This window comes from Cricetulus griseus, chromosome 5 (genome assembly GCF_003668045.3).
Source record: "Cricetulus griseus strain 17A/GY chromosome 5, alternate assembly CriGri-PICRH-1.0, whole genome shotgun sequence".
NCBI lineage: Eukaryota > Metazoa > Chordata > Mammalia > Rodentia > Cricetidae > Cricetulus > Cricetulus griseus.
The window spans coordinates 156,816,994-157,105,351 of NC_048598.1; the positions used below are offsets into that span (position 1 = coordinate 156,816,994).

The 288,358-nt window shown below is 39.6% G+C and overlaps 1 protein-coding gene and 2 pseudogenes across 2 annotated transcripts; 2 read left to right on the forward strand and 1 right to left on the reverse strand.

The window, feature by feature from the left end:
- The first annotated feature begins 6,157 nt into the window (after positions 1-6,157).
- Stxbp6 (syntaxin binding protein 6) lies at positions 6,158-234,635 on the forward strand. Of its 2 annotated transcripts, none has more exons than XM_027419784.2 (6): positions 6,158-6,276; positions 74,829-75,017; positions 187,098-187,228; positions 188,050-188,215; positions 225,735-225,892; positions 231,330-234,635. In XM_027419784.2, the coding sequence occupies exons 2-6, from the start codon at positions 74,864-74,866 to the stop codon at positions 231,351-231,353; spliced, it is 633 nt and encodes a 210-aa protein (XP_027275585.1). In that variant the 5' UTR covers positions 6,158-6,276; positions 74,829-74,863; the 3' UTR covers positions 231,354-234,635. The 2 variants fall into 2 exon arrangements, with proteins under 2 accessions (XP_027275585.1, XP_035300945.1); XM_035445054.1 differs by lacking the exon at positions 6,158-6,276 and adding an exon at positions 152,336-152,431 and having other exon boundaries at positions 74,922-75,017.
- LOC118238751 lies at positions 36,021-36,808 on the reverse strand (annotated as a pseudogene).
- Positions 234,636-286,216: 51,581 nt separating the features above from the next.
- Positions 286,217-286,992, forward strand: LOC100762782 (annotated as a pseudogene).
- The last annotated feature ends 1,366 nt before the right edge of the window (positions 286,993-288,358 follow it).

Consider the following 288,358-nt stretch of genomic DNA (forward strand, 5'->3'; position numbering starts at 1 on the left):
CTTACAACTATTACAGAATAACCAAGTTCAACCAGACACGTGTTTTTGGAAAGATAAAAATTTGCTTTGCTTTCATCCTCCTTCTCCCAAGAAAGTCTTCTTCCTGTAGTTAATATTGGTCTCAGCTGCACATTGGCACATGAACTCTAATACACCTTAGAAGATAAAGTAATATAATCAGAGAAGTAGAAAGAAGTTTGAAGAACAGTGGAAGACCCATTAACCTGTGAGAAAAGGCACTGCAGAACTCAGAAATTGGCCAAAATGGTACACTGGAGTTCATAAAATTTGATGTCAAGAGTCGATATTTACTGTGGTTCTTGAAAGCACAGAAGAAAATGAAACCATACAGTTAGTACATTGGAGTCAGAATATTGTACCATGAAATTCAGTTAAAAAAGAAAGTGGGCACAACTTATAAACCAGCTAGAATAGACTTGGTTAGATAAAACTACATCTAAGATTAATTACTCTGTTAACAGAACAAAATCTGAAGCACAAATCTATCTGAACTCTGAAAGTTTCTTAGACTCAAGCAAATAGATGTCACTAGATATGATGGATTTCTTTACCAATTTACAGGTAATATATACCTACAACAGTCACCAGCCTGTCACTAGCCTGAAGGCCTCATACTACTGCCAAGAGAGCCACTCTGAAAACAAAACAAAACAAAAACCTAAAACTTTAGGAGAATCCATAGTTTTGAAAAAATAACAGGACAGACTCACAAAGTACATATGTGTGTATACTTCCTGTTTTAGGTACCAGAGGTCCAAACTTAAGGCTCTGTGCAGGCTGAGCAATCACATGTTCACTAAATGTCATGCCACAGCTTTTTTTGTCACGTTCCATTCGCTAAGTAGTTGTTACAGGAATGTTTCATTGAAATAATCAAGTGGCCTTTCAATCTTAGATATCTTAGAAAAGTGGTCAGGTTTCCACATATAAGCATAGGTTAATTTAACAAGTTATTTTCTTCAGTTCTCACTTGTAACACACTAAAGTTACATTGATACTTAGAAATGTGGAATAATAGACAAAATAAGTGAGATGAAAAAAAAAAAACAACTAAGGCCAGAATGAGGAAAAAAATGGGTGAATGGGAGAGGGTGTGAGGAAAATGGGTGGATGGGTGAAGCACAGAAGAAAAAAGGGACAATGCTCTTCCAACCTGCTTCAGGATCTGCTGCTGTTGTCACCCAGAAGGAAGCATGATGGGGAATGTACTTCTGTGTATGTTCATCTTATTGATTGTTGAATAAAGTACTGTTTGGCCAATGAGGCAGCAAGTTAGATGGGATTAGGAGTCAAAGAGGATTCTGGGAAATGTAGTAAAGAAGTGGTGATCCAGGCAGGAAGTGACATAGCAGGGAGATATTTAAGGAAGGACAAGCAGGAAGTGTTCCCTTTTCCCCTCCTCTCTTCCTCCAGATTCCCAATGTGATCCACTGGCAAGGGAGGACGCCAATGGAAGGTGTCTGCTTAATGATAATTAAGATTGAGCTAGCAGATGAGAAATCCTAGTCATTGGCCAAGCAGCATTTGTACGTAATAGAAGTCTCTGGGTGCTATTTGGGGCCCTAACTCGGGTGGGCAGCTGGCATAAAGCACACACATGGCGCTGGGGCTCGGTGGCTTTTGGTGGAAAGATTTATCACAATAGAAGCAGGATGCTTTTCTTCTCTGTGTGGCTCCCAGGTACACCTGGTACCACTTTAAAACTCAGGCATTTCATAGATTCCTTGGGGCTAGGTTGGTGACATCACTTTTGTAGGAAAGTGAGCATTATTGCAAGTAACTTAAAGAACAGTTTCTTGTATCACAGACAGCTGATGGGAGAGGAGGCAGAGAACCACAGCCATGCATCAGGCAGAGAATGAGTCCAAGTTGAAGATCTCCATTGGGTCCTTCCCCTTGGATCTCAGGGAACCCTTGGAAGAGGGGGAGAAAGAAATGTAGGAGGCAGAGGGGTCTAGGAGAATATGACATACAGACTTCAACTAAGCAGGGCTCTCAGAGTCTGAAGGGGCATCATGAAGCCTGTGTACATCTGTGATAAATCCTCTGCATATATTTTACAGTTATTAGCTTGGTATTTTTGTGGGACCCTAATAATGGGAGTGTGAGTGTATCTGACTCTTTTGTCCATTCTTCAGACTCTTTTCTCCTACTGGGTTGACATTAGGGTTTGTGCCTAGCCTTCTCTGGTCTTATTGTGCTGAGAGTAGTGGATAATTCCTGGGAGGCCTACTTACTTCTAAAGGGAAATGGAGGAGCAGTGGATGGGGGGGGGGAGGGAGTTTGGGGGTGGTTGGAGGAATGGAAGGAGGGGAAGTAGTGACTGGGATGTACAGAAAACAAATAATTAAAAGATAAACTAATTTGAAGGGATATAAAAACAAAATTGAACCACATGATATTTCAAATATTCAATAGTTTATGTTAACAAACATGGTGACTTGATACTGTTCAACTAAAAAGTTAGTAAGTTGATAGATTCTAAAGTGTTTTTTTTTATCTAAATTCACATTATCAGAATGAAAACTTGAGAATGCATTAGCTATTTTGTATATAGAAGAGCTTAAAAATGTTGAGGTTAGAGGTGTTTCTAGTTATATATGCATTCTATGATTGATGGCACCATTATATCTTAAGTGAAGCTATTAAAACATTGTCCTATGACACAAATCCTCTGTATCAAACTGTGACCATGTCAGTTTGTTAGGCCAAACTGTGACCATGTTAGTTCATTAGGTATATTTGTTTATTGGCTTTTGAGATATGGTCATGCTATATACCCCTTGAACTAATGGCACTTCCCCTGTCTCAGCTTCAGCAGTGCTGGTATTAGAGGCAGGAGCCACTAGGTTCAAATGCATTTGTTATTTAGACAGTGCTTGCTTATACACACAGCTTTACACTACCTACAGCATAAAAATCCATGGGAGCTTTAGGTGGAGGCTCACAGTGAGTTCTAGGGCATTGTAGATGAAGTCATTGTTTTGCATCACTTAATACCCACAAAAGTGTATGGTGTCCTTGCAAACATGAGATTACCTATGCCACAAAGGAAAAAGGAAATATCACTTTTATGCTTTCTTTCTTTCTCACAAAATAATAAATTAACAGTGCTTTTACTTGGCAACTTGATGAGCTACAGTGCCCTTTTCATTTCTATCATTTCGAGATTAAACTTCAAAGACAGAAATAAGATCTGTGCTTGCTGACACACACATTGTCCATTTCTGTAAACATATGCAAGAAACAGACAATACTAGCTTTTCATAGGGTGAGAACTGGCTTTACTCTGATCTGAGCTCTTTTATATTGTGTTTTAAAAAAATAGCATTTGTTATTTACTCAAGCAAATTTTAAAGTGTGATTATTTTAAAATTTAAGCAGAGAGACAAAGTCCAAAGTTCAGTCTCCAATGCACACACACACACACACACACACACACACACACACACACACACTAAAGGCAAGCAAAATATTTTACTTGTGAGCCCCTCCCTATATAAATGTTTACATCCTGTTCTTGTTCTTGATGGCATTATTATTATGACTTTTAAAACAATAATTCTTAGGAACTAGAGGAGGTACAACAGAGACCCGGAAGATTTTGATGATGGAAACTTTTATTTATTTTGCAAATATTTGTAACTACCTGTTTGCGATCGGTCCTAGCCTAGGTACTTCCTCACTTCCAAAACTTCTGGAAAGCTTCTGTGTAAACACTCAAGCATTTTTTCCCTCCTTTGAGAGTTCTGCATGCTTAAAATACTTCCAATAGATAAAGGGTAGTCTGTTCTCTCTGAAAGGAGCAATTGGTGAGCTCATCTGTAAAGAGACTTAGCACACAGCACTGAGGTAAGCGCCGGGTGTCTAGCTGAAGCAGCCACTAAGCTGACAAACTGTTCATGAGTTAGATGGCACTTTGTACAGACGGCAGTCATCTTGTCTAGACTTTCAATACTGAGGCAGAGAGGGAAAAAAATAAAAATTCAGGTGGTGAGGAAGAAGAGTGAGGCTGACAATAGAAACTTATCAGAGGATCTTAGTAAACAAAATAGTTGAATTACTCAGAAATTGATTCCAAAGTTTTCTTGGCAATATTCCAAATATTAAAAATGCTTCTCAAATGAATGAGGTTTGCTTTTTCGGACAACTTTTGTAATGCAGCAAAGACTTTTTATGTCTAACTTAATACATGATGATCACAGACTGCTTTCTCATTGCATAAACTCTCATTATTTAAAAAAACCATAAACACAGCAGGGCGTTGGTGGCACATACCTTTAATCCCAGCACTCGGGAGGCAGAGGCCGGCCCATCTCTGTGATTTGAGGCCAGCCTGGATAGGCTCCAAAGCTACACAGAGAAACCCTGTCTCGAAAACAAAAAAACCAAAACAAAACAAAACAAAAAACATGAACACCACACATCACATCTAAATCTCTCATAACTAATGAGAACTGTCTTCTATTTCACAGATGAGGGAAATGTAGCTTGGAAGAGAAGCCACCTGCTCACCGTAACTCCTGATGGAGGATGGCTGGGATTGTACCAAAAGCCCTGAATATTCCTTTTTGGTTAAGAAGTTACCCAACCATGTCTCTTTCCAGATTGGCAGAATGTGATGGCTTTTTCAGGGAGATGCTTCTGATTTTCATAAAACAGTGATCATGTCATAAGCAAATCCTGCTCTTTCCTTCCCACGTACATTCCTACCTACTGCTTAACATGTCTTCCCAGAAGAGTCATCTTTGGATTATACAGTGTGTGTGTGTGTGTGTGTGTGTGTGTGTGTGTGTGTGTGTGTGTGTGTGTCTCAGTTCTCTTAATGTACTCTTGCCAATTTTACTCCAGCTAACTAGGACCTGGATGAGATAGGACACAAAACAGAAAGGTTGGCCAAAGAACTCGGTAATCAGAGTGAAGTTTTAATGCAGTATTTAAAAAGAAAGAAATCAATGCAAAAATGCATGATAAAAATATCAAAATTGTAAATAAAGGCAGGACTGATACTATGCGGGCTTGGGCTTCCCTTTGCTTCAGACTCTAAAATGCCTTTAAGGGACTCTAGCAGCTAGAACGATTCCCGTTTATCTTGCAGTGACCTCCCACTCAGGTGTTTATACTCCTTAAATGTCCTCAAAGTTAGTTGTCAAAGCCCCTTTCCGCATTAGTTCCCTCTTTGAATGCACCAGCGTTATCTCTGGCTCTGTTCTATCAGGAAAACCTATTTCCCCCTTGCACTTTGAAGGCAATCTGAATCATCTTGGATACTTTCCAGTACCTTCCTAAACCATCGTGGGCAGGCACTCAGCACCTCTTTCACAGAGCTCTGGTTCAAACTGGCTGAGCAGCCACTGGACCTAGCTAAGGGTTTTGGTCTAGACTCCAGAGAGTTGTTATTATTATTTTTTTCTTTTTAATTCTCTAGCAAGATTCAATAACCAAGGTATTTTGCATGAAAAAAGCTACATATCAATCACTTATTTATGAAATAAAATCCGCAAACTCAGGTCTAATTTTTTCATGCTAGCCTAGGGCATTTCCAGCAGGACAGCTGTGCTGTCTCTTAAGCTGGCCTGGCCCCCTCCCTCTGCTTCACTCCTTTACTGAGAGTGCCAGGCCCCATTAGCTTTTGCATTTTGTCACCTCTAGGTAAGCTTGGGACTGAATAAAACCCCACCTGCTGGGCCCACATTCCTGTAGCACGTTTTCTGGTTGTTCACTGAGTGCTGGCTTGCAGCGGTTCACAGAATCAGCCCATCTTTCCAGCCTACAAACTTCTCACAACCCGGTGCGACTCTTACTGCCTGGCCCTCCCTGACCCGCGTCTCCCGGCCTTCCTCCATTTGTCCCCTGGGCTCCCGGCCTGAGGCCCAGCCCCGAGCCCTGGGCCACTACCGATCTTTGCCCCGGGCCAGGGCGCAATGGCTCGCCCACGGCCGCACTGGGCATGCTCATAGGCAGCGGCGGGGGCAGGTTGGCTTCGCTAGCTCGCACTCGCGGCAGCCGGCTGGCGCGAGGCTGCAGCTGGAGCTCTGGTGCCGGGACTTGGAGTTGCCAGGAGTTTCCCCGACCCCTCCCTCCTCGCCGCGGGAGCCGCGCGGGAGCGGCGAGCAGCGACCAGCCAGCAGCTGAGCCGGGCCAGCGTGGTCCGCAGCCCCCATCTCTGCGCGGGGCAGCCGCGGGGGAGCACTGTCTCCGGTTGGGACGCGTGCCGTGCACTAGGCACCGCCCGAGCACGAGCCAGGCTGCACGGTAGGCTCCGGGCGCGGGGAGGCCAGGCCACCCGGCGTACAGTGGCAGCTACCGCAGCCGCCAGCTGCGATGCGCGCCGCGGGGCAGGAGGCGAGGGTAGGCGCGCTGAGAGCTGCGCGGGCAAGTTGGGGGGCGGCGGGAAGAGGGGGCTATACGCCTGGCGCCGCTGCTTGGTGCGCGCGGAAAGGGGTCTGGGTCGCTGATTCTCCCCCAGCCCGGGACCGGGAGTGCGAGCAAGATTGACCACAGCCTAGAGGGCAGATTCCTTTGAGAAAGTTGGTGGTGGAGCCCTCAGGTCTGCGCTGCCGGCTTGGCAGAAAGGCCCCCAAGGGTGCCGCCTGGAGGCTCGGTTTAGGGAGAACTCAGTGGGTCCCTGAACCCCTAACCAGGGCTCTCTCCGCTGAAATCAGCGAATCACCCCAATCTATGAATCCTGTTATCTCCAGGAAGATCTTTGCTGCCAAAACTGAGGCGGGTACTTCTTGCTGGGCGGGCTTCCGGCCCCCATTTGCCTCCGGACTTACCCTAAGAGGTGGTCGGGGGCTAGGTCAAGGCCTCTGGGCTCCGTTTTTTTTTTTCTTTTTTTTTTTTCCCCAGAGCGCTCCAGAATCTGTCCCACACATATGGCGGGTCAGCGTGGTTGGTTAGAGTAGATGCATGTTTTGCTCCCCCTCCCCACCCCCAACTTTCCTGAGGTTTCCATCATCACAGACCCCAGGACCCAAAGGTCAGTTAGAGAGTTTGAATGGCGCACAGTTCTTTAGGAGGAGTGCATGGGAGCTTGTTTGCCTTGGACTTCATAACAAGCCTCTCCCCTTACTTTGTGGGAAGGAACAAAGCCGGAGGGGTAGAGGACTGTCTGCTTCCTTACATCGTCTCCTAAGGTCTTCTGGTTGACTCCGAGGCCCTGGAACTAGCTGGGTACATATGGCAAGGATGTCGCGGATGTCCATGATTCTCCTGGCTCCACTTTTTTCACTTCTTGTTTTGAGTTTTAGGGTTTTGCCTACACACCAGTCAGAGCAGAGTTGTCATAAAAGGGTGGGGTGTCGGGGAAGGTGGAGGAGCCCGGTTGAAGTGTGTGGAGGCGTTTCAGCCCAGGGTCTGAGTGGTTGTTTGCCTTGCCTAGGAGGCTGCTATGGGAAGAAGTCCAGCGTGATTATGCAGGCTAGAAATAAGCATCTCCCTCTTTCTTCTGTTCTTTTCCTTTTATATTTTCTCTTCTTCCTTTCCTTCCCTCTCTTTTGACTGAGCACCTTAACTGGTGGCTTTGTGTGTTGAGTTTTTAAGGGAGCATTCACTCTGAGGAGGTGCTGAGGTTTTAGGACCTCACCATTTTTGGGTTCTTCCTTGGGGATTGTACGCTTGGGGAAGATTTCCAGATGTCCGGATCCTTGGTGTGGCTATACTACACAGGTTCTAGAATCACACAGACAGACCTGAACTCAAGTTTTCCCTGATGACAGGCCTGGTGGACAAGCTATGGGCCACTCCGAAGTTCGGGGTTTTTGTTGTTTTGTCTTTGTAACAAACAGGAGATGATGGTGGCCCTATTGCTCTCCACATCTGTTGTGGTCTCCCCCCACTAGGCAGTCCTCACGACAAGGTTTGTGTGCTGAGATCTGCAGAAGCAGCCAGTTACCCATACCTGCACAGCTTCTCTTGATTTTTATGGGTTGGAAATCCCTCTTTTCTGTCTGAGGGAGGCAGTGTGGTATAATGGAGGAGACCATGAGACCTGTGTGAACACCATTCACAGTCCTGGGCCCCAGAATTGTCTGTGTCAGCAAGGCTTTCCTTTGTGATCCAACGATGATGACTAAATCTGCAAGTCCTGCTATGGAGCTCTGACTTGGCTTCTCATAGTGACCTTGAACTAAGGACTCAAGCCCTCTTTGGTAAAATTAGTGTGAGATTAAACACCAATTTAAGAGGCAAGGACAGGAGAGATTACAAGCTACCCAGTTAACAAGGATTTAAAGAGGCTCCCGAGCTTCTCTAGGAACACACCCTGAGCCTAGAGCAGAGATTTCCAAATAAGAGCATTAGGCCTTGCTAACTCATAGACTGTGGCTTCCACTCCCAATCTCTAGGTTTAGAGCAGAGGTATGGCAGTTTGTGTTTCTAACTAGTCTCAGATGGTGCTGGGCTGTTTGTTCCCCAGATCATGCCTGTAGAATCACTAAATTGTATAGGAGGAGAAAGAGAGGAGGGCTGTTCCAAATTATCAGGATTTTAGTTTTTCAGGAGCTTGTGGGAATTGCTTTAAGCATTTTGAACTCCAGGACATGTGCCAGCTTCCATTGCTAGTTTTAATGATTGTTTTTTAATGATTTAATTGTTTTACAAATAAATGATTTTACAAACAGATAAGCTTGCCCTTTACTTACTGTTAAGTACTTAGTCTCTGGTGTCTAGAGACTTGGTAGACATGGTGATCATGCTTTGGTAGAGAGAGATTGGTGATCCTTATATGTATGCAAATCTGTGGGATAGTCTCCTGTTTATGATTGATGTGGGTGGGCCCAGCCCACAGCGACACCCTGAATGATGTCAAGCAAGCCAGTGAATAGTGTTCCTTCAAGAACCTTGCTTACGTTCCCGCTTTACTTCCTGCCCAGACATGTGATTGGGACCTGTAAACCCAATAAACCCTGTCTTCCCCAAGTTGCTTTTGATCATGATGCTTATCATAGCAGCAGAAAGCAAATGAGTACAACCTGTTACTTTGAACAGGTATCCTGTTTCCTTCTTTGAGGCTCTTGGGCTTCTTGGGAAGTCTGTGCACAGCATTGACAGCTGGATCTATGTGGTTAGGAGAGAGGTAAAATCACCTGAAAGCACATTTATGAAGGAGTTTTGGTAACGTTTTCTCTAAACAGACAGCTTGCTCAGGCCATCTGGAAGTGTGAAGTGGACCCTGTGTCAGTCGAGCCATGGTGATCACACTTAGCCAAGACCTTCCGTGCCCTCTGGAGGATGGTGGCCTTGGCAGTGACCTACAGCTTTCAGAGGCAACTATGCATTATCAGCAGGGTGCCAGAGTGAATTAGTTTTTTAAACATTGTTTAGACTCAACTAATCTAAAGCATTTTTTCTTGTCTCCCACACTATGGATGGTCCTGTGCAGAGAGATCTTACTATGATTTGCTATGACCTAGATTGTGGTCTGCATTTTAACTACTTTGCATCAGAAAGGCACCAGGAGCCTGCTTGAGGCAGGACAGCTCATGAGGAAGAAATAATGTTTATATAATCCAGCACCTAGATCTGAATGTGTGAGATCAGTCAGCACTTTCACTATTTCTTATGTTGCTAGGCCAAATGGGATCCCGGCTCACCCTCAAGCTTTATCTTAACTTTCCATTTGTGCTTTGTTTTAGCATTAAAATGATTAACAGTGGGGAAACTTATCAGCAAATCAGAAACCTATTCAAAACTTCAAGTGTACCACTTAATGTTCTAGTTGATAAAAATGAAGGCCCAAGCCTGCCTTCCTGACTGTAATCAAGACTTAGTGAAGGAACAGTTGCCATTCTTAAGATTCAGTAGTTCCTCCAGATGCCTTCTCCCTCTTAGCAAAAGCAGGAGTACTTCCGCTTTAAAACTCCTTCCCATAACTCCATGTGTATATTTGTTTCCCTTACTTTTGCTGCTTTTTTTTTTTTGTGTGTGTGTGTGTGTCTTTCGTGTGACTGTGTGTAGTCCTTCTCTTGTTGCTGCTGTTTACTTTAATCAGCAGTAACTCCCTGGTGTCTTTGATCCCTTCACAAGTCTATTGTGAGACAATCATTGTCATATTTCATTTCTCCTTGCTTGTCACTGTTGGTACTAGGTCACAGAGAGTCAAAGCCCAGCCCAGAAGCACCAATCTCCACCTTCCTGAGAGTGCTCTTAAACAAAAGAATTCCTGGTACGTGGCACTAGCTCAGTTCTAAAATACATTTGCTTGTTATTTGTTTTTCATTTCAACATTTTTGGAAAAGCAGACAGCTTAAACATTATACAACTTTGTGTATTTTTCTTTTGTAGCATGTTAAGGGTGTCCACCAGCAGATGACATTAGAAAATAAAGCAAATGTACTTTGTTATCTCCATATAAACTGTTTTCTCTTCAGTGCTGTCCAGCTGATAGAATTGAGCAGCAATTGGATTAGCTCAGCAAATTCGGGATGTGTTGGAAGAATGCTGTAGGGTGGATGTTGTTATGTATGCTCTTCTAAAGGACAAATCAATTTGGGGAGGACTACCTATTATTTCCCTCTCATACAGAGACTCTCAACATGTTCACCATCATGTCATAGAAACCGAGATGTACCCCACTGAACACTTATCAACAAATGCTCATTCATATTTATTCAAGTCAAATTTCCCCACATCACAAAAGTTTGTTGAGGTTGTGTATCTTAGAGGATGTATTACTAAATTAGGATATGCTAACAATTCTAATGTTCTCCCTAATACTATGGATAAAATGGTCTCACTTGCTATATTCCTAAAATGTTAAGTGTTAGGAATATGGCTCCAGATAGGACCTGGGTTGATCCCATGGCAGGAGGACAAACACAACATCAGACAGAACTTACATGGAAAGGAAGTTCTACTGGGGAAGGTAAGGGAGTATGGGAAGGAAAGAGAGAAGAGAGAAAGAGACGGTACTGCTTGCCATGCGCAGAGGCACACTTTGCTGCCCCCCCACCCCCCAAGGGGCAGGGACTGGTTTGCCTGGGTTACAACATTGGGGCAGTTTCTGGATGTTGGTCGATTAATGAATTCTATAAGTGATGACGAGCTTTTTTGCAGAGGGAGAGTTCTAAGCTGTGGTGGCTAAGAAAGTCTCCAGAAAGGGTCAGAGATGTGCTAGTGTGAATAGTAGACCCCCTACTCTCCTGCACATGCAGGGCATTTTTAGGTTCATGGTAGGATACAGTAGGGCTATGGAGACTAGCAGATTTGTCTGTGTAGATGATTTTCAAGGCACATGAGACAAAAAACGGAGCCTTGCTTAGAATGAGACTTAGAGATCCTGTGATGGTAATCCTAAAAACCCGTCACATGCTTTCTCGATTCTGTAGTCACTAAGATTACAGGTACCATCTGACAAAGGAAGGAGACATATTTGTAGGTAGTAAGCGGAGCAACACTCAGGAGATTGCAAAGCAGCGGACTGGTTCAGGGATGGAGAGTGGGAGGGACTGATCGAGCAAAGTCATCCTTGCACAGTGGAATTCATGTAGCAGCTCCACAGAAGAATGCTGGATAGTGAGAAGGACTTTCCAGGAAGAGAGTTCCTCACTTCAAAAATAGCAAGAAAGAACAACTCTGGAAATTCAACAATAAAGAAGCAAATAGCCCAATTTAAAAGTAGATAGAGGATTTGCATAGCTATTCCTTTGAAGAATGTGAAAACTTGCTCAGTGCCATTAGTCAGCCACAAGGAGATACCTCCAATCTATCAGGGTGGCTGTGACCAAAAAGACACAGGGAAAAACTAGGCCTTCATGTAGAGTATTGGTATAATGTAAACTGTGCTGGCAGTTTGGAAAACAGCTAGTAGGACCCCTACTCCTAAGTACATTCCCAAAGGAAGTGAAAGCATGTCAGTAAAAACACTTGAGAGTGAGTATTCATAGCAGCATTAGTCATAGAGCTAAAAGATGGAAAGAATCCTCTTCTATCAACTAGTGAATAAATGAAACAGTATGTTCATTCAACGGAAAGCAATTTATCTGTAAAGAGGAAAAAAGTTTTGATTCATGCTACAACACGGGTGAGCCTTGAGCCTACCATGTGAAGAAAAGCAGGGCACAAAAGTCATGTGTTGTGTGATTCCCTTATGAAAGATCCAGAAGAGAAAAGCCCAGGGTGTTTGAAATGAGAGTGTGAAACAGGAAGCGACTCTGGTAAGCATGGGGTTTCTTTTGGGGGTGATGTAATGTTTTGGAATTAGATGGTGATGGTTACATAACTTTTGAAAAACGATTGAGTTCATACTATAAAAGGGTAGTTTTTATAGTATATGAGTTACAGCATAATAAAAAGATAGAGGAAAAAATATATGATAGCCCAAGAGTTTTTAAAAGTGGCCTAAGCATCATTAATAGTTTCTGGTCAGCTTCTCCTCCTGGAAAACCATCTGGCTTCTTCATTTCTCCTTGTCGGGTCAGTGGGGGCTCTATTCCCCTCCCCCGATTGAAAGGATTTTTGCTCCTTCACCTGTGGGTCAGTGGTAAATGCCTGTGGCCTTCACACCCCTCCTCTTTCTAGATTCCCTTCCTGAAACAAGTTCCATCTTCAGGCTCCCTTATCCCCACCCAGCAGAGGCTCTGATGACCTGACAGTTTATGCTAAGCTTCTCCCTTTAGATTTGACTGTGGTAGACATTTAGTATCATTTACTGCTTCCTGGAATTCCATCCAGAGCGCCCTCCTTGTTTCAAATCTAACTGTATTCAGATCTCCATGGGCTAATTGGAATTGTGTGAGTGTCAGTAGTAAGTCCAGTGTGTCATGATGCTAAGTACTTTTCACACCACTGGGGCTGAGGAAGTTGCCCTGTGGGTGGAGACATTCTTCTCTCTTTCCAGGCATGGTGGAGCAGTGCTCAGTAGGATGCTGCAAGTGCCAGGGGGATCTTGCTGGAATGCCTGACTCTCACTCAGCCAGCTGCTGTGGCACTTGAGATTCTGCAGTTCTCACCAACTTGGGGTTGACACCACAGATGTTGTTGTCCCCCGTGTCTCACTTCAAGCGAAGCTGATGAACTGTGGAGAAAGCAGCTTTGGGATTGGGTGGAGCTGAATGTGAATTGTGGCTCCACTGTGTGTTTGCTGTGGGACCTTGGCAAGTTAATTACCACATGGGCCGCCAGTTTTCTTTCCACATCAGGAGAAGACTGAGCTCACAAAAATGTGCCTTGCCTGATGTCTCAGAATAGCCATGCCGTTTGCCTTCTCCTTTCCTCATGGGCCGGGAATTCCATGGTGAACGCTGAGACCAAACAAAACAGTGTACGTGAAAGAACAAGTGATTTAACTTGTGGGTATAGGTCAGGACAGGGAATGACATAAGAGATTTAATTGAAGTCCTCTGGGAAGAATTTTCTGTTCATATTACCATTGTTTTGGTGAGGTTCCTGTGTTACTCTCTGCTGAGTCTGGGTTATTTTAAGTTATGAAGATGAGTCTCTAGTCTGCTTTTGGGGGTCGTCTTTGCTGACCAGAGGGCCATCGCTGAACTCTCATTTGGCACCACTGTTCTTTGGTAAGGTGGAATCTGCCCATCTGTGGCCAGCTGGCTTCTGCCTTCTCTTACTGACATTAATCTGTGATGCAAGCGAGGCAAACTAAAGGGAACAGAATGCACACAGGGCTGCAACCCCAGCACAAGTTTCTGGGCTGAAGACTGCAAATATTTGCTTCCATTGTGGCCTTTGGGAAACCTGGCCACTTTGTTGCCTTCTCTGAGTCTGTTAACTGTGGCTGGTTAGATGAAATTAGGTTAACAGGGAGCAACTGAAGAGCCAAGGACTAAAGCCTAGCAGTGACCATAGTTCTCTCACCTGGAGTCTGTACTGGGTGCTCTGTAGTGTCTCACCTTCCTGTACAGTTAATTGAGTAGAAATAAACCTTTCTAGCTGCCCATATGGAGTTACTCAAGCATTACCAGGTGAGCTGGTGATTATTGAGTTTTGTTCTGTTTCTGTCACCTTTATTATACACAGTAGAAGTGAATAGGAAATTATGTTTGTATTTCAATTTATAGAGCCTGTTTGCTTTCTTTTGGGAAATAAGATATAACTATAGCCTTTAAGACAAACAAATCCAGTCACAGATCAATAAATTTAAAAAGTTTCCCATTGTCACAGCCTGAGAGTCACTGCTTTTGGCCCACACTCTGGTTGACTCCTGAAAGTGGGAAGTATCTGATTTCTGGAGCCCACGATGTGTGTGCTTTAGTCACTTTCTGTAACTATTGGTATCTGTGTCTGGTCTGGCAGGGTACAAATCAGCGAGGCTGTTTTGGTTTTGTTTTTAGACTGCTTTGAAATGAGTGTGTTGCCTCACATAATCTAAGGTGAAAGCTAGCTTGTAGTGACTGTGAAGTCAATATTATTCTTGATGAATTTAATCCACCCTACCATTACATGGCAGTGAGAAAGCTGCCCTGCTGCTGAGGGGTGTAAAGCTGGGTGTTCCCGAAATCAGTCCTTTAAAATTCAATCTGTAGACAACTATAACAGTAATTAAAAAAACAAATAGACCTCTACTTTGATGCTAGGATGTTGTTCTTCTGGAAGGAGCTCAGTGCTAAAGATGAGGACATTTCTCCCAATTATCTTCTGGTGAGGGCGAAATCAGACCTGCAGGTGCATTTCTGATATTGCCAGTCATGCAGTGATCTATCTTTTACTTAATTTTTGTAACAAATATACCAAGAGGTCTAAACTCAAACATTCTCCAACCACACTGGACTGAACTTCAGAAGCAGATCAGGATCTTTGACAGTAGTTTGTTTGCATCCCTGCAGATACCATGCACATCTGTTAGACAGAAAAGAATCAATAGTGTGTTGAGCTAGACAGCTGCTTCCTCTGGGATTCCTCTTCACTGTCTGGTCTATTAATGTTTCTGTCAGTGTTGCTTTTATTATGTAACACTTGCCTACAGATACTCTGTGGTTGTGAGATCTTTACGAGTGATCCCCTTACAACTTACAGCAAGCGCTTAGAAGTTTATAGAGATACAAAATACTGCTGTATTCTATGGCTTTTTATTCTGCATTTATTTTAATAGACAAGTAAAATCATATGTGTCTATTGTATACAACTTGTTTTGATATGAGTGTGCATTGTGGAATAATTAGGTCAAGCTCGTGATGCATTACTTCTCATCTATCTGTGTGAGACAATCAAAAGCTCTCAAGCAGTTTTTTCAAGGATACAATGCACTGGTGTTGATGACTGTCATCTTATTCAATGGATCTCTTCAGTTTATATAGCCTACCTGAAATTTTGTATCCTTTGACCAACATTTTTCATATCCCCTTTGTAACCAGGATTCTGGCCCCTACTTCTAGGAGTTTGAAAGTCTGGCTTCTTATTCTCTGGCTTTGTTTGTGAGATTTATCTATGCTGCATGTATAACAGTAGTTTATTCATTTTCATTGGTAGATAATATTCCTTTGCATGAATATACAGTAACTATGTATGAGACACATTTGAATGGCTTTCAACCTTAGTAAGAATAATGCTGATGTGAACATTTAGTTTTATTTTTCTGGGTGGTCATGGTTTGTGTTTCTGATTGATCATGTGCATATATGATTGCTGAGTCCTAAGACAATGTGCTAACTAGTTTTATGTCAACTTGATGCACACTGTAGTTATTTGAAAGGATAAAACCTCAATTGAGAAAATGTCTCAGGGAAATGGGATTGTCATGTAAAACAATCCTGTTTCTAATTCAAATAAAAAAAGTTGGAAAGAAAAAAAAGAAAATGTCTCCATAAGATCCAGATGCAGGAAATTTTCTTAATTAGTGATTGATGGGGGAGGGGCCTGCCCATTGTGGGTCATACCATCCCTTGTCTGGTGGTCCTGAGTTCTATAAGAAAGCAGGCTGAGCTAGCCATGATGAGCAAGCCAGTAAGAAGCACCCCTTCATGGCCTCTATGTCAGCTCCTGTCTTCAGGTTCCTTCCCTGTTTGAGTTTCTGCCCTAATTTCCTTTAATAAAGACTACAATGTAGAAGTGTAAGACAAAGTTTTTCCTCCCCAACTTGCTTTTGGTCATGGTATTTCATCATAGCAATTGAGACCCTAACTAAGATAAGTTGGTACAGGACATTTGGGTACTACTGTGACAGACTTGTTTTAGGGAAGATTGTGGAAGGACTTAGGAACTTTGGGCTAAAAAAGAATTGAATGTTGAGAGCTCAGTGAACAGTTCTGTAGGAACTTGGAAGATACGAATGTTGAGAGCAGTTCAGACAATGAAGGTCTGGGTTGTAAAGTTTCAGAGGGAAGAAAGCAAAGGCCCTACTAGAACTTTGGTGTGAAGGATCTGTTGTGTCTGTTCAGCTGGAGCTGAAGAATTGGTTGTGATTTATAAGCCACTAAAGTAAAACCACTAAAGTAAAACATCTGCTTTTCCGAGACAATGGCTGCTGGTCAGTTGGGACTAAAGAATCAGCGATGATTAGGAGGAGACCAGCATCACTGAGGTGAAATCTTCTGGGAAGTGTTTACTCAGGGTTAGCATATATAAGAAGTGGTATGCTGGTTTTGGTAGTATGAGTGTCATTCAATGTAGTATTGGTTTTGAAGGTGTGAAGAGGTCATGGAAAGCAGCTAGGCTTGGCATATGACAGGACTAGTGTCCCTGGAAATTGGTGAAAGTGAATCACAAGTACAGCATTTTGGAGATGCCAGTACCTTGGAATGACCACTGAGAACAACAGCAGTCATGGAGTGGAGCCAGCTGGAGCCTAGAAGACAAGCTGTGTGTGCTGCAGAGAACAGAGCTGAAGAAGTGACATAAGCCCTTTGGAGGATCTCAGAAGATCCTGAGTGAATCCCAGATAATTGGACTTTGAGTTATTTATACTTTTGGAGTTTCCTTTCCCTTCATTCATATTGTGATTGTGCCCTGATTCTCTCTTGAGGTGAGAAAGTATTTAATTTCATTTTTATTTATTTATTTATTTATTTATTTATCTATTTATTTATTTATTTTAATTTTTCAAGACAGGATTTCTCTGTGGTTTTGGAGGCTGTCTTGGAACTAGCTTTTGTAGGCCAGGCTGGCCTCGAACTCACAGAGATCTGCCTGCCTCTACCTCCCGACTGCTGGGATTAAAGGCATGCACCACCACTACCCACCTATAGGATCCCAGAATTGAGTGTCTTTGAATTTTAAGTCTCTCTCTCTCTCTCTCTCTCTCTCTCTCTCTCTCTCTCTCTCTCTCTCTGTCTCTCTGAGTAGTGTTTCAAGATAGGGTTTCTCTGTGTAGGCCTGCCAGGCTGGCCTCAAACTCACAGAGATCTGCTTGCCTCTGCCTCCCCCACACCCCCATCCCCAACTGCTTTGACACTACTCCCTGGCTAAGTCTTTTAAAGAGGCTGGCTCTTTTAAAAAGACTGAATTTTTAAGTGATGAATGAGGCTTTTAAAATTTGGACCGTTTATATTGTAATGTTGATATTAATGTGTGATCTTGAGGAAGAACAAGAATGAAAAGGTTATAGCTTAACAGTGATGCATTTTTGTGTTAAGTTGACAAGGATCAATTGTGATGGCTAGTTTTGTGTCAGCTTGACCAGATCTGGAATTATCTGAAAGGAAGGAACCTCAACTGACAAAATGCCTCCATAAGATCTGGCTATTGGGCATATTCTTGATTAGTGATTGATGGGGTGGGGGTTGGTGGAGGAAGCTCATTGTGGATGGTGGTCCTGGCTTCTATATGAAAGCAGGCTGAGGAAGCCAAGAAACCTCCATTTCATTATTTCTTTAGTTGAAATAGTAACCAGAGGTGAATATGCTACAGAGGTTTAGAGAAAGAGAAGGTGATTTAGGAGTTGAGCCCAGCAGCTCTGCCTCCTGGCTTTTGCCCTATTTGAGTTCCTTCCTTGACTTCTTTCAATGATAGACTACAATGTGGAAGTATAAGCCAAGTAAACCCTTCCTCAACAACTTGCTTTTGGTCCTGGTGTTTGGCCAAGGCAATAGAAACCCTAAGAAAGACATGAAAAGTTTTCTATTTTAATCATCTATATTTTATAAGATTTGAGCTTGAATTCCACAATCTTACCAACAGCTTAGTTTGATAAGTCCTTTTGATTTTAGTCATTATGGTGTTAAATTAAGTTTCTCTCCTTACTATTTGAGCCTTAACAAGTTTGTGTGTGTTTGTATTAGCAATTGGATATCTTCTGTGGAGTACCTGTTGAAGCATCTCCCCTGCTTTTTCAGTCTGCCCACCCAGCAAATTACTGAAAAAAACATCAGAATGAGGGTTCAATGTCTAATTATATCCTTTTATATTCTGGGGGTGGAGGGCAGGGCGGGATATGTGGAACCCCTAAAACCCCTTTGTATGGAAAAAAAAAAAAAACCTCCCAAAGAGGTAGGGCTAACTGGACAGTTGTAAAGTTATGAGATATTTAATCTATGATCTTGCATGTATAGAATTATTTTAGGGAGATGGGTTAATATTGTCAAAGCCCTTTTAGGAATTGCTTGGTATATTATTTTGGTTTTAAAATGTCCTTTGAGCATGGATGTGACTTACGGAAATGCAATAGACTTCTTTCTAGATTAGGGAAGCTGCTCTATGGTACACTGGTATAATACACAGCCCTGGCTTCAATCTCCAGCACTGCAGAAAGCAACAGAAGTAGCACCTCTTGTAAATATGGATGGATGATCCTTCATGAGTGACTAAAGAAAGGAACTGTTCACATGATGGAATTTTTCTTTTGTGAGCACAAGGTCTCTTAGCAGAGTAGAAGAAACCTCCATTTCATTATTTCTTTAGTTGAAATAGTAACCAGAGGTGAATATGCTACAGAGATTTAGAGAAAGAGAAGGTGATTTAGGAGTTGAGCCCAGCTGTGTTACCATTCCTTTTCCTCATCCTGCTTTCATTAGTCAACTTTCTGCGACTGTGACAAAATACTCGAGTTAAGCAACTTGAAATGTGGAAAGACTGAGTTTTCCTCATAAAGGCAGTCCGTGGTCCTGGAGCCTTCTCATTTTGGGCCTTTTGTAGGCAGAATATCATGGTGGAGAGGGCATGTCAGAATGCAGGAGGAGAAGTCAAGGAGGCCAATAAGAGAGAGAGATTTAAAGGTCCCCAAATCCCTTCAAAGGCATGCTCTTAGGGACCCAACTCCTTCCAGTGGGTTCTGTACCCTAAAGTCCACATGACTTCAGGTAGCACTAGTTCGTTAGTACATAACTTTTGGGGGACACTTAGTGTTTCTTCCCTTGGTAATTTTTTTTTTTTTTCAAGACAGGGTTTCTCTGTGGCTTTGGAGGCTGTCCTGGAAGTAGCTCTTGTAGACCAGGCTGGTCTCGAACTCACAGAGATCCACCTGCCTCTGCCTCCTGAGTGCTGGGATTAAAGGCGTGCGCCACCAACGCCCGACTAGAAAAGAGTCTTGATGTGTATCCCAGGATAAGTTTAATCTCACAATCCTCCCTCCTCAGCTTCCAAGTCTTGGAATCACTGATACGTGTCACCATGTTGGGCTCACTGAGGGACATTTAAAATCCGGACCATAATATTGTTCCTCCTAAGACAAACGAGAAAGGAATTACCAAAACCTTTTTAGCCAGATAGTCATGGTGAAGTCTGACCTTGCCCTGTTCTGTAGAGTCTCAGGGACAGGCTGGGGCTGAGTGGTGCCAAGCATCCTCTTGGAACCTGGGCTTCAGGACACACTGACTGTTGTCATACAGGATTTCTCAGGCCCCGTTGTTTATGGACATTCTTCAAGGCTTTTCCAAGGTTGTCAAAACTGAATGACTAGCCTGAAAGCCTTGCTATATCTGTTCCAAACTGGCAAATACTAGTCAGAAAATACTTCTGTCATATTTATGAACAATGCCACAGTTGGAAACTGAGTTCTGTGTAGAAAATAGTATTTTTCTAATGATATTTATATAAAATGTGGCCACAGAGTCAGAGTATTGCTGAATTCTTTAATGGTTTTCATTACTGATCTTGAAAGCAAATCATCCATTGCTTTTCCCTGGAATAGAGTGAGTTAATGTTTTCAGTGTGGAGTAAGGACTTGAAGAAGAAATTAGTACTATAAAGAATGTTCTGGGTTACTTGCTTTCTCATAGGCAGTCAGTTACCTTGACATGGGAAGGGCCAGGAAGAAGAAAATACACTTGACTATCCTAAGGCTGGATCTCATTCTTCCTGGACTCCTGAGAGCAAGACCTGGTTGCAATAGAGTTCATAGGGGGAGAGAGGTGGGTGGGGGAGAAGCCACCTACTTCCTCAGCTATTCAATGGGAGCTCAGGAGGCTGCATAGTCAGTAGTGAGGCAGAGGCTTTGTTGTCCCTTTCTTTACCACATCTTTAATCTCAGTAGCCTTGATTTTCAGATGATTTGTGCATTTTTATAAAGCCTTTACCCAGTAAGGGGTTTCCTCCTTCTCTTTCTTTCTTTCTTTCTTTCTTTCTTTCTTTCTTTCTTTCTTTCTTTCTTTCTTTTTTTCTTTCTCTTTCTTCCTCTCTCTCTCTCTTTCTCTCTCTCTCTCTCTCTCTCTCTCTCTCTCTCTCTCTCTCTTTGAGACTGGGTTCTCTGTATAGGTCTGGCTGTCCTAAAACTCACTCTGTAGAGCAGGCTGGCCTCTAACTCTAGATTTACCTGCCTCTGCCTGTACTTGTAGCCCAAGCCCAAAGGCCTTTAGGTATAGAGAGATGCCTCTGCTGGGATTAAAGGCATGTGCCTATCACTACCTGGCTAAGAGATTTGTTTTCATGCCACTTTTAATTTTTGTAGAGGATCCCAGAGCAGGTGCAAAGAGGTGGGTGTACTATCACATGGCTGTCATGTCCCCAACTACTGTGAGTACCTGGCACTGGTAGGTGTCTATCTAAACCACTTCCTTTATGATTACATTAACTTACATGTGCGTAGATGTGTACACGGCAGTGCTGGAGTGGCTGGCAGATTCCCCTCCTGCCAAAAGAAATATGAGAAAATAGTGCTTTGCAATTTAAATGCTACAGTAAGAAGAGGAAATACGAGATAGACACTGTGGTGGGCATAGTAAAGACATCCCACATCCTTATTCTCTGGGAGGGCTGTAGGTTAAGTCAGTGATGGTGTTGGATACAAATGGGAAGCATTGTTTCCCCGTAGATTGGCTGTGTTACAGATACAGTTGTCTGCAATTGTCTAATGACTTATTAAGCTGTTGGTTTGGGAATAAGGACCTCACTTCGGTCAGGTAGTTTTTAAGACAGGTAGGTTTTAAGAACATTTTATGGATTCCTTGAATTCTCCTATTTATATGTTTTCTTTACAAAGCAAAACACAAGGAGTCCATCCTTTTGTTCTTGGTTCATGCAGCCATTAGTGTGACTCCTGACTTCCTTGATCACTGTAACTTGTAGTACTAGTGAGAAACTTCAGAGTGTGGTCAGAACCTGCAACTGTCACCCCCTGAAGTGCCTATTCATAGAGCCATCAGACACTTATCCATAGGAACTACATCTCTAAGAGAAACTCACACATTTTAAAACAGCTAAGCTTAGATGAGGCATGTGAAAATGAATTATATACAGTTGTTATTGAGAAAAACAGATTTTTCAAGAAGTCTTTCATTGACATTTGAACAGGGGGGAAAGATAGTTGGTTTTAGTTAAGATCAGATGAGTGAGGGTCTGTAGAATGATACCATGTGTGGTTGTTGGGGAGCAGCAGTCATTATTCCAGTTAGTATATTTGGAGAAAAGTCCTGTACTTGGAGGCCAACCCCAAAGGCATTTGGGCATAGAGAGATATAGGGTGAATCTCAGGAAACAAAGTCATTTTGAGCCTTTGGCACTTAATCTCTGCTTTTCTATTCACACCATATTCAACTTTTCTTCTTCTCTAGGAGTAATGTAGTAACACTAGTGTCCTTAGGTGACTTCCAGGGCTATATTTGAAAATCTGTGATACCTGGAAGGTTTTACATGAGTTAAAGGCAATCTTTAATTATACATCTTCCTTCCCTGTAGTCCTCCCTACCACTAGTGGGCACTGTTGCTAAGTGAGCACAGGCCCCAGGATGACAGTTGACGCTTGGCAAATAAAGTCTGTTGGATAAGGGATCACATATAGGTAAAGTAATTCCTCCCTTCCTTCTTGCCTTAGCCCCAATTCAGCAAGTGTTGTCTTTTATATTTATAAACATAGTTCTGGTTACTTAGCCTTTCGTGGATGAGTTTGTGACTCTGAAGACTGAAAGGTTCAGTCTATTTTACTTTTTATTGAGTTACTTTAGACTTCAGGTCCTGGCTTCCCCAAAGCAAGTTTCAACCTCAGGGTTGACAGTGTGTCAGAGACCCCGATTCTTAGTCGAATGAAGAGGCTCACACCAGCCTTTCTAAAAATGGTGGAGAAGACAGTCCCAGAGTTATGGCAGATTATGGAGCTGCCCTCTTAGGGATCAAGAGTAACCTTGTGATGTGTCTACTCTGCTGTTAGTATATTATCCTAAGTATGCCACTGCTAAGTATGTATGTTACTTTCTTTAGTTAGCCTGAGATGAGGAAATCTGTGTTCTGTGCATTAGAATGTACAAGACCAAATAACATACTGCTTGAGAGCTACATGTAAGAATCTTAAGAAAAATTTTGTATCACTCATTAAGGTAACTGAAACAAATTTATTGACCTCTATCTTTTTGTTTTATCTTAATAAGTATTGATTTTTAAAAAATGAAAGAGAAGTTGTTTCTTCCCACAAAAGATCTGTTTTGTGAATATAACAGATTCATTGTTTTTTTTTTTTTTTGCAGAAAAACCCCTTATATATCTAATTAAATGATTTAGTCTACTCTTCTTTCCGAATTTTTGTCTTTCTATATAATTCTTTTTTTTTCCCCCAGTGAGGAAAATGGCAGTGGCAGAGTTCAACCAGGACTCCACACTTAAACCCAGTACTTACTCATTGTGAATTTGTAGAATTTTCAAATATTTCTCAGGTTCTTTGTCTTATGGTTTGGTTTTCAGTTACAGTCATTTTCTTAGACACTTACTTTGGTTTTTAGTAACCAAAGCTTTAATTGTTGCTGTATAAATAGGAAACCAAGCAATGACCTTGTCTTGTAAAATTAATATAAAAATGGATAGCTTGCTGAATGTGGTGCTCCATGCACTTGGGAGGCAGAGACAGGTTGAACTCTGTGAGTTCAAGGACAATGTGGTCTACGTAGCAAGTACCAGCCAGTCAGAATTACATAGGGAGGCTCTGTCTCAAAAACAAAATAACAAGGATTTATAGCTCTATTTTTTGTTGAATTTGGCAATATTAAATGTGTGTCTGAATGAATTTGAAGAGTCATATATTTTATGTCTGGACAGGTCATGTTTCCTACAGGAAGAGATTCAATTTGTGATTATAAAGCATGCAGTCCTCTGACAGTTGTTTTGGTCTTTATAAGTTCTTGTACTTGGGACTTTTCACCCTGATTTCCTGTTGGAAATCAGTATGTGTTCAACTATCATATTGGGTGCCATGAATTCTCAAAACAATTGCGAACAGTTTTAATCTTCCTGTGGTAGAAGTAAAAACATGTAGTATATCAAGGAGACACCATTCTTCCTTTGAAGAGGAGATGAAAGACCCTGAGTCAGGTGCAGATGGACCATTGCTCTTTTAGAAAGCATGAGGACTATAGAAGATTTAAGTATCACAGAGGAAGGGTGAGAGCCTAATGACTGTGTCAGACCTTACTATGCTCTGCTATTGTGGATACTGAAGCTATAGGTAATGTGATCTGTGATTGACCTCTTTCTGTTTAAAAACTCTGCTCTCTTGCCCTGTTTATCACATTTTGTTTTCCATGCTGTCCTCCATGACGAAGAGCTCTTGAATGAACAGTGTCTTGTCCTCAAGGTCATTGGATCAGTCTCATAGAAAGGCAAAAGACAAGATACCAGAGTTCACAGGGCTTGTGGTGAGAATAGAAGGAGAGAGGAGAGTTGTAAGTTGTGTTGGGAAGGAGTGGTCATTTTCCTATGCCCCATTTTCCTTCTCGACTTCCCCAGGCCTTGCCTTTCTAACCTGTGGGGTAGGGTGCTGTTCCAAGGTCTGTGATCAGGCAGGTGTGGAAAACTCTAATGAGATGGGTTTTTCACCTTTGCTTCTCCAGCCTAGTAGTCTCTATCTCTATTCACAAGTCCTTGAAATAATCTGCGTCATTCATCTTCTGTCTATCCGGAGATCTAGTTAAGGGTTCCCAGCCTCTTTGCCATCATCTGTGAAAACCAAATTTCCACTCAAGGCGGAAGGGACCTTACTACTCCTGTGCCATGCAGTTCATCCTCATGTGTGGCTGTTAGTTTACATATGCAGACTGAAGACTTGGGGAATGAGACGCTAACTTTTACATTTCTGTCTTCAGCACATCTGTCACACGTTGGGCACATAGAAGGGGTTAGTTGGGTTAGTGGGTGCAGTAAGTGAAGGGACAGAGAGAACACATGTTTAGCATGGACAAGAGAGTTCGTTTTGCCTCATGCTTCCAAAAATAGATGTATAGCAGAGGATGGAATTGTGTGTTACGGAGAATGAGCATGAGCCTTGCCATTCTTTTTCAGAGTAGAAACGAAATGGTTGACAAGAGGTAACATCATAGTTATTGGGTATCTTTGTTGAAGCAGCACACTTTTTTTTCTGTGTAAAATGGGATGATAACTTTGTGAGACAGGTTATAATTAATGTGAGGATTAACTGAGATTTTCTAGGTAATAAGCTCCCTGCCTTGCATGCAATGAGGTCTCTCTGGGGTAAATCATAGATAGCTGTTAATGCTATATTGGCCTCTAGTGTGTGATAGAATCAGATGGCTGCTGCTGTAAAGATCCAAGACAACATTCTCCTCATTTTAGAAATAAAATTCTTAAATGCTTGGGTTATCACAAGGTGGATTTATCACACACAAGGTGACACATCCTCTTCGCTCTTCCTCAGAATGCAGCACAGTGTTGCTATTGGGGAGGAAATACCTGCTAGTTTCCTGGGCAAGCTCTGCTCTTGCTATCACCTGCTCGAAGAGAAATTTGTCACATGAGATATTACACAGGGATCTTTCTGGTTGTTTCAGAGAAAATAGGCTGTGCTTCATTTTATTATCTGACTATGCAAAAACAGATCTCCCTTGCTGTGACTCAGTGAATATGTATTGAACTGCCATCTGTTGGACCCTGTACTTAGTATGACAATTACTGACAAGCCTGAGCCTTTGCCTTTCCTTGGATTGCAGAGGCACAGAGTCACAGGATAATGTGGAAGGTGCCTTAAAGGCATCCTGTGGAGTCCTGAGTTTAAAAGGACAATCACAGCCTGAAATCCTAAATAGACTACAAGAGCTAATTGTGGAAGAGAACATGGCTGGGGTGCGATTGCTGAGGTTGAAAAGTAAACCTAGGTATAGGATGCAAAGGAATCAGTTTCTACAGACTCACCCTCCAGCAATAAGACATCTGTCTCTAAGCCTGGGAAAGAAGTGGCTGGATTTATGTTTTGGGACAGTTCTCTGACTTTATCATAAGGGACTCCCAGAGGAAGTCATTGCAGTATTCAGGAAAGTATACCTAGAGACATTTTACATTGTGTTCAGATTTGGAGTTTCAAAATAACTTTCTCTTCCCTTAATTTCTTTTGCAGTAGTGCTGAGGGGTAGGTAGGCAATAAATGAGGATGCAGCTTCTTATACCTTGCCTGCCTTAGGTAATTTCTGGGAACCTGATGCGATAGGTCTTACACTCAACAATCTTAGAGCATGATTTCAAAACATTTTAAGAAGATGCTAAGAATGCTCAAAGATATTCTGTCCTCTGCCTATCTTTTATATGCATCCCTATTGATCAGACTGCCAACTCCCACACTATCAACTTTGATATGCCTTTTATACATTTCAGAAACACAGTAGGCGCCACCAGATACTTGCTAACCTGTTTCTTATCCAGCAGGATCACAGGTCTAGGAAAGGAGAAATTTACCAAAAAAACGTTCCCTTCATTTTCATTTTTATGTGTTTCCCATGTACCGGTTGCACCAGTTCTGTGTTCAGAACACTGCCCCAGGGTCTGTGGAGAGTCCAAAATAGAAACAAGTAAATTTATATAAAAAGCATCTTGTCATGAATCAAGCCTGTCTTATTGAGAACTCATGTAAGAAGTTTCTTGGCTCTTACAACAGATTTTTGATTTAATTTTTTTAAATAAGTGTTGGATATTAAAATCAAAGGCCCCTTGCTCGGGATGATGAGGCAGATTGAGTTTACACATTTGCCTTGCATTATTTTGTGCAGTAATTAGGTGTATATTGGTACCTTTCCAAATGGGAATTTTTGAAACAACAAAACAGCCAGTAAAGGGTCCTGTTTGCTGATTACAGAAGAAATTTCAGCTCGATTAGAGGCCCAACAATGATGTTTCATAAATAACAATTGCTTTGGGGATCATAGTCAGATATGAGGAGTTGTTTTTGGTTGTTGTTTGTTTGTTTTTGTTTTGATAGGCTGTCCCCTACAGAGTTAGTGATGTTAGCATTGTCCGAGGTTAGTGATGTAATGGCAATCTAACACACCTGGAGGAGTGTTTATGGCAGAAGGATTCCTAGGAGAAAAAGAAAAGTTAAGTTCTTTCTTTCATTTCTTGTATTTTTTAAATGATTTATTTATTTTTATTTTATGATATTGATATTTTGCCTGCATGTGTGTGTGAGGGTGTCAGATCCCCTGGAAAGGCAGTTACAGGTAGTTGTGAGCTGTCATGTGAGTGCTGGGAATTGAACCGGGATCTTCTGAAAGAGAAGACAGTGCTTTTAACTACTGAGCCATCTCTCCAGCCCTGAAAAGTCAAGCTCTAATTTGCCTGCCTTAGAATCTGTGCTTTTAAAGGGATTTGTTGAACTGATTCATTTATTTAGCTCGTCCACCTGTTTCTGAGGAATGCTTTTGTGGCACAGAGGGAACTCTATAGGAACAGAGGAACTGGATCTTCTAATCTAGCTAGATTAGAAGACAGACCCTGTAGATTCAATGCCATTCTCCACCTTATGACTAACTCTGGGTAATTCCGTAGACCTCTAATTCCTTATTTGTGAAGGGAGGCTTTCTGATTATGTTTTTTTAGAGATTCTGAAACATGTATTTTTGTTGTTAAATTTTAACATGTCTAGAAACCAGAGTTCATTGTATAGCATAGTTTAATTTGTAGCGGTCATTCACATAACACAGTATTGCACAAAATAACTGTGAATCATATATGCAGTGGCTCTCTAGCTTTGTCAGAATATGATAGTATCTGCCCAATCTTCCAAGCTTTTATGAGCATCAAATCAGATACAGCCTCTGGTTGTACTGATAGAGCAGTCACATTTGGGCATGCCTTGATGAATTTTTTCTCTTTTGTGTTTCCTATGGTAAGATTTTGTTTGTATGTATCTTAAAAATAAATTGGGAAGAAATTGAAAATATATGAATTTTGATACCAAGTAATTTTCTCAAAGTATTTGAAATAGCAAAAGAATTTCAATGAAATCTTAGAATTGGTTTCCTGAAAGTTGTTTTTTTTCCTTTTCATATACTTGAGTCATATTGGTCCTAATAAGGGGTAGAAAACTCTGTGAAATACTGATGTATTTAAAGTAAAATAATCCCCACTTGATATTATACCTAGTAGGATACAATTTTTCCCAGTTGAAACATTAGTTACTAATTATAAAATTACCTTTTCATGGACCTTATAAGTTCCAGTGTTTTTATTAAGATCTTAAAATGCTCTGGGAAAGCTTGTCATCCCAGAATTCAGGTTAGGATTGAATGATGAATCCTTATTTAAGACCACTTTTCCAGAGATAATTTAATTTCAAACTAACAAATTGTTCCCTCATAGTTCTCTTTCATCTTGTAGTTAAGAACTCTGAGGAAGGCCACTTTTCCGTAGGTGATCAGGTGAGGTGGTCAGAAGGTTATGGATTTTATTTGGACAAATAAATTTGCAATGAGTTTGAGGCATCAAAGTAAAGATGTTGAGTAGGTGTTGAGTTTGTGAGTCAGAAATAAAAATGTGACATTTTGGTGCAGAGATGATAGATGAAGGCTTAGTACTGGATGAGATCACCTAGGAAACAAGGAACATTGAGGGGTGGTTGACAAGCCACCTTCAGCCAGCAAACCTGTTTAATTTTGAGTGCAGAATGTTTTTAAAATATTTGAATTAGTTGCTGGTATGGTTATGGCTTTTTGGCTGCCCAGAATATTTTCTGTTGTTAGCAGCAAATGTTCTTTTGAGACAATCTCTGTCCTCTGGTCTCAGGCCTTGGGCTTTAGACAAAATTCTGGCTCTGGTTCCAAATGAAGTAGATGACCCAGGGTGGATGACAGTGAGGGTGGTAAGATCTGTAATAAAACGGAGCCAACACTCCTGTTTAGTATTACTTGGTATAAGTCCAAACTCCTGGCTACTGTATAAAAACACACAAGGTTGAAATTCTGGCGATTGCATTAATTAAAATTTTTTTCCAGTGCAAGTAAAGAAACTCCTGGTTCAAATTGGATTACAACCAAAGGAGAATTCACTGGCTTGTTTAACTAAAAGCCCAGAGCTGTAGCTTATCATAGGGTTTAATTAGAGTAATCAGCCCCGGCTTCCTATCTGGAATCCTCTTCTTTGTTGTCCTCATGCTCAGGTAAACTGTCTACCCCACAGTGCAAAAGTACTTGCTGAACCTCTAGTCCATGTTCTGCCAGATGTAGAAAAAAATGAATCTCTCTATTGATCATCCACATCTTTCTGTTGATCCACAACATTCTTTCTATTGAGCTAACTTAGAATACAATACTACTTTTGAACTAGACATTGTCCTAGGGCAGTAGCTAGGTACACTTAGGGTTGAGTTAAGAATGTCTTAGTGCAGGATTCGGTATGTATGTTAGGGTTTTCTTATAAAGGAATAAAATTGATAAAATTCATATATATACATGTATATAAAATTCATATATATATATATATACATACATACATGTACATACATATAGTGTGTGTGTGTAAATCATTTATTTGCAGCCTATTAAAAGGGGATTTAAGAGTAGCTGACAGGCAGTGGTCCTAGTAGTACAGCAAGGGCTGTCTCTCAGTGAAAAAGTCAAGAATTAGGTTCATAGGACGGGATGTCTCAGCAGTAACAACCTGATGCTGGAGTCACAGAGAATTCCTAGACAGCTACTGGTCTTCAACCTGTGTTAGAGTCCCAAAGAAAGAGTTTCTAATGCTGGGGAAGGAACGCCTCAGCCATAGGATAGATGAACTTGCCAGTGAGAGTGAGGGCATGCAGACAAAAAGCAAAAGCTTCCTTCTTCCATGTCCCTTTATGTGTGCTGCCACCATAAGGTGTGGCACAGATTTCGGGTGGATCTTCTTCCCTCAAATGATCTAGTTAAGAAAATCTCTCTAAGGTGTGTCCAGATGCTTGGGTTTTAGTTGATTACAGATGTAGCTAAGTTGGTAGCCAACAGTAGTTACTACATTATGTTAAAATGCTTGATTCATGGGGTATAGTTGATGACTTAAATGAAAAGGAGAACAAAGGGGAAATCATAGTGAGTCAGAGAAAGTGGAATGGAGTGGAATCCCAAACCCAAATTGTTGCTGGCTTTAGACAAGGAAAGGGAGCAGAATACAACAGAGGGCAGCAGCTCAAGGTTTGTATAGATGTGCCTTTGCCTCTACAGTGCTAGAGTTGGGCAGACAGTGAGCAAAGTAAATTTAGGACATTTGGTAATAGTGTTATGGGAAATGTGCTGTCAAGAGATGGCCTTTAGAAAGTAAGATGGTAAGAATGGACATGAAATTAAACTTCTAATGAGGCAATTAATTGTTGGTCACAGTGAGTGAGAGAGAGAGCAATGTCGGTGGACTTGGGTGTTGAAAGTGTCTGTTGTGATGTCAAAATTAGGTAAGAAAGAAAGATCCTGACTAGTGTTCAAATGAAGAGATTGCGTAGCTGTTTACTAAGAATTTATTTTCTATTTTCTCTAAATCTCCTGAGGTTTGTTGTCAATGAAGAGACACATGTAAATGATTTTGTGCCTGCCTGTCTGTTTTTGATATGCGTTCTAGGAGCAATGTTTTCAAATGTGTCTTTAATCACTGATTGTTACACTGCTGAAGGAAATATTGTTATCTTAAGCTCAGTAACTGGGACAATTTGTTACTTGATTTTGCCTTATGTGGTCATGCTGCTTCACAAGGTGACAGTAGAGTCTGAATTTCCTGTGGCTCTGATGGTGATACACTTTGAAGGGAAAGTAAGTAGGAAACCCTGCTGAGACATCTGTTTTCATGTGTAAAGTGTATCAGGCCTGCCAGGAACTGAAGCCAAGTAAGCCCACCACTCTGGAATTTAACTGAGCTCAAAACATTCCTCAGAATGTCAAGCACCCCAGACAGCACTCTTTATAATTGAGAGGAGTATCAAATACTTACAAAAGCAGAAAAAAAGAAAGAGAAAAAGAGAGAAAGGAAGAAAGGAAGAAAGAAAAGAGAGAGAGAGAAAGAGAGAGAAAAAGAACTTGGGCTTTATGATGTAATTCTAACTCTGGTGTCCCCAAACATCTAAAGAGTGTGATGAAAATCATCAAAAGGTGATCAGAACTCCAAAACCTACCATCAGGAAAAGAGCTGGATTTTGTTCATGCAGTTCTTTTAGACAATATTCAACATTCATTACTAAGTCTGAAAGAATTAGTGAATAACAAACTACTAGACACCTGTTCAAGCTCAGGGTGATAGGAAAGACAGAGGAGGGGTGATGGTGGCAGTGGTGGTGGTAGTAGTAGTGGTGGTGGTGGTGATGCATCACTCAGTGCTCAAGGTGTCTGCAGTGTTTTGATGCTATAGTAGAGCTTGGCTGCTGCCAGGCAGTTCAGTTTGATCTGCTTTTTTAAAAAAGCTCTCTTTATTCTTCCTCAAGGAACTTTCTTGTCCATCCCTGGTTTTGCTTTTATTTTTTCTCTATCCTAGTACATATTACTCCTCACTCCATGTCTCATTATCTCATTCATTAAAAAGAACTAGCCAAACAAAACACACACAAACATGAGAAAAACAGAACCCCAAACAATCTCTATGTTGGGTTTTTGTTTTCTTTGATTTCCTTGCATTTGTCTGTTGTGGGATTTGCTGTTGGATTTTTAATAGTCATAGCTTATTAGGGTTGTGAGAAACTATACTTCCCCCCAAACTAAGACATGAATCACTTCTCTAAACAACTAAAGACTTAATAATCTTTTAAAAATATTTTAAAAATATTCACTTGCATGTGTTTGTGGATGGGTATGTACACATGAATTCAGGTGCTTGCAGAGGCCAGAGATGTTGTTGAATCTCTCTCAAATTAGTCATAGGTAGATATGATCTTCCTGGTACCCTACAAGAGCAGTAGAAATTCCTAACCACTGTGACATCTACCCCACTCCAAAGGCTTAATAATCTTGACATCTTCCTCTTGCCCCAAGGTATTCAGTCCTGAGACCTATATTCTTGAGCTTCAGCCCTTTGAGCTTCAGTTTTCTCTAAGGAGGAGTTGGTGATGAACATTGCACTTCTGCTACTCTATTTTACTCATGTAGTAGTTTTTCCTTTCTCCCCAAGTGACTCAATTACCATCTTTGATCTTAGCATTTTCTTGAAGACAATTGCTTAGTCAGTTCTGGTGGTAAGTTTTCTTGTAGCTGTTTACTCTTCTGTGTTTTCATGGAATATCTTCACTAAGCATTTTAAATCCTAAAAAAATGGAGAAGTAAGGGGTAAGACCACTAAGCAATGCTTCTTGGCCTTAACAGAACAGAAGGTGGTTGAGTTCAATATAACCAAGCAACCCTAGCTCTCTTAGAAAATCTTAGTTAACAACAAGATTGAGGAGGCTGGGCACAGTGTCAAACAACTTTAATCCCAGCACTTTCAAGGCAGAGGCAGCTAAAATCTCCATGAGTTCAAGGCCAGCCTGGAGCTACATAGTGAGTTCCAGGACAGCCAGAGCTACACAGCGAGACCCTATCTTGAAAAACACAAAACAAAGCTAAGTAATAAAAGAACAATAAACATAATGCTTTGCACAGAGCTGGGTGTTGATTTATGGTAGATCTTCTTATGAAGACTGTTTGGCTGAACAGGAAGTATGTACAATGGAAATTTAGTTTTTTTGTCTCTATATCTATGTATCTATCATCTATATATCTATCATCCATCTATGTATCTATCTATCTTTCAACATTATAACCTTACCTTTAGGGATAGAAACATTTCTGTTATGTCACAAAGAAATGCACAGGGTCCTAGAGAGTTTTGTGACTGTACCCAAACCAAGAGAAACTGTTTACTTTAGCAAATTATAACTAGGATTCAACTTTCTGGAATTTGGAACCAGGAATTTTCTACTACATCAAGGTGGATGACTCTGCAGAAGTCATCCTTACTGTAGGAGTGTGGGAAGAAGGAAAGAGCTAGAAGGTGTATGTGTCAAGAGAGTTGTAGTCCTTGGTGGTGATGCCAATGAATAGCCTCATTGTCTATGGCCTGGTGACCTGGTATTTTGTCATATTACTTTCTGATGGTTTGTCTTCTATATCTCATACTTCTTAACAAACTCTGTGTCAGTATCTTGGGGAGTTTGAAGTTCTCCCAATGCCTGGAGGGGATCTGATCTCTTCTATCACTCTCTGTAAGTTGCTCATAGATCAAGACACTTTTGAAATAAATTGGTGAAAACATTAGGTAGGTTGGTTAAAGCAAAGTGGAGGAAACCCCTGTTACAGTCCGCAGATGTTGTTTGATAGTTTTCTTAGCTTTTAGTTAGTTGAAAAGCTAGTGGTTAGTTTATACATTCCAAGTAATTAAGCCAGGGGTCACAAAGCTATTAGTTCATATACAGGAGGGGGCAATAAATGACTATCAATACGTCTTAAGGTGACCCAAGATAACTTGGGCTTGGACTTGTAACTTCCCAATCTCTGTATATTGCTGAACCTCTAATTAGTTAACCAGCTGTGCAGAAGGTTCAGTTGAAGTTCTCCTTCTTCTTGTGAACATTCATTCAAACAGAGACCAGCCAAAATGTGTTTTCTGGATATGCTGAGTTGGATGCAGTATATAATTGTTATTGTTGCTATGGAAAAGTCCATTTTCTATTCTGCAGTTCTTTCCTTAGGGAGATTTATCATGATCTGTGACCACAAACATCTGGAGAGAGGGAAAATTGGGGGTGGGTGCAAGAGCAGAAAGAAAAAGTGTTGATTTGGACAAGCAGGTGGCTGGGTTGGAATCAGTCCTTCGTGGGTTAGATTCATGTTGGAGAGCTAAGCCACAGACAATTTGCCTGCCCCACCCACCCTAAGATCCAAGGAAACACAACCAGTCTGTGAAGTAATCACTGTTCTGGAAGCTGCTTCTGTGCATGTTTGTTTGTTCTTACAGTCAGAAGTCAACTTCCTTGGACGTACTGTTCTTTGGTGTCCCAGGAGGGGTTGCTAACAAGAAGGCACCTTTAGCCTGTGAGCATGCCTTGCTGGTTCATACAAAAGATCTAATCTTTGAATACAGAGAATGCTTACCTAACATGTCAGCCTTTCATCCCAGGGACCGTCCAGTGACTATCCACTTCTTCCCATACCCACCACTTCCCCTTCTAATGTCCTGTCCTCCCACCTTTAACTCAGCAAGTCTGATTTTCCTAATTTCTTTTCTCCTGAAAGGATAGTGGGTTTTAGTATAACTAGAAAAGAAATCCCTGAACCAAAGGAATTTGGACTTTGAATGCTAGGTCCCGAATTCTTAGGATTTTCTAGAATGTCAGAAATGGTGTGATTATGTGATTCTAGGTTCAAAAAGTTGCTTTTCATGGCTAGGAAAGGCAAACTAGACTCCAATACCACCTTTATTTTTTTCTGGAGAAAATGTAAGGTTTTAGAGTGAGGGAATAAAGCTGTTGAACTTTTTTTGTTTTGTTTGGGTTTTGGTTTTTCGAGACAGGGATTTTCTATGTAGCTTTGGAGCCTATCCTGGCACTCGATCTATAGACCAGGCTGGCCTTGAACTCACAGAGATCCACCTGACTCTGCCTCCGGAGTGCTGGGATTAAAGGTGTGAACTACCACTGCCAGGTGGGAAAACTGTTGAGGTTTTAAAAGCTAAAGAATTGGAACTTTCTAAAATTTTTTTCCTTAGGTTAAGAAAAGAAAAATTAACAAGAAGGGCTTCAAAGCATAATAGAGCATGAATGTAAGTGGACTTTACTGAGGATGCAAGACCAGGCATTTTTAAGCCCTGTTACAACAACCACACACTGCACCTCTTTATCTTTTATGGTGTGGCCAAGGAACCCAGGGAGGCCTTTACTTTCCTAAGGTCACATGAATCTAATAAATGGCAAATCAGCAATTTTGGTCTTGACAATCTGACCCAAGGCTCACACTGTACAAAACCAAACAGCCATATAATGAGTCTGAAGGGACCAGCTCCCCATTTTGGCAGCCATAACAGCCTAACACGTGCTTCCCTTACCTTGCCATTGTCACTAGGAGGTCAGATGCCTGCTTCGTGGCAAGGAACCAATCAGAAGTTAGCTGGTGGTACTATGCTTTACGGCTCTGGGTGTGCTTTATGGACAAGTGCACAGCAATGACGTGCAGAGCATAGCAACCGCCTTGGGAGGGCCTATGGGCCATAACAACCAGTTGACCAATCAACACAGAGTAAGTCCTCCAAGCCTGGAGGCACACCAATCCTCAGCCTGTGCATACCCCTAGACACTCCCCTTACTCTGTCCTATAAGCTCTCTATCCCGTGGCTTCTTGGCATCTTTCCCCAGCCATCTGCCATGGTGGGTGGAGGAAAGGCCTGAGCCAACATGGGGTTAGCTCATTAAACAACTGCAATAAAGCCTCGTGCTGTTTGCATCAGGATTTCGCCTCCACCTGGTGATTGGGGTCTCCGTGGTCCTGGGCAGAGATCCTGGGGGCCTGAGCCTCCAGGGGTCTTTCAAGTCATTTTGATTTTTTTTCTTCATTGTGAGCAGCCTCTATAATGTATCTCAGTCAACAGGAAGAGTGGCAGTTTCAGATTTCTTTCTTGTCTTTTTTGTTTGTTCATTTACTTGCAGAATTAAAAATAAGGCACTGTTTGGTTTAAATCAAGTTTAATTAGAGCCAGGCAGAAAACATAACAGTTGTCCCAAATTTCTAATACGTTTTTTTTCCTGTTTATTATTAATGAGGAATATGGTATGTTCCTAAGCAGAATAATCGGAGAATGCATAAGATTGAAATCTACTGAGTGTATCTTTAAGAACCTTTACCTAGAAGGGCCATATCTTCTAAAAAATAATAAGCCCATTTTCAAATGCGTGCATCTTCTCTAGGGGAATAGAGTGTTTTCAGATGTTCAATATTGGCAAGAAGCTAAAGTTCTCCTTCCTTCTTGAACTGATGGAAGAAGCAGACTAGGGGAGGTGAGTGGAGAAACCCTGTATGTGGAAGCAGGCTTGCAGGGCCCACAGGTATCCCCTTTATCAGGCCCAAACCCTTCCCCGCTGTCTGCCTGCTCTTCCAGTGCTGACCTGAGGGTCCAGAGGAAGCTGAGACCAAAGCTTGTTTTTGTTTTTAAACAGTTCTCCTTAGTTTGGTCAAGGATAAGATACTGGCTATCATCTATTTCCCTTAAACAAAACAAAGGTTTTTTTTTTTTTTTTTCTTAAAATTCAGTTTTCAATTTGACAGGACAATTTTTTTTTTTTTTGTCTTCTTCAGTTTGTTCTTTTGTTTTGTTTTTTGAACAAAATGGCCCATAGTCCAGGCTCATCTCAAACTTAGAATCGTCCTGCCTTAGCAGTGTCTTACCATACCTGTCTTCATAAACACTTTAAATATTTTGGGGGTGGGGGAGGGGGATTGAATTAAATTTTTTTTTGAAGATAAGTTTGTATTTATGTATAGAAAACTTAGCGGTATATTTAACCCAGTTTAGTATCGAGTTCTTTAGCCTTTGCCTTTTCCAGCTTGGCAATTAGAGCCACAGATTTAGGATCCAGGACATTGCCTCCCCAGTGGCGTCGGATCTCATCATGTCTGTCGTTGTAATTGGTCCTAATAGCTTCCACCAGCTTAGCCAGAGCACCCTTGTCTTCCGAGTTAACCTGTGTGAAGGCAACAGTGGTACATGTTTTCCTGTGGACCAGTCGTCCCACCCTGGCTTTTCCCTTGATGATGCAGTAGGGGACCCCCATCTTCTGACACAGGGCAGGCAGGAAGACCAGCAGCTCAATAGGGTCTACATGGTGGGCAATTACCACCAGCTGAGCCTTCTTGTTCTCCACCAGGGTGGTGACTGTACTGACTTCTGCTCGAAGAACAGGTGGCCTCTTAGTTGGGACATCCCCTTTTCCAGCAGCCTTCTTCTCAACACGGGCCAACAGTCTTTGCTTCTTCTGCTTTGTCTCTGGCCTGTACTTGTGGGCAAGCTTGAGCAGCTGGGTAGCTGTTTGCCGGTCCAGGCCTGGGTGAACTGGTTAATGGCAGGAGGAACTTTAAGCCGCTTATAGAGGATGGCCCTTTGCCGCTGCAGCCAAATGTGTTGATCCATTTGACGAAGCGTATGAGATCTCGTTTGGGCTGGATGTCCTGCCCAATGCCGAAGTTCTTAGGCCTTTTCTCAAACAAAGGGCTCACCACCTTCTTGGCCTCCTGTTTCTGCCGGGGCCACCTTCTTCCCCTTGGCCTTCTTTCCCTTGGGCATCTTGCTCTGCTGGAGAAGAGAGAGAGAGGTGAATTAGATGTTTATGAATTGTGTTTTTTGTTTGTTTTCTCCTCATAAAATAGGATCACCGTTGTCTCAAAGTTTAGGATTAATTAAAGTTGAGAAATTTTAAATACTGCCCACTTTGCTACACATGAACCCTTTGAAGGGCCACTGAATACAATTAGACATTCCTTGTCTTAAATAGTATGCCACTCAAAAGAGGAAAACCAATGCAGTAGGAGGGGCGTGTGCTGAAGCTTCCTGGGATGGCAGAAAACACTGTTCTCAGTAATTGCTTTTTCTAGTCACACCAGTATAGCAGGAGCTCATGCGTGGCCATGCCTCAAGATGGAAGCCATCCAAGGAAAAGCCTGCCTTGGCCCTGGAATTGAGTAATGGATTTCCGACTCGTTTTTCGTAGCCGGGATCCAACGGGCTGTTCAGTTGTGCTGCTTGTAACTACTTTATTGTAAAATTTAATTGAACAAAACTCTGGAAGAAAACTTCCCGAGATTCTAAAAGCCAAAAAAACCCAGCGATTTAAGCATCTGCCTCTCATTTCCCTGTAACCCCTGCCCTCTAAAAAGTGCATACTAAAATCACATGGGTTTTGTAGTTCCTGGGGCCTCAGGAGGCTTCCCGTTATTCTGTTGCACTGAATTTAGTAGCCTGTCATTTCACTGCCCTTCCCACCAATGGTAGCTTATCTTGGCTGCGTTAATTTGTTTTCCAGGGTCATAGGGTAGTTTCCACGGTCAGAGCAGAAAGTGTGCTCTCAGAACAGCTGGCAGGGCTTTGTACATTGAAGAGAGGTGTAGTCTTATGTAATGTCCCTAGTACTTTTCCACATGAATTAAACAGGAAATGTATACATGTACATGTATACTTAAATTTCATACTAAATTTATTGAACAGACCCATCTCCACAAGGAGAAAATGTGGTATGTGATGATTGGTACCTTGAAGGTGTAGCTGGGGAATGTCAGGAATTTTGAGCACTGGTGTCACCAAGGAAAATGGCCCCACCTTTCTACACTTTGCTATCCTGTTAAAAAAGTTCTGCTTTTTCAATAGAGGCTGGAAGTCCTGGAAGGAAAGGAAGTTTGCCTGCCGAGTTTTTTTTCCATGAAGTGCAGTACTAATTAGAGGTCATACTAAAGGTAGTGGAATGCTTTATTTAAAAAAAATTATAAACATATGTGAACATTTTTTTTATTATGTAGTATATAGTAGTAGCCCTAAGTAATTTGAATTGAGATTTAAAATTTGTCTTTCTCTTAAGAACAGAGAATATAAAGGCCTATCATGTGGAAATTGGAACTGAATAGGTTTCTTAGACACAGGATTGGGATAGTCTGATTTTGCTGGCCTCAAACTCACTTAGATCCGCCTGCCACTGCCTCCCAAGTGCTGGGGTTAAAGGCCTGTACCACCACCTGGGCAGAAGTCCGTTTTCAAGTGGGAAAATTCATTATAAATTGAGCCATAATTAACAAATTTTGTGACTGCCTTGGTTGAAATTCTCTCTTGTGTGAACATAGAATTCCAGATTCTACTGAATCTGCTAGAGGAATCTATGATGGTAATGATCACCACTGGACTAAGACTATGACAGAACATGTGTGTCAAAGTGTGTTTCTGAAACACAAAAGGGCCCTCTCAGTTGTGTACAATGTCTGCACATATTTCTGAGTTAACAAACATCTGGCACCTGTTCTCCTATGGACTTGTGGTAGGTGAGAAATTGCAAATGGACAGCAGAAAATGTTCTAAAAATTCCTTGCAGTGATAGTTGTTTGATTGTGTGAACATGCTGAAGATGAATGGTTTGTACATTTCATTTTATTTGGATACAGGGTCTTATTGTGTAGTCCATCCAGGCTGGCCTCAAATGCATGGTGATCCTCCTGCCCTGGCTTCAGAGTGCTGGGATGACTGTGTAACACCTTGCACAGCAGCTTGTACTCTTTAGGAGGGTGGATAGCATTTCTCGTTAGAGAGCACCACTGTTTCTAGATAAAGACAGGAGGGATCTACAGTACTTTTCCATGGTGTTGCTGTTCACAAGGTGGCAGTTTGTCCTGTAGAGCATGTCCATGTATGTCTTGGTGGCATTGCGTCTTCTAAACATACATTTTTTTGTGATCTCACTTAGTTGGAAGAAAAGATGTTTGGGATCTAGTAACAACCAGTGGTAGCAAACATGAGCCTCTTAGGAGATCAGTATTGTGTAGGAGTGTCTCACACGGGCTGTAGGATATTTGCTGCGTAGTCCAACTTTTCCTCAAACTTGCAGTCTCCTGAAAACTGGAATTACAGTGTGTGCCAACACACCTGCCTTTAGAGTGTGTTTTTAAAAATATTTTTTATTTTTAAATATTTTATCAAATAATCATATAGTCATTGATGAATTTGAAAACAATCCACTCTCCCAGATGCTGAGAGTACAGGTTGGATAACAATGCCACCCCTGTAAGATAGCATTCACCAACATAAACAAATGTGACTCACAAGGGAAGTGCTATAAAATTCAATGCAATCTGAAGCTATGTGTTTAAATTTTAAAATAGAAAATATTGAAATGATAAGAATTATCTATTTCAAGGTTTCATTTGCTGACTTGTGTGAACTCGATGTCTTGCACACTTGTGAAGTTGTGTGCTACTTCTAAAGTCAGTCAACATAAATTACCTAGAAATGATGCTAGCAACCACCTGGGATACTTTAGTTTTTTTCTATGGAGTCCATTAGTTCTTGATGGAAGTTTTATTTTAGTCTTGGGGTTGTCCACACCATCTGTGGGCTTAGTACAAAAATGCACAGGCTGGCTGGCATGCCAAGTTGGAGGGATGCTTTTGCTGGGAAAGTTAACTTAATACAAACCTTCTGATCAGAGCATATTTGAAGACAACCTTGGAAACTGAGAAGTATGAAAGAAGATCTTAGAATAGCTTTCTTGGCAATGAAAAGCCATTTTATGAATTATTGGATAATAATGTTTATCATTTAAAGTGTTCTGCCTATACGGAAACTTTTGATGTGTGCAAAGGGTTTTGTGTGATATATTTTTAAAGCTGTAGTGTTTAATCACTATTTTGGGAGAATTATTTAACCATATTTGAGAGACAACAGAAGAACAAGTAAATAGGATCATTGTTGGCAAAAGACACTCTTCTTCATATGCCAAAAAACTAACAAAGAGACAGCTCTACAAACAACAGCTTGTTGTATAATAACATCCCATGATATTGGAACACTTCAGAGCAATTTATCTTATCAAGTTCATGGCCAGATTTGGAAAGCTGAACTTTACTGGAGCTACCTTTTATTTCTTTAAATAAATTATGACCACTTACCATGTGTAGGGTTAGGTCTAATGTCTGAGATATTTGGTTAAATGGGATTCAGACAGATTTGTTCCTAATGTAAAGGAATTTTCCAGCTTTCTCTCTGGATTAATGTGGTTTGTGCTGGATTGAGCCCCAAGAAGTCTGGAGAAGTCCTGGGGAAGACTTATGAAGTGAGCCACACCTGTGCTTGTGGTTCTTGTTTGGTAAAAAGCTATGAAAAATGTGTTCAATTTCAAGGCTCTGTCTATTCTTAATTTATGTGAGGACATTAAGACAATAACCCAGGTTTCTGGAAACCCTACTTGAAGTACCAAAAGCAGCTTTATTTTTCTGTGATGTTCGAAGGAATGAAAGATGCTGGGATGGTGTGAAGGTCACTTCATTGTGACTGGTGTCTTTAGATGTGGAGGAAGGAAAGAATCTAAATATTCTTGTCAATTTTATTCATGCCTTCCATAAATGTGTACTGAGTACTTTTAATGTACCCAGAACTGCTTATAGTATTATCCAGCATGCACACAAACCTCTACACAGGGCTTCTAATGGAGGAAACTGACACACCATATGAGCTAGAAAAAACAGAGACACTGATGAGAATTATGCTTGAGGTGATATGGGATGGACTTGCAGTCTTGCACTGGTTATGATTTCTAATTGAACCCACAGGCATGAGGTAGCATGGTGAACCTGAGGTTTACATGCTGTGGCTGTTTATGCTTTCAGAGTGACCACTGCTCTTGTCACTGTCACAGTCAGAGCATTGCTCTACACCTATAATTAGCAAACTTGTCTACAGAGTGACTCATGTGACTAAATGTTTATCATCAAGATTGACAGCTTTCTTGCAGATACATGCAAAGACATTATTAATAATAAAAATAAGAAATGATTTTGTTTATGCAAAAGGCACCATGAGGAAGAGCAAAGCAAATCTCATGTCAAAGGAAAATATAGGCTATTATATTAATGGAACAGACCATTCAACATCAGTGATTTAACATTTTCGAGATAGGGAGAGTCCATATGCTAATTCTTCCTTTTGTAAAGGCATGAGTTTAAGTTGCATATGTTAAACGCTCCTAGCATTTAGCCAGTATCCTGGTATCAACATTTTATTGGGTTATTTTTACTCATTATTTGATATGGAAAATACGTCTGAAGAGAAATATTATTTCTTTGTGAAACATAGCTCTGAAGAAAACTACTTTCCAGTGTTGTAAAGTGCCAAGCCTGAGATGAAATGGATCTTGGAAAGTGCTGAGCCAAGATTAGATAGGTCTTGGGTAGAAATGGAATTATGTAAGGCCTCAAGGCAACACTTACCAGTTTCCCATCCTTTATGAGAGAAATGGTATGCTTGCTAATGTTTGAGACCTAGGACATGAACCCTTAATGAATTTGTTGTATATGTGGACCTGATGAGGATGCCCTTGCTGGTATCAGAGTTTCTTGGTTAGCTTTTTGTTCTAGGTCCTAATCACAGATTTTTCTCTTTCCTTCAGAAGTACTGTACCAACTGTATTTGTATTAAATTCTCAGCATTTACTATATACCTGGGGTCAAAGTTTGCTATGCAGATGCATAATTACACACACATGCATGTACATGCATGGCAAGGAAAAACTGCAAAGGGGAAGGAAAAGCTATGATGTACAGTGACAGAGGCTGTGAACTTCTCACTCAAATCCATGTTTTTCTCAGGCCACAGCACAAATGCATTCTGGCGTCTTTTGCAGTTATGCACAGCCATATGACTGAGTAAATAGTCACGTGCAGACAATAAGCCCATCAGCCTGAATCTGGTTCCACAGGAGGAAGAGGAACATCCCACTTGCCCCACCCACATCTTAAGTGCAGACACATCGGGCATTTCTGGGTTTGTTTTACCAGTGACTTCCATTTCCTAATACTGTGATGACATGTGGTCAGTGAGAGAAGCAAAGGCTGCATTTCAGTAACAGAGCCTCAAGCCAGATCATTGAAGCGAGTTGTTTCAGCAGGAATGAGACAGGACCCTGCAAGGGGAAGGTTATTGTAGGCTCAGACTGTGTAGGAGTGTGTGCTGTACTCATTTAATTCTACCTCAGATTCTTGCTGTTCTAACTCCTTCACCCACAGGCACAGGGGAGATTCCAAGAAATATAAATTGATGCTTTATTTTCCCTCTGTTCACTCAATTGTTCTATTGTTTTCCAAGTACTAGGTACTACCTGGAGCAGAGAAATGAGGGGAACTTGGGTCTTACCCTTAAAGTGCTAACAACAATACTAACAAGTGAGACCCTCAGCTGGGGGTAATGAATACTCAGTTAAAATTACTTAAACAGTAAGGGATCTGTTTGGAGCTAAGTGATACCTTAACGTTAGGTGTTTTACCTCTGAGTCCTAATCTAATAGGTGTCCAACCACAAAGTCTAGTAACAACTCACTCAGCAAGGCCTTTGCCACCCTCTGTGATCATGTTGCACATGTGACATTATCTGGAGCAGTGTGATTAAGAGCTCATTTCTCTTTGGATCCAATTGAGCTGGACCTAAGAAGAATCAGTTGTGAGTTTGCTGAGTATATGAGGAGTAAGAACAGAGAGGGGGGCACCAGCATGTGCAGTTAAGAAAATCCTGGCCAGTTGTGTTTTCAGCAGACTTTGTTTCTCCTTTGTTTTGACATATGTCACTAGAGTGCCAGTGAAAATTCAAAGCTCATCCCATTTTGTCTCCTTTAGTTCCTTATCAGTTTGGCCTTATACCCCCATTTGCCTTTTCTCTGAGATCCTAAGTTGGCACATTTATTCTTTAGGGGGAGGTGCCAGACCTCAGCCATTTTTGTGATATTTTCTCTAATCTTCTGATGCTGTGCTTTATGTATGGCTTAGGAAGTGTTTGCTGCATCAACTGGTTACTTACTTTTCTTATGCTGGTGGAGCTTCTTGCTTGGTGGAGTTTCATACTTGGTGAATTGTTTTTTTCCATGTGGAAAATCACAACCTTAGACCTGTGTGATGTTTTGTCTTGTCACTTGCTTTTATGACACTGACCTGGCCATTGTTAGTAACAGAACTCAGCAAGCATGAGACTGAAGAAAGGAAAGTGATGTTTACTAGATGTTTTCTATGTAAGTGTGGTAAATATCCTATTTTTTTCAGATTTATTTTATGTTATGGGTCTGAGTATGTATGTCAATATACCATGTGTAAATTGGGTGCCCAAGATCAGAAAAAAGGCACTGGATCCCCTGGAATTGGAGTTATGGATGGTTGTAAGCTACCATAAGGGTGCTGGGAACTGAACCTGGGTCTCCTGCAAGAGCACTAATTACTTGTAACCACTGAGCCATGTCACTAGTTGCCAGTAGATGTGTCTTAATCTGGTCCAACACATGATGGACCAGTACAGGTCCTGGATGACTCTTGACCACGTTGCTTTTCTTGGCAAAGAACCATCTCCATGCTACATATACTATGTTGTCTGCTTTAATAAAAGGAAACAAACTTCCTGCCTGGTAGTAAGATCCACTTTGATGCATGGGGGAGTTCTCTGAAAAAGGACTCATGCAATTCATAATTAGGCTCTCTTCCCTAATAAAAATTACAGCTGAAATCCCTCCCTTGGGGGCTTGTTATGCTTCTTCTGGAAGACACACTTTAATTATGATAATAGAACCAAGTAGTGACTTAACAGGACTGAAGACAGTAAGCAGGGGAGATTGGGTGTCCTCCAGGAAGAGTTGCCCCCCTCCTTGGTAATTAGCAGTCTCGCCAGCACTGCTTTTCCACTGTGCAGGAGTGGGGCTGTCATCCACAGGTTTAACAGTTGACCTTCCTTTCTTCTCCAGGTGAGAGACAACTTTAAAGAAACCCACCAGACCTTTTCATCTGATCCTTTTCTAGCTTCTTTTGTAAGTTTAAGGATCTTCCCCCCAAAGGACAGTACAGCAGAAATTCATCTTTACATCCCTGATTCCTCCAACCTGACATTTAGAAAGCTGCCATATGAGTGTTTCGGTGCTGACTGGTTTAACTCTGACAAGCTTTGTGAAAACAGGGTATGATCATTTCTTTAACAGAATGTACAAAGCCAGGATCCCGTGGCATGGCATTCTCTAATAGAAGTTAATTTTAAAATATCTAAGCATTTCTCTTGGTAACGGGGAGCTTATTGTCTTGTCTCAGCAGAATCTGTGTGGTCACTCTTGAAGGAATTAAACACTCCCTGTGTCTCACTCGCTGTGTTAGTGATGTGCTAGCAGCCTGGGAATGTTGCTGTACTGATATCTGTTTTCAGGAAACAGTTTTAGAGAGTTCCTGCAGTATCAATGTGTTGGGTTAAAAGAGAAGTGAGTTTATGATGTACATAGATTATTGGTGTTCTCTTTGAACCATAGCAGATGGTATGAGTCCATCTTTCATAGTAGCTTAGTGTATCACAAATGGTTTCTTGAGAAGCTGGTCTAGTGTATACCCATACCACCTGAACCCACCTGGTCTTGATTGATCTTAGAAGCTAAGCTGGGTCAGGCCCAGTTAATACTTGGATGGAAGAAGCTGATCTACTGATTGTATATGTACATTTTATATCATAAACCTAGCAGGAGGTACATATTTAATCAGAATAATCATATATAAGTTTTATTGTGGAGGATGATATTACTTTGTCTTGATTAAAATTACTCTGACAAAAAAATAAGAAGCAAGATAAATTCAGGAGTGTTTTATTACAGAAAGTAGTGGTACCCTATCTCTTCATTGTAGGCATTATGAAGAAAAATAAATTGACACACTAGAGGTATAGTTGTCTCACTTCCTATTCTGTCATATTCATGAAAAACATACATATGCCAAAAGGTAAGAAAAATGCTCACAGGAAGGACAAAGTAATAACATAAAATCAGATTTGTCCTGATGCAGATGTTAGGATTATCAAATAATTTAAAAGACTATGATCTATTAATGGCTCTAATAGACACAGTAGACAACACACAAAGACAAATGGGAGGGATAAGCAAGGAGATGAAAATTGGAAGTAGAAGGAAAGTGCTAGAAATAAAAACGTAACAGAAATAAGGAATTCTTGAGCAAGGAGCTGTAGGCTCTAACCCTCTAAATATGCCCTGGTTCTTCTGACCACAACCCCATCCTGAGCCATTGGAGCTTTGGAAAGAGTCATGTTAGTGGTATAACTCAGGTATGGTTGCAGGGATTTAGACCCCTTTATTTTACAGTCTGTGATTCAGACTATCAGGGAGGAGTGAGAAGACAGAGGCTCTTTTTTTTTTTTGTTACAATATTTGAGTATGTATCTCTCTGCTTCTGCCTTTGATGATTGGTGCCTAATCCAGAAAATAATGTACTGGGTAGACAGCAAAGAAATCTAAGTTCTCCACCCACTGACACACAAGGCTAACAAGGATCCTTCATTGCAGGGCATTCTGGCTCTGTGTCAATTTTAAAAATAACCAACGTTCTTCCAACTAATAATTAACTAAAAGGGGGTTTATGTTCACTACTGTGAAAGTTAGGAACATTTATAGCCAAGGCTAAAAAGCTGCATATTCTCCACAGACAGCACTGTTTTGTCCATTTTTGGAAATCGTTTATTTGAAAAATTTAACCTGCCATATATTACAGGCAACATTGATGTTTTGAAGACAATTCTTTGAATGATTTCTGTATGGTAAAAGTAATATTATCTCCTTATGGATTTCTGTTTTACACAGAGAAAAACAAAGGACAATTCCTCAAGGTCAGGGCCCAGATCCCAGTAACACTTATGTCTTCAGTATTTTCCAAACCTGTAGTAATTGTTCAGTAAATTCAGGTAGATTTATAGGAAAGTATAAGGCTTAACAAATAGGCCAAAGTAGCTCAGGTGACCCTTGTTTGTCCTCAGGGTCCTGTGCTAGACATCAGTCTGTGTCTAGTCACTAGCACTCCAGTAATGACGGGCGCTTGGTTAACACACCCTTTGGTTTTCCTTTAGATGAACTAGAATTAGGGTTTCTATAGCAACCAATGAGCATTTTTTCTTTTATTTCTGAAGTTTTTGTGATCTTTAGCCCAGTAACTAAACCCAAAGATTTGTTATTACTTTTTATCTCTAACTTATGCATAAGAATGAATGATTTGGAGACCGACTCAGCCCCTAAGGACCAAGCAACCCTGAGTCTGCTGAGATCGATGGCTACTCCTGCCCCCACTTAGGGCAGAGGGGAGCTGCTTCGGCCCCTGCCTTGGGCCCAACTTCCACCTGTCCAATCTGGGAACTACTGTCCTGGGGTCTGTGGGCAGGCTACTGGGCCTCTGAGGACCAAGAAAGCCTGAGTCTGCTGACATCTCTGTGCTAGTCCCGCTCCCACCCACCTGGACAGCAAGTGCCTCAGACCCACCTGCATCCACCTTGAGACCCATCAGAGTATCAGACCCTCTTGAACCCACAGGGAAGAGAACCTTGGACCCCTACACAGCAGGAAAGGAAGAGACACCACCTGCATCCACTGGAAGAAGAGATGGGCAGACGACAATATAAGAACACATCCAACAACAGAAAAGACAATATGACACCACCAGATTCTAGGGACTCTACATCAGCAAGACCTGAACATCCCAACACAGATGAAGCAGAAGAGAGCAACCTTAAAAACAACTTCATGCAGATGATAGAGATCCTAAGAGAGGAAATGAGAAAATCCTTCAGAGAAATGGAAGAAAAGAATGAATGGTTTGGACGTTGTTGAAAAGTGGTTTTTGTTTGAAAGAACCTCTTTTTTTCTTCCTGAACAACTAAGATGATCACATTCTTACAACTTCAGAAATGAAAAATTTAATACATCTTTCCCTTATCAGATTAGCAAAAATTAGAAAGGCTAGTAATTATTAGTATTGAACTGGAAAAGAGCAATTGTATATGCCAGGGAGAGGTTAATTAAAATTTGTACTACATTATAGAAATTGGCCAAATATATCAACATTCAAAGAATGCATTGAGTTTTACGTAAACATTCATAAATATACACAGTAGCTATTTGTATTTTTTCTTACTGAAAAACTAAAATATATGAATATATACGATTCGAAAAACGGCCAAATCAAATGACATATATGTATAAGGAAATAACATACTACACTTGAAAATGAGATAAGTTTTCTCTCCATTTACAAATAAATGTGTCTATATATACATACTTATCCCTTCATACAATGCTATATATACATCTTTCAGGTTAAAGTTAGTTGCAGTTTTTTCTAATATGCCATTAAAAATGTCTTTTTATGTGTACATGAATTATATATTCATAGAAGTCTAGAAGAATGGACAGTATGCTTGCTAACAATTATCTACAAAGCATGGTTCTTATTATGGCCTTTTGCTTTCCCTTATCCATTTTGTATTACTTTTACAGTGTAAAGAATTATAAATATTTAGAAATATATGTGCAGATTAGCAGAGCTGTCTGTGGACACTAGGCAGAATTCAGGAGCATTAAGGGTTAGTTTGGCTGGTGGAGAGAGAGACATGAGAGAATCAGACAGTGGCTACAGATGGTATTTGAATGAATATGAAATACTTAGATATGTTAGATAAACTATTTTATATAAAATGTACATTTTGCTAATAAATGCTAGTATTTAAATATAAAATAGCTATAATAATATATTTTATATAATAATTTATATAAATCATTTCCCCTTCAGTGTCCTAATCTCAGAGGTTAGACTGAAGGAGTAACTTTCTGTCCTTTGTTTTTCCTTTTTCTCCATAGTCCCTGTTTCTCAAAGAAAACTTTGCTCAAAACTTGTAGCAAGCAAAGTATGTAAAGCAGAATAGAAGGTGTCCTCATTGCATGTTCTGCTATGGCCCTGTGGCGTGCCCAGGGATTCAGGAGTTCACTAGTGTGGAACCAGTTCTGGCAGCACAGGGGCATTCTTTCATGTCAGAAGATGGCAATCCTCTCCTGGGGAGCTTGGGCTGACATGCCTTCCTTCACCACTAGGCTGTCTGAGCCCGGGCCTGTTCTCCTGTCCCAGGTCTGGCTGCAGCATTCATAGGCAATGCCGTTTCTTCTTACACTCAAAATAGTTTGCTGCCTTATGCCTGCCATCTTGACATTCTCATCTTTTCCTATCTTGTTCATTTCTTCTTGATTTCCTTGCTTTGTGTGAACAGGCTGGATTTCCTTGCATGAAAAAGAAAATTATAATAGGTAACACTTATTGACTGTATACTGTTAGTGTTGCTGTAACATTTTATATCATCTCAGTCTCACAAGGTAGATGCTAATATTGCGGTCTTATGGATGATGAAACTGAGGCAGGCAAATATTGTGTGAGGTCAAAGAATAACAAAATGGTTGAACTATGATTGAAAAATGGGCAGGCCATCTCTACAGCCTTTTCACTAACTGCAGCCCTGGTTATTGCTGCCCTGATTGTTACTTTTCAACAGGAAAATTTCCATTGATTCCTGTGTCTTGCCTGCTCTGGAACTGTCTCCATCACTGTCCTACCTGCCTCCTATTCAACTCCGAAAAATGAAGTGATGGAAATCTGACTGAAATTCAAACCAGTAGTGATTCTGAAAATGTTTTGAATGAATTTTGTAGTGATTTCAGAGGGAAGTTAAGAACCCGAGGTTCGGACACAGGAATTTGCAAGTTTACCAAGTAATTTGGTGCTGGCACGGAGAAGGCAAGGCCTCTAATGACTATTAGAACTCTTGTCAAAGCAGAAGAAAAGGGGTGACAATGGAAAGTGCTAATGACTTTCTATCTATAAATCCAATGGTCTGCTCTTTTATGCTACTATATTGTTTTCACCTATACCAAGGAATCTTAACATAATTCCCTGAAAATAAATCTGTGAGTATATGTTCCATCCACTGATTTCTTCAAAGTATATTGTTGCTATCAAAAGATCAAGGAAAGAAAGTAAATAATTAACTAGATTTCTAATGGTTTGGAACCATAAAATATTACAGCATTTGCTCAGAAAAAAAAAAAAAGCTTACAAAATGGCCAGGAAGCATTAGAAGAAAATAAAATTTGAAGCGTATATAAAAGCTGGTTTCAATAGCATGCTGTAGAATTCCAGCATACCTGTGGTGAGATAGAAAGTAGAGATGGTAGAATCCTTAGAAGATTGTAGGTCAGCTAGTCTGGCATACACAATGATGAACAACAAAGAGACCCTGTCTCAAACAAAGTAGAAGGTCTAGGCTAGTACTGGAAATTATCATCTGAACTCCAGATTTATGCTTTGGTACACTTACCTCACTCATGCACATACACATATACCATACATATCACATGTCATGCAATGTACATGCATGTGTGCACACATGCGCGTACGCATACGCACACGCGTGTGCGCACACGAACCTAGGAACTTTTATGGCTGGTGTTAATGTATTTCATCATAGATAAACTATAAAAGGTATGGTGTTGATTTGAAATGTTCATATTCCCCGTAGGCTCAGATATTTGAACACTTGGTCCCCAGTTTGTAAAACAATTTGTAATACTGTTTGGGGAGTGCCTTTGAGTTTTTATTGGTGTGATAATACAACCGAGACCAAAAGCAACTTGGGGAGGAAAGTACTTATTTCGTCTTATATTTCTAGGTAGCAACGCATCTCTGAAGGAAGTCAAGGCAGGAACTTTAAGCAGAAACATAGAGGCAGGAACTGAAGTAAAGACCATGAAGGAACTCTGTTCACTGGCTTGATACCCAGACTGCCTTCTTTAACACCCAGGACCACCCAGGGGTAGCACTTCCACAGTGGGCTGGGTCCTCCAACATCAATCACTATCTAAGAAAATGTTCCATAGACTTGCCAACAGGCCAATCTTGTGGGGGCTTTTTCTCAGTTGAGGTTCTCTCTTCCCAAATGATTCCAAAGTTTATCTAGTTGACATAAAACCGGCCGGCACAATGAGATTTGGGAGGTACCATCTTACTGGCAGAAGTATGTCATGAGGTGGGCTTTGAGAGTTCATACATCACTCTACTTCTAATTGGCCGTCTCTCCTCTGTGTTTTTGTTTAAAGATGGAATCTCTCAGCTTCCTGCCCCTGCCCCATGCCTGCTGCTTGCTACCATCCCTTACCACCATGATGGGTTCCTATGCCTCTGGAACCATAAACCAAAATAAGCCCTTTCTTCCATAAATAGGTTTGATCATGGTGTTTTATCACAGAAACAGAAAAGTAACATAGTAAGCTTTAAGAGTAACAATTCATGCCAGTTTTTTATTTTTACTCTTAAAGTTAAAGAAAGGTTATAGGAAAATTAAATTATTTCTAATATATCAACTGTTTGAGTTAGGGAGAAGGTGGATTCCAAATATAAAAAACACACCTGAAATTAATATAAGTCTATATAGAGAGAAAAAGACAAAAATGCTACCTTTCTGAAAACACTCCTTTTCACTCACTGAGTTCTGAAAGTCATGTTCAAATTTATAACTCCTGTGGTTTAAATCATTTTCTAAAATCTTGTTTGTGAGTCCTGTGAGAGAAAAACAGCAAAATGGGCTCACAGAAACAATAAACTAAGTTCATATTTCACTGTTACAGCACAAGTTACAGATGAGTCTTCCTCAAAGGGAGACTGGGGGCTGATAAACAGTAGGGTGTTAGCTAGTATGCTTTCTAGGCAGTTTGTCAATATGGTTAACCTATTGATAAATCCCAAACATAAAAGTTTCATTCTCATGAAGTTCATTTTCCCAGACTAACTATATTGTTTACATATCTCTAAAAACAATCTTTCGCACCTGTTCTGTTAGGAGTCCGTCCAAATTAAACATAATACCATTTTCTTTAAAAATTCTAGGACCTTTAGCATGAAGGGATGTTGGATTTTTGTCAAAGACTTTTTCAGCATCTAGTGAGATGATCATGTGGTTTTTCTTTGCAGTTTGTTTATATGGTGGATTATACTGATAGATTTTCATTTGTTGAACCATCCCTGCATCCCTGGGATGAAGCCTACTTGATCATGGTGGATGATTCTCTGATGTATTCTTGGATTGATTTGCCAGTATTTTTTTGAGTATTTTTGCATCAATGTCCATGAGGTATATTGGTCTGTAGTTCTCTTTCTTAGTTGTGTCTTTGTATGGCTTGGGTACCAAGGTAATTGTAGCCTCATAAAAAGAGTTTGGCAATGACCCCTCTGCTTCTATTGCATGGAACAATTTGAGGAGTACTGGTATTAGCTCTTCTTTGAATTTCTGGTAGAATTCTTCACTGAAACCATCTGGCCCTGGGCTTTTTTTGGTTGGGAGACTTTTGATGACTGCTTCTATTTCTTTAGGTGTTATAGGTCTATTTAAATTATTTATCTGTTCTTGATTTAATTTTGGTATGTGATATCTATCCAGGAAATCTCATTTCCTTTAAACTTTAGAGTTTTGTGGAGTGCAGGTTTTCAAAATATGACCTGATGATTCTCTGGATTCCTAAGTGTCTGTTGTTATTTCCCCTTTTCATTTCTGATTTTGTTAATTAGCATGTTCTCTCTCTGGCTTTTGGTTAGTTTGGATAAAGGTTTGTCTATCTTATTTGATTTTCTCGAAGAACAAACTCTTTGTTTCATTGAGTCTTTGTATTGTTTTCTTTGTTTCGACTTTATTGGTATGTACCCACTCATATATGGATTTTAGATATGGATCAGGGGATTGCCAGCTTACAATCCACACCACCAGAGAGGCTGGGAAACAGGGAGTACCCTAAGAGAGACATGCATTGTACCCTGGAGAAGAGGAAGGGGATAGGATCTCCTGATTGGGAACATTGTGGGAGGGAAGAGAGGGGAAGAAGAAGAGGAAAGAGGAGGAAATGGGGAGCAGGAAGGTTGAGTTGGGGGAAGAATAGCGTAAAGGAGTCAAGACTGAGCTGGTGAAACCCACAGAAACAGCTGACCTGAACAAGGGGGAACTCATGGAACCCAGACTAATGTGTGGGAGGCCAGCATGGGACTGATCCAGACCCCCCTGAAAGTCGGTGTCAGTGAGGAGGCCTTGGCAATCTATGGGACCTCTGGTAGACCAGTGTTTATCCCTGGTATATGAATGGACTTTGGGAGCCCATTCCATGTGGAGGGATGCTCTCTCAGCCTGGACATATGGGGGAGGGCCTAGGCCCTGCCTTGGATGATATAACAGACTTTGATGATCCCTCATGGAGGGCCTCACCCTCCCTGGATAGTGGAGGGGGTATGGGGTGCAGGGTTGTTTGGGAAGCAGGGGAGGAGGAAGGAGAGGGAGCTGGGATTGACATGTGATGCAGGCTTGTTTCTAATTTAAATAACAATAAATTAAAAAATTCTATAGTGCTAGAAGTCCCTCCCCTTTAGGAAGCATTCTCCAATTTAGGTCTGAATGTATACTTTTTCACTGATACATTTCTTCATTTTGCAAGCTGCTACCAAGCAGCTGCTTACTATGGGTGTTTAAAACTATGAGTGAGTTAACTGTGGTACCTGCTACTATAGTCAGATGCATATGTTACCCCAAATTAATAAGTTGAAATTAGTCGTGAATGTGATGTCTTGAGGAAGTGAGGCTTTTAGAAGGTGCCTTTACAAAAGCAGCCTCAGAATTCCATTGTCCTTTCCACCATGGGACAACTCTTCCAGAAGATGCCATGTATGAAGAAGAAAATAGGCTTCATGAAACACCAGATGTGATAATATCCTGATGCTGCGTTTCCTAGCCTCTGGAGAGCAACTTTTGTAATAGACACCTACATCTGCCTCCCTAGTCTCATCATTCCATAGGAAGATACAGTGGCCACAGAAATAGCACACAGGATCTTTACAAAAAGATCTTGTACCTGTTACAACAAAAACTTCTGATGTTACTGGTTTGTTTTTTATTTATTAATCACCATACAAAGTATAGGGTTCCATTATGGCATTTTCAACAAAGTTTATTTTTGCTGTTTCTCCTCCCCAGCTCTTCTCCCAAACTCCCCTGCCCACTCTCTTACATTCATCTGTGCTGTGTCATTTTCTGCTTTAATCTAATAAGTGTCCTTTTGTTCCTCATCTCCTACACATCCTCCTTCAGCACCTCTTTATCACCTCTTGTGATCTCCATCTATATAAAATGAAATGTACACATGTATTGCATGCGGGCAAATGCACACACACACACACACAGACACACACACACAGACACACACACACACACAGACACACACACACACAGACACACACACACACACACAGACACACACACACACCAGACACACACACACACACACACACACACAGACACACACACACACAGACACACACACACAGACACACACACACACAGACACACACACACACAGACACACACACACACAGACACACACACACAGACACACACACACAGACACACACACAGACACACACACACACACAGACACACACACACAGACACACACAGACACACACACACACAGACACACACACACAGACACACACACACACAGACACACACACACAGACACACACACACAGACACACACACACACACACACACAGACACACACACACAGACACACACACACAGACACACACACACAGACACACACACACAGACACACACACACAGACACACACACACACACAGACACACACACACACACACACAGACACACACACACACAGACACACACACACAGACACACACACACACACAGACACACACACACACACACACAGACACACACACACAGACACACAGACACACACACAGACACACACACACACACAGACACACACACACACACACACACACAGAGACACACACACACACACAGACACACACACACACACAATGTGTTTTACTGCCTGCACAGCCATGCTTATGGCTGTGACGTTCACATAAGCATGAAAATGGAACCAGTCTAGATGTCAGTCATCAGATAAATGGATAGTAAAAATGTGGTATATATGTACAATGGGATTTTATTCAGTTATAAGGAAAAAATGAAACTATGAAGCTTGTAGAAAAATGGGCAGAACTGGCATGTATATATTAAATGAGGTGCCTCAGATTCAGAAAGATAAAAATACAAAGTCCTTTCTCATAAGAGTATGCTAACTTTTAATGTTTGTATATGTGCATATAAGTGGGTGTGACTGTGGGTATAGGCTACTCTGGACATTTTAGAAAAGTAACTTCATCTAGATACTGTAGAAAGTGGGTTGGAGGGAAAGGAAACTGGGTACTTATCCATCAATTCTGGGAATATTAATAGAACTCTAGGCAGTACATGATGGCTTAGTGATTTACAGCAATAACAAGAGACAGAAAGAAGTGAGTAGATGTGAACACAGTAGAATGCAGAGCTCAACAGAATCTGTTCTGTTGTAAGGGATAGAAACTCATGAGAAAAAGGAGAGGGAGGTGTAACATAGTAAGTGCCAGTGTCCAATCTGGGTGATGGTTAAGCTGTTGACTATAGGGTTAGCATAAGATTAGACTGTTTAGGGGAGGATTTAGACTTGATGAGTTTGTCATTACTCTGTTTCATCCAGATGGAAAATCACTGATGGTAGGTGAGCAGGAGACACTGTTGTGATGTGTTTTTAGCTGGTCCTTGAATCCTAGGATTTAGAAGCTCTCCAGAGAATCTTGAATCTTTGGAGAGAAAGGAGCATGCAGCAGAATCTGGAGAAATACCAATGTTTTACAGAAACAACAAAAACAAAGAAATAAAAATAATGAAAACCCATTAGTGAAGGAAGCAGTTATGGAGTGGTGAGGGGAACTGAAGGGCCTGAATGCATGGGGTTCTAGAACCCAGAGAAGCATGTTGGAAGAGAAGGTGATGGCCAGTGATCCCAAAGCTCTGCGGTTTGTTGCTTGGTGCTGTTTGTGTGGCACTGTCCTACTTTCAGTTTTTCAGAGTAACTTGGTGACCACTCTTCTTTCCTTGTGTCATAAGTGGTCAGCTGTAGGATAGGCACTTACATTGGTAGATGAAACTTCTTCAACAGTGATGTCCATTCCTTCCATGTGTTGTCTGTGACTACATTCCTCCCATGTGTTATCTGTGACGACTTTCATTTTATACAAATGATTTGGATGGTGGCAGAAGAGTCATACATTCGGCAGACCTTAAGGTGTTGCTGTATGGTTGTTTGTTTGCTTCTGATGGGTTATGCTCTTGCAGTGGGTGTTTTGTGAAAGTTGCTCCTTCACTCTTTAGTGTGTTATGCTAGGTGCTGGGATTTAGTAAGTCAGAATTTGATTGGAAACACAGACCCATGAGCATAAAATGAAAATCTCCAAAGTGTGCTAGGTCGATACATGAAGTTGTGCTGTGGTGCAAAAGAAGGGCACATATTCTGACTTGGTGAGAAACAGAAAGAGGAAGAATATGCAAACAGAGGAGGGTCACCAAGGGTTTTCCACTCCATGTTGCTATTCTCTGTGTGTTTTGTTTTGGTATTCTTCTTGTTTCCATTTGTTTATTTTAATTTTTTTGTTGTTATTTTTCCTGTTCCTTGTTTTTTGAAAGAAAGAAAAAAACATAAAGTTGGATATTTAGGAGGTGGAAAGTTCTGGAAAGAGCTGGAGGAGAAAAAAGAATATGATCAAAATATATTGTATGTAAAAATAAATAAAAAGTCTGTTATTTTATGTATTTAAGTTTTTGTCTGCATATATGTCTGTACATTGTGTCTGCCTCATGTCTGCAGGCCAGAGGAGAGTTCATATCCACTGGAATTATAATTACAGATTAATTGTGAGCTGTTCTGTGGGTTCTGGGAATTGAACTGGATGCTGAGCCATCTTTCTAGCCCCTGTTTTCATTTTAAAAACATACTTAGTGTGGTTTGCGCTTGGGAGAATTACATCCTTGAGTTGGTTGGTTTCCCTCTTACATAAGGTACAAAAGTCATCTTGCATTAATATGTCTTTTGACTGGATTTATTTTGCCTTTGGAGATGATGGAAGCTGAGCATCTGATAGACAGTGAAAGCTCTCTGTGTGTTTAAGACTCTGAACTGGCTGTTATATTATATGCCTCCCTTAATCATGACAAATTACATATTCATGTTAATCTGTGTTCCTCAAAGTGACTGGTTGGTGTCAATTTGGGAAGCTTGTAGGCCTTTCCTCTATAAATACAGACCATGAGACACATATTTGCAGATTTTATTTTCTGTACCACTTAGTGTTCTTGCCTCCTAGATTCATTTGGTTACATGTAATCAACAGTTCTTTCTAATGCCTATAAGAAAATTGGCTTTGTCTTAAGTTTGCATGTCAGCTGAGAGGTAAATGAACAAGGAAGTTCTTGGTGCTTCTTTCTTCTCCTTTCCTTTTTTACATTCCTTTTTCTCCCCTCTTCATGCTCCCTCTGCCTATCTTTACCACCCTGTCTCCAATCGGTAGGTGAATGTTGTCTGTAATTTTGCATGTGTATAATTAGTCTAGTCTCCTTCTTTCTCTGCATTGTAATTCCCAGGAAATCTTTGGCTCCCGCAGCTGACTTGTGGGCGGATGACACTAATGTGGTGTGTTTTCAGCCCATGGGTGGGATTAGTTATGTTTCCTTGCAGTCTGATATCTGAAGATGACTGGCCTGACTTGTTTTTCCAAATGAGGCCACAATGTGGATAGATGGACTCTTCTAGGATCAAGACTTCTCTTCCCTTGCACTCAGCTTAGAATGAGAGACATACAAACCTATGTGGTTTATCAAGCAGGTCCACACCTTCAGAATCACAAAGTCAGGACCAAGGTCTCCTGCAGCATAACATCTCTTTACCTAACACATAACTCATTTCCTAGCTACAGTTCCCCAAATCTTCTCTAATATAATCAGCCCTCATAGTAACACTACATGCTTACTGTTCTTCATAAGAAGCAGCCAGTGATGATGCAGGCCACTGATTGCAACTCTTAACATTTGGGTAGCTGAGGCAGGAGGATTGTAATTTCCTATAAAATGAATTCAAGGCCTGCCTGAGCTACAAAGTAAGTTCAAGACCAGCTTGGGCAACTTGGTGAGATTCTGCCACAGCTGTCACTGCCATCCCCTTCCCCTCTTTTTCTAGGAAGTAGAGCTTGACCTTGGCTCATAGAATAATGATGTGTGTATCTGCTGTACTTACCTCATGTTTTGTGGTGAAGAGTCTTAATGCTGATTAAGAGGAAACTTCACCTCTCAATATAGCTATGAGGAAGCAACACCATGCATTGATCACTGGCTTAATATGTACTCCATATACAAATGCAACCAGTGCCTAAGGATGAACAGTCCCCTTGCTGGGATTCTGAGCTCAAATTCTTGGAAATAGCTAGCATTTCAGGATGAGCCCTAACTCTAGGTGCCTGTGCCTTGTCTGCCTCTTCTCCCACCAAGTGAGTTTCCTGCTGTGTTGACAGCTTCTTCCCAGTTATGCTGTCTGTATTGTGTATTGGTCTGGAACTTTGGAAAGACCTTGCAATCTTTTCCTTTCTTGTGTTTTTTCATCAGCTTTTCATCTATGTCTTTCCTTGTTAAAATCTGGCTGTGGAGATGTTTGTTTGTTACTTTTTTCCCCAGATGAATTGCTCAGTAGTTTCATACCATGACATATAATAAATTGGAATCTCGGCCCAGTAGTTGTATGTCAAAAGTTTTTACCCCTCAATCCCCATTAAGAACTTAGGGCATCTCACTATTGTCATGGACAGAATGGGTATCTATAGAACTTAGATTTTGTAATCCAGCTTGTTTATTTCTGGGCATTTTTATCTTGGCTAATTTCCAGGTGGTTTCTCAGTTAATTGCTTAGAAAAAAGAGGGACACATTTCGTTTTCTGCACTGTGATGTCATGACCTTTACATTTAATCACTTGCTTTCTCCAGTTCACAAAGTGCAGCGAGCTGTCTTTATATTTACATACCACCTAGAAGATTAGGATAGAGGATTAGAATTGGGATAGTGGAAAGTAGCATGACCGTTTCTCAGATAACTCAGCCTCAATGCAGTGTGTAGCCAAGAAGCAGCCAGGCCATCAACAAACACCAAATGACTTAACATTAATTAAGTCATCGATCCTCTGCAGAGATGTGGCATGGAGGGGATTTATCAACCTTAATTTGTTCTAAGTTATTTATCTTAATTTGGTGAATAAAAATTCCTGATTTGTAACCCTGTGCTTTTTCTCCTCAGGCCTACCCCGTGGAATGTTAGAGGTTTCTGTTTTATGGAAAGACACATAGAAAATGATCAGACTATGTTCTTTTTTTTTTTTTTGGTTTTTCGAGACAGGGTTTCTCTGTGGCTTTGGAGGCTGTCCTGGAACTAGCTCTTGTAGACCAGGATGGTCTCAAACTCACAGAGATTTGCCTGCCTCTGCCTCTGGAGTGCTGGAATTAAAGGCGTGCGCCATCAATGCCCAGCCAGACTATGTTCTAATGTGTAGTAGAAGGTAGTTCACACAAGGAATAAAGACTGTGTTTTTTTTTTTTTTGTTGTTGTTGTTTTTTTGTTTTTTTGTTTTACACTGATCCATTGGCATTATTTTAATTTATCATCTCCAGGTATTTTGGAGGCACAGAAGTCTAAGACATTTGCTTCACAGAATGTTTAAAGAATGGGTAGTTACAAATAAATAATAATAATAAGAGTCAAAAGAGCACAGTTCTTCTGTAACTGAGCCATCAGTTTTAGCCAGTGGTCCTCGTGATGACAGTGGTTGTGCAGAACCTCTCTACTGGTTCAAAGCTCCATCTGTGCAGTAGCCTGACAGTGTGACCCAGTGGGCCTTTCCATGTGTTACTGGGGAGATGGGGATTCACCTGTAGGCATTTTAGTCTCATTAATAATAATAATAATAATAATAATAATAATAATAATAATAAGGACTCAAACAGAAACTCAAGGACAATTTTATTAGATTGTAGAAGAAAAGCCTCAAGGCAGGCAAGCTGTAAGAAGGGTGACAGAGAAGAGAAGGGGGGAGGGGAGCCATGCTGCTTTAGGTTGGCAACTTGACAGACAAGGGCAGCTTTAGAGGAGTGAGTCCCAAGCGTTAGGAAAACCACACTCAGAAAAGGGATAGGAAGAAGAAATGACGAAAAGTTGCCCCTTTTGGAATAATTCTGAAAAACATCCGTGATGTATACCACAGTATTGTTGGCTTATGCAAGCAAATGTGCTAAGGGTAGGACTTCTGAGGTATAAAAACAGATTACCTCATTAACATGATGCTTATCCCCCCATCTCTTTAGCATGGTATAAGGTGAACCTGCCTTCCTGAGGGGTAGTTCCTTAGCCAGGCCTTTGAGCAGCCAGGCTGGAATGCTAAGTGTCTACCCACAGAAGCCAGAGGTACTGCCACAGTGACACATGAAGTGGCGGTCCTATTTTCTCGCTGAGATTCCTAGCACAGATGTGGCACATAGTAGATACACAATGACATGGCAGGAGGAACACATGAATAAATTGAGTTTTATAGAATGCCGGGCTTTCTGCAGAGACATTAACGAGGATCCCAGAGGAAGAGAACCACCAGACTGGCGTTTATAATAGTCATCAAGTAGTATGCATCCTTGCCTGCCCACCAATGGTTTACTCTGGAGAAATATGTCTGAGCAGAATTGCTCTTGGGCTGGGTGTACCAATTTGAAATGTTTTTCATAAATATAACTGAATTGCCCTCCCCAAGTTTACACCAGTTGGCCACACATGCTTCTGCTGTTATTCTATATTTCTTTCACCCTCATCACACATTTCCAGGTGTTCATATTTGTCTCTCTGCACTTTACTAGTACAGCAGACATGTTGGAAGAGAGAACATAGAAGATGTTTATATGTTAAAAATATTGGCTTTCTTGTTTGTTTTGTTCTTGCCTTCCTCCCATCCACATAGAGGTAATGATTTTATATCTCAGCTTTACTCTTCTGTTAATCAATGTTTATATTTGTTTGTTTGAATTCATTTCTGATTTACCTTTGTGAAAAACTATATGTTTTGAATGTTCTGGAACCTGTTTTCTTTGGTATGCATCTTCAGTAACCAGCAAGCCGTGGGCTTATGAATGGGACCAGTTGTTGGAGAACTAGCAGGATTCAAACCTGGGAGGCAGACTGAGTGATGCTTGCCTCAGTGTGAATAAGGAGATAGGAAGGAGTGGTGACAGATTCATTTAAGATTCTGATGATGGTGAAGGATACAGGCCTTGGGCTGCCAAATTCTCCTAACTTGCAAGAAAAAAATGGAAATGTGTTTTACATAAAAATAAGTATTTTTCTATGTGCACAGGCCAAGACAATTTATTCTTGCAAAGCTATACATTTATAACCTCCATTCAGCTCTGGCTCTCTGCCTCCTCAATGAAACTCTTCACAAGTGGTCATGGGTTATTTTATTGGTTTGTTTGGTGCTGGAATATAAACCCAGGGATTCATACATACTACTGGATAATAACCTTAAATGTACTTTATCCTCCCCAAACAGGCATTCAAGAAAGACATCATGTTTGTCTGACACTTTTTCTTGTGAACATTTCTTTTTTGTTGTTCTTCTAAAGTATGTGGATTCTGTTCATAAACTTCTCTGTAGAGTAGGCACTGTATCTTGCCTGAGGATGAGATCATCCTCTCAGGCATTGTGCAGACCACAGGTAGAAGCAATGACAGGAAATAAACTACTAGGTCACTCACACAGCCAACAGAACAGCTTTCTGAGGCATTCCCTCTGGCTTCTCACTGAAGTGAGCTGCCTGCATAATTCCTGCTAACTGGCCTGATTAGCTTCTTTAATTACATTTCAAGGATAGACTTAATAGGGCAAGTGTTTCCTGACCACTAGTCTCTGAAGGATTAAGCTGGACCTTCCTCCTCTGCAATGGAGCAGCAAATTCACTTTCATTTGTTGTTGCCTCCTTCTTCTTCATCTATCTGCTTGACTATTTCTAGTTTGTCTGTGTTTTTTAAGCTGCACAAGGGACCCAGGCAATAGTAATTCCTCAGGAAATATGGAATGAAGACAGTTTGTTCTTGTCACAATGAATTTGTTCCCTCAGTTCAGAAAGGAGTACTATATGCCAGGAACAGAAATATGCATCAAGGCTGGGTAGATATCCAGGTAGAAGATCTTGGCTCCTCAATGTTACGACCTGTTGATTAGTAGTGAAGGGCAATAACTCTGTTCTTTAGTCCTTTGTCCAGTCAGCTTCTTCTCAGCTACCATTTAGACTTGTTAGTTATTCTTGTGAATGAAAACTCCTGAGAAGAAGATGTGTCTGCCCCGACTGACTGACTGACTGGAATTGCAATAGTGTGCAGTGTTTGAAATGTAACAATCCGGACGCTAGCTACTTTATCTTGGGGCTAGCTCTACCCCCAGGAACAGCCCTTTCTTCCCCAATTCTATGTCAGAAAAAATATCCTATGACAAATAGATACAAACATTTGGGATCTATTGACTTCATGGAAACACTGGCTTTCACCAATGGAAGGCTAAGAATGTTGTTGATGGTATCATGAGCCCATAGAAAAGCTTCCCCCATCTTGCTGTATCTACTTCTCTGAAGGACTCACCAGTGTATTTTAAACTTGCCTTGCTTTATGACTTTCTTTGTTTTGTAAAACTAGAGAACTTAAACCGCTTCCACACTGGAACATGGAATTTGGGATAACAGAAATCTGTGTTCCTGAGCCACTGTAACTCAAAATGCTCCAAAATAAACTATCTCTCATTCTCCTTAAGATGAGAGCTATGGCTTTCATGTGGACATTCTTCATATTCCCTAGAACGTAAGCTTTATGGAGGGGAAAGGACTCCATTGCACACCCTCTTCAGAATCTGAAGTTTCTAGAAAGGGCTACCATATTAAGTGAGCAATGTGTTTTCTCCCAATTTTTCTCTGTGTGAATTTTCAGTTTTTTTTTCCTTGTTTTTGAAAAACATTTCCTCCATTATGCACCTTCCAAGATCACACCATTATTTACAGTGCAGTAGATTTCAGTATCCTGTCAATTATCTTCTCTTTAGGCAAGGGACAGCAGTAGTAGAGGGAGGGCAGAAGTGCTAGGGCAAGAGTCACTGTTTCCATTTTTCTATCTAGGAGAGGTGAGAATAGGTCCTCTGTTTCCTTGCAGATTTGAAAGATGAAGCAGGGCGCCATTTGCGAATAGCCAGTGCCAAATACATTGTGTGGGGCAGGTGTTGACAAATGCTCTCAGATATTCTGATATGCTGGCAGTCTGTCAAAGGCAAGGCACCGTAGGTGGGAGCTATTTCCACACAAAACCCTTCACGAAAGGTGGGTCCATTATCCTGTTTTAGGATGTAGAGGGTCTTACCCCAAATTCACAAAGCAAAGGCAAAGACTGGCTTAGATAGATGATGACAAATGTAGACATCTTTGCACTCTCCATCAGCTGTCCAATTGGGGCAGGAGAAAAGAAATCATTATGCCTTGATCCCAGTTTCTTGTCACGTGGACTTCAATGTTCTTCTAATTTGTGAATATGAGGCATAATTAAATTTAGTGTTAATTGGGTTCATTTTTAGGTAGTGTTCAATTGACAGATTTTTTTCTCATATTATCAAATATTGTTATGGCTAGTTAGGTCAGAAGTTAGTTATTTTCTGGACCATGCTGATTAAGGGGGACTGACATTGACTGACAGAACTGCTGATTTGATGGGGCAGAGTCTGTCTGCATTTGCATGTGGGTCTTGAGTCTGACCTGGATTTATAGGTTATTCTGTAACAATCTAAGATGTTAACTAGGGCTCTCTACTCACTATTTATCCCAACTACATAGAGATTTCAGTCTTCGGATGCTGGATCCTAACCTTGGTATTCCAGCTTATTGCTTCTGGGGAGTCTCAAGGGAACCTGTACCGACTCTGCAGTTACCCAGCAGGACCTCGTGCAGCTGCCTGCGGAAATCAGGGTAATCCTACCATTTTGAGAGCCTTTTAATAGAGCACTGATTACAGATTGCAGGCACCTGGTGCTGTTTTTTTGTATTGCGGCTGAAGGGTACCATTTCAAAGGCAAACATTGGGCTTGACTGATTCCTATTTCCTGCTCTGTTGCTTGCCAGGAATAGGTACCAAGAAGCCCATACAACAGCTGATCTGGCTCCTAGTGTGGAGACTTCCAAAGCTGAAGTGTTAATTCCCAGAATAACAATGTATGTATGTGTGAGTTGCCCTGGAGCACCAAGGTTGTAGAAGGACTTCCGTAATTAGGGTCAGCACAGAGATCTATGGGTTGGGAGTAGGCCAAGTTTATTCTGTGCTTCTTGGACTCCAGAGCATCTTCCATTTGGGCCTATTTCACTTTTTAACCTCAACAGCCAAATGAGAAAACATGAACTGTGAAAACTCAAGAGGCAAGGAGGTGCTGGCCTAAAATCAAGGTTTAGAAATCTATGGGCTTGAGGTATTATAGGCCACACTTAATTTTGTGCCCATTCTCAAGAAAAAGAATGAATAAGAGATGCATCCCTACTGTGAGGAATCATGCTTTCTCTTCGTCTTCACTCTACTGTGCTAGCATACCACCTGTTCTCATGGTCTATAAGCATGGGACTTGTGTAATATTCTACACCATCATATCATGCTTCTTAAATTTTTATTGGAAAGAGCATTACAGTGAAGTGGAGACCAAGTGTCCAGTCCAAATTTTGACTTTCTTTCTCTGGATGTATGACTTTGGAACTCAGCTTCTGAGTTAGATAGAACTGAACTAGATAGACAGTCAACAAGCCTGTTGGTAAAATTTGAATCAGACAAATGCTCAAAATGTGTTCTGACGGTGTCTTTCAATCTATGTGTTAACTATTGTTTGGTAGGAACCAAAAGAGATGTCAAGGAATGGTTGTTGGTCAGAAAAGTCCTTCTGAGATCCTCCTCAGTAAAGCAAAATGTATGGAATACCCACGTGAAGTCTTTTAAACTTTTGAAGCTTGGAGCATTGCTACTGACAAGCTAGGGTTGCTTGGAGCATCACAGAAGACAGAAAGTATAGAATGTGTGATGGATGGCATCCAAGAAGGTCAAAGATGTGCTTTTGAAATGCCAGACGGGGCAATACAGTAATGAAGTTGAAAGAGGAGTTCCCCCATGAGAACTAGCAGAAGTCTTTAAAATACTTGTCTTTCATAGTTAAACCTTTTCCAGTTTGGAAAATAGCTTACAAGCTTCATAAAACTGCCTCATGGCAACCATCTAAGATCTTCTCAGGAACTGAATCCTGGTGGGAATCAAAAGGAAGGTGGCAGACTGCTGTGCAATGAGGCTCAGTGGGTGCTGTCCTCTGTTGCTGCTCTAGTTGGTGGCCTGAACCCGAGAGAGGGGGGCCTAGATATGAGGGGGAATAAAGTCTCATGCAGTAGCAAACATTATTTAGTGCATCAGACAATTTATACTTGAGGCTTAAGAAGAGTCACTTGAGTAAAGTATGCAATCACAAGGACAACCCACTCGTGGGAAAAGCATGTTTTTCCATAGAGGTATATGCATAACAACAGCTGAAGTAAAACTCACTCCGATCTGCTACACCTAGGAGGAGCATGAAAACACATTCCAAGAACAAATCGATGTTCTGAAGAAACTGAGGGCACCAGAGTCTTGTCTTGTTTTCTTGGAATTTTTCTCACAAGTACTCAGAACTCTCACACAGCTCCACTCTTGGGCTGTGTTCTGATACCCCTTTTTCTGGAGATGGACATCTATTGCAGAATCTTACCCTGCACACTATGTCCCCATTTTAACTCAGGGAATGAAAATCAGTTATCTTAATGACACCATGTGATAGTCTTTGCCAACTAAGCTTCATGATGATCTAATCCAAGATGAACTAATAGCAACAAGGGATGACTACAACCCAATTTGTTATCTTTGTAGTTGCTGGGCAATGTTACCAACAGTATTGTGTTCATGACACCAGAAAGCAAAGCTGATCAGAGGAAAATTGTGAAATAATGAAGTTTGTTTTAATTTACCTAGAATGCAGTTCTGCCTCCCCCTTCCCCTTCCTTTCTTCAATACATGATGGTGCAGAGGAGCAAAGACTCTTCTGGAATCATGTTTCTAGGTTCAAATCCCTACTTGCCCTTTAAGGCTCTGGGATCTGCAATAATTTACCTAACATCTTACTTTCCCTGTCTGTAAAACAGTTTTTTCTATCCAGATATAAGGAATTTTTAATACCAAATACACATTTGTGCCTCTCCTGTCGAGATTTAAGGCAGTGGCATGGAAAGGTACTTGCTGGAGCAAGTTTTTCAGTCAGCATTCTCCTTGAACTACACAGGCACAGAGTCATGAAGTTGACTACTGAAGAGATCAGCTAAACCTTGAATCAAATCCATGGCTGCATGATGAGATAAATAATGTTAATGAACCTAACTGAAAGTTTCACTTACAAAATTGAGGCAATGAATGCCGTAGAGTCTTGTCTTCTACATCAACATGGTATATTCGACTAAAATGAACCCATGAGGTATCAGGATTTTATGTGCTGCCCTTAGCTGAGGAAGATTTCATGGCAGAAGGTCCCGCTGATGACATATCAACTATGGAAGTGCTCTTCCAAACTGTGAAACAGTGGAATTTGCCAAACTGGGTGTTCTGGTCTGGAATACTTTTATAAAACTGATGATAAATTTAAAGACTTTTGAAGAAGTTTTACATCAATTTTAAAGTAGTTGAAATTGTACTAGTTTCATCTATATTTTAAGTATTTTAAAAGCTCGTATATAGAAAAATTGGAAGTTTACTCAAAGTTTAGATTTTTAATGTTATAATTCAGGTGGATTTTTGAAATAGAATTTGCTTAGTTGAGAAAACTTAAAATTTACCTAGGTTTCTAGTCTAATAAGTATCTTCTGTAAAAGGCTAATCTTATTCTTGCAAAAGATTTACCCATCTTTGAGTGTGTGTGTGTGTGTGTGTGTGTGTGTGTGTGTGTGTGTGCGTGTGTGTTTAATCTATACCTTTAGTCCTTTTTCTTTTTCAAATCTTCTCTTCAGTATGAGTGAAGTAAGGACAGTAATTCAGCAAGTATGCTGAATATAGCACATAATTGGGTTGCTTGTTTATGTAGAGAATCAAGCCTGTGTGGTTTTGCCTGTATTTGGACATGATTGGAATTTGCTTGGACACTCCCAGTGCTCCCTCCTGAAGGTGATGGTCTCAAACCAAAGTATAGTTATTAGTTTCATTTGTTGTTATTGTTATCATATTTTGGGTTTGTAATAGTGGTTGTTAATGTTAGGATGTGGCAATTTACAAATACATTGTAAACAAACTTGCAAACCAGGTCTGTGGCAGAGCAGGATTTGGTTTTGAATATTAAACCTATAAGAAGGATGAGCTAAGCAACCACATGAAAAGGAAGGAGAAGATGAAAGCAGTGTAGGTTTGTGACTGAAGTAGACATGATTCTTAGGCACACAGAACCCTGTGAACATGTCTCCTACAGAGGAGAATATATATATTTAGGGAAAAGTAAGCCAACATTCACACATTAGTAGCCAGTGATGGGGACTTGTCCCTCCTTAAAGACTTCACCATGGCCAAGGCTGCGGCCTATGGTGGCCAGTGGTCTGTGTTTACACTGGGCAAACATGTATGGCTATGAGAGTAAATGTAAGCTGGCATGTGACTATCTGTCCAGGCAGTGGCCAGGCAGGGAAAACGTGCTTAGCAGAGGAAAACGCCATCCTCTAATTAATGAGAGTCTTCCAGCCCCTCGATCAGACATAGCCTTTGCTCTCTCTCCCAGTGATTTGGGATTGACTGGAATCAAGACAGTGAGTCTAATCATTGGATCCTAATGAAATGTGTTTTTATGGCTTCCAGGTGAGAGGGAGAATGGGTATGAAGTCACAAATGTTTATGGTAGCATTCTAGCTCAGAGACAGTGAGGACAGGAGGAAGGATCTCTGTCTTATTTTCTCAGTTTGAATTCAAATAATGATATGAATTTAGCAGAAAACTTGTTTCTAGACATTTTTCTGGGAATAAGTTTGTAAGCATGCTAGGCATGTGGCACACACCCTTAATCCTAGGACTTAGGAGGCAGAAGCAGGTGGATCTCCGTGAGTTCAAAGCTAGCCTAGTCTACAGAGTGAATTCTAGGAAAGCCAGGACTCCATAAAGTCCCTATTTCAAAGAAACAAAAGCCGAACACGAACAAAACAACAACAAAAAGGACGCAAGAGCAATTGTACGTTCAGAAGCTCATTTTCCCTTCTATAGCATCCTCATTTTCACTCTGCATTATTTTGTTCTCCTTTTTTTTCTAAGTCAATATCTTTGAGTCTTTTTTCACCCATTTTCATGTGTAAGTGGATTGCATGTGTACGTTTGTGCATGAATAGCATGTGTAGCATGTGAGGGTGCTGTGAATATGGTTGGGTATGCACCTGGGGAATTATCTTGTCTCTGATTTAATGAGGCAGGGCCTCTCAGTCAAATCCACAGCTCATCGATATGGCTAGTCTCATTAGCCAGCTCGCTCCGGGATTCCCATCTCAGCCTTCTGGAATTATAGGGGGTTGCCACACTCACTTAGTAGGGTTCTGAGGAACTGAAGGATTCTCCTGTATTCATGGCCCTGCCTGCTTTAAAAAAAGGGGGTAACATTCCATTAGTAGATGAGCTCCGGTTCCTCTGTATTTAAGCAATGAAACTTTATGAGTGCTATGTTATCCTTAAGGTGTTGCTTTTGAAATGAACCTGAAGCAAGCATGTGTCTATACTGCAGCACACACATTTCCCTAATAGTCAAGTTTCTGGTTCAGTGGGTTTCAGCTTAAATACTCTCTCCACAAGAGGAAATCATAACACTTCCCCGTAATCTGTAGCCCGAAATGAATTGGCTAAAAGTGGCATAATTTACCATTGTAAAAATACATATCTAATGATTCTTCTTTGCAGTCTTGAGATGATACATTCCGCAGCTATCTTGACCTACATTTGGGATTGGATGTGGAAGTGCGTTGTAAATTTCTGAAGGGCTAGAGACACTTAAGGATTCCTTACTAGGCCTTTGCAGAGCATCTGCCAGGGACACCTGCTCAGGAAACGTTTTCACTAGCTTGTTTAACAAGTAAGTCAGTAAGTACAGGGGGGCCACCCTTCACCCAAAACAATGGCTCCAAACCTGTTTGTGCAGCAGAATAAGTAGAAGACATTACAGGTAAACAAGTCCCAGGCTGTGGCCTTTGAGCCCCTGAATCTCTATGACCCAGAGACCCCAGATATAAAATCCGCTTCTCCCTCACATCCTATCAAATATTTGTCTGACAGGTTAGAGAAAGGTCTTTTAAATCTTTTTTTCATATTCCTATATCTTTGTAGAAGTGTGTGGCTCCTTTAAGAGTGTTCTCATGTATTTTGTATATCTTACTAACTCAGGGTTACATTTGTAAACCTTGTAAGGCCTTAAGTATGGATTCTTGATCTTCTGTGCCAGTGCCTTCTGACTCCCACCCATAGCAAGCTTTCCTTAAGATTGTTTGTACCATAACTCCTTGAGCTTGTAGCAACTGTACTATAAAACTTTGAATGGCATCAGATTCCTCTGTCTGTTGTACCAACTTACCTGGTTTCTCTCAGTTTCTGCTTATGAGAACTATTAGTTGAAAGCATTAGTTGAGCTACATGGAAGCATTGTTGACAGGTATGAAATGCTTATGAGACCTATACTTTATCCACATGCACATGAGCTAGGCTATGGTGGATATTTTCTTCTTGGGAAGGGTTTTTTTTTTTGTTATTTAGAGAGCAATGTCTCAGAAAAACTATTGTGCATTTAAAATAAGTATCATTTAAAATTAGCAGTGTGTTTAAAGGAGCTGAATTTGTCTCAGTGTGTCATTGATCTTCACATAGGAAATCAGAAAACTGCAAAACTGATTTTATTTTCATGACAAATTGCCTTCTTTTCTGACTCTTAGATAAAGTTTTTTTTTTTAATTTTGGAGCAAATGAAATATTTTTAGGTTATTTTAGGCTTTTAATGCTTATATAATAATAATCTGTTTATAATGTTTAATATTTTTATACTGTACATTATTGAAGTAGCTTAAAGTTTTTCTAATTTGTTTACAATATTTACAACACTGACCTTGTCTCATCATGGTCATACCCAAGGCACAGAGAATAAACAAATGTAGCTAAGTTCTCCTCATACTTAATGTGACTTGGTAGAATATTATGTGGGACAGGGCAGAGGACTGGCTGCACTCAATTTGGAGCTGAGGTGGAATCCTTTAGAGGTATCATCAAAATCAAATGGTGAGGACTCAAACTAGGCATAAGAAATCAGAATGGTGGAAAACTGGTAGAATCCAGAACTATTAAATGAAACCCACAAGACTTGATGATTGGCTGGCTATTGTGGGTAATGGGGAGGTTGAGGTAAAAGGGAGAGTCTAGGTGAAACTATTGGTGAAAATTAACCTGCAGCTACAAATCTATCTATCTTTCTTTCTTTTTTTTTCCATATCTATCTTTCAAACCAGGAAAGGTTAGATATATAATTAGCTAGACTTTGGAGTTTTCAGCTGTTCATCACTGTGACAACATACCCAAGAGATGTCAACTTTGAGAGAATTATTTTTGTTTATGGTTTCAGAGATATCAGTTTATGGTCATTTGGCTCCATTGCCTGTGGCAGAGCAGAACATCACAGTGAGAAATGCATGGTAGAACAAAGCTACTTGCCTCATGTGGCCAGGAAGCAGAGAAAGAGAGGAAGAAGGTCAGGGTCAGAGTCCCAGTATCACTTGCAGGAAACTCCTTCCTGGGCATTCAGGGTTTCCCACCAGGCCCTTCCTCTCCTCTTAGTATCATGGTTACGCTTTTACGGGACATTTAAGATCCAAACCAGTCTCATCAGACACTCTTCATTGAACGTATTTCAAAAAGTGGCAATGCAGAAAAATTCAGTCTTAGAACATGGTTTATTTCTATGGACTTTGAGTCTACCTTACTAGAGTTCAGATCCACTCAGGAAGATGAGCTTTTTTGCCAGTGTCCACCAGTATTCTCTCCCAGTGCCCACCAGTATTCTCTCCCAGTGTCCACCCATGTTTACCACCTTGACCCTTACCTTTAATGACGCTAACGTTGATACCAACACACTGAGTGCATCTGCCTTAGAGTGCAATCGTAATAACCACATGATATTCAAAGAATTCTTGTTACTCATTTACAATGAATGTTTTCATGGGCACACAGTTTAAAATGCTTGTTTTGTCACAGCTACTGTCAAAACATAACCAAAAGATTATATGTCAAACAGGGTATCACAAGAGATAAGATAATAAAGTTTGGTAATTCAAATATCTGTTAATGTATTCATATAATGATATAAATAGATGGGCTGGTGGTACACTAGAGTTTCTCCTCAGATGAGACTACAAGCCTATCAGCTGTACACCCTAGAGCCATGTTCATGATTATGAATACTGTGGAAATAATTGTTTTGGCTTCACTGTAGTCTCTCCTAGCCTCTCCTGAATCACAGAGGACAAGTATCAATTATAGTGGAAAACAAAAACGTGAGTTTTGGGGACATCAGGACTTCTTGACACATACACCTCTTTTGTTGTGTATTTCATCTGCCTTGTCCTTGAAAGCACCTGAGTTCCCAGTTCCTGCCCTGATGAATACTCTTAATTTAAAGCCATTTCACTAAGGTGGCCATCTGCTTTTAAAAATAATCTTCACCAATCCTAAATGACTTAAGCTGAAGAAGGCCTTGAAACATAAAACTCAAAGAAGTGATGGTCTCTGCAACCATCACCTAAAGTAGCCAGCTGCTTCTGCCTTGCAGATGAAACTGTAAATTGTTCTTCTGGTTAGGAAAGTTTTATAAACTATTTGCTTTAGAAGCTGTGGACCAAGAAAAGGGAAAGTGTCCACAGAGTAATGTGGGTTGAAGTAATAAGTTGTCATTGGTGCACTGTTGCAGTTGTAGCCTTGTATACTGAAAAGTGGTATCTGTTCTCAGGCTGGTACTGAAAAACCAGCTGTTAAGACTTGGAGACTTTGTGGAGCTGCTTGTTGGGGTGGAGGTAAATACCCTGGCTTGTCTTGCTGAAGCCTCAACTGAAATGTTCCTTTCTCTACTGATTGCTACACTTCTGGTCAAAGTTTTAGTTTTGATGGTCATATGACCAGTGGAAATCAGAGAAGGAGTTAGAGAGCTGTTGAAAATAATTTATAGATTCTGATTTGATGAATTCAGATGTGCAACCAGATTTGATACAGATAAATGGCTTGCTCTCTAATTCTTTTCCTTATAGTCCCCTGTACTTTAATATCCCCAGAATGACACTGAAATCATATACCTTCAAGTACTTCAGAAAGTCCTGAACAAAAAACACAACACTTGACCCTAGAGTGAACATAATACTCTCCAAGTAGTAAATTTTCAAAGGTGAAAGGCCTACATTTCCTCATTTTTGTCTTTGTATAGAAGAAACCATCTATTTGTGTGTATCTATACATGAAAAGCAGTGAGGCTTTTTTAAGTAAAGTCGAATATTATTCCAGATATCTTCTGCTATGCATGGGTATATTCATTCAATTTTTATAGTTAAAAAGATATTTCATTACTCATATCATAAAAGGAGTTAATAAAATCCTCCATCTTTAATGTTTAAAAAATACTGAAGCACTGGCATGCATGATCTGAACATATTAACCTATTTAACTCTTCAGTTCCAAGAGAGAAGTAATGGTATCTCCATGTTGTACTAGGTCCTCAGTTCTCAACCTGTGAGTCGAGACCTCCTAGATTGCCTAAACCATCAAAAAACACAGATACTTACATTAGGATTCATAACAGTAGCAAAATTACAGTTATGAAATAGCAATGAAATAATTTTGTGGTGGGGGCTGCCACAACATGAGAAACATTATTAAAGGGTCACAGCAGTAGAAAGGTTGAGAACCACTGAGCTAAGTAAACTGAGAGTCAGAAATACTAAGACATATCCACCAATCTCAGTCCTTATATATTGGATCTGAAATTTAAATCTAAGCTTGTTTGATTTTTAAAACTTGGGCCAGAGAAGTTACTAGTGTATCTCTCCTGTGCCCCCTCTATTTGTGGTTATCGTATAAAAATGTAACAAAGGTCACTTCAATTTCTCACCAGTTGTTAAAAAGATAAGACCTTTGTAAAACAGGTGTGCCTCTTTTGTGTGATAGATTTTATACAATGTGACATTAGTTCTCCATTTTCTTTCAGTTTAGTTTTAGAAGGTGTGCCTTAAGATGAAGAAGCAGGGCTGTGCCAGTTGGGGAAGGTGAATGTCAGTGAGCTCCTGAGTGTGACTGAGAATACCACTTGCCTTCTTCCTTGGCTTTCTTCTTCTTCTCTGTGTTTCCTTGAGTGGGAGACACAAAAGACCACAGAGATAGAAAACTAATAGGCATTTCTCTGCCAAAATAAAAAAAGCAAAACAAAACATCCCCCCTGCCCCTCCCCACAAAACAGTCCAGCAAATCATAAAACTGTCATAGGGCAGTAAGACAAGTGCATGATGGGAGAAGTTCTGTTTGCTAGCTTGAGGGCAGTAGAAGTGGTCAGCACAATGAAAACCAGGAACACCCACACTACTGTCACCATTTCTTAGCCAACATGGAGAGGGGTCCTGGTGGCAGTGCAAAACCTGTTGTCAGAGCACAAGAATATCAGAATATGTATATGTATATATTCTGATGTGTATATCATATCACATCTACTAGACCCATGGCATGCATCCTTGGTGCATGGGTCAGTATATCTTTTTGGTGATAATAGAACCTGCTGTATTTCAGAATTAAAGAGAAAAACTTTTTAAATCAGGAAGCTCTTTGTATTTTTCCTACTAGGGGCTTAGAGTTGTAGACAGGTATGATTTTGCAGTTGAAAGATGTTTCCATGATCCTCCTGCATTAATCATTGAAATTCCAATGAAACTTTGAAAATATATTTATTATTTTAGGAGGAGGGTCATGCCAAAACGATGAATGTATGAAAGACAAATGACAGCTTGTGGGAGATGGTTTTCTAGGCAGCAGATGCTGTTACTTATTGAGCCATCTCTCTGGCCTACCTGTAATGTGGTCTGTAATCATCCCTCCTAGGATAAGTACCATATCTTGATATATTATGGAATTTCGAATGCCAAATACAAGGTAGTATGTAGTGCAGGTTTCTCTATCAACTGGTCAGTTTTCGGGCAATCTCATTAAGCTACTGTTATGTCATATAATGTGCTGCCAATCTGTATGCAGAACCTCACAGTACTCCCAACAACCTGTGTGAGCAGGACACAAAGACTTTCCCTGCACCTTCAATTCTGATTGGCACATGTGATGTTCATGTGTGGGCAGGTCTGCATGCATGCACTATGTGTGGAGGCCAGAGATCAACCCTAGATGCCTTTCCTTAGGCACCGTCCACCTGTTTTATTTTTTAGCTCCTTTGGCCTGGCCATCACTGAGTAGAGCAGGCTGGTAGAGCAGGGATCTCCAGGTTCCTACCTGTCTCACCTGCACAGCACTGGGATTACAAGTGCATGTGACAACAGCTAGTCTGTTCCTTGTCTTTTATCACCCAGGCTCTGGTGATCAAACTCCGGTCCTTGTGCTTTCACAAGTTTTTTCTCCCTAGGTCTAATCCTGAATTTTTAAATTAACCAATATTTTAAATAAATATTGGTTAGTGATGAGTAGAAACGTGTGACTACAATGGTGGAATATAATAGATTTGCCTAGTATTCTTGAGCTGGGTTTATGCTCAGATTGACCTTGAACATGAAAGACAGAAGCAGAATTAAGCTTATAGGGGAAGTACAATTTTGGGAAAGCAAATAGAATGTGAGAACCGTGACTGCACTAGTTTGTCTGTTGTGGGGGCGACTCACAAGTCAGCAACATATGGCTTCATTTTCTTAGTTGTTTGTCACCCACCACCAGTTAACCACAGGGGCTTAAAGTGGGACCTGCTGAGTAGCACTTCCAATGTATTTAGCATGAATCCAACACGGATTTAGAATTCTATGTCCACTGGGGCTGAAGGATAATGCAGAAGATTGGGCAAGGGTCCAGATGGTAGCAGTCTATGTGGTGGATCCCTGGACAGTAGGACCCTCTGCAGGAGTCTGATAAACAAGAGCTCCTTACTTTGCTGATGAAAGGTGTTTGAGCAGTGGTAAAGTCAATGGTCTTCTGTTTCTTATATGGCTGTTGTGTAAAAGGTGACATCATTATTTTCACCATGAATGGAACTAGGAAACTGCATTTACTTTTGGAGTTGAAGGAGATTTGGAAGGGGCATAAATAACTCAATTTGGGGGTGGGAAGACTTTTTAACTGCAAGTGTTGTTCCTGACAAAGGAGGAGGATGATGGATACTGTTGCCAGTTAGGGGGAGGAACAACCTAGGTAGAGATTAGCAAGCCCTTTAGAGCCCATTGCTTGCTGTTCATGTCCCATTGTGCTAGGCATTTCAGGTAGTAAAACAGTCTCCCTTTCCCTTTGCATCTTTTTGGATAGTATACGGTGAAGAGCTTGTTGTTAGTGTTTTTGTAATGCAGAGGTTAAACTGCTGGCTGAGCAGCACTGCACCTGCAAACACACCCTGCTCCTTCCTACAAGTGCAGCAATATTGTCAGTTCCAACTTTCCTTTTCTTTTTCTGCAGAAAATTGCCTGCGTGCCCTCCTCGTTTGCTCTACAATGAGTGCCAAATCTGCCATCAGCAAGGAAATTTTTGCACCTCTTGATGAAAGAATGCTGGGAGCCGTCCAAGTCAAGAGGAGGACAAAGAAAAAGATTCCTTTCTTGGCAACTGGGGGTCAAGGCGAATATTTAACTTATATCTGCCTATCAGGTAATGAAAATTAGATAATAATAGCAAACCACTTTTGTTTGAAGATGCTTAATTCTAAAGCATCTGGGAGGGTTGCGCTCATTTGCCTTCCACTCCTTTTCTTGTCTCTGTTGTTGCCCTCTCACCCTTCTTTCCTTGTGCCTTCTCCTCTGTTGTTGAGATTTCTTTGTACTGGAAAGATCGTGAAGTTCAGTCTTCCAATCCCTGAAGAGTTTCTGCAGAGTTTGGCAAGCGTGTTCCTATTCATTCTTTCCTTCAGAGGGATCGGTCTGTCCTTGGGGAGTTTTGGTTTAGAACCCTTCTTGGTATTTGGATAATTGTCACTACTAGCAGACTGGGCTTCACTTTTTCCCCTAGATCATTGCCAACAATTAGTAACAGTTTTCTTTGAGACAAATATTGGTACTTTATGGAATAGGAGAAAGAAGTTTACAAGTCATTGCTTTGCCTGACAGCCACTGCCAAGTGAAAAATAACCATCTGTTTTTATAAGCTTAGAATTTTGTTGGAATATTATTTTTTCTTTCTGTTTGTGATTAGAGGAGATCTGTGGGATTTACTGTGGATACCTACCAAGTTTTTTTGAGATAAGTTGAGATAAATTTTCCATGAGCTTCTGAATGATGCTAAGCTAAGCACTGAGGGCATTTGTAATATTTTTCATGGTATTTCTCATAATAGGAATGGATAAACTAATCTTACCACAGTTCATCTTTTGCAAGATCTTTTGGAGTTGTGGTTTGGGAAGAAAACTTTAATTTTAAAACCTGTTTTTGGCTTTGAATGAAAATTAAGCTTCTAATAAGTTGTTTAATGGTAGTGGTGATGAGAGGGCATCGGATCTTTTTATAATTCAAGGTATAAATGACTTCATCAGATAGATATGAATTTATAAGACACAGATTAGAATGAAATGAGAACACTGTACTTTGATAAGCATGCTTTTATAATTATTCCATGAAAATTTGTATTTATTCAGAGGACTAGGGACTCAACCTGGAAACACTAGTCTCTCCTTCCTAAATAAGGACTAGGTTGACCAAATTTGGGTATGGTTAGGAAATATTTGTGTTTCTTTAGTATAGTTAAGCACTGTCCAAATGAGAGCTCATTTAAGAACCAGTGTTTTTCAAAAAAGTAAAAAAAAAAAAAAAAATCAGTTGGGAGGTAGTGATGCACACACCTTTAATCCCAGCACTTGGGAGGTAGAGGCAGGAGGATCTCTGTGAGTTTAAGGCCAGTCTGGTCTACAAAGGGATTTCTGGGATAGCCAAAGCTACACAGAGAAATCCTATCTCAGAGAAAAATGGGGGAAAAAACCCTTTCTTTTCTTTGTTTTGTGTGTTTGTGTGTGTGGGGTGTTTTCCCTGCATGTGTGTCTATATGACATGTGTGTGCATTGGTGGTGGTGATGGGAGGGCATCGAGTCTTCTGCAACTGGGGAGCCACCTTGTGGGTGCTGGAATTGAATCTGGGGCACCAGGAAGAGCAGACAATGTTCTTCATCATGAGGTCATCTCTCCAGCCCAAAAGAACTTCCTCAATACCAGCCTAGGATTTTGTTGATAAGATCAACGTCTTAAAAATAATTTGTTATTTTAAAATTTGGACCCTAGAGCATTTTTTTGTTTGTTTTCTAATACCAACAATGGACAAAGTACATATAATAATCTTGTTTTGCATTTGGCTGAGCATAGACATTTAATATTCTAACCTTTTAAAGCTTGATTCTCTTCACTCTTCTGAGATTTCTTACAGACTCCTAATTGAATGAAAACTTCATCATCCAGAAGGCAGTTGGATTTTGCCTGGTATATATAAGTATAATTGAAGGACAACAATTTTCTTCAGCTTTTAGACTTATATTTTTATCTCTGAGAGTGGTAATGGGGTTCTAACAATGTCATCACAGGGAAGTCTTATAACCATCACTCATACAGTTGGAGATAACGACCTGGGACTTTCAGCTGCATTCCTGTTACAATTACCAAGTCCTTCAGGTTGGAAGTGTAAAATGACAAGAGATTTTTTTTCCTTGAATTCTAATAGAGGAAGATCCCTTGTTCTGTAAGTCTTTATCCTTTTCATTTTTTTTAAATTGTGAGAGGCTATGTAAAGTAGATATGACATTTTAGCAGACAATAGAATGGAAACCAAGACAGAAAAGGGCCAGGTGACTTTGACACACACATTGTTGCATTTTATGATTTTCTTAGAAATGGCAGAGTAATAACCTCCTTTATTTTCTGATTTGTGCAAAACTTGGAGGCATATCAATTCTGATAAATAATGCTTTAACTAACATTTTAATTAGTAATTTTTGTCTTTTATGGGCTGAGTGTCCTAGGTGCTAAGGATAGAGTTATAAGAGAAAAGATTTTTCAAGTTAATATTAAACTATGAAGAAGGCAAAAGGGGAAAATACAAATATACATGTCTGGGAGAACTAGTCCTGTTTTGTAGAAAAGCCGTCCATGTTTTGAACTGGCAGTATTCAGCCAGAGCAATGGTAGTCTCATTAGCAGCGCAAGTGGCCTTAGGCTTCTCTTATTTCCTCTGGACTACTTTGTAGCTGACCACTAGTAGGAAGTTTTGCTGTTACCACCCCCTTGCTATTAGTATAAATGATTATGCTTTTTAGGAGGCCAGTCCCTTCACCCATTGTAGCACAGTGGTGAAAACCAACTATTCATTTATAACTAGCATATTTTGTATACATTAGGGCAAAGTCTACAAATAATCTTAACCATCCTTTCAATACTATGAAGTATTAAAATGGAGACAAGCAAGAAGCTTAGAAAATATGCATCTAAGCAATGATATAGTAGTATAATATCTACTAGTGTTTGTGTGAATTTTTCTCAGTGTCATGCATAATGTATAATCTGAGAACCAGAGGTTTTGACCATAAAGGTATTTGTGTCTGTGTATGTATGTATATATGTATGTATGTATGTATTATGTATGTATGTATGTATGCATGTATGTATATGAACTTCCTAAGGTTATTTAGCTATTATTTTGGAAGGAGAAAGATACTCAGTCCAATTTATTCACAGTGAGATTGATTTCACAGCTTCTCAATGGCCACCCAGGTCTCATTTTCAGAGAGAGCATACCTTTAACCCGAGCACATGGGAGGCAGAGGCAGGTGGATCTTTGAGTTAAAGGCCAACCTGGTCTACCAAGTGCGTTCAGGTCAGCCAGGGCTACACAGAGAAACCGTGCCTCAAAAAATAAATAAATAAAGGAAAAGCGTTCATATGAAAGTCTTATAAAGTGAGGCAGTCACAGTACCATATACATAGTCATGTACTTAGTAAATCTCTCATAAACAATGCACCTTGTTACAAAAAATCAATGACATGTTTTTGCTCATGACAACCCAATATCAAGTTGTTCTGCTTTACTGAATTATGAGCTCTGTGAACCAAGAACTTGGTCTTTAATTACATGTAATGCTTCATACAGGGTACTTACTATTAAACTGTCAGTAATTTTAAACAGAATAGTACAGGGTGAGTTGAAGAACAAACTTATATCAACATGTATTTCCTCAGCATTCAAGACACTGTCCATTCACCAAATTGGGCAGAATTTCCTTACTACCAACTCCCACACTTCTTAAAAATTTACTTTGTTTTCATTTAATGTTTTTATTAGTTTAAATTAGAAACAAGCTGGCTTCACATGTCAATCCCTGCTGCCTCTCCCTCCCCTCCCACCCCCATTCCCCATCAACCCCCCACCCCATCCCCTACTCTGCTCCCCAGGGAGGGTAAGGCCCTCCATGGGGGAATCCCTAAAGTCTGTCATATAATCCTTGGCAGGGCCTAGGCCCTTCCCCATGTGTCCAGGCTGAGAGAGCATCCCTCCATGTGGGATGGGCTCCCAAAGTCACTTCTCAGGCTGGGGATAAATACTGATACTACCAGAAGCCCCGTAGAGTGCCGAAGCCTCCTCACTGACATCCACTTTCAAGGGTGGGGATGAGACCCATGATGGCCTTCCAGCCATCAGTCTGGGTTCCATGTGCTCCTCCTTGTTCAGGTCAGCTGTTTCTGTGGGTGTCCCCAGCCCAGTTGTGGCCTCTTTGCTCATCACTCCTCCCTCTTTGCAACTGGGTTCCAGAGTTCATTTCAGTGTTTAGCTGTGGGAGTCTGCCATTGCTTCCATCATCCACTGGATTAAGGCTCTAGGATGTCATATAAGCTAGTTATCAGTCTCATTATAGGGGAAGGGCATTTAGGGTAGCCTCTCCACTATTGCTTAGATTGCCAGTTGGTGTCATCCTTGTAGATCTCTAGAAATCTCCCTAGTGCCAGATCTCTCCTAGAGCCTATAATGGCTCCCTCTACTATGATATCTCTCATCCTGCTCTCCTCTATTCTTTCCCCTACTCAACCCTCCTGCTCCCCCATTTCCTCCTCTCTCCTTCTTCTTCTCCTAGCTCCCTCTCCCCTACCCCCCATGCTCCCAATTAGCTCAGGCGAACATGACCCCTTTCCCTTTTCCAGGAGACCATGCATTCTTCTGTGTATTTTCACATGGTCTTGGCTTACCAGAGAACACCTGGCGTGTCCTCTCTTCCAGGTCTCACATAGTATCTCATTTTGCCCACCTTTCCCCAAATTCTCCTTGTCTCCTAGTCCCGCCTATCTTTCTGCCTTATTGGCTAATAGTGTTTTATTCATCAACCAATAAGAGAATCATATATACAGAAGGACTTCCCCCATCATCTCCTCTTTTTCTGCCTAAATAAAAAGAAAGGTTTTAATTTTAACACAGTAAAATTAAATATAACAAAACAGTTATCAAGCAAGAACTACAGTTAACAATATTTAGTCCATTAACATTTGGCAAAATTTATAGAAAATATCCTATCTTTGTGAGTCTACAGTTTTATATATAACTTATCTTTTATCATAACTAAGGAAAACCGTAAGTATCTGTCTTTAACTCCATCAAAGACAACAGAAGGATAATATATAAACTCTAGAATTCACAGAGACACCTTGCTGTCTGGACAATTACCCAGAGTTCTTCTGTAATGTTAGTGCATCCATCTTTAGCTCATAGGCTGTAGTGTGTCTGACAGACTTATCAGCAAAGCAGGAAATTTGAAACTGACCCACCTGTATTGGCAATTTGTCAGTCATTTTTCTCTGTGTTCTGTACAATGTATGGCAGGCTTATCCATGAATCAGGAACCCTGCAGCACTGCCCCATCCTGTTTTGCAAGTTCTGCATTCACTTTCCTGTGGGTCCTGCATATCCACTTTATACAGCATACAGTCAAATAGTCCAGGCAAGACCAGTTTCTTTCCCAAATGGCTAGTCTTGCCATATTGAAAGCAACTCCATATCTGGTTTTTTCAATGTCCATCTTCCTTTCTGATGTAATTGGTGTTGCTGGGAGCAATTGTGTCTCACTGTCATGAAAATCCCTAAACCATTTTTTAAATGTCATATTCTGTAGGCATTTGAAAGGTTTGAAGAATATCGATCCATCTCAAACGTACCTCTATATATCTAGAAAACCTATCTAACCTAATTATAAGTTATGACTATTATAGGTGACTACAGTAAACAAGTGCTTCTATCTGAAAATATCTCTATGATTAGAGTTCCTAATGTATTAGTTTCAATTTCTCCCTCTCAGAAATGATAAAAATGAGAAAGACCAGCCATAATTGCCAAGTGGTGGCAAGCATGTAGAGATAATGTGAGTTCTAATGGTCAAGGGAGTCTAAAAGTGATGTAACTACTTTGGCTGGAAATTTGGCAGCTTTTAAAGAAGTCAAACCTATATCCCTAGCCTAGCCATATACACACAAGAAATAAAACCCATGTCCATATAACAGCTTGTCATGAGTGCTCCTAAGTTTTATTCAGAATCATAAAACCCAGAGGTAATTAAAATCTCCACCCACATGTTGAATGAATAAAGAAACATTTTATGTCTATGCAGTAGAGTTTATTCAATAGTGAGGAGAAATAAAATACCAATGCATGCAGCCACATGGGCAGACATGTATGATACATACTTTTAGATGGTTCAAAGCTAGAGCTGATATATATGCTCTTCTCTTTAGATGGTTGAGAGCTAGAGCTGATATACTCTTCTCAGTCCCCCACAGCACCTCCCACATTGCTACCTAAGTTATATGGTAAGTGCTTATTGGAGGCTGTTGTTTGGATTTATGATTTGCTACTTGCCTGATTAGGGTAGAGATTTGACTAGGAACTATTAATACATTCAAAGGATAAAGATACAACTTATCTCCCTATGATAATTTGAGTCTATAAATTAAAAGCTGAAACATGCTAAATTAAAATTACTTTATTCTTAGAATTCAGTTTCCTGCTTAACGTTCTGTAATTTCATCCTTAGAACCTGTTTACCTAATCACGTTTTAATTTGGTATGTACAATATTTGATATTAATGTTCATATTCACAAATGGATAAACTCTTTCTCTGGCTGCCACTTTGTGTCACAAATGGAACACATGGAAACCAATTTTTGTAATTAACTCATTCTTTGACATATCTGTTAAAACAGAAAACCTTAGTTCTTTTCAAAATTATTCTAAGTTTGTCGAAAGAACAAAATTGTCTTATTAAAAAACATTCTGAATACACTGTGATGAAGTAATTTATGTACATATGTCCCATGGAAGGCTGTGGTGTGGGGTAGGAGGATAGAAGCTGGTGATCCTGACCTGTATTTCAGCATCTGTTAACACTGGGTGGTCCTTGGAGTAACCTCAGAACCTTTCAAGGATGTGGCCCATTCCAGGATGCATTGCATCAGGATACTTGAGAGGAAGTATTAAATGCATGGGACTCTCAACTAAGGTTGAAACATTTGAGGGCCTTACACTCTGGATTGTCCCTTGAATGTTTGGTATAGTGACTTCTTTGGGGCACTCAATTTTATTTTAAAAAGTACTTTTTAGTTTCTTGTTTTCTTAACCCTGGTTAAGGTTCTACACTTTTGTGTTTTTCAACTGAAAAAAAAAAAAAAAAAACTAGGCTGTGCTGTAGTCCCCCATACCTCTGACTTAGCTTAATAAGGGGTGGTATTTGAAAGGGCATATTCTTCTGTTTTTGGTGACAGAGAAGTACCACTTTTTACATGCACAGTAACTTCCTACTGAGTCTAAAGTGTTGATTAATAGACTTTCCTACAGGTAGTTCTCAGGGTAAGTCTATGTTAGGAAGATTTGTAAGTAAATTCAGCCATAAAATTAAGTATCTCTGGAAAGCAATGACATACAAAACAGAGTTTCCCTTCTCTCTTGTTTCTGTGACTTTCTTTGTAGTCTTTTTAATTTTATAAAACTGCAATTTTCTGTGTAGTAATGTTTATTAAGTATTTGTGTCTTTGTGATAAAGAAATGTTGGGTTAAAATAGCAGTAGTAACCATTAGTTATGTGGAGTAAAAAGAGAAGGCTTTCTCCTCATATGTTTTCCGGGTCTAGAGAGTTAGCCACTGTGATCACATATAAATGGCCTCACCTAAGCTCCTGCTAAACCTGTGTCAAGTCCATGGAGCAGGCATGGTTGCATCCTTTCCCCTATATTCATTCATTGTACCCTTACATTAATGCTATGAAGTAGTTCTGTCTCACTTTGTAGGTGAGGAACTGAGAACAGACATGAATTAGCTTGCTGAAGATTGTTGTCATGATTTGAACATGGGTAGCTTGATTCTAGTTTGTATCCCCTCAGTGTCTGTGTCCTAATTTTTTTTTTTCTGGTAGACTTAAGAGTTGTGTGAGAAAAGGAATCCAATACAAAACATCCTTCCTCACCACTCAAGAAGCTGATGAACATTTCTTGGTTTTGCCTTGTTTCTTACAGGTTTATGCTTTTGGTTTTGGCTGGATAGTAAGATTTGTAAGCCAAGCTGTTAAATCTGTGTACATTCAAAGATGCTATTGGCAGATCTGTTTGAGTCTCAGAAAACTGATTTCCCCTGGTAAATTCTGTGTCTCCATAGTGACCCGGCTATGTACAAACTTGGCTTTCTCACTTGTATAACAAAAGCATTCTTAGATGTCCATATGATTCTACATCATTTCTTGTGAAGATTAATGGTGATATCATCTTTTCTCAAGCCCCTTTGAACAGAAGAGCCCAGAAATAGACAACTAAGAAATTCATACGTACCATGTAAGTTAATCTTCACACCAGCTTCTGTTATTTCTGCTCTACAGTGCCCTGCACACCATTGAACAGCTAGGAATGGTGCTGAGACCACACGTGAGATGATCTGCTCCAAAGTATACACACTTTGAAATATTTTTTCCAAGACAGGGCTAGGTTTGAGGAACAGGGCTCTCCCATTCCCTCAACACAACATGACAACATTCTTTGAGCAGAATGTTCTGGTCTCTGGGGACTTAGAGGAAGTGCTGGCAGGCACTCCAGCTTTTCTAGTGGTTTCACACGCCGCCGGCAGAGTTTTCTTTTTCCATTCTCTCTTGTGTGTGTTCCAGGACCCAAAACCAGATGGAAACAAGGGAAAGCTCTTGACAGAGGCCAGTGCCAAAACATTTCATTTAAAAAGGAAACACCATCTGTGCACTCTCCCACCACCCAACCCTCTGTTTCCAGGAGCAGTTTCACAGCTGACTCACTCACTTGTGTTGGTTTTGATTAGTTTTCACTAATTGCAAAGGTAGAACAAGTGGTTCAGGCATCCTAAGGCAGAGTTCCCTCCGGATTGTGGCTGGCAAGGAGCTGTCAATACCTCAGACAGCAATGACTAAGGAGGGACTGTTGTCAAATACACACATGGTTCTTTTGGGGGGGTTTCTAAGCATGTTCTTTTAGAGGATAGTGCACTTTGCTGTGGTGTTGAGAGTCTAACATCATCATCTGTGGTTTATCAATACACTGTGGGCAGAGATGTAGACACTAACAGTCTCTCTTGTGCCTTGCATTTCTACCCCTGCTAGTGTAGAGCACCAAGTTGGGCACTCAAATGATGTCTGCTGAAACACCGACTGCTGACTTTGTCTCATCTTTGTGGCTCAGTGTTCTAATCTCTAAAATGGGAGTGATTTCTGTACTCAGGGTAGCCAAAAAGGGATCTAGGCACTGGATGTATCTGAGTGGTGCCTGGTACATAGATGGCATTGAACTTGAGCAGTGTCAGGAGTGTGCTACACAATGGTACTTAATCTGGGAGGTTTTACAATGTGCTCATTCATACCTGTGACAGACATTAGTACTTGGATTATATGATGCACTGCCACACAACAGCTCAGATTTGGTTTACCTGCTTCTCCTCTGAGCTTCCCTGCTTTAGCATCACTGGTTGCCCTCACTGTGGCTATGGTCCACCTGCTTCAGTATCAGCTGGCTCTCCTCGCTGAGTTTGTGGTCCAACTGCTTCAGCATCACTGGCTCTCCTCTATGTGGCTGTGGTCCACCCAACGATCTCAGTTATTCTCTCCCTTGCTTTCTAAGTCAGTCTCTCTTAAATCTCTTTACTCCAAAATCATTTCCTGCCTCCCTGCCCCAACCCCACTATTAGGTGGCTTCATATGCACTCTTCTATTTCAGGAATTTGGCTTGAAAACTTCCACTCTACTCTCATGAGTGTTTGTGTATTGCTGGGTATGTTGGGCATTGAAGTTAATTATATTCAGGCCTCTGTATCCACCTATGTCAGGAATAAGAACTGGCTTAATCCATCAGGTTCCTGTCCCTGAAATGTGAGATGTTATTTTCTTACACCTATCTTCACTACATCAAAAGAAAAATTAAAACAAAATAGAACAAAACATTCTCTGGGGTCAGTCACGTGCACTGTTAATCAAACAACAGAAGTGGGAGAGGCTGACACAGATGCCTGGACCTAGGTTTTCAGCCAGCTCAGGCTCTTGTTTACATTTCTACAACTCTTTCCTGTGTGTGTGTGTGTGTGTGTGTGAGAGAGAGAGAGAGAGAGAGAGAGAGAGAGAGAGAGAGAGAGAGAGAGAGAGAGAGAGAGAGAGAGAGAGATGGACGGACGGACGGACGGACAGACAGACAGACAGACAGACAGACAGACAGACAGACAGAAGAAAGAGGGGAGTTGACATTTTACTATGATTAGTCATGCTAAGCCATATGCAGAGATTTCCAGAAGAGACTACAAATGACCAGAACCAGAACCACCGAGCACTTGGCAGATTTTCCAGGACTGTAAAGCTCAGAGGGCCAGTTAGCTACTGTGCTCTGAGCACAAGTGTGCTTCCAACCACCTCCACACTGGCACTCAACACTGCACTGCTGGGGTTCCGCAGCTCTGTTCCCATCACCATATGCTAGCCTCTAACAGGGGTGGGCTTGTAGCAGAGATCTCTCTGCCCACAGGGTTGTGGTCACAGTCCTCCCACAGATCACTGAAGACTGAGGTGTGGGTGGGAGGCTTCTTTTACTCCTGATGTCTTCCTGGTTCCATAATGCAAAGCCTGAGCTCAGGGCTAACTCTGAGGTTTAAGCTAGATCATTCACGGCAGTGGGGGCTTCCTTTGACTCCTCACAGAAGTTTCTGTTTCTCACAGTACGATGTCTCTAGTTTTCTGTGCATTCACTAAACTGCTGAGCAGAACATTTTATTCCACCTAATGGCCCAGTTACCAAGAAGAAAATAGGGAAGTTTCTCTTGTCTTCAGGCTTTTAGTCATCCAAAATGAGCAATTTATAAATGCTTCCATTGTGACCCGTTACCTCGAATTTTGAAGCACCTGAGTATTTTCCCTGAAGAAAGAGTTTGTATGATGGAGAATAAATGATCATAAAATGGATGCTGACCACATCAGACTTTTCCCCGAATGTTCTTTGCTCACAGCAATTGTTTTCAGTCTACATTTCCTTCAAGAGCACTATCAAAATACACATGGAGACTGCATTTCGTGTTTTACTTGTAACCTCTCTGACGATGTTAATGCTGTCACTCCCACCCCACCTTCTTAAAACGAGTTATTTTTTCAACTGCTATATGTTGTCCCCATGTGGCTGAGGTTGTGGACCTCAAGTTAGACTACATGCTCTGTTCACATCTCCTGAACGAACCACACTGCTCTGAGAGGCCATGAGTGATTGGAAATGGATTTGACATGTTAAGTTTATAGCTGTCCTTTATTCCTTAAGATCCAAGTTTCTGTTTTCGTAATGGAAATATTGGAGGCTGAGAGCAACCCTCCTAAGCATCACCTACACAGTTCCGGCTTCTGATCAGAATTCTTTCTATAGTAGATGGATTCATGAAGTTTAGTGCATTTCTCTGCACGTGTATACATACACACATGTACATCTAATATATATATATATATATATATATATATATATATCCTGTACATATATATATGTACACATGATGTGTTTAAAACAAGTAATATACACTAGACAAAAAATAAAAAAATGCAATGGGAAATATGTGCAAATCCTGACATTGGCTTTTTAATGTTAATGCATTTTGTTATTTCTTTGTTACGATATTCTAGATATAATTTTGCCCTATTATTTAACATTGTAAAAAGAGTTTTATTTTGTGTATTCTTTATGAGGATAGTTTGAATGATTTGTTGCTATCATAGAATATTTAACCATTTATCCATGGCTGGATTTTTTTCCCCAGTTTTCATCATGAGGAATAATGATCTTGATATTGCCTTTTGTGGTCTCTGAGACAATCTCAGTGTCAGTATTTAGCTCATCCTGACCTCAAACGTAAGACCTTCTGGCTCTGTTTCCCAAGGGCAGTCATGAACCAGCATGCCTGGTTTGCATGGCTTGCTTTTTGATGAGTAAACTGAGAACTACAAGGATGACTAAGAGGAAATACCTGCAGCACTGGGGGGTAATCGGGTGTGATTGGAACTTTAGCCCTTTGTTCCTTTTTAGTGCTTTGCCATGGACCAAAATGAATTGATTTCAAAACTTAATTCTGGTCGTTGAAGAGATGGCTCAGCAGTTAAAAGTGCTGGCTGCTCCTGCAAAGGTTCCCAGCACTCACATGGTGGCTCACAGGGTCCAATTCCAGGGAGATTTGATCTCTTTTCTTACTGCCACAGGCATTACTTACATGTGGTGTGCGTGTATACAGGTGGACAAAATACTCATACACACAAAGTAAATTGATACAATTAAAAAATACTAAGTCTTCCAGATTCACTTAGTAAAATATTCTATTCATTTCGTGTATTTAGCAGTTGGTGAACAATATTCCTATTTAATGTTGTTCAGCCGAAAGTCCTCCTCAATATACATAAGAATCTTGAAACTTTAAGGATTATGCTACAAATTTGATTTCCACACATATTTGAGGGTATAATAAGTATACTGTCATGTGTGATTGAGACTGTTTTTGTGGAGAAGGGAAGAAGGTATGTGGAATACCTTGAGTCCAGCCATACCATTATGCACAAGGGGAACTTAGATGCCTGGTGAGCTTGATTGTAAAATCATTAGTCATTTTCTATTGTATTTGTTAGATGAGGTTTGAGAGAAATGATAAATATCAACTAAACATGTTTATGCTTTTCGTTTTAGGTCAGTGAGTTGAATTAATAATTCATGTTGACATTTTATCAGATCCACCATCTGAATCTACAAAGCAACTGAGGTGAAGGAAAAATAACTTCCTAAGATTTTTTTTCCATTAATCTAAATTTTTTCCTTTTTTTAAATTTCAGTTAGAAACAAGCTTGTTTTACATGTCAAAGTTCCTTCTCCCTCCCTTCCTCCCCTGCACCCCACCAGCTCCTCATCCCATCCCCTTTCTGCTCCCCAGGGAGGGTGATGCCTTCCATGGGGGAAATCTTCAAAGTCTGTCTAAAATTTTATCTATAAAAAGAATGCATAGACACTTCCAACTTAGTGTCAAGAATAAGAACATGGCTCACAGAGACTGAATGGCTGGCCCAGTGCCACAGAACTACTGCAGTTAAACAGAAGAAGAAAGATACTATTTCACCTCTTGCCAGTCTGACTTTTGACTCTGGCTATAGCAGATTAGATGAGGAAGGAATGAGTGTAAGGTGAGTTTGACCTGAGTGGCTCAAGTATCAGGATGTATCTCTGCAGTTTGTGCTCACACCAAGATGAAGGGTGAGCTCTAATACACATGTTTAGTCAGCTGCAGATCAGGGAGGCAGTTCTCTGTTTTAAGGTTTAGTATCATAAAGCAATGAGTTAATCCATAAAAGGCAGATGTGTAGGTCTGTCCCCCTTCCATACCAATTTCTTCTAAACACAGAAGGGGAAGTAATTTGAAAAGAAAAGCCCAGTGTCATTTTCTTTTTGTCTTTTTATTTTAACAACTCATCAACCCTCAATGTGTGGTGGTGTCCACATACTTTTAGGGGTGGGACCATCCCATGGAGTGTGACCAACCCATCAAGTGCCATATACTAAAAATCTGACTTCCCTGCATCAAAAATCATCAAGTATCCATAGCTCTTTGGTTAGGGATGCGAGCCCATCAAGCATAGGGATGGGAACCCATCAGGCATCGACCTCTATGCTAGAATGTTGACTGACTTGATCATGTGCCAATAACCAAAGCTGCTGAGTATCTTCTAGTACCATGAATGCTAGTCAGGAGGGAGAAAGATTTTAGTTGGGTACCAGCTTTATTCTCCATGTTCAATAACATAGTTAAGTGTTGTTTTCAACAACAGAGCCAATTCATCAGGTTATGGAGAGTAACCAATAGCCTTGGCAAAAGTCTGTGATGTTTAGAGGGTTAGGAATATGGAATTCCTATATATTAGGAAGCATCTATGATAAAAGGTTTCCATATGGCTTTTCAAATGGCCTTTAGTGTTATTTGTACCCTCCCTATATCTCCTCTTTCACCCTGCCATACATGAGGGTGTTTGTTTGTTTGTTTGTTTGTTTGTTTGAGACAGGGTTTCCCTGCATAGTCCAACTGTTTTGGAACTAGGTCTGTAGACCAAGACCTGGAACTCACAGAGATCTGCCTACAGCTACCTCCCCAGTGCTAGGATTAAAGGCATTCACCACCATTGCTCTTTACTCCGCCTGCCAGTTCTCCATTTAATACTCCTATTCTAGTTTCCCCTTTATCTCTTGATAACATTAGACGCATCTCCCCTTCTTTGGAAGATCCCCTTATTCTACCCTCATCTCCTATTAGCTATCTATAACCTCTGTTGCTACTCAGATCAATAAATGCACATTTAAAACCTAAAAGCATATTACCTATCTCAGGCATCCACAAATATGAGAAAACATGCAAAGTCTTGCTTAGGTCTGGGTTACTTCACTCAGGATGACTGTTTCTAGCCCCATCTATTTAACTCCAAACTTCCTAATTTAATTTTTCTTAACAGCTGGTTAATATTGTGTGAATGCTCTAAAAAACTGAACATCAGGAAAACAAATTACTCTACTTAAAAATTGACTACAGAAATAAATGGAGAATTCTCAAAAGATGAAACAAAAATGGTTGGGCTGATAGACACTTAATGAAATGTTCAATATCCTTGGCTATAAAGTAAATGCAAATTAGACCTATTTTGAGATTTCATTTTACCCAAGTCAGAATAGCCAAGAATAATAAAACAAATGACAGCTCATGGCAGTGAAGATGCAGGGAAAGGGGAACACTCCTCCATTGCTGGAGTAAGTGCAAACTTGTACAATTGATGTGGAAATCAGTGTGGCAGTTCTTCAGGAAGCTGGGAATAGATCTACCCCAAGATATACCCAAAAGACTATACGTCCCACTAGAGAGATACTTGCTTGTCTGCTCTCATTGCTTCTCTAGTCATAATAGCCAGAAATTGGAAACAACTAAGATACTTATTAACTGATGCATGCATTTGAATTTTTTGAATGATTCATACTGAAATAAAATAAAATGAAAGTTCCAGGCTCCTGACTAGAGTTCCCAGAGGTAGTAAGTAGCCTTGCCTACTCTACTAATAACAGCTGGCCAGTGTACTGTATTCAAATTGTAAAGGCTTTCTTAAGAAGTAGCTGCTTGATGAGGTGAACATCCAAACACAAGGAATGCCCATTACAATGGTTAGCAACTAGTGTCTTCAAAAGATGGCACCAAATAATTTGTCCCTCCCTCAGGTTGACTCTTTCACTAAAACCTTACACAATTATTATTTCAGTTTTAATGGGTTTTGTTTTGTTTTGAACCCATCTGCAGCTTTGCTTTTGGTACATTATCATCAGGTTGGGCTGGAATTTATCTAATTCTGATGCTTCTTGGCCTTTTGTACAGTTTTTAAAAAAGGAAACCTGCATTTCCTTTCTGAATTCGAGTCTTACTGATTCATACAAGGGAGCCTCGTTTGCTGATGCAGCAATGTCCTTGGTTGCTGGATGGCCGTTCTGTTGGGACTAGTGCTTTTCCTTATTTGTACATGATTATATCTCTCTGTTGGTTGCTATATTGCATATGTATAGTTTGTTTTAGGGTTTCTGTGCCAATCTTCTTTAGGAAAGACATTTTTTGAACTTAAATTCCAACACAGTGGCTCCACACCCACATCTTCAGGCTGTACTCCAAAGTGTCTTGTATACACTATTCCCTCCAACATCTCTATATTCTAATTTAACTAATAAACTAATATAGTAAGAGATAAGCAAAACAATGATAGACAATTGTAACAGTATACTGTGAGAAGGTATTGAAAACCCAAGTTTATTTCTGGAATTTTCTGTCTAATATTTTTAACTGCTGTTGACTACTGGTAACTGAAACCAAGGAAAGCTGAAGCTGAAGCAGAAAATGAAAGGGGACTGCTGTGTTCTGTCTGAGACATTTAGTCATGCCACGTCTCCTAAGAGAAAACTGAGTCATAGGACTCTCTTGTCACTGGACTTTGAAGCTGCTACAAATACCATGTTTTTCTCTCTCTCCAGAAACACAAGAGTTGGCCCTGAGGTTGAACTCTATTTCCTTTCCTTTTAAGCATTGGGCATCAAAACAGAGCCCTGTATGTGTTAGGCAGACACTCCGCCACTGAGCTGTGCCCTCACCTTTGTACTTGATTTTTTTTAGTCTTAGACAATCAGAGAATGCCAACCCCAACCCCGCTCTGCCTGTTTCTCCGCTATCACGGGCTGCTCAGATGCTCTTTGCTTGCCAGCCCCTCTGCATCCCATCATGCAATCTGCTACTTCTACAATCTGAAATCCCTCTTTCCCTTTTTTCACCAGCACTCTTTTAAAACTCCAGATGCTTAGAGGGTCTGATCCGAACTGTTAATCAAGGAACATTACAGTTCATAAAGCCTTTGTAAACTGCTATGTCATTACTAATGGACACATTTCTCCACACTTCCCTGAGTTTGTACCTGTAGGTGACTTTGGAAAGTGGTGGTACTAGTGGTTCCACCCTTTTGCACTTATGGAGCAATGATCATTATCCATTCTGCGCTTTCCTAAAGTTTACCTTTGGTCTTGGTATACATGATATGACAAAAACCTGGATGACCATCTCGATCGTCATTGTGTTTTTGCTCAGAATTTTTTGTATGGTGTGAGATTTGCCTGGAATTTAGAAGGTAGCCTATTGCCATATAAGTACTGCGCGCTAACCGATTGTACCACTGGAGCACTCTATAAACCAGCCCCAATTAAATGTTTTCTTTTATAAGAGTTGCCATGGCCATTGTGTCTATTCACAGCAATGAAGCTCTAACTAAGACACCTACGTTACTGTTATAATTTTTGTTTTCTTTTACTTTGTTTTTAAGCTATGTGTTGTCAGGCCTTTGTTTCTTCTAAAGATTTTTTTTTTGTGGTCAAAGAGTTTTAAGCTCCAGTAAGCTATGAGCTGCTGTGTACCCAGTCCTCAGGGATCTTGAATTCCTTAAAGCTTGATAACATTCATTCAGGATATAAAAGAAACTTCTGAAAACCAATTTCTGGTTTAACACGTTTTCTATGCTCATTTTGATGCTAATGCTATTTGTTTGGATGTTTCCCCTTCAAATTAAGACTCACTTTGCAGTGTCTCAGTCCCGGAGTATGTCTTCATATCTCCAGAGGCAGTGTGAAGCCCTCAGCCGCAGGTACATAAGCCTCTAGGTCAGGATGCTGAATTCCCTGCTGAAGTCCTGTTCTTCACTGTAGAACTTCAATCAAAGGTATAGTTGAGTTCAGCACCTTAATTCTGACCATTGTGGCCAAATCATTAATAAGCAAGGTTTTCTTCATGTTATTTTACCCAGTTGTCTGTCAATTGAAACCCAAAATTTCTCTTGTGCTTTTTTTACATATGAGAGAATTGGTAGCCAATAGCTTGCATGCTACTGTAAAGAAAAGAGTGTGGGCTTTTGAGTAGATCCTTAGGCACCACCTGTATGCATCTTACATGGATATCATTGAGACAGGTCACTTCCCCTTTGTGTGTTGTCTCCTTAGTTCTGAGACTGATTGTTTGCAGTGACTTTAAAGATGAGAGGTCACATGTGTGGTACATCTTGCTTTTCTTCTGGAACCTAGTGGTTGCTATTGAATGAGAGCTGCTGCTATTATGGTTGTTATCTGCTCAGTTAGGTCACTATGGTGGCATTGGCCTCTGCAACCTGCTGCAGAAATAAGAATCCTATCCCCAGATCAGCTGGCAGATGCTTTGTGCTGCAAGGAACACCCCCACTCTCTCTTTACAACTGCTCAGTACCACTGCTCATCACTGGCCTATGCCCAGGTATAAGGATTCTACTAAGGGTGCAGGCTCCAATCCCATTTTTCCATGTCAGTTAGAATGTCCTTAAACACTCTGGTGATGAAAGCTCTATGCTATCTATTCATCTCCCAGACATTCTGCACTGGTTAGTTGGGAACTTTCAACTTAACAATGTAGAATTACCTGGAAAAACTCTTAGTGAGGAATTACCTATATCAGATTGGCCAGAGGGTATGCCTGTGAGGGATAGTCTCCATGTTAAATGGTATAGAAAGATGGGAAAAGAAAGCCAGCTGAGAACAAACAAGCAAACAAGTAGGGATCCATGTGCCCATTCCCTCTGGTCTTGACATGACATGAGGTTTTGAGTACCTACTTTAACTTCCTGCAGTAATGATTGTAAAGTGAATCACAAAGCAGATAAAACTTTCTTCTCCTATGTTCTACCGAAGCAACAGAAATTAAATTAGAGCACATGCCTCGAGGATAGTGAACAGTGGATAGGGAATTTATATTCTATGTTATCTATGTTATCTGTTCCTATCAACAAGAACAATAGCCAAGAGCTTGGGGGAGAAAAAAAAAACACAGAAAAGGCAATGGGTTTCTCCTTTCTGCAACATGGTGAAGACCCAGAGGCTATAGCAGGTTAGAAGCTTTTGAAACAGCCTAAAGCAGAGGAATGACATGAGTGGCTTGTGAATAGATTAGCATGTCTCCCTGGTCAAGAGAGATGGTAGCTAATATCTTCAAGTGGGCATCTCATGAGCCCTTTTGCTACTTGGGATGGGGTGACTGTGTTAGTCATCCTCCTTAAGAAACTTACTGTCTCCTCCTGACATATTCAACGTGATTTCTATAGACCAATGGTTGAGCAGTAGGAACCTTTCAGATGGGAGCAAAAAAAAAAAAAAAAAAAAAAAAAGCTAAAGTGATTGAACATCTGTCACAGGCCAGTTTTGGACTGGAGCATCTTAAATGCATAATTTTGCTTAATACTTATTCTGTTTCTTCCAGGCAAGCTCTCAGAACCTACCCCCCACCCCCCGTAATGCTGGGTTTGCTGTTATGTGCTGCCATGCCTTGCTTCCTTTCTTTTTAAAGACTTGTTGGCAATGTTGATCTCCAACTCTTGGGATCACATTGCCTTCCTACCTCAGTGTCAAAACAATTGGTACTGCAGCATGGCCTTTTACTAATAGTATATAGCTCTGCTTAGTTAAAATTTCCTTCCCATTTCAGATATCTCCTCTCCATTGCTGCCACCATCTCACTCTTCAAACAGATTTTACTGCAAGGAAAACTAGACATAAAGCAGCCCCAGTACTCTCACTTTTTTTTTTTTTTTTTTTTTTTTTTTTTTTTTTTTTTTTTTTTTTTTTTTTTAGAAAACCTCTTAAGGTTGAAATAACTTATTTTCCATACTGTTACCTTGGTTAAAGGGCTTGCCTTCCCCTCCCCTCTGTGTGTGTGTGTGTGTGTGTGTGTGTGTGTGTGTGTGTGTGTGTGTGTGTGTGTGTGTAGGGGTGCATGTGAGCCAAAGCCCAGTGTAAGATGTCCTATATTATTTTCTGCCTAATTCCTTTGAACTTACTGATTTGGTGCTATGCAGGTCTCTGCATCTCCTTAACTTCTCAATGCTGGACTTACAGGTACATTTGGCCTCTTTTTGCATGGATGCGGGAGATGGGAACACAAGTCTCCATTTGTGCTGCAGGTCTCCCAAAGGGACTTTGAAAGTTGGGCTTGATAACTTCTTGCATACTCTCCAGGGATTATAGATGGGCTTCTCTTTCTTGGAAAAATACTGGTCACCTTAGTCCCTAACAGACAGCTACCAGCTCCCTGACTGCCTTCATCAGTCCTTGCAAGTATATTCGACCATCATGGGAGTATGGTTGAGGAAAGAGCCTATCCCTCAGAGTCACTTAACCAACAGAAAGTCCAATTTGAGTTTTGTACTTCTCCGTGTCTTCTTTTTATTCCTAGCATAGGACCTTACTTTCCGTTGTTGAGCAGTACAGAAAACATGGTATAGGAAAAGAATGAGTTGTTCATCTTAGTCATATTCATTGGAGTTTACAAGAAGCTACGGTTGTCTCCTGACCAAGAGTAGAACTCAAAACTGCAATCAGGTATTATCAGCCCATATTCACATGTTGCTTTCAACATTTAGAGGAGATATCCATTTTCTAGGTTGCTTCCAATCTTATGGCTGTGTTCAGCAAATGGCTATCACAAAATATGCATACATATGCAAGTATTTGCATGCACATTTGTGCATGCACACACATACACTATTCTAGGGTCAAGGACATGGAAGAATACATAATTTAAGATTTTAAAACTATGCTTAGTTTGTAAAAGCTGATTACATGTGGAGAATGGCATGTGAATTTTAATGAGAATTACATAAAAGCTGTAGATTTCTTTAAGTAAAATGACTATTTTCACAATATTCTTTTAATCTATGAGCATGAAAGATCTTTCCATTCTGTAGTTACATCCTCAGTTTCTTTCTTCAGTGTTTTAAAGTTTTCATTGTAGAGTTATATTGCTTTCTTAGTTACTTATTAAACACCTTAGTTATTTAGTTATTTCCTTTTATAAGATTTTTTTTGAGGCAACTGTAGATAGGATTGTTTCCTTGATTTCTTCAGCATGTTTGCTCTTGGTATATAGGAAAGCTACTGAATTTTGAGTGTTGATTTTCTGAAAGTACAGATCATCTCTCAAGAGTTTTCTTATGAAGTCTTTTCGTTCAAGATTGTTTTATTGGGGTGTGTGTGTGTGTGTGTGTGTGTGTGTGTGTGTGTGTTCAACAATATGAAAATGTCTGCAGAGGCTAGAAATATGTTGTCAGATCCCTGGTCCTGGAGTTATAAGGGAATCTTGAGGAACTTGACATGGGCATTAGAAACTGAGTTTCTGTCCAGCATTGACCAACGAATGCTCTCAAAATTGAGCCATCTCTCCAGTTCTTGCTGTCTTGTATATGCAATAATATAATCTGCAAATTAACATGCTTAGTCTTTTTTCCTTTTCTATTTATATCCCCCTTTAATTCTTTCTCTTATACTATTACTCTAGATAAGACTTCAAGAAGAGTATAAGAGATTGTTTCTAATTTAAATTAAAAATAAAAATGAATTGCCCACAATACTGGTTTTTCATGCATGTACTAGGATGGTCCATCAAACCCTGCATAAAGAATTCAACTGCTTCTCTAATCTAAAGTCCCAAAGTCCACATACTACTAATAAGCATCTTATTCAGGCCTGTCACAATACCTGTTACCAACTTCTGTCTTGGTCAGTGTTCTGACCACAGCGACTCTTTTTTTTTAAAGATGTTATTTATTTATTATGTATACAGTCTTCTGCCTTCATGCTAGCAGAGGGTACCAGATCTCATTCAAAGTTGTTGTGAGCCACCATTTGGTTGCCGGGAATTGAACTCAGGACCTCTGGAAGAGCAGTAAGTGCTCTTAACCACTGAGCCATCTCTCCAGCTCCACGGTAACTCTTCTAAAAGAAAACAGTTCACTGGGGCTTGTTTATAGTTTCAGAGGTGTAGTCTATTCTCATCATGATGGGAAGCATGAGTACACAGAGACAGACAGGGTGCTGGAGAAGTGGCTGAGAGTCCTACATACATATCCACTGGCAATAGGAAGAGAGAGACTCTGGCTTTGAATAGGCCTTTTGTAACATCAAAGACCATGCCCAGTGACACATTTTTTTTTTTTTCAAGAAGGCCATAGCTCCTAAACCTTTCAAATTGCATCACTCTCTGGTGAACAAATATTCAAATCAGTGAGCCTATGTTGGACATTTTCATACCACCACAGCCTGATCATGTGATTTCTGTCCTTGAGTCTATTATGGAATGCAATTTGTTCATTTATTCATTTTTACTGAAGTAGCTCCATATTTCTGGAATGAAACCAACTTCATGTTAAATGATTTCTCTGATTTACTTTTGAATTCAATGTATGACTGTTATTGATAATATTCACATTTATAGTCATAGGAGAAATGGGGTAATAATTTTATTTTTTGTTGTTGTGTGTTTATATGGCTTATGTAACAGGATAATACTAACTTCAGACAAATAAGTTTGGAAGTGTTTCTTTTGTATTTTGTAAAATAATTTGAATAATATTGCTGTTACTTCCTTGAACAGTCTGGTAGCATTTAGCACCAAATATAGCTAGGTATGGAAGGTTTCAGTTTGGAGTTTTATTTTATTTTATGTTGTTATTATTGTCATTGTTTATAGGTTCCATCTAACTACTTGCTATAGATCTTTTAAAATTGTTTATCTCATCCTGATGGAATTTTAGCAGCTCATATGAATTCAGAAATTCATCCATTTCCTTCTTTTAGGTTTTACAAGTTAGTGAAATATAATTTTAATATATGTTTTAATGATTTTCTGAATTTCACTGGTATCCATTGAAATATCTCCCTCATCATTTCTGATTTTATTAGGGTTTTTTTTTCCTGTCTTTCCCTTGTTTAGTTTGGCTAAGAGTTTCTTGATCTTGCTTATCTTTTGAAAAAGTGGATCTCTGTGCCATTGAGCCTTTGTGGTTTATTTCCATTGCATTAATTTCTTCCCTTACCTTAAATATTTCTTCTATCTATGAATTTGGAAATTGTATTTTCTTATTTTATCCAAGGCCTTAAGGTATATCATTAAATTATTTATTTGAAATCTCTCTGACTTTTAACAAATACAATTTTGACTTTGAATGAGACGACCCTGGATTACCATGCCACCAAGCCTTAAGTTCCATCAATTATGTATTTATAAGAGAAATGTGGCAATAAATGAGTCACATATGGAGAATAGGCAGTGATGTAGGCAGAGGTCAGTGTCTGCCACCACATGTCATAGAATTTTGTCACTTCTCAAAGTAGGGACATATTCTCCCCAAAGACAAAGAGAACATGTCCTGCTGATTCTTTGGTTTTGGACTTCCAACCTCCAAATCTGTTGGAAAAGTAACATGCTGTTTTGCATAATTCATTGTGCCATAATTTGTGATAACAATTTAACAAATTAAAGGTCACTCCCCTTTTAGGCACATTATCAATGCCCATGTCTTTACACACAATGGAATCACTTGACAAGTGCCAAAGATATCTGCACACTCATTCTAGCCAACAAAATTTTAGCAGAAATTTAAGTAGACACATATGTATTAAGCATTTGCATGTGTTTACAAACAAGCAAAGAAATAAAGTGTGTTTTGAGCTATCTCCTCATTTTTATAAGCTTTCTGACATGGTGTCTTCTCCTGGATCCCAGTGCTTTTGTGTCACATCTTTGTGGATTTTGCTTAATTAAAAAATGTATTGGAAGCATTAAGAAAATTAGGGAAAAACATTTTTTCTCTTTTGCTTAGTGACATGAAGTGCTTATTTGATTCTCTCTCTCTCTCTCTCTCTCTCTCTCTCTCTGTGTGTGTGTGTGTGTGTGTGTGTGTGTAAGAGAGAGAGAGAAAGAGAGACAGAGACAGACACAGAGAGAGACAGAGAGAGATATGAATACCAATAGCTTAAAAATATTTCAACCTAGAACCTTTGTTCTGAAGATAATGAGTTTTAATAGTTGGGTTGGAAGGAATATTTCATGATGCATAGCATTAAATGCTGCTTGAAAAGCATTTAAAGTTATAATTCTGTCACTTCAGAATGTGGATTTATCTACAGCAACTCTAAAAGAGAGACATTTGAAATGATGAAAATATGGTTTCAGTAGGACTTTCCATCTGAGTTGGAAATAAGCTTATTATTTGTATTGATGGTATTTTAAAGGATTATTTCTCAAATCTTTTAATGAAAACTCTAAGTGTGCAATAGTGGAGAGCAGTTTAACCATCCCCCATGTATTTGCTATCCAGTTAAGACTCTACCCTCCTGCCCTATTATGTTGCATTTGTTTCCCATCCAATTCTCACTTAATTGCCTTTATGTAAATCACTTTTTATTTATTAATATTTCATCAAGTCTATATTTAAATATACATTTAAAACAGTTTCAAATATAATCAGAGTAGCAACCTCTCAATAAGAGACTCAATATTCAGCTTTCATGATTGCCCCATGTGTATTTTTGTCTAAGAGCCTCAGCATTCAACTTTCATGACTGCCCCGTGTGTATTTATAGCTCATACATGTAATTTTAATGAAACTAAATGTTTTTCAAGGTAAAGCATCCTGCATCTCAAAAGAATGAAATGTACTTTGTAGCAGTTAAAAAACTAAGGTGTAGAAAAGTCCTTATGTCTCTTCAGTTTAGCAATTACATAAAATAAGTAAAAGCACAAAAATATAAAAAATTAAATTTTATTAAATGTAAACAATTGTTCTTCTTGTCATTATTCTCCAAATAATGCAATGTAGCAACCATTTGCATAGCATTTATATTGTACTAGATTATTAGTCCTCTAGAAATGCTGGAGAGTATGTAGGAGGGAGAGTATGAGAGTGAGAATCTACAGCTACATGCCACAACAAGGGTGAATGAATCTAATGAATAACACTGAGAGGAAGAAGCCAAGTACTCCAAGTATATCCTTATGGAAAAAGTATATAGATTATAGATGAACAGCATACTTTTTATTTAAGTGATATGAGCATTCCTGCTTCTTGATATCACTAGGGTTTCTGGACCTCATACCAAGGATAACCAAGAACAACAATTGTGTTGACAAAGGTGTTAGATTTGCATTTTTATGTCTTTTTCCATAAGTATATACTTATGTATATACGTGGCTTCTTCCTCTCTGTGTTATTCATTAGACTCATTCACTCTTGTTGTGGCATGTAGCTATAGTTTCTCATTGTCACTCTCTTTGAGGGTTCAATCATACAGACTATCACTATGCTCATGCTAATGTTAATTGGCTTTTAGAGGTTTTGTTACAAGTTTGGACTTTATAGGTAGTGTTGCTCGGAGATGTCTGGGACATGCATGTGCTTGGTGATTATACTTACATATTCCTTGAGGGCTATATTAAGGATAAAGTTCATAAATTGAGTCATGAGATCCTCTTCAGCTTTGGTAGATTTCCCACTGGTGGTACCTTTTATACTCTACCATGTCACATACAGAACACCGGTTATTTCATAGGTGTTCATTTTTCAGTTTCAAATTTTTGCATGAGCATGGAAGTTACTAAATGAAACTGAAATTTGATAGGTAGGTTGCTATTTTTCTTAACTTAAAATGTCAAGGAAATGGATTTTTGGCTCAGATAAAGACTTTTTTCTTTTTCTTTTATTGTTTCTTCTTTTTGGTTTTTGAGACAGTCCTGGCTGTGCTGGAATTCACTTTGTAGACCAGGCTGGCCTTGAACTCACAGAGATCTGCCTGTCTCTGCCTTCCAAGTGCTGGTACTAAGGACGTGTGCCACCACTACCTATCAATGAAAGGCTTTCTTATGTGTATATTCAATGTGAAATATTTTTGTCTATGAACTAAGCTTCCATTTGTTGTGTCTGCCACTGTGAAGAAAATTGAAAAGGGATTGCCTCAATTCATCTGGGAAACTCTTACAAATTTAGCATGTTGTTAAAGGACACTATTCTTATGCTCTCAAATCCAGGAAATATGCAAGTAATTCCCACTTGTAAAGTGTTTGAATCCTTCGTAGTTTCTGCATATATGTGAAACAATGTAGATTGTGGAACACTTCAGAAGGGATAATCATTGTTCAATTTAGAGGCAGAACTTACTTTAGACCCATGCTTATTAGACTCTTAGTGTTGTTAAATAAGAGATTTAGATGCTAACATGGTGGCACCTTGTCAGGCAGTGGTGGCACACACCTTTAATCCTAGCACTCGGGAGGCAGAGGCAGGCAGATCTCTGTGAGTTTGAGACCAGCCTGCTCTACAAGAGCTAGTTCCAGGACAGCCTCCAAAGCCACAGAGAAACCCTGTCTGGAACCCCCCCCCCAAAAAAATATAGTGGCACCTAATAATGAGGTGCCCTGCTGTCGTCAGCTTTGTCTTCGAGATCAAGTACCTTCATTCTAATGGTGTTTACTTTAGAGTTTCTATATATAGGACTTAGTCTCTGTTCAGTAGTTTTATGTCTTTTCTGTCATAGTTTCTTTTTGTTCCATCCTCACCTCTCCAGCCATTCCGTGTGCTGGATGGGATTTAGGACATATGCAAAGATATTGCAGAAAAATTAAGATCTATTTTAATTGGCTGCTAAATTTTACTCTCAATTTCCTGCTTCAGAATAGGTTTCCACAAAGTGGAGGGAACCCTTCTCCCTCAGTACTGTTTCAGTGTGTTATATGAGAGTAAATCATCACCAGTCACACAGCCTCTGTCTTAATTATGTGGAAAGGTTAGTGACATTTCTTTTTTCTTACTCTTGGTGATAGCATCTTGTCCTTTCCTATAGCATCTTGCTATTTATTCTTAAAGTCTTCCAAAAGTTAATTACTACAATTTATCAGTCTCTGGATAATCCGAGAGCTCCTAACAAGGTGAGAAATTATTAGGATTAAGAATCATTAAGGATGCTGTCTCCTAAGAGGAAGAGAGACTAGTAAATAATAATCATTAAATATGCCATCTCCTACTCATTGCCCAAAGACAACTCTCACTTGGTTTTTTCAGTCCAAGGGAGCTCCATAAACTCAGATAGTCATCCCTGTAGCATTATGTCAGGAATCCCCCTATAGTTAGTCTGTTGACAGTCCCATGTCTCAAGACTTGAGTGCTGTGCCCCATTCTGAGCTGCTGCCACTTCCTACAGAGTGTTCATATGAAACACCAGCTTTCCAAACACTGGCAGGTAGGGGACACATTTCACTAAGAACAGAAAATCAAGTCTTCTCACAATCATGAAGCTTCACTTGGGGATTCCTTGGGTCTAGATCCTGGGAAATGCCAGTGTATAATAATCTCAACAAGTCTAATAATAAAGTTTGTAGTGATATTCTTCAAGGCAGAAATCAATCTGTAAAGAAATAAGAGTTCATATGACAAGATAATGCTTTTGGAGTATAGATGCTTCCTTGTTTGTTTTTTTTAAAGTTCATTTCATTCTGAGAAATGGAGCCTGGCAAGATGTTTCTTTCACTTCTTGAAGTGTAGCTAAAACTGGGAGATATGTAGGTTTTGGATTTTTGGTGATTAAATTATAGATAGAATGTTATATATTCTTATAAATCAATTGCTATGTACTGTACAGTTAAACATCCTACTCTTCAGCCTTTCTTTGTTTTCTTACCTCCCTCCTCCATATGCTAATCTTGCTTAGAGTCTAGAAACAAATGAATTGTTTTCAGAAATGTCTCTGTTTGGGGTATCTGATGAGTGAATTACATTCTTCTTCCCATCCCTGGCTGTTTCCTTCTGTGTTTGACAGTGACCCTTGACGGCAATAGATTTTTCTGTGTCATTCATGGTAATATGTGGGCTGAACCTCCTGGCATTCTACTGAAAAGGTCCTGGATGTCCTCATTTATTCCTCCATCTCTGCTTCTGTCACCACATTGTGCTCCCTGGTCCCTGGCTCCACAGAAAGCCATCTGTGTTCCTTTCTGTAGTTGTTACATCATGGCTGTCAGTAGTATGCAAGCATAAGCCATAGCTTGTTATTCAACCAGAGAGACAGAAACCTGTGAATTCTTTTGTTTTCTTTTTACACATGGAAGTCAGTATTAAAATTATTTTTCTCCTTTGCTTGCTTTCTAGAAAACTTGTCTCACTTTGTCAATCAAAACTCAATTATTTGGGAGAGATTTTTACTAACAGATGGACCACTTTAATTCACTGGTTCCTAAGCACTTGACTCATAGCAATCAACCATGGTTTCTGCCTTTGTGTTCTTGGGTTGTCTCTTCTGAGCAATTTCTTAGGTATTCATATTATAAACCTTTTCCTCTTCAATTTGAAAGCTCTGGTGTTTGGATCCAGCTGCTCAAAATCATGGGCTAATTCATTTTGGTTGCCTGGCTCCTTTCAAAGGCTAGTCCCTCTGTATTTCACATCCTTATGATTTCCCAAGCACTGTGCTCTTCTGCTTATCTTGCGTCTGTAACTCTGTACACTCTGTAAAATTGCTCCCATAAGCATACTGGCAGTGCTCTGTATCTCTCATTGAAAAAGTTATCCATCCATTCCAGACTCTCCCTGACTTACTTCATCCTCCCTTAGCATCACAAGTACCACATCTCCTCTTCTACCTTGTTGCTTACTTTTGTTTTTGTTTCTGTCACAAACCTCTAGCACCTTTAACTCATAAATTAAGAGATTCTTGGGTCTGTGTACTGGGTCGTCTTTCACACTCTATCTGGTTTCATACATTCTTACACCAATAAAGGCAAGAGGGTAATGGTTCCAGTACTTTTATATCTAAGTTATATGGTAATGACAAAAGTAAAATGAAACTTAGTATAAACTTTCCAGAATACCGACTATAACAAAAACTGTACTATTGCTTTATGTTTTTATCTGCTTTTCCTCAATTTTTTAAAATTAGTGTCAAATTTTTGGTAGCAAAAAAATGGTTGAACTTAGCCTTCTTTGATTTCAGACATTAAACATCATAATTTTAATTCAGTGTTACTTGCTACATGGTTCATCTAAAAAGCCATTTCCTCAGTCTATCAGACAGTTATATATATATATATTTTAAGATAATTTTTGACCTACCTTATCATTATTATACTCTCTTGACTTAAACTATTTCCATCATTCTTAAGTCTGATTTGTATGTGTCTGAAAGCCTCCTAGTGACTAATTCTAGAGAAAATTGTTAAATTTTTTTTCTAAGTAAGTTGCTTTGGTGAAAAGTCAATAAGTCAACAATCCCTTAGGACAGTGCCTACCTAGCAAGGTTAGTGCACAATACCAATGATTGCTACAATTTTGCAACATAGGAAATGCCTCCAATGAAGAGTGCACACACTTATTGTAGGCATAATGAAATCTGGCCTGATTTTCTACCATCTGTAGTCCAAATTCTGGTGAGCTCAGAGAACATAGAAAAATATTTTTTAATTAATTATGTGAGTATGTGTGTGTCTGTGCATGAGTTTGTGCTCAGGAATGCAGTGTCTACAGAGGACAAAAAAAGGACATCAATCCCCTGGAGCTAGAGTTTCAGGCCATTGTGAGCTGTCCTTTGTGGGTGCTGGGAACTGAACTCCATCTTCTGAAAGAACAGAGAGTATTCTTAACCACTGAGCCATCCCAGAAAAAAAAAAAAAGAAATTTGTGCCAAACCATTTGCAGGAAATAAGTGTAGGTGCTCTAAAACAAAATTTCCTGACTCATTTCTATATATGTGGGAGTTTAAGGGTAATTTTTATACTTAATAAATTATGAGTGCTTGAAGGTACATCTTTTAAGCTATCATGGCACTCAGTGGTAAGGGTGCAGAGACATAGCTCCACACTGTCACCTTCAGCCTGAGGAGTTTCCCTGACCTCAGTGTAGACTAAACAAGGATTGTGGCTTTGGCATCAAAATGGATTTCAAGCCTATTCATTTTTAAGCAGACTTGTAGCTTTTTATTAAATATAATTTAATATAGACTTTATCTCTAGAGTTAAGAGAAAAGGACAGCCAGAAAGGAAGAGATACACAATGATGGATTCCTCAAGAGTGTCACAATTAAGTATCCTAGCATTAGCCATGCACACCATTTTGGTGACTCTCAAGTTGAGTGTTTAAACAGGTGCTAAGAAACCTTCCCTCCCCACCTTTTCTTTCTCTTTGATAAAAGAGATGGTTACACAGATGCTGTGAATTATAATCTTGTAAGAGAAACCATGATCTACTGGAGTTGCACAAGGGATTTACCTAGTACATGTTCTTTCCCTGTAAATGGAGTTAACAGTTCGATTCCTAGAAAATTAGAGGTTTACCTGGGAAGGTAAAAGGCCATAAGCAATTTTTAATTATGCTAGTAGCCATGCTTTCCTGATGGCAAGAATCTTCAACCAGATTCATGGGTGAGGCACTCCCTTCTTTTTCATGTTTCTAAAATCTCCCCTGTCTTTCTAGCCTGCCTCAGTCACTTACAGTGGTTCATTGAATTAAAGACCTTAAATAGTCCTGTGGCCTCACATTGCCAACAGTAAACCAGCCCAGACTCCATCCCCAGTCATATTGTTTGAAAGTGGTATACTTGTGACAGTCCCATCCCATAATGTAGCTCAGGAAACATTTGGATGCACCTGCCATAATGTAGTGTATGGGATGTCCTAATACAAGATGGAGAAGATGCTGAAGTACTAATCAAAGAACAAAAAAGAGACTAAGGGGAAGGTGATTGCGATTTGAGAAGAACATATATTTAAGACCAGAAACTATAACAAAACAATAAAGATATTTATAAAAACAAGATACACAGATAGGAAAAACTAGGATAAGAACATAATAGTCACATATTTGTTCATGGTCTAGAGTAGTGATGGAAAGGTTGGCTTTGGTGATATTTTGTTTGTACTCTAACAAAAAGAGCTTGCTTGAATATCAGAGGGCAGAGTTAGCCACTGGTTAATCATAGACGTCTGGAGGTCTGTACAGACCTGGGTGGAGAGAGGAAGAAGAGATAGGAGCTTCATGCCTTTTTTAGTTGAGGAGTTAGCAAGTTAAGAGTTGGCTGTGGCTTGCTCCTTTGTCTCTCTGATCTTTCAGCATTTACCCCGCTATCTGGCTCACGGTTTTTAATGTTAAGACCATTTAGAAATTGTGCAATGGTTGGCGTTAGAGACCTTGGTTTGAAACTCTTTGACAACTTAACTAGGTAGACATGGAGTACTCAAGAGGAAGATGCCAAAGTCCCTTTATTCTTGCATTTCAGTTTGATCCCAAGATGATGAAGGTTTAAAACATTCATATTTTCAATGGAGGAACATGAAGGCTAAAGAGAAAACCCTCCCACTATTTCTCATGTGCTCCCAACTAAGTGCTGGATGTGCACACATTCAGCTGATGGGTTAGGACTGTGCGACTCCAATGTGGATAAAAATAACTTTAATTAGAACTTTAGCCCTTGGAAGTTTGAAATCCAGAAGAACTGATGTCTGTGTTGCTCTGTCTCTGCCAGTAATCTGGGCCTGTTCTACCCCAGCTGGGATTGTTAGTTTTTCCTTTTGTGGATGCTGGCATCACTCCTCACCTTAGAGATCACCTGACTTCCTCATCTTCTGTTGCTGATCCCTTGCATCTGACTGCTAAAGAAAGATGGAGAAATGTAAAGGCAGAAACAAACCAGCAAATTAACCAAGACCTGACAGAAAACTAAACCAGAAGAAAGTCCAAAGCTGTGATTTGTGTTTTCAATCTGTTTGGAGGGAAAGCAACGCATTTACAAGTTCAAGATACTTAATGCCAAAAAGCAACACATGAATTCCAGATACAGCATTAAGCATCAGTTATTTGGGTCTGAGTCACCAGTTTTCTAAATAGGAAACTGTTTACTCATTCTAGTTTTCTGGTGCTTTAGAATCACAGCTAGAGCTTGTACTATCAGAGGTCTGTAATGAATTATTTGAATGGTATTCTAATGATTGAAACCAGTTTTTACATCTTTCTGTATATTACAACCCAACAATGCAGCATTACATTTTATTTAACACTGGTGACAAGCCAGTTTTTATTATTGGTAGAAATTATGTTTTCAAATGTCCTCTAGTTTCGAATGAAATCTGGCAGCTTTTATTCAGATTACCTTGTAAATGAAGAATTCAGAATCCACTTACTAAATGACACAAGGGCCATAAGACTACTGGAAGATATACAAATTTTCAAGTTTCACCACTCACACAGCATTTGAAATGACTCATTGGTCAGTTGGGATTCTGTTCTGCTAACCCAATGCACAAATGGCAGCTTAAATAAATCAAGAGCTTGTTTCCCTTGGACTCCAGTGGTTGCAGTGACTCCTTTGCCTTGCAGCTGTGTCTACCTTACCTGATTCTACAGGCCTGTCTTCACTGGACCCTCTGTGAAGCCACAGCACTGATCCTGGCCAGAGCTCTTCCTTAGGGACACCTTAGCTATGAATGAAATGGGGTTGAAAGAAACTGTCTATATCTCCTGTGTTTCACATGATCACCAAAATCAAGGTTCTATGAAAGAGAGAAAGAAGGTGTTCTTTAGTAACACTGTCAGTCTCTGGTTCCTGAAGATATCTCACCTTGGAAAGCCAGTTCTCCCAGCTCCAGACTGTCACTCCTTTCCTGTTCTACTCTATGGCACTTTTCTCTCTACCAGCAACTGTGGGGAGGTGCTATTTTCTCCAATGGTCTGGAGCTGTACCATCTACTCCTGCAGCCACAAGATATCTATCTCTGTGTGACTATTGATTATTTGCAGTAAAAAATAATCCCAGTTTAAATGGTGCTGTGAGTCTAGACTTGCCCAATGTTGAAGATTTAGTGTAAGAATAAGAACCTGAAACAACATAATAACCTTTTTATTTTTATTGAATGCTACATTAAGTAGGATGTGTTAATGTTGTGTCTTTTCAGCTATTAATAAATATATATGTCTGTTAGAAAAATGAGTTTCAGTTGGGTATGTTGATATACACCTATAATCCCAGCCCTCGAATAACAATGGCAGTGGTATTGCTATGGTTCAAGGCCACCATAAGTCATATAGTGAGTATAAAACCATTATGGGCTATATTTTTGGCTGAAGGGGAAAAGGGATGGGGGAGAGAAAGACAAGCTTTTGGTATTTTTTTGTTGGAAACCAATAGTCTGGAATTTGTGTTTCAATATGCAGAGATAGCTAGTATTCATGAAGTACATATAGTAAGATTTCAGTAAACATATGTTAATATCCTAGACTAAGAGAGAATGGCCATTAATATCAGGAGGACAGAAGAAATACCTGAGTTTTACCTCTCAGATTTGGCCATTCAAGCTATAACTCCAGAGAAAAGAGCAACACATTGAAATATGACTGAAGACATACTTTACGGCCCCATGTAGTCAAATCTGTGCCTGAAACCTTCCATTTACCCCTGTTGTTTATAAAGGAAGCTACCACCTTTTAGGTTGCCAAACTGTGTGATTGTGATTGGAATCAAGACTTTCCAGACTGGAATAGAAGGTGGAGAGATACCCAGACCCCCAAAGCTGCACTTTTCCATATGTCCATATCGTTTGTCAGGCAACATGTTTGTCTTGGCCAACAGTGCATCATGGGAATGAAAATGTTCAGAAATGACAGAAATCTTCTTGGCACTTGACTGGATCCAAACCAACTATACCTCCTGAGATGAGGCAAATGAATGCTGCATGGTTTATTTCTGTTCCTAGAATATCAAGACAGACTAAGAATTTATTTTCCAATTCCCCCTCTCTTGGTCTGATGCATCACCTTCCTTTCTGTGTATGTGGCTCCTTTCTGCATGCTTGGAATAGATCGCCTATGCACTGCTTTTACCCCCATCTGAACACCAGTGCCCTCCCTTAGATATTCTGCCTACAAATCTATTTGACCATGGTAAATATGTGTTAAGGACCTTAAGCCAGTGAAGTGACTTTTTAAATAGCAAGATCCAGCCAGACAGAAGAGGACTGGATGATAAGTAGTAAGCTGGGTCCTTGTGAGAACTTTGAGATGTGAGTCACCAGGGAAACACTTTTATTCTGCTACCAAAATAGCCGTGCCTGGTGTGCCTCCAGCACAGTAAGCAAATAGTCCTTAAAAACCAAAACTTTCACATAAGCTAACTTATTGTTTTTGTTTTTTCCTTATTGAAATGTCAAAGAATGGTTTTCCCTAAACAGTCTGGAAAGAGATCTGGTGTAGTTGGTGTTTGTCTTAGAACACTGAAGACATTGCTTCTGTTATGCTACAGATGAGGGCCTCTGAGAGGGGAGTTACTTTAGTTTGAAGATACTACAAAGGTCAGAATTACGTGTGAGATGTAGAATCTCATAGAAGCTAAATATTTGAAAGACTAAGATTTTAGGAGAGATAAAACTGTGTACTTAGTTGGGCAGCAGACAACATCTGCTAAGACAGCTCTGGTAGCTTATCTATAGCACGCTGTGGTTAATATTCCAAATGTATTTTTTGGTGGGCATCATCCTGATAACCAAATCTTACATTTTCAGGTATGTAGCTCATTGTCTTGTACAATGTGTATAAACAGAATTGTTTTTCTCCCCAACTAAAAGAGGGGAGGAATTTCTGTGTAGATTTGTATTAATTCACATATTGCTTCATCTTCCAAAGTCACAAAGTATTAAGTGTTTTTTTTTTTGTTGTTGTTAGTTTTATTGGCATTCCAAAACGCCTTTTGTATATAAAATGCAAAGCACTGAGAGCAAAACGATTACCATATCCAACTAATTTTCTTTTATTTCAGCCAGATGTACAGACGGTAGAGCTTACTGTCAGATAACACAGCCACAAAAATATTTGCTTCAAGTTTTCTCTTCAGTCTCTTAGCATGCACATATGTAAATATTAATCATCTGTGATTTTCAGACAGCTGATGTCAGTTACTGTATTTCTCTCATTTCTCAGATTTTTTCAATCTTTTGCTACCTCTGAAATTGAGGTGTATGTTAGCACCTATGATGTCTTTAAATAATTATCAACCAGGTGTTATTCTCAACATGATTGGGGTTGATGTGCTGATCAGGCATAACTACTCATACTGCCATAATGTCAGTAAAATTAGTTTTCTCCAATGGAGTGACCCTAGGTACATCATCCCCACCCCCTAGGGTAGACCCCATGCCCAGAAGTAGCTGGCCAGCACAAATCAGACTCCACATTTCAATAGCTTTTCTTCCTCTTGTCTTTGTTTTAAGGGGGAAAAGGGACATGAAGATGGTTGGGTAGGGGAAGTGGAGTGACTAAGAGGAGTTGGAGGATGTGAAACATGATAAACTATACTGTGTGAACTTCTCAAAGAGTAAATTTTAAAATTTTGAATAGATTATTTAAATACTCAAAATATTTGAATAGATTGAGAATTTTAATGTTCAAATAGATTGAGTATGTAAGACCCCTTAAATGTCTTTTGAAAGATAATACTTCTCAAGGAATATAAAATGACATGGGGACAGAGCAGTGTTTTATGATGTAAAATTAAATCTAAAGGTTCCCTCAGTTAATATAAAGTGTGGTGTCCAGAATCCTGTTGTAGTTTAATGGGTGGTCTACTGACTTAGTGTGGTGTCAGATACCGTGTCTAATACTCAGTGTCGACTTATATATTATATATTCAATGTATAAAATCGTCATCTTTGAAAAGTGAATGTTTTTTTTTTCCTTCATACTCTTACTGTGGGTATATCTTCCATTTTTTTTAACTTATTATGAACTGCAGTGTGAAATTGGCACTGCTAACTTAGTGTCACTAAAGCATGCCACTCTGGCTTTACGTATCTAGCACATCCCCTTAGTGCTGAAGTGACAGTCACCATATTTTTGTAGTGTGATCCCTATCTGGTGTGTGTGGCGGGATGAACAGCAGGGCTGAAACAGTAGGAATCCGGCACTAGAGAGTTGGCTCAGCAGTTAAAGAGCTGGCAGAGCTGTTACTGCGGTTTCATAGCACCTAATGCAGTTCCAACTGTCCACTTCCGGTGGTTCTGAACTGCTGTCGCTCCAGTCCTCGGGGATCCAGTGCTATCCCTGGCCTCTGTGCTGTCTGTGTGTACAGAGTGCACATTAACTTACACAGGCAAACACACATACAAATACATACATACATACATACATACATACATACATACATACATACATACATATTTTTTCTTTTTAAGGTTAAATAGTGTTGAAGTACAATCTTTTAGACTTGCCCCTGGTTCTGTGATTCCATGCTGACCTAGCTCCCTTCAGGAATGAAGGGAACCTATCTCAGACACAAAACATAAATTAAGTTCAAAGACACCTGGTCCTGTCAAACTTCAATTTGCAATTTTAAGTAGAGGAAATTGTCACATATGCTTTGTGATTCTACACATTTTTTCATGTTTCTCCTCTTTGTTTTGGAGTCTTGATCTAGGTCTCTACTGTGGAAATAGGTAGCAATGAGAATCACAAAATTATTTACATCTGGCCCATTTGTGGATGAGAAATTATCTGGCATATGTCTTCATTAGGAAAAGATTATTTCCAAAATCAATACTGTATCTGAGAAGAAAGACTTGAGACTATCCTCCAATTTCAGAAAAACACCAAAGACAAAGCAGTGTAGCTGTTTTACTTTGTTGAAATTCTGCAACCACACCTTAACTGTACCATCTAAAAATACAAATCTTACATACATTTGTTTTCTTATCTTAGAGAAGATGTGTATTTTGTGCACAATACCCATCTGATTCCATGTATTAACTTCATTTCACAACTCTTTATATATCTTTATAACTTCTTTTTTCCTGCTAAGTTCATATTAGTCTTGTTTTGACTTAATTTTCATTTTTATTTTGGTGGCGTGTTTTCTTTGCATTAGTCATATATGTGGATTTATCTTTTTTCCTCTATTTTGCTTTTCATGTGTTTCTCTCTTGTTTTGGCACTTTTGTTTTCAGTTCATTTTCTCCATCTATTTTTTTCTTCACTGGCCCAAATTAATTCTTTTGTGTAATTTGAAGATTACTGTATTATACATTACCCAATAAAATCTGTTACCAGTTAGGAGTCTCTGGAGAATAGATTGTTAGTGAAGTGCTTTGTTGCCCGGTCACATTTTCATATTTGCTACATGATCTTTATTCAATAAAATGTTAGATTAGAACCAGGTTTTAGAATATGGAACTCTAGATGCTATGGAAAGATCACTCTGTGGTAGAGATATCTTTCTACTATGTGAGCATGAATTAAAATACATATAATAAAATACACAAGGATTTTTTTTTTTAAAAAAAAAGAGGAATTACTTATTACTAACTAAGGCCCCTAAAGGAACTTTCTTGGAAGTCAGGCAGTGGTGGTGCACTCCTTTAATCCCAGCACTTGGGAGGCAGAAGTAGGTGGATCTCCAAGTTTGAAGTCATCCTATTTTACAAAGTGAGGTCCAGGACAGGCAGAAAAAAAATTTCTTTGTGTTCTTGACACTCAATATGTTTGCTGTGATGTTCAATCCTTTTTGTAAAAAATTTGAATATACTAATTATTTAAACTGTTTCACCATAATAGTTTTATACATGTTTATAATGCACTCTGATATGATTAATTCCATAATTGTGGTAGTTCATTGTGATTTTCAACTTGGTTATATTGACAGATGCCTAAGAGATTAATGAATCACACCATTCTAGAGATGGTTAGGTAACCAGGCTGGGATCTAATCAGTGATGTAATCGGTTGGTGGATTTGAAATGTGAATAGGCCATTCGGAGGAAGTAGAACCGTAGAGAATGGGCTCTGTTGAAATACAAGCCTTTGAAGGATCTGTATTGGTTCTGCTCCCTCCCTGTTGTTTTCTCTGCTAGGAGGTAAGGAGTTTTTCTCTGTCATGTTCTTCTGCCATAGACCCAGCCATCTTTAAACCAAAGCTGAAATAAATCCTTTCTTAATTTAAATAGTTTCTTTCAAACACTTTGCCTGAGGATTTTTATATTGGAGAATGATCTTACCGACTTTATAAACAGTAATACTTACCATTATTACACTCATACATATTGACTTTTATTAGTTGTGTTATTTTTACTTTGTTGCAGATTATAGTAGGTGCATTCTATTCTGACAACTTGTTTTCTCCAATAGTTTAGTTTTGGTTCTGTATATTAATGAGCTCATTGTCAATTCTAAATCCTTTTACAAACATGGTCTTTTGGTTTCAGAGTTCCATATCTTGCACAGTCTAGATAGACTACATTTTATCTTGGAGCCATTAGTGATTTATCTTGGAGCCGAGAAGTTATGAGCTTGCTCCTAGAGTCCCTGTGTTCTTTCATGTTGACAGTCTTCTCATTCTGTTGACACTTGAGCTTTCTTCCCATCACAGCTGTGTGGCTGCTATAGTGGCTTCTACATCCCATTCGGATGCTGCAATAAGAGGCTGAGAAAAGGGCTCATTCTTATTTTACTCATTTCAATGTTAGAAAAGTATTTTGTTGCCTTGCAGATTTAACAGTTTATCCTCTGTGAATTCTCTGTGTTTATTTTTCTTCATTATTCCCACTATTATGTATCTTAATATCCTGTGCTCCTTTTGGGGTTTTTTTAAAATATCAATTGTCTTGTAGGAACCTGTTTGAATCCTATTACTGTCTCTTGTAACAGGTCTTTCTTTGTACTGCCAGTTCCCAAATAATGACACAGAGAGATCTTATTAAGTATGAAAGCTTTGGCCTTAGCCTAGCCCTGTTCCCAGCTGGCTCTTAAAATTAACCAGTTTATATTAATCTAAATTCAACCACATGGCTTGTTACCTCTCCTCCATACTATACATTCAACTTTCTGCAAGTCTCCCTGGCAAATTCTGTCTTCTTCCCAAAGTTCCTGCCTTTGTCCAGAAGTCCCACCTATCCTTTCCTGCCTAGCTATTGGTCATTTAGATCTTTATTAAACCAATCAGAAGGTGCCTTGGTAGAGACACATCTTCACTGTGTACAAAAAGATTATCCCACAACAGTGTCTATCTTGTTTTTGCTTTGATATTTTTATAACTATATCTACTGTCACCATTTTTTTGTCTTTGCTTTAACCAGGTTCAGTAGCTATTAGTTCTTTTGGTTTGTAAATTGCTCTTATACCTTGGGGATTGTTCTTAAATCCATGAAGAATATAGTTTTGATGTAGAAATAAGATTAGTCTTTTATTCGGATTATGGATATTTTGGCTTTTTAAAATTACTACTTTAAATATTACAACCATTTTTTTCTGAAATAAATATACAATTGAAATTTTTAAATTTTAAATTTTAATTTAAATACTTCATAAGGTCATACATGCCATGAAGTTGAATATTCTATAAAAGTAATACAACTCAATGTGTGGTGGTTTGAAAGAAAATGGTCACCAATGAAAGTGGCACTATTAGGAGGTTTGGCCTTGTTGCAGGAAGTGTGTCACTGTGGGGGCTGGCTCTGAAGTCTTTTTCTCAAGCTTCCCTCGGTATGATGGTCAGTTGATTTCTTTGCCTTCAAGATGTAGCACTCTCAGCCTCAGCAACACATCTGCCTACAGGCTATTATGCTCCCCTTCATTTTCATAATGAACTGAACCTCTGAAATTGTAAGCAAGCCACCCTCAATTTATTGTTTTCTTTATAAAAGTTGCCCTGGTCATGGTGTCTCGTCACAGCAATAGTAAAGCTTAACTAAGACACAATGAAACTAAATTAACTATGTTCTTAAATTTTAATACTAAATCCTATTCTATGGGTGAATCTGGATAGACTACAAAAATAGATAGCCTAAGTCTACTAAGAACTTTTGTGGAAGCTCAAAGAAAGGAATGAGGAAGAAAACAAAAAGTAACCCTTAACATACAACATTTTCACATTGGTAGGGTTAAACAGCAGCTTAATTGGAGGATACAAAACATACTTAACAAAAGGTAGTAATTTTAATATGCTGCTATTTATGAAGCAAAGTTTCTATTTCTATTCCCACAAAAAATATTTGATCCTGTCATCCTGGATGTTGTTCAGTTTTATTAACCTACACTGTCTATCAGAGAAGATCGTCTCTGGAAGTTTCTGTTTAATGTTACTAGTTCCTAGTCAAGAGCTCCACCCTAAATGAGATTTCTAGGACAATGAAATGATTTGTTTAGTTTACCTAAAATAAGCATAGAACATTTCCACTCTAATAGTTCATCATAATTTCTTTTTTAGAATACTATGTACAGGTAGTAAGTTGTCTATAAAATGTTGCAATGAATACACTATCATAGTCAGAGAAATATAAAGTGAAGATTTTATCATAAAAGGGGATGTCTGTATTTTTTCCTAATGAATATGACTTTTCTTCAAAACAGTAAGAGTTCAGTGGAAAAATTAATTGCATTAAAATACTATACAGTTTTAGGAAAACACGGGCACAGTGACATTTCCATATCTTCTCCAGGAGATTTGTTGTGGATCTGCTTTACCCCATCTGGTATGACGAAGCTTCAGGTGGATTTCACTTCCAAAAGCCAATTTGTTTGTCTCCAACAGAAGCACTGAAAATGTTGAAGAAATCTAATAAGATAGGCATTTCTGTACCTGTGGCCTGGGGAACATTTTTCATTTAAAGTGACTATAAGAGCTTCTAGCTAGCAACTAGCAAACATTGTCCTGTTCATTTTTAGAGAGAATGAAATGCTATTTGTGAGTCAGAGGTATATTATCTCAATTTCCCCAAGCCAGTTTGTTTGGCCTCCTTCCCCTTCTCTCAAATGTCTAGCTAGCTAGCTAGCTATGAAGCTGCATACAATGTATTTTGATCATATTCATTCTCTCCAAACCCCAGATTTTCTCTAAATCCCTCTCAAATTCAGATTTTCTTTATTTCTTTCTTACAACCTACTGAGTCAAAGAGATGCTGCCAGCACACACATAGATATATACCCAATCTCAGTAGCTTGTGCAATAAGGGGCCACATCTGAAAACAAAAACAAAAACAAAAACAAAAACAAAAACAGAACAGAAAACTGACTTTCCCTACCCCAGAAGCCATCGCCACAATTCCTCAACTAGTGGTGCCACCTCATGAAATCTTACCATATTCATGCTGAATGTTGATTGCCTTGATTCTGTGTGGCTCTTTTAGGCAAGTAAAGCTGCTGTGATTTCATGAAAGCTTTTGCTCTGTCGTGTCTAGCAGGCACTATTTTGAAGGAGCCCTGCCCATATCCTGGCTCTTAACAGTATTTCTGCTCCTTTTTTTTTTTGTCAAGTTCCCCAAGCCTTGGTGGGCAAGGGTATAACATAGATGTCCCATTTAGGGCTGAACTCTCCACAGTCACTTATTTGACAGTTATGAATCTCTTTACTGACTACCATCCATTACAAAAAGAAGACTTCCTTGATAAGATGTGGCAGCTGCACTGGTCTATGAGTATAAGGGTAGTTACATACATGGACACTTGATACTGTGTCCATTAGCAAAATGATGATAGGTTCTTCCTGTCATTGTGGCCTACAGGTTTTGACCAGTTTTATAGGACCAGACATGGGTTTCCTCCTATGGAGTGGGCCTTAAATCTAATTAGAAAGCTGTTGGCTCCCTCCCTAACATCCATACCACGGTTGTACCCATGGACATCTTTCCTGGCTAGTTATGATAACTCTTAGGGGTCACAACTGAGTCACACTTGTGATTACTTTGCTTTCCTAAAAGTCTCCACAGCACCTTCTGGCCCTATGGAAAACTACTCATTAGGGAGGAAACTTCCAGGTCAATGTCCTGGGATCAAAGCACATGGTATGTTCAGGAGTAGGCCTCAAAAGCAAGTGTGATGAACAGTTAAGAGTGATGGTAATAGCCTGTATTACTTTGATGGTCTCAGAGGCCCTGAGCCCAGCCTACAATCTGAAGGAAGGTATCCATACCTCAGGACTGAGCTTTGTGTCAGATAGCTGACAGCTTTGTGAGAGGCATTAATCCCTCTGTATGTAATGCTTTTTAAAAATATGTTTTTGAAGCTTTTAAAGCAGTAGTTCTTTAAATGACCACAATCATAGAAGAGGAATGGTAAAGAAATTAGAGAAAAGCAGTTGTTCCAGTTCATTGAACAATGTGAAGTGGAGGTCACCTGCCCATCTTCTCTAGGGTATTATTTTTCTACTTAGGCCTTTAAACCTATAAAATCTTGCTGCTGATGTGAATTTCTAACTTGAAGGAATTCCTCTTGCGCTGATTATTCTTTTCATACTGAAAGACCTAAAAGGGAAAGCCGATAAATGTTTATTAGCTTCTTTGGGAGTTCAACAATAAAACTTCCTAAAACTGCCAATGTGGGCACAAGTGCTCTTTAGAACTGCAGGCCACGACATTAAATCTCTGCAGTCTCTAGTGAGAGACAAGATCATTTTCTGTAAGATGGGGTTCAGCCTGAGCTGCATGTAGCCCTAAGCATATGCATGTAGACTTACAGAAGTCTGTTCTTTTGCTGGAGTACAGTATGCCTTGAAGCAGTTGAAGCACCATGACAAAACAGTCATATGGTGCTCAGTGTCTATAGAAATGGAAGATTGAAAGGCTTCCAAGGATGCTTTAATTTCTAACCAACTTTATCTGCAAGACCCATGGCTTTTCAGAGAGAAGAGCATCCCACAAAACTTCGGGTTTTATTCAGGTATGCTGTCATGTACTTGGTAACAGTTAGGAGCAGAAGTCTCAAGAGTGGACTTTTATCTTCCTGCTTCCAGCATGCTCTGCATTGCTGTGAGGTGGTTTTCCCTTAGTTGTTACATTGATCTTCCCTCTGGTGCGGTCATCAGTCTTGGCCTTGTGGAATGACCTACTGTCACTTGACACTCGTTGAATTTTAATAGAATTTCCCACCTCACAATGGTTTGGATTGATACAGAGTGTTTTTTTTTTTTTAATTTTTTTCCCAGGGAGTTTTCAGCATTAAAAGCTGTCTTTTCTTCTTAATACCAATGAGGTAGATTGTTAGAAATATTTGAATTCTGGGAGCATATGATTGTCTTGAAGTACCTTTGGAATGGACAAATTGAAATAAACAATGATTAGGTATGACAGCTGCAAGTGCTGCTGAGTCTTGAGCTGCTGACTGCATGTTTCTGCTTTAATCACTGAGATGCTAAATTATTTCAGCTATGTGTTTCTTGCTTCTATATTTAGGGTTGTCAGGATCTGAAGCGATTACTAAAGAGCTGGAAAGTGGTGTCAAAAACTGGGTAGGTTATCCAATTCTAATTTGTTTTCACAGTGTGAAGTTGTTAATAGACTAATAAGCTGGTGGAAGCAGAAATAATGTGTTTATGATCTAGAGACACTATTAAAATTGTAAATGAACAGCTTAGCATATGGCTATGATAAGAAGAAAAACAAAACTGAGAAAAAAAACAACAAAGCAAAAGGAAATATTGACAGGGTGTAAGGTTAATGAAAGGTGAACTTCAATCTTTCTATCTCCTAGAATATTCTCTCTGCTTTCTAGATCTTTCCACAGCACTGCAAGTGTCTAGACACTCTTGTTCCCCTACATTCTTCTAAATACTTTAGGCTTGTGTAGTAAGGAAAATGAGAAAAGTGGTCTGGTAGATTAATCCAGCAGGGGATTATCCTCCTAAATTCTGGAGGGCTATTTTTTTTTTATAGGAAGGGTATCTGAAGGCTCCTATGTTTTAATTCTCTGCTGTCTGTTTAGCATTCCCTCCACTCAGTTGTCTATGTATGCAGAAGTGTGGCAGTACCAGAGAGTAATTCAAAGGCTGTCTGTGAGGTAGACTAAGATAAATGAGAATTTGATCCCCAGCTGATTATGTGTTCCCCAAAAGTAGTAGGGGGAAAGCTTGTTATTAAAGTTGAAGACATAAAGGTTTAGGAATTTTTCACTTTAAATGTTAACCTAGATTGCTGAATGATGGCGGGGGTGGGGGTGACGACTAATGAAGAAAAATAAAACCCAAACATATTCAGTTGACATTTTGCTAATTTCACCCAAAGGAATACTGCCGCAATCCATTTCTTGTATGAAAAGCATTGAGATTAGAGTCCATTGTAGCACAAAATCCTGAAGAAAGACAACATCAGAAGTGATTGAAAATAAACCAACTGTTCTTTGAAGATGTCTTTAGAGGAAAGATTATTGCAAAGTATGACAGTTACAAAAACTTTCTCCCCAAAACAAGATTTGGATGATATGATTCTGAGTGTTGTTAAAGAATTTTGAGCATAAATATGCTCTGGCTTTGACAAATACAGACAAAATTAAACATACTGTAATGCAAATGGATGGAACTAGAAAAAATATGATCCTGAGTGAGGTAACCCAGACCCAGAAAGACAAACATCATATGTTCTGACATCTAAGTAGATATTAGCTATAAAGTAAAGGATAACAAAGCTACAGTCCACAGCCCCAGAGAAGCTAGATAACAAGGAAGGCTCAAAGAGGGACATATGAATTTCCCTGAGAAGGGGAAATAAAAGAGATCTCCTGGGTAAACTGGGGGTGGGGTGATGAGAGCAGGAGGGATCCTGTTGGGTGGGTTGGAGACAGGACAGAGGGGGAGAGTAATGAAAGAGATATCTTGATTGGGGGCCTTTTAGGAGCTAGGGAGAAACCTAGTGCCAAGGAAATTCCCAGGAATCCACAAGGATGACTCAGCTGAGATGTCTAACAGTTGTAGAAAGGGTACATGAACTGGCTTTCCATGTAATTAGATTGGTGACTACCATAATTGTCATCAGAGAGCATTCATCCAGTAACTGATGGAGGCAGATGAAGAGATCCACAGCCAAGCCCTGGGCTGAGCTCTGGGATTCCTGTCAAAGAGAGACAGAGGAGGGATTTTAAGAGCCAGTGTGTCAAGGTCATGATGAGGGAACTCACAGAGACAGCTGATGTGAGCTCCTAGGAGCTCATGGATCAACAGCTAGGGAGCCTGCATGGGACTGACCTAGGCCCTCTGCCTGTGTGTGATGCCTGTGTGTGACAGTTGTATAGGTCTGTCTGTTTGGAGGTGCCTACCAGTTGGATCAGGACCTGTCCTTGGCACTTGAGCTGGCTTTGGGACACCTATTCCCCATGCTGGGTTACCTTGCCCAGACTTGATGCAGGGGGAGGAGCTTGGCCTTGCCTCAACTTGATGTACCATGCTTTGTTGACTCCCATGCCCCTTTCTGAAAAGAGACAGAGGAATGCATAGGAGGAGTATATGGGGTGGGATAGAGAGAAAGGAGGGAGCGTAAACTGTGGTCTGTTTATAAAATAAATGAAAAAAAAATAAGACATACTGTAACTTGTTGCACTTCATCGTATTTTAGAAAGACATCAACACAGCCCTGAAACCAAGGAGAAAATGCTCACAGCCACTAGGAACCAAAATTAACATTTACATTTGAGTTTATTTGTGGATATGGCAGGAAGGGCGTTCCACAGGGGTCCGCCAGTATATGGAGCCATTATGGAAATGGAGATGCCATGGTGTATCCACCATTATTAGAAACATAATCGTCCTGCATTAAAAAGAATATTCTTCTTTTTAAGAATCTATTTTTTGACAATTTCATATATGTATACATATATGCATTATTATCATATTGACCCCTCCTGCCATCTCTTGTCTCCCCTCCCACTCCTGCTGACCTCCTTCTTCATCTTACCTGGTCCCTCCTTTTGCTTTCTATTTGCATGCCTTTCTTAGTGACTCACTGAGTTTAATTGGAGTTGTTTGTATGAAGATGAATAGGGTTTCATTTACTGAGCATAGACAACTTACCAATACTACAACACTGAAGAAAATTCTTCCCCGAACACCCATAAACTATCAGTAGTTCCTTGAAGGGGGAAGAGGGGAGCTTCAAGAGCCCCTCCCTGATCTGTGTTGGAGCTACTGTGTACTAACAATTGCAGTGTCCATGTCATAGTCAGAAGCACTCCCCCTTCAGCTCTTTTAGTCTTACTCAACCTCTTCTGTGATATTCTGTGATCCTTAGCAGGAGTGCTATAGATCTTCTACTTAGGACTGCATCAATACTTATTCTCAGAACTTTGTCTAGTTGTAAGTCTCTGCATCAATTTTCATCTGCTGCATAAAGAAGATTCTGTGATCAGTACTGAAAGCAGTACTAGTCTATGTGTGTAAATGTAAATATCTAGAAGACAGTTTGACGATATGTCCATTTAGCAAGGTAACAGTAGGAAGTATAGGGTCCATGATCTCACTGCCTGTAGACTACTAATTGCATTTAAAGTATGTAATCAATCAGTATTCTTTCCTGTGGAAAGGTCCTCAAATCCCAATCATAAAGCAGTTGGTTACCCCCAGCACAGTCATGCCTCTCTTGCTCCAGTGGATATATCTTGTCTGGAAGGTTGCTATTGTAATATGCAGGTCCAAACCTGGCTAAAACTGTTGATGACCCTACCCCAGCTGCCTGCATAGCACTTTCAGGCTCTATGAAAACTAACTGGTAGAGAAGAAGCTTCCAGGTCTTTCAGCTTGGTTTCTCTATGTCCTGCAGCTAAAGCATGTGATACTTCAACATTAGGACTTTATGATCTAGTTCTGGTGGATGGCAAAGGAATGGCAATAGCCTGTGTCCCATAAACATCCTTCTTGAAAAATGAGTCCAGATGCATTCTACATAAGGGCATCTGCATATCATACAGCATGAGAAGTACACTAGGCATTTACACATTGGACAATCTTTATGTCTCATTCTTTTTAGTAAGAATAGTTTATACACAAGATTTTGCTCTCTAAAATAGTTGCATTTTACTTCGTTGTTTTCAAATCAGAAAGCAAATGTTGGCAAGTAGCAATTGCATTTTTAATAGTAACAGGTGACAAAACTTTTATAACACTCACTTAATTTTTCTCTAGACATTAATTTTGAATGTCACATATGTATTAATCCATTTGATCACTGCCATATTGCACACACACACACACATACACACACACACGCACACACACACACACACACACACACATACACACACACACACACACACATGTTGTTAGGAGTTTGACTCAGTGCTTGGCTATGAAACTCTGCTTCTGCTTCCATCAGCTACTGGATGAAATCTCTAGGCTGGCATTTAAGGTAGTCATCAATCTCATTATAGGGGAAGGGCATTTAAGGTCATCCTTGTGGATTCATGGAGATTTCCTTAGTGCCAGATTTCTTGTTAAGCCCATAATGGCTCTCTCTATTAAGGTATCTCTTTCCTCTGTTCTTCCCCCAACTTGACCTTCCTGGTCCCTCATGTTCTCCTCTCCCTTCCTCTTTCTCCCACCTCTCCCCCACCATGCTCCCAATTTATTTAGGAGATCTTGTCCGTTTCCTCTTCTCAGGGGGTATCGATGTCTCTCCTAGGGTCCTCCTTGTTTCCTAGCTTTTTGGGGGTAGAGAGGGAGAGGTGATGTGCAAATGGGTCAAGACCATGCAGGGGAAACCCACAGAAACAGCTGAGATGAGTAAGTGGGAGCTCATGGACCTCAGTCTGACAGCTGGGGAACCAGCATAAGACTGAACCAGGTCCCCTGAATGTGGGTGTCAGCTGGGGGGCTCGGGCAGTCTATGGGGCCTCTGGCAGTGGAAGCAGTATTTATCCCTAGTGCACGAATGGGCTTTGGGAACCCATTCCTGTGGAGGGATACTCTTTCAGCCTAGATACAAGGGGGAAGGCCTAGGTCCTGCCTCAAATGATGTGACAGACTTTGATGATTCCTCATGGGAGGCCTCACCCTCCCTGAGGAGAGGATATGGAGGTGGGATGGAGGGATGATGGAGGGAGTTGGAGGATGGGAGAGGGAACTGAGATTGGTCTGTGAAATAAGATTGTTTTTAATTTAAAAAAATAATTTTAAAAATACGTATAATAAAAAATATTGTTGGTGTTACTGTGCATTCACAGATGGTCAACCCAGTCAAGAAAAGCCCGGTTACTTGCCCGCATGTACATAAACTCTTTGCAACAGACTGGAATATGAACTTGCTCTTTCTTACCACTGCTGGGAGATGGTTAGCTTCCACATTGAGAATATTTTGAAATCATAATTCATGATTTACTTATTATAAATTTGCTCTTTTGCTTTAGTTACAGATTTCCTTAGCAAGTATGGAATAATAATAATCAAATAGATTGGAGCTTTTCATCCTATACATTTTTCCATAATACAAGGAATACAGTATATAAAATTTTAGTTATTTGGCATGCTTAGTCTAAATATTCCTGGCCCTAAAGGAAAGCCTCTAAGTCTAACACCATGTCCTGTCTATGGAGTAAGATACATAGTGAGTAGGCAGAGAGGTGTTGAGATCTCCAAGACTACAGAGAAGCTGTTTAAAACAGTGGTTGTATCTCCCCTGACCATCTCCTACTTCATGTCACTGATGCTCCCTAGTCCTTTTGGAAAGACCTCTTCTTTTTACAGTTTTCAAGAGAACTTCCTAGACTGATTGGAGATGAAATGAATGCTTATTTGTCCAGGTAAAGAAGAAGAGTTAGGAGGAAAAAAGGAAAAGAAAAACCATAAAATCCTTTGCCAAAAGTTAAGTACAGCTAGGCAGTCAGCAGAGCAAAGATACGTCAACATCTACACTGCATAATGTTTCCATTTTAATGACACTGTCCAATCTCTGCTTTTATGTTCCAACCATCAGAAACACTGGCACTCTTCCAGTTTTCTTCCTTGGCGAGATATTTCAGGGACTTTTGGCAGAAGAAACATATACTGTTTCTATTTATATTGAGCTGAAAGATAAACTCCAAGTAAGTTCAAAGTTGTGCTCTAGTTGATTTTCCTTCCCTCCTGTTTCAATGTAAGGAAGGATTGGAGGTTTAAGTCATTTGCAGAGTGTAAAGGATTTTAATACTTATTATGTGAGCTTCTTTAGGGTCTTCCAAAGACAATGAATAAGTGATTACTCCTGTCTGACGGTCCTGTATCGGTGTTCCTGTTGAATTTCTAGTTTCTGAGAAGTAGTCCAGATAACATATAGAGATGCAGGGTATTAGATTGGAAAATGCTAAGGCCTCTCCTTGACCTCTTCAAGAAGGGTAATTACTGGACAAAACAAGATGAAGGCGCCCCTTCCCCCTCCCCCCACTGAAGTCTACAACTGGATCTCATATTATGTTGTCTGGCTAGTGTTACTTCTGTTGTTTTGCACCTATCACGGTTTATGCTTAGCATGGAATCAGGTTCTTTCAGTTTCACTATTAGTGGGAGGAAAGGTTCTGGCCCCCAGCACCCAGGGCATCTCTGTGTTGAGTTATTTGCTATGTGCTTTGCAAAAAGCTGAAAGCTGAGCTAAGGCTCTGCTCATGTTGAAGAATCTTATAGTACACAATAGGACTCTTAGGATACTGAAGCAAAGTTTTTGAATGAGTAAATAAAAATGTATTCAACATTTAGTACAGTTCGAACATGAATTCACCCATACTAATTTCCATATTGGTCTTAGTTAGTGCTTGATTGCTCTGAAGAGACATCTATGATCAAAGCAACTCTTATAGGAGAAAGCATTTAATTGGGGCTTACTTACAGTTCTGGAAGTGTAGACCATTATCATCCAAGCAATGAGCATGGTGGCAGCATGCAGGCAGGTGCTGGAGCAGCAGCTGTGAGATACATCCTGATCCATAGGCAAAAAGAAAGTAGACCAGGGCCTGAAACCTCAAGGCCTGACTCCAGGGACACAGTTCCTTCAACAAGGCCACACCTCCTAACCCTATCAAAGAATTCCTCTCCCAGGTGACTAAGCATTCAACTATATGGGGACCTTTGGGGAAAATTCTTATTCAGAACACCACAATATTGCTACATTAAATCATTGAATATTTGAAGATGTGACTTTGTTGCTTAGTAAATTGACTATATTATCCTTAAAACAGTACTATCTTACTTATAGTTTTACATCTTAGCTCCACGTTTTCCAGAAATAAAATAGAAGACAAAAGAGTTCAGCAGGTATTGTGTCCTTTGATTGTCCCCCAAACTCCTCTCACAGACTTATCTATTCTGGAAAGGGTGTAGAGGGTGAAGTTCCCTGTACTTGTCATAACCTGGCATGTTAGATTCAACCATGACCCTATGTGTGTCCCTAACTTGTAGGTCCTTCACATTGCAGACTGTGGTGTGGGTTAGTAACCTGGGTATGCCCTAGAGTCAGCACATCAGTGAACATAGATTGTGGTAGAGGATACATGCATGCTGTCTCTTGGAATTCTTTGTAGGATTGGAGAGGCACAGTGGCTTGGGAGAGTAGAGAAATACCAAAGGAGAATAGTTCTTATTCTTACCTTGTTTTATTTCTGTTTTGAGATGGTGCAATATAGTACAATTGACTTCCACCTTACTGTGCAGCCCAGGGTGACTTTGAGTTCTTGATCCTCCTGCCTCAGCTTCACACGTGATGCCTTTAGAGACATGTGTGTGCTACCACACCTGGTATCACTCTTCATGTGTAAGACCTAAAAGTAGGTCAAGGCCGTTTCTATCTTTGGATTTGTTTTTGTTTTCCTTACTGCTGCCTTAGATTAAAAAAAATTCTATTTCTATGAGTACTGAGGCAGTTTTAGTGATTTTTAAACATATGTAAGCAGGGGTTCCATTGCTAGAGGAGGAAAGGCCGGTAACTCATAAACACATCAGAGGCCCATTTAAAGTGAGAAGACTTCTCTATCAGCTGGAGAAAGGTCTTGACCCTTGGCAGACAAGCATCGGTGAATGGGTGGAGCAAACTTCAACACCTGTAAACGGGAAGTGGACAGGTGTTTCTGTGGATGATAATTGCCTGCCCTGTAAACAGACTACTCTTGTTTGATTTCAGAAAGGATGGTTAAGAAATTATCTGATCCTCAGTACCAGGACCTTCCTCTTCAGCTATTCTGTATCTTTGGGAGAGCCAAGAGCATCTGAAGGTGTAAGAGGTTCTTCTATGGCTCAGCTACTACTTGCATTCTGGAGAGCTTGATTTTCTCTTAAGCAAAAAGAATGTTTGGGCAGCATAGCTTGCAATATTGAAATCATGAACTTAGTTACTGAAAAAATAGAAAACGAATGAAAACATGGTGGTACTTTGATAAAATGTAGGAAGATATCTTCCCTATTCTGCCATCTGTAGAAAGTTTATCAACATAAAATATTTCATATCTTTAGTATGGTTATATATCTATGAATATATGACTGTGAATACCCACATATAAGAGTAATAAAGTGTGTGTATCATTAACATAACATTCAGATGTTTGGCCAGCTTTGCTGAGGACAGGAACCATGTCACAAATTTTATATGAAAGCACTAATGATTCTTTCTGTAGTCTTTTCCTTTATTTGGTAGTAGATACTTCTGTGTTTCCTATTTTTTTCTCTATATCATTTTATGTATCAGAGTATATTGCTATAAAATTTAAAATATAGGCAAAAGGCAAGAATACCTCTTTAATGATGTAATAACACCATTAAAGATTAGAACTTTGAATTGGAAGCAGTGGGAGTCTGAGGCATTCTTTCACATATATCTTTTAATGACCCAGAACCACTTCTCTATCAAAATGTCTTCAGGGTATATTGGGGGTAGAGATAGCATACCCAACACCTTACAAGGCTGCCCCTGTTATGTAGACAGTGCTTAAGGTGGAATAAGCATGAAGTATTTCCCAGGCAGATATAAAATAAAGGGCATGTCAAGGTCAACAAATGGAAGCATGCATTTATCCAGCATCAGAGATTCTGTTGGAAAGGGCAGTATCTCCATGTGCTTTTATGGATGAGGAAATTGCAGAAAGACAGCCTTTGCACAGTTTTGAAGTAAGCAGAAGTGCAGCTGACAAGATTTAGAGAGGGGAAATGAGATTATGTTCACAGCAATGCTAGCCTGGCCACGGCAGGAAGAAGATATGCCTTTGGCTGTGCATTTCAAAGATAGCTCACCCCAGGTTATCTTGGTTTCATGGAAAACAGAATTTATTTCTGTCTTCATGGAGATCTTATGTATGATACTGCATCAATAAAAAAAAATCATAAAAATTTCTGAGTCCTTAACCCATCCCTTTAGGTGAAGACAGAATTTCCATTTCCCGGATGAGAAAAGTGAGGTTTACAAAGATTATGTGTCATTCTTAGGAAGTTGTAATTACTAAAAGTTGAAGAGACTCTAAATTTTTATCTCTGTGCCCATGGGTTAGGGCATCTCTCAGTCCTCATTATCGAGGTGTCTTGTGGGAGAGGGAAAGAGAGGATTTTAAGGATGTAGGTCCTGGTAAGCATGGCACTAGTTGGCCCCACACCCTGAAGTAACTAGGTAGCATAAATTGGGTTGTGGGTTATTAAAAAAAAAAAAGGAAACAAGGTGGGAGGTAGATCCAGGAGGAGTGAGAAATGGAAATATGGAGGTAAATATAATCAAAATACATTACATACATGTATGAAATTCTCAAAAAATTATTTTTTTTTAAAGTTGATGTTATTTGAAATCCAGTTTGAAATCTCTGGCTGCCATACCCCATTTCTTATATAGCCAGTCCTGGGCTTTGATATCTGTGTCTTTCTTTAACACTCTCAGCAGTCCATTCCACGCACCAGACTTCAAGGTCCCATGTTTATGTCATATCAGGTTGTCATAACATGCAGTGCAGTCCCAGTAACTGAACCTAGTTTCCTATTTCCTAAAAGCAAGTGATACAGACAATAGTCTTCATGAAAAGATGGCTTCCATATTATGGAAAAGATAAATATTGGGACAACGATGTGAAAGGCAAGAGACTGTGAGGTTGTGTAGGGACATCAAGGATGTGACATTGGAGAGGCATCGGAGATAAGGTGAGGCCAAGATGACTGAGACAAAACTTGTCAAGGTTCTCGGTGAGCCACCAACTATGTTGGGACAAAGAACTTGCTCAGTAATAGAAAATTTTCAATTCATATCAACTGTAGTGTTTTTTAGTAAGGAGAATTGCCAAAAATGTTCATTTATTCAGAAGGTTTGAGCATTGCTTTTATCAAACTAGGAAAAGTACAGTTTAAATCACCACCAACAAGGAAAAAAATAACATTACCTCTAAAGGACAGCCTTCAATTTTTTTGAAATGGAAATGAAAATATTAAGTAGTATTGCTCAAACACTAAAGTAGCTGAAGGTTTCCATGAACAAATATTTTTAAATCGTCAGAAAAAAAAAAGGCACTGAAAACTGAAGTGTAAGTGGCAGTGTCATAGAAAATGGCTGCACTGATGCATCTTTTAGACAGTGGCATGATGTGCTGGATATGTACTTTCTACCAGTACAAGGCCTGAACTCCTGTGACTCAGCTCTCCTAATGACACGAGCAAGCCCACTGCCAAGCTTCAGGATCATTTTTGAAACAAAGAAGAGAGAGAACTGCATGTCGTCTTGGGAATCAGAAGTGGTAAAAGTTTAGTTTGTGGCAAATTTTGACATCTAGATGTTTAATGTTCCATCCATTTACAGTGAAAAGACAAAAGTTTACTCACGAGAGTCATAATGACAAGATATGAAAAAGCCTGAAAAGCCACAGTTTCCCCCAAGGTTTTCCTCTTCTTGTTTTATTTCACACTCTGGTAGAGTGTGAATGAAGCTTCTGTAGTTTTAATCTCATAGCCTGTCACTCCTAGATCCTGTCAGCTGGAACTCATTTGCTATTACAAGCATATTGCTAAAAGTTAAGCTTAGCAACTGATGTTTTAGGAGAAATCAATCTTACAACCACTGTCCTAAGTTAGCACCTGTACTGGTTAGTATTTGTCAAATCAACACAAGTTGAGTTATCTTTGAAGAGAGCCGTCATTGAAAATATGTCTCCATCAGATTGCTCATAAGCAAGCCTATAGGGAATTTTCTTGATGATTGATGTGGGTGGGCCCAGCTCAACGTGCATTATTTCCCTTTGCCTGTGGACTTGGCTTGCATAAGAAAGCAGGATAAGTAAACTAAGAGGAAAAATTCAGTGAGCAGTGTTCCTCCATAGTCTCTACTTCAGTTCCTGTGTCCAGGTACCTGCTTGAGTTCCTGCCCTGACTTCCTGAGTATACATTATATGGTAAAATCAACTCTTTCTTCCCCAAGTTGATTTTGGTCATGGTGCTGTATTACAGCAATAGAGACTAAGTTAAGACAGTGCCTATGCAAGTATACTAGATATGGATTTTCCTAACCTTTCTCATCTCTGCCTCTGTTAGCAAATATGCATATATCAAATTAACTTTCACTAAGAAAAATATTCCATTTCCCCAACCCTCAAAAATAATGTACAAGGCAGTGCTAAAGGTGTGCAGTGCATCCAAGCATTCATTACAAACTTTATAGATGGGGGGAGGCAGATCTTAAGTGAGCAGAATTCAATGTTAACCACCAACCCACCTAGGTACTTAAAGGCATTAAAAAATAAATTGCATTTTTCTAAAGAGAAAGGATGTCTAAAGCACCAGATGAACTCTACAAGTAATAACACTTAGTATGTACAGTTTTGGTCGTCTATATCCATCAGTTGTCCAAACATCCAAATATCTTTAAGGAGTTTTAGCCAATGAAACATTCTAGGTTTCTATTAGTGTATTTTCTTTCTTTCTTTAATGTCTGGGGATAAAACCCAGACCCTTATACATGTCAGACGAATACACATGAACTCTGCAAGTGTGATTTGTGAAGAGAAAACTTTCATTTTTCCTGGGAATTTCTCTTCTCTCTTTAAGTTGTTTAGCCATTGTATCATGTTACCCACACCAGAATGAGGTCTGATAATGAGATTATTTTAAGCACCTTGGTCAGAAAATTACCCTGAAAGTATTTGATATCTTAGTGTCCTAAACTCCACATTGTGCCAGCTGCATAAGTAAAAAGCAATCTGGGTATCTGGAGCAGGTCTCACTCTGAGGGTTAGGTACCAGGGAAAGAGGATGTCAGACCAAAGTTTATGGCAGAACTGTATCCTTGAGCTTCTTTACAACAACAGTGTTTTAATCGTAGCGCTCTCAGACTCGCAACACTTTCTCTGCCTTGCCAGTAGAGAGCATCTGCCACCATCCTTGAATTCAGGAAGCACTTATTATCTTATAGTTCACTTATGGGAAAGTGCTGTAAAAAACAGCTCAATTTAGAATGAAATTGAAATCATATTTAGATCCAGCATTTGCCCGTTAGTACTCAGGCATAAGATGATACTGATGGTGTTCTTTCCAGTTGTGTTTTAGAATAAGAGTATCAGTCATGACTGAAACACTGCAGCAGGGAAGAGGATGGCACAGAAGGATCTTCATCATCTATTATGATAAAGCATTTTTATTGAACAGAAACCCTTACTCCTGACCCATTGATCAGGCTGCCAGTCCAGAGTGGTTTCTTAAATGAAATCTGTTCTCATTCTTCCATTTAAAATTTGCCACCCCAGCTCCTCAGCAGATATGTTCCCTCATTTAACATCTGTGTTTGCAGTTACTTTGTGTGGCTATGTCGTAATCACTGTTCATTTGTGTTTAAGAAATAATTGCCTTTTCTTCAATGTATATTTTTGTGTGTGTCTTCATAAGAAATAGGTCATAATTCAGGATCCCTTGACAATGATTTTAAGTATCTACTTATTGTATTTAATGAACATACAAACTATATTTAAATATAACACTGGAGCATCCTTGTGTCTTTATACCCTAATGTATGGGTGGATCAGTGTTAGTGTGTTCACAGACTTGTACAGATTTCTCACTATCTTTTTATTACACACCCCCTCATTTACATAAAAATACATACACATTAACAGATAACAGTCCTCAGCCTCTGGCAGCTACTAATATACTTTCTAGCTCTGGATTGACTTGTTATTGAGCATTCCATATAATTGGAGTCATAAACTTTTTGATTGGCTTCTCCCATAATGTTCTAGGAGGTAATACATGTAATGCCATGAATCAGTGCTCATTGTTGTTTATTGAAGAATAAAATTACATTGATTGCATGAATAAGCTAAATTTTGTTTATTTATCAGTCTATGGACATTTTGGTATGCTATAGGCAGATAAATGTATGAGGATACCAATACAGAAAAAAAAAAACATTTATCTGCCTATATGGCAAACTGCATGGATATAACTGTAACATCACCTTATCCATCCTTTTGGTCTTAGACATCTTGGTAGCTTATCAAGAATTTTCTTACTGTGGATTTATTTTGCTTCTTCCCAGTGACTAAAGGCATTACAGAGTCTTTTCATGTACTCAGTACTACTTTATGGGAATATATATTTAAATCTTATATTCATCTCCTTGGGTACTTTTGTAATTGCTGTGATAACATGCCTAACACAAATCAGTTATGAAGGGAAGGTTCATCTTGATTTTTAAAGAATCATAGCAGGGAAGACATTGTGGCAGGAGCATGAAGTCACCCATCACTCTGCATTAGCCATTAGGAAGCAGACAGCAGACCAGATGTTGGGCCAGGTTATCACACTCAAGGCCATCCTCCAGTGACATACTTCCTCCATCTAAAGATTCCAGAACAATCCTACCAGCTAGGGACCAAGTATTCAAACATAAAAGCTTATGGGAAATATTTCAAATTCAAGCTATACATCCATTGAAAAGTTGGTTTATCATTTTACTGCTAGACTGATCTTTATGATTTTAGGTACAGCTTCCCCTGTCGGGTGTGTGGTTAAGGAATATTTTCTTGGGGGCTGTGGAGATGGCTCAGCAGCAGTAAAGAGTACTTGTTGCTCTTGCAGAGAACCCAGGGTTGGTTTCCAGCACCCACATAATGGTAATTTCAGTTCCAGGGTGTCCAAGACCTTCTTCTAGCCTTTGTAGACACTAGGCACACACGTAGTGCACATACATATATGATAGCACAACACTCATACATTAAAATAAACTAAAAAATCTAAAAAATATGTTTTTGTGTTCTACAGATTGCTGTCTGTGTTTCTAATTATTACAAAATTCTCTTCACCATTCTTTTTTGCTTTGTGTGCTTTTAGTTTCATGTCTAAAAATCTAGTTACTAATCAAGACTCCCAAAAGTTCATGTCTATGTCTTTTCCAAAGTTTTACCACTTACATTTAATACTGAAACACATATTAAGTTTTGGTGAAGTGTGAGATAGGTCCCTCATATATGTTTTATGTGTGAAAGAGAGTTCTCCCAGCACTAGGATGCAGTTAATTTCTAACTGAGCACATGGAGCTCCAAGAGATGTTTTTTGAGTATTTATAGTGTTCTTGGTGCCACGGAAAGTCTGCATTGTCCTCTATGTTTGTAATCTGAGATTTTGGCCATAGCTGCTTCTCATATCCTATCTACTGAAAAATAGCTGCGTCTGTCCCCATGTGAGTTGCTAGTCCTTTGTCAAATAGTGTGCAAAGTGTAGGGACTAAATATACCTTTGTCTTTGTCCTTTTGTTATCTTTCATCTACTTTTTGTTTTTGTTTTGTACAAGATTTATCTACAAAATCTTTATGTGAATTGATACAATTAAGAAAAATTGCTGGGCATGTTGGTGCACAACTTTAATTTCAGGACTGGGGAGCCATAGTCAAGAGTATCTCTGTGAGTTCAAGGACAACCTGGTCTACATAGCAAGTTCCACACTAGCTGAGGCTACATAGTGAGACCATGTATCAAACAAATAAACAAGGATTGAACAAGGATTTTAGTATTATTTTTTGCCTCTGTAGTAGGGAGTTTCATAACTCTTTAACTGCCTAGAAATGATGAAGTATATCAGGTGCACAATTGTGTTTTTTTCCTACTCTTAATTTCTTTACTATGCCGCTTCCTGCAAAACGGGAACTTTTCTCATCTGTTCTTAAACAGGGTGTGGCTCTATGTGAACCCAAGTTTTTGCATGACCTGATGAACCTGGAAAGTGGGTCTAAAAAAGGTCATGTTTTCCACACAGTTAAGCAACTGTAATTCTTTAGGTCCTCACTCTGAAAAAATCTGGCACTCTGAGTTTGCAAACCATTCCTTTCCAAACATGAATATGCATGCATATCAGTGAGGAGTTTTAGTAAAGAGCAGATTCTGATTCATTGTGCTGGTGGAGCCTGAGGTTCTCTGCATGTATAGCAAGATCCCATGTAGTACTACTGATGCCATTGACCTCACTGCCTCACACGTCAAGAAAAATATGTTCCATGATTGTGTATGGGTCTTTGGAGTCATTCTAAACCAGACCTCATTATCTATAACTTTTCTTTAAACAAAGGAAACACTTCCAAAAAGATAACAAAATAGAACCCAAATAGAACAAATAAAACTATTCAATATGCATGCCAGTAGCCACATCAAGTAAATTTAGATTGGTAAAAGAAATCTAAATCTCTCCTTAGAAAAATCTGCAGATATTTTATTGTGACTGCACATTTGGAATGGCTGGGTTTCACATCTGATTGGCCAGTTTCTCCTCTGGCATTTTGAAGTGTTCTCACTCAGGGAGATATTGCATCATTTGTGCTTAGATGAGCAGAGTGTATGGATTTGCCTAGCTGGTCAAAGAATGAAATGGGTTAAGAGTTGGGTTCCATTTACCTGCTCAGTGTTAGTTTCCAAGCTTTCATAGCAGTCTGTCAACTTTGTGTGTCATATTTCTTGGTAGCAAATTTGCCTTAAGTTATTCAGTGAAAATTACTCACTCTTAGAATGTATACATCCCTATTATAGTTTTCTGATGAAAATTATGACAATTCTCCTGGTGGTTACTTCAAAATCAGAATGGATAATATTTGAGCATCTGTCTGTTGAATCCTGTCTATAAACCAGTGCTGAAAAGTTACTGAAGTTCTGAAAGTACAAACCACATTTCTTTTGGTTTTTAGGATCACTTGAGTTTTATCTGTTTGTTTGGTCAGTTGGTTGATTTACATGTCATCTACAGTGTTCTGTAAACTTCAGTCTAGGAAAGGAATGGGTGATTGATTATCTTGCAATTCAGTTAGAACTGGCACAGTTGATTTTCTGCACATGACAGGAGTAGAGCAGAAGCAAGATGTAAACATACAGAATCTCGTGATTTATTCTAATTTCTGACTTACATCACAAACATTTATAGCTAAGTTTTCTTCAACAGAAGAAGATGGGAATATTGCTTTGCTGGACTGTGTTTAAAATCCAAATGATTTACCTACTGTGTAGTTCTTGATAGAAAGAACCAGTTTCTTACAGCCTCTCTATGGAATGAAATAAGACAGCAATAGTGTTTGTAACAGCAATGCTACTGTGGTTTTAGTAGTAGTATATACATTCAGCTTAGCATGTATGTAAACTCCATGGAACTCAGCAGAAGAGCTGTTCCTGACCACACTTGAAACTTTCCTTCTACTATCAGACAGAGTTATGTCAGGGTCATTCATAACCACAATTGGAGAAGTCTGCCATGCTTCCTCACTACACTCTTGACTCTATTTAGTATGTTTTCTTCTTTCTCTATATTGAGGTTTTGTTTTGTTTTTTTGTTTTTTTCAGGAATGCTGGGAGTGTTGGCTGACCTCCATAGACAGTGATGATGGGAAATGCAATGGTGTGCTTTTGTTAAGCACTGTGAAACATAACAAATTATCCTTACCTGTAATCTCCCCCCACCCCATCTCCTCCATTTAAAAAACAATGTTGACCCAAAGTTCATGATGAATACCTTCTGATAGTAGTGTTGAAAGCTGAAGGAGACTCATGAATTTTCCTACAGCCTTGCTGTCGCAGCCTTATATGTTTGAAGCAATAAAAAATTAGTTTATTGAAAATGCAAAAATCAGCTGAGACCGTCATTCTTTGGAAATTCAAATGAAATACCAAAATGTCATCAAGCAGACTCATAACTCTTGGCTCTTCCTTCTAAATCCCACACCGTCATTCTAATTTAAATTTAAAGGCAAATGTTAAAAGGTGAGGAGTCTGTGAAAATAGATGGAAAGAAAATCATCTTCAGATAGCTGGTAAATTCATGCTAAGCCCTTGTAACCTGACACATAGGACGGCTATTGGTAGTCTTTAAATAAGAAAAGAAAGAATGGATGGGTATTTTCTTCAGGAAGGAAGAGAAAAATATAGCCAGCTTCTATCTTAAGATTTGTTGTTACCACAAGGATTTAGGTGTTTTTTCTTCTTTTCACTTATTTTTTAAATTCTTTTATTAAAAAATTATTTTTCCTTTTATGCGCTAACCCTACTTCCCCCACTTTAAGAACAAGGAATCACTTCATTAGCTAACATTTTGAAGTTTAATTTAAAAATAAAAAAAAAGAGCTGGCAACTGACCTCAGAATCCACATTAGAATTCCAGGCTTGGTTGCTTGCTTTTGTAACCCTTGCACATTGACAGAAAATGAGAGCTAGATCCCTGGCGCTTCCAAGCCAGCCAATTTAGTCATTCCACTCCATGAGTTCTGGGTTCACTGAGAGAACTGTTTTAAAAGATAAGATGGGGAGCTATAAAGTAAGATACCAGAAGTCTTCCTCTGAGCTTCATATGCACATGTGTGAACACATAAACACACGTACAATATGTACACCCACAAAAACATAAACAAAATGCTACACTTTTAAGTTGCAAGTGCATGAATATTGCCATGCATATTAATAATGGAATGATACTTACCTGCCATAGTAACAAAACAAAAGAAACTAAAACCCATCTTCTGACCAAAATTTTTAAAGTACTCCTAGGATGACATGATTAATTGGAAATGCTGTAGCCTCAGCCAACAATGAAGATACTTGTAAGATAAATTCCACAAGAAACTAATCTTAATTAACTTGATTTTTTGTATCACGGTGACTTGTTTCCAATGTCAACTTTAGTGTTTGTGACCAAGTGACAGTAAAGGATAACATGTAACTTGTTTTTAGGCTCTGTGGGCCTGAAGTGCTAAAGAGTGACATATGGACATTTAAGTAAGAGCAAAGGTAGCTATTTACTGAAGTGTTTCTTAAATACTCACATATCCTCAAACCCTCTCTGGAAAGAAACAGATGTTTCCATTTCCTGGTGACCTCTTTATCTCATTTCTACTTGCTTGATCATGCAGTTTGAAATCAGTCAGATGTTAGCCAAGGTAGTAACAAGGTTTTTCCAATATAAAGATTTTACTCTCACTATTTCTAACTGATATATTTAAAACACAGGATCAAACATGAGAATTATACTGAAGCAACTTACTTTGAAAAATTATTTTAAAATTTCCAATGAAATCTAATTACCCTATAGATTTTTAAAATTATTGTTCTCGTTTATTTTATTTTTCCTTTCTAAGCATATCCAAACCAAGTATTAAATGGTTGTAGATACTTTCTTCCTTCTAAGTGAGTCTTGGACACTCACAAGAGTGGCCTACTCATTGACTATTCCTTGCTCTCATTTCCAGGACTGTGGCTCCCATGCTAGGTTTGGCAGAGTCCCGCTTTGATCAGACAAGGAATGAGTGACAGTAACAGCTGCCAGGGCTTTTTCTTTGAAGGGGGTTTCCTTGTTAAAAGCTCTCTTCCTCTATCTTTTAACAGAGAATAAACTTTATCACATTTACTGATTCTGTAATTCCCATCTTCTGTCTGCAAAAGTGTTTGTAGCATGAAAACTGAGCATACAACACAAGACTACAAATAAGGAAGTATTTAAATTCAAAAACAGAGCTCAATTCCCAGTTCATCTAGTGCTAGTTCTGAAAATGCCTGTAGCTCTAGGACTGTTCTTAAGCTTTTGACTGGTCAAGCCCAGTGCTTTAGTAAAACTGGGGTAAAATGAATTGCTGCAAATGTTTCGTGAATGAAGGTACACCTGTGTTCTTAAGTACTGGTAGACTAAGGAGCTGTTACATTTCATTGTTGCTGCTCTACAATGTCCCCTTTGTGTTTCTGTTACAGCATAGGGTGAAGACGACTCTTTGAATAGCATTAATCTCTTGTACTCACCTTTATTCAGTTATAGATGGGGCTGTTCGAAGTCTTTTTACTTTGTAAATAAATTGTTCTTTAAACCGCAATTTCTTGATCTGTAGGCCATACATAGACCACAGGTTTATGTAGCTGAAACAGTAAGAGATCTCTGAACATGTATGATCAAAAGTTAATTTAGAATTGAATAATTAATGAGCCCAAGGGTCCAGCCATACTTATCCATGATACACTTTATGACGTGCCTGCAGTTGCCATTCTGAACAAACAGAATGCACTTTGCACTGAGCAAAGATGTATAACACCAACCAGCTCTGCCTCACTGTCTCACCCTAACTGTGGAGCAGAGCAGTCTGTTTCCAACGCCTGTGTATCCTCCCTGGATCTGACCTCACTTGGTAGTTGCTCAGCTCAGTCACGAGGGATGCCCTGTTCCCTTCCTCATCTTTGGTGGTACTGGGTCACTGTCAACGTGTCTTCCAACTTTGAGAAGCAGATTCAGCAAGTTTTGATGTCTGTGATGAAGATAACCCACTGCTTAGATTCTTGGTTTTTCACTGTGAAATAGTTTAACCCCACAGAGAAGCCCATGTAGAGTTAGTGTCTGGCAATATGCAAACCCTCCCTTCCTCCCTCTCTCTGTTTCAGGTACAGATAAATACTTGTTGCCACCATTCCATGTCTTCTCTCTTTTTTCTTCTTCTCCTCCAGATGTGGCCTCTAGTTGTTCAAGAATCTCTGTTCTGAGATGCCTTTGTTGTGAGAAATGTTAGCTGTGCTTTGTGACATTTTCACAGCCCTCGGGGCTCTGCGTGGTGGCTCAGCATCAGATGTGAAGAAGTGAAATAGGAGCAGAATGTTTGATGATTTTGATAAGACTAAGTTATCTGTGCTTATGCTCTAGTACCTCATTATCATATATATGTGTTTTCTAATACTATGATCTTCTAGCTGATATAAATGTATGAATTACAACATTTATTAAAGACATACTTTAATGTGAGAAATTCCGTGCATAATTTGTCTTGTGGAAGACAGACAAGGGCAAGATTAGAAGATTATGATCAAATATCACAAGTATGGATACAAGTAGCTTATCTAATGCTTTTAAGCATGTGTGATATTGGTGTTCAAAGGGACTACTCTGTGCCAGCCTGACCCCTAGGCTTTAGAGATACTAACAAAAGTGAATATTCTTGCTTTTGTGAAACTTACGGTGTATTTGTGAGGAAACATGTGAAAAATACATCAGATAGTAAACATACATGTAATTGTATAGCAGAGTATGTGAAGGATTGGGAATGGGATCCCTGTTATAGCTTAGAGAGTCAGCAAAGCCATGTAATACGGGAACATGCGAGTGGTGGCCTGAAGGAAATGGAGACAAACTACAAATGTCAGAGGACAAGCATCTTAAGGATCAAAAGATTCACAGGATTTCAAGTAGAAGTGTGCGTTGCAAGGAACCTCACACTTCTCCTTAACCAGTTCTGTGGTATAGCATGATGACATTAAGGCAAAATAGTAACTTGAAAGTTAGCAATAGAGCCAGCAGTAACCTATCTTCTGGATTCTGGAACATTCTAGTTGAGAGGTACTACAATTTACTGTTTAGCGTGCTAAGATTTACAATAGTGCCATCTGGATTACTTTTATCACCGATTCTTTTGTGGTATTACATAAAATCCATGCACATCAGTTCCCACAACTATAGGATAGGAGATGTAGTGTCCTGGACTGTGAGAACTATGGGGCAGTGTAGGTCAGGCCCTGTGAACTGTAACACACGAGCAGATAGAATATGCTGCCAGAAGACAATGTTTCTGTGGCAAGATGTCTGACTGACTAACTAACATGTGTAAATTGACCCTATTCAATGCCAAACTTATGTGCCAAGTGTAACACTTTAGATTCATGATGTTTTAGGGGAAAAAAAAAAGGTAAATTTAAATATAGATTCAAACAAATCCAATGCCTATATTTTCTTTACTACTTGTCCCTACAGATAACACAGAAATGTAAATGTGGTTTGATCTGTTTTTTTTTTTTTTATTGTGAGCCTAGCCTTTAATGGCTGAGCCATCTCTCCAGCCCATGGTTTGATGTATTTAGCTGGCACAAACTCTACTACTGTGTATTCTAACTACTTCTATTTGAGTGCATTTCCTCTTGTAATTTCTTGATTTCTTTTATGTCCTGTCAAATCTTATTAATTTGTCCTTGAGCTGTGTAATCTGGAGCTTAGCTTCTGGAGTATGATGGGGTTTGCCTGAGGTGAGACCTAACTATACAGAGTAATCAGTCATTTGCAGTGTTGTAACTTAGCCTATCCTCTGGGCTGTTGGATTTGAAATAAGCTGCTGGTCTGTCAGTATCAACACCAGGTATGCTTTAGGAAGAAATTAAAACAAGTTTCTGTTTCCATCTGCGTAGTAGAAAAAGGAGCACTTTAGAGTCAGAACTGAGGAAGAGCTTCCCAAGTAAAAGGGACTAGAGTCCCAAAGGAGTGATCCAAGTGAGGGGCCAAAGAAAGGCCAGAACATCTGGAACAGAGTGAAAGTGGAGAAGAAATGAGATTGAGGAGGTAGGTGTGTCTAGATCCTGCAAAGATAGGTCTGCCATAATCTGTACCTTCAGTTTGATTACACACTCAGTAGGACATGGAAGGTGGTTATTAAGTATAGTGTTACTTGACTTGATGCATTTGACATTCTGCCAAAAGATATATGCACAGAGCTCTCACTTGGGAGTCTTGTACAGGTGTTTATTTGTAATATAGTGAAGTCTTGTGTTATCTAGATGCCAAAAGAGTGAAGAAGATGAGACACATTTGAGGTTCAGTGTGGTGTCAGACATCTGTAATCCTAGCTACTCAGAGGCTGAGACCAGACCAGAGGACAATTTGAGTTCATTAGTTCATAACCAACCTAGAGAACATATTGATGTCCTGTCTGAAAGAAAAGGGCAAAAAGAAAATGAGGGGGTTATATACAACATATGCAGAGATCATACTATGATTTTGCTAGTAGTGAGTTGTGTGAGCTGGTTAAAGAATAACATTATACAGAATTTGTAGATTTTTAATATAATCAACCTAGTCAATTAGTGATATTATTTATTGTAAAGTCATAATACTGGAAAGGGTAAAGGCAGGAAATCAAAACTGCTATTTGGCCAAGTTTTACATGAGAGGCCCATTGCAGACATCTAAGCAATAATGCTGGTTTGATGGCTCCAACCTGGAATCAGCACTTGAGGTGGACAGCAGATTTGCAGCCCCATAACTCAGTCTATCCTAAGATTCCTTAGTTTTCTGGTGCCATTTGAAGCAACCCGCTGCCTGGCTGAGATCACCTAGGAAGAGAATGTAGCTTGGCAGAGAAACATTTATATCTCTTGTCCAAGACAGACAGGAGAGAGAGTAAAACTTCAAATAGAATGGTGAAACTTTTACAAGAGGGAGTAATACCAATCTGTAGCCCATGGGTGCGATATCTACAGTAATGTTGCCTTAAGAAGAAGATTCAGTGTGCCAAGTCAGAGATGTCTTTAATAGTGACTTAGAAAATACATTTCTGTATAGTCAGACATTTTCCTATGGTGATAAAGACTCGAGAAAAACAGTTTAAAAGCAGGAAAGCCTGGGGATGCCATAAAAGCATACTGCTTTTACAGAGGACTAGAGTGCAGTTCCCTGTACCCTTCTCATGTAGGCATAGAAGCACCTGCAACCCCAGCTCCTGGGCAATCTGGCCTCCACTGGCACACACATGGTTGTACAAACATGCACATAATTAACATTTTAAAAAGGAGGAATGATTGAATTTGGCCCACAGTTTGGGTGCATAGTTTGCTGGCTCTACTGTTTCTAAACTCTAGTTGGTATAGAAGAAAGGAAGTCTCTCTCCTCTTAAAGAAAATGCAGCCAGAGGTAGAAAGGATAGCTACAAGTTATATCTTTCTGGGGCATGCCTGCTTCCTCCAAGTAGACCCCACCTCCTACTTTCTATGATCTTCAAAAATCAAGGGGTTGTCTCAGAACCTTCATAATGTATCTCAGTTAGGGTTAGGGTTTCTATTTCTGTGAAGAGATGTCATGACCATGCAACTCTTATAAAGAAAAGCACTTCATTGGGGCTGGCTTCCAATTCACAGTTTTTGTCCATTGTCATCATGTCAGGAAGCATGGCATGGTGCCAAAGAAGAAATTGAGAGTTCTAGATCCAGATCACTAGTAGGGAGGAAGAGTAAATCACACTAGACATGGCTTGAGCTTTTGAAACATCAAACCCCCTCCAGTGACACACTTCCTCCATTAAGACCACACCTTCTCCAACAAGGCCACACCTCCTAATAGAACTATTTCCTATGAGCCTGTGGGAGTCCTTTGATTTCGAACCACTGCATGACATGACCACCTGTTAGTGACTAGAGTCACAAGCTGGAGACCAAGCTTTCAACACATGGGCCTTTTGTGGGGGATACTGAATATCAGCATCATAACTGTTTTCACTCTCAAAAGATCACATCATAAAAAGCATGAAGAAAGGAAACAACCAAAATACTAACATTATAGTGTGTTTTACCATTTTTTTCTTTGTGCCTGTGATGCACTGTTTAGGTAATTTAGGTAATAATACATGAATTTTAACAACCGTGTATAATTTCCTTTATAGTCACTTTTATAATGGGAGTCATTTCCTTTATTGCAAATGTTTAAGTAAAAATTTAATTCTTGAAACTCCATCTTTAAATTTAGTTTTTAATGCTTCCAAATGTTTATCTTCACTATTTTTGTGTAGTTCCTACTTTCTCTGTTTTTTCTCTCAGAAGATGTAGTAAGGCAGACTGTTTTTCTCCTAAGTCATATATTCCCCTTTCACATCAGTTTGTACAAAGCAAGCTTTAAAAGCTTGTTAGTTTGTCAGCTTAGAATTTGGACTTAGTGAGGTTACCCAGAGTGAGGTGTGCTCTTGATCTAAAACCCATACAGTCCTGCACTGTGTCTTCCTTTACTTTAAATGAAAATAGATTGTGAATGTTCCATTTTCAGGTTAGATTTCATAACAAAACCAAACTTTTAAAATATCTAAAGCAAATGGCTTTCAAATCAGATGACTACTAAAAAAAAAGAATATTGATGATATAAATATATATATATATATACATAATATATATACACACATATATATATCAGAATATATATTCATATATATATATATATTCTGAGATTCTCCTGACATAGGAAATTAAATATACTTTCTAGACACAAAAGATCATTATCAATGTCAGTTGAGACAATGATTATTTTTGGCTTGCTCTTTGAATTGCATTACATAAATCTTTTAAATGGCCTCATATCTAATGCTATGTAAAATATAAATGTCATGCCAAAAAATAACTGATTTTGAAATTTTTGTACTGCAGAGTACTATTATGTCTTTAGTTCTGTGTATTTTATCTTAAGGTGTTCATATTTAAGTTGAAAAGTAATCTGACATCCACTTACTAATATAAGGTGTAAATTGAGAAAAGATTACCCTAAGGCATTTCAAAATGAAGGAATACAATTGTCATTCATAAGGCCTTTTAAAAAATTAATCTGATTCTTTGAGGAAATTCTTTGGGGAAGAGGAATTCATCTTCGTTAAAAATTCCATTGCTAAAAATGGTAAAAATTACAGATAATCAACTGATTGTTATATATCTACTCAAAGTTTCACCCTCTTTCTATAACAGTTTCTTCTTAGAGAGAAACTTTATTGCTCTTGCCAGTTGAACTCAGATCACAATTGGGTGTCTCTTTCTACAGAATATATTTGTACAGGCTCTAGGGTGTGGGAACAAACATCTCTGGGAACTTCTGGTATAGCTGATCCAGCTTTGGTTTCACACTGTGCACCATCTGAAGCTTCTGTTTAGGAACAAACTCACTAAAGAGTTTTAGATACTTCCCTATGAAGTCAAAGAATAAGGCAGACTGCTGCTTCTAAAGTGTGGAGTATGGTATAGAAGCCAACTGAGACAACTATGTTCCTCTTCTGTCTGAAGCTTTGCAACCTAGGTCATGGAGCTCAGCCCCCTGCTGTTTCCAGATCAGACCAGCAGGCTCCCAAAGAGGCTCAAGGATTCCAAACCAGACTGGTGGGAGCCAAGAGCAAAAGACCAGAGTCTTAGGGTGGGAGCATAGAGGAAAGACCCACATTTGACAAACATATTGAGTACCTGCTCTATTCTAGACACTGCAGTCACTACCTGTTGAATGCCCGTCATGTAACACTGCTTAAAATACATGGCATAAGGCAACTGTTCTCATGAACAAGCTAAAGCTAATGTTAATACACGCACTAACCTAAGGGTGCTGTGTATAAGAGAATCCTGTAACTTGGATGGGCATCTCCTGGCCTAAGCACAAAGGAGATTTTGAGGCAATACAAAAGAAGAGAAAATAACATTTTAGAATAATGCAGAAGAGAAGTTGAGTCAGTCCCATCTAAGATAACACTGGCCTGTCCTTTACTGTAGTAAAACTATTCATACAATTACAGGAGATTCAGATAGGTTCCAGATTACTATTTAGAAAAGACACCCATACATATGGTGAAATGAGATGTATAAATGCCCAATGATTTTTCCCAGCATCTCATTGCTACCATTGGCAAAACCAAGACTCTCCGTTTAAGCTGGGACATCTCAACATATGATATATGTTGCATATATATATATGTTGATATATGTTGCAGAGAGAGAGAGAGAGAGAGACATGCATACACAAGGGTAATAAATTTTAATGTTCTAGTGTCAGTTATACAAACTAGCAAAGTAATGGCACCTTGTGATAGCTTGGTAAATATTTCACTAGTAATTAGAAGACAGGAGCTTAAAGGCTTCAAATACAAGGAGATGAAAATTTTGATTGCTCTGCTAAGATCTGTGCATGGCAAATGTGCATATTAAAAATATCCCACTCAGGGAACTGGAGAGTTGGCTTGGAGTTAAGTGCACTTATTGTTCTTTTGGGGACCAGAGTTTGATTCTCATCACCCACATGATGGCTCACAACCACCTGTGTGTGTCTCCAGCTCTATGGGTTCTGACATGCTCTTCTGGCCTCTTTGGTCACCAGACATGATGAATGTGGTGTACAGCCATACATTCATGTAAAATATCATAATGATAGAATTTTTTTGATAAACTCACATAACACCTACATGGGTTATACACATTAGTGATTAATTTCAAATTACTAGTAATGTGTTGGTGTCACATGAAGGAGAGAAGTAAAAGTACTTCCTCTTCAAGTTATTTAACCAAGAGTGAGTCTAGATTTGGATTCTCAACTCCATGCTTCCTGTGTCTTCTGTCAACCTGTGTCAATGGCATGGGTCTGAATCTGTGCCTGACTGAAGGCTATCTTGTGAATCTTTGCTTTTGTCTCTGTCTACTGTTCTTTCTATATATGTATCATGTGACTGTCCCTCACAAAGGGCTTTGTTCTGTATTTACTGAACAGTACAGAAAGATTCATATGGAGAAAGAGTGAGGGATAGTTTACAGAAATCTTTAACAGGGTTTTACAAGGTATTAAGTCACTGACTCCAAATAATCCCAACTGACCCAGACAACAATATCATTGTTTATCAACCAATATCCGTTTTTAAAAGGTTGCTTTGAATTTCTGTATTTTCTGATTCCAAAGAATGATACATGTACATTATCTGGGTCAGGAACATGGACGAGGACATAATTTAAGATTACAGCTATGCTTAGGTTGCAAAAGTTAACTACATGGGAAATCCAAGGCAAGCAAGGTTGACTGTTTATGTTGTTTTTTAAAGAAAAGTTTAAACAAACAGTCTGAGTATACAGTAGAGTAGCAGTCTTAAGTTTTAAGTACTTCAAGGTGTATTATTAACTGTGGCTGGGAGTTCTAGCAAAAGTTGTAGTGTCTTAGAATGCTACAGATATTTTTGGAATATTGTATTGCCTCAGTACCCCAATATTTACAATTATATGCTAATAAAATATATTTTTAATAAGAGTCCTCTTCAATAGCCAGTGTTTGAATGGCAGGTGTTTTCTCCAGTACTTTCATCCACACTTGGCTATAGCCAAGTACATTTGCTTTAGATGCTTTTGATTCATCCTTTGGAACTGCTTTAACATTACTATAGAAACAACAGAAATTACTTTTCTTACAGTTCTAGAGACTGGAGATATAAGTTCAAGGTATCCACTGAGGAAAGTTCAGGAACTCTTCTTGCTGGCTTCTTAACTACTTCCAGTATGTCCTTGTGCAGCCTCTCCTCTGAACTCCTGTTCCTGTTTCTCTTCCTTTTGTCAAGACTTCAATCATAACGGATTAAGACTCTATTTTTATGACCTCATTTAACATTTATTACTTCCTTAAAGACCCTGGTTCTAAATATAGTCAGATTAGAAATTAGGGATTCAACATCTGGTTTTGAGGTCCACAACAGAAGTGTAAAGGATGTATTAAAGCAGTGGGCCCCTTCAGTTTAGGCAAATATTTTGTCTAGCCATTTAGGACTAAAGTTCCAGCTGGATTAATCCCATTGTTCACATTAAATCTCGGAGTTCTTTTTTTTTTTGTTTGTTTGTTGGCTTGTTTGTTTAATCTAAGGCAACTTTGACTCAGGGTTGTGACTGGAGATGTGAGATCTGAAAAAGACAGTCCCCTTGGGCTCATGATGCTCTCAGATCTCACAAGAGCAAAAGGCAACGTCACCCACAAGAATGGTGTTCCAGAGCCGAGTCACTGATTCCATTTCCCTGTTCCCAGAAACCAGTCCTTAAGCTGTGTGACTGAACATCATTGTTCCTACTTGAGAGGGATTGTATCAAAACCTATCTATATTCTAATGTGGCAAAGAGAACAGGGATGTAGTCAGGGTTACAAGAAAGAGCTGCAGCAGATGTAAAGTGGTGTGTGCACATGCAAGCCCTGACCTAAATACATGATTTGGTCCTGGCAAATCTTCCGTGGCCTACCATCCACACTTGGTTAATAAAAAAAACTTGAGGGTCAGTGGTTTTATGTGATTAATAGTTTTTAAAGGAACTGTGAAAGTGTGCTTTTGACTTGGGATTTTGATTTGTTGTACACATTCTTTGTACTCAACAGTGTTAAGTCTCTGCGAAAATAACACTTTCCTATTTGGTAGATTATTTTTTGAAAATAAAGAGTTTCTTATACTATATGTTCGGAGAGACGTTTGCAAACTTTCAGGAACCTTAAATTTTAATTAATGGCACAAGCTTTTAATCCCAGCACTTGGGAGGCAGAGGAATGTGGATCTCTGTGCGTTTGAGGCCAACCTGTTCTACAGAGCTAGTTCCAGAACATCTAGGGCTGTTACACAGAGAAACCCTGGCTCTAAAAACCAAAAACCAAGCCAAACAAAACAAAAAAAATTAATTGTAACTCATCCCACAAAATTTATAAAGAATCCTTATCCTCTGACATTCTGAACCAGGCATTATAGAAAACTCAAAATCAAACTAGATTAACTAGATTTTATTCTAGATGAGAAAAAGTAAAGTTTAGTATGTGTAATGGCATAGGTTAGTGATAGGGCCATTAGAGAGACAACTGCCCTGCACATAGGCAGTTTTTTTGTTTTGCTTTGTTTTTAAATGCTGATGGTAGAGAAATAGCTCAGTTGAGACTTTTCTTCTAGAGAACCCAGGTTCAGTTCCTATCAAGCATATTTGGCAGCTCACCAGGTCACAATGGCCTGTAGCACAAGGTTAGGGTTAGGAAACGAGATGCCCTCTTCTGGCTTCTGAGGGGACTGTCCTCACATACTTATATAGAGAGGCCAGCCAAAAAAAATTTATTTTAAGATGTGAAATACCTTAGCATAGCCATGTTACCCCAGCCATCAGAATCAGTAAATCCATGCTGAACAGTATTTCTACAAGACAACAGGCAGAATGATAGCTATAACCATTCAGGAAATTTTACTGCATATTCTCAGGTACTCTTGACAATTCTCAGGAATGCAATAAGAAAAGTAAAAGTTAAATGGCTATAAGTTGCCGTTGTGAGCTGCAATTTTTTTTCGGGGGGTGGGGTTGAAACAGGGTTTCTCTGTGTGGCTCTGTAGACCAGGCTGGCCTCTAACTCACAGAGATCTATCTGCCTCTGACTCCCAAGCTCTGGGATTAAAGGTATGTGCCACACACCCCCTCCCCGCAACATTTTAATATGTTTATTAGCCAAAGTTCAAAGGATATGTGAAATCATAGTCAGAGATAAATGTATTTCAAAATGTTTTGCATAACTCACTGAGTCTTTGGTGAAATTACGTGGATCATTTCTTAGATATAGAGATTTAATTCAAGCCCTGCCACTACTCTGATATTTATAAAATGAGTCATGGAATTTCTTGCTAACAGAAGTGAGCTAAATGAAGCATCATCACTCACTAGAAAATTGCCTATGCCCTTGTCATTAACCCCTCACTTTTAGGAGACACTATGAAATCTTATTTCTTGATTAACTTTCTTGTGTTCTCTCTCATATTGGGAAGTGCAAGCCCTTGAACTCAATCGAAGTTCCTGCAATACCTAGTGGGAGAGATGGGCAAATAGTCTGCAACTCAGTACATACTCGAGCTATGGTTTACTCAATGGGTGTCTTCTCACAGGTCATCAGTTGTGTCTCCAAAGCACCATGAAAATGTAAATAAGTGGCCTTCTTTATTGGGGTGTTTTATCAGCCATCTGTTGAGGGAAGAATAGTTATCTTCAATACAGCCATACTAGGAACTAGGGCTTCAAATCACAGGTTTTACACACACACACACACACACACACACACACACACACACACACACACACACACCTAGAGTTTTGCTTAATCTTTCTATGTTTATGGATTACAGTACTGTATTTTGATTTAGTTCAAGTTTTGTTTGGTTGGTTATTTTTTTGCTTTTCAAGATAGAGTTTCTCTGTCTAACAGCCTTGGCTCTTCTGGAACTTGCTTTGTAGATCAAGCTGGCCTTGAACTCACAGATATTGACCTACTTTTGCCTCCCAAATGCTGGGATTAAAGGTATGAGCCACTACTGCCCTGCTAGACTTTTAACACAAGCATGCACATGGTTACTTCGCTAAGTGTTTTTTTAATTTTTTGCTTATAAAAACAATTTGACAAGGACCATCCTTTCAAATGAATCATTACACTCATCCCTTCATTACCAAAATCCAGTTGTCTTACTTAGTCAAAGTTCTCTTGGTGTGAAGAGACACCATGAGCACTGCAACTCTTAAAAAGGAAAACATTTAATTGGGGCTGGCTTACAGTTTCAGAGGTTTTGTCTATTCTCAACATGACAGGTAAGCACAGTGCTATGTAGGTAGATCTGGTGCTGGAGAAGGAGCTGAGAATTTTACATCCTGATCCTCAGGCAGCAGGAAGAGAGAGAAAGCCATTGGTTCTGGCTTGAGCTTCTGAAATCCCTAAGCCCACCCCCAGTGACTCATTTCTTCCAACAAGGCCACACCTACTCCAAAGAGACCACCCCTGACTCCTCTCAAGTGGCAGCATTCCCAAGCACTAAAATATACGAAGGCTTTGGGGCCATTCCTATCCAAATCACCACACCAGGTAGTCCTCATATTTCCTATAGAGATTTCATTTCTTTTTAAATGCATAGGAATCAAATTATTTGAAGTTAAAATTTAATTTTATTATGGAAAATGAATGCTTTTCACTTTCAGTCTCTTCATTTTTTATCAAGGTCTAAGGAATCTGTAAAATACACAAACCTTAAATATATAGCTGCATCACCGAACCCCAACCCAGCATAGTGACAGGTCACAGAGCTGGGAACATGGAACACACTCATAGCCTTCAGACAGCTCAAAAGATTGGAGAGAGTGAGTCCCTTTTGAGTGGGCATGTCATAATTTATTGTCCTATTTGTTGTTTGGGTTGCTTCAAGTTTGGGACTATTAGGAAATTTCTCCACACATTCTAATATAGTCTTTATAGCCACACACACTCCTCATTTCTCTTGGGTCATAGATCAAAGTAGAATCTTTGAGTCTTAAGAATGTCATGCTTACCTTTATCAGAAACCACAGCTTATATTCCAAATGCTTATAGCATCTGACACTGCACTTGCCATGTGTAAGTAGCCCAGTTGTTCAGAATTCTCTAGTTTTAGCTTGATATATCCAGTACTTGCTTTTGTTTGGTTGGTTGGTTTATTTGGCTTTTTAATGATTTTACATCCATGGGGTAGTTTATTCATTTTTCTCTTCAATTTCAAAAAATAATGTCTGCCTAAACTGGGCCTAAAATTGAAAAGGTTGAATTTGCATGTGAAAAGACTGTTTATAGCATTCCTACGTAGTGTCCTGCTTTTAAATAGTTAAACAACAACAAAACCAGTGTGATAATTAAAGTAAGTCCATTATATTTCTTTTTTTTTAATCTAAAATGAGGCTGGTAATTTGACTTGTTTTTGAGGTTAGGCTTTTAAATTTAAGCTGTAAATTTCACTACTTTGTCCTGTCCTGGGGTAATGCAGTTTATGTAGCTATAAGCAGAATTCTTTCTTCTCCCAATTATGTATACATCCCAAGCCTTATTGGCTTCATTACTGCTTTGGGTTTTGTTGGTCAACATTTATTTCTAAAGTCTAATCAGAAGTGGGCTGTTGGCAATCTGGTTTCTTTATGGAGGACAGACATTGTACTTCCCTTATAGGCTAGGCAATGCTTCAGTGTCAGGCAAAGAGCTAATTTGTCTTCATGATTTTTATGGCAACCTCATTGGGCCCTGTCATTTTCACAGGCTGATATAAACTCATTTTCTTGTCTTTCAATCCTAGGAAGATAGCCCAGAAACCTCTAAATAGCTCACTGGAAAAATTAGGCATGATTGAATCACACTAGCTCAGAGAAATAGTTTTGTGGAAATCTCTTGTTACTTAGCCCAGTTGCTATTTGGTATAGAGTGCTAACATCTTTCAATAGAGATCTGACTCTTTGACTCTATATCAGATGCCGTGATGAAGCATGGACTTTACTTTCGGCTCCATAATAAGTTAGAAGATAACCATCCACAGAACCCTCTTTATTACTGTGGGAAGTAGATGTCTTTTATTTCCTCTCTTAACACAGTATTCTGTTGGAGTGTTATGTTCTACAGAGCCAGGCATGGTACTGAATGGTGCAGGGAGATGTATAGCATTACCCAAGTGGAAGCAAGCTCTTTGAAGATACCCCAAGGGAGAGCTTGGTATCTGATAGTTCATGGGTTTCTGGGTGAAAGACACAGACATGTAGATTTCCCTTACACAGACCCTAAGAAGATGGAAAAAGAAAGATTGAATATTCTGGGTGGGGGGCACGGGGAGAACTGAGCAGATACACTCAGATTGTTTGCATGTGTTTCAGTCTTGCTCAAAGTTTGGAAACTTTGGGCTCCTCTTTTAGCTGTTTAGCTATTTGATTTCTCTCCATGTGGCATTTTGTAATTCATGCAGCTTCCTTGATGCTTCTCTTCCCTCGTAAGCATTGGCAATAATGATGCTCCACAAGCTCGTGCTACAGAGGACAGTGACTGGGGTGTGGCACACTGTCCAAGAGCACCACCCAAAAGCTGGCTAGTAGCTTAAATTCCTGTTGGGATAGCACTGGGTACCCATCATAAAATGGTAATAACTTGTTATTTGACCCACAGACCTGTAATCAGATTTCAGGAAGGGAAGAAATTCTTTCTTATTTCTCCTGCACAGTGTAGGTTATCCGAGAGGTTTCCCGAGTGATCTATCTCTGTATTATCTGTGCTAATTTGAACACTCTTATTTCCTAGAATTATTAGAATAAGGAAGAAGACAAATTAGCATTGACTTTCTATTTAATATAATGATTTAATTTCACTAAAATAAAATTAATTTAATATCTAAAGATAGTTTGGAAAAATCTATTGGTCGAAAAGAAATTATTCACATGTCCACCACTCAGGTATGGCCATTTTATGCAAATGATGTTTTGATTTGTTTTCTATTCATAGATGAACTTCATTTTTACCAAGTTATAACCATCCTGTAAAATTTATTATTTTTATTTTTCATCTGTTCTTTTACTGTATAATCACAAGCATTTTCCCATTTTTCACTATGGTTAATCAAAGGATATCATACTGACCATATGATTTTAAATAAATTCTTTTAGATTTACTTATGTTTAGTAGATTGTTGAGCAAGGTAACTGATTACTTTTTAACACTATAGTATTGATTGAATAAATATTAATTCTTTCAGGTTGCTTCCCAAAGGTAGGAATACAAAGCCAGAGGATATGGATATTTTCTTACCTGCATGTTATTTACTTAAAAAAACTTGTATTTGTAACCTGTCTGCCAGAAATGTCAGCCAGGTCAACATGAGACCCTGGTTCAAAACACAGAAAGTGAGTGACACTGTGCACAGATGTTATGAGCCCTTCCCTAAGAAATACATGGAGTGTGAGTGACTGAACAAGAGGAAAAGATAAAACTCAACAAAAAGATTCCTGAATGACGGTAGAAGAAAGTTCAGGATGCTGTGTCCGGGCATAAAAAACAGGCCTGTCTGGAAATGTGTTTGGAGCTGCTCCAATAGCTTGGCTATTTGTAGAATTGAGGGAGTAAATATGCCAAATGTAAATAAAAGATGGGCCCCAAAGCTAGTAGCATCTATCTACTGTTTCTGGGGGATAAGAATTTACAGTACTCTGATTTTCCCTTAATAACCTGTTTCTATATATTTCAACGGAATACGTGGAAATAAAATTTCTTTTGAAATTGCTGACCTTTTGCAATCTAGTTTTTAGTACAGCTTTTTGGGAAACCCCGAAGAATTCTAATTCTTAAGCCTCTCTTTATGACTTGTTTCACTCCACCCAGAAAGTTTCTAAGATTGCCTATCCCTTGTGTCCTCCAGTTTTATGGTAACATGCTTTCAGGTCCTCTTTTCGTCTATTGTACTATGGTTCATGGGCACTATATTCTCCGGTTTCTTTCAAATTTTCTTGACTCACTTTCAATGCATGAACCTTTCTACCCAGCAAATTCTCTCTCCTTTCGCCTCTCCTATTCCCTCTCCACCTGTATCTCCTTCACCCGTTTCTCCTTCCCTTCCTTCCTTCTCTTTCTTTCCTCTCCTTTTCCCTCCCTTCCTCTTCCTCCTGGGTCTTGCTATATAGCCCAGGGTGGCCTCAAACTCATGATTCTCTAGCCTCTACCTAACAAGTTTGAGATGATACACATCTGCACAGTCAGCATACTGCTCTTTCTATGAGTATTCATTCTTTCTGACACTCCATTATTTGGATGTGAATGATCTTTTGACGACAGACATGCTGAGTTATTTCACATATGCTGCAGCTTCTTTTAGTTTACTCTTGGGTACCGCAGAGTCTGGAAGCTGTTGTACAGCTCCTGTTCTAGACATCATTTAGATTTATTTGTACTGGTACTTGTTCGTTAGCAAGTATGGCAGTGGAAGCCTTTTCCTGAGACAGCACTATGAGGTATCACAGTGATGAGCCACTGGCTCTGTGAGAGGCAACAGGTTGTATACCCTCTATTTTAGTCATATGGACTGTGACAGGTACAGCTTTGTGGCCATTAGCAACAGTTTTCTCACTATGTTTTTGGCAAGACTAGCACACTTTGCTTCTGGAGTTGGCAGGGATAGCAACAATTCCTGCTTCAGGAGGTTCACTCCCTTGATAGCACTACTGGATAAGAGTACTCTGGTTTAGCTTGGGGATTGTATCATGTCTGTTTGGCCCTGCTGGAAATTATGTCACTTAATATTTTTTTTCTCTCTTCCAACTCAATTTGAGTAAGAAGAATCATTAATTTATAACACTATAGTTTAGTAATTGTGTTTTCAAAATCCATAACTAAGGATCCATATGAATTTTGGCTTCAGAATATATGTGTCAGGATACCTTGACTTACTTGTCTTACTGATTTATGGAGAGGCCATCTTCTTTTTGTTTCTGACAGTATTAATGATAAATTTTAAAATGTTTCATTCTCCCTGCTAGTCCCTGGCCTTCATAATTTCAGTTGACATTTTGGTTTTGTTACTTTATCCAGGAAACACAACTCAATGATCCTTAGATGTGCAGGGTGTTAAAAGCTGAAGAGGAGCCCTGAACATGCTCATGTGTGGTGTGTCCTGCCAGGTTCACTGTGAGTTGGTTCACCTATGATTTCTAATGGGGACACAGATGCCAATATCTTTAGACCCTTTTCTGTTCAAGGTTAGACTCACCAGAAGAGGGCTTCTTAGCATTCTACCTATAAAAATACTGGTTATGGCCTACCTGCTGGGGTCCAGGGAGCAAAGTCCAATAGGAAGAGCCAGAAGCCTAAGGACAAGTTTGTGACTATTATTACTCCTGCCTTAAACTGCCTCTGGCCAGTGAGGGCTGGAAATGGCAGGGAACCAGAGCATCTAAATGGTCTTGAATAGACTTTCAGACATTCATCTGTCTTATCTCTTTCTTCCCATTTCTGAAGGTACCTGATCCCTGGACATACTTTGCTTTGAGAAATCCTCTGCTGGTTCAATTTTGTTTTGTTTTGAATTTTCCAGTTTGTCACTTGAGGTTTCAGCTTTCTAGATTTTTCAGCTTGGGTCACTACCACTGTCCATATGTGCTCTAGTTTGAAATGTTGTGTTGGTATTGTATTTGTCGTAGTTTCTATTGCCCCAGTGAAACACCATGACCAAACTGCAAGTTGAGGTAGAAAGGGTTTATTTGGCCTATACTTCTACATTGAGGTCACTCATTGACAGAAGCCAGGACAGGAACTAAAAGAGGCCAGGAACGTGGAGGCAGGAGCGGATGCAGAAGCCATGGAAGAATGCTGCTTATTGGCTTCCTCCTCATGGCTTTCTCAGCCTGCTTTCTTATGGAAACTAGGACCATCAGCCCAGGGATGGTGCCACCCACAATTGGATGGACCCTCCCCATAATCCACAATTAAGAAAATGACCCATAGACTTGCATACAGCTGGATCTTATGGAAGCATTTTCTCAGTTGCTGATCCATCCTTTCGGGTAACTCTAACTTGTGTCAAGTGGACAAAAAGCTAGCTAGAACAGTGTTCCTTTATAGTTTCTATGTATAGAAGTTTTCTGTGGTCACACGTGCCTGTGTGTATGTGTCTTGAAAACATAGGCTTCCTATTGTCATTTTCATGAGGCTCAAGTGAAAGTACAAAACAAGGTGTGTGTGTGTGTGTGTGTATTGGTCTGTCTGCCTGTCTGTATCTATGTCTGTGTTTGTGTGTATGTATGAGAAAGAGAACATTGCAGCTTTGGCCCAGAAATGGTTGATTTTCTGTGGATTACCAGACACAGAAAGCTTCTATGCAGGGTTTGCTTTCAACATCTTTACCTGATAAATATGAGTTATCCAACTTAGATAGGTGTGTATCCATCATGAAAACAGAATAGAGAATAGCTAAGAGAAAGACATTGTAGGCATCCACAAATACACACTCGAGTATTTCTGTTCCTGCTGTTGGGGTTGTAAGCTGTTCTGGCACAGTATCATCCTTCACACTGACTAGAAAGTACTTGATGGGAAATATCTGCAGCCAGCATCTTTGCACAGGACCAGGGTGTTCTACGTTTTAGGAATCTGTGTTTGCCATACAAGCGACATGCATCTTGGTGGCTCTGGTTCTGGAATTATGGCAAATCAGAAATGATTTGCTTGAGTTCTGTGAAACCTCTCACATCAGCACATTCTCAGTCTTTTCATCTCCCTAGTGCCTCCAGCAAAGATTTAATAAGCCCTGTTTGTAAAACAGAAAGAAAAAGGCTAATGGCTCAGTGGAAAGCCTGTTAATGTTTCAGACCACTGGCTGCTGAATCCAAATATAGATTTTAGGAAGAAGCAATGAACAAAGTGAATTTCCCTTAAAATAATAATATAAAAAAAATGTTTACTTTCTTTCCGTGTCAGGAAGGAGATTAAAGTTGGGTGATGGAAGTGGGAAACAAATGAATAGTGTCACTGTTTCCCTAAATATAATGATTGATTTTTATTTGAAATTATTTAATTTCTAGTGACTTTAAATAAATGAGGTTAAGATTTTGTCTATGTTGAGGTAAGCTGCCTGCCTGCCCATCGTGCCTTCCACTCCTGAGATTTGTTTGCCAAAGATTCCATGTGCTTGGCACTCTTTCTCCCTGCCGCTACCACACCCCTGCCCCAACTCAGGCAGATATCCCCTGCTCAAGTGGAGGCCATACCAGCCAGAAGAACAGCCTCCAACTCAGAACGAGACACCTGCTAGGCCAAAAGCCACATGGACTACCAAAACTCTAGGAACAAAGACCAGAAGCTGAAAGAGAAAACAGAAACTAAGGATCAAAGCATCTGACTGATAAAAACAAACTCATAAATCAGCACCTAGCCCTATGTTCATAGCAAAAACAGATGGCTAGATAATCAGCTTAATTTAAGAACACAATCAATGACAGCCAGGGCAATATGTCCCCCCTGGAAGCCAGCTATCCCACCACAGCAAGCCCTGAATATTTTGACATAGCTGAAGCACAAGAAAAAGACTTGAAAACCAACTTTACGAAGATGACATAGGGAAGAAATGAGTAAATCCCTTAAAGAAATATAATAAATGAATGTACAACATACCCAAACCAATGGGATAAAATGGTGCCAAGAGGGAAGCTGATAGCACTAAGTGCCTGCATAAAGAAATTAGAGACATCTCATACTACCAACTTCACAGCACACCAGAAAGCTCTGTAACAAAAAGAAGCAAACACAACCACGAGTAGAGCAGGAGATAATCAAATTTAAGGCTGAGATGCATAAAATGGAAACACAGATAATAATACAAAGAATCAATGAAACAAAGAGTTGATACTTTTAGAAAATCAAAAGGATAGGCAAACCCTTATCCAAAATACTTCATGACACAGAGATAATATCCAAATTTTAAAAAATGCAAAATATTCCTCTGAAGAGTACTGGCATTAGGTATTCTTTGAAAGTCCAGTAGAATTGTGTGCTAAAACCATCTGTCCACGGGCTTTAATTGATTGGGAGATGTTTAGTGACTATTGCTATTTCTTTGGTGGTTATAGGTCTGTTTAAATTGCTTACCTGATCTTGATTTAACTTTGGTAAGTGGTATTTATGGAGAAAATTGTCCATTTTTCTTACATATTCCAATTTGCTGGAGTATAGGTTTTTAAAGTATGACCTAATGATTCTCTGTATTTCCTCAGTGTCTGTTGTTATGTCCTCCTTTTTATTTCTGATTTTCTAATTATCTAAATATCTAAAGGATATTTAGATATCCTTTCTGCCTTTTAGTGAGTTTGGATAAGAGCTTGTCTAGTTGATTTTCTCAAAGAACCAATTCTTTATTCATTAATTGTTTGTTTCTATTTTGTTGATTTCAGCTCTGAGTTTGATTATTTCCTGTAAGTCTTCTCCACTTCGGTGTGTCTGATTCTTTTTGTTCTAGAGTTTTTGGGTGTGCTGTTAAGTCACTGTTATGAGAGTTATCTAATTTCTTTATTCAAGCAGGTGTGTGAGCCAAGACAAGGTGACAAGGAGAGGAGGACAGGCATGGGTGGGCACTGGAAGGAATGGCTTACCTGATTTTCAGGAAGCAGGCCTGGCCTCTGATGGGGTGGAAGGCTGCCAAAACAGTAATTTACAGACCTTGAAAGAACAATACTGAACTTCATATGGAAAAACAAATAACAACAACAAAAACACCAGGATAGCTACAACACTCCTGAATAATAAAAGAACTTCTGGAGATGTCACCATCCCTGATTTCAAGTTCTACTACAGATCCATAATAATAAGAACCTGATGGTAGCAGCATAAGAACAAACAGGTTGTTGTTTTGGAATGGGATCAAAGCCCTAGACAATAATATACAATGGAAAAACAGAAGGCACCTTTAACAAATGTTGCTGTTCTAGTAGTTCCCTATCTCTCACCCTGCACAAAACTCAAGTCTAGGTGGATCAAAGACTTCAACATAAACCCAGATGTACACTGAGCCTGATAGAAGAGAAAGTGGAAAATAGCCTTGAACACATTTGCACAGGAGACAACTTCTTCAACAGGACACCAATAGTACAGACACTAAGATCTACAATTAATAAATGGGACCTCATGAAACTGAAAGGCTTCTGTAAAGCAAAGGTCACTATCAATAGGACAAAATGACAGCCTACAGAATAGGAAACGATTTTGGCCAAATCCACAACTGACAGAGGACTAATATGCAAAGAATATAAAGAACTCAAGAAACTAGATATTTAAAAAATTCCATTAATCCAATAAAAATGGGGTACAGATTTAAACAGTGAGTTGAGAAATTTCAAATGTCTGAGAAACACTTAAAGAATTGTTCAACACACATAGCCACTAGGGAAATGCAAATCAAAATGACTTTGAGATTCCATCTTAGACTTGTCAGAATGGTTAAATCAGTAACACAAGTGACAGCTCATGCTGGTGAAGATGTGGAGCAAGGGGAACACTCTTGCACTACTGGTGGGAGTGAAAACTTGTAAAGCCACTTTGGAAATCAATATGGTAGTTCCTCAGAAATTGGGAATAGATTTACTTCAAGTCCCAGCTATAAGACTCCTGGGCATATATACTCAAAGGATGTCCCATCCATCTCAAGGACACTTGCTCAATTATGTTCACAGAAACTTTACTCATAATAGCCCAAAACTTAAAACAACCTAGATTTCCCTAACTAAAGAATAGATAAAGAAAATGTGGGATATAAAACTCAGCTGTTTTTTTTTAAAAAATGACATCTTGCAATTTGCAGGCAAATGGATGGAACCAGGAAAAATCATTCTATATATTAAAATCTTCTTAGAGATGATTTTTATTAAGGTATTCAGCATTCATTGAGTGCTTATTGTATGTCAGACCCTCTATTAATGATCATAAAGTACATTATTGCTGATCTTTAAAATAATGTGAATTTGAGGCTGTTATTATTGCTCTATTACATATAAGAATGTTGAACCCTAAGTGTCACATCTGGAATCATACAGTCAAGAAGCAGAAAGCTGCTTTCAGCGGGATCTGCCTGACTCCAAATCAAGATGTTTAAGTGCATCACCATAGCATTGCACAGCTAGCATCTCCTGAGGATAGTGTGGTGTAAAAAATACATAGCAATTTCTCCTTTTCTGCTCTTCTTCCTCATCCCCTTTCTTCTCAGGAAAAAGAATCTCTCTATGTAGCCCAGGCTGACTTTGAAATTGCCTTCATCTTATTTCAATCTCTCAAATTCTGGGATTTCAGGCATCTGCCACTAGCTTCCTTTATATCATTTATTAATTTTTGATCCATAGAAGGAAAGCTAAGCCCATTTATACTGGAAAATGGCAAACTCATTAGGACTGAGCTCAAATATCTCAGCATTCTGAAGGAAACCAAACCACTTAATCTTATGCATGCAGGGGAGGGAGGTAGCTGTCAGGAAAAGCAGATTCTCTACTTTTGTTATGCCATTCTTCATATAAAAGCAGAAGCCATGTCAAGGCAGTCACGAGCTTCCAAATTCAGTATGTTGAGTGTACCTTCAAGAAACAACAATGGGAAAGTAGGAGATTACACATAGTATTAGCATCAGATTCTACAAATCTGCACTCCTCCATGGCACATGCTTGTTTTTGGACAGCTGCCATGTGAATGCCTTCAAGGCTGTGGCATGCAAAGATTGTTTAAGGAAAACCGCAGGGCCATCTTTGACTCTTAGCTGAGTTGGGGAAAAGTTCTCAATTTTGTTGTTGTTGATGCTGCTATTGGTGGAACATCTATTTTAGAATTATTGTCCATTGGGACACTAGTCAATATAGAAACCCTTCAATGTGTCATTTAAAATGCCATTAAAATTTAAAATGGCAATGTATTACTTCAGAAATTGAGATAATGATACTCTTTGTTCCTACGTTCTGCTATGAATGAAAGATGTGGACTCTGCAGCTGTTCTTTGGGTGATTTTACCTCAACTTAATTTATTAATATGATGATTGCAGATATGAGTGTGATTAAGCATAATGATATTATTCTTTGTTTTTTCTTTTTCACTTTTACAGATTAGGTTTCTCTGTACCCCTATACAGAAACTAAATGGCTAATGGACATAAATCCATCAAATCCCAGGGCTTAGCTCACTATCTTTTTCTTCTTAATAAGGTGTGCCCCTTGGCAATGATAACTAGACAGTTACATCCTAAAGAGTGGTTTTGAGGTTTCTTTTGAAAGGCAAGGGAAGGCAAACTTCAGGGAAAAACTCTGTGGTATATTTTGTTCTCAGCTCAGCATTGGGTCCTTTTGTTGGCCAATTATTTAAGAGCTTGTGCTGTAGGAAAAGCTCTGACTCAAAACATATTTATAAAGCATTCTCTTTGGAAAAAAAGGTGTTCTGATGTTTCCATTAGCTCTGGAAGAATTTGGTGGGGCTAGACGGTGCAGAAGAACAGACAACTGGTCACTAATCAGGCTCAGACAGAACACTCAGCAGCACAATGAGCTGCAGAGATAATTTTTTTTTCTGCAATAAGCTGAACTTTTGGTCAGATTTTCACTTCTAATAGCAGCCTGTCAAAACATTCTTCCTGAGAATTATAGGAAATGGGGGTTCCTTGTCTAGACACTTCACTGACAGCAAGCCTCTCATGGATGCTTTCTATTCATGATGTCAATTTTTATGATTTCCTCTATCAAAAGTTTTTATCATTATATTTTCTATTATTAAATAATAGTTTTCTTGATGGGGCCCTAGAATAGCAAAGACATAGAAACCAAGGAAATTCAAATACAGTGTGCACTTTATAATAAGACCTCAATATAGATGTGTCTTTCATAAATCTCAATGTATTCTCCATTAGAGAGTTTATTATTTTTAAGAAAATATGCCCGTAGAAACTTTAGGACAGAAGTGGTATTACAGAAGAACAGATCTGGGTTATATAGTGCACAGCAAATTGCATGGCTTTTATAGTATAGGGGACATATACACACAGTGTCATGCTGGAGAGATGGCTTAACCATTAAAGGCTAGGCTCACAACCCAAAATACTCACTGTGTCTTACAGTTTTTATGGTATAAGGAAAAGACACACACAGCATCTTAAGTCCTTGACCATCTTTCCATATCACCATATAACATTGTAATTGGTTCATGATATTGAAAATATATGAAAATATTGCAGACTAACCAATTTCTTCTTGTTGGAAACGATTACTCATATTTCATTATTATACAAAGCACTATGCTGTAACTTTGTACTAAAGCCTCATTAATATTCATTTATATTTCCTCAGGAAAGAAAATTCCTGATTCTATATGAACAAATGAATGGATGATATACTGGCAGTCTAGGACTAATCAGGAAGTTGAGAGGAAGGCATTGTTTGTTCTCTGTTTGAAGTTTTGTTACACGTGACTAGGCGCAGTGTCAGGAACCAGAAGGGATGACTAAGTAAACTACCACTGAACCTGTGAAAAAGAGCAGAGCAGGTGTTCCTCAGTACAGACTTGGCACAGAGGAGAGCACCACAGATGGGCAGGGCAGCCCTCTTCTCTTCTAGATGTGAGGCCACAAAACAGTTTTGACTAATTAACTCAGAACCAGGTTTCTAAGCATGGGGACCCCTCTTAAACCCCATCACCCAGGAGGATAGGGGTTGTGTGTCACCTTACAGGGGAGCCTGCCTTGACAGGTTATGATAAGTTCCTATGGGAAATGGAGGGCATTGCCACAGTCCAGGATGGAAGAAACATCCAGATTTTTACAATGGTCTGTTTGCCTTTTGCATCCAATTTCCATCGAGCTGAGGTGGATATACATGTGAAGGTACTCAGGTCTTCCCTATACATCATCCTCCAGTTGGCCATGAATCCTTTCTTCCCCTCATTTATAAAGCTGCACAGAATTGTGTCTTGTCCCCTTATTTTAGTTACTCTGCCCTGCACATGCCAGCCCTTAGTGAAACAGCATTCATGCCATTCTGAAAACTGCATCCATGCACTAACCCACACCTGTAATCCCAGTACCCAGTACTCAGGAGTCTAACATAGGACCATGTGTTGTAGGCCAACCTGGGCTTCTATTGAGTTCATCATCTGCCTGGGAAATACAGCAAGACCTTATCTGAAAACAAAACAAACAAAAAACTCCTCCCTGTCGTTTCTGAGAACAGTGCTCCAGTGAATTCCCTGTCTTTGCTCCTGCTTTGATGGGGTTTAAATTCTACTGTAGCCCAGACACTTCCTGCCATTAGTTACTGCAAATGGACATCATTGGCAAACCCCATTTCTGTCTTCAGACATTCTGAATTTGTGAATGGCATCTGTGCTGTTTTACATTGGTCATCCCTAACATTTGTCTTATTTCAAGTGTTTTCCTCCTGCGGAGTGCCTCTCAAAATGTTTTGAATGTGGCTCCAACATGGACTTGTGCTCTTTTCTGAAGTCCACTCCCTTAACAGGGTTTTCTTTTCTCCTGTAACTGAAAGAGTGTTCCAATGTAAACTGCATCTACTGGCTGGAGCTCTGGCCACCCACCACAGCCTGCAGAAGGCAGGAAGATTCATAAAGCCAGAGTCCCAAGAAAGGTATTCAGAATTCTGATGCTGAGTTTCACCCTTGAACTAGCTGGTCTATAAACACTGAGCACAGCACAGGCAGCCCCTGAGCACAGCAAAGCCAGCCCCTGTCACTCTCACTGTTAGATTTATAGAAAACTCCACAACACTATGCAATTCACCTGCAAAGTACAGTCTGTAGAAGAAAACATGGATGCAATTAAAAAGATAGCAGGAATGTTGTCAGAGATGATGAGGTTGCATCTGAACCAGGACCCTTGCTGTGTAGATTCTGAGGCAGTGAAAAAAAAAAAAAAAAACACTCTCAAGAAAGAAATGCAGACATCCCTATGAAGTGTGACTCTTCTGACCTTTCAGAAGTTGGAGCTGCCCCACCGTGCCACCAGCTCACCTAGCTCCTCTGCGCTCCAGCTGTCTCCACCACCACCACCACCCCCTGCCCTCCTTTTCCTCCTAGAACCCTGGCAAAGAGAATTAGATGTGCCATAATCATTGGTTCAAAACATTTGTGTATCATTGAGCCATACATACCCCACTGCATTGTATCTGATGATTTTTTTATAAGCATCTCTCCTATAGATGAGCTCTCCTATGAACTGAGCTAATTTCAGATTTTGTTCCTACATCCCCTGTACTTTTCATTTTTACATTCAGATCCCAAATCCCTTGCACCACATGGTGGGGAGCATTGGTTCACACCCGTAGATTGTTTGTTACTACTTTATGGACACAAAGACCTTATTCCTGTGTGGAGCCTTTGATGTGCTGAGCCTCAGGCATACCTGTGGCAATGGATGTGGGATGTGACATAGCCTATGGATGTGAACTAAATACCAGTGTGCCTTAAAGAGATGGTAGGAGGTTTTACATTCTTTCAAAAATGTTAGAACTCATTCATCTTGTCTCTTGTTATTTTGTTTGTTGGTTGGTTGGTTTTAGTTTTTAGGTTTCTTTCTTTTTCTTATTTTTGGCCTGGCATGCCTATAAAAAAACAAAAATGAAAAAAGAAGAAAAAATTCCTGGAATTTAATCCAATGCCTAAGAAAACTTTCTGATGACTTCTCTGGGGACTGTTATGAACAATATAATGAATAAAGTCTGCTTATGAACTTGTTATCCAAGAACACTGTAGCACAAATTAAGTTACAAAAAATTAGGAGAAGCAGTCATGACCAGTCAGTCACATAATCTCTTAGCTTTTCACTCACAGCTGTACTGAGACTCTACTCAGAATACCCAGGTGTCAAGCCTACTGGTACTGGTGGCTCACCACGCAATAGGTGAAGAGATAGACTGTGAACCAAGTGAATGCAAAGAACAAGAAATATGACACCCAAAGTTTGTTCCCACATTAGTGGCAATTGTGGAGCAGGTGGCTTCCCACACCTAACTGAGCACTAAGTGACCCCTGGAATCCCACTGAAGATCCCCCGGTACAGCTAGGGCATCTTTCTGTCCACTTGGGTTTTTATTGTTGACGGGGGAGCAGCTCTGTCAGCCAGGATCCTGCTTGTATTTCCTTCAGTGATGCCCGAAGTTTGGGAAAGAGATGATGGAAAAGCCAGAAACATTGCAAAGGCAGGAAGAAAATTCATTGTGTTACACTGTGTAGTTCCTTTCCTCTTACCCATTCTGAAAACAATGGATTTAGATCATAATAGAATGCCTGCCAAACAAACCAAGGCAGTTCACCTGGATGCAAGCAAGAAAGTAAAAATGGCCCAAATGAGGCAGGCTCAGGGTCTGAATGAGAAGCACCAATACAGAGCAGAGAGACAGCCTGTGGTACAACAGGACAAAGGTCTTGATTTTATTCTTGGATCAAAAATGTCTTGATACTATGTATTCATTCCAGTATCAAGGAGATTACAGGAAAAGCAGTAGGATGCAGGATTCTCTCCTTTCTTGTTCTTTTTATAAAGTAGTAGATTTCCATGGCAGTTCTTTACACATATAACAAATGCATATATGAAGAACTATGAAAATATTTAAATGGCCATAAAGCAATCTCACTGTCTTCTAAATAGTACTGATTATTAATTATTTAATGGGGATGAGGAGCTGAGTATATGGAACTGGATTTCTCCTTAAAATGAAGCTGCTTTCTTCCCCACCTCGGTGGCATCATTCATGTGGTTTAAATTTGTTACTGAGATTTTTTTAATGTATATTATCTGCGTGTATTAGTTGCAAAATAATGGGCTTTACTAAGATATTTGACATGTGCATATGGCCTTTGATTACACTCACCCACCGTTATCCTTATCGCCCTTCTTTGTCTCCCCAACTTCTTTCTAAGAGCCCCTCTTATTTCTTGCCTCCCTGCCCTGCTACATTGTCCATATGAGTGGATCCAGGCCTTTCTGTGTCTTATTTCACTCCACATGATCACCTATAATTCCAGTTCCGTCCTTTTTCCTGTAAATGACATAGTTTCATTCTTTTAGCTCAAAACAACTCAGTTGTGTTTTTCTTCATCCCTTAACCCATTGGTAGGCACCTGGGTGGATTCTATAACTTGGCTGTTATCTGTCATGTCATGATAAACATGTGTACAGTAATCTGTCATGTCATGGTAAACGTGTCCAGTTCATCTTTGCTCACTTGGGCTCCCATGGGTCTGTCCCAGGAGTGATACAACTACATCATATTATAGTCATAAAATTAGTATTTTGAAAAAATTCCATTCTAGTTTTCATAGTTTGGGGGCGACATTGTATTTCTACCTACAATAATGATCGGCATCTCATCCTTGGCAGCATTTATTATTGTTTATTTTCTAAATTATTGGCTGTTTTTTGTGTTTTGTTTTCTTTCTTCTTTTGTTTTACACATTTTATTCTTTCATAAAATTTCTTGTCTCATTCAATCTACAAAAACCTTGTGTTTTCAAAATTGTCCATTCTTGCCCAGAGTTTTACTGCCATGGGAAGGAGCATGGGCAGAAGTTCCCTTTGGTCCCTTACTGTTTGGCATTGTTCACATAAATTGTGCACACACCTCTAAGGCAAAAAGCCATTTTTGAATTGAATGGGAAAGAGGCCAGTGATACCAATGCAGTGTCTTGTGAGTGAAGATCCTGATATGTTTTCTGTATGAAGTCAGTTTCAGAAAAGGTCACCAGGTACATGAATTTGGATTTTGTCCCAGCCCAGACTTGGTTATTCGGTAGGACTGAAGCCTACATGTGGACTTCGTCTTTAACACAAATGAATGGATAAAGTGGTTTGTGGTAGAGGTGGTGCCTCAGGTCTGTGAGAAAAGGTTGAACTATTAGGAAACAATATAGAAACAGTTGCCATCTGTGAATTTTTAATTGGGTTCGTGTTTTGTATCATATTTCTTTTCAAACCTTATTAAAATAGAATTGCATCGCTTTCCCCATCCCTCTCCTCCCTCCAGTCTCTACCAGTCCTCCTCCAGTTCTTTCAATGCTCAGCGCTGTCTCAAATTAGTAGCCACTTCTTCCCTCTCATTACATATGTATGCATGCATATATGTAAGAATGTATGTGTGTATGTGCATTATGTATGTAAGTGTATTGTGTATATGCATGTAAGTATATATGTGTGTTATGTTTGTGTGTGTGTGTGTGTGTGTGTGTGTGTGTATACAAATAATTCAACCTGTCAAGTTCATTTTCTTTCTCTGTGTATGTTTGGTTTGAGGGACACTTTGTATTGGACAACCAGTTAGAAGGCTCATCCCTGGGAGAAGCTAACTCTCCCTCTTTCAGCAGTCATCAGTTGCCTGTAATCATGAGTTCCCAATAAGTGCAGTAGCTAAACATTAAAAAAAAAATTGCATCACAAAAATACTTAGAAGGGGGTTAGGATAAGGAAGTTGGGATAATTACTGGCTAGCTGAAAGTCTTGAAACCCTAAAATGGCTGTTTTGTTTTGTTTTGTTTCTTTTTAAAGAATATAAAACAGCATAACCACTAAAATGCTGCAACATAGAACACCATGCTCAAAAGCCAAATGACAAAGGATGGTCACATCACAGAGGACTCATTTCCTTAGAGTAGAAAAAATACCAGAAATAAATAAGAAAAGATGGTTAGCATGATAGAAAAAAATGGAAAAACACATGAACAATAAATTGACCCTAAGCATATGAAAGCCTTGTCAATAGTTAGACAAATGCAGAGTTGAGATGCATTGTGGTGTCATCTCTTATCTCTTAGCTTCCTACATCACTATGCACTCTGTCTACATGTATGTGAGGAAATAGACACAGATTTCCAGTGGGAGAACACAGTGCCATGTGCCAGCAGAAAGCACATGACAACATAGTTAAAATTACTTGTACACTTGCTTGTTGACACAGCAGTTCCATCTACGTCTTAACCATTCTTGAGTTAGGTTTGCAGGATTATTTGATGTAATGTTATTGATGACTGACAAGAACTCACTACTTGTCCGGCAGTGGTGGTGCACACCTTTAATCCCAGCACTTAGGAGGCAGAGGAGGTGGATCTCTGTGAGTTCAAGGTCAGTCTGGTCTACAGAGTGAGTATCAGGATAGGCTCCAAAGCTACACAGAGAAACCCTGTCTCAAAAAACTAAAAGAAAAAAAAAAGGAACTCACTATTCATCAGTGGGGGAGGCTGGTCAAGTTCTTGAGACTAAGTATGTATTATGAACCTATAAAAAGAAAGATTACAACAAATAGTATCTGCATACCCATACTTCTGTGTTTATTTATACTAACCAAATCATAGAGTCAGCCTGGGTCCCATCCATAGATGAACAGATGAGAAAGAAATGTGAAGCATTGCTTAGCTGTAACGAGGAAATTTTATTTCATTTTCAGGAAGATGTATGGAACTAAACGTCATATCATGTAATAGGCTAAATAAGCCAGACTCAGACAAGTACAGCTTTTTCTCTCATGTAGAGTCTAAGGGAGAAAAATAATCATGAAAATTTGAAGGCGAAGAGTTTTGGGAGGTGTCAAAGGGGCCAAGGGGAAGCTGGAGGAGAAGCTGAGAGTAGCAATGATGAGTGTGACCAAAGCATGTTATATGCACCTATAAAATGCTCAGTGAACCCAATTATTTGGTACAATTGGTGCATGATAATACAAAGAACTGCAGAACTTCTATCTCTGTGAATCTCAAAAGGGCTTTAGGGTTCAATGCTGTTTAAATCAGCTGAAACCTTTCACCTTTACTGGAATGGGGAAATGAGAATGCCTATTCATGTGTGTCATTTCCACATAAAGAAAAGGGAAAGGAACAAGTAAGATGAACACACATGCAGGAGTCATGTCTTAGTATGTTATTTCTGAATCATGTATGTGTGCTGCCTATTTAAAATAAGATTGATATTTACAAAGAACAGTTAATCCATGGGTATTGGCTGTATTTGTAAGTGGCTTTGAGGTCTTTGGGACTAGGCCATCATGAAGAACCATTCCTTTCCATTAACAGACCTCCAGCTGAATGCCAGATGCTCACAGGGGCCTGCAGGTGCTCCTTGATGGTGCTCTGCAGTGTTGAAGAAGGTCATACTTGCTGTTCCCTGTAGAACACTGAGTAGTATTTGATAAACATTTGAGCAGTGAACGGAGCACTTTTCTGGAGTAGCATGCTCCAGGAAAAGAAAAAAAAAAAAGTAAAATGTTCTGATGACCTCTGACACAGAAGGAAAGTGAACAGAGCTCATCGTCTGCTCACATCCATCGCTGGCACCATGTGTGTTCAACTGATGTCAGAATCCAATAGGCTTTCCACCTGCATCCAAGTCATCATCTCTCTAATTCTTAATGTTCTAAAACATTACCTGTTGACGCTGTTAAATCCAGTAAGTACTTTCACATACCCAATTAAATGCCCAATTACCAATTTGAGGCTCTTGACTTATGTTTTAAAACAAAGCGAACCTGCCTGCAGCTGTGTTGTAGATTTTGAGGTGAGCAATGCTAACTGCTCTTACTCAGAAGCATTCTTCTCACAGTTTAAACAGAAATATGATGCTGTGTTTCTACTTCACGCCCCGAGAACTGCCCACACCACTGTCAGCTATAATTTTGTATGTCCTCTCAAGGGGAGGAAGAGGATTGGGGCAGACAGGAATTGTCAGGGCCGAGGCAGGCATGCTGGAGCAATTTCCTTTTCAAGAAAATAATAGTGCCTTTGTGTTAAGGCCAGGGAACAAGACCAGGAAGTCTAGAGTTATAGTTTTGAATATAAATATATATTTAACAAGATTACTTCCTAAACATTTAGCTTGGACATGGAGAGTACCCTGGCTTCTTGGCCAGGATGTGCATTGTCTTCAGCTTCATCCCAGCTCAAGGCAATGTGAAGGGAGAACCTCTGAGACTGAGTGTACATCTGTACTTGCTGGTCCAGTCCTTCCTGTTAGTGAAGCTCAGCTGTTTCCCCATGGGATCAGAAACGTGGCTTGGGGAAAGAAGCATATCTGTACTTTGCCTCCCTTGAGCTTTCTCTTGGGAACAACAGACAGGAAGGATACTTCTTCCATATATATATATATATATATCTCAGCCCACCTCTCCACATCACCATTCCATTCAGTGTGTTTTCTCTCCCCTTCCCCAGCCCTAATACCTGATCATATGAGACTGTGGTAGTGAGAAGTGTGCCTGTGGCATCTTTGATACACTCCCTATATTCTAGCACCCAGGGACTTTGCCCTTTCTTCTGAGGCACCTCTCCCCATGGAGTCCAGCTACATTTTATCACCTGTCTCCTTCCCCGCACCATCTTCCATCTGCATCACTGTCTCTTTCCTTTCAGTGTGCACACAATAAACTTTTTTTGAATGAATGTTATTTGTGCCTTTAGACTTTCTGGTGGGAAAAGTCATACTGCTTTATGATCCAAGTGTTGGCCATTTAACTTCCTCTTAAGTGACAGAAAATTTACATATACTTCTCATATCTAGATGTGATTCTCTCCAGGGATTTTTGGGAATTATGAGCATAGGATTTTGTCACTCCCAGCAGAAAACTTTCTCATAACATGAAGCTCCTTCCCTGCAAAGAGAACTTCCCATCCCTACTCTCAGGCAGTTCTTCTCCAACTATGCCAAAGGGACAGCAAGGCTGGCCCTTCCTTTATGCATCTCTGCTGAACACTCAGGCTTTTTCATCTCCATATCCACAGTCATTCTTCCAAGACTCACCAGAGTGTTGAATATGTATGTATTTCACATGTCCTGCTTGGATTTGCAAAGGTGTGGACCTTTCTGCAGTACCTAGGAAGTCCTTTGCCATGTTTGTTTCTCATTCTATTATCGAGGCATCAGGACCTGAGAAAATAGTCCCCAGACTGTCATCATGTACTTCTGTGAGTTTTGGGATTAGAGAACGTTAAGACTAGAGGGAGAGAATAGTTGTTCTCTGGCCTAGGTTCAGTCTCAAAGTTGATAATAGACTCAAAACAGGGAAAGTCCATGGGCATAGACAGATAGGCAGAATGGACCTAGTTTCCCAGGTTCCCAGTCCTCCATCCTGCCTTCAGGTTAGTATTGCTGTTCTGTGTTGTCATCTGGTGTTGGTGCACAAGGTTCATCCCCATGTGAAGCATCCTTCCCAGGGGAGGGGACTGTATATTTTAGCTCAAATCCTGTGTCACCTAATGTTGTTTTGTCACCTGATAGATAAGAGGAAATACAGGATAGAGAACAAAGGCATTGACCTCCACTAGAAAGCTACTTTGATAAGCTTGTCCTCCTGGCAGAAAACAAAGAACACTAGCTTTCTCTTAGGAACAACAGGCTTTGTAATTCTTTGAACAGTATAGATCTGGGACCTCATGAAAACATACCTTTGTGAGGCTTCCAACAAGAATTTTTTTGGTATTCTCACATAAACTTATGTTTACTTTGTTCTCTCAGTGAATAAACTTTTTCTCATAGGAAAAAAAAAAGCCACTAATTAGCTTTAGTCCTTTGAATAGAGATGACCTTCCACCTGTTGTAATTCATGAACTGTATAGTGCCCCACTTAGTGTAGTCTTTAATGTGAACAAGATAGCATGCATGGCATGTGGCCTTCTATGAGGACTGTTTCTGTGGCTAGAACTGGGGCAGGAGCCTTGATGACAACCTTTTCTCTTTTGAAAATAATGCTTTTAGGTAACATACAAAGAATGAATTTGACATGACAGTATTTCATTTTATACCCCTTTCCCATTTTCACTTCTCTTCTGTACAAACTGCACAGCCCTCTGTGATAGTGTTGACTTCAAATGGAGACCAGTAGCATGATGAACACAAATTGGGACCTCTGATCTAAGTGGCTGTCTCTTTCAGCTCCCCTTGCTCTTACCCTTACTGCACAACCTGGAAGCCTTCCTCCCAAGCCTCTGCCCTCATTCAGCATTCAAACCACTAGACAAGATCTTTCTATGTAAGGGTAAGCAGTTTACTGAGGACAAAGATAATGTCCTCAAAGCTCATATTGCTTAAGTCTCGGAAGCTCCCTTTTGGAGTGCTCAGTGTATACTAATTTGAGTTTGTAATCAAGAGCTTCTGTTACCTCATTTCTAGGACAGAAAATGAACAATTGGGCTTCTGCATATGTACATCAGCCAAATTAGGCTCCTTGTCTATTGGAGGCAGGTGTGGTGGTATATGGATTGTCAGATGTGTCTTGGGGAAGGCTGTACCAGAGTTTGGGCAGATAGAGTCAGTGTCTGTTATGTTTGGACACCGTGCTAATGCTCTTCCACATCCTCATTGTTTTCAGTCAAGGAAGAAGAATCCAGAGGGTGGACTTCTAGCTGCAAATAGATCACCTTACAAGGAGTCCCCAAGAGATGGGGAGTTAATGGAAAAGAAAAACAAGCAAACAAACACCACATGCTGAACAAACAGCAATGGCCTTTCCGTGCTTCCTTATGAGTGGCTGTCAGGGTACCCCCAGCTCAGAAACAAAGTCACTGTGATCCTGTTCCTTTTGTTACTGATCCCAAACCAGTCACATCTGGCCATTTCTGTCTTTAGTTTCTCCATTCTTAGAATGTGATTTATTCTTCATTCATTCTTAATCTTGAGCTAGTGGGTATCAATAGTATTTATCCTACCTTTCTGATTTAGTTTCCTTTCTTGCTTCAAGTCCCACTTTAGAATTTACAACCCTCTAATGATTGCTTAGCTTGTTAAACCTCTACTTGAACTGAAATATAACTACTATTTCTTGCTTTTGTATGTGTGCATGTGTATGTGTGTGTATGAGTGTGTGTATTTGTGTTTGTGTATATGTGTGTGCCTATGCATGTGTAAGAGAGAGAGGAGAGAGAGAGAGAGAGAGAGAGAGAGAGAGAGAGAGAGAGAGAGAGAGAGAGAGATCAAACCTAGGACCTTGTACTATCTAGACAAGTGCTCTAGCATTAAGCTCCATCCCTCAGCTCTTGCTTCCTTTTTTTCTTAAACAAAATGTGAAGATCCTAGGGAATAAAGGGCTGTATCCATTTTTGCCTGGACAACTACTACACATATTATACTACAACATTATCAAAGATGTTTTCAACTGAGGGAGCTTCATGCATTCTAAATTTAATGTGACCATTTGTCACAAGTTTGGATGAAGCTTCACTGCCTAAGGGCTAAAATTCTTCTCAATCATATGTATTGAACAAATAAGATGCATTAAACAAAAAAAATATTTAACCCACCAAACTAAAATAAAACAACCAACAGAAAAAATCCTGGCAGTATGGACCAACTATTTGTTTCAAAGAGACTCTTCCTTGCATTTCTGAGCAGACTAAGAAAAGTACTAAAGTGAGTCTTAAGAGAAATACCTGGAAAAGGGGGAGAACTGTGATGTGCATTAGCAAGGAAGGTCTTGTAGCAGAGCAGGAAATTGGAGTTGGTGTGAGAATGATGAACATACCTCATATTTTCAGAAGGGGGACATGAAGGCATCTCAGGCAGAAAAATACTTTGACCAACAGCAGACAAGACAGAAGAATTTTGCATGTTCATGACCTGAAACTAGTCATGCTACTGTGGACTAAAAAGTGAGGCTGGGTAAGTGGGAGCTAGTATGTTTGGTTATAATGTCAACCTGCCACAAAGGAAAGAGTAGGGAGCTTCACCTGAAGAAATGACTTCATTGCTTTGACGGATGTAGAAACAGCCATCCCAGTTGTGGGTATTACTTTTACTTAGAAGGGATGAGGCCAGTGATCATCTCCCCTTTCATACCTAGGCCTTCTCTCTTGCTAATGAGTTGATTTGCCCTGTTGCTGCTCGTGCTGATGCTGATGCTGGTGCTGGTGCTGGTGCTGATGCTGATGCTGATGCTGATGCTGATGCTGATGCTGATGCTGATGATTCCTTTGCTGGTTTCCGAACCAGGCTTTGACCACAGACTAGGAACCAGTGGCTATCTACAAAGAGTTCTGGGCTTCTGGTGCCAGGCTGGCTCTGCTGAGAGAACAAACCTTGTGAACTAAGCAACTATTGGTTGTCACGCTACCCTTTCAGTGACAGAAAGCTGTTGAGGGACTCCACCAATGGCTGAGGCACCCAATGGCTGAGGCTGTGTAATACTGGGTTCTCAGCTCTCAGGTGTGATAGTGCTACTGTTGCTATCTCAAAGCTGACAAATTGTTTAATACAATATCTGTGTCTCTACCCATCCCATGGGTTCTATTACCCTAGAGAAACTTCATTAATTGGGGAATGAGCTGAGTATGTTGGACCCACTTATGATGACCCACTTTATTTTCTAAAGATCCTATATCAATAGGATATAGTTCAGACTTGAATGATGAGCACTTCTGAGTAGTGTTATGGCTAAGCAACCATGGTCTACCTGTCACAAAACAGGTTGACAGCAGTAATATCAGTAATATGGACTCACACCAAGGCTATTTGTAGACAGCAGCAGATCTGGAGAAGGAATAGCTTGGCATCAAGAGGTCATCCTCTTAATATTTGAGACAGACAGTGACATCTTACCATGGAATTCTTAGTTATAAACTGGCCTCCTGAATGAAGGGGCCACATAGGAGAGAAACATTATTCTATTCTTGTAACAGTATCAGTGGTCTATATAAGTCCCTGTGTTAGTCATTTTGTGTAACTCTGCTTGGAGTTGACAGTTTTGTCAGTGATTGGGTTCTGTGGTGGTGATGGTGGTGGTGGTGGTGGTGGTGGTGGTGGTGGTGGTGGTGGTGGTGGTGGTGGTGGCAGCGGCATGTGTGTCAAATGCCTTTGAATTCCAAATTTATGTTCCCAGAATCATATAAGATCATCAACTTTGGGTATGAATTCACAGTGGCTGGGAAAGTATTTATAGAAAAGTCTAATGGTAGCCTGTTAATTTACTTGTATTAATTTGACAAAAATAGTTTTGTATTACCAAGCACACAAAAAGTCTTTCAACTTTTTGTTCTGAGACAGTATTTTACTCATGAGTGATTATCTCCCAAGACCTGTCATGACTTCTGTTCATGCTAGAGAACGTGCAGGAGTCATCTGATGGGCAGATGGTCTGAAATATAAGAAGTGAGTCTTTGAGGAAATCATGCCAGTTTAGTTTCTGTGTGCTTGGTGGCTATTGCTAGCCTATGGGGAGTTGTCCTTCTTCACAGAAGTTCCAGTACACCTCAATACTAACAATGCTGAAGTCTACCAAGGGCTAATTAAGAAACTTAGATGTTTAGATGGTCATAGTGATGGTCAGTGGTGTGCTGAACCTCATGATGATGCAAATCTGAAATCCAGGCTAAGTCCTGGACCTCTGGTCAGAGTGATGTCTCACTATTTAAAATAGAAAAAAAATCTATCCGAAGACAGAAAAAACTGGTTCAAATTTATGCTTTGTAAGAAATCTTAATATGGATGTTTGAAGACTTAAGATGCTGATGTGTTTTGACTTTAATGGAGCAAGGAAGAGTCACCATCATGTTGGAGGACCTTAAAGGGGACACAGTAGCTTGGCTGCCTCCTCTGTCCCAGAGAAGTGTTTTCTGTAAAGTTACTGCCTCTGACAAATGAACACGGTGTCTGAATTGATGATCCTCAGCAACAGTATCTGAGTAAACTGTAATTTCAATAAAAGGTAAACATCATTTTTTTTTGCAAAATTTGATCCAGTTTTAGACATTTATTTACTTGTTTTGTGTATGTGGTTGTGGGTATATGGCATGCCCCCAGTGCATTGTACGGAGAGTAAGGACAACTTATAGGACTTGGTTCTCTCCTTCTGTCATGTGGTCCCAGAGATCATGCTTTGGCTCATTGGGTTGAAAGCACCTTTACTTGCCAAGTCATGTCACCAGTTCAATTTGGTCCATTCCTATTACAAGTCCTACACATACCATTCAGCATTGGACTTTTTCTGAACATCAGTAGTGTGTGCAGACAATCCACACTGCTTGGGAGACATTTGATCATTTGCTTCTGCAAGTAGTAAATGTTCAGCTGGTTGCTGAATGAGAGAGTTCTTGTGACCCAATGATGATATCATCTGGCACATGCCCAGAATACAATTTGACAGAACCAGGTCCAGAACTCCTGTTTATCTTCCACAAGGAAGTTCCCCATACTCTGTCAAATACATAGACAGGGTTGATGAAAGGCCTTTCTGCCCTTCGTCTGGTACCTTGGAATCATAAATACATTTTGAGCAGCTTGTCCCCTTAATGTCCATAACATTCATTCAGTATTTATTTACTACTGATGCCATCTGCCAGAATCTCAAAGTGGGCTTTCCTGCCCTGTGAAAATCATAAAAGAATAAAATAAGATACATATTCTGGCATGGATTATAGATAAAAACTAAGCTTACAATGCCAATTTTCTCTAATGTCTTTGAGAATGTAGTTAAAGAATGAGACTGCACACCTTCACCATAGGTAACAAGATAGCCATATACATATTGCTTCATAATTAAAAAAAAAAGTCAGAGTACTCAAATAGGAGTTCAGATTGAGCTTGTGCTGAGCATGTACTTATGCTACATTTGACCTTTTTTTTTTTTTTTTTGGTGTATTTCTATACTGCCTGTATTTTCCTCCATGTCTGAAAATGGGAAATGGGAACCTCAGCAAGGGTCAGTGAAGGACCATAAAAGCAGTGAGTGGCATCTTATGGGTGGGTAGCACAGCACCCCAAATTATATATAGGAAGGTTTTAGCAAGATTATTAAAAAAAAAAAAACTAGAGACAATTTAAATGACAACTCTCAGGGCTGTGAAAATGTAAAAATGGAAATGATGGTAATTATATTCTATAAAGAGTCTCTTGTCAACAAAATTTTTTAACTGTTCACATAAGTTATAAATTACTTTGATGCAAATAAGTTGAAGGAACATTTATACAATGTGTCTTAGAAGAAGAAATGTAGCCAAGGGAAACATGAAGGGAGAACACAAAGCTCTTGGGATGTATTCCTCAGTAGGCAGACGTGCAAGGCATACAGGTAAAATCTCTAAAGAGAACTCGATGTCAGATTGGTGTGGTGAGCTGGACAAAATTTTGGCTTCTACATTGAAGAATGGAACCCATCAGTTCTGAAGAAGAAATGTTATCATTTTAGTATTTATGGATCTAAGGGCTTTAAGTCTTGTAAGGTTACTTTGCAATAGACATGTAGTAATTTCTGCCACAAATACCATTTTAAAACAAAGTAAAATGTGTACCAAGTCAATATCATGCAAAGCATTGGAGAATTCTGGAATACATCATGCTTTAATAAATGTGTTCTCTGTCAGATATAAACCATATCTATCCATTATATTATCCCTGCTATTCAGTTTTTAGTGTGATACCTTGACCTTCCAGTAGAATATTTGAAGTGGCAATCACTCACTGAAAACTCATTCCCTAGTGTAAGCACTGAAAGGTTAAAGAACCAATTGAATATATCTCTGAGCCCAGCAGAATCTAGTTCAATGACTCCCATTAACATTTACAAAAGCTACAGCTTCTGTCTTTGTCATGGAGTAATGACTTCTTATAGTAACTGTTCTCTAGTTCAGATTTACTTTATCAATTGTGGTAGTTTGAATTGAGCTGGTAGTTTGAGTTGAATTGAGTTCCTAACATACATTCATACATTTAAAACTTGGCTCCCCAATTGTCAGAACTGTTTCGGAAGGATTAGGAGATGTGGATTAGTTAGAGAAGATATATCACTGGGGTAGGCTTTGAGGTTTCAAAAAGCTTACACCATTCCTAGTTAATCTTTCTCTCTTTTCTCCTCTGTCTGTCTGTCTGTCTGTCTGTCTGTCTGTCTCTCTCTCTCTCTCTCTCTCTCTCTCTCTCTCTCTCTCTCTCTCTCTCTCTGTGTGTGTGTGTGTGTGTGTGTGTGTGTGTGTGTGTGTGTGTGTGTGTGTGTGTGTGTGTGTTTCATGCTTGTGGTATAGGTCTCAGCTATTCCTCCAATGCCTTGTCTGCCTGCTTGCCACCATCCTTACTGTTGTAATGGTGTAATCATCATGGATTCACTCTGAAACTGAAAGACCTAATAAACTCTTTCATCTATAAGTTGCCTTGGTCATAGTGTGTTATCACAGCAATAGAACAGTAACTAAGACATCAAGGTAGTCTCTTCTCTAGGTTTTACAGTTGAGGGTGGGGAAGAAATGAGGGGCCAAGCAAATGGAAGATTGAATGCATTGTGGCCAGCTGAGTCGAGAAGTGTGGCTTTATTGATAGTTGTGCCTCATTTCCTTAGGACAGTTCATCACCCAATTATGTTGTAATTTATGTGGGAATTAAATATAAAATAGAGCACATTAGAACTCATTCAGCATTCATTCCTTTTGTTCTAAATCTTCATGAAGATAGTACTTTGGAAAGACCCCAGGGATTTTACTTAGGAAGAAATCATTTAATACATGTGGCCTCATTTATCTCGGAAATGACTCCTAGGCTGTTTCAAAATGCTAATGGCATGCATAACAATATGTTCCACCTTGGAACTTGCAGCAGAAGTCACAGAGATGCAGAGGGGTGGCACTGATTTTCTGTGCATGAGGCGGCTCTTTACCATATGGAATAATCTGCTTGTCAGGTGTGATTGCTTATTCTCCCTGCCATGCCTGTCTTAAATGAACCCAAAGTTTAAAAAGTTTACATTGTAATAAAAAGAGGCATGATCTTTGAATGCAGAGGGTGAGGTGTTTCTAACTACAGTGATCAATACATACAGCTCTGTGGCTATTTCTAATGGTAAAGGGGTGATTTAACATTCTGTGTATTTGAGTCAGGGCACTGAGTTCACACTCCACCAATTACTTTAAAAAAGTATGTTCTTGGGGTGTTTATCATATGGCAGATAAAACAACATGTACTATAAACAAAATACAAAGTAGACAATGGCCTTCTTCTAAACAGTAGCCTTCTATTCACTAGACATCTGGCTATAAAAATGGTGGTATGTAGTAAGATTGTTATTTTTTGTATTATCATATTTTGATCTTGTATAGATTGAAATTTCTATGTTGAGCATTGGCAGCTATGTAGATTAGGATATCCACTATATTTCTGTTTCCACTTCTATCATCTGAAATGAGTTTCTTTTGCCATTTCTTCTGTAGACTACAGGAACACGTGCTCCAAGAGATTTCCCTGATTTCATCCACATTCTACCATGACTGATACACTATGATGGTCAGTGTAAAAAAAGTTAGTCTAACTAGACCTTGATTCATCTTTACAATGCCTGTAATAACAGGCTCTTAATGACCTGCCCTTGTTTATGCCTATTCACTCTCTTCCAATTTCTTCTTTCCTCATAAAGTTTTTTATCCTATACAAAGTAATTTGTCTTCTTTGAGGTGTCAGACTCTTTTATACCCATAGCCATTGGCAGTAACTGTCATACTCCCCCGCCCCCCCAAAAAATCTTTCTGTACCTATGTCTTGGGATTTTGTCATTGGTTGTCCAAAGACATAGAGCATGTAGGGAATATACATACATGTATGTGTACCATGTGTGCAATGCATATATGTATGCTTATGCAAATATTAGACATGTATGTATATTATGGTTGACAGCATTCCATCACTATGACAAAATATCTGAAATCATCCTTACATAAGAAAGCTCTGTCTGAGCACATGAGCAAGATGGACAGAACACTCAGAAACCACAATCACACACACACACACACACACACACACACACACACACACACACACACCTTGGTTGGAGATAGCCACAAGATTGAAATCCCTGGGCCATATAGTATACTGTTGTTTACCTGTATTAGATACTAACTTGAGTTAACCAAGATAAATCCAGCTAGCTCAAATCCCAGATGGTTTTTACTATTGTGGTGAAGCTTTTGTTTGAACCAGAATATTTGGCTTGATGTTATAGCCCAGTGTAAAACAGTAAAGAGTTGATGTGTCAGGTTCTGAGTGACTTCATTCACTTTTTTAGACTCTCAGTGATGTATGACTTCATTTAAAATATATGTAATTAGAAATGTATCCAGTAAGTGGTGATAAAGAAGAGAGCAGCTATACCTGTCCTTGTTTGACTGATAGTTGTACTTATATTTGACAGTTTGTGTTTGCTAAGTAATGAGCTTTAATTTTTCCAAAATTCTAGTGATACTGAATATTTGATTACTACTCCATTATGAAATTTTGTTACTTCTGACTCTCCAAGTTTTAGTCATTTTCTTTTCTCCCTCTCCCTCCTTCCTTTTCTAGCTGTCTCCCACTGACAGTCTCATCATATAAGGAGACCCACACCCATAGGACATCCTCCCATGATTCATTTATACTAAATATGTGTTGTGAAATACTATCCCCAGTAGTGATGTATGGGTGAGGGAGTAGCATGGGGGAACTGAAACCCAGGCCTACATCACACAGTCGTGAGCATCTGTCCTCCAGCAAACCTTCTCTCTTGTAAGATGTATTTCCTCAGCTTAAACTTTCTTTTTCTCAGCTCATCATGGTACAATAAATACTGAATTTCTACCAAATGTGGTATTCTCCTGAGGATAGTAACTGCTTCACTTATATTTTCCAGTATGTAATGTTAACCCTGAAAGAAAGTGTAAGTAAAAGAAAGGACATTGTCTCATATTCAGTGAAACCATCATCCAGTTTCTTGTGGAGAAACTCTAATTGATTCTTGGGTTTGCTAGCTGCAGCTTTGATTCCTCTGTGCTGTGCTCCACTGTAAATCTCCTCTAAGAATAGATCAAAAGCAATGTCTACATTATTTTCCAGAGGAAATGAGGAAGTAAGAACAGAAGAGATTCTCTGCCTGTAGTTAACCCCTTCTCTTTCCTTGCTGTATATTACAGTCCTTAATGTTCCCTGAGTTGAATCTCCTTCAGATTCCATCATAGTTGTTTCTCTAAGCATTTACTTTTCTTACTTGGCTGTTTGACTCATAGTTTATTCCATGAATATCAGATTTCATACATTCCCCAGATAAAATTCAAAGTTGCAAAAGCTAATATTACTTTTGTTTTGTAATTTGTTTCATGTCCCATCTCACCTTCATCCAAATAGATGTGAATTGGTTTGTCTTCCAAGTCTATGACACATTGTGTAAAAAAGTTAAAACATCAAACACAGTGGGAATGGGCCAAATATCAAGGCTTAGGTCATGGTTTCAGGGAGGTGGAAGCAAAAGAATTACTTGCTAAGGGGGCTGCTAGAATGAGGTTGTATGAAAAATTATTGTTACTGCTTTTAAGCCTCAAATTCCTCTCCTATTTCTCATGGTATTTCTGTAATTTCTTGGTTTCTACCCTTCCTTTCTACTCAAGGTCCTAGGATAATCCTCCTTTCCAGTAAGATGTTCAAGTCTCTTGAAACTATGTCTTGATGTTTTAAACCCTAGCAGTTTGACCTGAAATAAGTTTTTGTTTGTTCCTGGTTTCTGGTATGCACAAAGCTATTCTTCCTTACCTTGGGGAGCCATCCAGCTAGTCGTTGATTCTCTTGTTTATACATATACCAATTTGTACTATGTGTCAACTTATGTTATAGAAGACAGCAGATCTTAGTCATTATTCTATTACTGTGAAGCTTCACCATGACCAAGCTTTTAATTGGGGGTTTGCTTAGAGTTTCAGAGGTTTTATCCATTTTCATCATGGCAGGGAGGTTGGTGGGACACTAGGCACTGGAACAGTAGCTGAGAGCTACATCCTGATCCACCGGCCAAGAGAAAGAGACAGTGGGCTGAGCATTTGGGCTTTTGAAACCTTAAAGCCCACCCACCCCTAGTGACACTTCCTCCAAGAGAGGCGTATCTATTCTAATAAGGCTACACTTACTATTCTAATCCTTCAAATATCACTACTTCCTGATGACTACTTCAAATATATGAGTCCATGGGGGCCTTTCTTACTGAAACCAACACACATCATAATCTTAGTTTGGAGAGAGCAATGGGAACTCCTGCCTTTAGGGTTTATACTTCATTTCAGACTTAAGACATAAAGGTTCAAGACCACTTATGCTGTACCCAGACCCAGTCATCTACTTGAAATAGATGTTATATGTCCTCATAATTACAAACTAAAAGTGAAATTATGAATATGGTAAATAAGGGACTAGATTTCAAAGCATGGCCTAGATGTCCTATTGTCTGGTGACATTGGATTACTACACTGCAACTGTCATATTACTTCCTCTCTAGCAATTTGGAAACACTAAAACAAGCTAGTGCATCCAGAACAATTCTGCTTAGTGGATATGTGCTTTGTCAGTATATAAATAAGTACTCTGGACTTCCATAGAGAAGGTTTGATGCAAGTTGACTTCTCATAATTATTTGTAAGAGTAAACACTTTTTTCATATAAATGGTTCTCCTTTTCATATCCTTTTGGAAAAACCTTCTGGTTTTTCCATCACTACCACCACCACTACCACCTGTACCCCCCCCAACCCATCATCATCACCATTCCCAACCTGATTTTTCTCCTCCAGTTTGAATATGAGAACATGATGTAGTTGCAAGCACTACACTAAGAAAGAGTGATACCAAGTAAGGAATCTCTTGTATAGAAAGTTTCTTCCTTTGTGCTTAGCCCACTACAGAGACCAAAACCATGTATACTGAGACTCTACTTTCTTCCCTTGGAATGAAGGATAAGGATGGCTTAGCAGTGCTTCCCACCCATCCCCACAGTTCCTTATTAAAACCTGCAAATGGAGGGATTCCATTGGGCCCACTGTAGGCCTGCAGAAGTCTTTATAGAGAGCCCTTGGTTTCTAAGATTGAAAGAATGGAGGGCTGAGCCCCAAAGACAAACCTAGCAATTTGGAAAAATAATCTCATTTTAGAACCCTGGGTCACAACCCTCTAGACTCCAAACATATCTGAGGTCCTGAAGTAAACACCTTGAAATGTAGCATGAGAGCAAATAAACACTGTGGAAAGCCGCATGTCCCCTTTCCCACTAGCAAAGATGGTATTCCCTACTCTGACAAATGGTTGTGGTAATTATTCAGGAATTGCTGTTTTTCAGCTTCATAAGCATTCAGCAATCCCACCTGCAAATTGCTGATGCAGCCTCAAAACTAAAATGTATTTCGAATGCATATTATGAAGTCTAATGATCATACGTCAGAGTTTTAACAGAGACAGAAGGAAGCCAGTTTCCCACTATCCATTTATTTACAATGTTGATAACAAATCATCTGCAAGTTTGCTTTGGCTTCCTGAACCCTTGTGGCAGATTTCTTTTTGTTGTTGCTGCTGTATGTTTTTTCTTTGTCAGTCACCCTTGGCATAGACAAAGAACAACACTGGTAAGATTCCACATAAACATCACTTTAGAAGAAAAAGAAAAAAACATCTAAATTATACATTGACCATCAAGAGTCTTGAAAACAAAATGTCTGGCCATCAGACCAGCTGAACAGAGACCTTAGCCATACCATTAACACTGAATTGCTCTTAATGAAAGATCATAATAAGTCTAATGTATGATAATATTTGAAGTGTTTAAGGTATGTAGGTATGGTGATTCTCATGTCAGTTGCCTAGCCCTGGCATCATGCTGTAAGGATCCTCCAACTCCCTCTTCTTCAGTACATGGTTTTACTATGGAGACCATGATAACCAGTAACTTACTACATAATCCAAGCTGGCCTTGAACTCACAGTGATCATCCTGCCTCAGCCTTTTAAATTCTGGAATTAGAAGTGTGTGTTTCTAAGCCCAGCTTACTTGGTGGTTTTAATGAAGTAGAATATTTTCTAGATGGACATTGTTAAAGCTTGGGATCTCAATCCTGTGACTCTTGCCTGGTTTTATTGTTGTAGAATGTTTCATGAATGGACCATTTTCTAAAACACAGTTTGGAGCTTTAGTTCATGAGATTGAGATAAAATGCAACTTGTGTATTCTGGACACAATACTTTGAATCATTGATTCTTAACTGTACTTAAGCTACAGATGAAGATCTAGGACAAACTCTATATTAAGATTAATGAATAAAAAAAATATGAAGCCATTCTTTTTCTTTAGAGCTAATAGCAAAATGACCTGGAATTGATTTCCTATAGGCTTTGGTCCTTCTCTGATGTCCATACAGGAAACAGTGACTACCAAGAATGGAAGTAAGGGATCAGGAAGCATTAGGCCTAGATACCCCCAAAACATAATGGATGAGTCTCAATATGTACAGTATACGGATCCCAGAGGAGCCATTTGTAGATATTTTATTCTATCTAGCAATGCATTCTCATTTTGATGGTCTTTAAGACCTGTCTGAATTGCTAATCATCCATTCACCAAAGTCTAAGCCTCAGATGCTAAGCCCTCTCTACCTAGAAATTAATATTGCATATATTTTAATTATGTTTTCCATATTGCTTTCTACTTAATGGAAACAAAGCTCTGCATCTGTTTGTGACTTGACTTTATTTTGTCTTTCATTAACTTAATTAACATGCATGTTTATTTAAAGGAAAACATTAAGGAAATCATTCAGGAAACTATAAAAATCATAGCAAGTATCATTGGAAAGTAAGGCTTCAATTAATCCTTACTTACTGAGCATCCCATGCCAAATAAAATGTGACATTTGACATTGCAGTAAAAATTTGTAGTAGAAAGTGCAATGTCTCAAAGTTCATCACATAAGTTGTAAGTTTTCTAGTTATTAAGTATGATTTTTTGACAAGTAACTCTGTGCTTCAGCTTTCTTATCTATAAAAAATGGAAAGCATAATTTTTGCCCAAGTCACAGTGAAAAATCAAACTGTATCAAAAAGATGTCTACAATTACAAACTATTTTTCAAAGTATGTAGAAGCCTGTGTCACTCACTGACAAGTAGTAGCTTAGATTCATGTGGAAAATTATGCATATCACATATGTTTGGGAACTCAGAACATGAGATATGTCTGATTTGGTTCTTCACAAACATCTTAGAGAAACAAGCACTGAATCTTGTATCCAGGCTTGAAATAATCTATTTTTCACACAAACATAGTTCAGTATAGAAATGTGCTAGGAGAAATCTACTTTGATAAAGTAACCACAGATTTGTTGTTCTGTGAAGGTAACTTATAGCCTGGAATATGAACAGTAAGCAAGAAACTCTGAAAAAACAAAGGAAATGACATATCTACCAAGAGGATGTCATGTGCAAGAGGTCTGGAGGGCAGACCTTGCCAGGAGCAAATGACAGCCAGAGGTTAGTGGACAGAAAGGGAAGTGACATATGATGTCCTTATCACCCAAGGATAGGTCATCTATAGCTTTGTAGGTCATGGTAAGGAGTTTGCATCTTATTCTAAATGCTTTGAAATACCACTTCATTTAAAAAACATAATTCCCAGGGTTGGGGATTTAGCTCAGTAGTAAAGCATTTGCCTAGTAAGTGTAAAGCCCTGGGTTTGGTCCTCAGCTCAGAAGAAGAAAAAAAAAAAAAAAAAAAAACAAAAAAAAAAAAAAAACCTAATCCCCTGCTCTGTGCAGTTTAGCTTGTCATATGTCATAGGCCAATTGTGAAGAAATTGGGTGGAAATCTTAAAAATCCATGCCAAGAATGATAATATACTGCCAGAGATGCTGTCACTTCGCAACAACCCTTTGACTTTTCTCCAATTTGTGCTTTAGTCCTTAGAGCTTCCCACGTATTTCCACAGATGACTTGCATATCATGTACCACCCTGGACCTCAGCCACCCACACCATCCCCATATACATAGCTGCAGAATTCTTTTCCCTCTTGCTGCCACCAAGTTCTTGATCAGATTCCTATCTTACTAGGTCCTGGGATTGCCCACAAATCCTAAGTGCTTCTTAAGTATTTGTTAAATGGATAAGTATATGTCTAGTGGTTCTGGGCAGTTGATCAGCCTCAGAATTAACAGGGTACATTTGAAGTGTATATGTCAGGGCCATGTCCCCAGGGGCTGCCGTTCACACAGTGCATTGTATTTGTTGTAGAAGCTGATGCGGGGTAATCCTGATGTTCAGTTAGTGCAGAGAACCAAGGGAGAGGACTGATACTGCAGTATCTCCTGGGACTATCACACCTACCCGCTACTTCAAATGCATGTATCTGTCTGTCTTTATGGTTATTGAATCCACAACAGAAACTGCAGTATTTGCTCAGTCTTTAAAGTTATTAAAAAAAATAATTAAGGTATCTATTTTATGTAGGTAGTGAGGAACACAGCATGGTGACATTTACTTTTAATTTATTATTTATTCTTTGAGAACACCATACATGTATACATGATCATACACACACACACACACACACACACACACACACACACACACACACACACGCACACACCTCCACTCCAGCTCATCCTAACCTTCTATCACATCCTCCTCTGAAACTCATGTCCTTTATGTCCTCATGTTCTTTATCACTGAGTCCACTTAGTACTTCCAGTATGGACATGGCTATAAGGTCAACTGATGCCTGGGCAACCTATCAGTGGTCACATCTCTGAAGAAAACTGACTCTTCCCCCATCCCTTAATCCCCAGAAATCAAATGGTAAATAGTCTATAGTTAGGGGTAGGGCCACACCCCATCCATGCTGAAATTTTCATTGGCTTGATCTGAGTGCTGTTATATTTCTTATCTAGGCAATTAGTTTGCATTGAAGAAGTGATTTCAGCCAACTTCCTGGAAGACTACTGTCTTTACTAGACAGGTGGAATTTGAGAGCTGGAGTTATTTATTTATTTATTTATTTATTTATTTATTTATTAATCAGCTATGAACTCCCAAAACCAAGAGGGAGTTAGATCACATTTTTTTTCAAGTTTTATATTCAGAAAGTCTGAAGTGATATAAATGTTTTGATTTTGTAAGAGGAAAATTTTGTTTAATTCTATAATAATGTGTATGTACTAACATGATTTTAAGGCACCTGCTTCAGACTCAAAACTTGGATGTTGGGGATAATAACAATAAACAAAAATCAAACCAAACCGGGCTTGGTGCCCAGGAAAACTAGCCAGATGACAAGAACTAGGATAGCAATATACTAATTATGGAAATGAGGCAGGAGTGGATGATCTCCTCTGTGGAATTTTGTTAGGACTTTGGTTATTATGGGTGGGGTTTCTAACCAGTTAGTCCATTTCGATGACAAAGGTTCAGTGGAATTTGCCTCCTTGACATGTGCGTCTTAAACATGTTGGGAATATACAGTGTTTCTCCATTGCATGCGAGCTTTTATAATGCTATAAACTACTTGGAAACAAACAGACCAGAAGTAAAAATAGGTGCTCAAAACCACTTTAACTGAAGTCAGAAGGAAAGGCTAAAGTTTCCCAGGATGCTGAAGTGACGTACAATTCACATGAATAGGGAAGGAAATCCTCAGTGTGTTCAGGGGTGTGTCTAATGCACATGTGTAATACGCATTTCCTGTTATTGAAAAATAGGCTTTAATATGTTCAGCACATTTTAGGGCTTATGTATATATCTGGTGTGTGGTTGCTTTTAACAAGAAAGTGTAAGCGCACAGCACAAATGTTGGAGAAGCACATTCAAGTCTCTTTATCATCAAGGGAAGTGTGTGTTGAATGGAAAAAGTAATAACAAAGGAATGGCAAGGCAAGGGCATGGCTGATCCTAGGTGTGGTGGAGGAGAAAGTTTATTGTACGTTAAAGGGAGAGCATAGGTACAGGCAGGGACATTAGAAGAGTGCAGAGTGAACATGACAAAGCTGAGCTAGGCCCTGTGGAAAGAGAAGGAAGAAAAGGGAGAAAGAAGGAAGGGTGGGGACCAGATTCAGCAGCCAGGAAGCCAAAGGCACAAAAGAAAAGGAGCCAACATGCCTGGATTATGTAGGGAAGAACCTCTGGGGGAAGGGAAACCCAGCTCCTAGGCTGGAGAGTTCAGGGTAGGGGTATGCCAGCCATACCCTGTAACAGTTAGGGACTGAGGGATGCTAGGAGATCCTGGCATCAGGTCTACTTTGATGTGTCAATTATGCACTACAGCCATTTGTCCAGGTATGAAACTTAACACATGAACGTGTGTGTGTGTGTGTGTGTGTGTGTGTGTGTGTGTGTGTGTGTGTGTCGAAATGGTCATTCCCAATGGTTGCAATAGTCTAGAGCGGTGGTTCTCAACCTTCCTAATGCCATGTGATCCTTTCATACAATTCCTCATGGTATGCTGACCTACAACCATAAAAATTATTTTCATTGCTACTTTGTAACTGTAACTTTGGTGCTGTTGTGAATTTTAATATAAATATCTTGTGTTTTCCAATGGTCTGAGGGGACCCCTATGAAAGGGTTGTTTGATGCCCCTCCCATCATAACCCAAAGGTTGAGAACCACTGCGTTAGAGGCTGTTGTGAGAGGGCCATTTGTGATTCTGTAATTGAGTAGTGCAAGAATGAAGACTGTGTAACCACAGAAGTAAAAGGAACTGGTGTGAAATGCCCAGAATATTTTATCCAAATATAACTGAACTAATAAGTAGCAAGCCAAAGCATTGTTTGATATCTAAAAACATTTGCTAAATTCAGGTTAGGAGCAAAGGGAGATTCTACTAAGGCCATAAAGACAGACTCCTTGCTGGACTTAGAGACTCACCACAGCTAAAGGCAGTCACCCCATTGGCTTCTCTCTTGGACTCTCCTACTTCAATATGAGCTGTAGGGTACATGAACTATGGAGGCTGCATTTGAAAACATATGTATTTGCATGTGTGTACCTGGAGTTGAAGTTGCAGGTAATTGTGAGACTCCCCACATGGCTGGGAGCCAAACTCATATCCTCTCCAAGAGCAGCATGTGCTCCACCTGCTGAGCCCTCTCTGCAGTCCTGGAGACTTCTCAGCAGCTAATAGAGCAAGTTCTTTCTCTCCCTCTTCCCTGGGAACTATTTTTGCCTCCTGCTGAGTGTCTCTGCATAGTTGTTAAAAACAAGGATAAAATATTCCCTAGATGCATACTCTTCCCAGAGGCTGCGATGGGAAGGACATCGTAGCCAGTGGTATTGGGTACTTTCCTTAACTCCTTCATTATTTTGCTGTTTACTCTCACTGACTTCTGCAGACATGACTTGCCAAGATCTCTAATTACCTCCTTCTCCATCCTTGTGCCTTAAGTTAACAAAGTAAGCAAACGCAGGAATGTTTGGGATGCCTGTTTACCAGTATCTGTGATTAACTTTGCCTTAGAGGTGGTGCTTGCCCACCTGCAGCGCCAAAGATTTAAAACCACTTAAGGTGGAAGGATTTTTCCTGGTCCTCGGGCTTAGAGACTAAAAGAACTCATTTTGGAGCTATGCCCAGAATGCTAGCCAGATAGTCTTAATGGGATGTAAACGAGATACAAACTGGGTCGTGCTATAAAGTCAAGTCTATCACTGAAGCTCGAGTATTTACAATGAACAATAAAACTGGAAATAGGTCCAGGAACTACCCCAAGGAATTGGTAACCTTACCCTCACTTAAAATTCAGCCTTCCTAATGAGCCCTACCTGGCTGCTGCCTGCCCTGCATACTTCTGTCCCTGAGAGCTGTAATTGGGCACTTGTAGCCTCCATTAAATTACTTGGTGTAATTTAGTTATGATATTTTCAGTTCAATTGCATGGAGACATAAATGAAGCAACAGTTGCATTATAAACTGGCTATGTCTTCTTTTTCTCTTTCGTTCACTTCTCACTAAAGACAACCCCATCTTCTCTCCGTGCATATACACATTTGATGTCATAAAAAATAACACTGAATAAGCAAATCAGCCAATTTGCCTGCCCACTAATCAGAATGCTTCTTGTTTGTTTGTTTTACAGTGACAAACAAGAAACCCACACAGGCATCTATCACGAAGGTCAAACAGTTTGAGGGCTCCACGTCATTCGTCCGCAGATCCCAGTGGATGCTTGAGCAGCTTCGCCAGGTTAATGGTATTGATCCTAATCGGGTGAGTGAATTTTCCAATGCTAAGCAAAGGACCTCTCTTCACATAGTGACTACTTGAGCACAGTAACGGTGATGGCAGTTAGAGTCATTCTTATCAGGCTATTCTCTATTTCAGTTGTGTGATCAAAACTTCCCAGTCTCTGCTCCTGCCTTATAGGAAATTGTAAATCTCCCATCTTTGATAGGAAACCCCAAGAGATAGCACATGGAAAACTGCTATCTCCAGCAATATTTATCAACACAAGACAGAGCTCAAAGAAACATGTCCCTAGCTGTGTATATGAAGACCCAGGCTTGTCAAAATTTCATTGGCCTCTCAATGCCAATAAATGAGTGATATTTTAAAATAATGAATTAGGATTCCAACAGAAATATTTTATGATGTAAGCAGCTACTCAAAGGACCCCTTCCCTTTTGTCCACACTGTCTCCAAGCATCAGTGAAGTACTGAAGGAACAAGGAGGATTTCTTTCCAACCTGTGCATAAAGAAATTAACAGATAACAATATGGAAAATGGAAAGCAATGCTTCTTTCTAATAATTGGTCAGATACTATAGGGTCAGCTCTCTGACACAAGTCTTGACCACTGCAGTCCTAGCTTCCTGGGATCATCTCTAAATAAAGAACAGCTTGGATTTATTTGCTTGTAAACTTGTAAACTATCCATGAATTTGAGTCATAGTAAACATGAAATCTATGGTCCATTTTTTTTTTTTTTTTGAGATTTTGTGTTAGCTTTTGTGCCTCTTTTTGACAAGCCAGAGCTCAAAGCAGAAGTTGGTGTAGATCGAAATCAGTATTAATTTCACTGTCTTTTCCAGGATTCTGCAGAATTTGATTTGTTGTTTGAAAATGCCTTTGACCAGTGGGTTGCTAGCACGGCTTCAGAAAAGTGCACCTTCTTCCAGATCCTCCATCATACCTGCCAGAGGTACCTCACAGATAGGAAGCCAGAGTTTATTAACTGCCAATCCAAAATTATGGGAGGTAAGTGGGCACCTGCACTATTTTAGCCATCCTATTTCCTGACACTCATTTTCATGTAAGAAGTTGGGTGTGGAGCAAGTTAATTAAAAACAAACAAAAGCACCAAAATGCTCAGAATTGGTTGGCATTAAGGAATTTGTTGTAAGCCATATCTAGAGGCAAAGGCATGCTTTCAGTCTTCCAGGAGAGCTGATCTTGTTAGAAAAAATTATCAGCTTAACTAATAGAGTTTTTACTATAAGAATAAGCTTGTCTCCTTACTAGAAAAACTTTTCACATTGATCTCTTTGCTACCTTTGGTATAATCCTACTACAGAACATTCTTTTGGGTTTCTTCCTATTTTTTTCTGAGGATGCTTTCAAATTCCTCTTGTTACTGTGTCTGCTGTCTTTTCTTGTATTACTTTTTACTAAATCACTGTGATAGGATACTTGACAGAAACAGCTGGCAGGAGGGATGATTTACGTTGGCTTACATTTCAGAGGAATACAGTCCATTCACAGTGAGAAATGCATTTCCAGTTAGGGTGGCTGGAACAGCTGGGTCTGTGGTAGACAGTGCTTACATTGTAACATTTTAGGAAGCAGAGATAGCCTGTAGTCTTCAAATTTGTCCATCCCCCTAAATGTAAGCCCCATGTCCAAAAGGTTCTACAACCTCCAAAGCAGTGCACCAACTGGAGACTGAATGTTCCACCACATAAGACTATGGAGGGCATTTCATATGCAGACTGTATCACTTTCTATCAGAAGCCTTTCTTCTTCATTCAGGAACAGCATACAGAGGTGAATTAGTATTGTAAGCCAGGATGAAGAGGCAAGCATGGGAAATGGAAACATTTAAGAGTGCCCACATCTGCCCTTCCAGTGGCAAGGCCTCTTAGGAAACCCAAGCTGCTGAAAACAAATACCTTTCAATCATTCCAAGTTGGGGGATATTTCATAACATAGGCCTTTTCAGTGACCTATTTTACTGATCTAGAAATTTTTGTTTGTTCGTTAGTTTGTTTTTGGTTGTTTTTGAAGACAGGGTTTCTCTGTGGCTTTGGAAGCTGTCCTGGAACTAGCTCTTGTAGACCAGACTGGTCTCGAACTCACAGAGATCTGCCTGCCTCTGCCTCCCGAGTGCTGGGATTAAAGGCGCTTGCCACCACTGCCCAGCCTAGAAAAATATTTTTTAAATGTACCAAGGTTGCCACCAAATACTGAGAAGATCCCATTATCAATAACGCATCCTCTGCTTGACCTCTACTTGTCTTTCATGTGACTATGGATTAGAATGCATGGCTCTGTGCTATCAATCGATTATGCTCATGCTTGCTTTGCTATTCCTCTATAAGATACTGTATTGGTAATACACTGTCTACTTTACTTCATTTTTGTCCCTGTGGTTATTTCCATCTTAGGAACCTTGGAAGGTACTTCTTATGCATTAAGGCAGTCCTATACTGTAGCTCTCCTGTTTAGTTATAAAATATGTGGGGTGATGAGTGTCACATATTTTCTATAAGGTGGTCACTTCATACTGCATGAAACTATACAATTCAGTGTGGAAAAGAAATTTCAAATGCTGACCTATTTGGAAAAGGTAATGGGGTATAGTCCCCTGCTGAGCCTTTGCCACTTGGAGGTCTTCAAATTAAATGGACAAAGTATGTTATTTTGGAACCACTTGTGGCTGTTTTCAGTGAGTAGAAAGTTGTCCAGAAAAACAAGTGTTTTACTCATTCTTCATCACGTGGTGTTTGCTCCTCTGGCCTAATGTCAGATTGGTTCCTGCTGTGGAACATTTTCTTCATTGAGGATGGTATGTGCACTGGCTTGTATAGCTGTGTCTCCTGTGCCTCTTTGAGAGAACTCTCCCTGAGCATTGCACTTTTCTGTATCCCACACTGAGAATGGAGAATCCAGGAGGAGACCCAATGTTGTGGGAGACCCTGCATCTTTCATATGTTCTTCATTCCCGTTGAATATACCCACATTCCTCACAAGTCATAGCCAGCTGTGTCTTTTGGTCATTGGCTCTATCTTCTATTACCTTCTATTGCCTTGTGAACCTCAAAGACGCAGCACTGAGATGAAAGCTTTATTTCTAATCCCAAGCAGTTGGTATGTATAGTGGATAAAACTACATTACTTTCCTATAGTCAGAAAGAGAATAAGCTAATGTTATCAGACACCATAACTACTTTTGCCTCCTATGACTCTGGGTGTTTCTTTGGTTTTTCTTTTAGTTGTCCCAGAAATGACACCTGATAATAGACTAGAGGATTTCAGTTCTATCATTCTGAGAATCCGTAATTCCTAAGGCTTAGTTTATTGTCTAATTATTTCTTGACTAATCAATTAAGCAATTTACTCTGTCAAATATTAGCTGCTCCTGCATTCCTTAGGAGAACCAGAAAGTTTGTATTGAGCATGCTGTAATTTGCTGGCAGCATATGTATCCCTAATGAATGCAATCTGTTTTATTCAAACAGTTGTGTATCTTTGATAAGAGTTGTACTAACACAGCCTAATGAATTAGTACTCTTAGTAGTCTTCCTTTCTTCCAGTTACATAATCCTGAAACTTTCAAATGGTGTTTCTTGGATGACTCTAGTCTGACCCTTTTACTTTTGGGGAGCTGGTTCATCTTCAGCAGATTAAAGTCTGTCTAATTTCATAAAATCTTTTCTTGTCAACTTATAGTCAGGTCACAAGTTGTAATTGCAAATGTTCATTTTACTTCAAAATATGGCAGATCTGTGACTTTTTAGAAAACTATTATCATTGGTATGCTGCCTGCCCCCAACAATCTCTCTTCATATGTTATCTTACTTGGCATGAATACAGCCTTTGGAAATACAATTTATTATCTCTACAGAGAAGGAAACAGAATCAGGGTTATTAACTAGCTAGGGAAGGGTCATTTCACTTGCTGGGAGTGGAGATAAGAGTCCAGGAATGGCTTTCACAGTCCTCTGGGCATCTTACTTTGAGAATGCTACTCAGCTTTCCTGTGACTGGTGCTCCCTGGAGTTCTGCAGGAATTGTTGAGAATGTTTTAACTAGAACCTTCCTGGGGTTTAAAAGGGGCCTGGATAGGAGGAATGGACTAGAGATTGTGGATAATTTAAATACCTTCCTTGTCACTTCATGGATATATTATTAATGTAATTATCTTTCATTTTGTCCTAAAATCCATAAATTCATCAATGACCTTTAAAACCCTCTGACATTGTATTGTTTGTTTATTTTGGAGGGGTAAGAATTTCAGTAGATTGGACAGATGAGAACACAGGAAAGATGGTGTGGTTGTGGCTATGCACGCCTCACCTCCCAGAGACTCCAAGTCTGTTCCAGTGCTATCCTTGGGAAAACTGAGGCCCAGTGGTTTTAAATGACTTTACCAATGTCAATGAAAGTATGTCTGTCCCCTGAATAACACTTTCTTTAATAACAGTCCAATTTAAGGTTATCACTTAAATATCGACAACCCCATGTTCCTTTACCCCTACATTTTCAACTGTGCAGGCCATGTGTGATTATATTTTTCTTCTCATGGGGGAGGTCAATTACAAAGAAATGAAATTGTTACTTTGGCATGTCATATTCAAAATTCTCTCCTCCACAATGATATTTCCTGAGCTCCAAAAGAAAACTGAGACATTTAAGCCACCTCATGTTAGTTCCTGGTCTGCAAAAGATATGAGTCAAGTCTATGTGGTTAGTGGAAGGCCTTCACAAACTGGAAGCAAAGAAGCATTCTCTGAGAGATGTAAAGGGGATATGCTGGCATCTCCTCATGTCTTTTGTGGCTGGTACTTCTGTGGTGGTCCTCTTCTCTCCAAATAGTTGAAGAAGCAGTGAGCTAGGACAGCATTCTCAATCACATTCCTAGCCTTCTCATTCACTACAGACCAGTCTCTTCAAAATTAAATCCACCCATCGAGTTTTCTGGTACTTCAATCTGCCTAGCCACCTGCACAGACTGATGGCAGGAGTGGGAGGCAGTTATAGCTGCTGAAATCTGACAGGATACCCAGATTGGGATCCCTACAGGTGAATTATTGAGTTCACATGAGATGGATATACTTCTGGCATCATAGCTTTTATTTTTCTCTGTATTTATTTTACACAGTGATGATGATAGGCATGATACTCAAGATAACATACGTATGCTTGAATCTTTGGCTTCTGAGGAGGGACTTTCATTATACCGAAATACAGTCAGCTCCAAATGGAGCATTTGTTTACAAAATGGACATTTTATTTCATATCAATTCAAGGTCCCGAGTCTGGCTTTATTATTTTACTTAACTTCATTACTCTTAGTAAAATGTGACCAGTTTCCAATGGCTCCCACCTTGTGTTTACAACCACACCTTTTATAGCAATTGCTGCCAAACTATTTGGATACCTGGTATTTTAGGCTTCAGTTTTGTATTTCTAAGTATTTGCACAATATAATGAGATCCCTTTTGAGAGGAGACTCAAGTGTGAACACAAAATTCACTTATGCTGTGTATACAGCTTATAAACACAGCCAGAAGGTAAATCTCTACAATAGTCTGAATAACTCTGTACATGAAACAAAGTTTAGCACAGATAATGGACTAGGTGAGTTTTTCCTCTTACAGATCCTGAGCAACTGTGAGCTTGCATCTGTTTTTTTTTTTTTTTTTTTTTTTTTTTTTTTCTACAGCCCATCATAAAATCAAACAGGAATATTTCATATGTAATGTATTGTCTGTGCCCAGAAAGGTTTAGATTTGGAGGTCTTTTTAAATAGTATATCTTCAGATGAAAGATGCACTATGAACTACAGACGACTGTCTAGATATAGACTACTTCTATGTTGAAACCACGAAGTCAGTGCATTGTAATGCTAGTTTCTTTTTCAGCAAATAATATAAATAATTTATGGGGTAAAATGATTTATTTTAAAAGTGAGCATGTGCTCAAGTATATCTTAGAATTTTTCTTGAGCACCAAGTCCAAAGGCCCTGTATCTTTGAATTACTTCTATAATGGATTTCTTAATTGGTCTAGATAATAAAAACCCAGAGTCAGATATATAGAAGATGCTGAGAGATGAGAGAGAAGGGGCAAGCCACCACGACACCTTACCTTCTTTGTGTCTCAGCAGACAAGGTACCTGATCCCCCCTGCTTATATCCTGTTTTCACCCAGCTACCTTAGTTTCTGTCTGACTGTACAGAGCTCCAGACTTCAATGGTTAGATAGTGGCAAGTTCCATTCTCTGACCTTCAGACAGGTTTTATTTGTACAAGCAAGATATCACCACAGACTTCCTAATCTTTTGCTTCTTGATGTGTCATCCTCCAGTGGCTCCTCTAACTACTGTATGAAGTCCAGGCACACAGATCTTCTCTTCTCATTGATTCCATGATTTCACACATGATTGCTCATTGATTCCACAGGTGGTTCCTCAGCACTGCCCATGTGTCAAGCACTGAGCTATCCATGTATGTACACCCACAATGTGGGCACTTTTCAACACCTTAATTAACCTTTGTGGTAGGCATCAGACTAAAAGAAAATTGAACATGAGCAAGATAATGGCCATGCTATATTTTAAAGGATGGCTAGTAGCTGACAAAGAGGGGCAATATGAAATAAGTTTTATCTTATTTCAGAAGTTAATCCAGACAATTTTATTTCTATGTTAACTATATTCAGAATTTATCGTGTGGCAGATTGTTTCTCCATGAAACAGACTGTTTTGAAAGGGTGTATAATTTTGATCGGCAGCAAAAGGTATTTCAGACACATTGCCCTTCTACACTCACCTCTTCAGATAACAGTATAAAGCCCAGACTTCTGAACACTCTTAGGATGCCAGAAACACAGATGCCTCTGATGTCTCCTTCATCCCAGGCTGCCCTTTGTCTGACCCTGCTGATCGGTATGCTAGAAAGGAAAGCCAAATGACTCTACTCTCTTCCCCTGAGGTGGACAAAATGGAAAGATTGAATCACAATGTGACTTTGTATTATACTTTTTTTCTCAAACAAAGCAAGGTCATCCTTTAGTAAAGTATGGGAATAGACTGTCACCTTGTGAATGTCACAGGCATAGAAATGTAAAGTAAGACAACAAATTATTTTAAGGGGGTAGAAGAGCTGGAGATGGTTCAGTGGATAAGAATACTTGCCACACAAGCACAAGGACCTAGATTCAAATCTCTAGCGTCCAAGTAAAAAGCCACGTGCAGCTACATATTGCTACCTCCACTGCTGGTGGAAAGGATAGAGACAGAAGGGTCACCAGGTCAACCCTGCTCCTGATTCAGAGAGAGACCCTGCTTCAAAAGAATATGGCAGAGAGTAATAGAGTAGGACTCCTGGTGTCCTCATGTGTGCACACAGGTTCGCAGATCTACACACACAACATATATACACCATTACATATGCCACACACGTGTGCATGCATGAATTCTTTCTTAATTCCGTAAATAAATACTTTTCAAATAAAATATTATTACATGGTTTTGTCTATCTTCCCCTCCCTGTCCATCCCTTCCTGTGCAGACCCCCCATTCTCAAATTCATTGCCTCTATTTATTTAATCATTGTTGAAATATACAAACACACACACATATATACATACATATGTATATACACATATGTATATATCCATTAATATATAAATACAACCTGCTCAGTCCATATAAAAGTATTTGTATTTATATGAGTTGAGGACTGATTACCTAGGATTGGATAACCAGTCTGTGAGTTCTTCCCTAGAGAAGCTGATTTCACCCACTCTCAGCATTCCTTAGTTGACTCTAGTTCTTTATCTAGGGTTGAGGCCCCAAGAGATTTCCCCATCTCATGTTAGCATGTCTATTGGTGTCATTTGGTTCAGGTATTCTTTAGGTGGCCATGCTGGTGAGATTTCATGAGTATGGCTTCTCTGACATTCTAGATGTAATCTTACAGCAAACTTCCTGCTCCTCTCCTTCCAATCTTTCTACCCCCTCTTCAGCTATGATGAGCTTTGGGAGCAGAAGTTGTGTTGTAGATATTTCAGTCGTTGGACTGGGCCCCAGACGATCTCTTGTTTGCTCCATTTTGATCAGTGATGGTTCTCTATCTGTTGTAAGGGGATGTTTCTTTGGTGAGGAGTGAGAACTATACTTACTTGTGGGTATAAGGTAATGGTAAGTATTTACAATGTTGTTAAGAATTATGCTGGTTTAGGAAAGTGGCAGTAGTAGGTTCTTCTCCAAGATCTCTGACCTAACTGGCTCTAGGTAGTTGGCCAGGTTTACATGCAAGGCATGTTTCCCCTCTTATTGATTGGGTCTTAAGTCCAATGAGAAAGCTGTAGTTCATTACTACCAAGGTATGCATGCTGCTATTGCACTCTTCAGGTTATCATGCCATATTGGCCATTGGTTTAGTTCATAGGCATCATAGTTGGGTTGGACTATTACTTTCCACCCTTAGAACATGCATGGTACCTTCTGGTACTATAAAAGCTAGTTCTCAAGGAGGAGGCTTTCAGATCAGATCTAGCTCACACAATGCAGGTCCTGGAAGTACATGATGTCTTCAGCAATAGAAACTTATCTTCAAACTCTGAGTGGCAACCAAGGGCAACAGCAGTGATGTATGTTTTGGGGAGTCTCTTGGAGAGCTTTGAACAATTCAAAGGTGCTTCATATGCCTAATGTTGAGATTTCTGTTACACAGTCCATGGCTTTTGGAGGAAATATTGTCAGTCCAGTTAGGGGAATTTCATTTAAGCTATGTGTATGTATATTTACTGACTTATATGTGTTAGAGGTAATTTTAGGCAGACAGATAGATAATATGATTCCTAATGGCTTTTTCAGACATCCTTACTCTTATTTATTTCCTCCCTCCTCCTTCTCTATAAAGCTCCTTTGTTCACCCTGATTAATCCCCTCAGTTTTCCCACTTCTCCCTTCAAATCATTTGTATCCTGCTATTCCCCTCCCTATTGCTCCTCTCTCCCCTCTCTCATGGTCCCTTTACTTTCCTGGTTTTTGCATTTACTCCAGGACACATACATGCATGTTCTTATTGGAGGAAGTATGTGATTGGTATAATCCCAAATCACAATTAATACAGTTCTTCAAATGAACTTGTTAGCATTTGCCATAACTGTTAGATTTCTTTCATCATTAAATACTTTCTTTTAATCTAAAAAATATTATAGTGTGTGAACATCCAAATCCTACATATGCTTGACCAGTCACATTAACATGAATTGCTTATTTCTCATGTGTAGTGTTGCTCCTAGTTGAAACTCCATACACTTAGGAATGTACACTGCCCCTCCATTGCCCCCTCTGTCTCTCCTTATTCCACCCTATATTTCTCAGGTAGAATTAAATTTCCTTAAAGCTACGATGTTGTTTCTTGTTGTCTAGGAATAGACACAGAGCAAGAGAGGACAAACTTCACAAGTAATTCCCTTTTATTGCAGAGCCACAAAATGTCTCTTCCAGTCCTTTAAATCAAGAGGACTCCATGTCACAGCTCCTCTGGTGACATTTTTTGTTGTCCTTGGAAAAATAGCAAGCTTTAGTTATCCTCACTCTTGGTAAAAATGAAGAAAATGACTTGTAAAAACCTTACTGCAAATCCCACCACTATAAAGGAACAGAGCTGGTGTTGAAGTTGAGATCTGACACTTATTCTCCATCCTTTAAATGGAGACTAAGACTCACAAGGCCCATTCATGGACACAGGTCTTCTTTTCTTTATATTGATTTGGTTTAGCAGTGACACCAATTTAATAAGTTCTTTGTAAGAGTTAAATTAAAAATTGTGTTTGTATGCTCATAAATGGCATTTAATTCTCTTAATATCTACACAAAGAGACTTATTCCTTCCATAAAACCATTTGAATCACTGTAGCCATCCCAGACAACATGTTTTATTTCAGACTTAGCTCATACAGCTTGAGACTACAGCATGTGTAGTGCTCTCTCATCAACCCCTAATACTGAAGAAAAGGAATACCATAGAGACTTTCTGGAGAGACAGAGGTAATGAATAAAATTTTAGTGAATTACTAAAAATAATGATGATAAACTGTACAATTTGAAAATCCTATCTGAAGAAGATATTTTATTTTTGATTTGGTATTCCACAATTGCAAAATGGCACAAGTATGGACCTGAGAGCTGGCTCAGTGATTAAGAACACTGAGCTGCTCTGCCACAGGACCGTTATTCAATTACTAACTTCCATATACAGGCTCACAATGGTTGTTTCTTGTTGTTTGTTTGATTTGGTTTTGGGGTGTTTTTTTTTTTTTTTTTTTTTTTTTTTTTTTTTTTTTTTTTTTTTTTTTCTCTTTTGACTCTTTGAGTTTTTTGGGGGCCTGCCACCCAGCTCACAGCTCCCAGAGAGACTAAAACATGGAGTCTTACTCTTTCTTACTCTTTCTTATGAATGCCCAGCCTTAGCTTGGCTTGTTTCTAGCCAGCTTTCATTCACTTAAATTATCCCATCTACATTTTGCCTCTTGGATTTTATCTTCCTATATGTTGTACACCTTTCTTTACTCCTTACTCTGTGACTTGCTGTGTGGCTGGTCCGAGTCCTCCTCCTTATCCTGCTGGTCAGTCTCTGCTCCTATTTATTCTCTCTACCTGCCAAATCAGCCTATCCTTTCTCCTGTCTTACTGTTTGGCCATTCAGCTCTTTATTGGACAAGCAAAGTAACACAGCTGCACAGAGTTAAACAAATGCTACATAAAAGAGTTCAACACATCTTTGAATCATTAAACAAATGCTCCACAGCCTAAACAAATGTAACACATCTAAAAATGATAGTCTACAATATTTCACAAGCACCTTTAACTCCAGCGTCAGGGGAGCCAACAACTTCTTTTGGCCTCCATCAACACCAGGCACACAAGTGGTACACATACAAAACATGCAGGAAAAACACCCATACACATAAAATTTAAAATGAATTTTGAAAAAGAAACACAAGTGTGTTTCCATCACTACATGATCTATTGACATAATTATCTTTACCATATTCACATATATCTGCCTTTGATGGTATAACTCATTAGCATTGTGAATTTCTCTAAGCTATTTACATTGTACTCAGTATATTCTGGGGCAGTAATATACACCTTAAGGAGATGACATGGGGGTTAGCTTTAACATATCCAATCAAATGGGTCTCATATTTTGAACAGGAAATTACATATGTAGTATAATTTATTTACATTATATATGTGTATGTATTTATACATAATATACATGTTTATAATCACATGTATAATATGGTTATATATGATGTATAATCAAACTATGTTATCTACATGTCTAAAATGTCTAAATGGAATGCCTTATTTATATAACTGATATATATTAATAAAATCCCAGAAATTTAAAGGTGCATATTCACATTATTGCATGTTTTTCAGAATACTTATCAAAAACATTTTCTTCACTGAGAAAATTTCCTTGTTTTCTTAGTGCATGTTTGCTATACAAATGTCTATATAGTAATTTCTTTGTTTCAGTTAGGAATATGCTGAACTGCATTGTGGATACTTGAGATGGCTAGGATTCTGAATTGCTTACCATGGTTTTATAGAATGCTGAAAGTGTTTCATTTTAGGTTTTATATTTATGGAGTGCATATGTTACTGCTGACTTACCAAAACAATGATATTGAAAATTTATCAAATGACACCATGCCAGAGCTCCGGGCACATAACTAAAATCTTCTAGTAAGAAAATAAAAATTCCAAAGCATGTTTTGTGAACTTTATAAGAGAATGAATATATTTTTTGCCACAAATTTTTGTTCATGAGTCTACTTCTAGTTCCTCTGACAAAAATGAAAATACGTGAATCAGGTGAGGCTGCTGAATACTATGAGAAGTTAATTAGCATTCCATCACCAGAAACAGACATTCTGCATCATGTACACACTGCCAACTTAGAACCAAAGACAATTTTAAAGAATTTTGAAAGCTAGCTATCAACTTGATTTTTTCTATGTCCCATGACTGACTAAGGTGTGTCCTCTCTTCAGCAGTAGGATCTTACATTTAATTTTGGTTAGCAACCAAGAGCAATTGCCTGTATTGTTCTGAGAGGCCTGTGAGATATTCCTCACCAATGATTCTAGAGGAGATGTTTCACACCTGGCACTGGGCTTTTTATTTGGCAACCTGTAGCTTCTAGAAAGAACATTATTCCATGTGTAGGGCAATTCCAGTTGAACTGCTTTGTACACACACACACACACACACACACACACACACACACACACACACAAACAAACACATATCACTCCCCATTCCCTCCTCTGCCTTTACCTTCCATCCCCCTCTCCACCTAAACTTCCCTCCCCATTATTCCACTTTCTCCTTCTTATTACCTGTTTTCCCCTCAGGTAACACCTCAGCACACACACACACACACACACACACACACACACACACACACACACACACACACGTGCATGTAGGCAAAACACATAAGCATACTCTTCTACACACACACACATGCACACACACATGCATACATACATACACACACAAGTGCAAAAACACTCTGTTGTACTAGTTCTAATTTTCTGGATTCCACGAGTGCTTCAAATAAACACACAAGTCTAAAGACACAACATTTGTGTTTTTGGTCTGGGTTACCTCACTCGGGAATTTGTTGTGGAGGGTTCTTAACAGGGGAAGATCGTCAATAGTTTTCACCCAGCTGTGAATCTTAGAAACTACAATATTAAACTGCATGTCAGGTTGCATGCCTGCTACGAGAGTAACCAAATGTTTTCCAATCCGATATACAGCCATTTCACAGGCAGAACCACAGATTCAAACATACGTTACATTATGCTCAATGGATATAGTATCAAATGGCCCTCTACACCTGTTTCTCTATGCCGGTAGATTAGTTCATATATCAGCCCTTATCAGAGAGGTTTCCTTGTGCAGTGCATACTCACTAACCAGAAACTCACATCTCATCAAAGTGTGGACAGTAAGTTCAGTGAGGTGGTCAACCAGGAGTGGAACACCTGCGTTGCAGCCTTCCCTCCAAGACCATTGTGGAGAGGGGAAGGAAAGACTGTAGAAGCTGGAGGCCAGGGAGGGCTGGGGCAGAACAGTGTCTTCTGGAAAGAACAGGACTGCTGCATCCATGAGCTCATGATAGCTATGGTTGTCTGCACAAGGTCAAGCCAGTCAACCCTGAAGCAGGGAGCATGAGTGGTTCATAAACCCCAGCTCCTAACTGAGGACCTATTGAAAGTTGATGGCTTCTGGGGAGAGCAGGTTTTCTTTAAGGGCACTTGGGAGGTTGTTCACACTTGTGGATTGCCTCCCATCCTTGACTACATGGGCAACACAAATTAAACTGACTGGGTTATTTTTTAAGGGGGGATGCTCATGAAAATCTAAAGGAGGGAGGAGATGGGTGGAAGATCGGTAGGTGGTTAGGTTAGGAAGAGGGGGTTAATATAATTAAAATACATTGTACATAATTCTCAAAGATTATGTTAAAATAGTATATTTTCTTAAAATGAGAGTATTGTGCACTTTCTTATTATGTGGCTGGTTTTAATCTTGCCTGAACACCAAATGCCAATCTGCTGTTTCATTCATGACCCCTGGACTTAGAATGGTGCTTGAGGGCTCTTAGGACACAGGAAAGTAGCCAATAGATAAAGGTCTTGAAAGGGAGATTACATGCACTTTCTTTGGCCTTCAGGTCACAAGTCACAGCCTCTGGTGGTCAAAGTATTTCTATGGAGGTCACAGTATTTCTATTAAATCCAATTAAAAAGCACGTGGGTGCCCTCATAATATTCAGTTCACTAGTGCACTCATGGACCTATCTTACAACCGTTCACAGTCTCACAACTGGATAACACTGTTGGTGAGTTCTCCCCCAGCAGCCTGCATTGCATCTTCTGGTGGAGTGAAAGCCAGCCAGCAAGTAGAAAGCTTCTTGATCAGTACCAACATGACTTCCCCAACTCCTGAGACCAAATCTGCAGCTAGTGTCTTCAGTAGTAGGGTCTTAACATCAAATTATGGTGGACAACCAAAGCCAATGACAATAATCTGAATTGTTTTGGCGGTCCCTCCGACACTTGTGATCAACAACTCAAAGCTCTGTAACCCAGACCTGGCATTGGGCTTTTTTTGTGGCATCCTGTAGCTTCTGAAAAGGGTATTATATACTGTGTACAGCAGCACCAATTAAACTCTGTTATGTGAGAAAAAATGTGTGTGTTTGTTGGGGGGGTGATGTGTGATGCTTATAAGACATACTGAATTTCTGTATGGCTTTTTCAGACATCCTTAGTGTTAATTATCCTTCCTTCCTCCTGAAAGGTGGGCACATAATTTTCAATAGCAATTGAAAAAAAAAAAAACAGAAAAATAACTAAGAGCTGAAATCACCCAAAAGAAAAATGAAAGGAAGGGCTGGAGAGATGGCTCAGAGGTTAAGAACATTGCTTGTTCTTCCAAAGGTCCTGAGTTCAATTCCCAGCAACCACATGGTGGCTCACAACCACCTTGAATGAAATCTGGTGCCCTCTGCTAGCATGCAGGCACAAGACTGTATACATAATAAATAAATAAAATCTTAAAAAAAAACACCAGAAATCTGAAAAATGAATTTAAAATAATTATATTCAAGGCACTGAAGTTAATAATAAAATAATTCAAAATTTGAAATGATGTGTTCACTGGGGTAATTCATGAGCTTCACTAGCCATATTTTGTTGATATAAAATAGGGGAAAAGTTTATTTTATACAGACCTGTGGGTATAATGAGATGATATATGTGGGAAACAATAGTAAATAGATATTTGCAGATCCACAAAGACACACCAGGCACTGACCCACCTTCCTGTTTCTCTTCATTTCCAGAGAGAAGGGATGAAGGGTACAGATTCAGTAGCAAGACTGCTTGGGTTCTAATGGCACCTCTTTCAAAATGCACTGTGAGCCCAGATAAGTTTTTTACATGGCCCTTAGGTTTCCCATTTACAATATATACCAACCTCATAGAATTGCCCAGAGGGTTAAGTGAGTTTTTACAGACCATTTTGAACAGCGTTTTATGTGAGGTACCTGTTCTATATGTATCAATTGTGTTTTTATTTGTCAGGAATGGAAAGTTGTAACAGAGATGGTTGCATTAGGCATAGGAACTGTTTCTTTAACATTAAAGATTGCTTTTGTTTTTACAAAGCATGGGATATAATGCCTCATTGCTCAATTGTATTTCTAATCTTTTGGTTTGCAAAATATGAAACACAATGTATTTCAAATTATCTTCTGCCCATGCCTAAGTATTTTGTGTGATATATCAAAATAGTATGCTGTATACACTTTTATGTTCTGATACCAGCCAGCTGTGTTGACTTACTCCTTGGGACACTAGGGCAGAGGTCTCTAAACTGCAGGCCTCAGATCAAATCCAGCCTATTTTTGTAAAGAGAGTTATATTGGAACATGCCACACCCCTTAATTGCATGCCATCCACAACTTCATGATATAACAGCAGTTGTAACAGAAGGAAGCACTAATTACTTGCAAAATCCAAAGTATTTACTAATTGGCCATTTACAGAACCAACTGTTCTGAATCCTACCTGAAAGACTTTTAGTAAAAACCAATACTTTTGATATATTTAATAAGGTGGCTTACTATATTTTGGAAACATAAGGGCAATAGAATTATAAAGAATTAGTGGTAATATTGACTAAGTTCCCAGTGGTGGAGTTGGAGGTGGTGTGTGTGTGTGTGTGTGTGTGTGTGTGTGTGTGTGTGTGTGTGTGTGTGTGTGTGTGTACCTAAAATTAACTACAAGAAGAGATGGAATTCATCTTCTTTCTCAGGGTAGAAACGTCACATTTAGGGCTGCTTGCTGCTGATCTTTTTGTTAAGGGATGCTGTCAAGGCCAGTATATCTAAAATTAGAGCACAGAGCAGGAGGGCAGACAGGGACAGACAATGCAACTTTCACTCATAATCACAGAACTCGGCTCCCTGTGGATTTGTCTGGCCAGCCTCCCAGTTGAGAGGGGAGGTCTTTGTAATGTTTTCAGTGTTCACTTTCAAGGCCCATTGACCTTTGAATGATCTGAGAATTTTCTTTTCTGTTCTGTGTTAATGGTTTGTATTTTTGTTTGTTTTTAAGCAGGATTACCTTTTTAAAAGAAATAACTACTATATAAGTCTGTTGACAACTTTAAAGTATATAAATGATAATAAATTTCAAGAAATGAAAATAGACAGACAGTTGAGTTGTCCATGCATATAGGTGTTGATGCTCACACCAGCTCAGTCCCTCTAGATGTTTCTAAAAGTTGCATTTCTAATGTAGGCACTTAACAGAATATGTTCTTTATTTTAAAAAAAACAGCCATTTAAAAAGGTTTGTTTCCTTTAATTTCACAACCACAGACCACAACAATACTTTAATGCCCATTTTACTAGTAAAGTTCTGAGTTAAATAATGCAGATATTTGACTAGAATGTAACAACATGGGAAAGATTTTTGTCTGTTGGCAAACTGAGAGAGATCTTTGTTGTTTTGTCTCAATGGCTACTATTTCTAGTCACCCACAGCTCTGGAGGGCATTTCAAAGACACCATATAGAGATGACCATGTCTGAAAGACATGCCTCAGTGTGGATAAGCTCGAGGTGAAGACTATTCTTCATCCTGTCCTGTTAGAGCTGAGCTGTGTCCTGGACCTCCTAGTTTCACAGCAAGGTTATGTGCCCTGTACACTTGTTGGCTTTTTTTACTGCCAGCTTCACAAAGCTTATTTCTGTCCTAGCCCTTGGTGAAACGAACACAGTGCCTGTATGGCTGGCTCCAGATGACCTGGCATTGTGTATTCCTCATGCCCTCAGCTCAGAAGACTTGGAACAAAAATTCAAGCCTACTAGGTCCATTCCTCTGATCCCCTACCTAAAAAGCACATCCCATCAGCTGGTTCCTAATCTTGATTCAAACACATATGCCAGTCTCCAGGAAGTATTCACTGTTGTCTGATACATCACACACTGTAGTTAATTGGTCACAAGAGCTCAGATTTCATATGTGGATATGCTTCTATTACTAAATGCAAACAAAGAAAGGCAGATGATACCACTATCTTTCTTGTTAGTTTGTTTCTTTATTTGTTGTTCTTTAGAGACAGGGTTTCTCTGTGTAACATCCCTGACTATGCAGGAACTCACAGAGATCTGCCTGCCTCTGCCTCAGGACTGCTACGATAAAAGGCCTGTACCACTATGCCTGGCTCGCCACTGGTTTCTTACTTGAGTATGAATTTAGATATTTTTGTAGAAATAACTGTCAGGTAGACCTACAAATCTGCATCCTGAGGCCATTTTTTTTTTTTATCTTTAAAAACATTAACTTTTGTCCTTTGCAGAGTTTGTGGCTGTGTCCTACTTTCTCTCATCTTTCCTGCTGTTTCCACCCCTTGTTTCAGACCATTTGTGTCGAGTTACATGTATTCAAAATAAGCAAAGCATTCAATTACCTAAAAGGAGAATGGGGAAAATTGCAGTGCCATATATACCCTGTAACCTCTAATAATTATGTCTGGATCAGCTAACATACAAATTAAAATATGCGTGTTCTTGATGTCTTTCTCATCCACAAAAGGAAATGATTACTACATTTTGTCAAACTAATGTCAATATGATGAGATGTTAGAGCGTTCTGCCAGCAGCTGCACGTTAGCCATATAAGGGAAGACTTTAATTATAGCTCCATCCTGCAGCAAAATTCGTAATTGGACTCATGTAAAATTTTTACTTGAAGTTAGAGTCTTTTTTCCTGAAGATTTAAAGAATTAAGAAATGATTCTCTTTCTCCATTTACCTTTCTTTTTGCTTTGTTGACCTTTACACCTACACCCTGCTGTCTCCCTATTACAGGAGTTAACAAGAAGAAATTTCTGCCTGTAGGCTGATCGCTTTCTGAGTGATGTTGGTTTTCATTTCTGAATTGTGAATTCTCAACTGACATTTGTCATTGGTGTTTAGACTAATTATTTGGTATATTCCTGCAAAGTCTCTTTCTGTACTCAGTTGAGTATCAAAGGCATATTGCAATCATCTCATCATTCAAGTGCAAATGTGTGTGGTTTCACACACATGTAAGAGATCTCCTTACTAACAGGTGTTGCTGACAACTTTCTCAAGGGGCCATGCAGAGTGAACCAGCTGCAGCTTTGGTCTCCAGTCACTCTAACAATGAATGTGATCTCAATGTATCATCACACTTAGATTCTACAATATTTATTACTTATTGTTATTTTATTCATTAAAGTTATCCAAAGGTAGATTTTTTTAATAAGATAAGTAAATAATTTTGTCTTCATTCACACTGCACAGGGGATAAAATGCACTATGGGTGTTGCCACCAGGAGTTTGTATAATGTTGCTAGAAGCTATGGTTACAAGTCCAATGCAGGAAATAGGATGTTTATATTAGTGTATTAATCTGAAGTGCAGGCCTTTTTATTTTATTCCATAAAAATAGGTTTATTGGCACTTATTTTCCAAAAACACCTATTTGCCTTTAACAACACAAGGGAAAATAACTTGCTATAAAGTAAAACCTAGTTTTTAATTGCATAAATCATGTTCTTTTAATATTTTAAAGGGTTTCCGGTAGATAATTCCATTCACTATATGCTTACCAGGTTTTCCCCCTCATTCCCTCATACACAGTAAAACAATACTGTTGGCTCCATGTATTTTAAATGAATAAGGCATTTCCCAGGGGCTTTTAAATCTGGGCACTCTCTTCAGAATATGTTGAAATTTTCAACATCACCCTTCCACAGTTCAGAATTCAGCCACTGCAACAGAAACCTTTCCCAATCCTGATGCTTCCTTTCTCCAACATGCCCTGTGACTGTAGGCCTTGCCTCAAATGGCATGTATGTTAGCAACCAAAGACCCAGTTTGCTTTTGTTTCTGTCCTTCCAGAGTCAGTTCTACAATGGAAAAGAGAGCTGGAGGCCCACAAGGGAGCTTTCATCACCCCAGCCCAAAGTAACACTTATTGCTTCTACTTAGAGTTCACTGGTCATATTACCAATTTACTGCAAGGACCTCCTTAAAGTACATACGTAAACATATATGAGAGACAGAGAGGGGCAGAGAGATAGAGAGAGAAGGAAGAGAGAAACAAGATCCTATTCTGTGGATCCCCAGCATTATGTCTGTCAAACCATTCATCTGTATCATAATGGAAAATTCTTGTGAAATATTGCTTTAAATTCTTCACATGATACACTTAGTCTGATAGTTATGTGACATATGAGTCGAAAGCAAGGAAAGATCACTCATTTCCATATGTAAAGGCTCTAACCACAAGGATGGTAAATGTCTTCTAACACCACTTGCAAAATATGATGCATAACTACAACATCTCTTTAAACTGACAGATATCTTTATCATTAAATTGTGTGTGTTTTTTTTTTTAACATTTGACCTTATGATGTCTAGGGAAGAAATGTGCTAAAAGTTTGGTATTTTAAATTGGGTTTTCACTGTGTAACCCCTTTCCTTTTCACATGTGATACTTAAACAGGGAGGTGTGAACAACAATGAAGGGAGCCTTCATTTTCTCCAATGGAATAAAGACAGGGAAACAGCAAAATCTGTTTTTGGTTTACATTCATTTTGTGTGTCATATGTTTTCTACCACATCATAACAGTTTTGGAAACAGTAATGTTTCCAGTTGAACTGTATACATCAAAAATCTTGAACTTGATGTATTTAATACATTATTAAAGTCTTAATAGAATAAAGAAGCCCCTAACAACTTGGAAAACAATATTAATCAAATTGCAAATTTTCACCATGTCCAGAAGTTGCACTCTTCTGTGTCCTAGCCATATCATCATTTATGATAAATGGCAATGAAAATAGGATTTAGACATATATACTAACTTTAGCACTTTATGAATCCCCATGTCTTCTATTGTTGGTCAATTTTCCATCCATCCAGCAAGGATCAGGAAACACCTACAAAAGGATACATGTTGTTCCTGGAGATGCCAAAAAATCAAAGATGGTGCTGTGCTCTAGAAAGAGGCTCTGAGTTTGACAAAATGTATGGCTAAGCAGGTGATAGTTTGGGTACATTATGCTAAACATGCCATTAGAGAAATGCAAGTGGTATTCTAGGAGCATAAGTAGAATTCCTTATTCAGCTTCAGCAGAACAGAACTAGATTTCCAGAAGAGCTGTGGTTTAGGTTGCCAAGCTGATGAAAAGGTATATGAATAACAAGGGAAAATCTAATCTTGGCACTTAGATTCTGCCTCAACTGTGCCTTTAAAACAAATGTGGAAAGTCTCATAGTACAAAGAAAGTGGTATTGAAGCCAAACTTAGTTGATGAAATCAAAATTCTTTTACTGGCTTATAGTATTACTTTGTATGAGTTTCGGTATTTCACTGAGCTTACAAGATCATGATCTATGTCTTAAATAATATCCATTAGTATATAATAATGAGTGTAAAGCATTCAACATTGTCCATGACACATGTTGACCCTTAGCAAATCATAGATTCTAATAATGGCATAAAGGGAAATGACATACATTTGTGACTCTGGTAGGACACATCCAGGTCTACAGCTTGTTGGCCACTCCTTTCAGTTTGTATCTTGTTAATACGAATTGAAAAAATATCAATGTTTAAGAATAGTGCAGTGTACATGAGCTCCTTTATGTTAATTGATCATAATTGGATTCCGTTGATGAAAATTATAGTGGATTTTAATGACAAGTTGTCAGTTTTTAGAACAATCTTAGGAAGTAAAAATTTATAGCAGGAATTCATTAGTAATCAAACAAAATACCATAGAATGACTAATTAATAGTCATGAAACACACTAGGTTTGAATAATTTCAAAATTGCTAAGTACCATAGAAATTGTAAAAGTGCCCTCTACTGCTATCAGCACAGACAGAACTGGACTGATACTGCTTAGTATGGCCATGTTATGTGCCTTGTCTTTGACATGAGGTTTTCAACTTACTATTCACCGAATTAACATATAAAATGGATTCTCAAGTTCATGTGAAGGTCAGCATGATCTGAAAGACTGAAACTGTGAGTCCAAACCAATCCTTCCCTAAGTTGATGGTTAGGGACTGTGTCCCAGCAATAAGAAAAGTAACCAATGGGCTAATTCCACTTATGACCTTCTAAATGATAGGAATTAGCCATATAGCAACTTAGCCCAATTGTAAAGTAAACTTGGTAACTACAATAGAAGGTTCGTCAGTTCTACTCAGCACATTGCAACTGAAATTTAGTACCACTGTTACCTGTACTCTGTGCAGATTCATCTTTCTTGTTGCTGTTTCAACTCAAGAGCTTCCGTATGCATTGCGTAATCCTAGACACATTACTAGTGGTTTATTCACACGGAGTTAGTTATCTTAAAGCCATTAATTTGCAATGAAAGATTCCAGGGATGGTCTTTCTTTTGCCCTTTTGGGTTTTATGATTATTAATGTATTTATTGAAATGATAAACTCTTGTATGAGTTTATGCTTCGTGAAATCAACTTCTCAGCAACTAAAGACATTTTCCAAAAGGAATGTTTGTATCAGTTGGTTTAAGAAAATCTGGTGTTGGAGTCCTGTCTTCCATGGTTTTCCTTTTTAAAGTCTAGAGCACATGCAAGTGAAAAGCTGTAAAAACATGAGTGTGGTAAAAACGTGACTGAACTTGTAAGCAAACATGGCCTTGAGATCCAGCCCTGCCATTACCCTGGTGTAGCATTGAGAAAATGTTTCTGTTCCCACCTGCTGGAGGAATTCATCCCTACACTACCTTCGAGTCCAAAGCAATGGGATAGTTACTTCACCTGAGGAAGTCATATTAAATTCCCAAAGAGCCTCAGCCCTTTATGACAATAGGCCTGACCTATGCCTTGAGTTATTTTGAAGTAAAGTTTCTCTAAGAACTTGTTTGGGTTATACATATTCTATATATTACATACATATTTTCCTGAGTTCATTTGTGCTTGCTGTAAAGGATAGTCACTCTTGATTCTTTACCTCAGAGCCTCAATCATTTTACTTTTTATTGTCTTAGTCTCAGATTGTGGTGTGGTCCCTGCAACCATTATGGCCAGCAGAGAAACAGTCCGGGAGGGGCAAGAAGGAAATCTGATTCAGCCTGACTTACAAAACTGATGCTGGTTGAGACTTCTAGAGTCTGACACTGGGCAGTTGATTTATATATATTTAAGTACAATACATTTTTGGAAAATATTTTCTGGTGACAATTATCACGATAAAGTTTAAGGCATGACTACAACCAACCTCTTTTGCAATGTACATGTGACTTCTTCCACAAGAATACATTCTATAGCTTAAGGGCCTCAGGAAGGAATCTGGTGTGTTCTAGGTCATCATAGAGGTCAGCAATCTACAAAGCACATGTGACTTATCCCTTAAGGCATGATTGTATTGACTGAGAAGAAATGCTCATGATAAAAGTCTGGGGGAGGGTGAAGAATTTGGGATAAGCATAATAGTCTAGGGGATTGTAGTATGGCCCTGCCCTACAGATAGCACAGATTACTAGGCTGTTAACAACATCCACTCCCAGCTATCTGGGTGGAAATCACATAAACACATCCCATTTGTTGTAGAGACAAGCCTGCATGCTTAACATTCCTGATTTCCCTAGTGCTTCTCTGTGAGCACAAGGACCTTGTGCTCTCTACACCAGACAGCATCATTCCCTGTGCCATGTTAGTAAACAAGCCTTCATGTGTTCCGTCTCCTTAGTAAACATACTTTATATGTATACCCATTATATTTTTTCTTTGTTTTAAAGGTGTATTTTTTTTAACCTCAATCACATATTGGAGGTAATGAATAGGCCTAAGTTAGGGTTAGCACTGTTTGGTGGCATGTATACAAATGAGGATTAAACACTATAAAGGAAATTTTAAAAATTCACAACCTAATAAACTAAGCAGACACTTAAACTGATAACTGTAATATAATAAGATTGATTGACTACAGTAATAAAGGCATACATACAATGCCAAGGATGCATCAACATGGAAACATAACTTTCTATTTAAATTTTGGTGAAGTTGAGGCTGAGAAGATGGCTCAGTCTATAAGTACTTGTCACAAAAGCATGAGGACCTGAGTTTAACCGTCAATACCCACATAAAAACCATGAGTCTATACCTAACATCATAGCACTGGGGGAACAGAAACAGGAGTATCCATCCCCAGGGCTTGCTGGCCATTCAGGCCACCCATATCTGTCTCAAAATATAAGAGGGACAGCAACTGGAAAGGACACCAATGTTGACCTATGGCCTCCACACACAAGTACATACAGACATGTACACTCTAAATTGATGAGGTCTAATTCACCTGTTTTATTTTTTTCTGGTACTTGGACTTAGGAATTACATCTAAGAAACCATCACCTAAACTATGGTCATAAAGATATACATCTGTGTTTCCTTCTAAGCATTGTACAGTTTAGCTATTATTTTTAGTCTTTGATCTATCTTAAGTTCTGCATATGAGCAGCATAGAGGTCAAACTTGGATCTTTTATGTGTGCATATTCAGTTTCAAAGGTCCATTTGATGGGGAGGCCCTTTTTCTCCATTAAATTGTCTTGGCATTCTTGCAACTGCCTCCGATATGTTTTCCTGACTTACCTTCCATTAACCTGGATTTTCCTCTGCTTTTCAGTCCATTTTACGTCTTCCCCTTGTAGGCAGTTTTAGTTTTACCCTTCACTCTAAAGTTTAAAATTTGTGAAGGAAGAATTTGTGAACCCTTCCCTATTATCTAGTGTTGAACCCTGGGACAGCTTACCCCATTCTCTTTTGAAAAGTTACAAATTTTGTCTGCATCCTAGACTTCTCTACAAAGCTACTTATTGTCATTACTTGTTTTATAGGCTCCATTTGGAACTCTCACAGGTGACATCAAAATAACATTAGAAGTGAAATACTGAATTCTCATATTTCACCTCCTAGTGAAAGACCTCAGAAAGAGGTACTTTCGTAGAAGGAGACCCACACCCAGGAATCAGCGAAACCACGAACTTGGATGCAAAAAGCAAGAGGCTTTATTAGTGGCGCGGGTACCCGGGGACTTAGCTTCTCTTAGGCCAAGCCCCGAGCCCAGGAAGAAGAGGTCCTTATATAGGAGAAAAAGCACAGTACAGAAGCGAAAAGCATAGTTACAGGGATTCTATGGGACAATTTAATGAGGTGCAAAGTTATTTTAAATCAGCACTTTCTCAAGGTCTAGTAGTCAGGCCTAACGGCCCTAGCTTTACTTATCTTCTTCCGCGTCCAGATGGCTGACCTTGGGTCGAAGCGTTTCCCATCAGGCGGGGGCATGGGGGCGCGGTGCCAGGCGGGCGTGCCGGGGACGCGAACCCGCCGGGGTGAACCGGCTGGGGGGAAGTCGGAGGCCGGGCGTGCGGCAGCGGGGGAAGTGGAGGCCGGCGGGGGTCTTTCAAGGGGTGCCTCCCAACATCTGCAATCGCAGCTGCAGCAGGGACAGCGGGATGAAGGGGAAGCAGGGCGGCGGGAGCGCCCCGGCGGCTCTGTGGCCACCCCCCGTGTCCTTGGCCTTGGAGGCGGCTCCCCGCTCGCAGCTCCTGGACAAGCAGCATCGCTGCTCTGCCTCTCCCAGCTCAAGTTCCCCTTCCAGGCGCCGCCCGCGCTGCACTCTCCAGTCCCTGGCCGCACCCTGGCCCTGCCCTGCTCAGTCCCCGCCGCGCTGCCCTCGGTCAACTGCTCCGGACTCCTACCCTACCCTGGGCGGCCCTTCTGGCTCAGCAGCAGATGCGCACAGGGACGATCTGCCGGGTTACTTCGCCCCAGAAGCCGGGGGCCCGGGCAGCCCAGGGCGCGAGCCCGGGTGATGTCCCCTGCCCAGCATGCGCGCAGCGCCCCATTTCCTCCTCTGCCAACTCTCCTCCCGCCCCCATCCTTCCTAGCCCATCCCGCCTGCTCCAGAGAGAACACCCAGCACCGGCACAGGCGGGGAAGACAGAGAGGCAGCGGGCAGAGGGCATGCAGAAGCATTCCGAGCGGGTCTTTCACTAGGAAATTTGTTTTTCTTGTTTCTGTCTTATAAATAGTATTCAGTTCCTCAAGCCAGATCCTGTTTTCCTTTTTACTCACATTTTATATCCTGCCCATCAATGTGTATCTTTAATCTTCCCATTTATCTTCTTCCCAATGACATCTTCCCAGTATTAGGCCACCATTACCTCTTACATGAAATCATTGCAATGGTTTCTTGACAATTCTTTTTTTCTTTCCTCCCTTGCTCCTTTCTCAGACTATAGGCAGAATAACTACTTCAAAAATCTCAGTCTATGTTACTCCGGTGTTAAATGCAACAGTATCTTCTATCCATCCATAAGACCCATCCATAAGTCCAGTGTAGTCTGGCTCCTGTTTGTCCCCTGTCTCTTCCTCTTCAAAAGTCACAGTCCCATCTGCAGTCACATCAGTCTTCTTCAGCTCCTACAGCATCCACGTTTTTCCTCTTTTAGTTCTTTGCATGTGGACTCTGCCCACCTTGTGTCTTCCACAGGAAGGCCTAATCCAACACCTCTTCAGAAAGTTATTTCCAACTGACCCTAAGTCAGTAAATGTCCTTCCCCTTCATTCCCTACTACAGCAAATTACTGGTGAATTTTTAAATTATTTGTTACTGTCTGTGTGGTTTTTTTTCAACTGTTTACTTGCCTGGAAATTTTTAATTATGTTTTAATAATTTACTTTAATTATAAATGTATTTTTACACAGTCATGTCCACCACTGCACATATTTTGATCTGTGCATAGTCTACTCCCTGATTTTAGCCTGGAAGTTTCTTTCCTGACATTGGTGAGGGATGCTGTGTGTGAGAACACATCTGTTCTGTCCATGACCCTGTTTCCAACCTGATGCTGTACCTATTAAAAATAATAGGTGACCCCAAAATTATTTCAGTAAGTACACAACAAGCCAGCAAGGAAATTTACAAAGGTGGAGTGATGTCTGCTGAATTATTCGGTGGAAGAAAAAGACAAGGTGTCATGGTGATTGAGTAACCAGAATATACAAGGTCTCAAATCAAGAAAAGAAATGGTATGTTTTTGTTTTGTTTTTTGTTTTTCGAGACAGAGTTTCTCTGTGGCTTTGGAGGCTGTCCTGGAACTAGCTCTTGTAGACCAGGGTGGTCTCGAACTCACAGAGATCCACCTGCCTCTGCCTCCTGAGTGCTGGGATTAAAGGTGTGCGCCACCACTGCCCAGCAAAGAGATGGTATGTGCAGGAATGTTGATTATATTCCTTCAAACTGATGGGACTTTTTGCATGAGCCTTTACTTCTTTTTTGTTTCATGCTCAATTCATTAAATTTTTCTCTTAACTATAACTGGGAAAATAATTTTTTTCCAAGCTTTAAACATTGTTTATAAAACAGTTCACTGAAAAATTTAAGTTGCCGTAATAATTTAAATGTTATGAATATCTAAGATAATTTAAATAGATAAAATATGCAATATTGACAGTTACAGTACTTAGAATATATTTAGTCCTATTATTTAGACTAACAACATCAAAAGTTTATATATTAATTATTTTGTAACTTCTTCACAGATTTTCCAAATTTAATCAAAGTGCTTTTTTCCATTTTTTTTCAGGGCCTCGACCAACTGAGTTGTCAAACAGTTGTTTTTGGAGGGGGAACTGGTTCTGTTTTCCTCACTTACTGTGATTCAATCCTGAATCCTTATGTTTCCCTGACAGTTCTTTAGAAATGTGGTTCCACTGGTAGCTATATTGAGCCCAAGCCATTCACTGGCACCCAGTATTTTCAGTCTGATAGATTTTCTCCCAGAATGCTGAACTGTTTGCTTTGTTTGGCCAGTAATACATAATTCTCCACCAAATCACCAGTGTCCATGAGTTGGAGAAAGTAACACCCAGATACATGTGAAACCTTATTGCCAGATAGTGAGAATGCTTTCAAGAGGTAGGGGGTTACTTAATTAAAATAAAAAGGCTAAATTAATGTGAATTCCTCTAGGCAAGCTGTGATATTTAGAACTCCAACAGTAATCAAAGTTATAACAATGAGATAATTATAGTACTTTTATATAAAAATCCCCATAACATTTTATTGCTAATAAGAGAAAGAGTTCATATAAAATATATACTAATGATGTTTAAGTACAAAATAAAATTGGATGCCTCATTTATTTGGGTCATTTTATTTAGTAACAAATAACTTAATATTTGGTTATTTCATTAAGTATTTCTCTGTTTAGAAGAATATCTGTCCTGGTTGGTTGTTAACCTGACACAATCTAAATTTATATGTGAAAAGGATCTTCAATTGAGAAATTGCCACCTATAGATTGTCTTTCAGGCATTCTTTAGTTAATGATTGATGTGGGAGGGGCCAGTTCACTGTGGGTGGTACCACCCCAGGCAGGAGGTCTGAGATTGTATAAGAAAGCAGAACTAGCAAGCCAGTAAGCAGCATTCCTCCAAGGCTTATGCCCCACTTCCTGGGTTCCTGCCCTGATTTCCCCTAATGAAGGCATACAAGCTATATGGTGAAACAAATCCTTTCTTCCCTATGTTGCTTATGGCTATGATGTTTATCAAGGCAGCAGAAAACAAATAAAAAAGACAATGTATAGTTGTCTGAGATTATGTGGACAGCATTGGAAAAATACAGCAAATGTAAAAAGTTGAACTGTTTCAGGAAGAGTAGAAATAGTCACAGCAAAGGGCTGACAACCAATTTAATGATAAAATATGACTGTGTGGAACACCAGTGTTCTGTGATAAGAATGGCAGGATATGTAGTGAGCATTATGGTAAGTATATATTGCCTTTACTTCGCACAATAGACCCTTATGAAATAGGTACTTTTTAACTTACCTGAGACCAGAGATGGCAATTTGGCTGAGCCAGAATTAAGCCCAGCAAAAGAAAAAAGGGAACAGTCAAAGTGGGTGGCAGAAATCAGAAAAGTGTATTCTAGAAGCAAAGTTTAAAAAAATGACCTATGAAAGAACCAGTCAATGAGCTTGTGGCCCAGTGGCCAGGTCATTAGTGAGTGTGAGGGAAGAACCCCTGTGTGCTGGGGCAGGGGGTTCTATGCATATGTGAGCCCATGCACAAATTTATGTTCATGTGTAGCAACCAAAGGAAGACATCAGCGTCCTGCTTTATTTAATTTTCTGCCTTATTTCTTTCAAACGGGCTCTCTAACTGAACCTATAGTTAACCTTTTTTTTTTTTTTTTTTTTTTTGGCTAGATTTTCTTTCCAGCAAGCCCCAGTGATCTTTCTGTTTCTATCCTGATCCCCATATCTGGTGCTAAAGGTGTATACTGTCACACTTGGGTATGCTGTGGCCCTAACTCAGGTTTCCATGCTTGAATATCAAGTGTTCTTACCTATTGAGAACCTTCCTAAGCCTAAAAGAAGAATCATTGAAGAGTAGGTCAGAACCACCACTCCAAGCATTCAAAATGATGAGGAAAGTATGAGAGAACCATGAAGATTGTTCACAGTGATGGGAATATGAAGGAGAGCTGGGCTGAGGTAGAAAACCTAGCACAAAGTTCTTAGTGCCAGGTTATTTTGTTAATGCTATAGCACACACCACTTGTACCTTGTACTTGTTCATTGCCTGAGATATTTCCCACAATCCCTATCTTGGGGAGTAGGTACCAGACTGACCCCATGATAAAGTAATGAAACTGCAGCACAGAAGGGAAGGTAATTTGGTCAGTGTTGTTGCATGGCTAGAAAGTAGCAGACTCTACATGTTGAACTGAATTTGCTTTATAGACCATAGCATGATGTAAAGGGTTTTCATATTATGAATACTTGAAATTGTAGTTCTTAAAACAAAAGTCACTACCTTCCTACTTTAGCATACTGGAATTGAGAGGAAAATTATGAAGTCATGTTTACCTATGAGATACAGAGAGAGAATGGGGCCTTTTTCTGTAGTCTTTGGGGTTCCACTAAATATCCTTGACATAGCTAATAGAAGGCATGTATTTGGTAGAATGGGCCAGTTTTCTTCCTTACTAACTCCAACAAAAGATCCCAAAGTGTCTTTCAAGTAGGCTTTGAAATTTATGGGTTTACAAAGTACTCCTGGATGCTGGGTCCATTTTTCTTAGTCATCCAGCTCCAGGCAAACTAGAAAGCTTCATGGTCCCTGAAATTACCCACCAAATTGAAACAAGATAGTTCTAGAACTGCCATTCAATGTGCTGTATCTATTTTACTGTCTCTATAAAGCAAGCTCTTTGAATATGATTACATGAGTTTTCTACCTGTAACTAAATTGATGGAGACAGCCTAGATTTACGTTTTTTTCTTTTTAACTTTGAAGTGAGTATAGTTCCTTGCAGCTCTATAAATTCTACCTCCATATTCTGTTTGAGAAATTGAATACTGTACTTCCCCTGCATCCATACCTCATTTAAATGCAGGGTTTACATTAGTTTGTGAAAGATTATCTAAAATTCTGCAAGAAAGATCCTGATTAGACTGTATTTTACCGTTATTTTGATATACCATTAGGTTTTCTTTATACCACTTTTTTATAGCATAATTATTGATTATTTGGGAATCTCACACAATGTACCCCAATCCCTCTAACATCCCTATCCCCCCATTCCTTACCCTTAGTACCACAGTATTCCTCCAAGAAAGGAAAACTACCCCCCAATTAATTAAAAACAAAACAAAATCAAGAAACAAAAAACACCTTGCTCCTCATCTTTCCCTTCTCCCCAACACCTCTTCATTCATCCTGGTGGCATTGGGAGCTGCAGTATGTCACACAGTATGCCATTCTATCCAATGAGTCCTACCCACGAGTGTTCCTTGCAATGAGTCATTGGTCTGGAGCAAGGCCTCTGAGAGGCACACAGTCATCACTGGATCCTCACTGAAACTCCTCTTGAATATCCTGCTGTTGCCCCAAGTCATGGAGATCCTGTGGTTATCATTCCACAGTACCAATCCCTTCACATGCTGCAGTAGGTCATAGATGGGGTAGATGTTAGGGTGGGCCCACCTAAGGTCTAGGATGTGGGGCTTGGTGATAGCTAAGCTGGTCAGTATAGGCTACTTGGACCATCCCCTTCAGGCAAGGTGTGGAGCCAGCTCTTCTAGGTCCAGTGCTGCCCTTCACTGGCCCTGGGATAGCTGGCCCTGCCCCTCACTGAACACTGCAACAGTAGACCTGGCTCTGCACCTCATGGGGAAAGCTAGTCCCACCCCTCACCTAGGCATGAGAGAACTGGCCCAGATGGCATGGGCCTAGGAGAACCATGTTTTTTTCTTAACCCAAAGAATCACATTGGGAGACACTGACAGAACTGCTTAAGAGGTTTGGAGTCAGTGCCAAGACTGTTCTAGGCTTCTCCATTTCTGTAACTATAAAGTCAGGGTCAGAATATCATCTTGAGAACAGTAACTCCTCACCACAGTACCCCTTGTCATGTATACACGCATGAATGAGAGCTGTCCTATGGTTGGCTGACATTCATGTTGCATCTGACCCCTGCATGGGTTAATACTATTCCTTTTAGAAAGGCTTGATATAGGCATTCATTTTTTTAAACAGATGTTAAACTATGTGGTCACCAACACAAAAATGCAAGTAAAACTTGTCCGTTAGAAGAATCTTCGACTTAAAGGTTGCTAAGGGCTCCCTAAGTTGCTTAGGGTGCTAAGGGCTCCCAACACACATTTACTGGTGTGGTGTTATTGCTAAGCTGTTATATGACCTTGTTATTGCTCTGAATCTAGTAATAATCTTAAAAATTAATGGAGCCTGTGGATTAGTAACCAACTTATTTTGCTAGGTAAGTCTGCATCTTTTTACTCATTTCATATAAATAATGACCATCATCATTGGCACTTACATTATATTCACTTCTAAGATGTTTTGTAAGTCACAGGACTCAGTAGTATCTGGTTTGAAGCACCCTGAGTACCATGGCCCTGAAGTACCACTGATGGGCAGGAGTGGAACTTTTATCATGGAAAAAGAACAATGGGCAATATAGTGAGCACTTTTAGTAGCTGACAAGAATCCAAGTCTCCGAGGAACTTTGTTAGACTGGACGTAAAAAAGAAAGAAAGGAAAGTATTGGAGATTAACCCCACAAATTAATGTCCAGTAAAAGCAATGTACATGATACTAAGCTAAGCCAGCCTTAATTGTACCTTATACCTTACCCATGGAAGTGACTATTTTGCTAAAAGGGTTAATCACGTAGGTGAAAATTGACTAGAAGCCATTTAATTTACTTGGGGAACAAATTATTATTGAACATTTTAGCATGCATATGAAAGTATTAATGCTTTGGTATATTAATGGATTTATTAGAATAAATCTTCCTGCCAAATTTTGTGAGCAAAACTATTTTTAAAATTCTGTTTGGAGCTAGAATGATGGCTCGGTGGTTAAGAGTTCTTACAGCTTTTTCAGAGGATCCTAGTTCAGGTCTTAGCACCCTTATCAGGTAGCTCAGAACTGCTTACAGCTCCAGATTTTGGGGATCTGATGCCTTCTTCTGGCCTCCATCTGAAGCTGCAGTCACCTAACACAGAAACAGACATACAATAATAATAATACTAATAATGATGATGATTATTATAGTAATAATATAATAAAACTTAAAACTTTAAAAACTTGTTTCAAAAAATCTTAGATGAACATGCTTGTTTTCTCATCTAGATGAACATGTATTTACCATTTATTTCTAGATGATTTTCTTTTTTATTTCCTAAAAATACAAATAATATATATTTAAGATATATGTATTAAATATAAGAGCTATTGAAATTTTTCAATTACCTATTTACTATATTCAGTACTAAAATTTATAACCTCCAGCATATAGGTCTACAATCATCAAGTTAATTCCTGTTGATGTCTAAGCTATTGACATAATTTATATACTTACAAAAACTCTGTTTTCTTAATTCTCTTCATTTATCACTTTGTGTGGGCTTCCTTGTTCTCTCTTTCATTGTGTTCTAATAGTGACCAAATACAATGATGAGGCTTTATCTCATGTTTCTCAACAGTTTTCTAAGTTACTTAACATAAAAGAAGATAACATGTATTTGTTTTAAGACTACATCAAGGGATCTTATATGAAGGCAACATATCAGTGAAGTAAAACTGATATCTGCTGTACTCTCCAGAGCTTGTAATTCAAAAGGCAGTTGACTTTATTTGGTGTGGTTGTCAGCTTCTTCCCAGACTGCTTGAATAAATTTGGGTACTAATATGCTTCCTGTCTGTTTATAAAGAATTATGATACTATCTGTCTCAGAAGATTGCTTTATTTCCAGATTTAACAGCACATGTCTTGACTTAATGGATATGTGTTCATTTCTCCCTAAGCAAGATACTGAGCTACACATAGATACCTAAGAATCATCTTTCATTAGTTACAAAACATTTATCCCAGGTTAAGAGAAAAAAAGATAGATCAATGTAATTTTCCTATTTTCTAGAATGCATATGTGGCCTTCCTTAGAGAGGAGGTGGAGGGACACAACTCCACTGAGCACTGCAGTTCTTTGTTTTCATCTTAATGTAACCAATGAGATGGATGCCAGGGCCCACATTTTAAGTATATAGAAACTGAACACTGTAAGCAACACTGGAGTGTCTGCCAATTGTGTTGGTACGACAGTACCTGCTGCAAGTAGTTCTGGTTGTATAATAAAAGTTTCAAAGAGCAATTTTCAGTATATATTAGAAGCCTCAGATAGCTTATGCCATTTGAGTCTCCAACTTCTTTGCTAATAATTATAAGAAATGTGAGTGATAAACAAGCAAAGAAATGGGAATAGAGACTGTGCCTCTGTGGGAGGAGCATGAGGCAGGTCACCAGCACGGTGTAACAAGCTGTAGAGAACACAATCTTTACTTGTGTTAGGGGAAAAGTAACAGGAGAGCCTATCCTCAACCCCTAGACTTCTATCTGGAGTAATAAGATGGGCAGATGTTGGGGTCATTCACAGAAAAAGGGACCCTACAGAAAAAAGCAGGAAACACGGTAGGGTCAGGCTTAGACACATTGAATCTTGAGGTAAGTTTAGGGCATTCAGTTGAGGTCCAGTAAGGAAGTACCTGGGTCTGAGCTCAGAGAACTGTCTTACAAAAGATGAAGATTTGGGCCCTTGAAACTACAAGCTGGATAATATTGACACAGGGAGAGGCCAGAGCCCTAGAATAAAAAATAGTATAAGTAAAGGTTCCAGAGAGAAAAAAGTCGAGTGAACAGATCTAAGTCAAAAGAGGAAAGCAATTACAGATTTAGGGAATGGTCAACAGATGCTCAAGAACTTTATGATCCATCTGCAAGTTATGGCATGGGAGGCCGAAAATTGAAGTAAGAGGTTTACATGGTTTAAGTACCATGACTATATAGTTGGTTAAGCACCTAGAAGGACATGGATAGCGTTTATCATTATGGGAAGGAGTGGAATTGAGCTAGAGCCTGATAGGTGACAGGGATTTCCTAGGCCTTAAAATGTGCATATAATTGAAACTGGGAAAGGCCATTTCAAAAGAAATAATGAGATTTTCTTCAGATTCCTATGCCTGAAAATAACTGTAGGTGGATTTCCTATTGGCAGAGGTCATCAATGTCATCTTTAAACAGTGAGTGCAGCATTTGGTTCCATTTTAGTTGCACCATTTCTCTTTCTATAGCAGCTATAAGAAACTGGATGTCACATTACCTAACATCATGTACAAGATTCATTTCAAGAAAATCATGACATTGAAGCATCATGGCTTATGCATAGGAAATTAAGTCCAAATTCATAGGTATATATAACTTAGGAAGTCATATGGGTCAATTATAATTGGACAAAAAGATGGTGACTATATGCCCTTTTAATTTTAGTACAGTTACTTCTAAAGTCCCTTTATCTGATAATACAATTATTATTAACAATGACGTGTTAGTTACTTTTCCTATTTCTGTGAGAAAATGCCTGGCAAAAGCTAACTAAGGGAGGGGTTCTCCCATTCAGACTTTGAAGCAAATCTGTACTAACAGGGAAGAAGTGGCTAGGACAGCAACTCTAGCTATGCCATCAGGAGCATGAGGAGGATGGCCACATTCTTCTACAGTCAGGAAGGAAATATGAATGCTGATGCCCTAGTCACTTTCACCTTCTTAGTCAGCCCTGGACCCCAGCCCAGGCATACTATCCCCTACACTCAGATCTCTCTGAAAACACCCTCATAGACACAGACAGGGTATATCTCTTAGAACCACTAAATTCTGTTAACAAATTGTTAATGAAGATTTACCCTCACAGGTATACCCCTTGTCAAGTTGCCTCTCAAACACAACACTTTTTAACCTCTTATCCCCATAGATTTTTGGCCATCTCATAGTACAAAATGCAATCATTCCATCTTGAAAGGACCCCATAATATTACAATGTTAACTCTTTTCAAAAGTCTATTGTCTGCCACTGCATGTCTGGGTTTTGGGGCTCATGACATTACATGGGGTCCAACAACCTTTGGTAGCCACTTCTCTCTAGTTCTGCTGCTGTAACATACGTGGTCTCTCTTGGTATGGTTCCACTCCATGCCTGCAACTTTTGGAGATTAAGATCCCATAGTACTGGCATCTCCTGGGGTGTCTAGGTTGGTGTATAATTCATCCTCACCGCTTTGCACAATGGCCTCATGTCCTTACAGGGAATCCAACCCTGCCACACACTGTCTGGCATTTGTGGCATTCAGGAATCTTGATCAAGCCATTATGACTCTGGAAGTCTTACATTTTGAATGCTTGCAAGACCAGCACCATGTTGGCAAAAATGCCCAGATCTCTTACTGGCTCAAGGTAGCAGCCTGGCCCCTTATACCACAGCTGCAGCATGCTCTGTGCACTTTAGCAGCTAATGCCTGAAAAGAACTTTCCTGGGAGGTTAATTTCTAACAGGGAGTTAGGTTAAGGGCCCTCTCAATCCAGTTGCTCTCCTTTCAGATGAATTTTTGTTTTTATGGGCTGTATCAGGATGACTCCATTAAGCTCTGATGATGGCTTTCTAGGGCCTCTCTTGTCACAGATTCACTCTTTCCATTTTTCCCACAAGCCAGTGGTCAGGCACATCACTCAATGGTCCCATTGCTCCATTCCAATTTCCTATATTAGTTATTTGGGGGAGTATTCTCTCTCTCTCTCTCTCTCTCTCTCTCTCTCTCTCTCTCTCTCTCTCTCTCTCTCTGTGTGTGTGTGTGTGTGTGTGTGTGTGTGTGTGTGTGTGTGTGTCTAGACCAGAAGTCAACCTTGGTTGTCCTCCTTGTGTTGCTCTCCACTTTGTTTTGAACTTTGTTTTTATTCATGTGTATATATGTCTGCCTGAGTATATACCCCATATGTGTGAAGATGCCCATGGATGCAGAGATCCCCTGAGTCTAGAGTAGCAGGCCTTTGAGAGCTGCCTGATGTGAGTGCTGGGAACCAAATCTTCTTAACCACCGAGCTATCTTTCCAGACCCTTTACATTATTTTTTGAGACTGGGTATCTCACTAGGATCTGAAAGTCCTAATTTGGCTAGACCGGCTGGTCAGAGTCCCAAGGACTCAGCAGTCTCTATCTACTCAGCATTGTGGCATGCAACACCGCACCTGGTAGTTTCCCAAAAGTTCTTGGGATCAAACTGAGGTCCTCACACTTGTGCAGCAGGTACACTGCCAACTGAACTATCACTATAGCCCTTGGTTTCCTTTCATTGGTGTAATCAAATGTCCAACTTGAAGCAACTTACAGAAAAAGAGATATTTTCTTCTTTCTTTACAGTTTGAGTATAGGCCGTCATGGAAAGGAAGACGATGTGGGGTGGTATGTAGCAACGGGAGTTGATCACATCAACTCCACAATCAGAAAGCAGAAATGAATGCCAGTGTTCCACTTGGATTCTCCTTTTTAATTCAGTCAAAGGCCTTGTCCTGTGGGATGGCACTACCCACTCTCAGGGCAAATCTCATTTCCTAGCTAAACTTCCTTGGAAGTGCTCTCACAGACATTTCCAGAAGTATGTCTCCTCAGGAACTCCGACCCTGTCCAGTTGACAATCAGTATAAACTATTACGCTGAAATCAGATTCCTACCTCATCTTTCTCCAGTCCTCTTGTTGCTACACTATGGTACATATAAAGGGGTATAGATCAAAGAGACCTCCATCCTACTAGCCTCTTCCTTCTTTGTGTCACTTGGCTTTCCATGTAGCATAAACAGTAATTCTTTATTTACTTAGAAGAACACTTTGAGGGCAGAAGCAGCCTGGGATTACACTGGGAAATAACCTGCCAAACACCTGCTAAGCATGTACCTGTTAAAACCTACACCTATGTGCCAGTCTGCCGGAAATTCTGTCATAGCGATTGCTACATTGTGTCTGTGAAAACAGGATAAGGTCATCCACACACAGAGGCCCAGTGGCAATAAATATGTCACTTGCTGGTGTGATGACCGTATACAAACTTTTCCACTTGTCCAATCTGCTTCCCCAGGATTTTTGAAAAATGAAGTGATATTTGTGAATGTTTTTATGCTTACAAAATGCTGTGTTAATGTTAGGTATGATAATAGACTGCCTTCATAATCACAGGTACAGTATGAAAGCATAGTAAGACCAAGATTTCTCCTCTTAAATTTGTTCTGAAGTCCCAGATTTTCTGCAGTGCCCAACCAGATTTCCCTGGGGAACCATCTCCCCAGCTCTGTACTCAATGAATTTATATATACAGATGAATATATGGATATATATCTATGTGGTTCTGGCTACATCTGGTAATATTAGTTAACCCTAATTCCCCCTTTTAGTATATTTTAAGTCCTTGAAAAATAGAAAGTGATTCCTTCAGTTCTGCCTCTATACCAGTCCTGCCTGAGTTTCTTTCCCACAAACTGCAGAGTGTTCCCACAAAGGAGAAATTAGGAAGCCTTTGTAGCTGTGACTAGTGGAAATTGCACTTCTATTAAAAGCTATTTGTGGCTAGAAGTATCCATCTCAGGTACAAAGTAAAATGATGTAATCAACTTATTCAAAGACATAAAGCTATTATATAAAATGCCATTAAATATCTCCCATTCAGTGTTAACAAAATACAGCTATACATTTTCCTGAGGTTGTCATTTGGCAATGTTCTTGTCCTCAGTGGCTAATGTGTTCTTCACCAGGTTGGCAAGTGGAGTATCAAGGATGCATGACCTTTTGAGATGCTGTTGTCTTCTGCTTTCCTTGGTGTCATTCCTGTGTTTGCAAATGCTAAATTTCTCCATTTATCAGTTTCTCTAATTTTTGGTTTTGTTTTTTTTAACCTGCTAGCAGCATGCAGTGCTGTGTTCTGCTTTTCATATTCTAGAGTCACACGGGAAGCCTGACCATCCAAGTGATAGCATGGGATTGGAGGTTGGAAGCGATCACTTCACCTTAGCCATAGAGTGGGGAGTGTGGTTTACTGGCTACATAAAGGAATAAAGGATGAAAGTAAAGAGGAAGGGATGTAAGATCATATGTTCAATATATATATACATATATATATATATGTATATATATATTATTGTTATTATTATATCTATTATCATTATATCTATTTGGCTCTTTGGCTCAAATTTTTCTGTGATTATTGAACCTTACCATCAGATCAAAACAAACTGCATAGTTGAGGATACAGCCAATGGTGGAGGGTTTGCCTAGCATTCACGAGGCCCTAGGATCAGTCCTCCAGATTGGAATATGAGAAACAAAGAACCCTCCTATAGGTTTAATTGAACGTGGAATCCTATCACTCTAGAGGCAGAGGCAGAAAGATGGACTCCCAGGCTAGCCTAGACTCCAGAGTGAGATATTTGTCTCAGAAAATAAATAAGGCATTGAAGTGAGTCAGCAGGTAAGGCCCTTGCCACCAAGTTAACTGAGTTCTGTTGCTGGCACTCATATGGTGGAAGGAGAGAACCAACTTCCAGGAGTTGTCCTCTGACCTAAATATACACAGTGAGAGAAAAAATAAATAAATATGACAAGTAAATTAATTAATGGAAGTGTGCACAATATCCAAATATGTCTTAATGAACTTGTCTAATTTTGTGAACTTGTTGGGGTTCCCATTTACCTATGCAAGTCAGTTTTAAATCCCAGTCCTCTCCATCTTTCTGAGCCTTCCCAAGCAGAATGGATGAAGGTGGGACAGAAAGAAGATGGTGGAATTTGCCCTGGTCCTGTGGCAGGCCTGTATGTTCTTTGTACAGGGAAATGAGTCACACTAAAGCGATGTAAAAGTGTTTTCTGGTACCATCTGCCTTTGGCCTTCCCTTAGTGTGGGGATCTGTCACTGTGGGATAGACAAGCCAGCTCTTGACACTCTTGCAATCCTTCTAGGAAACAGCATCCTCCATTCCGCTGCTGATAGTGTGACCAGTGCAGTACAGAAGGCAAGCCAGGCCTTGAATGAACGTGGGGAACGGTTAGGCCGAGCAGAAGAGAAGACAGAAGACATGAAGAACAGTGCTCAGCAGTTTGCAGAAACCGCACACAAGGTGAGCCAGCAGAAAGCAGGATCTCCATGCTGGGTTATCGGGGGCCATAGTGCCAAGAAACTTCGTATGGTGAGAGGGAACATCAGCCATTTGATAGGTCATTCCATGATTACTAGGGCCTAGAATTTTTCTTCTTCTACCTGGTTTGTGTGGGTCACCATCTTCTTCCTAATGTCTTCATCTCTTTCTCTGACCTGACTTTTAGCTATTTTAGGTAACAGAAAAAAATCTTTTAATTACTGCCCCTCAGGTCACCGAAAGAGGGACAAATGTGATAATGTCTCAGGATATATCTCTTTCCTTGGCCACAGCTGAAAGAATTGTAGTGGACTTGAGTCTTCTCAGGTGTCCTTTCCCACTCTGTCCCTTTCTCATCCTGTATCTGCCATGTGTCATTAGCTCTTCACTAGACATAAAGCAAGCCCTGGCTTCAAGGCTAGCTTCCACTCTGACAGGGGATGAGTGTTGATTCAAGACCTCAGTTCTGGATCTCTAATTTTGACAGAGGTGGCAAGATAATCTCCTGGCCCTGAACTCTGAGAAGGATTCCTCTTATATGCCTGGAAACTTAGCACACATGTTCATCCTTTTGCTGAGAATTGCTTTTTAGAAGGGCATGGGACTATGCACTGGCAGTCCCTATCTAAGGCAAGCATACACAGAGGGGAAGAGGAGTCCCACTGCTTGGGCGATAAGGAAAATTTATGACTGTACTTGTACCCCATATCAAAGAGTAGTTCATTTCTAACTGACAATTTGAATTTATGTTTCTGGAAACCATTTCTATTGGTGACATATTGGCCTGTCAGGCTCATGATCAGGACCTTCAGATAGTTTTTTCACTGATCTTTGAGGGAGAATAATTCAATTAGCCTCAACACAATATACCACTTGTGCTGGGGAACCAGAAAAGGACAACCAAGATGCAATGAGGAAAATATGTTCCACTGAGGCAGAAGATGCCTCTCCAGATCTCCAGACTGGCTCCTGGTGGATGTTTATGCTGTCCTTCCTCTGTGATCCTCTTTACACACAACTGTCTAAGTGCCAGAGTGACTCTCTGTCACAACTGTGTCTTAGTACACTTAGTGCATTGCCTCTGAAACCCAGGTAGAGTTCCTAGAAGGAGAACTAGCCAACTGTTTAAGAAAGGAGATAGACAAGCTGGAATCAGGACCTCACGCCTGTGAGCTGTTACAGAGGTCATAAACTCAGATGCACATTTCTCCAGAGCTTTGTGTACAGGGGAAGTGACAGCATGGGAATCTGAGAGATTCCCCAGATGCGGTAATACAAAAAGCAACTTCACTTATCCAAGTGGGAGATAGAGAGCGGAAATCTGGAGATAAATTCTTAGTGTTGGGGAAGAGAAAGCCAAAGGAAGTAACTTCCCAACTGTCCTAAAGTCCACAAAGGGTGGGTTGTCCAGGTGATTATCTCTCCTGACTTCCCACAGAATTGTGCAATTGATGGTGTACTGATAAAACTCTGTTAAAACAGTTTAGGCTAATGATTAAACCATGAACCAGGTTACCAAGGAAGCTGTGAAACTATTCTTCCTAACGTGGGGGAGACAATACCTGGATGTCATCCACATAGGCGTTCTTCTCAGGAGGGGTTGTACAAACACCCAAGTTCTTGGCTGTGGCAACCGTTTCCCTGACACTGTGGCCAAGTTTACTGAATGGTTGGGAAATAACATGGTACAGTAGTGAATGTCCTACATTTGAGCCCAGCTCTGTCACTCACCATCTGAGTGACCTTGGACAAATGCTAAATTACTCGAAGTCCATGTTTTCTCAGTAAAACAGAGGCAATTAATTAAAAACAGCACCTATCTCCTTGGGTGCTGAGATGAGCATGCACATAAATCTAAATTGTTTATGATTTATTTCAGTAGACATAGCTTCTGCCGAGCCTGTCCCATTTGGTCACATAATGAGCTCAGTAATGAGGCTGGAGAATTATTACAGATGACTGAGAGTCTTTAAAACAGCAAGAGAAAAGGAATGCAGATGGAGAGTATGTGATTCAAACTCAAAAGGATAGAGCAGTGTGAAGTTTATGGTATCTGAACTGAGAGCAGTCCTCATGAGACCAGTAGTTGATGAGACCATCGAATACACGGGTTTCTCCAGCTTTCATCAATGCAGGCGAGTCATCTGGTCTTAGTGGAGAGGGCTTAGGCAAGAGAAGTTAGCATTGCAATTGGTTTGCCCTCTGGAAGGAGTTCCCAGGGGAGAAGAGACACTGTAGAGCTCCTGAGAGAGTGTGTGTGAGAGAGTGTGAGACAGTGTCAGAGCTACACTTGCAGATTTCTGAATTGGGATATAGACTTAAAAATCACTAGCCTTGGCTGTATTCCTAGTGAGCAGGTTGACCTCTTTAGATAACATGTGGCTACTTTCCCAGGGGCAAGAACTGCCAATTTGTCCCCATTGGTATAAGCTTACCATGAAGATGTCATTTCACTGGCCAAGCACCAACCAGGCCGGCCGGGAAGAAGAGACTTCAGAAGTGAAACCAGGCCTTTTCCACCCCCACCCCCCCAGACATGTGTGGCCTGTTGACTCATCAAGAGTGGGCTGTGTTTACAAGAGGAGGACACAATGCACATGGCAGAGAACAGTCATCCCAGGTGATAGTTCCTCTGAGGACAGCCAGTATGCACTGGAAAGTGTGGCCTGTTTTTCTAGATTACAGTAGAAAACAATCTTTGGTCTTCTGATTTTCCCGGGACCCTGCAATGACCCAGAGTGAACAATGTAAGAGTGAACAAATCATTTTTATATGACCACGTTTTCGAGTTGTATAGGTGCTGGTTCCTTCTAGAGCAGAGAGGGACAAGGTACTTCTCTCCTGTCCCAGCACCCTCCTCACCCCAGCTCTGGTTAGCCTGCCTTCAGGAAGTGTGGTTCCTTCCTGTGCTGTGGGTTTGGCACAGTCCCAGCCATTAGAAAAGAGAAACTCACGACAGAAGCAGCCCTGTTCTCTTCCCCCTGCCCCCAAAAGCTCAAGGGTGCAGTGTATTCTGGGTTTTGACAGCCCACCATGGGGACTGCGAGTCAGCAGGCAAGAACATCAGCCACACTAGTCATCCACAAATTACATTTCTCACAGAAAAGAGCACTGATCTGGCCTATTCTGCACCAGCCCACATTTGTGGGGGAAGTGATGGCAACAGGCATTATCCTCTCTAGAAAGGGAAAACAGCCTCTCTCTCTCTCTCTCTCTCTCTCTCTCTCTCTCTCTCTCTCTCTGTCTCTGTGTGTGTGTGTGTTTTTCTCTCTCCCTCCCTCTCTCTGTCTCTGTCTCTCTCTGTGTCTCTGTCTCTCCCTCTCCTCCTTTCCTCCCTCCCTCCCTCTATCTCTATCTCTATCACTATCTCTATCTCTATCTCTGTCTCTCTCTACTCTCTTCTGTTGCAGTTGCTCACTTTGGACCTCCAGGCCAGAAGGGAAGGGACTCGGGCCTCTTAAAGCATGTCCCTAGCATCAGTAACTGTTTATTTTAATAACCATTATATAGAATCGGTTACAAATCATTGAGAGGTGGTTTCTGTGATGTATTCAGCAAATAAACTAGGAAGAATTGTTAGTGAGGAACTCCAGCACCTGAGTTAATCTGTGGCAGTTTTACAGGCACGGGAAACAATGGGAAGGCATGGGATTCTTGACTTTGGAGCTTGGGGTCTCACAGCAAAGTTGTATAGTCTGGTTTCATGATCTTGTCTGGTCTACTGCTCTTTCTGCTCTTAATCCTAAAGCTCTTCATTCCCAGAGACTTTTATAAACCAGAGTATTATCACTTCTTACCCAAATATGTATCACTAGTCCATTCAGACTACTTAAAGTAAGTAAACAAACAAACTGGTAGTTGATAAACAGTGAATTTCTCACAGAGAAATCCAAGATCAGGATGCCTGGCGAGGATCAGTTTCCTGATTCACTTATGGTGACCCATCAGAGTACATATCCTGTCATAGTGAAAAGAGAGTCTCTAATTCATTGTGAGGAATCTGCATCATTGTCCAGGTACCTCCCAAGCCCACCTCCTTATGCCATCTCATGGCAGTGAGGTTTCAGCACATGACTTTTGGGAAGACACGAATATTTGGACCATTACAAGACCTAAGTAGCAAATTGTCCTATCCAATTGTATTTCTGCAAAGTACAGTTGTCCATGACCCAGGGTATGGTTTGAGCAGCAGCACAATTATTCCTGAAGATGAGTGGCTATGTTTGAACTGGCTCAAGCCTGTTAGTGGAAAGTTAATAGCTCAATGAATACCAACACTGTAGCCTTGATCAAATATTTATGGTTGGTATTCATTACGCACGACACTTAACAGCTCTGTGTTTATTTTATGGACCTCATTGATTAAATAATATATGAAATCTGGAGGCAGAACAAAACAGTAGGCCTGACAATAAGGGACCCAGAAAGTGGCTGAAGTCTGGCATAGGTCTGAGTCCGAGTCCTACCTCTATCATTTTATTGTGTCAGTAACTAAATACATTTAATGCCAGGAGTTTCAGGCAACGCCACAATTGTTGGAAGAAGAAGAAGAAAAAAAAAGCTTTAGCAATCAGTATAGAAGTACTAAGAACTAAGAGGTCACAAACTCTGCCTCTGACAGTTGACTAAACATGACCATCAGCCAGCAAAGGTTTGGTGGAACTCTTCACGGGCACTACCTTACAGGGGTACCAAGGCTTTCAGTTAAGGTTTTCTTTGCAGACACTACCAGGATAGAGTCTGTCCATCCTCTGTCAGGTGCAGAAATCTTGACATTTTTTTTTTCCCAGTGGGAGCTCAGGGTTCTAACTTCTCTCTCTCAGCTACAAAGAAGATGACACTGTGACTGCCCTGGGCTTTGCTAGAAAGATGGGTATTGACACATTCCAGGGTGAGGCAGAGCACCGATAATTAGAAGTTAAGGTCTATTGTTCATCCTACTCAATAATACAATTTAATTGCCAGGAGCTTTGGACCTGGTTGAAAATCCAGCAAGCATATTGCAGAGAGGATTTTCGATTGTCTCTCAGCGTGCTGTTGCATTCTCACACTTTATGGGATATCATCAAATATTAACATATCAAGAGTGTTGCTTGCTGACATAACCGGTGACCTAGGAATCCCACCTGTCCCTAGGGCAAGTCGCTTGTCCTCCCTGTACACTTTGTTTCCATTGTTCCCCCAGTGGGATGAAAAAGCACCACACAGCATCCTCCACCAACACACACATATGCCAACAAAGCTGACAAAGTGCAGCGTCCTGTGCACATCTACCAGGAGCCACTGTGGATAGGAATCGTGGTCATCACCACACAGAATCTGTTGACATGTCTCATCCTAAATGTGGGAAGGAAAGGCATCGAGCCTCCCTACAAATGAGGTCTCATTTGTTTACATTGCCCTCCCTTTCTCTCCTTAGCTTGCCATGAAGCACAAATGTTGAGAAACTGCCTATCCTGGTAAACCTCTAAAGAAAATGGAAGAATTTGTTCAGCGGTGATTACGAGAATTCAGGACTGCTGCTTCCTTCTTTTCGTTTTGTTGGTTGGTTGGTTGGTTTTTCCAGTATCTGGACATTGAGTGATTTTGGTTTTTCATCTTCAGATGTCAATATGAATGAAAATGTTTTGTGTTTATACATTTCCCTATCTTGGTAAGAAATGCTGCAATAGCATCAGCTTCATTTTTATTTTTCCATTTGTGTGTGTGTGTGTGTGTGTGTGTGTGTGTGTGTTTCCTTTTAAAGGAAAATTGTTTTGTAGTTTAAATATGAAATTCAGACTAAATGATAAGCCAGGTCTAAACTAGCAAAATGAATTTTTTCTCCCTCTGAAACTAAGCAACAAAACAGTCAAATATGCTGACATTAGATGATGGTCCTTTACAAAATTAAAAGTCACACAGTGGTATCACTTACTTTCCTAGTCTTCTTAATTTGAAGAGCAAAGTTAAAATTCAGTATCCTGGGACTCAAGTCTATGCTATGGAAAACACATATATCAGGGAAAATAGCAGTATTGGATTTTGCTCTTTGCATATTAATCTTTTTTGCATGAAACATCACTAGCATTCACAAAACAAATCAGAATCACAAATAGAAATCTACTTTCTGAGATGAAGCATGAACATTTCTGCTCCTTCTTTCCAGTCTGATTAGTTGGAATTATCATATGAAGGATAAAAATTTGAGTGTAAAGCCCTATAGAAAAACCTACTTTAAAAATCTCTGTGTCTTTATGGATGTTTCTCTCTATTGTAATCTTCCCAAATTATAGTAGCTGACATGGGGGGACTTGTATTTCTAACAAAAATAACTTATCCAGGGTCAGTGAGGTAGATCAGTGGATGAAGGTGCTTATAGCATAACGCTGGTGACCAGATGCCAGAGAGTTGACCTCTGACCTCCACACATGTGTCATGACACACCATATCAAACACATACACAGATACAATGATAATAATGAATAAAGTTGGTTCAGGGCCACTCCTCTCACCCACTGTGTAGGAGTGCTGACAACCCAAACTTTGTTTTTATAATAAGCCCCTGTGTGTTTGCATCGGAAAAAAAATAATAATGGTGAATAAAGTAAAATAAAATAAATTATTTGTCTAGATAAAAATCTACATAAATCATAATGTGAAAAGATATGACTTCCTTTTTTTTTCTCTCTCCTTTTACAAAGCTATGCCGAATGCCAGAGGCACTCTTGCAGTAGCCTTGGGAAAGGACCTTTGGTTTCTTGGCATCTGGGTTTTGGAGGTTTGGATATTGTTTTTGTTTCCAGTTTATCTTGTGTCATTTAACATGTGCTTCTTGACAGATTACATGTTTGTCAATTTGGACTTGCCTGTTCTGGTACAGACAGCATGGTTACAAGCCTTTATATTGCTGTCAAATTGAACAGAGTTCTTCTGGATTCTGTGTTGCTCAAGGTAATAGTACACTTAGACTGTGGAAGTTTTGTTTTCTGAAAGGTTAAAAGCTAAACATAAAACAAAACAACCTATGTTTGTTCCTCATGAAGCAATGAGGCAAGCTACGTGTGCCAGATATTCACTGCAATGCATGGAGTTTTCAGCTGCCTGGGTCTTCAGGACCTGTTTTCTTCTTTCCTATCCACCGAGTCACCTATTTTTGTGTGATGTAGCCTCTGAGGCAGCAGCATAAATTGACTTTAGATTACTAATGCTGATTTAAATGCTTAAGTTCTCCTAATAATGCATCCTAGGGAAAGAGCACACTGTTCTTGGAATATCATGGGTATGGTATCAGGAGGATAGAATTTGCTGCAAAGGAGTTTGTGAATTTTCTTGGGCAGATAGTCCAGTTGAAAAACACACTGCAACATGTATATTGTGGGCTAGGAATGTTCACTGTATCTTACACTCTCCTTTAGGTGTCTTAACATTTTAAAGAAGCCAGGAACATGCCATCAGCTGATTATTGGAACTATCTGATTTCTAAAAAGATAAAAATAAAAAGCCCCCAAATATCACTCCAAACTGATTTCATTTGTAGACTTTAGCTTAGAAAACACACATACTCATCTTCCAAAACTGGATCCTAGTTTCAGAGAGTTGGTATAAATAGTTGAGGGAAGTAGTCTCACTTTCGACACACAACTCAAGGGTAAAATTGGTTGTCTGCTACCTGCCAAAAGCTATATGGCAGCTATTTCTGAAGGGGCAGAGGGTGAGGCCATGTGCATTCTGTGAAAGCTGGGCCTTCCTCTTCTGCATAATTCTTGTAGTTGCTTTTTACAAGTATAAGTGCCCTTCACCTTCCCTCTTCCCATTCTCTCTGTTGACGACCTTAGGCCTAAGTCTTGTTAGAAAAAGCCTGAACTGGAAGAAAAGCCTACCTGTAGCTTTTTTTGGCTGACCAATCAGCTTCCAGGCCATCACCATGACCTTGACCTATGGTGAATCTTGCTTGTTCTCCACCACACATGGGCTATAACAGCCACTGCTGCCCCTCTTCAACCATCCAGCCTCGTTTGGAGAAGCCCGTGAGAGCACACGTGAGATTCATTGCTATCCTTTTGTAGAAAGTACTGTAATCTAACCCACAGAAATTTGCTAAGAGGACTCCAGGCATTTGGGACCAAGCCATTTGGTTGAGCTTGATAGAAGATTTATGGTATTTAATTTATTTCTGCACTTCACTATGAATTTTGGAAATGGTGTCTTTCTCTGAAGGACTTTGCAAATTACATTGACATGCATAAAGGAAAGGAGCTTGCCAGTGTTTCTGCTTCTTCCTAGAATGTAGCTGTAGAGTTCTTCACTAGAATGATTAGATATCTATGTACAGGAACTATGCAGTTATTCAGGTTGATGCTTCATTTTAAAGAATGTACTTGTAAAACGTAACAAGATCAGTAGCTAACTTTTTTTAAGGTCTGATAAAAGTAAGATTATGTGTTAGACTTAAAATTATAGTGAAATCTGTCTTATGCTATTGTGAGTAGCAAAGGTTATGCATTTATGTAGAAACTTTTACAGAGTTTTCCCTAAATAAGAGAAAGTAGTAGAGATAGGTTTCACTCCTAACTTTCAGAATTGTGATGCTGTTAATCTGTTTTGTTCTTGGCTCCTCAGAAATTCTCGCTGACATTTGAGCACCATTTTTTGTTGCATTTGGAGACAAGTAACAGCTGTTCTGTTGGTTCACTATTACAGCAACTCAAATTTTGTCATTAAATATTTTAATTCTGTGGTGAAAGTTTTTTCTCTCTCAGTTATTTGTGAAACCTGTAAACCACCACCCAGCATGTGAACACCATCACACCTGTTATGGTGGTGGTGGAGGGGGGGAAGCTGTATGTGTGCCTGCAGACCTCAGCATTGAGACCAGACAATGATGAAATTATGGGAAAGCTGGAAGTGTAAAGAAAGATGGATGAGTGAAGCTCAGTGCAGAGCTTGACAGGTATTCAGCAAGAGCTGGGCTCTGTTTTCTGGAGCAGGTAGGCAGATCACTGCATCCTCTCCTGCTGGCATCAGTAATGTGTTCAGTTTAAGAGTTTGTTTTAGGAGACCCCATCACTCAGCAGACAAGTTATGTGTCCTACCAAACTGTAAGGTCCACTAGATCAGATAGTGTCCTCTTATTTCTGTGGCAAAGCAAATGTTACCCCATTGGTTTTCAACGGAAGTGACCTGAGTAACTTTGGCAACCCAATAGTCATCTCTGCCAGGTACACCCAGTGAAGCAGGTGAACTCAGAAGCCTACAGTGCTGCAACATCTCCAAGAAGAACCCGTGGTGATAGGGTTTGATTAAATAAGAACCTAGAATTAAGCTAATTGAACACCTAAAGATACCCACTCTTGTGAATAAAATTACAACTCAGCTGGCTGATCTATAAAAATTATTGTATTGTTAAAATTATTTTATTTGTTATCAACTATACATTTACTGACTCAAATTCTGAGAGAATTAATATAAGCCGATAAGGGTTTTAATCAATGGGCAATCTTCCCTCTGTTAACCACCAGGAATGTGCTTTAAAAAAAAATTGTGTGTGTGTGTGTGTGTGTGTGTGTGTGTGTGTGTGTGTGTGTGTGTGTGTGTGTTTTGAGACACTCAAAGGCATGCGCCACCATACCAGGCAAAATAATTTGATCTCTTACCAACATTATGTGCATAGACAAGCAGTCTGAGATGGTGAATGATATAAACGAGAAGAACGGTGATGGGGAGTTTCATTGATATATTTCCAACCAAAATTCAACTATGTAGATTTCTTATTGATAATCTGTGTGCCTCTCATTGGCATAGGATAGCATGGGTCGCAGACAAATGCAAGCTCACACACAGCCCAGTTGGCCATGTTGAGAAAAGAGTTGTGCTGAGCTCCCAGAAAACCCACAGAGGTCACTTGATCTAGAGATGGTACTTCCAGTCATCAGCAACACTAGCAATGCCTCACATGGGCCCCTTTTCCAGCAAGAAACAAAGACTTCCATGACATGGGTAAAAACCATGTGCCTAACTGGTCAGCACTTCTCTCCTGTGTGGAATCTGGACTTATATGTTTATGCATAGGGCTTGGAAGTAGAGAGGAACTTATTTGTGGAAGGAAGGGGTTATAAGGAGGGGAAACAAAAGGAGGCAATGGAAAGACAGACATTGAGTGCTTTCTTTCACTCGGAGCCTGGACTTCCCACTTGTATATGGAGAAGAAAAGGGCAAGTGGGCACTGGAGTCATCATGAACCGAGTGCAATGAGATGCCTGGAAATGTCAGTGAAGGCTCTCGTTTTCTATAACAACTTCAGATTAAATCCCTCATGTGCCCACAGGCAAGTCTCAGTTCACTGCTAAAATGAGAGTGCTGAGTCATCAGCAAGGTGGTAATGAAACATCCCTGGAGGCTCAGGCCCCCAGGATCTCTGCCCAGAACCACAACGACCCCAATCACCAGGTGGATGCAAACAGCAAGAGGCTTTATTGAAGTTGTTTAACGAGCTGGGCCTTTCATCCATCCACCACATCGAATAGCTAGGAAGGACACTGAGAAATCACAGCATAGAGATCTTATAGGGCAGCATAAGTGGAGTGTCTAGGGTGATTGCTATGTTCTGTGCGCCATTTCTGTGCACTTGTCCGTAAAGCACACCCAGAGCCGTAAAGCATAGCACTACCAGCTAACTTCTGATTGGTTCCTTGCCACAAGGCAGGCATCTGACCTCCTAGTGACCAAGGCAAGGTCAGGCATGTGTTAGACTGTTATGGCTGCTGAAATGGGGAGCTGGTCCCTTCAGTACAAAGGAAGGTTGTCCTTGGCTCTTGTTAGAAATTCAGAAAATGTTTCTGTGTTTATTTGACAAACAGCTAGTACAATCACTGTTTTCCTTGAGCTGATAATTCTAGAAAGTCCATTCTGTGATTGTACAGACACCTTCAGTTCTCAATTATGGAACAATAAACCATGGTGGTACAAAATGGATCACCTTGTGGCCAAAATAAGAAAAGCAGAGTGGACTTTCAGTAGCCTGGAGATCCCCTCACTAGGCCCACCTCCTAGTAGCACTGGAACGATGAACCAATGCTTCACCAGGGTGAGCTTTTGAGAACATATATCCAAAGCACAGGAGCATGTAATTACTTTATGTAGGCAAGCTTTCCTATGTGAAAGTTACCTTCAAACCTTCACCAAAGACTCCTCTGTCTGAAACCTCCTGGCTGGTCTCTCTTAGTCCCTTTCAGCTCAGCCTTTCTAAGGGTCACCTGCCAGCAAAGTGTGGACTCAAGGGTCACAGCCATTCCTTCACCCCCATTGCCTGTGACAGCTAGTTGCAGTGTTCTTAGATGGTTCACATTTACTTTTGTATTTTCTGTTTTGCTGGTTATCTGGTTATCTTTCCTTTTGCTGATAGATAGATAGATAGATAGATAGATAGATAGATAGATAGATAATTAGATAAGTAAAAAATAGATGAGTGGCTGAATAAATAAATAAACAAATGGTTCCAGCAAGACTCAGATGGTAGGGCACCTGGTTTTCCCAGATGCTTACTAGATTTAAACCAACAAATAAAAGCTGCCAAGAATATTTAGTATAATGTGTACTTACACTGTGTTACTGAAGGGTAGTCTTTTGCCTTGACTGTCATCATAGTTTCACATTTGAACCTCCTCTGGAACCTCTGGATTACCCAAATCCTGTTTTCACTCCTACTCCTTCCTCATATGGCATATTACTGGGGAGAAGTGAACACATGTCTGCTCAGCCCAGACAGAGTACTTAAGGCAGACCAAAGCAAGGCCACCATCAACTTGGTGAACCATGAGTTTTATTGGACTTATTTAATGAGGGATTACTCACAGGAACAGAGATGACTCCCAGACAGCCTTATCACCAAGGTCTGCTCCCGAACAGGTGTCAGTTCACAAAAGCTGGAGACCTGAAGCACACTACCCAACCTGTAGGCATCTAGTCAGATTGGAAACAGTCCTTTACAGGGGGCTCTATATGTCTGAGTTTCTTCCAGGAAGCTCAGCTGGCCTCTTCCTTTTCTAAGCAGGTCAACTTGTCTGAGAGTGTTTCTCATCTGTCCATACTGCTTATATACCTTTGGGAAAAGTGAGATCTAGTGTATTTGGTAAGTTTCTGGAACTTCATGAAACCGTTAAGTTGTTTCCTTCCCGTTAATCAGCTTTCTGGACAAGATAGAATTCTTCACATCCCTTCAGAATATCCTGTGCCTGCCCCCCTTCAAGATGGAAGTTTGCCTCAGAGGAAGTTGCTATGGAACATGCCTTCTCTTCAAGTTTTCTGCCACAGTTTCTTCTATTTTCTGAGTCATGACTAGGCTCCATAGGCATTCAGGGTGACTGCAACAAAGGCCTATCCCAGTCCATGGCCCATCCCATGGGTCCTATGGAATGTGGTATAGAAATAGAACCCATGGTCATGCCTACTGGATTATGATTTAGCTGGCCATATATGTCACAATTATTCTCATACTTCCTCCATTAGGCATTTTAAATGGTACCAGTGCTTGCAGGTAGAGGGAAGATTTATTCGACAACACACAATTTCCCTTTCAGTCTGCCTCAAATGGCAGGTTGAAATGTCACACATCTATACTTAGATGGATATGTGTGCAGAAGACGGGGCTCATAGTCCCTTGAATCCCAGGTATCAATTGCCAACATTAGATATGGATGGAGCCTTTGTCCTATGCCATGTGTCACTGTTACTCTACCAACTTGGTTATTTGTCAGGTGACACAGAGATAAGCAAATGGAGCCCATGAATGCTTTCCGTGAACACTGAGGCAGGAGATTACAAATTCAAAAGAACATTCCTGTGTAAGCACTGATCATGTGTACCAAATGATCTGTTTAATTAAAACTTCGTCCTTTATTGCTGAAGCCTACAGTTTTCCTTAAATATGATCTTGTCATCTTTCCCTGGTTTTTGGAGAACAAAGAATACACTTTTATTCCACAGCACAGAGGCTTCCCTTTGAGTGCTTTCTGTATTAGGCCTGTTGATAACACTCAATGTTTGTAGACATGTTTACATCAGTCTGGAACATTTCAGTAAAGGACCCTCGCAATTTAGACAGAAAGAAAATGCCTGGGCATATATCTGGGGAATGCAGCTCAGCAGTAGAATGCTTGTCTAGTGTGAGGCCCAGGTTCCATTCCCACTACTGTGAGAAGAGGACAGAAGGAAATATGGGAGGGAGTAGAATGTAGAAATTCAAACACACACACACACACACACACACACACACACACACACACACACACACACACACACACCTCCATAAGAATAAACTATTGCCTTTCAAGTGAGGTGAGTTGGGGCAGGGCACCCCCTTGTGGTTATTCACAGAAATAGGGGGTTTGGGGGATAGCAAAGGGATACCATTGTCCAACCAATCTGCCCATCGAAATCCAGCAGCAGCTTTGTCACACTTGTGGCTTTGAAGGTGACTACATTTGTAAGAGCTGGATGACATAATGAATATACAGCCCTGTGCCTGCCACCTCCATGCTTAGTGTATGTCAGCTCTGAGTCAGTCTTTCCCAAAGCAATGACTTTGCAGGACTTTTGAGGCTGCTAGAAGTGGTGCTGGCTGCTGGACAGCACAGTTTCCTTCAGGCCATGTTGGCCCAGGTCATATGGGGCAGATGTTACCCAAGTCTCCCTGGCCATTTTTATGATCCTTTTACATTTCATAGACAGAAGCTCTAGCAAATGAGAGATAGCTGACCTAAGTGCTCAGTGGGGGCCACTTGCTCAAAGAAGCATCCAAAAAGGCTAAATGAATGAGAGAGAAATTCAACACTACACCTAGGGCACCAACCATGGGAATGGAAGTGAGCAGTTCGTGGTCTGGGAGATATTTTGACACATGCTTTGAGCAGGAATTCATGCCACTCTTTAAAGAATGTGTTCAAAAGCACTCTGCAGATGCATCTCCATGACTCCAAGGATGAAGAGAAGAACCTTCTCAGGCTACTTTCCCAAAGCCTATTGCTAGAACCATGGGCTCTACAAATTGAACTTAGTCTAAAGTGAAAATAGCCCTTAGAGGAAACAAAGGAAGCAACTAGATCTCACTAACATATATATTGGTGGTGACATCTCATTATGGAAGCATCTGGTGTATTCAACTAAAAGATAGTCCCAGGAAAACTATGGCAATGGCATAGTATTTCCACACAATTATAATGCTTTATTTATAAAATGGAAGCCTAGCATTATTATTAAGCTATTTGTAAAGAAGAATCCAGGCAAGAGGGATCAGGGCAGTTAGAACAGTAGGCCTGCCCCAACCAAAATCCCAAACTCCATCCCTCTACAGAGTATATTGTGTTACATTTCTCCACACTACAAGCTACTCAGACTTTCTTCTTGACAAAATATGTTGGTTTGAATCCTTAGCAGAAAACCTCCTGACTTTGACATTAGTGCTGTATCTTTAGACAAAATACAATTTGTCTGTATCTGGTTCTGTATGTCCCAAAGGGCAGGAATCTACACTGTGTCCACTTCGTGGGGGAAGTGACATGTGGTAGAGCTGTTGGGAGTTCATGGTGCTATGGAGGTGTAGATTTTGCAAATCCTACTCTTCACTGTCCCCTCCCAAAGCTCAGGGGATCCTTCTATGTACTATCACCTCTCTTCCTGTGAACCCATCCTAGTAGCAATGGTATCTAAATTTTCTTCCTTCAATCATAAGGAAAATAAAGACCCCTCCCAAATAAAGACACTTGCCATTATGGAATGTGGAGAACAATAGGGCATAGTCACAAATTATTCATGGAAGGCGACCATGGGTTTACAGTTCATTCCTAGGGTCAGGGAGAGGTTCAGACGATCCAAGGTCAAGGTACTGCATTGTACAGGACACAATGGAAGCAGAGTACCCTGAGACTACTGGTAATGCTGAGAGCCCTGACAGCCTCTTAGAGAAGCTGATGTTTACCCACCATGAAAATGTAAAAAAAAAGCAAAGTTTCAAAAACCTTCAGGTAAGTCACACATTCATATTCAAGAGCTGAACTGAGTGAGACACCTTCACCCATGTCACTGGACTGGTTTGTTTGTCTAAACAAACATTAGCTAACATAGAGCAAAGCACAGCAAAGGGCCAAGTATTGGAATTCACTAAGTAGAAGGGAAAGAGATTGTGGTTAATAAATTAATAAGGATCCCCTGAGTCAGGTTCTGACAGAAGATAACTAAAGACATCCAACCAATGGAGGACTCAGCGCCCCTCATCTGAACCTGTGAGTGCAGCACCAGTATCCCCATGGAACGTGGAAAGGCTAAAACCAGCTGTGGTGGTTTGAATGTAATTGGCCCCCATAATCTCATAAAGACCAGCACTATTTGGAGGTGAGGCTTTGTTGGAGGAAGTGTATCAATGTGGGGGTGGGCTTTGAGGCTTTCTATGCTCAGGATACTGCCCAGTGTCTCAGACAAGTTCCTGTTGCCTACAAAATGTAGGACTCTCAGCTACTACTCTAGCACTGTCTGCCTGCATGCTGCCATGCTCCTCACTATGATGATAATGGACTGAATCTCTGAACTGTAAGCCACCCCTATTTAATGTTTTCCTTTATAAGAGTTGCTGTGGTCATGGTGTCTCTTCACGGCGATAGAAACCTAACTAAGACACCAGCTTAGTTCCTCCTTGGGGGCACCAATCTGGCCTTACTTTCCCCTTGAGAGCAACAGGGAAAAGGACTAGAAGTGATGTAAGTGCCCTATTCTTCAAGTCTAAGGTTGAGATGGAGAAAGCTCTGACTTAATGTTCTCATTTTTTGTGGGCTCCTGATGATCCTCCATGGTCAGCCTCTCCCCTCAGATTCCATCATATGCCTTTTACCACCTGTCCCCTGAGGTTCCATTATATGCTTATGGTCCCCAGATATGGCAGGAGAGAATTCGAGCATGCTCCACACTATCCACTGGGGTCCTTCATGTCTGCTCTGTTTTTCCTCTTTTTCTAAGGAATAAAGCAAGAGAAGAAATGAAAGAGAAGGAGGAAATGAAGTGAGAGGAAAAGGTGAGAGGAGGAGAGGGGAAGGAAGAGAAGGGGCTCATACACAGTTCCCATATTTGCTTAGACCAAGAGAGCCCTATGTCTAAATTCAACCAAGACCATGAGCAATTGCTACCTCATTACTCACTGGCTGTAATTGCCTGGCCACTTCAAGCATGTCAGGCTCTTTTGCACTTGAGAACCTTGACAAATGCTGTGTCTGCTGCCAAGAATACTTCTTTCCCCAGTGTGTCTCATACTGACCATTTTTCAATTCCACTAAACTGTCTCAGAAAGACTTTCCAGGCCAGTCCCTCACAACATCTTGCTTTCTTCATGGTACCTACAGAAATGTTTGCGGGCATGTAGTTCACTTCTTTGTTATCTTCTGCACAATGTATTGAATTCTGAGAAGCCAGGAGTCACGTGACTATAATCTGGAGCCTAAGATTTACAGAAATTTAGTATATTCTTGTTAAAAGAGTTAATCTGTCCTATTAAAGCCTTCAGGAAGAAGGATATGAATACTAACCTACTAGGGAAAAATACAATCAGTGAGTTTCAGGCTAGCCAGGGCTACATAGAATCTGTCTCAAAAAAGCAAAAAGCCAACAACAACAAAGACAACAAACAAAACGCCAACTAAATTTAAAAGGTAAGTAATACTATTGAATGCTAATTAAATTGAAGCCACATCTTAGAAGGCTAAGTGCCAGCATTAGGATTTAGGCTGCTAATGTCTGCCATCCTCAGTCACCTCTGACGTGGATGATGCCAAGTGTTTTCTGCCCCTAGGCATGTGGTGGTTTAAATAAGAATGGCCACCATGGGCTCATGTATTTGAATGCTTAGTCACCAGGGATTAGCACTATTTGAAAGAACTAGAAGGATTAAAAGATACCTTATTGGAGGAAGTGTGGGTGGGCTTTGAGATTTTAAGATTCTTCTCTCTCTCTCATCCTGAAGATCAGGATGTGGTTTCACCTACAGCTCCAGCACTATGCATGCCACCATGCTCCTTACTAAGATGACAATGGACTAAACCTCTGAAACTGTAAGCAAGTCAAATTAAATACTTTCTATTACAAGAATTGCCTTGATCATGGTGTCCCTTTACAGAAATCGAACAGTGACTAAAACAAGGCAGAGGGAGATGAGTAGGATTTTATTGAGAAAAAAAAAAAAAAAAAAAAAGCCCTGCAGTGAGTTATAGATCAGCCAGGCCCACATAGATTCTGATCCTGTCTCAAAAAATTAAAAATAGAAACATAATAATAATAAATTAAAAGATAAATAATACTTGAGTGGTAGTATTAATTGAGGCCTCATCTTAGAAAGCTAAGTGCTAGCATTAGGATTTAGGCTGCTGGTATCTACCACCCTCACTCACCTCTGTCATGGGATTCTGCCATGAGTTTTTGTTTCCCAGATTTCCTGCCCACAGACATTGTGATTTAGGTTTCCTTCCAAGAGCAGACAATGCACTGTAAGTTTCTTCAACTTCTATGAGGCAGAACATACTGATGAGGGGGTCACAAGGTTCCTTTTCTGTAGTCCTTTTTAATATTCCATATTAGCTAGTACTATTGTTTCTTCCATCCAACTCCTGTAGCTATGCCTGTCCCTGCGTCCTTCAGCACTTATCCTTTCACTAAGATTCTGAGTCTGGGAAAGAAGCAGAGAAACAATAGAGTCTTTCAGAGCTTCCTGGGAATCCTGTGCAACTTCGCTTCTTCCAGGTCTTTACTCAGCATCTCTTCTTCACCCAAAATACCTCCTAGCCTTTGTCATGCTCAAGTAACCTTCATTACTCTTCTTCATTTTTCTAGAGCTTTCTGATGTTTATCATAGATGTGAATTGTATGATTCATAGACAAATTGCCCCTGGAGAGCAAAAACCAAATCTCAATGATATTCACATATATAAGAACACACATGTATAGCACAATAGATGTGTGTTTATGGAATATATATATATAATGGAATACATATATTATGGAATACATATATTATGGAATATATAAATATACATTTATATAATGTGTTAGTGATGTGTTTATATTTCCTCTCTCAACCTAAGTAAAAAATAAACTTTGGGTATTTTTATACATAACATCCTTTCCCTATCTATGTAAATAGTCGTTTTTAAAAATAGTTTTCCCTTGAACTAACCTCTCCTGAGAAATATGTGTATGCATATATACATCAGTGTATGTGTATATACTTTAGAAATACCATTGCTTTCCCATTCAGTATCAGGGAATAGCACTTTCTCATTACTTTCTGATCAGCTATTAAAAAGTGAAACTTAATTTAGAGGTTGTACTGAAGATGAAATTAAATACTTTATGTTAAATAATTAGCATGGTGACAACATATTGTAGGTGTTCAATGCATGCTAACTTTATCACAATGGTACTTACATATTTTGCTATAAAAATGTTGGAGTCTTCATTTTCACAGCAGAATTAATCTGAAAGACTATTGAAAATACAGACTCCTGCAAGCATAAATATCTAACTTGTCACTTCAAAGAGTGTGGGCGTATAAAGTACCAGGAACAGAAGGCCATTCTATGAAAGTCTGAAACAGAGGTGACAGAGTTGACATCAACACAGGTGTTAAGGTTGAGGGCAGTGGAGAAGATCATTTTATTCTAAAATAGAGAAGCTTGGAAGCATATTGTATTTCCTCTAAAGAGGAGCAGAAAGGAGATGAAAGTAGGACAAAGAGATGGAGGAAAAGATTTGGTCCTTTACAAGAGCATGGACTTGGGGAGAGAGAACTAGTGATGAACTATTACATCCCAGTATCTCTACTATCTACTGAAGGCTTCTCCCTATACTTCCTCTACTCCAACATGTGCAGTATGAGAGCCGAAAAAGACCCAACCAAGTATGATGTGCTGAGCCCTAACGGGTAAATATCTAAGTCACATGAGAAGCATTTCTCTTTTCTTTGACTCAGTGGCCCATTGGGAAACTTACACATCACATGACTTCTTTACTTCTAACTACTTGAAAAAGACAAGAAGAGCACAATCAGTATTAGTACCAGGAAAATATTTTCTCTCTTCAGGTAGACTGAACACACGCTTATGGGAAACAATGTTGATGGCAGTCCTATGACAAACTAAGATTCTGGTTTGTGAGGGTCACTGAGGTAGGGCTGAATGACACCTCCTTCAGAGGTGCTCACATCCTGACCCATGGTCCTATAAGCATGCTGCTTTACACAGAAAAAGAAATTTTGCACATACGATTAAGGATCTTGAGATAGGATAGCATGCATTATTTAAGTGAGCCCATTGAATCACGGTGATCCTTATGAGAGGAATACAGGACTGTCAGAATCAGGAAAGGTAGTGTAATGAAAGTGGGAAGGCAGGGAACAAAAGAGGAAGGAGGGAGAGGAGAAGGAGGGAGGGAAAAAGAGGGAGGACTAGAAAAAGAATGAAAACTAATCCCTAGCTTTTGAGATAAAGCAAAAGGATATAAGACAATAAATCCAATTGGCCTCTAGGAGCTAGAAATAACATGGTAACATGAACAGAGGATCTTTCCATAGCATCCAGAAGAAATGAAGCCTTGCCAGTGCTTTGACTTTAAGATAACTGTAAATAATAATAATAATAATAATAATAATACATTTGTGATGGGGCTGGCAAGATGGCTCAGTGGATAAAACACTTGTGGTAGAAGAATAACAGCCACCTGAAATCCCAGCCCTCAAAGGGGATCCCTATGGCAAGCTGACGAGCTACACTAGCTTGAATTAGCAAGCTCCAGTGAGAGACCTTGTCTCAATAAATAAAGTAGAAGGAAACTGAGAAAGCAATCAGGCCTACACACACTCACTGACTCTCTCTCTCTCTCTCTCTCTCTCTCTCTCTCTCTCTCTCTCTCTCTCACACACACACACACACACAGAGTATCTACACACATGTGAAAACATATACACAATGCAATCACATGACACTCATACATGCCATCCCAAAATAAACAGAAGTCAATAAATTTGTATTTGTTTAACCCATTAAATTGGTAGTAAGTTGTTACAGCATTACAGCAACAATAGAAGTTCTTAACTTCCAAGGTAAAGTACAATAGCTTTCAGGAGAGATCTCTCACAAAGTGGGAGCATGGGGAGAAGCCATTGAAACATCCTTGTCTACATCAACATGACCCTCTTCACAGTCAGCCTTTCTATGTGATGGGCTTGAGTCTGTGTACCAGGTTTGTCCAGGATAGTACAGAGCATGTCTGTTACCTTAGTATGACATCATTAGGAATTCCTTTCGTCTTTACAAAGATCTTTGTCTGGGTACACAAAGAGATTCTCTGATGGGGCATTAGACAGGAAGCCACTGGGCTAACCCTATACCACTAGGACAAGTTTTGAGTCTGAATCTCACCGGGGTACCAAAAGTGATCCCCACATTTTTATGGCAATGAAATCTCATAAGAGAATATACCCCGTTGATTGACTGTGATGAAAACAGGCATTTCAATAATAGACACAGTCCTTAAAATCCCTACCTGGCACAGTTAAAGCAAGGAAAGTTCTACATTAACTAATGAAGTACTTGAGAGAAGGTGCTTTGTATTGTTTTGATTTAATTTGATTCATTTTCTTTTTTAGCTGTGCTTCTGGGCAGACTGGTGATCAAAGTAGACAGCTAGGGAAATGAAGGGGTATGGGACAAAGCAAAATACATGAGCATACAAGCAAGAGTGAAGGGAAGGTCATAAATTTTAGACATCTCCCCCATTCTACCAGTTTCAAGAACCACTAAATATCACCCATAACCCTGAATCACAAGCTACTGTCTTTTCAAAGACACTCGTTGTTCCAGAAGGTACAGTTGGGCAGTGGCGCACTATTGAATTCTGCGTCTGTGGTAGTGGGGTCCTGAAGAGTGTAAAGGTGAGAACTTCATGTGGGGTTTCAGATTCACCACACTGAACCAAATGTGGACTGAATATGTCACTCAAATTGGTCCTAAAGGGATGAAAATGAAACTGCTGACAAAATTATAGGAAGCTATTTAATCTGCTCAAGTTCACACCTACCTTTGAAGGGTTTTAATGAGTGCCTGTCTTCCAGCTGTTTTTTCCTCTTATCTAACAAGCAGTTTATTAGCTAGGATTAACACAGCAGTTAATACAGGATGTCTTTTGCAAGCATCTCTTTCTTCTCCTTTCTTTTTAATGCCTCTTTGAATCTCCAAGTCGTGAGACCACACCCCCACCCTCCTGAGCCTCCCTCTGCATGAAGCTGTGGTTGGTCTGTTCTTCCCTCCCTCTGAGGCCTACCAACTTCCCTCCCTCTTCCTTCCTCCACACTTCAGACTTCCTGGGGGAAAAACTGACTTGCCTCCCAAGACATTTTTCCAATTTGTGAGGGAAATAAAGAGAGAAAGGGGGAGTCAAAAGGGAGGAGAGGAAACCTGAGGTACCTCCCATCAAGAGACAGAGGGAGAGTGTGGAGAGGAAGGTTGGGAGAAGAAGATGAAGGAAACCTGAGGATAGGATAATCCTAGTGGCCAGGCAAGGGGAAAGACCACCAAGAACTCCTGCTGCTCTCACATAGGCCTGCTCTGTGTTAAAGGTTCAGACAAGCTGAATACAGGCCTGTGGAAAGTCGTAACACTCACCAAACCCTTGACAGCAGCTATTCTTTACAGAGGCTGTGAACAATTGCCTGCCTGCCAGTGTCTGACTGAAATAATAGCTGTACCTATAGGATCATTTGGAAGACAGATGGTGTAGGAAAGCCCATTTATCTGCCAGCAGCCATTTCATAATTCTCACTGTCCTGTCAAGCCACAGTGGGAAATATGAATGCAGCCTTGCTAATTAGCCATGCTCATTAGGTCTTTGTTGGTTTAAAGACAGGGCCGCACCCACCTCTGTCCTGCTCCTTCACCTGCTCCTATCTGCCCGATTGTGCCAGTGCCTATTCCAGGTGCTGTTAGCAAAAGCAGGTCTGGAAAGCCTGAAAGCTTTGGTGTGGGCTACGTGAGAGCTTCTCATTTATCCCCCCACCTCTTTCCTTTCTGCAGCTCCTGCCTCCGCTGATATTTGCTGCTTCTATGCTTCTGGTCCACCTGTACTTTTATTTCAGAGGCCGCATTGCTTTCCCTGTACTGCGCTGAGGTGCTGTTCCTTACTTAGAGTGGCAGACACTTCTCTTACACTTTTATAGCACACATTAAGCCGGGTATTTCCTCTCTGTGCCATGGTGATGGGCTTAGAAAATGTTGAGGAAAACCATAGTAGTTCAGTACATTTGAGATCCTGGGCTGTCATTCAAGAGCTTTTTCTCATAATTCAAACTGGGGACATGAACAAAAGTGAGAATGTGGAAAAGGATGAAGACGGAGGCTGGGTTTATGAGCATTTCCCTGACCAGAAAAATGAGACCCTGGGCTTCACTCTCAAGCTCTCCAGTTACCATCCTGAACATCCCCATAATTTTCAAACAATCCACCAAACTGTCATTTTTGTATTGAATCTTGAAAACTCAATGGCTGATTCTGCTACAGTTGTTGGACAAAGGGCAGAGCAATGAGTTAATAAGATCAAATTGAGAGGATACAGTTCCCAAAGTTTTCTGCAAGAGAGAAGCAAAGGTCAGACCTTTTGCGCAGGGAAACAAACAACAAATGCTATTGGTGTGCTGGAAAAGGCTACTTTTATTTTATTTTATTTTATAAAATTTTATTTATGATTTTTGTGATGTTGAGGAAGAAACACCAGGCTTCATACAGGCTTTACAAGGATACCACTGAGCACACCCTCAGCCTGAAGTGTTCCTGTTTTAATGCACTGCTAAAACAAAGTTTGTCAGCCTAAAGAGGCGAGGCAGACACCAGACAGTTGTAAATTCTTCAAGGTAGTAGCTTCACCAGTGGTACCTCTTGGGAAAAAAATATTGCTGGCATGATCCTTTCACTGCAGTACAAATTTCACTTCATACCAATGACACTGAAACATCATTGGGCACACTACAAAGATTTGTGAAGAAGAAGACTGTAGTGTAAGTAGGCAATGACAATGGGAACATATTAAATACGGAAATGGTTGAACATTGGTTGGGCAAGCAACTGCTGGAGCCCTCATGTGGCATGAGCCTTTCCACCACTCTCCTCACACAGCCTCTCCTATGCTACTGTTGCATGACAACACTTCTAGAGAGATGCAAACCACACATCTATCTACTCACCTTACAGAGGGAAACCACAGCAGACCAAAGTATTAACATTCACTGGAGTTTCTAACAGGAGCTTAGTTGAGGGGTAACTTACACAGGGCAGTGATGACTCAAAAGCAGCTACATCACCAAAAAAAGCTCACCCCAGCACCAGTGAATGCTCCTAAAGCTCCCAATGTGAAGCTGTCTGCCGAACTTGCAGGCAGCTCCACAGTTTAAGACTCTATTCTCTCTGTAGTTAGTCTCTTCTAGCAGTTCTTTTGATGACTTTTATATTACTAAGGTGGGATCATCAAACAATCTTCCAAGTTTCTGTTCTGGACTACTGACCTTTTGTTTACCTCTGAATGTCATGAGCCTCTTTCCCCCTTCTGGAATGACTGTTCCAATAGAAGGGAATGTTTCTTTTATGAGGAAACTGTTATACAAAATCCACACATACACAGAGTAGAAAATTCCACCTGGTGTCTTCAACTTTGGCCTTGCAGCTTTCTTAAATTCCCTTTGACTCAAAGTATAGCTTGTACAGCCCATCTCAAAAACAGGTCTAGGAATTCATAACTCTAACCTTTCCTAAATGCTTTTGTTAATACCACCAATGCATCTGTTTGGCAGGAGTTGGGGTCTTAATAAGGTAATAAGTTAAACGAGGTTATTAGTGTGTACCCAACCCAATATGACTCCTGTACTTAAAACAAGAGACCATGAAATACACGGACAAGTTAGAAGACAATGTGACAATGTGAGTCACAGGAAGAAAATGGCCCTCTTAAGGCTTAAAAAGGGTGCCTGTAACAGAGTCTCTCAGAAAGAAACAACCTTGCTGGTATGTTGGTCACAGGCATCCAGCCTCCATAAGTATCAGACAATAGATTTCTGTTGTTTACCACCCAGTGTGTGGCACTTCTTTTACATATATCTTAGCAAACCATTATATCATCAAGATAGGCATGGTGGTGCACACCTTTAACCCAGCACTCAGGAGACAGAGGAAGACAGATCTCTGTTAGCTTAAGGCCACCCTGGTGAACACAGTGAGTACCAGAGAAGCCAGGTCAATGTAGAGATCCTCTCCCTCTGAAAAAAAACAAATATATAAAAACCCCAAGTTGTTTACTATCCTTTCTTCATTTCACGACAATGTCTTTCAATGGTATTAGAGGAAGACTGAGAGGAGACTCTCCTTGTGATTCCTCACTGTCTCCATTAACTTATTTCTTTAATGTTTTCCTCATTTTTTTCTCATTAGCAACCCCCAAACCCAAAGATTCCTGGCTCTATCCGCTGGCCAAACAGCTTCACAACTGTCCCACATCACTACTCCAATAACAGCACACTCTACCATGCCTTTCTGAAAGCTAGAGCTTTAAGGGAAAAATCAATTCCAAAGAAGAAAATAAATAATGCAAACTTCATTTTCACTAAAATATTCTTGTAACTATCCCTTATCATACATAAATCTGACTGTTCCTTGTGACAGTGGTTGTGTCCTATCTATAAACAGAGTCACCTGAAATATCTGCTCTACAGTGGCATTGCAGGAAACTGATGAAATTCAAACACAGGAATGGTCTGTGTGAGGACATGAGACCATTTTCAAACACAAAGAAGTTAGTTCCTGGCAGTGCCAATATCAACATATATGAAAGTCCTCCAAAATAATATTGTGTTTGTGCTGGTTAGTTTTTATGTCAACATGACCCAAGCTAGAGTCATCTAAGAGGAAAGAACTTCAATTGAAGAAATGCCTCCATAAAATCAGACTATAAGCAAGCCTTCAGGGAACTGTCTTAGGGATCGATGTGGGAGAGCTCACCTCACTCTAAGTGATGCCACCCAGGAACTGGAGCTACAAGCAAACCAAGAGGAGCAAGCCAGTAGCAACATTCCTTCATGTTCTGTACACCAGTTCCTGCCTCTAGATTTCTGCCTTGTTTGAGTTCCTGCCCTGACTTCCCTAGATGATGGACTACAATCTGTAAAATGAAATAAAATCTTTCCTCCACAAGTCACTTTTGGTCATGGTGTTTTATCACATCAATAATAAAGTAGCTAAGACAGTGTCCATCTCCATAACTGTTGCTACTTCTAAATGGATCTTTGTCAGTAAAATGGAAGTTTTAGATCTGAACCTAGTATATCAAGGAAGTCTAGAGATTCCAGAGTCTATCCATACTAGTCTTTTGGCATCCAATTACAAGGCAGCCTCAAAACTATATAATTCACCACATGCTCATGATTGTGGGAATTAATACTAGAAAAAATGGATATGCTACCAAAAAGCAGTCTTCAGGTCAAAATCTCAATGCCATTCTACACATAAATATAAAATAAATCCTAAAATTAATATGAAGCACAAAACACCCAGTCTATTTAAAACAATCCTGAGCAAAAGGAATTTGCTAGAGAAATCACCATGCTTTATTTGAAGTTACAATATATAGTTGTTGTAATAAAAACAAATGATACTTGTACTGGTTAGTTTTATGTCAACTTGAGGTAAGCTAAAGTCATCAGAGAAGAGAATCTCAATTAAGGAAATGCCTCCAAAAGACTAGACTCTATGCAAATTCTTTCTTTTTTTCTTCTTCTTTTCTTCTTCTTCTTTCCTTTTTTTTCTTTTTGAGACAGAATTTCTATGTGCCTGTCCTAGAACTTCCTACTGTAGACCAAACTGGCCTTAACAGAGATCCTAACTGCCTCTGCTTCCTAAGTGCTGGAATTAAAGGTATGCACCACTTTGTCTGGCTAGGCATTTTCTTAATTAGTGATTGATGAAGGGGGCCCCTAGCCATTGTGGGTGGTGCTTTCCCTGTGATGGTGGTCCTGGGATCTATAAACATAAAGCAGGTTGAGCAAGCCATGAGAAGTAAACCAGTAAGCAGCACCCTTCCACAGCACCTATATCATATCCTGCCTCCAGGCTCCTGCTTGAGTGCCTGCCATGAAATCTGTTGACGATGAACAGTGCTGTGGAAATGTAAGCCAAATAAACTCTTTCCTTATCAACTTGATTTTTGTCATGGTGTTTCATTTAAGCAAGCAAAACCCTAACAGTACTGGCATAAAAATTCACGTGTAGATCAATATAATAAAATAGAGGACCCAAGTATAAGGACACACAACTATAACTGCCTGTTTTTTTGTTTTTTTTGTTTTTTTTTTTTTGTTGTTGTTGTTGTTTTTTGACAAGATGGCAAAAACGTATGTCTGCAAGAAGACAGACTCTTCAACAGATAGTGCTGAGAAACCTGGATATTTACATGTCAAAGAATGATACTAGATGCCTAACTTTTGCCCTGCAGAGAAATAAATTCCAAATAGTCAAATGTAAGACCCCCAACTCTGAAGTTATTAGAGAAAACGTAGTGAAAACAATTTAAGATACAGGTATATAAAAGCACTTTCTGAATCAGATTCCAGTTGTTCAGAATATAAGGCCAACACGGATAAATGGAGCTACATGACATTAAAAGGTTTCTGCACAGAAAAAAAAAAAAAAAACAGTTAATGAAGTTAAGAGACAGCCCGCATAAAGGGAGAAAAAAGCTATTCATCTCACTGGGGATTAATATTTAAAACAGATAACAAAGAACTGGACAATAGTAGCAACCAGAAACCAAACCCAATCAATCAGTAGACAAAGTAGATGAGCAGGCAGTTCTTAAGCACAAATGACCAATAAGCAGTGACAAAACGTTCAAGTTCATTAGACATCAGAGAAATGCAAAATACAGCTATATGGAGAGCTTATCTTACCCCAGTGAGAATGTCAGTTATTAAGAAAACAAATTACAGCAAATTCTGCCAATGAAGTATTTCCTGCATAGTGATCAAACCCTCTTAGGCATCATGAACAGGAGCCCAGATGAACCAGGATAAGCCATGCCTGCATTCCATGGTGCTAGACCAATGAATGTGGGAACTGAGCAAGAGATGCAGTAGAAAGAATGCATTTTCCTAGTTTCTAACTCTTAAAGGGACAGTGAGATGGGTCCAGGTCAAGTTTGGCACATGAAATGTAAGATCACCTCAGTGCTGGCAGCATTTCAAAGCTCTAAGATTTATTCAAAAAAATAAGAAATGAAGACTCTGATAAGCATACTTAGTTTTGCCTTGTTATTGCACACAATGTAGAAACTTTCTTAATACAAAATGTGTCAATTTCTGTGTCTTTGTCTAATCAATGGCTTGAAAATGTCTAAAGTTATTACTATAAATATAAATAATATCTTTATACTCAATTAATTATCAAACCCAGAAGTAATACACAAAATAGTGCTATAAAATACACACAAAATTAAATGTTGCCTGAGGATTGAAATCTCATCACTCCCAGGGGATACCCCAGTGTTATTAAAACCTGATTTCTCTACTAAAGGCTATTGTCCCAATATCTAAATCTAGTCTACTCCAGACTTGCATGATATTTGGTCTATGCTGCTACTACTTTCCTTGACATTCATTTCTTGTGTTACTTGTCTCTCAGAAATGCAATGCACCACTGAGGTTGTTCTGGGTTTATGATAGTCTCACTTTTAATTGTATTAACTTATTGGAAATTCGAAGCTGATGGACACTTGTCCCAGAGATTAAATTCCATCTCTTGCAATTAGATAGTGTTGATTAATGTTTCCATGGGGTCCTCCTCACTGCCAAATGAATGAGTATTCCAATGGGGACCCTCAAAGCATCTAAGAACTAATGGTTTGTTCACTTCATCCTCTGCATTTATTCATGGATACTGAAGAAATGGGAGTTAAATTATCTTTGTCTATTTGGTTTTCCTCTAATGGTTTTGTCACTTGACTGCTTTTTGGCAAGAGTTTAAATTGAGTAAAGGGAATGCTAGAAAATGCCTGGCTAAATTTCATTTCCTAATAACAGAACTTAACTGGGGAGAAAATGAGCATCATAACTATAGGAAAGTTCTGGACTGTGACACTCAGCCTCTCCCTTCTTCCAAAGTGACACAGAGAAGAGCATGGAGACTGACAAGCCCATGTTTGCATCCTAGCCCATGGGGAAGTTTTTGAAAGCTCTGGTGTGCTGCTAAGTGCTTAACAAGAGGACCTCAAAATAAATAAAGTAATTAATCAAAAATCTTGATGTATAATATGTGTCCATTTCTGTGGTGTAAATTCTTTTACCAAAGCTTCTTTCAAGCCACTGAATTCAGGGTTAAGGAGAACTTCATACTGTGAGCTCAGTTGGTCCATATAAGATGGCTGTAGAACACCTCTCAATTTAAGTCTCATCTATAAAATGATAAGGAGGCAACTTTCAGAGTTAGTATAAAGAATAAAGTATATTTAAAGATAAAGGAGGTAGCTTTCATATTAAAAGTGAAGTAAACTTCAGGGTTATAAGACATAAAGATTAAAGTAATAAACTGTAATGTAGCCAGGACACCCTGACCATTATAAGGTCAGTAAATTGTTCATAAACCTTACTGTTTTAAACTGATGTAAGAAGTAGCTTCATCTTGCCCAATACTCTAAGCATCAGTCTTAAAATTTCAGCAGCTAAATTGCCCTCAACAGATGTGGCTGAGAACATGGAGAATTGATTCACACTAATCCAACTCATAAACATATATAACACATAATGCCAGTTTACCACTGAAACTCAGTCAAATGTTTACTGTTTGTAGCTTAAGTAATTGTCTTGCAAAACAATAAATATTTAATTATATTGAAATATGCTTAAATAATTATCTTTATTTAAAAAATTAAAGTGAGGCTACCCTTGAGCCTTTGCTTTCTCTACTATAACCCTGGCCTAAAAGCCAAGACTGATACTCTGCTCTGGTCTCCTTACAGGTAATTAGATTCGAAGGCTGTGGAGGAAAACATCATTAAGTGAAGAGTATATTTAACATCCACAAGGAAATCCTACCCAAAATTTCTCAGTTACAACTATGATAGATTTTAAACTAACTAAGAAAGAAAGAAAGAGACTGGTGTTCCATTTTGTCATTCTATATGCTAATGCATGGAAAAGTAAAGAACACAAAATATCCCTAACAGAGCTCAGACAGGTTCAAATCTTGGAATCATAACATACATTGTATCCCTTTTCCGGCTGCTGTAATAACAAGTTGAACAACACAAAATATCCATACTGTAGTGAAAAACAATCGGTAAATGTGAGCAAACATTAAAAGAGAAAAGGGAGAATTACTATCATAGAGGTGATTGCTTCCACAAAATATGGGATTTTATAAAAAGATAATACAGGAAAATTAATGCAAATTAGAAGAGAGATAGGCATAAGATAGCAGTTCTCTCTTGTGAGTGGTGACCTCTTTGGGGTTGAACAACCCTTTCACAGGAGTCACCAAAGATCATTGGAAAACAATAATATTCACATTATGGCTCATAAGTGTACAAGATTGTATTTACAAAGTAGCAATGACAATAACTTTATAGTTTGGGGGTCACCACAATACGAGGAACTCACTGAATTAGGAAGGTTGAGAATCACTTATTTAGGACATCACTGGAGAGGTTCCAGAGACAGGAAACTCTGAACCAGATTCATAAAAGGTATGCAAAAGATATCTGTGGCTGTATATGGATCTGGTGGTGTATACATGTAATCCTAGCATTCAGGAACAAAAGCTATTAAGATCACAAGTTCTAGGCCAGTCTGTGCTAAAAAAGGAAACAGCATCTCAAAAATGAACAAATAAATGAACAACTCAGAAAAGACATATTGCAGCAGGTTGGACTCATTTGAGGCATACTGTAAGATAATAGCATAAGAAACATCACTTTTGATAGATGAAGGATACAATTCTAGAAAGAAGAAAATAAGAAGTAACAGATCAATTCTGTAGGAACTCAGGAGCTCCCAGTCTGGTAAGTCCACTCCACCATAAAACCAGATACACTGAACCCGATAGAAGAGCAAATAGGGAATAACCTTGAACAAATTGGCAAAGGAGATGATATTCTGAACAGAACATCCATAGCTTAGGCACTAAAATAAAAAAATTCATTAATGGGACTTTATAATACTGAAACAAAAGCTTCCATAAGGCAAAGGACACAGTGATTCAAAGTGCCAGCATACAGAACATGAACAGAATTTTTTGTCAGTTTCATGAGGTCCCATTTATTAATTGTTGATCTCAGTGTCTGTGCTACAGGTGAAATGTTCAAGAAGCTGTCTCCTGCACCAATTCTTTCAAGGGACTTCCCACATTCTCTTCTAAGAGGTTCAGTGTGGCTGGATTTATGTTGAGGTCTTTGATCCATTTGGACTTAAGTTTTGTGCATGGTGATAAACATGGACCTATCTGCAGTCTTCTACATGCCAGCATCCAGTTATGCCAGCACCATTTGTTGAAGGTGCTTTCTTTTTTCCATTGTATATCTTTAGCTTCTTTGTCAAAAATCAGGTGTTTGTAGGTATGTGGGTAAATATCAGGGTTTTTAATTCAATTCCATTGGTCTACCTGCCATTTTTGTGCCAATACCAAGCTCTTTTCTGGACTATAGCTCTATGATAGCTTGAAGTCATGGATAGTGATGCCTTCCGAAGTTCTTTTATTGTACAGGGTTGTTTTGGCTATCCTGGGTCTTTTGTTTTTCCATATAAAGTCAAGTATTGTTCTTGCAAGGTCTGTGAAGAATTGTGCCGGTATTTTGATGGGGATTGCATTGAATCTGTAGATTGCTTTGGGCAGGATTGCCATTTTTACTATGTTGATCTTACCTATCCAAGAGCATGGGAAATCTTTCCATTTTCTGGTATCTTCTTTAATTTCTTTCTTTAAAGACTCAAAGTTATTGCTATACAGGTCTTTCACTTGTTTGGTTAATGTTACCCCAAGATATTTTATGTTGTTTGTGGCTATTGTGAAGGGTGACATTTCTCTGATTTCTCTCTCATCCCTCTTATCCTCTGTATATAGTAGGACGACTAATTTTTTTTTTGAGTTAATCTTGTATCCTATCACTTTGCTGAATGTGTTTATCAGCTGCATAGGAATGGACTTTGGGATCCCATTCCACGTAGAGGGATACTCCCTCAGCCTAGACACATGGGGAAGGGCCTAGGCCCTATCCCAAAGGATATGACAGACTCTGAAGATAGAAGGCCTCACTCTCCCTGGGGAGCAGAAATGGTATAGGATAGGTAGGGTGTTAGTGGGGGGTAGGGGAGGAGGAGAGGGAACTGGGATTGACATGTAAAACAATCTTGTTTCTAATTTAAATTTTTTAAAAATGGAGAAAAAAGATAAAAAAAGAAATGAGCATTTAGAAACCCTTCATACCAACTGAGCATCCCTGATGGCAACTTTGGTGTGTTCTGTCTAATGAATATGTGAATGGGAATTTCCTGAGTATATACTGATTTGTAAATTGTAAATTATTAGAAACCTTTTATTTCCAAAAAAAGAATTTTTTTAGATTTTTTTATTTTTATAATTGTAATTAGACCAATTTTAAATTAAAAAAAGAAAACGAGTTCCTTTTATATGTCAATCCCACTTCCCTCTCCGTCCCCTCCTCCCCCCAACCCCCTATCCCAAGCCCTTTCTGCTCCCTAGGGAGGTTGAGGACTTCCATGGGGGATCTTCAAAGTCTGTCATACCATTTGGAGCAGGGCCTAGACCCTCCCCTGTGTGTCTAGGCAGAGAGAGTGTCCCTATATGTGGAGTGGGCTCCCAAAGTCCATTTGTATACTAGGGATAAATACTGACCCACTACCAGAGGCTCCATAATTAGTATTTTTGTAGGAAAAGCCAGGCTTCTATCAGGCAAACCATCAGGAAAATAGAAATAAATCATGCTTCGCGTGCCAGGAATTACAGATCTTAATATACAGGATAGGGGATCATTCAACCACTGAAGGAACCCATGAAGCCAAACACCAGGAAAACTACCTGTGCTGGTTACATTGTGTGTCAACTTGTCACAAGCTAGATTCCATTTTGGAAAATGGAATCTCAGTTGAGAAAAATGCCTCCATAAAGATTGGTCTGTGGGATATTTAGGGCATTTACTTGCTTAGTGATTGATGTGAGAATGTTTAACTCACTGTAGGCAGTGCCATCTCTTGGCATCTGATGTTCAGATGTGTGTGTGTGTGTGTGTGTGTGTGTGTGTGTGTGTGTGTGTGTGTGTGTAAATCAAGCTAAGAAAGCCATAGACAGCAAGCCAGCAAGCAGCACTCCTCCATGGTCTCTGCTTTAGTTCCTGCATCCAGGTTCCTGCCCTGATTTGCCTGAGTAATGGACTATGATCAAATGTGCAAGGCAATAATCCCTTTCCTCCTCCTCCTGGCTTATGATCATGGTATTTATCACAGCAATAGAAAGCAAACAAGATAACAGTGCCCCAAATCTCAGCCTACAGCAGTGAAGTGCTTGCTCTGAGCTCACCAGGAACCACTGCAACTCTTCATTTCTTTGACACTTCTGCCAGTGATGTCTGCTTGGGTGTTAAAGAGGGTCAAACACATCAAAAGCTTGCTGGCAAGCTGCTCTGAACCCAGGAGCACCCCATTTGACATCTTTTTCCTTTAGCTCTTGTGAGACCCAGGCTGAGCTTTTCTCCCTCTTGCAGATCTAAAGTGAGCATCCCTCACTGGTAGTCTGAGACCACGAGGTAGGGGAGGAACTATGAATTCCCAGCTTCTTGTTCACATCTCTTTTGCTTAACTATAACTTTATAATTATCTATACTTATATAATTTTACACTATAACTAGAGTTTCTCTCAACTGGAGAACTGAGGTGGTTAGATTTTTCTCACCTGATCACCACTCCAGTTAGAGGTAATAATGAATGATTGTGGAAGGACTCAAGATATTTAAAACTAGGGATGGGCTGGGTAAATGAGTGACTAATTGTGCATTTTGATGCACCTGTTTAGATTTTTTCAGAAATCTTCCCATCACAAAATATCCATATTTGTTATTAAAAGAATGACTGGTAGTGTGTAAGCAGCCCCCCTTTATTTTATAAAGAACTTGCATGATCATTTTGTTCATTTTTACACCCAGGACAACTCTATGAATTAGATATTATCAATGCAGGGTCACAAATAAGAACATTAAGACTCAGACTCTCCTGGCCAAAACTTCCTAAACCTGTCATGCCCCTGTCTTCCTTAGCACAATGGATATATAAATAAGAAAGAAATGTCTGGACAGCCTGTGTGCTCCAAAAATAAAATAATCCAAGCATAAAATTTCAAAACTATACTACAAAATAATACAAGACATGAACGAATGTCTCTTGTTCATTAAAATCAAACATTCCGAATCTAAAATCCAAGACCTTACGGGACAACTCTTTTGGTCCAGAATTTACTTGCCTCAGACATATGGCATTATAATAGTGGGTTTTGAACTGAAATTCCAGTTTCTATACTTCAAGATCTTCTGGGCAGTTTTGTTCCTGAGATAACTTTCAGTTATGGAGGCAGGGGGCAGGAGAAACTGGTGATTAAAACCAGGAGCACTAAACTACATGTACTGCCTTTAAAATTTCTATTCAGTCATTTATTTATTTATTTATTTATTTATTTATTTATTTATTTATGTTTGAGACAGAGTCTCAGTTTGGGACTCTTTCTGGTCTAGATCCTACTATATAGATCAGGCTCATCTTTGCCTACTGGGTCCATGGATTAAAGAAGTGCACATACCAAACACAGCACTATGGCCTTTTAATTTTTTTTGAGACAGGGTCTTGCTGACCTATTCATACTGGGCTTGAACTTGCCATTCTCCTGCCTTAAGCTCCCAAGTAGCCTAGCTACTTTCTGGTCATTAAAACATTCTTTTCCCATTGTCTATAGAAATTTATTGGTGTTAGGATGTTTTATTATAGACACCAGGTCTTTGATTAAACTTGTGAGGCCCAAGCACAAAGTGTCAACTTAACAATAATGGAATCCAGGGCAGGAAGTGAACCTAAAATGAGTTCTAAGGAAGATAGTTTCAATAAGCTTCAAGCATATTAACAAACAGCTGCACCAATTAAAAGACAATTAAATGTGTAATAGATGGAAACGCTACCAAATTGTTCTGAAAAAAAAAGTCTAAATGAGAATTGCTGCATGTAGTCACAGAGTGAGAAATGTGTGCCAGGATCAAGGTTACATGCTTTTTCTCAGCAGTGCTAGAGGGGCATCTTTAAAAGCAGCAGCTGAGAAAACAGCTCTTTTCAGAGTGCCACTCCATCTTGTGAAGATAGTGTTATTTCTGCAAGCCAACACAGCAGAGAAAAAATGAATTCAAAGGACATAATGGGGGTTGGAAGAAATAGAGGGAAACATAGGAGGAGCCCAAGCTTGCAGCCTGTAAATGTGCCCATCATGTGATTTGAAGAGCCAGGTAGGCACATCAGAAGAGTGAAATGAACCAAGGAAGAGCTTTATAGAATGGAACAGTCGAGACTAATACCTCCTCTTTTGGAGAAGAACCAATTCATCTTTTGTGATTTTATAATTTTACAGTAAGGAAAAAATACTATATACTCTGGTTGGTCCTTGATATATCAAATAAATGTTTGTTACTGGTTTCTATATTAAAGGCCTCTCTTGATTGCCAGATAACATTGTATGGTAGTTTCAATAGAATGGCACCCATAGACTCAAATGTTTGAATGTTTGGTCATTAGAGAGTGATGCTACTTGATATCAGGAGGTGTGGGCTTGTTGAAGTGGGTGTTGCCTTATTGGAGGAAGTGTGTCATGGGGAATAGGCTTTGGGGTTTCAGAAGCCCAAGCCCCAAGCCCAGTGCTCTCTCTCTCTCTCTCTCTCTCTCTCTCTCTCTCTCTCTCTCTCTCTCTCTCTCCCTTTCTGCCTGTAGAACTAAATGTAGAACTCTTGGTTTCTTCTTCAGCACCATGTCTGCCTATATACTGCCATGCTTCCCACCATGCTGAGAATGGACTACACTGCTCTGTCAGCAAGCACCAGTTAAATGCTTTCCTTTAAAAGAGTTTCCATGGTCATGGTCTCCCTTCATAGCAATAGAATATTGATTAAGACACATGGCTGTGAAGATTTATGGAAACTGGAGCAGTATTTATTATAGATAGGGGTCATTAAGTACTTTGTCCTAATTTGATTATGACAAAGACTGGAAAAGTGAATGTCTAGACAGACTTAGAGGATCAGAAAGTTAACAGCTAATCTACCTGAAAGGCCAACTATGTTCATGTCCAGCTGCATCTCTGTCAGTCTTCATCAAGTGGCTAGGGGTGAGACAGGGGTCATCACTGATCTAGATGATCTACAGTCAGGAAGGAGACCTACCACAGAAGAGGAGAATAGATAAACCAAAGTTCCCTGGCAGCTCAGCATCTTTTAGTTACTGCATTTAGTCCAGATGATCTTCAGCCACTCAGTATTGTTGCTTTGATTTTCACTTCCAAACCCCATGCAAACTCCTCTTTCATCTATTTGTTAACTAGAACCAGACAAGGATTTATAGGGGACAATAGAGTAGGGCAGAAAAAGTGATGATCTTCTGTGGATGTGAGATTCCAAGTTCATATATAGGGTAGGAGAAGACAAAGGAAGAAGACAAAAAGACATTGGGTTCCCTAATCAGGTAAAGAATTGAAGGAGCAGACATCTATGTTAGGGAGTCATTTACCTTAAGCACTCATCTATAATAGAAGGTGAGCTTCTGTGCTGTTAGAACATCCTGCATTGTGTGTGACATCCTGCATCGTGTGTGTGTGTGTGTGTGTGTGTGTGTGTGTGTGTGTGTGTGTGTCTAGGACTACTCTTTTTTGCAGATTTTTTTTATTTGAGTTAGAAACAAGATTGTTTTACATGTCAATCCCAGTTCCTTCTCTCTCCCGTCCTCCCCTACTCTCCCCCAACTGAAACCCTACCTATCACTTATCTTTTCTGCTCCCCAGGAAGGGTGAGGCCTTCCATAGGGGGGGTCATCAGAGTCTATCATATCCTTTGGGATAGGGCCTAGGCCCTCCCCCATGTGTCTCGGCTCAGGGAGCATCCCTCTATGTGGAATGGGCTCCCAAAGTCTACACCTATGCTAGGGATAAGTACTGATCTACTACAGGAGGCCCTGTAGATTTCTGAGGTCTCCTCACTGAAACCCACGTTCCTGGGGTCTAGATCAGGGACTACTCTTTCAAAGAACCCTGAGAGAGACCAACATGAAAAGTTAACTGGAGCCACCTCAAGTCAATTTACTCTCCACCACAGACAAATTTTCTTTCTAGTATGTTAGAATGACAATGAAAGGATCTGTTTGAGGGGAACTCAGTTATGTTCTAGATGAATTTTGCATAAGCTGCTACTATAGATAGTCAGATATAAATATGGTCAGTACTCTAACTCAGAGGTGGGTACACACTTAAAGAAGTCATAAAGAAATAGTTCTGCATGATTATTCTGGGTCTTGCACATGGTAAATAGGAATGAAGAACATGTTATGAAGGTAGGATTAAGGTTGCAAATTCCCATGAGCAATGTCATAAAAATTCTTCTGTAATGGAAGAAAGGGGCCATAAACCGTCTTACCTAGCTGGGAACCTTATGAACTACAGAAAGAGCCTGACAGGCAAGATGTCCCCCTTATGCAGTTGGACACTATTGCTATGGGGTAGCCAGAACTTCTCTGACTGGCTTGGAAGGCCACTCCATAAGAAGGAATCTACATCTGGTACTGTAAACTTCATTGAAAATAATCAATGATAGGAAAGCCACAGACCTTAGGGAGTAAATGAGCACTGTTGTTTAGCTAGCTTGACATAGTGTAAAACTGTCTTCTAAATATTTTTGTTTATGCCCATAATCGAGTGCACTTTCATTCTTAATGAGCAAAGTTACCATTTTCAGTAAATGGAGGTGAATGTTGAGGCTTCAAGAGATGCTGAGAATCGATGTTTAATGAGTACTAGAATCTATGAAAGACAGTGCTACAATCACTAAGGCTCAGGGAAATTTAAAAAATAAACAAGCAGGGGCTGAAAGAACATAAGAGCCAGAAAATAGGAAGAAGTTATGCAAAATGCCATGTTATGTATTTTGGTCATAACAATAACTTAACAAGCCACCGTTATCAAGAACCAACAGTAGCTATGGAGCCTGTACTAGGTTTGGTGTTTTGAATCAGAATGGACCCCATTGGCTCATATCATTGAATGCTTAGGTATCAAGTAATGGAATTCGTTGATAGGGTAGGAAGGATTAAAAGGTATGTCTTTGTTGTAGGAAGTATATCGCTGGAGTGGGCTTTGAGGTTTCAAAGAGCCCATTCCAAATCTTTTGTAAAGGTCAGGTAATTGAAGGAGTGGGCCAAGTTTCAGTCCCAGAAAGCAGCAGAATTTGTCAGCTCTGGCCACATATTTCTGACTTTAGGTTCAAGGACTCAAGAAAGGGGTTGTGGAATCTCCCACTGAGGCTAGGGAAAGCTGCTGTGGTCTCCTGTATGTCAAGAGCATCCCTGCAGGAGGACCAGAGAGGCCATTGAATGAACCTGAGAGAGTGAAGCCTGGTTTTGTTGGATATTCCAAGACATTGGAGATGCCAGTGTTATGGGACACCTGGTAAGGAACAGGGTGTGGAACTGGCCCAAGAAAGAGAAGAATGTTGCAGTCAACAAAGCTGAAAGATCTAAACAGCACTTTGACATCAGAAATGGAGATGCAGAGCTTGGAGTTTGCCCTGCTGGTTTTTTGTCTTGTTTTTTTTTTTTGTCTAATATTTCATCTCTATGCTTCCTTTCTTCACTTTTGGAATGGTAATGTATATTTTGTATCTTGAAAGTATGTGATCTGCTTTTTTATTTTGATTTTACAGGGGTTATGATTAAGAGATTGGCACGAGTCTCAGAAGAGACTTTGAACTTTAAACTTTGGATTTTCAAAGAGTGTTGAGACTGTGATAGATTATGGGGACTTCTGAAGTTGGACTAAATGAATTTTGTATTATGACTATAAACCTAAGATGGCCATGGAGTGGAATGTGGTTACTTGGATGAGAATGGCCACCAATAGACTCATAGATTTAAATACTTGGTCATCAAAGAGAGACACTATTTGAAAGTATTAGGATGTGTGCTCTTATTGGAGGAAGTGTGTCGCCAGAGTCCAGCTGTAGCAGGGTTCTTGTGCTGCAGGAAGGATGTGTGAAGTTGGCAAAAAATGAGGAGTCTGACCATCAGTTTTCTTTCAAACTGATGGCCCTGACTAGCTCAGGCCATCTTTGTTTATACAGGTTTTAATGCATTCAAGCATGAGCAGTTTCAAAGAATTTTTCTTCAATCATTTTCCAAGAATCATAAACATTTTAGTTTCTCTTCTTTCCCACTCCCTTGACATCATTGACCTTTATCCCATGTCTAGTGTTTATATCTAGCTAGGTACATCTTATTCATACTGTGTCCTAGCCAGCAGCAAACATGTGGTTACAACAAATGAGATTTGAGCCTGTGATTAACTCTTAACAATATGAGATCAGCTGAATATATTGTGATGCCTAGATTGTCATTTTCAGGTGTATACCAGTTTCTGAGTAATCTGTATGTCAACTTTATTATGTAGATTGTATTTATAATCCTATTCTTTATAAGTTCTCAAAGTAATGATTAATACCTAACTCTTTAACTACTGAGACTAAGTTTCTTTGTTCTTCCTGGCAATTTCTAAATGTACTTCTTTAAGAAGAACTAGGGGTTTTATATTCCTTTATTGATACTTTGATATTGGAAAAGTATCTGAGTGTTCATGACCTAGTGCCAGAGAAATGTTTGACCTTAATTGCCCTATTTCTTTTCCCTTCTGTGTTCCTACAAGGTTTTTAATGTCATCTTTTAAGAAACTGTGGTTTGTTTGGTTTATGTTGTTGTTGTTTAGCTTTTTGGTTTTTGGTTTTTTGAGACAGAGTTTCTCTGTGGCTTTGGAGGTTGTCCTGGAACTTGCTCTTTAGACCAGGCTGGCCTTGAACTCACAGAGACCCGCCTGCCTCTGCCTCCAAAGTGCTGGGATTAAAGGCATGAGTCTTTTGGTTTTTTTTTTGTTTGTTTGTTTTTGTTTTGTTTGGTTGGTTCTTAAGTTCTTTGGAATACATGTACCTCTTTTCAGTATTGAGTAAGCAATGATAATTAACTTTAGTGAGTTCCTCCTGCTTATTCATGATGACCGAAAAGGCAGCCAGGGACAACTGGTGAAACTGGTTTCTGTAACAGATCAGAGAAATTTAGTTTTTCTGTAGAGATTTTTGTTCCCAGTAAACTCAGGCATAATCACAACTAAGAGGCAAAACTAAGAGTTACCATAGGATTAAGCATAGCAACAGTTAGAGAAGCCTGAAACCATGAGCTCCCTATGATCAGTGCAGGAGTTTGCAGTATTGTATCCATAGGTCCTTGCCAAATGGATGGGATTCTCCAATGGTTCTTGCTGTTTAAGGAGCTCCATTTGCAACACATCTATGAATGGTTCCCAAGGGTGACAGCATTGCTTCCACCAGTGTGCCATTCAGGATGGACTTCGATATTTCAAAAAACCCAAGCCTAGTGATTTTCACCCATCCTACTGCCTACAGATCCAGATGTAGTACTCTTAGCACTTCTCCAACACCATGTCTTCCTGAATGCTGCCACGCTCCCCACCATGGTGACAATGGACCGAACCTCTGAAACAGCAAGCAAGCTCCAATCAAAATCTTCTCTTTATTAGAATTGTTGTGGTTGTTGTATCTCTTCATTGCAATAGAATATTGAGTGAAACACTAGGTCTGCCTAAGAATGGACCATCAACAGAATGGATGAGTGGCCTGCCTATCAGTGGAACTGTACCCCTCCCTGTATTCTTCCCTGATTACCCTTCACCAAGCCCCTGCCATTCCAGTTAGTTCCAGCCCTGTGACTGGGCCCTCCCACCAACCCCAGATGATTTTTCCCAAGCAATCCCAAGTCACACAAGCCAGAAAAAGTGAGTGGTGTGCCTACCAGAGGAACTATTCACCAATCTGAATTCTGTCTCCCATGACCCTTCACCAGGACACCATCCCAGATTGTTCCTGGCCCTGATGCCACTGGGCCCTATCTCCAACTATAGCAGACTTCTACAACTGAGGTATAGAACACACCAGCCACAAATGCCCTCACCAGTCAACAAGCAGCCCTTCCTCAGAACTCCAAAAGACTCCATAGGCTCAGTCCACACCAGTTGTAAGAACAGACACCATAGGCTGACATACAGCTCCAGAAACTCCAATGGAAGCCAGGCTGGTCCTTAGTAATCCAGAAAAAGACACAGGTTTTACTGGAGGCCAGACTGGATCAAGGGACCCAATGTCCCCAAAACTCTAGCAGAGACACCAACTGGATTTGAAGGCTCATCAGTCACTAGAACCCTTGGCCACTTAGGCCAGAAGGCAAGAGAGGAAACAGACACCAAGGAACAAAACACACATCCAAAAAAGACAAACAGAGGAATCAACACCTAGACTTCTAATCACCCGAATTCCAGATGCCTAAGTGCCAGGATAAGAACAAAATCAATAACAGACAGCAATATGGCACCATAAGAACCCAGCTATCCTATGATAGCAAGATCTAAACATTGCATGGCAGCTAAAGCACAAGAAAATGACAATCAAAATAACTTTATAAAGATGATAGAGGTCCTTAAAGAGGAAATGTTTTTAAAATCTCTTAAGTAAATGGCAAAAAAGACAACAAAAACTGAAGGAAATAATAAGTCTCATAAAGAATTCCAAGAAAAAATAAACATTTGATGGAAACAAATAAAACTATTCAGACCTGAAAAAGGAATCAGGAGCAATCATTAAAAACATGAGGGAATTCTGGGAACGGAAAACCTGAGTAAGTGAACAGGAACTATAGATGCAAGCATCACAAACATGAGATAGAAGAGAGAATATCAGGCACTGAGATATAATAGAGGAAATAGATGCATAGGGCAAAGAAAGTGTTAAATCTAAAATATTTCTAACACATCTAGGAAATTTGGAACATTATGAAAAGACCAAACCTAGAGAATGATAGAAAGAGAGAAAGAGAGAGAAGAAACAGAATCCCTGTTCAAAGCCCCAGAAAATATATTCAACAAAATCATAGAAAAAATTTTTCTCAACCTAAAGAAGGACATACTTATAAAGGTACAAGAAGCTAATAGAATGAGAAATATACTGGACCTGAAAAAAAGTCCTCTCACAGCATAAAAACCCAAGCACTAAGCATACTGAATAAAGAAAGAATGTTAAAAGCTACAAAGGAAAAAGGCCAAGTAACATATAAAAGCAGACCTATCAGAATTACACCTGACTTCTCAGTGGAGACTCTAAAAGCCAGATCCCTGGACAGATATCTTGCAGACTCTAAGAGACCATAGATGCCAGCCCAGTCTACTATACTTAACAAAATTTCAAATCACTATAGATAGGGAAAACAAGATATTTCACAACAATGCCAAACTTAATATCTATCCACAAATACAGCTCTACAGAAGGTACTAGAAGGAAAACGCTAGCCACAAAAAGTTAGCCATACCTACAGAAAAAAATAAGTCAACTGATAATCCTACACCAGAGGGAAATACACACACACACACACACACACACACACACACACACACACACACACACTCATCACCACCACTACCAAAAAATAACAAAACTTAATAATCACTGATCATTAATACCTTTCAATATCAATGGCCTCAATTTGCCAGAAAAAAGACTCAGGCTAACAAAATGAATATGAAAACAGGATCCATCCTTCTGCTGCATACAAGAAACACACCTCATCATCAAAGACATACATTCCTCAGAATAAAGGGTTGGAAAAGACTTTCCAATCAAATGGATCATAGCTGGTGTAGTTATCCTAATATCTAACCAAATAGACTTCAAACTAAAATTAATCAAAACATAGGAAAGAACATTTCATATTGTCATTGTCATCAAAGGACAAATCTACCAAGATGATATCTCAATTCTGAACATTTATGCCCCAAATACAAGGACATCCACATTTGTGAAAGAAACTTTACTAGAGCTAAAATTACCCCTACCCACATTTATTGTGGGAGACTTCAACATCCCACTCAGACCTGTAATATAGGTCATCCAATTATGGAACAGACAAATTACAGAACTAACAGATGTTTCTACTCAAATGGGTCTAAAAGATATCTACAGAACATGTCACCCCAACATCAAAGAATATACCTTTTTATCAGCACCACATGGAAACTTCTCTAAAAGTGACTACATACTCAGTCATAAAGCAGATCTTAACAAATAAAAAAAATAGGAATAACCCCAGTATTTTGTCAGATCATCATGGATGAAAGTTGGAGTTCAACAACAACACAAACTACAGAAAGCCTGCAAACTTATAGAAACTGAACATCACTCAACTGAGTTACCACTGGGTCAAAGAAGAAATGAAGAAAAAAAAAAGATTTCCTGGAATTCAATTAAAATTAATGTACAACATATATAAACTTGTGGACATGATGAAAGTGGTTCTAAGAGGAAAATTCATAACACTAATTGCCTTCATAAAGAATTTGGAGGAATTTCATACTTGTGATTTAACAGGACATCTGAGAGCTCTACAACAAATAGAAGCAAACACACAGAAGAGGAGTAGACATCAGGAAATAATTAAACTGAGGGTTGAAATCAATTAAATAGAAACAAAAGAAAATACAAAGAATCAATGAAACAAATGATTCTTTGAGAAAATCAACAAGATAGACTAACCCTTATCTAAACTAACTAAAGGCAGAGACAGAATATCCAAATTAATGAAATCAGAAACAAAAAGCGGGCCATAACAACTGACAATGATTAGGTCATACTTCAAAAATTTGTACTCCACAAAATTGGAAAATCTAAAATAAATGGACAAATTTATTGATAGATATAACATACCAAAATTAAACCAAGATCCAATAATAATTTAAACGGACAAATAACACCCAAGGAAATAGAGTCACTAAAAGTCTCCCAAACAAGGAAACCTGAGGGTCAAATAATTTCAGCACAGAATTCTACCAGACTTTCAAAGAAGAGCTAATACCAGCTAATATTCAAATTATTCAGCACAATTGAAACAGAAGGAACATTGTCAAATTATTTTTATGAGGCCATAGTTACCCTGATTCTCAAACCACACAAAGATTCAACTAAGCAAAAGGATTTCAGAACAATTTCCCCCATGAACATTAATGCGAAAATACTCAATAAAATACTGCAAACTGAATCCAAGAGCACATTAAAAAAATCATCCACCATGACCAAGTATGATTCATCACAGAGATGCAGGGATGGTTCAGCATACAAAAACAGGTCAATATACACAGGTCATATAAACAAACTGAAATACAAAAATCACACAATCATCTCATTAGATGCTGAAAACCTTTTGATAAACTCCAACACCCCTTCATGATACAAGTCTTGGAGAGATGATGGATACAAGGTACATACTTAAATATAATAAAGGCAAAATACATAAAGCCAACAATCAACATCAAAATAGAGGTAGAGAAACTCAAAGTAATCCCACTAAAACCAATAAGACAAGGCTGTCCACTCTTTCCATATCTATTCAATACAGTACTCAAAGTTCTAGCTAAAGCTATAAGACAACAAAAGGAGACTAAGGGATACAAACTGGAAAAGAAGTCAAAGTATCTACTTGCAGATGATATGATAGTAAATATAAGTGATCCCCAAAATTCTATCAAAGAACTCCTATAGCTTATAAAAAAATTAGCAAAGGAACTACATACAAGATTAACTAAAAAAAAAAAAAAAAATCCAGTAGCTCTCTTAAATACAAATGGTAAACAGGCTGAGAAAGATATCAGGGAAGCAATACCTTCACAATAGCCACAAACAATATAAAATATTTTGGGCTAAATCTAGCCAAGCAAGTAAAAACCCTGTATGACAAGAAGTCATAGTCTTTGAAGAAAGAAATTGGAGAAGATGTCAGAGATGGAAAGATCTCCCATGCTCATGGATCAGTAGGATTAACATAGTAAAAAATGGCCATCTTACCAAAAGCAATCTGCAGATTCAACACAATTCCCAGCCAAATTCCAAGACAATTCTTCACAGACCTTGAAATAACAATATTCAATTTCATATGGAAAAAACAAAAAATTTAAAGAAATAGCTAAAACAATACTGTATAATAAAAGAACTTCTGGAGTTATCACTGTCCCTGATCTCAAGATCACTACAGAGCTATAGTGATAAAAACAGAATGGTATTGTCATAAAAACAGACACCTTGATCAATGGAATTGAATCAAAGACTGAGACATAAACACACAAACCTATGGACACTTGTTTTTGACAAAGAAGCCAAAATTATGCAATGGAGGAAAAAAATCATCTACAAAAATGGTTCTGGCATAATTGGATGTCAACATGTAGAAGAATGCAAATAGATCCAGATCTATCACCCTGTACAAAACTCAAGTCCACATGGGTCAAAGACCTCAATGTAAATCCAGTTACCCTTAACCTGATAGAAGAGAAAATGGGGAATAGTTTTGAACACACTGGCACAGGAGACAACTTCCTGAAGAGAACACCAATAGTGTAGACATTATATAGACAATTAGTAAATTGGACCTCATAAAACTGAAAAGCTTCTGTAAGTCAAAGAACACTGTCAAAAGTACAAAATGGCAGCCTAGAGAATGGGAAAATGTCTTCACCAACCCCACATTTGACAGAGGGCTGATCTCTAAAGATCTCAAGTAAACTAGACATCAAAAAGATTAACCCAATTAAAAAATGGGATATGGACCTAAATGGAGAATTCTCAACAGAAGAATCTCAAATGGTCAAAAGACATTTAAGGAATTGCTCAATATCCTTAGTCATTAGGGAAATGCAAATCAAAATGACTCTGACATTCGGTCTTACACCTATCAAAATGGTTGTCAAAAACAGAAAAGACAGCTTATGCAGGAGAGGATGTGGGGTAAGGGGAACATTCCTCCAATGCTGGTGGGAGTGCAAGCTTGTACAGTTACTTTGGAAATTAATATGGTGGTTTCTTAGAATTGGGAATCAATTTACCTCAAGATTAGAGATACCACTCTTCATCATATACCCAAAGAATGCTCAATCATACTACAGGGACACTTGGTTAACTATGTTCATAGAAACTTTATTTTTATAGACAGAACCTGGCAACAACTTAGATGCCCCTCAACTAAAAAAAAATGGATAAATAAAATGTGGTACATTTGCACAATGGAGTATTACTCAGCTATTAAAAACAATGACATCAGGAAATTTGAAGACAAATGGATGGAACTAGAAAAAAAATCATCCCGAGTAAGGTAGCCCAGACCCCCGAAGAAATCATGGTATGTAGTCATTTATAAATAAGGGATTGACATGTAAATAAGAGTGCTTTTAAAATAAAAAATAAGTGGATATTAATTGTAAAATAAAGGATAACCATGCTATAATCCTCAAACATAGAGAGGCTAGGTAACAAGGAAGTCCCAAGGGGGGATGCATGGGTCTCCCTGGAAAGAGGAAATACAGATCTCCTGGTTGTACTGGGGATGGATGGGTATGGGAACTTATGGAGGGTGACTGTAGGGGGAGAGTGCTGAGAGAGATGACTGGAAAGGGCGATTTTATGGAGATGGGTAGAAGCCTGATTTAAGGGAAACTTCCACAAGTCTACAAGGATGACTCCTGGCAGCAGTGGATGCATTGCCTGAAATGAACATCCCCTGGATCTGATTGGTGACTACCTGGGTTGTCATCGGAGAACCTTCATCCAATGACTGATGGAGGCAGATCATGGACCCAAGGGTAAGCTCCAGGAGTCCTGCTGAGGAGAGGAAGTTGGGACTATAGGAACCAGGGTGGTCAGGGACATCAGAGAAAAAAACCCACAAAAAGGCTAGCCTGGCTCATAGGCATTCATAGAGTTTGGACCAACATCCAGCGAGCCTTTGTGTGACTGATCTAGGCCCTCTGAATATATGTAACAGTTGTGTAATTTGGTCTGCTTTCAAGAACCTGGCATTGGGGGCAGGGTCTGTGCCTGCTGCTTTGTCTGGCTCTTGGGATTCATCATGCTGGATTGCCTTTCCCAGCCTGAATATAGAAGTTGCTTGGTTGTAACACAGCTTGTTATGCTATGCTTTGCTGATGGATGCCCATGGGAGGCCTGTCCCTTTCTGACAGAATATGGAAGAAGAGGAAGGGTAAATTTCGGGGGGAGGGGGGCAAAGGGAAGGTGGGGAGAGGGAGTAAGAGGAGAAGGGGGAGAGTGCAGTGAGGATGTAAATAAATTAATTAAATTTATTTTTTTAAAGGAAAGAGAAAAACAGAAAGAATAGACCATCAACAGTCAACTATGGGTGAAAGAGAAGCTTTTGAGACCTGCTTCTTGCTGATGAACTATTTGCTACTAATACCTTCAGAGAGAAAGAGAGAGAGGGGGAGGGAGGGAGAGAGAGGGGGTATTATTTTCAGCTCCATAACCAGGCTCAAGTGGATCACTCTAATATAATGCTCACAGAGATAGCAATGTTACTCTAAGTGGGTCACAAAATGAAAATAAAAGCCATGAATCTGAGAAATGAACTGGTAGTGTTGGTGAAAGTGTTGATAAGGATGGGAAGGGCTGAGACAGTGTATGTAGAGGACTAATCAGAATACATTGTATATGTATAAAATTGTCAAGGAACAAAATTTATCAATAAATTCTTTACAGAATCCATGTTCAGACAGTACAGCTTTCTTAATTTCCTCTCTTGGTGACATGATGTGGGTTTTTTTTTTTTTTCAGATTTCCTGAGGGTAAAGGCTTTGAGGAATCCAAACTTACTTGGGGCCCTCTATTCTCACTTGGTTTTAGTCGAGGTCTAGATACCACTAGTCAGCATTAATGTTCAAGCCTTTGGCTCCTTAAATAAAAGCTCCTACTTTGGCCTTCTCTTCATCCCTGGTTCCTTACAATCCCCCTACTTTTTTCTAAATGGCATGTCTTATGCTATATTTCCAGTATCTTAGAGTACTTAGGTTGTTTTTATAATTCCAGATTTCTGGAAAATGACTTGAACAAAATGGTTATTTCAGTTCCTTCTGTCCAGCATGCTGCTACAAATTCAAGCATCTGAATACACTTAGAGTCTAAGGAAAAGAGGCCTGGGCAAAAGATATCTCTTTGTGTCTTAACTTCCAGGTCTCGGAACCAGAGGGGATCCTATCCCTTAACCTTGCCTCATCAACAAATATGTCAGTTCTCTGACATAGTAAGAGATAGATTTTCTTCCTAGACTTCCATTTTTTAACTTCATGTGAGAAACATAATCATTACCAGTCTCTGAAGGCAAAGACTCCCAGAACTCAGCTGTTGTTTTGAAATTCTAAAGTAATGTTCTATTGGGTAACAGAGATAAACTCTTAGATTTATACATCTCATAAATCACAGACTCTTCTTTCCAATGCACTGCAGATAACCCTAAATCCACAAGTCAATGCTCATTTTCAGATTAAGAACCAGCTGCCAACTGTAATAAAGGGAAAGGAGTAGAAAAAAAGCTTGCTCACGCCTACCTAGAAACATCCAGGTGGGAGCTTTGGCTTGTTCTTCATTTTCAATTATTTGGCTACTTCCTTAATAACAATGATTGAAGAAAAGTAAGAAAGTGGGGAAAAGTCATTTGTTAGGTAGCCTCTTGGACAGTATCAGACATGTGGTGGAAACCCTCCCCAAGTACATTAGGTCAGACCCATAAGATGGGCAGCTGGAACCTGCAAGTCTCACTCAACAGAAACCAGTCAAAATGATACTTTTTGTTAAAGGAAGATGGTAGAGCAGGACTTCGGCTTGCTAATTGGAGTAGTTACGGTTCAAGGCAGGATAGAGCACCCCAATGTAGAGTCAGGGTTCAAAGATTATTAGGTAGAAAGGAAACAAAAAGACATGATATCTGAGACTCCCAAAAGAGTGTCATGTTGGAAATATTAGACAACAAACTACATATAACCAAGTTATGTGAAAACAAAAGCCATAAACCTGTGAATTCCATGATGTCACAAAGGAATCCAATCCTCATTCAAAAACAAACAACAACAACAACAACAAAACAGGAAATAGATATGAAGTGGAATGTCCTACCTTTTAGTATATATACAGTTCTTCATTTTTGAAATTAGTGACTGTCTTCCCTGTATGCTTGATTGATGGGCCAGGACAGGCTTTTCCATTTCCCTAGTGCTTTGCTCTTTCTGATATCCTCCTACCACCTCAGCACCATTGCCATTCTCTTTCTTAGCTCTACCATCTTTGCTTATATTAAACAAAACATTTAGAGCACAGTTCTTTTATGCAAAAACTTTCTGGAATATTGTGTTGTTTCTCCTAAGGAAGGGGACACTTGTGAATAGGAACAATATTGTATTAAATTAAGTCAGTGGAAATAGCATGACTGTCACAGGGAAAGTGGTAGATTTTCTTGATAGTTGCTGTTATTTCTGGGAATGTATTTTTTTAGGATCAGATTGGTAGTAGGTGCTCAAGAAATACCTTTTAATTTGGTGAATGGATGAGTGAGTAAGATAGTAAGATAGTTAAGGAGAGAAAAGGAGCCACAAAAGATCTATTACAGGGATATCTACGGGAGCACAATCAAGGGAATCACCTCCCAAGCAGGGTACACAAGGAATAAATGTCCTTAGGACATTTGGAAGAGTTTGAATCTTGCCTGTTAAAGATCAGGAACACTCTCCCAAGTTATTATCAAAAATCAGTTAGATCTCATTTCAGAGCCTAAATAGCATAAACATTATAGACCACAGAGAGTTAAAGCAGGGAAGAAAATACTGGATGATATCAAGGAATCCTCCTGCAGCTTCAGCAGCATCATTGGTGGTCTTGGCAGCAGTAGCACCAACACGGCAATAAGTGATGTGCCGAATACTGCCGGGAGGAAAAGCAACTGGTGCTACAGTGAATCCATCTGACCCCACTTCATATGGACCCAAACCACCAACAACTATGTCTACACTTCCTTTCTCCTTTAAGAGATGTTTCCAGCCTTTTCTTTCCAAAAATCACAATTAAATTACAAGTGAATTTGAGTTGAAATTCATAGCAAGTCAAGAAATATATAAATAAAAATGGTGTAGATACACAGAGTGATAAATACGTACGTGCACATGTGACTTTGGGTCTGGACGAACTGAAGAGGGAAGAAAGGGTGATGAGAGGAGGGAAGGTGAACAGGATGGGGGAGGGGTCTCTCCTAGAATAAGAGTTAGACAACCAACCCAGCACTGTATAATGTTGTGCCAGGTTCGTGGAGCCCAGAGACTAACCCAAGTTGTTGACACTCTGATGCAAAGCAAAAGGTTTCTTTATATTTCAAGCTGGCCAGCTAGGATCTCACTGCATGGCGGGCAAATGAGATGCCACCCAGCCAAAAAGAGAAGCTTTTAAAGGGGCAGACCATAAGGTTGAAGGCCACAAATTACAGAGTTTCCATGGTTACTTAAGGTCATACAAAGTATAGAGTTAGTCAGTAACTATACGTTTTAAGGGAGATACATTTGACTGAGATAAGACAGGGCCTGGGTTTGCAGGGTTAGAGTCACAGGGTTTGTCAGTTATCCCCGGTGCTGGGGGATCTTTATGACCAGCAATTAGCAAAGGAATGTTAACAAGAGTGGTGGACAGTTACCTCTCATTCTCTGAGAGCAGGGCATCAGGCACCAGTCAGGCACTCCTGATTTAAGGAGTTAAATTTTCTTTTATCATTAGACGTTCCCTTTCAGGGCCTAAGTTTTTAAACTTTTATTAATTTGAATAAAACTTACACAGTCATAAATTACCTTAAGTTGGACTCTTGGAAGCACCCCTGTTGACAATGATAGAGAGTCTACAGATGTTCAATCCATCTAAGCAGTAGATTAGCAAAACATCTAAATGCCTCCACTATGAGAAGTGATACTTTTTCATTCACAAGCAATAAAGAACTGCTTCTCACTGACTCTGTTGGGAGGAGTGGTTCTCAACTTGCCTAATGCTGAGACCCTTCCTCATGTTGTGGTGACCACTAACCATAAGATGATTCTGTTGCTAGTTCATCCTCCTATCTCAGATTGTAGACATCTTCCTGTTTGTCATCACCCAGGCCTGGCTTCTGTCTGAAAATCCCTAATAAATTAAATTTTGTGTAATCTGGATTGTGTTTCTTTCTTTGGTTTCTCCATTCCTTCTGACTTGGTGGTCAGTTTTCATACCCTGACTTTTTCTGCAATAATGTTTTATTTTGCTCAACTTATAATCAAATTATTTTAAGCTATGCCCAGTTATTCTAGCATCCTATCCTTAAATTTTTATAAAATGACCCCCAAGACACTATTTTCCTTTTAGAATCTCTGAAGAATTTAGTCCTTGTTTGAATGTCTTCTCTATTGGCTCTATGCTTTTGCTACATCAGATCATTTATTGGGTTTTCTTTAAGAGACACACTTGGCCTCCCATCTTTTCATGCTGTACGCTCTTTCTAGGTCATCTGGCTGATAGCATTGGGTCAGCTAAACCTCTAGGTTTAACTGTTCCCTTGACTTCATCACCATGGCCCAAAAGTTTTATGAACAGTTTTAGATCTTTAAAGGCATCTAAAAATATATCATCATATTATTTTTTAGACTGGCCCTCAATCAAATATTTTTTCAATTTTTATGGTCTATGTTTCGAGATAATAATGGTGGAATTTTGATCACTGATGCCTTTCCTATGGAGTATAAACCTCAAAATATCTTCTTGCATGACCAGATTTATGATTCATAAAACATTATTCATCTTTTCATTCTGAAGAGATATTGGCTTGAACTGCATGATGTTAAAATGAGCAGGTACCCATTTAAACATTGCTGTAATTGGAAGACATGGCTGTGGTTACAGGTTGTGTCCTTAGGCTCACAAAGCTCTAGGAAATGAACTTCAAATATACCACACAATGCCTCAGGAATTTTTACACCTATGTGTCCTTCATCTCTCTCAGGAGCAGAAACAATTCCTCACTGTTGTCTTACCTAGTTTCTCCCTGGGCTCTAGTTGTGGATAAGGGAATGTGTCCCTGGTAGTTTGTATCATGATCCTGGTATTGTTTGAGTAACTTCTCAAACATCTTTTCCCAAAAGACTTCCTGGATAACTAATGCATCATCCCTGTCCCTACCACCATACATTAACTTCAAATTGCTAATGTTTATTTGAAAGAATATGGTTTGTTGATTTTTATTTTCCATCTCCATCCAGCCTTTGGACTCTGCCCAGATAAAGCACCACACTGTTTGATTCCACATTACAAGTGGCACAAATGAAACCTAGAGTGACCAACTCATCAAAGGTCTTCCAGCTCCAAAGACTGAGAAGAATTCAAGCCCCGAGCATTTGGCATCCAGATGTGATTTCTCTGTGTTCTGTCACTCAAGTCTGTGATATCTTTAGCATTATGATCTTACTTTCAAGTTCTGGTTTGCAACAAAGAGCATTGACAATAGCCTATAGTGTTTGGAGTTCTGTGTGAACTCGGTTTTTAACAGCTCCAAAAGAGGTAGCTTATTCCTAGCATTGCAAGTTTTATTCATTATTCTTTTGTGTGTGTGTTGGGGATATTGTTATATTGTTATAGAGTAACTCCATTTAAAACTTTTCTATATAAATTTTATTTAAATTAGAAGCAATCTTATGTTATATATCCCTCCTAATTCTCTCTCCCTCCCATCCTGCCAAGAACCCCTTCCATCCACTCCCTAGGGAGGGCAGGCCTTCCAGGAGGAAACATCAACATCAGTCAAATCATTTGGGGCAGGGCCTAGGCCCTCTTCTGTGTATCTAGGCTAAAATAGTATCCTTCCATGGGAAATGGGCTCCCTAAATCCATTCATGTACTAGGAACACATCCTGGTTCCACTGCCAGGGGCCCCATAGACTGCCCAGGACTCCTAGATGACACAAACATTCAGGGGACCTCACTCGGTCCTATGTTGGTTCCCCAGCTGTCAGACTGGGGTACATGAATTCCTACTTGCTCAGTTCAGCTGTTTCTGTTGGTTTTTCTGGCATGGTTTTGACTCCTTTGTTCATCAATACTCCCTCTTTGAAACTGGATTCCAGGAGTCTGGCTCAGTGCTTAGCTGTGGGTCTCTTCTTCTGCTTCCATCAGCTACTGTATGAAAGCTCTAGGACTGCATTTAAGGTAGCCTGTTCCCTATTGCTTAGATTTCTAGTTGTGGTCATCCTTGTGGATCTCTGTACAATTCCTTAGTGCCAGATTTCTCTACAAACCTACAATGGCTCTGTTATTCTTTTGTTTAAAAAGAAGAAAAGAGAAATGCTGAGACATGAGACATGTTGATTATAAGTTTATTATGAGGCCCGGCAGAGTAGGGAGACTAAGAAGAGGAACGGGGTAAATGGCTGACCACCATGGCCGTTGCCATAGAGAGACAAAGCGAGCGCATAGGTGAGAGAGAGAGAGTAGAGAGGAAGCAGAGCAGAAGCAGAGAGAGTAAATGGGCAGGGATCTATCTTTTTAAAGGGGTCCTCTGCACCTTCGTGCAGCCTTAGTTCCCATGGAACCTTGGGCTGACCAGGGTACTGCCTATTCCACCAGGTAACAGGGGCAGGCCAGCATAATGCCTGAACCTTTCAGGCTCCCTCTATTGATGTGTCTCTTTTCTTGCTGTCCTTTATTCATCACCCGACTCAATCTTCCTGATCCCTAATGTTGTCCTCCCCACTCCTCTTTTCCCCTCCTTCTTATCCTCCCCCACTCCCTCCTCTCTCCAGACTTTCAATTTGTTCAAGAACTCTTCTCCCTTTCCCCTTTACCAGGGTACAGTGTATGTCTCTCTTATAGTCCTCCTTGTTTCCTGGCTTCTCTGGAGGTGTGGATTGTAGGCTGGTAATCTTTTTCTCTACATCTAATATCAGTATATGTGTGAGTACATGTCCCGCGCGATAGTCTTGCCGGCAAGAACCACACAGGACACTCGGATCCTTCTGCAGTAAAGCTTTATGCGTCTTGAGAGAGAGAGAGCATAAGCTTACAAAAGCGGAGACCCCGAGCCAAGAATCCCATCCCCTAATAAAGGCTGGCAACCGCCGCCTCGGACGTGTCACCCCATGATTGGCTGCAGCTCATCGGGCCATATGACGCCACGGAATAGGCAGAGATCAAGGAATGGAAAATTACCCAGCGCCTGTGCAATAATCTTGTTTACATTCGGTGCCTGCCGGATGCAGGCGCCATCTTGTAATGGAGAATGCAGGGACGACTCCCTACAAGTACATACCATGATTGTCTTCTTGTGACTGGGTTACCTAACTTCTAGTGAGGATGGAAATCTTCTAGTTCAATCCAGTGGCCTGCAATTTCAAGATTCCATTGTTCCCCCCACCCTACTGAGTAGTACTCCATTGTGTAAATGTACCACATGTTCTTTATCCATTCTTCAGTTAAGGGATATCTAGGTTGCTGCCAGGTTCTGGCTATTACAAATAGTGCTGCTAAGAACTTAATTGAACAGATGCCCTTGTTGCATGAATGTGCATCCTTTGTGTATATGCCTTAAGAGTGGAAGTGTTGGATCTTGAGATAGACTGATTTCCATTTTCCTGAGAAACCAACATACTGATTTCCAAAGTGGCTGTACAAGTTGGCACTCCCACCAGCAGAGGAGGAGTGTTCCCCTTTCTCCACTTCATTTCTAGCATAAACTGTCCTTGGTGTTTTTGATTTTAGCCATTCTGATGAGTGTAAGATACTATGTCAGAGATTTTTGAGTTGCATTTCCCTGATGGCTAAGGATATTGAGCAATTTCTTAAGTACCTTTCCGTCATTTTAGATTCCTCTATTGAGAATCCTCTGTTTAGTTCTGTATCCCACTTTTTAAATGAATTATTTTGGTGTTTTGGTGACTAACTTTTTAAGTTCTTTGCATATTTTGGAAATCATCCCTCTGTCAGATGTGGGGTTGGTGAAGATCTTTTCCCATTCTGTGGGATGCTGTTTTGTCTTGTTAACTGTGTCCTTTGCCTTGTAGAAGCTTCTCAGTTTCAGGAGGTCCCATTTATTAATTGTCAATCTCAGTGTCTGTGCTACTGGTGTTATGTTCAGGAAGCAGTCTCCTGTGCCAATTCATTCAAAAGTACATCCCACTTTCTTTTCTAAGAGATTCAGTGTGGCTGGATTTATGTTGAGGTCTTTGGTCCATTTGGACTTAAGTTTTGTGCATGGTTATAGACGTGGATCTATCTGCAATCTTTCATATGTCCTCATCAAGTTATGCTAGCACCATTTGTTGAAGATAGATGCCTTCTTTTTTTCAATTGTATAGTTTTAGTTTCTTTGTCAAAAATCAGGTGTTCATAGGTGTGAGGGTATTTTACTTGAAGTTTTTCCTAGAGCAATTAGACAACAAAAAGAGATCAAGGGGATACAAATTGGAAAGGAAGAAGTCAAACTTTCACTATTTGCAGATAATATGATAGATTACATAAGTGACAAGGAAAATTCTACCAGGGAACTCCTACAGCTGATAAACACCTTCAGGAAAGTGGTAGGATACAAGATTAACTAAAAAAAATCAGTAGGTGTACTGATAGACAATAAAGGGGATGAGAAAGGAATCAGAGAAACATCACTTTTTACAATAGCCACAAACAATATAACATATCTTGGAGTAACCCTAACCAAACAGGTGAAAGACATGTATGACAAGAACTTTGAGTAGTTAAAGAAATAAATTAAAGAAGATACCAGAAAATAGAAAGATCTCTCATGCTCTTGGATAGATAGGATCAACATAGTAAAAATGGCAATCTTACCAAAAGCAATCTACAGATTCAATGCAACCCCCATCAAAATTCCAGCACAATTCTTCACAGACCTTGAAAGAACAATTCTCAACTTTTTATGGAAAAACAAAAAAACTAGGATAGCCAAAACAACCCCATACAATAGAGAAACTTTTGAAGCCATCACCATCCCTGACTTCAAGCTCTATAACAGAGCTATAGTAATTAAAACATCTTGGTATTTGCACAAAAACAGACAGGTAGACCAATGTAATCAATTTGGAGACTCTGATATAAAGTAATTTAAACCATTTTATATATGTATATGCATACATTTTTGTGTATGTATATATTTTATAAAGCTTTTTCAGTAGATTTTCATAGGACTTTTTCAAAATGTCACTAGTGTTAGTTATCCTTTCTTCTATTCCGTCCTTAACTCTACACATGCATATACCTCCCCATTTAACCCTTCCTGTCCCATTATCCCCCCATTTAACCATTTGTTTGACTGCAATCTATCTTCTTTCCCTTGAAAGACCCCTTGCTGACCTCTTACTAATTTCCTTACCTTGGTGAGTCTTTTAGTTACTATTCTATTACTTTGAAGAAATACCACGACAAGGCAATTTATAAAACAAAACATTTAATTGTGTGCTTTCTTAGAATTTTTGAGGGTGAGTGCATAAGCATTTAATGCAGGTAGGCAGGCATGAGGCATGGCATTGGGGCAGTAGCTGAGAGCTTATTTGATTCACAAATCAAAAGGAAACAGAGAGAGATTACATCTGATTTTGAAACATCAAAGCCAAACTCTTAGTAACACAATTCTTCCAAAAAGGCCATTTCTCCTAATCCTTCCTAAGCAGCCCACCAACTGGGAACCTAACATTCAAATATATGAGCCTATAGGGGCCATCTTCATTAAAACTACATCAATGAGTATTACAAAAGAAACAGATACATCCGAAGGCTCAAAGCTAACATCACAAAATGAAAGCAATATAGAATATTTTCTTTCTGGGTCTGAATAACTTCACTGAGAATTATTGTTTTTAGATCCATTCATCTAGCTAATAAACAAGGAGGACCCTAAGAGAGACATACATGGTCCCCTGGAGAAGGGGAAAAGGTCAAGAACTCCCGAGAACATTGGGAGCACGGGAAGAGTGGGGAGGGAGCTAGGAGAATGAGAAGGGGAGAAGTGGAGGGATACAGAGGACATGAGGGAGCAGAAAGGTCGAGTCAGGGGAAGAATAGATGATAACAAGAATGGAGATACCATAATAGAGGGAGACATTTTGGTTTACAGAGAAATCAGGCACTAGGGAAATGTCTGGAGATCTACAAAGATGACACCAGCTAACAGTATAAGCAACAGAGGAGAGACTACCTTAAATGCCCTCCCCTGATAATGAGACTGATGACTAACTTATATGCCATCCTATAACCTTCATCCAGCAGCTGGTGGAAGTAGAAGCAGACACCCACAACTTATCACCGAACTGAACTGAAACCCAGATGCAGAGAAGGACGAGTGAAGAGCAAAGGGGTCCATACCAGGCTGGTGAAACCCACAAAAACAGCTGACCTGAACATCGGGGAACTCTTGCTCCCCAGACTGATAGCTGGAATACCAGCATGGAACTGATCCAGACCCCAGGAACATGGGTTTCAGTGAGGAAACCTCAGAAATCTACGGGACCTCCTGTAGAAGTTCAGTACTTATCCTTAGCATGGGTGTGGACTTTGGGAACCCATTCCATATAGAGGAATACTCCCTGAGCCAAGACACACAGGGGTGGGCTTAGGCCCTATCCCAAAGGATATGATAGACTCTGATGACACCCTATGGAAGGTCTTACCATCCAGGGGGAGCAGAAAGGATATGTGATAGGTAGGGTTTATTTGGGGGGGGAGGTGGTAGGGAAGGACGGGTGGGAGAAGGGAACTGGGATTGTCATGTAAAACAATCCTGTTTCTAATTCAAATAAAAAAAGTTGAAAAAAAGAAAAGTAGAACCATTTATCTACCCACAAATTTCATAAATTTATTTTTCAACTGTAGATTTCCATTCATAATATCCTCAAAAATAAAATACCTTGGAATAAACCTAACCAAGATAAACATTGCATGACTTGTAAAACAAAACAAAACAAAACACTAAAACAAAATTGAAGAAGACAGTAGAAGGTGGGATGAACTTCTATGCTCATCAACTGGTAGGAGTGATATTGTAAAAATGGACATCCTACCAGAAATAATTTATAGTTTCAGTGCAATTTCCATCAAAATTCCAATACGTTTCTTCACAGAAATTAAAGAAATAATCTCAAGTTTCAAAAGGAAACACAAGAGACATAGTCTAGTCTAAATGATCCTGAAACAAATGGCTAGATGTATTACCACATCAGATTTCCAGTTACACTACGGTTATGATAATAAACATAACATGGGAATGGCATAAAAACAGATGTATTGCTCAATGGGATTGAATTGAAGACTAGACTACTACATCCACCTGATTTTTACATAGAGTCTCCAAAATACATATTAGAGAAAGGACAGCATCTTAAACAAATGGTGCTGGTCAAATTGGAAAGTAATATGTAGAATAATGAAACTAGATCTTGATCTCCAACTTTGCACAAAATTCAATTCTAAATGAATTTAAAATTTCAACATAAGATGTGATGTCCTGAATCTGATAGAGGAGAAAGTAGTGACTATGCTTGAAACCATCAGCAGAAAAACATTTCATGAAAAAGACTCCATAGAGTAGGAATTGAGATCAAGATCAACAGTTAATAAATGGTACCTCTTGAAACCAAAAATAATCTGCACAGCAAAGGAAACCATACATGAGTGAAGAGACAGCTGACATAACCTATTTCCTATTATATGTTCCACAGAAAGTTAGTATCTAGAACATTCAGTGAACAAAAAAAACCCTAAATATTAGTAAAATAAACATCCAATTAAAAGATGGAACTCAACAAAGAACTCTCAAAAATGGAACTACAGATGACTAAGAAACATTTAAAACAAAATGTTAGACATGCTTGATTATTGGGGAAATGCAAATTAAAATTGCCTTGACATTTCATCTTACGTCAATCAGAATGGCTAATAGCCAAAGAACCAGGGGCCCCACTATTCCCTGGTTAGGCTGTAACTCCCAAATAAGTGACAGTGCATTTCAAAACTAATTATTCTTCAAAACGGTAGCTAACACATGTTTAGCATTTCAGGAACCACTCATAGTTTTAGTTACTCTTGTGTACATTGCATCTTTTAAACTACCTAAGAGGTAGGTAGTATTATCATGCCAATTCTAAGGATGAGAAAATAGAGATATGGTAGAGGCAAGTTGCAAATGTTGGCAGTCAGACTTGGAGCCTACGCTTTTGGCCTTTATGGTAAGGGGCAGAGAGACCTAGAGAAGAGGGGGCTTCACCAGTCAGGCTTTCTGCCTGCTTGAGTCACTGCCTGCTCTCCATGTTTGTGTTCTCCAGCATGCCCACTTATTACCTGGATTCTTCTTCCTGGTGTTGAATCAATGGAATCATTTTTCTGCAAAGCAAGTAATTTTCTGCCCTTATCTGAGAGAGAATGAGGAGGGCTCTCATTGTCTAAGAAGCTAGAAAAGTCTTCTATAACACGTTTCAAATCTTGACAACACGTCTTCTGCTTTCCCATACTCATTCCTCCCATCTCATCTATATTTCCCAGAGCCTACCTCCTTCCCTGAGATCATTTACTATCTTTTCTCAAGTTATGAGGTGTATCAACCTTGTTGATGTAAAACATTTGGCATTGGCTGAAGACATGGACCCATCACTTCACACTAGGTCTGTGATAGATCTGTAAAGTGCAAATGTATCTGTGCAGTACACATCTGCATATACAGTTTCTGAAGTACTAGATTCATTAATTCAAACCCCTTATCCCTAAAATAATTTAGGTCCTTGAGTGCTGACCACTGCTCTTTACCAGGTTTTTCTTTCCAGATTCGACACAGTTTACATCATTTTATCAATACATAAGGTGTTAGTGACCTGGTAAAGTAGTGTTCTGTCAAAGTAAAGGGATATGTCCATATTCAGAACTAAACTTACCTTCATGGAAGATAAGACTTTTGACTCTGTTCTACATCTTCTTCATGTCACTGACTCTCCATCTTAGCATTGAGTTATAAACACTGACATTGAAGCATTCTGTCATTGTTTTGAATAACACAGTTTTAGAGCTCTCTCTGGCTACCTTTCTTAGGTCACCAACCTTCTTACTAATAATAGCCCTTTTTTTGTAGGTGTTGGACCAAAACTTCTGAACCACATTTGCCCCAATGGTCTTATTCTCATTATTTAAATTTTGCTGTCCAATTTTAGTTTAAATGTTATCTACATGAAACCTTCCCTTGCTGCTCAACCTAACAGAGCACAGATAATGGAAACATTTTGTTTATATGGGTTTCTCCTGTTTCTCTTTGAGCATCTGCATCTAGATCCTGTAAACTCATTACAGGGATATCTATAGTCTCTCACAAGGCTCACCCCAAGTGTTGTCAGTGGTCACTGTTTGGACCAAGTACTCCGGGTTGTCTCTACCTTGTTCAACTGAAGAAGTATACACAAACAGCAAAGCAAGGAATGCTTTTAAGTCAAAGGTAAATTTAAAATATAGAACAAATTTGCTGCAAGGGAGTGGTGGGCTACCTGAGCCACAATGCTCATATTCTTCTGCTTGCTGCCCTGGGCTTCCTAGCATTGGTCCAAGAGGAAGAAGGTAAGTTGGTTGCTATGGGTGGAGTGTGGGTGATTCTTTGTTCTGATTGATAGGCTATGGTTATAAAACTTGTTCATGTTGGGCGTCGGTGACACACGCCTTTAATCCCAGCAGAGACAGGTAGAGACAGTGCAGTGGTCAGCACTCAAGGACCTAAATTATTTTAGGGATAAGGGGTTTGAATTAATGAATCTAGTACTTCAGAAACTGTATATGCAGATGTGTACTGCACAGATACATTTGCACTTTACAGATCTATCACAGACCTTGTGTGAGTTTGAGGCCAGCCTGGTCTACAGAGGGAGTGCCAGGATAGGCTCCAAAGCTACGCAGAGAAACCCTGTCTTGAAAAACCAAAATAAATAAATAAATAAATAAATAAATAAATAAATAAATAAATAAATAGAAAGAAAGAAGGACGCGCTGTCTGCCTGCTGGTGGATGTGCAGCAACAACATGTCCGCCCTGCTGCCTGCGGGTCGTGCCTGCCGCTCGCAAGGCCACCGCCGCGGTTATTTTCCTTCACGGATTGGGAGATACTGGACACGGATGGGCAGAAGCCTTTGCAGGTATCAGAAGTTCCCACATCAAATACATCTGTCCACATGCTTCTGTTATGCCTGTTACATTAAATACGAATATGGCTATGCCTTCTTGGTTTGATATTATTGGACTTTCACCAGATTCTCATGAGGATGAATCTGGAATTAAACAGGCAGCAGAAAGTGTAAAAGATAGATCAAGAGGTGAAGAATGGCAGTCCCTCTAACAGAATTATTCTGGGAGGATTTTCTCAGGGAGGCGCTTTATCTTTATATACCGTTCTTACAACACAGCAGAAACTGGCCGGCGTCACTGCGCTCAGTTTCTGGCTTCCACTCCGGGCTTCATTTCCACAGGGTCCTATCAATAGCACTAATAGAGATATTTCTATTCTCCAGTGCCATGGAGATTGTGACCCTTTAGTTCCCCTAATGTTTGGTTCTCTTACTGTTGAAAAACTAAAAGCATTGGTAAATCCATCCAATGTAACCTTCAAAGTCTATCAAGGCATGATGCATAGCTCATGTCAGCAGGAAATGATGGATGTCAAGCAATTCATTGATAAACTCCTACCTCCAATTGATTGATGTCACTAAGAGGCCTTGTGTAGATGGTCACCAGCATCACTGTTGTAGAGTATAAACCTTTCCCCATGCCTGATCATAAAACTTCTAATGTTCACAGTGTTAAAATGTTTTGCATATGCGAATATATATCAATGATCAATGATATCTCCCTCATGGAAATGTATGATTCTTTTAAGTTTCTATGCATGTATCTGTATTAAGCAATCCATAAGAGACTAGTATTAAAGTCAATGAAGTGAAGCAGCTAGCTTCTTTTTCTCAAATTAATTCAACAAAATAAAATAACACAACCAGAGTTTTTATGACATTGTTTGAAAATTACTAGTATGCTCACTGAAATTTGTTCCGGCCTAAACAAGCTGTTAAAGATCATCTGTAAGTGACTTGTAAATGCTGTGAGTTAGACTATGGTTTTATTCCTCAGCTCTTTAGTCACCATGCAGTGTCTGTATTTTATGTGTGTTCATACATCCGTGACTGTAATAAGGAGTAGATGGTATTACATTATCCTTGATACTAGGGATAATGCTTTTTAAGTGTCAGAAAAGTAATACTGCTCTCTCCAATTAATGGCCCTTTTATTGAGGGACCAGGCTATTCTTTTCCTTCTACTTATTTTTTCTCCTTTCAAGAAACAAAGTTTGGTTTTCTTTTTTTTCATAGAGACCAATATTGCCACTCTGCCATTAAAAAACCTGTCAATATATACTATAATTGACATTCTGAATCATAGACATATAGTATTTCAAATCTAGGTAATGTGAAAAGAAATCAAACATTATTTAATCTTGCATATTTCAATTAACTGCACCTCAGTCCTACTTTAGACTGTAGAAGCGTCAGTCCTGGTAATCTGTTATTTCTATGTAAACACAAAACAAAATAAAACAAACCTTAAAGGGTAAATAGTATCTTGGCATATTCAAAAATAAGTATTTAAGACCATTTTTGAAATCTAACTTCTAAAACAGTTACATCTTATAGCAGACTTTAAGTTTACATTTTCTGTACATGTGTTATATTTAAAACCAAATACTATTCAAGATGAGCAATCAGAAACGTATTTGTATCTAGTAACTAATTTGAAATTTTCATCTTAGGTAAAGGCATTTTTGAGAATTAGTTTACTGTACAAACGTTAAGATAGCAATCATTTGATTTTAAATCAACTGTTCAAAATAGCTGGTGAAAATTATTAAAATGAATTTATAGGTAATAAAGACTGACTAGAACCTATATATGTCTAATTATATATATAGTGTAGCTACCATACAGTTGAATCTGTTGCAAAAATTATGGTAATTTCTGAATTGTTGCTTTTCCTGCTGCTTAACTGACCATCACCATGCTAAGCAGCATCATTATGAATGGGTGCTAACTGATCTGGAGATCATTGGGTATGGACAAAATAGGATGTTGATAATGAAGCCATATGCTTATGTCTCAACTTAAA

What these genes read in the sequence shown, in the direction of transcription:
- Stxbp6 (XM_027419784.2), top strand. Translation starts at nt 74,864, where the DNA reads ATGAGTGCCAAATCTGCCATCAGCAAGGAAATTTTTGCACCTCTTGAT. An exon ending in ATGGTATTGATCCTAATCGG is followed by an intron (nt 187,229 to 188,049) that starts GTGAGTGAATTT and finishes TGTCTTTTCCAG; the next exon opens with GATTCTGCAGAATTTGATTT. An exon ending in CCAATCCAAAATTATGGGAG is followed by an intron (nt 188,216 to 225,734) that starts GTAAGTGGGCAC and finishes CAATCCTTCTAG; the next exon opens with GAAACAGCATCCTCCATTCC.